This window comes from Chenopodium quinoa, unplaced genomic scaffold, assembly GCF_001683475.1.
Source record: "Chenopodium quinoa cultivar QQ74 unplaced genomic scaffold, ASM168347v1, whole genome shotgun sequence".
NCBI classification, from domain to species: domain Eukaryota; kingdom Viridiplantae; phylum Streptophyta; class Magnoliopsida; order Caryophyllales; family Amaranthaceae; genus Chenopodium; species Chenopodium quinoa.
Genome location: NW_018742616.1, coordinates 250,808 through 533,291, shown reverse-complemented (window position 1 = coordinate 533,291; position 282,484 = coordinate 250,808). Strand labels below are relative to the sequence as shown.

The 282,484-nt window shown below is 35.4% G+C and overlaps 33 protein-coding genes, 3 non-coding genes and 3 pseudogenes across 47 annotated transcripts in view; 22 read left to right on the top strand and 17 right to left on the bottom strand.

The window, feature by feature from the left end:
- LOC110721446 (probable tRNA N6-adenosine threonylcarbamoyltransferase, mitochondrial) overlaps window positions 1-6,548 on the top strand; it is a 7,986-nt gene extending 1,438 nt beyond the window's left edge. Inside the window, exons 4-13 of the mRNA XM_021900596.1 lie at window positions 878-974; window positions 2,027-2,117; window positions 2,297-2,346; window positions 4,108-4,298; window positions 4,437-4,522; window positions 4,940-5,015; window positions 5,143-5,226; window positions 5,302-5,416; window positions 5,572-5,660; window positions 6,146-6,548. Coding sequence (XP_021756288.1) covers window positions 878-974; window positions 2,027-2,117; window positions 2,297-2,346; window positions 4,108-4,298; window positions 4,437-4,522; window positions 4,940-5,015; window positions 5,143-5,226; window positions 5,302-5,416; window positions 5,572-5,660; window positions 6,146-6,280 — 1,014 coding nt within the window. The 3' untranslated portion in view covers window positions 6,281-6,548. The remainder of the gene's footprint in view (window positions 1-877; window positions 975-2,026; window positions 2,118-2,296; window positions 2,347-4,107; window positions 4,299-4,436; window positions 4,523-4,939; window positions 5,016-5,142; window positions 5,227-5,301; window positions 5,417-5,571; window positions 5,661-6,145) is intronic.
- A 1,170-nt stretch (window positions 6,549-7,718) lies between these two features.
- LOC110721445 (DNA repair protein RAD51 homolog 3-like) lies at window positions 7,719-12,566 on the top strand. Its single transcript, XM_021900595.1, has 9 exons — window positions 7,719-7,990; window positions 8,344-8,442; window positions 10,220-10,336; window positions 10,490-10,523; window positions 10,606-10,676; window positions 10,747-10,973; window positions 11,400-11,531; window positions 12,029-12,095; window positions 12,210-12,566. Exons 1-9 carry the CDS (start codon window positions 7,879-7,881, stop codon window positions 12,383-12,385), a joined length of 1,035 nt encoding a protein of 344 aa, XP_021756287.1. The 5' UTR covers window positions 7,719-7,878; the 3' UTR covers window positions 12,386-12,566.
- Window positions 12,567-14,197: 1,631 nt separating this feature from the next.
- On the top strand, window positions 14,198-18,413 carry LOC110721444 (transketolase, chloroplastic-like). Its single transcript, XM_021900594.1, has 7 exons — window positions 14,198-14,841; window positions 15,667-15,757; window positions 15,859-15,964; window positions 16,050-16,332; window positions 16,484-16,632; window positions 16,723-16,876; window positions 17,065-18,413. Exons 1-7 carry the CDS (start codon window positions 14,353-14,355, stop codon window positions 18,022-18,024), a joined length of 2,232 nt encoding a protein of 743 aa, XP_021756286.1. The 5' UTR covers window positions 14,198-14,352; the 3' UTR covers window positions 18,025-18,413.
- A 2,220-nt stretch (window positions 18,414-20,633) lies between these two features.
- LOC110721443 (3-phosphoshikimate 1-carboxyvinyltransferase 2-like) lies at window positions 20,634-27,657 on the top strand. The gene is made up of 8 exons (XM_021900592.1): window positions 20,634-21,197; window positions 22,934-23,178; window positions 23,818-23,971; window positions 25,107-25,321; window positions 25,397-25,514; window positions 25,893-26,103; window positions 26,987-27,048; window positions 27,153-27,657. Exons 1-8 carry the CDS (start codon window positions 20,865-20,867, stop codon window positions 27,369-27,371), a joined length of 1,557 nt encoding a protein of 518 aa, XP_021756284.1. The 5' UTR covers window positions 20,634-20,864; the 3' UTR covers window positions 27,372-27,657.
- A 4,101-nt stretch (window positions 27,658-31,758) lies between these two features.
- On the top strand, window positions 31,759-34,070 carry LOC110721442 (UDP-glucuronate 4-epimerase 3-like). Its single transcript, XM_021900591.1, has one exon. It carries the CDS (start codon window positions 32,314-32,316, stop codon window positions 33,664-33,666), a length of 1,353 nt encoding a protein of 450 aa, XP_021756283.1. The 5' UTR covers window positions 31,759-32,313; the 3' UTR covers window positions 33,667-34,070.
- A 3,353-nt stretch (window positions 34,071-37,423) lies between these two features.
- Window positions 37,424-40,413, bottom strand: LOC110721441. Its single transcript, XM_021900590.1, has 2 exons — window positions 40,041-40,413; window positions 37,424-37,926 (listed from the first exon to the last, which is right to left on the bottom strand). Exons 1-2 carry the CDS (start codon window positions 40,262-40,264, stop codon window positions 37,719-37,721), a joined length of 432 nt encoding a protein of 143 aa, XP_021756282.1. The 5' UTR covers window positions 40,265-40,413; the 3' UTR covers window positions 37,424-37,718.
- Window positions 40,414-43,536: 3,123 nt separating this feature from the next.
- On the top strand, window positions 43,537-45,051 carry LOC110721440 (annotated as a pseudogene).
- Window positions 45,052-45,576: 525 nt separating this feature from the next.
- On the top strand, window positions 45,577-47,547 carry LOC110721439 (protein ASPARTIC PROTEASE IN GUARD CELL 1-like). Its single transcript, XM_021900589.1, has one exon. The coding sequence runs from the start codon at window positions 45,725-45,727 to the stop codon at window positions 47,180-47,182; it is 1,458 nt and encodes a 485-aa protein (XP_021756281.1). The 5' UTR covers window positions 45,577-45,724; the 3' UTR covers window positions 47,183-47,547.
- A 20,340-nt stretch (window positions 47,548-67,887) lies between these two features.
- LOC110721438 (40S ribosomal protein S18) lies at window positions 67,888-70,310 on the top strand. The gene is made up of 4 exons (XM_021900588.1): window positions 67,888-68,038; window positions 68,169-68,329; window positions 69,602-69,790; window positions 69,943-70,310. Exons 1-4 carry the CDS (start codon window positions 68,036-68,038, stop codon window positions 70,046-70,048), a joined length of 459 nt encoding a protein of 152 aa, XP_021756280.1. The 5' UTR covers window positions 67,888-68,035; the 3' UTR covers window positions 70,049-70,310.
- A 1,615-nt stretch (window positions 70,311-71,925) lies between these two features.
- LOC110721437 lies at window positions 71,926-74,219 on the top strand (annotated as a pseudogene).
- A 1,062-nt stretch (window positions 74,220-75,281) lies between these two features.
- Window positions 75,282-77,387, bottom strand: LOC110721264 (pentatricopeptide repeat-containing protein At3g50420-like). The gene has a single exon (XM_021900406.1). It carries the CDS (start codon window positions 77,385-77,387, stop codon window positions 75,282-75,284), a length of 2,106 nt encoding a protein of 701 aa, XP_021756098.1.
- A 580-nt stretch (window positions 77,388-77,967) lies between these two features.
- On the bottom strand, window positions 77,968-84,407 carry LOC110721436 (tRNA 2'-phosphotransferase 1-like). 7 transcript variants are annotated; one of them, XM_021900580.1, is made up of 11 exons: window positions 84,012-84,407; window positions 83,771-83,866; window positions 83,017-83,056; window positions 82,421-82,586; window positions 82,038-82,160; window positions 81,722-81,869; window positions 80,805-80,894; window positions 79,045-79,099; window positions 78,827-78,949; window positions 78,480-78,536; window positions 77,968-78,345 (listed from the first exon to the last, which is right to left on the bottom strand). In XM_021900580.1, the coding sequence occupies exons 2-11, from the start codon at window positions 83,846-83,848 to the stop codon at window positions 78,215-78,217; spliced, it is 1,011 nt and encodes a 336-aa protein (XP_021756272.1). In that variant the 5' UTR covers window positions 83,849-83,866; window positions 84,012-84,407; the 3' UTR covers window positions 77,968-78,214. The 7 variants fall into 7 exon arrangements, with proteins under 7 accessions (XP_021756272.1, XP_021756274.1, XP_021756273.1 ...); XM_021900582.1 differs by having other exon boundaries at window positions 83,771-83,837; window positions 84,012-84,404; XM_021900581.1 differs by having other exon boundaries at window positions 83,771-83,841; window positions 84,012-84,403.
- Window positions 84,408-85,004: 597 nt separating this feature from the next.
- On the top strand, window positions 85,005-88,708 carry LOC110721435 (probable LRR receptor-like serine/threonine-protein kinase At1g34110). The gene is made up of 4 exons (XM_021900579.1): window positions 85,005-85,746; window positions 86,208-86,468; window positions 86,571-87,422; window positions 87,848-88,708. Exons 1-4 carry the CDS (start codon window positions 85,317-85,319, stop codon window positions 88,327-88,329), a joined length of 2,025 nt encoding a protein of 674 aa, XP_021756271.1. The 5' UTR covers window positions 85,005-85,316; the 3' UTR covers window positions 88,330-88,708.
- A 2,390-nt stretch (window positions 88,709-91,098) lies between these two features.
- On the bottom strand, window positions 91,099-93,356 carry LOC110721434 (pentatricopeptide repeat-containing protein At2g45350, chloroplastic-like). The gene is given in 2 exon segments (XM_021900578.1): window positions 91,099-91,620; window positions 91,623-93,356. Coding segments are annotated over 2 exon segments (1,938 nt in total). The 5' UTR covers window positions 93,202-93,356; the 3' UTR covers window positions 91,099-91,261.
- A 284-nt stretch (window positions 93,357-93,640) lies between these two features.
- Window positions 93,641-94,810, bottom strand: LOC110721329. The gene is made up of 2 exons (XM_021900467.1): window positions 94,638-94,810; window positions 93,641-94,502 (listed from the first exon to the last, which is right to left on the bottom strand). The coding sequence occupies exons 1-2, from the start codon at window positions 94,692-94,694 to the stop codon at window positions 93,894-93,896; spliced, it is 666 nt and encodes a 221-aa protein (XP_021756159.1). The 5' UTR covers window positions 94,695-94,810; the 3' UTR covers window positions 93,641-93,893.
- A 9,572-nt stretch (window positions 94,811-104,382) lies between these two features.
- Window positions 104,383-109,405, bottom strand: LOC110721433. Of its 2 annotated transcripts, none has more exons than XM_021900576.1 (7): window positions 109,188-109,405; window positions 106,539-106,858; window positions 106,145-106,302; window positions 105,987-106,067; window positions 105,765-105,840; window positions 105,592-105,651; window positions 104,383-104,803 (listed from the first exon to the last, which is right to left on the bottom strand). In XM_021900576.1, exons 2-7 carry the CDS (start codon window positions 106,849-106,851, stop codon window positions 104,637-104,639), a joined length of 855 nt encoding a protein of 284 aa, XP_021756268.1. In that variant the 5' UTR covers window positions 106,852-106,858; window positions 109,188-109,405; the 3' UTR covers window positions 104,383-104,636. The 2 variants fall into 2 exon arrangements, with proteins under 2 accessions (XP_021756268.1, XP_021756267.1); XM_021900575.1 differs by having other exon boundaries at window positions 105,586-105,651; window positions 109,188-109,400.
- TRNAN-GUU lies at window positions 108,090-108,163 on the bottom strand. Its single transcript has one exon. It is a non-coding gene; the product is annotated as a tRNA-Asn (tRNA).
- TRNAN-GUU lies at window positions 108,741-108,814 on the bottom strand. Its single transcript has one exon. It is a non-coding gene; the product is annotated as a tRNA-Asn (tRNA).
- A 990-nt stretch (window positions 109,406-110,395) lies between the features above and the next one.
- On the bottom strand, window positions 110,396-114,021 carry LOC110721432 (50S ribosomal protein L19, chloroplastic-like). The gene is made up of 6 exons (XM_021900574.1): window positions 113,879-114,021; window positions 113,689-113,757; window positions 111,707-111,958; window positions 111,544-111,630; window positions 111,316-111,449; window positions 110,396-110,817 (listed from the first exon to the last, which is right to left on the bottom strand). Exons 2-6 carry the CDS (start codon window positions 113,755-113,757, stop codon window positions 110,715-110,717), a joined length of 645 nt encoding a protein of 214 aa, XP_021756266.1. The 5' UTR covers window positions 113,879-114,021; the 3' UTR covers window positions 110,396-110,714.
- Window positions 114,022-114,735: 714 nt separating this feature from the next.
- On the bottom strand, window positions 114,736-118,530 carry LOC110721430 (probable protein S-acyltransferase 14). The gene is made up of 7 exons (XM_021900573.1): window positions 117,969-118,530; window positions 117,344-117,563; window positions 117,160-117,251; window positions 116,546-116,669; window positions 116,348-116,433; window positions 115,695-115,760; window positions 114,736-115,260 (listed from the first exon to the last, which is right to left on the bottom strand). Exons 1-7 carry the CDS (start codon window positions 118,176-118,178, stop codon window positions 115,135-115,137), a joined length of 924 nt encoding a protein of 307 aa, XP_021756265.1. The 5' UTR covers window positions 118,179-118,530; the 3' UTR covers window positions 114,736-115,134.
- A 7,383-nt stretch (window positions 118,531-125,913) lies between these two features.
- On the top strand, window positions 125,914-138,140 carry LOC110721429 (protein transport Sec1a-like). Its single transcript, XM_021900572.1, has 21 exons — window positions 125,914-126,609; window positions 127,637-127,689; window positions 128,538-128,619; window positions 129,401-129,479; window positions 130,733-130,783; window positions 130,888-130,984; window positions 131,078-131,110; window positions 131,630-131,758; window positions 132,813-132,995; window positions 133,070-133,153; window positions 133,239-133,337; window positions 133,421-133,497; window positions 134,121-134,217; window positions 134,699-134,824; window positions 134,927-135,022; window positions 135,134-135,253; window positions 135,360-135,440; window positions 136,213-136,412; window positions 136,531-136,621; window positions 136,709-136,798; window positions 137,637-138,140. Exons 1-21 carry the CDS (start codon window positions 126,522-126,524, stop codon window positions 137,688-137,690), a joined length of 2,010 nt encoding a protein of 669 aa, XP_021756264.1. The 5' UTR covers window positions 125,914-126,521; the 3' UTR covers window positions 137,691-138,140.
- A 1,011-nt stretch (window positions 138,141-139,151) lies between these two features.
- Window positions 139,152-146,522, top strand: LOC110721428 (transducin beta-like protein 2). Its single transcript, XM_021900571.1, has 10 exons — window positions 139,152-139,535; window positions 139,636-139,741; window positions 140,916-140,976; window positions 141,093-141,388; window positions 142,405-142,544; window positions 143,432-143,506; window positions 143,950-144,040; window positions 144,437-144,640; window positions 146,091-146,135; window positions 146,265-146,522. Exons 1-10 carry the CDS (start codon window positions 139,323-139,325, stop codon window positions 146,348-146,350), a joined length of 1,317 nt encoding a protein of 438 aa, XP_021756263.1. The 5' UTR covers window positions 139,152-139,322; the 3' UTR covers window positions 146,351-146,522.
- Window positions 146,523-160,766: 14,244 nt separating this feature from the next.
- On the bottom strand, window positions 160,767-160,839 carry TRNAK-CUU. The gene has a single exon. It is a non-coding gene; the product is annotated as a tRNA-Lys (tRNA).
- Window positions 160,840-160,975: 136 nt separating this feature from the next.
- Window positions 160,976-164,029, bottom strand: LOC110721427 (glutathione S-transferase 2-like). Its single transcript, XM_021900570.1, has 9 exons — window positions 163,515-164,029; window positions 163,328-163,384; window positions 162,585-162,670; window positions 162,353-162,424; window positions 162,113-162,166; window positions 161,956-162,031; window positions 161,697-161,758; window positions 161,394-161,453; window positions 160,976-161,274 (listed from the first exon to the last, which is right to left on the bottom strand). The coding sequence occupies exons 1-9, from the start codon at window positions 163,621-163,623 to the stop codon at window positions 161,179-161,181; spliced, it is 672 nt and encodes a 223-aa protein (XP_021756262.1). The 5' UTR covers window positions 163,624-164,029; the 3' UTR covers window positions 160,976-161,178.
- Window positions 164,030-164,996: 967 nt separating this feature from the next.
- LOC110721426 (abscisic acid receptor PYL8-like) lies at window positions 164,997-167,055 on the top strand. The gene is made up of 3 exons (XM_021900569.1): window positions 164,997-165,233; window positions 166,094-166,309; window positions 166,637-167,055. The coding sequence occupies exons 1-3, from the start codon at window positions 165,132-165,134 to the stop codon at window positions 166,862-166,864; spliced, it is 546 nt and encodes a 181-aa protein (XP_021756261.1). The 5' UTR covers window positions 164,997-165,131; the 3' UTR covers window positions 166,865-167,055.
- Window positions 167,056-168,205: 1,150 nt separating this feature from the next.
- LOC110721425 (protein ROOT PRIMORDIUM DEFECTIVE 1-like) lies at window positions 168,206-170,840 on the bottom strand. The gene has a single exon (XM_021900568.1). It carries the CDS (start codon window positions 170,222-170,224, stop codon window positions 168,632-168,634), a length of 1,593 nt encoding a protein of 530 aa, XP_021756260.1. The 5' UTR covers window positions 170,225-170,840; the 3' UTR covers window positions 168,206-168,631.
- A 9,001-nt stretch (window positions 170,841-179,841) lies between these two features.
- On the top strand, window positions 179,842-187,676 carry LOC110721424 (AT-hook motif nuclear-localized protein 7-like). Of its 3 annotated transcripts, none has more exons than XM_021900565.1 (7): window positions 179,842-180,041; window positions 180,813-181,267; window positions 183,116-183,183; window positions 185,650-185,781; window positions 186,362-186,523; window positions 186,733-187,031; window positions 187,319-187,676. In XM_021900565.1, exons 2-7 carry the CDS (start codon window positions 180,907-180,909, stop codon window positions 187,323-187,325), a joined length of 1,029 nt encoding a protein of 342 aa, XP_021756257.1. In that variant the 5' UTR covers window positions 179,842-180,041; window positions 180,813-180,906; the 3' UTR covers window positions 187,326-187,676. The 3 variants fall into 3 exon arrangements, with proteins under 3 accessions (XP_021756257.1, XP_021756256.1, XP_021756259.1); XM_021900564.1 differs by having other exon boundaries at window positions 179,842-180,047; XM_021900567.1 differs by lacking the exon at window positions 187,319-187,676 and having other exon boundaries at window positions 179,842-180,047; window positions 186,733-187,035.
- Window positions 187,677-188,529: 853 nt separating this feature from the next.
- LOC110721423 (proteasome subunit beta type-1) lies at window positions 188,530-192,162 on the top strand. Its single transcript, XM_021900563.1, has 7 exons — window positions 188,530-188,729; window positions 188,820-188,927; window positions 189,738-189,819; window positions 190,812-190,941; window positions 191,082-191,224; window positions 191,336-191,422; window positions 191,836-192,162. The coding sequence occupies exons 1-7, from the start codon at window positions 188,683-188,685 to the stop codon at window positions 191,908-191,910; spliced, it is 672 nt and encodes a 223-aa protein (XP_021756255.1). The 5' UTR covers window positions 188,530-188,682; the 3' UTR covers window positions 191,911-192,162.
- A 1,207-nt stretch (window positions 192,163-193,369) lies between these two features.
- Window positions 193,370-196,686, top strand: LOC110721420 (annotated as a pseudogene).
- A 101-nt stretch (window positions 196,687-196,787) lies between these two features.
- On the bottom strand, window positions 196,788-198,864 carry LOC110721422. Its single transcript, XM_021900562.1, has 6 exons — window positions 198,531-198,864; window positions 198,289-198,414; window positions 197,599-197,677; window positions 197,424-197,516; window positions 197,218-197,331; window positions 196,788-197,112 (listed from the first exon to the last, which is right to left on the bottom strand). Exons 1-6 carry the CDS (start codon window positions 198,743-198,745, stop codon window positions 197,059-197,061), a joined length of 681 nt encoding a protein of 226 aa, XP_021756254.1. The 5' UTR covers window positions 198,746-198,864; the 3' UTR covers window positions 196,788-197,058.
- Window positions 198,865-200,162: 1,298 nt separating this feature from the next.
- LOC110721419 (ATP-dependent DNA helicase 2 subunit KU80-like) lies at window positions 200,163-207,849 on the top strand. The gene is given in 13 exon segments (XM_021900561.1): window positions 200,163-200,814; window positions 201,729-201,821; window positions 202,040-202,091; window positions 203,069-203,200; window positions 203,890-204,293; window positions 204,427-204,466; window positions 204,469-204,697; window positions 204,811-205,006; window positions 205,167-205,370; window positions 206,340-206,507; window positions 206,584-206,967; window positions 207,200-207,330; window positions 207,461-207,849. Coding segments are annotated over 13 exon segments (2,295 nt in total). The 5' UTR covers window positions 200,163-200,613; the 3' UTR covers window positions 207,522-207,849.
- A 2,156-nt stretch (window positions 207,850-210,005) lies between these two features.
- LOC110721418 (65-kDa microtubule-associated protein 3-like) lies at window positions 210,006-214,866 on the bottom strand. 2 transcript variants are annotated; one of them, XM_021900559.1, is made up of 13 exons: window positions 214,504-214,864; window positions 214,275-214,370; window positions 213,317-213,523; window positions 212,984-213,232; window positions 212,544-212,753; window positions 212,315-212,470; window positions 212,059-212,218; window positions 211,767-211,918; window positions 211,593-211,680; window positions 211,301-211,374; window positions 211,072-211,146; window positions 210,749-210,983; window positions 210,006-210,677 (listed from the first exon to the last, which is right to left on the bottom strand). In XM_021900559.1, the coding sequence occupies exons 2-13, from the start codon at window positions 214,344-214,346 to the stop codon at window positions 210,205-210,207; spliced, it is 2,151 nt and encodes a 716-aa protein (XP_021756251.1). In that variant the 5' UTR covers window positions 214,347-214,370; window positions 214,504-214,864; the 3' UTR covers window positions 210,006-210,204. The 2 variants fall into 2 exon arrangements, with proteins under 2 accessions (XP_021756251.1, XP_021756252.1); XM_021900560.1 differs by having other exon boundaries at window positions 210,473-210,691; window positions 214,504-214,866.
- Window positions 214,867-216,330: 1,464 nt separating this feature from the next.
- Window positions 216,331-219,182, bottom strand: LOC110721417. Its single transcript, XM_021900558.1, has one exon. The coding sequence runs from the start codon at window positions 219,055-219,057 to the stop codon at window positions 217,156-217,158; it is 1,902 nt and encodes a 633-aa protein (XP_021756250.1). The 5' UTR covers window positions 219,058-219,182; the 3' UTR covers window positions 216,331-217,155.
- A 3,638-nt stretch (window positions 219,183-222,820) lies between these two features.
- LOC110721263 lies at window positions 222,821-223,339 on the top strand. Its single transcript, XM_021900405.1, has one exon. It carries the CDS (start codon window positions 222,821-222,823, stop codon window positions 223,337-223,339), a length of 519 nt encoding a protein of 172 aa, XP_021756097.1.
- A 2,303-nt stretch (window positions 223,340-225,642) lies between these two features.
- LOC110721416 (LOB domain-containing protein 19-like) lies at window positions 225,643-230,603 on the bottom strand. Its single transcript, XM_021900557.1, has 2 exons — window positions 229,801-230,603; window positions 225,643-226,323 (listed from the first exon to the last, which is right to left on the bottom strand). The coding sequence occupies exons 1-2, from the start codon at window positions 230,149-230,151 to the stop codon at window positions 225,928-225,930; spliced, it is 747 nt and encodes a 248-aa protein (XP_021756249.1). The 5' UTR covers window positions 230,152-230,603; the 3' UTR covers window positions 225,643-225,927.
- Window positions 230,604-245,680: 15,077 nt separating this feature from the next.
- Window positions 245,681-250,760, top strand: LOC110721415 (LOB domain-containing protein 30-like). The gene is made up of 2 exons (XM_021900556.1): window positions 245,681-246,956; window positions 249,975-250,760. The coding sequence occupies exons 1-2, from the start codon at window positions 246,618-246,620 to the stop codon at window positions 250,380-250,382; spliced, it is 747 nt and encodes a 248-aa protein (XP_021756248.1). The 5' UTR covers window positions 245,681-246,617; the 3' UTR covers window positions 250,383-250,760.
- Window positions 250,761-252,811: 2,051 nt separating this feature from the next.
- LOC110721414 (brefeldin A-inhibited guanine nucleotide-exchange protein 2-like) lies at window positions 252,812-267,670 on the top strand. The gene is made up of 11 exons (XM_021900554.1): window positions 252,812-254,058; window positions 258,243-258,560; window positions 258,970-259,315; window positions 259,662-260,084; window positions 260,181-260,470; window positions 261,214-261,487; window positions 262,360-262,859; window positions 262,946-263,267; window positions 264,098-264,476; window positions 264,818-265,503; window positions 266,683-267,670. Exons 1-11 carry the CDS (start codon window positions 252,812-252,814, stop codon window positions 267,289-267,291), a joined length of 5,394 nt encoding a protein of 1,797 aa, XP_021756246.1. The 3' UTR covers window positions 267,292-267,670.
- Window positions 267,671-268,683: 1,013 nt separating this feature from the next.
- LOC110721413 (calcium-binding protein CML24-like) lies at window positions 268,684-269,843 on the top strand. Its single transcript, XM_021900553.1, has one exon. The coding sequence runs from the start codon at window positions 268,841-268,843 to the stop codon at window positions 269,525-269,527; it is 687 nt and encodes a 228-aa protein (XP_021756245.1). The 5' UTR covers window positions 268,684-268,840; the 3' UTR covers window positions 269,528-269,843.
- A 1,464-nt stretch (window positions 269,844-271,307) lies between these two features.
- On the top strand, window positions 271,308-275,012 carry LOC110721411 (NADH dehydrogenase [ubiquinone] 1 alpha subcomplex subunit 2-like). 2 transcript variants are annotated; one of them, XM_021900551.1, is made up of 4 exons: window positions 271,308-271,457; window positions 271,890-271,986; window positions 272,173-272,279; window positions 274,561-275,012. In XM_021900551.1, exons 2-4 carry the CDS (start codon window positions 271,901-271,903, stop codon window positions 274,662-274,664), a joined length of 297 nt encoding a protein of 98 aa, XP_021756243.1. In that variant the 5' UTR covers window positions 271,308-271,457; window positions 271,890-271,900; the 3' UTR covers window positions 274,665-275,012. The 2 variants fall into 2 exon arrangements, with proteins under 2 accessions (XP_021756243.1, XP_021756244.1); XM_021900552.1 differs by having other exon boundaries at window positions 271,319-271,457; window positions 271,836-271,986.
- The last annotated feature ends 7,472 nt before the right edge of the window (window positions 275,013-282,484 follow it).

Sequence of the window (282,484 nt, the reverse complement as noted above, 5' to 3'; positions counted from 1 at the left end):
AAGTTGCTGTTTGCATTTCTAAACGTAAAATGAAAATGACCTGCAGAATTGCTACAGAAAATTTGGAAACTTCTCTTTGGTTCTTTTTTCAGTCAACCTTCTGATATGCTTTCTTGTGAGTCATTTTGTTTTGTGTATACCTTCTTGTTCTTGCAACAGCCTTAGTTGCCTAAATTCCTATACTAGTTATTGGTGGTGGGCTTGATCCTGTATAGATATATGGACTATGAAGATTGGAGTAATTAATGAAGGTTTGAGATTTTGAGTTGTCAAAAAGCCATTTATATAACCTCAAGTCTATGTTAAGTATCAAAAAGAGTCTTTAACTCCAAACATTATGTCTTAGTAGATATATAACTTTAGTGTATTGATAAGACTCTTAATGATTCTCATTTATTGAGGTTACTTCTCATGTAACTGTATCTGATATCCATTTTTTGTGCTCTTAAAGTCAAGACAGCCAGAATATTATGGAAATGGATGGTGTTTGATTGCTGAAGTCTTGACTCTTGACCCTCCCAAACTTCTCCAGTATTGAGCTTTGTGCTAGGCAACATCGTTTTTGTTGAGAAAAGAGGATCTGCATTTTACTACTGTTCTGGCAATTGCATCCTATAAGCAAAACCCCCACCTATCTGTCATTGATGGGTTGTCATAGTTAGTTGCCTTAGTGAGGAGGCACTATATAGTAAGGCTACGTATTTTTCAACTCCCACACCCGGTTCATGGAGAAATTCCATGTATTGTAATTGTATGAGTCATTCATCTAGGTTCTCAGGTGTGAGCATTAATTATGGACATGGCTGAAGCTGAACTAAAACTGTTGCATGCAATCATCTCACTGTTCTTATTTATTTTTTACCTTCCTCATCCGCAGGTTACACAATCAGCACTTGATAAAGCAAATTTAACCGCTAAAGATCTTTCCGCAGTCGCAGTTACTATTGGTCCTGGATTAAGTCTTTGCCTACGTGGTAATGTATTCGGTTGACTATCTGTGTGTTGTTTTATTTTGGTACAAATTGAAAAATATCTTATAGATTTTACATACTTGAGAAATGAGCAATCCGGTTGATGTGTTGAGAGGTTCTTTATTATCCTTCTCATATTCTGTCTGGTCCTGGACCATGGCTTTGCTCAAGTGAATTTTTTTGGTACTAACATTTTTTGGGTTTATTTCCTTCTTTACGCTGATTTAAAAAGTTTGGAATAGTCCAGGAAAATAAAAACTTCGTACCACAATGCAGGTTGCAGTCTCGTTGGGATTGAGTAAAATGTTTTATGTGGGGTATGACGTGTTTGAGAGTGTGTCCTTGTCTTCTCAGCTGCTAGAGAGTCTTAACATGCATTTTGTGATGTAGTATAGAGTAGGTTAACGTTTTGCTCTACCGAGGTGCCTGAATTAATTCAATCTGCACCTGTAGTGGTGATTTTCATTTGCCGACTTGTGAAAGAGGGAGAGGGTTTCTGTCTATGATGACAAGCCTAAGTAGTTTGGTTTCTATACTCCAGTCTGTGTTTCATCTTCTAAGTTTTTGGATGTGGTTTTTCAATCTTATTTATGATAACTTTTGTAATTATCTTACTAAGACTGAAATTTTCAGAGTTCATTAACTGTCTGGTATGGGTTGTGTCTGTGTGCTTAGGTTTTCTGGCTTTTTATATATACTGAAATGATCATTAATAAGTTCCAATGTCCATTAACGTTTCAAATATTTATCCAATAAGGTTCCAAAGGCAAGACATGGGAGTATGAGTACAGATGTGGTGACTCCCCGCTTCTATGTTAATTTTATCATCTTAATGACCGGCAGAATGTCGACTGGCAGAATGTCAGTTATACCTTGTAATTATTTTGACTCCCCTTTCTCTGTCTGTTTTTCATTTTGGGGAAAAGAGAGCAAGGATGGAAAGAGAAGACAAGAGTGCTCTACTTATTGGCCATGATTCTTGCAAGCTGCATGGTTCAGAGCTTTAAGGAATCATATTTGTAAAAGTATCTGACTTCTCTTTCTTAATAATGTAGTTGGTGTCTGTAAAGGTCGAGAAATTGCTCGTAGCTTCCAGCTGCCTATAATTGGCGTGCATCATATGGAGGCTCATACTTTAGTAGCAAGGTATGACTGACAACCCTGCACCAAAATTTATTGCCTAATCTGATATCAATCCGCCTATCAATATTTATTCCTTAGTATCTGGATTTCAAAGAGTTTTAATTGTTTAGAACCTTGTTTCTTCTGCGGTTACTAAAAGCTACTATTTGTTGGTTGCATTTCTTAATTTTTCTGGTGTTCAGGTTGACAGATAGAAACCTTCAGTTTCCCTTCATGGCTCTGCTCATTTCAGGTAATAATGATCACTTAATATCATTCCTCTTGCACCTTTCTCTTTAATTGTGCTATTTTTTGTCATTATGAGTCTTTAACTCCAAGTAATATTATGAGCTTGAGTTTCAATGCTGTTTTCCGTAATTCCATGTTCCAAAAATTGAATGATCTTTCCAGTTTTCCAGAGTAATGACAGTATTTAGAGTGCTAACAACAATGCAATCAACCCACAACAATACAATGAACAACTAGCAAGCAACCAAGAACAAGTGAAAGATTCAAAGCAAAGATAAAGGAGACGATGTTACCATGGGAAAACCCGAGAATCAGGAGAAAAAACCCACCTTGCACTATGGAGTAATATTAGATGATGAATGAATGGATGAATACAAGCATGAATAGTATGATATTCAAATGCTCTCACAAAACCTCTTTTAAACCCTCACTTGTGTTTAATATTTTGTGAATGAATCAATAAAAAGACGCAAGACGACATATATATAGTCTAGGGATAATAAAGACCTAAAGCATGAGAATAGAACACGTGTCCAAGAAGAAATCGCAAACCTGCAAACAGCGAAAAATCCGAGAATGGATACTCCTCAAAACCCTTACTGTTTCTCTCGTCTTTGTGCGTGTGTTTTCTCAGCTGAAACTTGGCTTACTTGGTGGCTTGTTTACCACAAGATATTACCTCAAAAGCTTCCAAGAGAAACCACATAAATAAGCCTCAAAGAGGACTTACAAACTTAGTAAAATGACTTGAAATGGACCAAATTATTGGACCCAAAGTAACACTCATTTTACTACCACTTGGGCTGGACCCATAACATCTCGCTAGCACCCACTTATCCTTGTCTTCTAATTGTTATTGTCCGCCATTAATGAACAAGTTGAAAGGAAAATTTGATGGTTTTTTTTTATTATTGTTAGTTATGGGATAATGGACGTCAGGTGAGTACTAGATGACTTGAAACAAATTACTGTACCAAAGTGGCAAGAGTTATGGCAAACAATGAAGCTTAACAATGGAGTTTAAGCTCTGATTTTCATAAACAAACTCTGCAATAAAAAATTAATATAAAAAAAAGAGACTTGTCTTCTTATCTCTTGATCAAAAAATTTCTCCCAAATTTCACATTTTCCCAATTTTTATTTTTTTGGAAAATTTTCTGGAATTATAAAAATCTGGGTAATTGAATTTCCATATTTTAGCTACTGGGTATTGATTAAAACAAGTATTTAGGATTTGGGTTATTGAGAATTCAATAAAAAATGACTTCAAAGTCAGGCATTAATTATTTTGGTCAGATTTTTATTTTTCCTTGTTTTTAATTGTAAGTAACCTGTTGTTGAAGGTAAAAGGGGGGATGGCCTACTCCAGTACTCTAAGTGTAACATTGTAAACTTCAGTACCTTGCCTGCAACTTTTGGGTAAAGTTTGGTACCTGATTATGGTGTTTACTCCTGCAATTTGATTTGTGTTTTACATGTCAATGTTATTTGTTTTGCTATGCTTTTTTTTTTCCTCCCTCTTTTTTTGACTAAGCGAGGACTAGAAGACATAAATAGATATTGGTGGTGTCACAGGCCATAGCAGGCAACTCGTTACTCTAGTTAACTCATGTGCAGAATGTTTATTTTTTTCCCTTACACATGCTATATAAGCTTCTTGTCATGTTTACAAAATTGTTCAGATTCAAATTTTTATGACTTCGAGCAATTTTTTCATGATGTAGATCTTTCAAAGCATCTCAAAGAGTTTTAATTTTCTTTTTAGGAGGACACAATCTTCTGATTCTTGCACATGATCTGGGCCATTACATACAACTTGGAACGACCATTGATGATGCAATTGGTGAAGCATACGACAAGACAGCAAAGTGGCTTGGCCTTGATATGAGGAGGAGTGGTGGTCCTGCTATAGAGGATCTTGCCCGAGAGGGTGATCCTGACTCTATAAGATTCAAAGTTCGCTTCTTTGATTTTCTTAAACATTTTCCTAGTCACTTCTGTACAATGTATACTTTAGGTTATCCATAAACCATATTGTTGGGTTGTATTCATCACCGATTCTTGTTTAACTTATTTATTTATTTATATTATCAGACTCCAATGCTACATCACAAGGATTGCAACTTTTCCTATGCTGGTCTGAAAACTCAAGTGAAGCTGGCAATTGCATCAAAAAACATGTAAGTGTCTGCACCTGCTAGGGACAAGGTCGTTCACATCTTGACCTTCCAAGACTCTCCCTATTGAGAACCAAATTGGGTGTTGTTATCTATTGTATGTATCTCTAGTGCTTTAGAGCATGTCTTCACCTTGAATGGATTTCAAGTGTGACTGCGTGAGGTTCCTGCACCGTGTTGCTAAAGGGGCGGTAGAGGTGTATGTGGTGCCAATGGAAAATTGGAAATTTACTGCCATATCACAGTTGCTGTTGCTCATTAAAGTTGCTGTTGCTCATTCTCCTTTAATTCTTGTTTAAGTTTGCTTCAGTTTTGGCTAGATCATTTTCTTGGTGTTGCTCGTAATATTAATGCTCAATAGCTACTTGACTAATAATAAACTTGATCTTCCGTTGCTCATGAGTCTTGGGCTGTGTGCAGTGATGCGGAAATTCCCCTTTCCTTAGCAAGTAGCCTTGATAGACGCTCTAGGGCTGACATTGCTGCCTCTTTTCAGGTTACTACCATGTAGCAAACATCTATTTCTGTTTTTCTATCTTGGTGTATCTCTCTCCCTACGTAAAGAGGCTCTTGGTGTAGTATTTTTTCATTTGCTGATGCTCTTGGGGAAATGCTTTATGCAGCGAGTTGCAGTGCTACATTTGGAGGAAAGATGTGAAGGAGCTATAGAATGGGCATTGAAAATGGAGCCATCAATTAAATACTTTGTAATTAGTCAATAGTTATTCTATAACTTGCTACTGAAATCTATGCTTTTGATTCTCATCAGAGATATTATGCAGGTTGTCTCAGGTGGTGTAGCGTCAAATCAATATGTGAGAGCAAGACTTGATCAGATTGCCAAGAATATAGGCCTGCAGCTTGTTTGCCCCCCACCCAGCCTTTGTACTGACAATGGTAAGATACTCTAGCTGTCTCACATTATAATTCACCTCTAATCTATTCCTTAACAATGTAAAGATGAACGAAACTATAAGATCCAGACAGGTTGAATAATTTAAGACTGATTTTCCCTCCTTGAGTCTGTAAGATTAACCCAATTACTTCAAAAGGTGTCATGGTTGCTTGGACTGGCATTGAGCACTTTCAGATGGGAAGATTTGATCCACCACCACCTGCCGATGAACCTGAAGATACAGTGGTATGTCTGTGATCCTGTATGTATCATAATAAAAGCTTCTTACTGTTGTCCCTACGATTGTTTTTGATTGAAAGGAAAATCATATTCCATGAAATCTGGTTTGTAAAGTTGTAATGTTCTTATGCTTTTTAAAAGTTTTCTGAAAGGTGGAAATTGTTCTTCTTGTCTAAGAAAGGAATGCCACATCTTCTTCCTTATCCCTCACCTTCCTTCTCTCCTCTCCTCCATCCAGGCATCCACTCCCTCCTCTTTCTCCTTTTCTTTCTAACTCTTTAGCAATGAACTAAGGAAGGAAAAGAAGTTTGAAACCTGATTTTCATTTGAATATAGAATTCACTTTAAATAATGGTTTTCTTGGAACTAAACACAGCCTATTTATATGCCTTGTTTTACTGCTTACTGCAAAGTCACTTTCTGAACTAACAGTTAGCTGGATATAATGAAAAGGATTTTGACCCTGCTTACACCTTTGCTTGGTATTGCAGTATGATCTCCGACCTAGATGGCCGCTGGGGGAGGAATATGCTGAGGGAAAAAGTGAGGCACGCTCCATGAGAAAAGCCAGGATGCATCCATCTCTCACATCTCTCATCCAAGGCTCAGCCAAACAACTCTTGTAGCATCGCATGATCTCCCAGTTTCTTCATTATGGTAAGTAGCGAAGCTTTTGAGGCATCTGATGCTGCTGGGTTTCCATTAGGTTGCAAGAATGCTGTGCTACGCTTATCTGCAGGAGTCATCCCTAACCATTCAGTCTAAGAGTTGACAACTGTTCATATTACAGCATTAGAACTGTAGAACTTCATCACTCATATTTGTTGTATGTACTGATTTTTTTTGCTTATAAGTGAAATCCAATTTTCAAGGGCAATGATAGTTCTAAAGATTCTTTTATTTTGTTTTACCCTGCAACCTTGAAGCCATCTTTTCTTAAATTTGAAGCTCCTAGCAATAGGGCATAGGCAGCTTAACACTCCATTCGGAAACAGTAGTTTGAAGGTGAGCAAACCTTCGAGGAAAGCTACTTGCTCATTTATTTACTTATAAGTCAAGCAGCTAACACTATCAATTTATCACTAGACCATAGGTCACACACTAATCACATTTTAATCACACTGCTTTACTAACAATAGTCCTAGGAATCCATACAGGCTACAGCAAATGATTCCCAGCCTTCCAAACACGGTATATCATATCGGTAAAGGCAGCAATACAGCATTGTGTCCAAATCTTTGACTTCGAACAAGTTCTGCTCCAAACCTTCCTCATTGAATACACACTGTCCCGTTCTTTGCATCTAATCCACATCCAGCTATGATTTGACTTGACTTGCTAGTCAAATTTGTGCGGATGAGCAAATAATATAACCGATTATACGTTGCAACGTACAACTAGTTGTATGATTAAAATTGCCTACCTTATACTCGTAGCATCGTATGGGTTTTGTGGTTCTCATAATAAAGTGATGTACATCGAAAAATCACCCCTTTAAAATTATATAGTTCTAGTATAAATTTACTTTCATCATTAATATTATATGTAACCTTAATGAAAAATTAGATTATGCTAGGAATATTTTTTAATCAAATTGTCCCTTTACAAAAAATGCTACAGTATCAAGAAAGTCTTAACCTAGTGGTAAATAAATCATAAATTCAAAACTTCAAATCCTCTTTCCATTTGTATTTGTATGGATTTATGTTGTTATGACTCATTTAGCCAAAAAAAAAAAAAAAAAAAAAAACAATCCGTACTGCAGTTGTATACTTTATGATTGGTACTCCGTAATGTGACACTGACACAATAAGGTCCACTTATTTTCTACTATATCATACTACCTCCGTTTTTATTTAGTTGACACCATTTTATTATCACGCTTGCCAATACACTATTTTAATGATTGATATTTTTAATTCCCGACATTGTAAAATTATAAAAAGTGGATATTAATAAATATACATTGAGACGATTCAAATAAGATTTTGTGAATAGTATATTTTGTGAAAATGTATTTTGTGAATGGTGAAAAGGTTAAATGGTGTCAACTAAAAAGAAATTGAAGAAGTATTACCTTATAAAAATTATTTTTAATATTTCTCAAAAATATCCGAATTTCTAGGGGAAAAAAAAGTATTTTTTGGTAAGCAAAATAATAGGAGTTGATTTGGCGCGAGATAAACAAAGTGGAGGGAGAGAGAGGAGGAATCGAAAATCGAAAATGGAGGTGATGAGAATGGCGATTTCAGGAACACAAAGAGGGAAACTTATATCAGCAGGCTACACTTCTCTCTCCTCTCTTTCTTCTGTCTCTCCTCTTCTTCTTGCTCGAGGTTTCTTTCTCCCTCTTTCGTTCTATGCTTTACACTCCTAATTCAATATTTTTATTGATTTTAATTTCTGTAATTTCGATCAATTTCTGTAGTTTACTAAGATATTAGGGTTTGCTTGCATAATTTGATAGCTGTTGTTGATTACTTTTTTTTTTTTTTTTTTTTTTAATTTTCCTGTTTTTTGGGCACATCTTCCAACTGTTCGATGAAATGTCTAGGTGAATCCCTCTCAATCCTTTTGCTTTCTATATAATCTTCCTTTTTTTCCTTGTCTTTTTATATCAATCAGCAATTATATGTCAAACTGCACTTTCAAAGTTTCAAGTTAAAATGCTACATTCTATTTCTAGCAGATTTAAATATTTCGGAAGTTGAAGCTCTTGAGATATTGAAGGCTGCATCACATAGCGGCAGATTAGACACATCAGGTGGAAACCATGCTATTCTCACTGGTAATTCTTAAATTCTTTGAGCTTAAATCTATCTAAAGGTCGTTAGCATGGAATCTGTTAGTAGCATGACTGGCATCAATGCTTATATCATTCCACATTCAAGTGAGAAGGGTTCCATTTTATTACGATGTTCAAAGCTTCAAATATCTATGAATAAAGCTAACATTCAGAAATGGATTTAGAAATCATAACAGTTGTCTATGTACATTGCACATTGGTTGGAATCAAGCCAACCATTAGAAGTAACTAGTTAATTAGTTTCACTTATGCTCTTCATGTAACTTTAATGCTAATATAGTTTAATGACGTACTATTCAAGTCCTCAAAATAGAGAGATGTTTGAAAATTTGAAATGAACTGGTTTCAGCCTAATCTTCTTATACTTTGTTTCCTTACGGTTTATATGCTGGTTGTGGACTTTTTGGTATTCTCAAACTTGAGGTATCAAGCCATTGTTTAGTAACATATTGCAAGGGATCTTATTTACTTGACTCTATTTCTTTTTTTTATTATTAACCTAATTTCTTTTGTACCTGAGAAAACAGATGGGATGAAGTAATTGTTTAGTTGCAACTAATATGCCCCCCTTTTCTTATGGATATTGACGCAAATCATCTTATGGATATTGACGCAAATCATCTTAGTTTCAACCATCATGTCTAAGGGTGTGCTCTCCTCAACTTATTTTGACTTACTAGACAAAAATAAGCTCAAATAATATAAATTAAGATAAGGTTAGACAAAATAAGTCTAATAAGCTCATAAACACTCACAAGTTTAGACAAAATAAATTTGATAGTCGAAATAAGTTGAAGAGAACACACTCTTTGGCCCTTTTTGGTTGAAGAAAATTTGGCTGGAAAAGAAAAGAAAGGAAAGGGTTTTTATTATGTTCTCAATTCTCATGTATGGTTTGCAAAATGACATGACAACTCATAGGAAAGGAAGGGAAGTGGAAGGAAAGCCTCTTCACAAAATTTTCACTTTCCTTTCCTCCCAAAATTGGAGGAATTCATCTGGAAAAAAAAAATTAAAGTTGTGAATCAGATTTTCCTTCTATTCGCTTCATTTCCTTTCATTAACTAAACATTGGAAAATAAAATCTCTTTACTTAACCTTCTCTTCCTTTCTTTCCCCCTTCTTCTCTCTTCTTTTCTTTTACTAATATTGAACCACCTCCTTTAGTATTACCAAGTCACTTTGATGGGTTGGTACTTGGTAGCATGCTCTTTCTTAACCAACATTTTCAAGAACTTGGTTGAATGCCTTTCTATTGTCTTAAGATTATTTTTTTCCAGCTGTTATCAAACACTTGTCTTGGCTTACTGATTGATGCAAAAGCAGCCTCTTAAAATAATAGTCAATTTTCTAGGGTAACTTGTTTTAGGAAAAATTCTGTTGGGATAAATGGCAGATATATCAGAAATGTTAATTTGATGTTTAGAATATATTCTCCACATGGATTTTTTTTTTTTTTCAAATAATTTTTAGTTATTTTTTTAGTCTTGTGTTTTTCTCCTTGTTTTGCATGTAGTTTTTGTTGTCCTAAAACGTTCACATATTTTTGGATGGCCCAACTATGTCATGGAGGAGTATCATGCCATTTTGTACGATGTTCTGGCTGTCTAAGAAACAGTTTTATTTTTTTCTTTCTATGTGAACACAATGCTAGAAATTTCAGCAATTTATGTGATGTTCACTTCCATAATTTGCCACTTCTCTATTTTTCACTGTATGTGCGGAGATGTTTAAAAATGATTTTTAATGTCTGTCATAGGCGCTCAAAATGCTTGGGAAATGTTTGAGGACTCTTGTATACGGATAACTACATCTTCTGCTGATGTTGATGACATCCTTGGTGGTGGTATAAGCTGCAAACAAGTTACTGAGATAGGTGTGCCCTCTGGTTTTTGTGTGAATAGAATTGCTGACACAAACCACCTTTTCTAAGTACTACAATTTTTTTTTCCCCCTCTTGTATGTTACTACAGTAGTAGATGATTAACATGATTTGTATTGCTGAAATAACTACTTTTCTGGAATACAGGTGGTATACCTGGCATTGGCAAAACACAATTTGGGTAAGGAGCCAATTTTTTTTTATTAACAGTCTCCTTGGTCCTTAGTTTTGTTATGCATCACTATTGATGATTTATATCTCAGGATTCAACTTGCAGTCAATGTCCAAATTCCAGCTGACTTTGGTGGTCTTGGGGGAAAAGCAGTTTATGTAGGTGAGTCACTGCTACACTGCTTTCCCTGGTTATATATGCTTGAATCTAAGCTGTGTAGATGCATGTTTAGATACAGAGGGAAGCTTCATGGTGGAGCGTGCTTTGCAGATTGCTCAAGGATGTGTTGACGACATGGAGAATGATAATTGCTTTCGGCAAAGAAATATCCGAGCTGTTAAAGACAAATTGCTTCCCAAAGATTTCTTGGCTAACATATTTCACTTTAGGATCTGCAGTTACACTGAGCTAATTGCTATGATAAATCATCTGGATAAATGGGTCTCAGAGCATAGAAATGTGGGTACCGAATTGATGCACAGGAAATTAAGTACATTGATTTTTGAGTATCTCTTTATTATTATACTCCTCATTTTTTTAAGTCATTGATCAACTTTAGTGCAATATTCAAATATTTTGTCACATTATCCTAATCCCTCATGATTAAGAATATAATGTATTTTCTTTAATGGCGGGACATGAAATTATTAAAGTCCCTTTATTATATTTGAATCTTTTCTATATCTCTCAATTAATATAATGGACATACGAAAATAGCGGTTTGCTATTATGCTCTGTGTGTATCGCAAAATTATAATTGCTCTAGCAATTGTTTTTTCCTGCCCTCTTTACTAATCAAATATTGCAAATAGTCGCAAGCAACAATATGTCGTTCATGTTATTAGGTGTATGATTGACTTAACTTTGTAGCTATATTTCTTTCAGGTGAAACTAGTTGTAATTGATAGTGTTACATTTTATTTCCGTCAAGATTTTGAGGACATGGCCCAAAGGACTCGGATTCTTGGTGAAATGGCGCTGAAGTTGATGAAGCTTGCACAGAAGTTCAATTTAGCGGTAAGTGAAAGTTTCACTCTTGAATGTTTGTATTAGGATAGCGGCATACACCCTTCCCACATTAAGGTGTGCTTGGGCAGAAGAAACAGATAAAACAGTCTACTTGACGATAGCTGCATAAACTGAGATTAAAACATGAATTTGACTCTGGAACCTTTTTTTATTGTCAGGACTCAGAAGTGTACTACTAGATCCAAACCCATGTCCATTTAGTAGGTTTTTATCGCCTACATCCTGCAATTATTCAGAAATCAAGAGTTCTGATTGTATACGTAGAGTGATTGACAGAATTTGTGTTTAAAATAATTGGGTCTTCCAAGATACAATGAGTGGGTCTTCCAAGATACAATAGATTGAACAATTGAACTATGTAGTGTGCAATTGTGCATAGCAGATTAGCAGCTTTTAAAGTCATGAATCAACCAAACCTGGTTCCCCACCCTGTTCTGAATGGAAATAATCTGGATCTTATTGGCTGTTTATTTATGTACCTTCAGGTGGTTCTATTAAATCAAGCGGCGACCAAGTGCTCTGAAGGTTCATATCAACTAACACTAGCACTAGGTAATACTAACCATTTCTGATCTTTTTGCCTGTTGAATTCCTGGCTTTCCCTATTGTTTCCTTGTAGAATGCACTATTGCTTTGATTTTCAAAGTGATTGATCTTGTCGAGCAGGTGACAGTTGGTCTCACGCAAGTACAAACAGGGTCATCTTATACTGGAAAGGGGATGAGCGTTGTGCTTATATTGATAAGTCGACCTCTCTTCCATCTGCCTATGCACCATATGCTATTACGACCAAAGGAATCCGAAACTCCAGTAAAACTTGTAAAAGAACCAAAATGATGTGAAGTTTTTTCTGTTCAGTTGGTTTCATCAAGCTGCACAGCTTGTATGTTTATCGGGTTGATTTTGCTCTTGAATTTTTCCTGGCTATGCGTGTTTTTCTGCTCTAGTTGCTTATTACAGTACATTGAAGACTGCATTCAAGAAGAAAAAATAGATGAATGGTGAGTCTCAATCTATCTTGGAGATTTGTGTTCTTTTACATATTTCAATTATATAAACGGTTGATCAATGATAAGTAAAATTATTAAGAAAAGAAAAGAACATACAGGCTACAGCCATTTGAAACACACATCTTTTTAATCTAAACCAATCACCTCTAAAAGAAAGGTAATGTTCTTCATAGTTGCGGCTTATCAATGGATGAATATGGTATTCGTGACTAAAAATGTGATAAATCTCTCTTTAACTAAATTTTTAAAACATTTCTAGACCATCCCTTAAGAATTAATAAAATTATTTTACCTTTTATTAGATCTGAACATGAACATCAATTTCTTTCTATTGTCCTATTCAGCTAGTCAGTAGTCATCTAAAGAATCAAATTAAGTCCTATAACTTGGTATACATTACGAGTAGTATTATTCGATTTAAGGAATTGATTTGTTAATATAAGTCAATTGCTGGTAACCCAATTTTTTCTTCTTGATGTTGGTTGATTTGCTTAAAATTTATTCGTTTACTTAATCTAATCTCTTTATTAAGATACATGTCAATAGAAAATGTTGCAAACATAGAATAAATCGAAAAATTATACCGTATAAAATTCTAGATTGGAAGGTCATGTTTGGCAACTGTGGAGGCATTCTCTTCTCTTAATTATATTATCGGTCAATAATTACGAATGCTAAAACAACTTATTAATAAAACACTAGTTGCTGCATACTTGCATACCCATACAAAAAGTTGCATTTCCCAACACTATCTACTGAGCTAGTAAGTTGTTTAGAGTAGTGCGACTCGCCCACAACGCCAAAAGCCATTATGCAAGTTAACCCATCTTTACCATTAATTTAGTAATTAATTAGCTATTTTTTAATCAAACCTAGAGCTTGAAATTAAGGCCTTGTTTGGTTCACCTTATTTTTACTGATCTGGTCTGATTTGATCTGATCTGATCTGGTCTGATCTGATCTGATTGTCTGATTTGACCAAACTTTGACCTTAAGTGTACGATAATCTATTAGGAAAAAATATATCAAGTGAGATCTTATTAGATTCGTAATAATGTGTAGTTTATTAATATGTAATTTTCACAAATTTTTTCATTACGAAATTAAGAATATTTAGCGATAAAAAATCGCACATAAAACGTTGTTCTGATCTGAACTTATTTTTTCTGATCTGATCTGATCTGAACTTATTTTTTCTGAAATAAGTAAAAATAAGTTAAACTAAACAAGGCCTTATTACACTCTAGGAACCTTCATGTTCAAGCTCAACTACTCTTTGTAGATACCCAAGTAATAGAGTGGCAAAATATCATACTTCCTCTATTACTCTGTATTAGTTATAAGTTTATATCGTGTTAACTTTTACACTATTGACGTGCGCTTAATTAAAATTACATTTATGCATTAATATACATGAAAATCGAATTGTTACATTTGGAGATTTTGTTACATTCGTCCGAAATGAAGATTCATGTAATCCACTTAATTTTCTTTCCTTCCATTTAATTTTAATCACTAAAATCCATAAGTGACTTATGAAATGATCTCATCATCATCATCTATTCATATGTTTAAAAATAGAATATATTTCCATCAAATTTCCCAAAAATACAAAAATTCCACCAACCCACCAATAAAACCAGTCCTGATCATCTCTCCCTTACATCAAACGGCCAACAACCCCCCTTTTTTTTTCAAAATTTGTAAAAGTTGTTGCCCAATTTTCTCTCTCCTCCCTCTTATATTTCTACTCACTAATCCCCACCAAAACCTTACTTTCGTTCTCTACATTTCCAACAATGGCGTCCTCTCTTTCTCTCTCCCAAGCCATCTCCGCCGGCCGTACTTCCACCTCTCGCAACCCTTCAACACCCACAAACCGTCTTCCTTCTTCACTTTCTCTCTCCTCCTCCTCTTCTTCTTCTTCTTTCCTCAAATCATCTTCTTTCTCTCTTAAAACCTCCCGGCGTGTGGCCCCACGCGCCACCGTACGCGCCTCGGCGGTGGAATCCCTCGACAAGTCTGGCACTACTGAAGATACGTTGATCGATAAATCAGTGAATACGATCCGGTTTTTGGCGATTGATGCTGTCGAAAAGGCGAATTCGGGTCACCCTGGTTTGCCCATGGGTTGTGCTCCGATGGGTCACATTTTGTACGATGAAGTTATGCGGTATAATCCGAAGAACCCTTATTGGTTTAACCGTGATCGCTTTGTTTTGTCCGCCGGTCATGGGTGTATGCTCCAGTATGCTCTCCTTCACTTGGCTGGTTATGACAGTGTCACTGTAATTTTCTCTCTCTTCTCTTTCTTTCTTTTTGTTGATTTCGATTGTTTGCTTGATAATTTGAAATGGGGTTTGGTTGTTTTGATCTGGGTATCTTTCATTAGTTTGGAATGTTGTGATCTTGGTGATGTTGATTTCTGATTTTGGTAGTATTATTATCAGTTGCTTTGAAATTCTTTGGTTGACTTAATTTTATTGATGCTGACTTGGGTTTATATATATTTTGTTTTTATTGATATAATTTGTATGATAATTTGTGGTTGTGATAATTTGCATGATGTACATGTCTAGTGATTATGTGGTTAGTAGATTGTAGGGTTTTTGACTGCTTGTTTCGGTGTCAAATTTATGTATTATTTTAGGAACGGTGTCAAATTTATAGTAATATTCAAGAATCAACATATTTGCATTAGATGTGACAATTAGAAGATTGTAGCTAGAAGTGCAAAAGATGATTAAGGAAAACTGGATAATCAGTGCATCTAGCTTCTGGTCGTGCGCTTGGGTGCACCTAGCTCTAGCCAGACTCCAGGGATACCTAAGGCTATTTTGTTGCTCATTCCCAGCTATCCCTATTGTGCAAGAAAATGGCATTGACTTCGGCTCACAATCAATTAGGAGCTATATACTTTGACTTTTACTAAGATGCCTTGAGTTTTAAATTTGGCATTTTCTCATGGAGTGGTATCTAATTTACTTTTGATGGTGCTTGCTTTTTCTTATGTTCACTTTCTGGTCAGCTATATTTCCTGTTTAGCTAGATGGCATTGCATTCTTATCTGACTAAAAAGCTCACTTTATGTCATTGGAATTATCTTATATCAGGAAGAAGATTTGAAGAACTTCCGCCAGTGGGAAAGCAGGACTCCTGGTCATCCTGAGAATTTCGAGACTCCCGGAATTGAAGTCACCACTGGTTGGGACTTGTGATTAAACTTTAAACACAGTCTTTCACTGTTGTAACGAAAATGTATTATGTGTTTTGTATTTCTAATCATGTCCTCCATGATTTTGCAGGACCCCTTGGTCAGGGTATTGCCAATGCTGTTGGGCTGGCACTTGCAGAGAAGCACTTGGCTGCTCGGTTTAACAAGCCTGATATGGAGATCGTTGATCACTACACGTAGGTTTCCTCTATCCTACCTATGCTTTAAATAAGCTGGCTGTGTTTCTCATCCTAACATGCCTTTTCCCTTTGGGTCTTTTAGGTATGCAATTCTCGGAGATGGTTGCCAAATGGAAGGTGTTTCTCAGGAAGCCTGTTCCCTAGCAGGGCATTGGGGACTTGGAAAGCTTATTGCATTCTATGATGACAACCATATATCTATTGATGGTAGCACTGATATTGCATTCACTGAGGATGTTGACAAACGGTTTGAGGCTCTTGGATGGCATGTGATTTGGGTCAAGAATGGTAACAATGGCTACGATGAAATTCGCGCTGCAATCAGAGAGGCTAAGGCTGTTAAGGACAAGCCGACCTTAATCAAGGTGCATATCATCACTTCAGTGTTGGGCTGTCATATAACTTTGTTAATATTAAAGTTTCTATGTTTCCTGATCTTTATTGCATGGATGAGTCATCTTACTGCTTTTGAGTATCAGTGGTGTAATAAAGTGGTTACCAACTTTGTGATTGTAGGTGACTACAACTATTGGTTATGGCTCTCCAAACAAGTCAAATTCATACAGTGTGCATGGTAGTGCCTTGGGAGCTAAGGAAGTGGAAGCAACAAGGAGCAACCTTGGATGGCCATATGAGCCATTCCATGTACCCGAGGATGTTAAAAAGTGAGTTATTGTGAATGATTTACTTAATTTTCTGCGTCATCTAAACAGTTAAATTACTTGGGTTGAATTCTCATCTTGATTTCCTTGCAGACATTGGAGCCGCCACACTTCTGAGGGAGCGGCCCTTGAAGCTGAGTGGAATTCTAAATTCTCTGAGTATGTGAAGAAGTACAGTGATGAAGCTGCAGAGTTGAAGTCTATCATCACTGGCGAATTACCTTCTGGCTGGGAGAAGGCACTTCCGGTTAGTATTGACCTACACAGCTACACTATATAATTTGATATCTTAACAGAATTCCAGTTCTAACTTTTAATGTTGATTCTTTTGAGGCTTTGATAATGGAATAGTACTTGAGGAACAGCTATTTCTGGATTGTATACTTTTTGATGTATGACAGTAGAATTGAAAAGCTTGTTTCTGATCTTCTACAGACATACACCCCCGAGAGCCCTGGTGATGCTACAAGAAATCTGTCTCAACAATGCTTGAACGCCCTTGTGACAGTTCTTCCAGGTTTTCTTGGTGGAAGTGCTGACCTTGCTTCCTCAAACATGACTTTGTTGAAGATGTTTGGAAATTTCCAGAAGGATACTCCTGAGGAAAGGAACCTTCGATTTGGTGTTCGGGAGCATGGAATGGGATCCATCTGCAATGGGATTGCTCTCCACAGCCCAGGCTTCATCCCCTATTGTGCAACTTTTTTTGTCTTCACAGACTACATGAGAGCTTCCATAAGGATGGCTGCCTTGTCCCAGGCTGGGGTCATCTTTGTCATGACCCATGACTCTATTGGACTTGGGGAAGACGGGCCGACTCATCAGCCCATTGAGCATTTGGCGAGTTTCCGGGCCATGCCAAATGTTTTTATGTTCCGTCCTGCAGATGGTACTGAGACAGCTGGTGCCTACAGAGTCGCAGTATTGAACAAAAAGACCCCTTCTATTCTTGCTCTTTCTCGACAAAAGCTTCCCCAGCTTCCTGGAACTTCTATTGAAGGGGTTGAAAAAGGTGGTTACATCATTTCTGACAATTCAAAGGAAAACAACCCAGATGTCATCCTGATGGGAACTGGTTCTGAACTAGAGATTGCTGCTAAAGCTGCCGATGATCTTAGAAAGGATGGAAAGGCTGTTAGAGTTGTGTCATTTGTTTCATGGGAGCTCTTCGATGCTCAACCTGAGTCATACAAAGAGAGCGTATTGCCAGCCGATGTGACAGCTAGAGTGAGCATTGAAGCTGGAACTACATTTGGGTGGTTGAAGTATGTTGGCTGCAAGGGTAAGGCAATTGGTATTGATCGGTTTGGAGCCAGTGCCCCTGCTGGGAAGATATACAAGGAGTTGGGAATCACAAAAGAGGCCGTCATTGAAGCAGCTAAATCACTATGCTAGACATGGTGATCTCAGTGTTTTTTGATTGCCGCGATTCCCACTTTTTTCTCCATACAGTTTTTGTATCGTGTATTGGAAGGGGGTGAATCTTATAATAAGAGAGTTTGATAATACTTGTTTTCCAACAGAGCCAAGTTCAATTGAGGTTTGAGCCTCGAGGAAGACCTAAAAGAAAAGCCATTTCACAGAGTAGATGTTTATGATTTATGTAAGCATATTGAGCTTTGTAAACCTCTGTAGTTTGTGCTATTTGGTAATTGATTTTAAGTAACTATCATCTTCATCTATAGTGTTCGTTAAGATGAACGCTAAAGCATAACAAGCTATCCAGTTTAGGCCTGTTGATTTTACGAGTGTTTAATTCCATTGCCTTTAAATGGTTTTCTAAATGGTGCGAGCTGTGTCAGTCGTTTCGGAATGATAGTCCCCCCTTATTGCACCCCATGCCCTAATCTATTACTGTGAACTTGTGATTAGTGGTTACATGCTTTATATAGAGTTTTATTGATCCAAACATATTTATAAAATCCCTAGCTCAGATTTTGCTTAAAATTTGATATTGTGAAAATGACTTAGATCTTAGATGTACTCTATATACTACTTCCGTTAAATATTAGTTGTAACTTTGAAATATTTTATATCTTACAAATAATACCCCAAAGTTGCAACTAATATTTAACGAAGGTAGTATCTTTATTATTTTGTACCTTGTGATTAGGGGATTTTTATCCACCAATCACCGTTGGACAAGTGGACCAACCAGGTTCCGCCACGTGTCCTTCACGTAGGCCAATAGGAGCCTGCCACGTGTCAATCACAGATACGTCCTCTACGGACCAATTGAGACACGCCACGTGTCCACCCATGCCAAATGGGAAAACCGGCCAACAAGGCCCAATCCTGTCTAGAGGCCGGTCAGCTCTAGGTTTACCCTAAACCTAGAGAGTGGCACGCTTCTCAAGACTATAAATACTTAATTAATCCTCATTAAAGGGGATCAAGCAATTAATCTCACCTGAAGAACGGAACAGAACAGAAACGTTACGGAAGACACTAATAACCGGCTAATCTCGCTAACAACGCAGATTACCAACATTAAACACTCTCACCTAGAGAGATCTTATTACTTTAATTTCCGTATTAATTACTCCTTAATCAGGTACTAACTTGACCGTTGGAGGCGGAGCTCTCAGGAGTCTCCGTTATTTTGCAGGTACAGGCGTCCGGTTCCAGTCTCGGAATTGTAACTCTCCCGCAGGACATCAGAAAACCCCGAAACACCTTGTTTTGAGTGCATTATTCACCTGGGTTCATCATTTAAATTTCGCGATAGATATACAAGATAAATAGACCTTTAAAATTAATAATTCTTCACATACATAATCAAATTTATACTTGCAATAAAGCCAATAAATGAAAACTAACAATTTAGCTGCCCATGGGAGGTAGGTAAGGATAGTGGTGTTTGAATGGAATTAGTGATAAAGATAAGGCTGTCACAATTGATCAAAACTTAAAAACGACAAATGAGCAAAGCTAAAGAGTCGAAAAGGTGGGTAGGTATATATGCTAATCTAATTGTCATTTACTTGTGAACAATTTGTAGTGCTTCCTTGGTTTGTTGACAAAACTAAACTCGTTATTGTAGATTTGTACTTTGTAGCTAACACAAGAGTGGCATATTCCACCCTAAGCATCATATTCTTTCTCTCATTGAAACATTTTAATTATCTTATATTTTAATTTTCGAAAATTATAAATTTATAGAAATAATCACAACTTTATGGGTCATTAAATCACAATAGTAACGTCGAAGTAATTTTTGGACCTAAATTTCTTATGTCATTTCCATGCAATTTGGCAAAAGAAAGTGCAAGCCATTGCAAAATTCTTCCTAGGCAATGGGGTTGTTGGAATGATGGGTTGACATGCAACGATACATCATATTTGAACCAAAGATCAAAGGTAAATTTTCTCCTATTTTACTATTAAATTTCGTAATTTTAGTTATGTGAAATACAGAGTACGGATTACTATAAAATTAAAGTGTTAGCAACAATATAAAGTTTCTCAAAAAATAATGCAATAAATTTATAAAATTAATAAAATATTTCAAATCAAAATATTGTACGAGTATAATATATAGTATGGAGTAATTCTCAAAAAGAATAGCAATAACCATTTTCTTATTTGATTAAGTATACTATTTGTACCTTCACTACCCTGATATTAGAAATTCAACATTATAAAAAGATATACGATTCAACACTTTCTTAAGCCAACACAAAAATATATACACAACTAATTTTCTATTTTCTTGTAATTCGCAATTTAAAAAAAAAATTTAAACATATGTCTAACCGAGTTAAGTTGACCTATAGAGTTTCGATTTAGTAAAACACTCCACTTTAAACCTTTACTCACCGAAAACAAAAAAAAAAATCCCATAGTATACAATTATATCTACATCTATACAACCAATTTTAAAAGAGTCCATCACATTGAGTGATATAAACAATCATATGTTCAAGGTTCAACATTCTTAGCAATTGATCATTACCCACTTTTTTTTTCTTTTTTTTTTTAATTTACTTCGTAGTTCGTATTACACCAACCACCCCAAAATTCAACCACAACAACATTATTTTTTCATTCCATTATTCATACTACACCAACCCCCTCTCTTCGGCCACCAAAATTTTGGTTGGTGAGTCCTCTTCTCTCCTCTTGTCTTCCTCAACTGCTTAATCCCATCTTTCTCTCTCCTCTAAAAAGGCTAAAACCCACCTACATTTCAACCATCAAACACAAAAAGTAAGAAAAATTAATTGAACACAACAATGTCTCAAGCTACAACCATTAACAATGGTGTTCAAGGTGCTCAATTTTGCCCCAATTTTCCCAAAACCCACATGCCCAAATCATTGAAAAACGTTAAATTTGGATCAAATTTGAGATTTTGTCCAAAATTAAAGTCTTTTAGAAATGAAAGGGTTGGTGGGCAAGCATCAGTTGCTTTTAGGGTTCAAGCATCAGTTGCTCCAGCTGCTGAGAAATCTTCAAGTGCCCCAGAAATTGTGTTGGAACCCATTAAAGAGATCTCTGGCACTGTTCAATTGCCGGGGTCTAAGTCTTTATCTAATCGAATTCTTCTTTTAGCTGCCCTTGCTGAGGTAGTTTTCAATTATTTAATTTATCATTACTTGTGAATTTGTATATTTGATGATTCAATTTTAGTTTTTTTTAAAAAAAATTATGATAGAACTTTATTTATTGATACTTTTAATTTGTGCATTAGCTGAGAATCATGCGTTTAGTTCTTACGTTATTGGATGGTGAGAGTTAGAGTTTTTGGTTGTTTGGATTGTGTGAGAAATTATGTGATACTTGCGCTCTTAAATGATTAACGAACTGTGAGAATTATAGAGTAATACTGGAAATGATGAGTTATTTTTTTGTGTGAAGATTTATTATAGTATGATGGAGGATGGATTTTTTTGGTATTGTTTGAAGTGGATGATTAAGGATTTTGCCTCCTTTATCTTGTTTTAAGGGTAGGGGTACTAGAGGGCTGGGCATATTCTTGCTAGGATTTAAGCTTAAAAACTTGGGATAGTTTATCACTTTTTCAATTCATTATGCATTAAAAGTTACAGTTTCGCCTCAAATTTTGCCCTGTTCTTGGCTAACTGGAAATCCTTGGGACAGGTTCTAGTGTATTTTGTTTGACAGTGATAGGAGTAACTAATTGAGCTCTGTGTCCACGTGCGTGTTTCGCTGTTTCGTTTCATCTTAGAACCATATTCCTCTATAAGGGAAGAAACAACATTAACTGATAGGAACATGGGTATAACAAATCTCCAACTGCAGCGTATTTGTGACCCGTGTGTCATAATCAGCAGCTGCTGATATACTAACACCTCTTTCTCCAATATGGAGTATGACATTACACCTCCTGTCCTCAAACCAAAAGACCTTAACATCTACAGTCTTTCAGCAATGCAGATAGCAGAATCGCACCCTTAGAAAATATTGCCCATGGGATTCTTTTCATTGTGATGGAGGTACAATTATCATTTTGGATGATCCCTACCCCTTTGAAATTGTAGGTAGGAAGTCCATTTTAGCATCAATAATCTATACTTCATCCATTCTTTATTCTTTGCACAATTTGGATTTCTATGCTATTCACAATCTCCTTTGAATAAATTTCATGATATTTACATAAGTAAAATTATGGTCATGTGGGATTTTGTTAGATTTGTCTCGGTATATACTTTCAAAACATCAACATTTTATAATTTTCACTGGAAGATAATTAAATATATTCATGGTCAAGATTGTGTATTGGTACCCATGAAACTCCACATAGTGCAAATGAAAAAGAAATAGGAAGTATTTCACACTTTTACCGCTTTCTATTGGGAAACCCAGACTATGCCGAAGCAACCTAAGATTGCATTACGTCTCACAATTCTTAACATGCTAACATAGCATATACAACCTGTGAAGCTCTGAGAAAGCATCCTCCTTCCTAGTTCAATCAGCAATATCTGTTCTGAGGACCTTCTGCATGAGGGATGGGAAAGACCTCCGTTTTGCTAATTAATATGCCATTCACTGAGAGATGAAAGAATCTTTTGTTTTGCTGGTTAATATGCCATTGACAAATAGATGCAGCTACTTGCATATTTTTGCTACTAAGCCTGCTATCTCCTAGATTATCAAAACTCACCATATGAAATTATGCTATTAGTCTTTGGTTAATATGCCTTTACTTTTACTCTATTATTATTCTGAGTTTGCATCATATGTGCTGTATTTTTTCCTCCAATTTTTTTTCATTTTGCCCCAAACTTTCTTTCCACTTCCTATAATTCTCAGCATCCTAACTAAAATTATGCTACAGGGGACAACAGTGGTGGACAACTTGCTATACAGTGATGATATTCGTTACATGCTGGATGCACTAAGAACTCTTGGGTTAAATGTGGAGGATGATAAGACAGCCAAAAGGGCAATTGTGGAGGGTTGTGGTGGTCTATTTCCTGCTGGTAAAGAGGGAGGGGGTGAAGTTGAACTTTTCCTTGGAAATGCAGGAACAGCAATGCGTCCATTGACAGCTGCAGTTGCTGTTGCCGGAGGAAATTCTAGGTTTGTGTTATAATGTTTTTTTATGCACTGCTAACTATATCTTTCTGTCAGTTGCTAGGCTGTTTAATGTTCTTTTATTCTACTAGGGAGCTGTTTCTTAGTGCTGCAGTTGCAGCTATATGGAGGGAAAAAGGGGGGGAGGGGGTGATGTTTCTCCTCATTTGAGCATGTGTTGGGAGCCATAGTTATAAGTAGTCCAATTGTATAGCACACCCCTAATTGAGGGCTCTATAGCCACTTGTGTCTAGATAGTGTGAAATTTGCAACCTTTCCAGGGTTCTTGTTGATTTCAGCTCAGCAAACTTTGAACAACACTGGAGACAGAAAAAGGTGCTGCTTTCTGATGTGATTGCTTATATTATAAGTTGGAAAAACAACATACAATCATCTTGACTGACTAGGTGTAAATTTTAGAGCTAGGGAGAATGTTTTGAGCTTTTGACTTTTATACTAGTAACAAGATTGCTATAGTATGCCATAATTTTACATTTATTGATCAGGGTTGAGCATGAAAGTACTAAAGAATGAAATGTATTAGTGAAGTAGGAGGCAATCTGCTGGCTCTTATAAATGGTTTCCACAGTTGGACATTAATATCCCTGTGCTTTAGTTTCTGATACTTTCTTTTGGTCTCTTCAGTTATGTACTTGATGGAGTGCCGAGAATGAGGGAGCGACCCATTGGGGATTTGGTAGCTGGTCTGAAGCAACTTGGTGCCGATGTTGACTGTTTTCTTGGCACAGATTGTCCTCCTGTCCGGGTTAATGCTAATGGGGGCCTTCCAGGGGGAAAGGTAATGACATTTTTTAAAAAACCTTTTTAATAAGTAACTGAGTTGATGTTGCACTCACTGATTTCTCAGCAGTACTTCCTTAACATATAAATCTGCCCTGTTCTGTTTCTTTTTCTTTCAATTTTTGGGATGTATGGCTTTGTGGGGTGGACGTGATGGGTTCCTGGGTTTTTATTTAATGATTTTCTAATATAGCAAGCTCTTCCGGAGACATGTTATATGGGAGAATGTATTTATGCTGTAAATCTGGTAGTAAGCAACAGTAGAATAGCTGAAAAGGTTAAATCTTCTCTTATCTGAGTGGATAAGTTGTATAAGTTACTTTTAAGATCCGAATGGTATTTGGTATCCTAATGTCTAGGTCGATTGAGGTATCTGGTGTTACGTGTGTATGAAATTGATTTGTAATTATGTTTACCTTTGTTTATTTATGTTAATTATTTTCTCGTATCTGAGATTCAAAGGGTATCCTGGTTTTTGGTTTATGTAAATAGTAGCTACTAGCTAATACTTCTATATTGTCCTCAAAAGAAATTTCCATTGATATCTTTGCTCAGATTTTTATATTTTGGATAGTTGAATTTTGGTGATGGGTACTATATGTGATGACTGCATTTAAGGTAAGGAAGAGAAGTGCAAAGTTGGATAACGATTTTGGTGATTACATTGTTCCCTGCAGCAAATCGGATTGTAAAAGATTGACTGCGTTTTGGTTGAGCCTAAAAAGTTTTCCAGTGATTGTTTTCTTATCATTGTGAGGTTTTAGTGACTCTGGTACTCCAGCAATTAGCAAAGCTCCACATGTTTTTAGTTGCTTCATATAAATTTAAAGTTATTTCAAGAATTAGAGAAAATGTTGAGTTATGTGATGCTTTAATGCTTTAAAATTTTCTTAGTAAAGATTCCTAAATAAAATGCTGCATTTGTCATTGTATGTTAGCCTATTCCAGATGTCTTTTGCACACTGTACCTATTTTTTTTTTATTTTTTTTGAATGCACACTGTACCTATTGGTTATTAATTTATTTTTTAAAAAAAAAAAATTATTACTAATCGCTATGGATTTCATTTTGTGATGTGAAAAGCTCTATTTTCCATTTAATTTATGCCTTTTTATATAACATATTCTGTGCAGGTTAAGCTCTCAGGATCAGTCAGTAGCCAATATTTGACTGCGCTGCTCATGGCAACACCTTTAGGTCTTGGAGACGTTGAAGTTGAAATCATTGATAAATTGATTTCTGTACCTTATGTGGAGATGACAATAAAGTTGATGGAACGTTTTGGTGTGTCAGTAGAGCATAGTGCTAACTGGGATAGGTTCTTGATCCGAGGTGGTCAGAAGTACAAGTAAGTCTCGTCTCTGTTACTGTGTCCTTTAAAGTCACTCCACTAGTATACTAAAATGGAATTATATTACCTCAGATCTCCTGGAAATGCATATGTTGAGGGTGATGCTTCAAGTGCTAGTTACTTCCTAGCAGGGGCTGCAGTCACTGGTGGAACTGTGACTGTTGAGGGTTGTGGAACAAGCAGTTTACAGGTAATGTTCAAAGCCTTTCACATCATTACTTAGCCCTTTTTTGAGCTCTCAGCTTAGCTCTAAAAAACTTTTTTTATACTCGATTTCTTGCCATAAGCAGGACTGTTTGACACTCCAAATTTGATAAATGTTACGAAAAGTTCAAGATGGGAGGCTTATAAAAAAGAAAAGATCAAGACTTTATATTCTTTGATTTTAGTTTATGACACTCTCTATTAACTCTTTCCAATTGCAGCTCAATAAACCATTTTTGCTAGTAAAGATTGGTCAGCATTTTATATATAATTTTGTATAGCCATATACCTCAGCTTCGTGTTTTGTTATATCCAATACTCTTTTGTTGACTAGCATCTTACTTGTCCCATCACTTTTACACAGGGTGATGTAAAATTTGCCGAAGTTCTTGAGAAAATGGGTTGCAAGGTTACCTGGACAGAGAACAGTGTCTCTGTAACTGGACCACCCAGGGATTCATCTGGAAGAAAACACTTGCGCGCCGTTGATGTCAACATGAACAAAATGCCAGATGTCGCAATGACTCTTGCTGTTGTTGCCCTGTATGCAGATGGGCCCACTGCCATCAGAGACGGTATGCTCAATTTCATTCTGCGAATTTGGCTATCTTCTTATGCCATTTGTGGATTCCTTGGTACTTGATCAAACTTAAATATTTGCACACGGACCTTGATTAATAATTGATAATGACAATTAGTGTGTCAGGCTAATGAGAATTTGGATTTGTCTTGTTTTTGGAAAGTGTAAACAACAACCAACTTGTTTTTTGTTTTCTCTGATGGTGGTTAAGTTGTCACTGCCCCATGATTGGAAGTTGTGATTTCTGTTGTTCCCAAGAGCTATATGCGGCATCTTCTGGTACAATTAAAGAGTGATGGACCACTTGTGTGGCATTGAGTTTCTCACTACCAAACGTAATTAGCCAAGTGCCTCAAAAGATTATGATTCAAAAAATGTGTGATGAAATGACATCTTTGTATATTTTTAATGCTCCGCGAGATTACTATGATTGGTAATATCAGTTAACTTAGCTGGTATTCCGTATAATTCAAGGGACAGATCAGAAGACTTGAACTGAAACACCAACTGCATGTATAGGGGCTGATACACCGCACACACGAACCAAAATGTAATTTGCATGATGTAATTGCACTGTCTCGACTGGACACTACTTCAAAATGTTTTGTTTCACTTAAGTACTCGTATCAGTCGTATGTAGTGTCTGAAATAGTCAATATAGTCTGTGGTCTAAAGTATACTATCTAATTATTACATATGTGCACAAATTCACCATTCCAGTGTAAAGTTTTTTTTTTCTTTTGGTGATGGGAACAGAGCGTGATTTGGTTTTATTGGTGACGGAAACCATTTGTGGTCTATACGACTATACTTCCTTTAGCATGTATGATATGTGTACAAGAAAAATGGGCCGTGATATTTGTTATGTGAATGAACAGTTGCTAGCTGGAGAGTGAAGGAAACAGAACGGATGATTGCCATTTGCACAGAACTAAGAAAGGTTAGTGCTGTTGGATATTACACTTTCTTGTAGGTTTTAAACTTTGTTGAAAACTGCATTTGACATAAATTGGTGTTCATTTGGTTCACTTTAATAATTTTCAGCTTGGGGCAACCGTTGAGGAAGGACCTGATTACTGTGTGATCACTCCACCTGAGAAACTAAACGTGACAGCCATTGACACATATGATGATCACCGAATGGCCATGGCATTCTCTCTTGCTGCCTGTGCTGATGTTCCCGTCACCATCAACGACCCAGGGTGCACCCGCAAAACCTTCCCAGACTACTTTGATGTTTTGGAAAGGTTTGCCAAGCACTGAGTTGCCATCTATGGATTATCTAGAGCATACGCCACACTCAAATTCGAATCAAGATTAAAATGCTTTCAGCTTGAGTTTTCGCCACATTCTTTTGTATTATGTTTGTAAGATTTTAGTTTATACAGTGTATTAATTTTGTATCAGGCCAGTTAGAAATAAAATTCTTGAAAGGATGAACTATGAAAATGTGATTTAGAAACTAGTATTGGGGTCTGAACTCGACAGCAATAACTGTAGAATTGGACACCATATTTTGATAATGTGAGTTCCATACTGTTGTTTCAAATTGTTCATCGTCTTCACTTCTTTCCAACATGAGTAAAATAATCTTTATTAGTGTTGATGTTTGGCAGTGGTCGGTGATTTCTTTATTTGAGGGGGTTGGGTGTTATAGTAACTGACAATCTGACATGTCAGGAAAATGGCAGATTAGAAAAGGAAAAATAAAGTACAACTATAACCGCTTTCCAACATTTTACACTCGGGTGTACTTATAACCTATATTTAGATACATAGGCACCTTTGCTCATCTTGTGATTTATATAAGAAGATAACCAATATACGTAATACGGAGTATAACCTTAAGTATCCAATTTATTAAATTACAACATTAAGATTAGGGTTTCTTTGCAGATCATGCTTCTTTTAATCTAGCTTGGTTGCAATGGATAATTAAGGCTAAATATCTGCTATAATCAAGATCAAACTTGAACACTATCAATGAAAAGAATTATCTCCAATCTCCATCCCTTAAAACTTGTCCCAATTTTTCATAGAAGGTTTCTTAAACTATTTTCGCACTTTCTTCTTAGTTACTTCCTCTCCACTTTATATGCTCAACACAACTTTCAATATATATATGAACAATAAAAATGAAACAATCCTAAAGAGACGGAGGGACTAAGAGGTTATTTTGTATTAAGAGTATATTTTTATGTGGGGCCAAATTACAAATGGGAGACCAACCACAATCGGGTCAAATGATTGATTAAAAGAAAAGAAAGTGAGTTAATACCTCATCACCGCCAAAAATTGTAGCATGTGACAAAGTGATTATTAAAAAGCAAAGAAAAGGAAAGGTGGAAGGTAAACATGTTTGTTTTTTGGTCTTTCTTTCTTTGTAGTCTGGCCATCATGTTCTTTGCGGTTCCTAAATATAATTTGGACTGTGATTCACTTTTCCCAATTTATTACTCAACTTTACACACTAACTCTAATTTTTGCTTAAAATATTGATAAGCATTTTCTTAATTTAAAGAGCTACTTGCTTCTCCTAAGACCACTTCTCATTTCAATAAAACTACTTATCTTATTATTAACTCGTGCACCATCTTATCACTAGTTCGCCACTTCTATAATTACGTGTTTAGGTCAACTCTAATTTCGATATTAGTTGTTGAGTCAATTAATCCTAAAATTAATTGATATTTGAGTATGAGCTCGCTATTTTGTAATATACAGAGTATTATATATCTTTAATCTGTCATCCTATATTTTAAGTACTCGTAAGTATTATTTGCCAATTATTTTTATATTTCTCGACATAGACTACAATTTAATTAGTAGAAAAAAAAAACAGGTATTTCAATGATATGAATGCTCAAAAGAAGATGCTAGCAAAAGCTTACAACTTTTTACATTGAGCAAACAGAAAAAATAATTATAAATAAACATAAACTCAAACAATTAAAACAACCAATTAGGTGAATTCTATGATTATGAGTGTAGAAGGGAGAATGTGGGACATAGAGAATGAAGTTTTGAATAAATTATTGTATGACTTAATTTTCTCCCATTATTAGAGAAACTTTAAGCTGAAGATTTATACCTTGTTTGTTCCAGCAAATTTTGTTTGGAGGTAATATTATATAGATCTAATTAATATAAAGATTACATAATACCGGAGTATATTATTGACTTAATTGTTTATAAATTTTGTCGGTGTAACTGAAAATGCCTTATAAATTAAAGATCGATTATTTTTAAATTTTTATCTGATTTTTATCGTTTGTTACTACTCAATAAGATTATACACTATTTATTGTCTAAATCTCAAACCTTCACAAAAGTAGTCTAGACTCAACGAAGTCAATTAAGTCATAGAGTAAATATTGATTGGAATACAAGATATCCGAGAAAAGATGCTATAATTGCCTCTTTATCAAGCTTGTTTTTAGTAGCATGTACATCTGCCCAATATCACAAAATTGAGGCCTTATTTCACCTTCACATGTTTCTGTCCCCCTTTTCATTAATTCTCTTCTTTCAAACGTAGTCACGTACTAACAAACAAATAAGTCCCACAGAAAATTAATAATAAGATCGAAGCACGTCCAAAATTTATTTCGAAAACTGGATTTGATCCTTACGCATTCATTAATTGCCTTTTATGAAGGTTTTACGTCTATCAATATATTAAAATCAATTTATAAATTAAAAGTCATACGTGCAAGTATGCAACGTAAACAAATGTGTACCTATTTGTTGGACTGGCGACAAACACATAGGTGTCGTGTCTGTCTAAGACCATGAACTAATTTGTAATCTGGATCTTGATGTGTGGTGTTGTTAATTGTAGACATCAACCGTTTCGCACCCTTAATTTTGGCCCTATGTTTCATGTTTGTGTGAATAGTGGTGTGACTAAGATGCATTTCATGAGATAATGGATGTGAGATGAATGGATATGTATGTGCATGTGCTTGTGCATGTGCATGTGTATGTGTATGTGTATGATCCTTGACTTAATAGCTTGCATTTCACTAGATAGAGTTAGATGATCGAGTATAAGTTGGTGTTAGCCAAGCTAAGTTGAGTTCGAGGTTGAATTATAAGATCTAAGCCTATTAAAGGTGTGAAATTCATTCTATTAAGTAATGTTGCTCATATTTTTGCCAAAAGTTGGAGGTAATATGAAGTATATACTTTGCAAATCTAGGATTGTAGTTATGTAATTCGATTGATTTATAAATTGTAACTTGTAACTTGTTTATTTTACTTTAACACGTAAATTGAATTTTCCTCATGTGCTTATCAACACAAGATATGTTGTTCTTCATTCAACTCATTTAATTATCGGGTTTGACCAAACTCAATTTGAAGTAGCATTTAAATAATAAACTAAGCTCATATTAGGTGTTGTCTTATGATTTTATGGTTAAAATTATTTCTACTTATACAGCACGAGAAATTTCTTGAAGAACATGTATTGAATTTAAAAAATAGTAATGATTTCCTGAATTATATTCAATTTAGTTCTTTTACGAATCTATCATTGATTAAATACAATTACTAGTGTGAAAAAGTCAATCTACACTTGCAAACAATTATATGTTCAAATTAATACTTAATTATGTTCAAAACTTGACTCAATAACTATATTGTTGTAGGCTGGTTACAACCAATTAAGATTTTGAGCGTAAGCTATAACATCACCCTTTAAATATACTCATGTCTCAAACAATCCTCATAATGAAATTTGATATTTTGAAGTTAATGAAACATGAGATTTCATTTATCCATCTATAATTTGGCCTTCTAATTAAGATTGTACTTTTTATTATTTATGTAGTACACGAATTATTTGACATGTCCAAATTTGATCGAGTGTTTCAGCTAACATACTATGTACTTATGTAGTACTAATTAAAATGAAAGTCACAGTATAGAAGAGCAAATTCAAATGAATCATAAATTTCAAATAGATATATCATGAAATACTATCAACCGTCCTTATTATTGGTGGTTTTTTTTTTTTTTTTTTCATTTTGAAGCATATTATTGGCAATCTTTACCCCCAATAATCAACTCATTGAATAAACTCTGGAAAATAATCCATAATTAGCACCAAATCTCATCCCCTCCCGCCCACAACAAATCTCAAAGATCCAAAATCATTTAAATCTTAACCTCTCACTCTTAATTGCTTAAAAATAGATTGGAGTATAATTTAATAGAATGTCTAAATTTTAGGCATTATGACCAATCAAATTACTTCCTAATACTTATGTTCATTTATTTTTATTAATTAATTAATGTATTTTCTAATCTCACTTAAAGTTTTGACTTTCTTGTGATTTGAGGTTGTTAAATTTAGCAAACCCAACAAGCATTAAATGAAAATTCCACTTTCTTTTAACCATAAACTCCAAGTTCATAGTACTACTATAATCACCAAAAAGGAAGGTAGTAATGTAGTATGACATAAATTTAACAATTACTCATACCAAACTTTTTTACCATTGTCATTTTTTTTTTACTGCCTTTGACTCTTTATAAATCTCCTCCTATTTAGTTGCTTCCAATTGATTGATTTATTCTTTTTAATCACCCCTATTTGCCCATTTTCTCTAACAAAAACAAAATAAAATAAAATATTTTAAATTAATATTTTTATTTTTTAATAATAATAATAAATCATCCTCTTGTTTCTCTCTCCTCTATAATCAAAAATCAAATCTCTCCCACCTTTGCCTCTCTGAAACTCCACCCTCAAAAAGGCCTTTTTTCTCTTGTTTTCTCTCTCTACCATCAACAACAACTATAACATCTCCAAGAAACCTGAAGATTCCCTCCCTTTTTCCATCCCTTATCTTCAACTCCATTTCCTGCTCACTTTGAGAGAGAAACAAGAGAGAAAAAAAAAACACCCAAAAAAAAAAAAAAAACCAAAAACAAATCTCCATTGTTGAACAATCTATTCCCTTGAATACAAAAAAATAAAAAAAAAAATAAAAACATTTTGAGCAAAACCCAGATTCCAAAACTCAATTTCAAGAAAAACCCATAAATTTTATTCCTCATTTTCGCATAAATTTTTCTGGGTTTTGTTGAATAAATAGCTGCAGGTTCAAAGAAAAGAAGAGGAAAAAAATAAAATTATCTCAAAAAAAAAATTCAATTTTTTTTGGGGTTGGTGTGGTTTTGATTTTGAATGTAGAAAATGCCTCATTTAGATAACAACCCATCAACACCAGGAAAATTCAAGATGGATAAATCATCCTACATTCATCATCATCATCATCGTTTAAGATGGCATTCAACTCCTCTTGTAAAACTCACATTTTGGTCCTTCATTTTTCTGGGTTTAATTCTAATGTTCTTCTTCAGATCATCATCTTCTTCTTCTCCATCTTCATCGACATCATCATCTTCATCTTCATCCACCATTGGAGACACAACCCGCCGCTCCCTCCGGACCTTCTCCTGGGGCGGTCCATCATGGGAGAAGCGGGTTCGAAACTCGGCTAAAGTTCGTGCATCTAATGGGTTTTCCGTGCTTGTGACCGGAGCTGCTGGGTTCGTTGGCACCCACGTCTCGGCCGCCTTGAAGCGGCGAGGCGATGGTGTATTGGGGTTTGACAACTTCAACGATTACTATGATCCTTCGCTCAAGCGAGCGAGGCAGGCTCTGCTTGAGCGAAGCGGGGTGTTCATAGTTGAAGGAGACATTAATGATCAAGCACTCTTGAAGAAGTTGTTTGAGGTAGTCGCTTTTACTCATGTAATGCATTTGGCAGCACAAGCAGGAGTTAGGTATGCAATGCAAAATCCTGGTTCATATGTTCATAGTAATATTGCTGGATTTGTTAGTTTGTTGGAAATTTGTAAATCTGCAAATCCACAACCTGCTATTGTTTGGGCATCATCTAGTTCTGTTTATGGATTGAATACAAAAGTACCATTTTCTGAAAAAGATAGGACAGATCAACCTGCTAGTTTGTATGCTGCAACTAAGAAAGCTGGGGAAGAAATTGCTCATACTTATAATCATATATATGGACTGTCTTTAACTGGGTTGAGGTTCTTTACTGTTTATGGGCCTTGGGGTAGACCAGATATGGCTTATTTTTTCTTTACTAAGGATATATTGAAGGGGAAATCGATACCGATTTTCGAGGCTGCAAATCATGGGACAGTTGCTAGGGATTTTACCTACATTGATGATATTGTGAAGGGGTGTTTAGGGGCATTGGATACTGCTGAGAAGAGTACTGGTAGTGGGGGTAAGAAGACTGGTGCTGCTCAATTGAGAGTGTTTAATTTGGGGAACACGTCGCCTGTTCCTGTTTCTGATCTTGTTTCGATATTGGAGAGGCTGCTGAAGGTGAAGGCGAAGAGGATGGTGATGAAATTGCCTAGGAATGGTGATGTGCAGTATACACATGCTAATATTAGCTATGCTCAGAGGGAGCTTGGGTATAAGCCTACAACGGATCTGCAGACCGGGTTGAAGAAGTTTGTTAGATGGTACCTCAATTACTATAAGCCAGGAGGGAAGAAGAGTGCTGTGTGATGAGTCTCGGTGTTGCTTAAATTATTCAATGTTCCACACTTCCACGGTAGGATTATGCTAAATTCTTGTTCATTGATTCTTCTTATGATTGTTTTTTCGAGGTTTGTTTACTCATTGCTGCTCCGATTATGTCCTGTCTGTGTTATTTTGACGATGCCTTATTATGAGAGAATACTTGCTTCCCCCCTTGGTGGAGGAAGTTTTGGGGTTACAGAACATTGTTAGGGCATTATAAGCTGTACAAGAACCATCTTTTTTGCTTTTCTCATTTTTACTCTCTTGAGATTGTAATTCGTTGTAGTTTCAGCAAATGTAGAATTCATCATTAATAGAACTTATTCCAATTCGTGGACTCGTAGTATTGCAATGCAATTTCAATAAAACTAGGACATGGTGCCTTCATATGTGTTCTTCTTTTGCTTTCTTCTCGCAAAGATTTATTGATAATCATATTATATTTATTGGCCTAATATTTTGCTCGGCTTTGGATGGAACTTTCTTGTTGAGTTGTTACTGAGCAAAGGCTTCCTATGTATCCTCTCTCAAGAATTTAGAGAACTGTTGTTTTAGTTTGTGCAGTTTGTCACTGATAACATGTCAAGTCTTTTGTTGGGAAGGTCCATGGTTGTCGAATTAGCTTTCGATGTTCTTGCTCTTTAATAGAAGGCAACTCTGGACCTGTAAGGGTACTCCGCCAGTTTTCTGCTGCAGAAAATGTTTGTATTACCATTTGTAGCAACATGTCCACCCATAGTTCTGAAAGATGCTACTCGTATATTCCTCTTCTACCTCAAGTATGATCCTGAATTCAAGGAGATAACAGAGAGAATCTATGGAGCTCCTAAGATTTAAGATTCAAAATGTTGGCCTAGTTGGATTAACTCTGATCAAGGATCAAGAATTATTCTACTATAGTAAATGAGACAATTTTGGATACGAGGTAGTATCGGTGCATATATATAATGGATTTCGAGCTATGGAATTTGTTTACTCCAATTTCTTGTGGCGATGTTTTGGGAAGTGTGGATCTAAACTTTGGATTTGTTACTGTAACCATCTTCTGATTTTGTGGAGATGCTGCTTATTCTTTAATAAGAGATAGTTGATACCAGATCCAACGGCACAAAGTATGGTTACAGCCCTTACAGGCTTGCAGCACATGTAGTCTCTGCTTTTGTATTTATGGTATTGTTCTCAGGATCTTTTTCTGGTTTAAGTTTTTAGTGGCTGTTTGGTTGGCTTAAATCTACGGCGAAAGTAGAAAACTGGGTTTTTTGATTGACTGAAACACTGGCATATCTTCGCCGGGAAGCAAGAGTCAATTTTCTGATTTCACTTGCTTTCACAGGGTTGAGTAGCCTCGTTTTTGATCTGCTGACTTTTCATCTCTAGTCAGTCTTTGAATGTGAATGTTCTTTTGGACGAAATGTCATGTTAGATTAAATTAAGGAAGCTACAAGAAAGGACTTCTGATGGACTCAATCCAACAATCACAATGAGATGTTATCTTAATTGATTAAGCAAGTTTTAATTGCTTATGTAGAAATGTTTCTGTGACTCTGACTACTTATATTTGTACTCAAAGCCACTTTTCGTCCTGTGTTTCTTTCTTTTCTAGAAATAAGCAATCACATTTCGATTGTGATATCTTAATGCTCACCAAATGCTTTTTATGGTATCGTTTGATTTTCTAGTCAGTTGTATTGCTAAACTAAGCAAATTTATTACACACGATTTTTCGACAATAACATTTCGAGTCACTTCTAACGTCTTATTCAAAATCATTACTAATCCAAAGTATGATTCGTATGCAACAAAGACTATGTTTGATAAATAGTTTGACTTTATTGGTTTTTGGCTTGTCATGTTTACGTTGATCAAATAACACCATCTTCTTTTTCTAAAGAAATTCTAACTTTTATGTTTTTTTATGTTAACCAAACAGCCACTTAAATTTTATGGAAATAGCTCAAAACCTTGGTCTGCCAGAATACAATCGTACAATATACAATTGAGAAAAGAACAAAGCAGAAAGGAAGACCTACAAGAGTGAAGATTTCCGTAGGATAAAAAAGGGGACCCTTGTTGGAGACTACTACTATTTTGGTTGGTGACTGATAAAGACTTGAGTCATGGTCTTAGCATTCTAAGCTGTCAAATGTGAATATGTGGTGTGATACTTATGATCATTTTTAAAAGTGGGGGCAACATTATATTTATTGAATGCACTGCTAAATGTTAATGTATAGCTGCTGTTGTGTTAAGACTGTTGGCTTCGCTTTCATGAAAATAGACAAAGACATATGTATGTTGAGGATTGAGGAGGGATGAAAATGAAAATGGTACCATTTCGCTCATATTTTTTTCCGTTTTACAAATATTGCACAATGTTGACTTTTACACTATTTACACAATCTTTTTTTACCATAATCGTATGGATTTTGTTATATTCATTTTAATTTGCTTCATGTAATATTTATGAATCAATCCAAAAAGAAAATAATACTACAGAAATATTACGTTATTTATAATAAGTTTAGACAGGTTTGAAAAATAAATTTAGATAATAATTAATAAGAGTCATCCAAGTTTAAATTACAACTAAGGTAATCATGAATTTCACTTATCTCATCTAACTTGAATTTATCAAACTTAATCTAAAGGCGAGAATAGAGCTTATAACTAAGGGTGTATTTCATTCATCGGATTTTCACTTAACAAGAGCTTATGATACATTACCTTAACTTATTAGACCTGATATGCGTGGAAATAAGGCAAGCATAACAAAGCCTTATAGTCCTCCTGAATTATTCTTTGAATTTACTTCCCTTATACATGATGAAGACCCTTTATCCTTTGTTAAAGGTTTGCCTTACTCATGCAAGTTTCATGATTAAATTCATAGCTTCTTTCTCCTTGTAATGTTATTCTTTGTCTCTTTTGGGTTTATACTTTATACTTATTGTTCATACACACTCAATTATCTTCTTGTCAAAAAAAAAAAAAAAAAAAAAACTCAATTTATCAACTTTAGCGCAAAAAAAAAAATGCTCTCAATCATCTTTTTGAGACCATGTTATATTGTGCACGTCAGGCATATGTCCTATTGTCTTGTCAAAAATTATGGGAAGCAAAATCCAAAATACCCGTAACATTTAGCCAATTTCAGGACCACACCTTCTATTTGCTGATGTTGGCTTTTCTTTATGTACTACTTGTGTACCTCGTAAGTCTTTTTAGGACACACTACGAATGTTGTTACAAGGGTCTTATGAGATACATTATCCTTAAAACATGCATCAGCGTCGTCAATGCCAACCACCAAGAAGTCATTTAATCCCTTTCACTCCAACATGTACTTAATGACTACTTGCCTCTCTTCAAATCATGTACAACTAAATCTGTAATGACTTACAAGTTGACACCCCCCCCCCCCTCTCTCTCCTTTCCCTACCCCCACCGCCAAATCAAGTGACAAATCTCTCCGGTTATTAGACCATCCAATGATTGAAATGCGAGTGAAAAATTTTGAGGAAAAAAAACGTTTTACAATCTATCTTCTAATTCTCCAAAAGTAATCTTTCAAAATCTCATTCCCGGACAATTCTCACTGCAACAACAACAACAACAACAAAAAAAAAAAAAAAAAAAAAAAAAAAAGGATAATTGACCGCAGTATGGATCCAAGAAAGACAGAGAGTTAAAAATAAGGAATGGTCTGGATAAACAAGAAGATGACAGGAGCCACATTACTTACTAAAGCAAATAATAAGTAATAGCAACAAAGCTTTTTTTTTGTAAATTATTGCACGGCTTACACTGAATTCACTTCAAGTGAAGAGCACAAATTAGTAGAGCCAGTCTCTATTTGAAGCATATTAGAAATTAATGTTACTACATTAGTCAAGCTGCCAATTAGAGCCCCTGGAATATTCAGCAAGCTCACAAATTGGAGCTATATACAATGTTTGAATACAAGGTTAATATATGAGTGAAAATAAGACATGAATACGATCATATCATCTAGGAATGCCGTGAATATGTACTTACAATTACTTTTCTAAGTGATAATGCTTCGTCACAGCTTCAAGTACTTCCCAGGTAATCTTCATTCCATTAGGGAATACAACCAAGTCACCACCTCCAATTTCAAAAGATCCCTCCTGCCCATCAACTGAAACCTTCACTTTACCCTCCAGCAGGTACATTGTCTCTTGCGCTTCAAAAGTCCATGGAATTTTCATTGGCTGACCACTCCATCTATTCACAATTTGTGTCAGATTAAGGCAATATCCTTAAGAAAATCAGCTTAATAAATACATCCAAGAAAATATGATAGGTACAACGTATGCAGATTTTAGGAGGAACTCCTAGCTGATCTCTGAGATTGGTATAAAAAATGTCAAAAGTCTGGGGTCATTATTCCAAAAACTACCCTACATAAATTCAAAATGTCAAAAAATGTCAAGAGATTCTTGAGAGTTTTCTTAATCATTGATCCATTTCACAAGCTACACAATGCCAGTACATTTCTAATTCATCCACAACTTGACAGTATATGTGAAAGAGACAAGTTGAATCTATGCAAAGGATATACGTGTGAGTTGGTACAGGCTAGTCATTAGCATTTGTGTTTTATGTCTACCAAGTACCAGAGCATCCCCAAATTTATTACAGAAAACAGTCACCAAGCACGCAACAACAAGCCAACAAAAACAAGAACTAGACAGAGTAGAACCTCCCAACGGCTAGCATGGAAAAATGTATGGACCAAAGCATCAGTGTAAAAAAAATTGTCATACAAAGAACATGTGTGCACCAGCTTGACATTTTAGGAATCTCTCCTCGAATAACCGAATGATGAAAACAGTACAGCTTTTGATGTCTTGAGCACAAAGGGAAAAGGGAAGGAAAAAAGACTTGCTGTAAGGATTGGGGTTGGTTCAATTGAAAGCTACTGCCAATCAAGAGCAATATAGGATACTCTAACTATCATGTACTATGCTGGTCATATTCCTGTCCAGTTTATCCTATCGGATAGAGTTTACCTTATACAAGGAAAGTTAAAATTAACTGACAACGGGAAGCATTACGAGGCCTTCAAGCCTGTATTTAGCGCTATGTTAAACTGTATTATGTTCTGGTCAGTCCAAAGTTTACAACCTTAGAAGGCACAATGATTCACAGCAAATTATCAACATAAAGGAGAGAAGGCCCAATGGCCATAACAAGCAAGCTTTGGCACCAATAAAATCAAATTTTCACTTGAAGGCTTGAAGCCATTGAATCATAAGTTTAGCTTCATTAATGTGTCTCATACAGGACCCCAAAAAGCTATTGCCCAATCTCAACGATTTGGCAACCAATCTAAACTCAGGCATAATAATGTAATTATAACAGTACATTGAGACAAAATATATTACAAATATTTTTAAAATCAAAACCAGGGAAGTTTATTCATGAGAGTGGACAAAGCAAACCTGTCTTTGAGATGTATTTAACTATTTATCATTTCTTATAGCACCCTGCCTAGCCTCTTAAACTAAGGAGGCAAGAAATTTGCCCCCTAAAACTCACCATAACCTTTAATAGTTTAATTTTTGTAAATTACACTGAAGAATAGCAGCTCTGTTGATGACTTTGTTGACAACAACTATCCATAAAGAGTAGAGCAATATAGTTTCAGGTGTACATAAAGCTATGATAGTCCCATTTAATAATCATTGAAATGTGGCCAACAATACATAAGCTTCAGACATATAGTCATCAGCAATGCTTCAAGCATTGAGATAGTCAGAGAAGCACCACCACCCAAAGCTTCGGTTAATAGGGCTTTATAATCGAAACTTGTGATTAATCACAGACCTGGCCATTCCTACCCAGCAACACAACCACAATACTTTTAGCACTCTCCTTGTAATACCCATGTCCGAGTATCGGAGTATTTCAGTGTATAATAAACAAACAACATACAGATTAATCTTTCCCATAAACCATCAAGCTATATAATAACCACTATTCGAGTATTCGGCCCTCAGGCACCAAGTTATGGCATTATAGTTTATATAATCACATCAATTCACAAAAATTACTCAAAAAATAAGGACATTTTCCAATTAATTACAAATTATGCCCTGCGACACTGAATGTAATTGTTAAACATATTCATGTAATTCACCAGAACATCATACATTCATAAAGTACAATCAAAACTGCATAATAATAATTCTAATTCTACATAAAGATAATTTCTTGATCGCCAAAACTCCATTTTTTGATTAAAACCCTAAATTGAAGACTAAATTTTTACCCCATCAACAAAACAAACAAAAGCAATGAATTTGATAATCAAAAGAAAGGAAATTGAATATTACTTGGACCAGGTGTTGACTTGAAGTTCATCAAGCTTAGATTGAGGAGGGTTCTTGTCAATCTTCACTCCAAATTGTTCAAAAATTGATGCCCCATTTTCTTGTTCTTCCGTAATAGTGATGCTTTCCTTGGAACTCTGAGGCGTTTTAATGAATATTGAGGCTATAATTATAGAGGATAGTAGCACCAAAAGAGATGATAGTAAAAAGGGTTTTGAAATCTTCATTAAATTTCTTCAAATAAAGCATGCAGAACAAGAATTTCCTAGAGTGCTGCTAAACGACTATGAACATTGTTTGTTTGCTGTCTGAATTACATGCGTTGATTTTGGGCCTTGCTTTGTTGGACTGCTTTTTCTTTGCCCTTGTTTCTTGTTGGGTCATTGAGAATATCAAATGCATAGTAGACTTGCTTGTTGCCTCAGTGGTTTTAACTCGACCCGACCAGATAACTTGACTGAACTCAAAACTAAGATTACTTATCAAATAACAATGGTAACAAAAACTTTCATTGTAATCTACTTACCTATATGGAATTAATTGACTCCAAAACTTATGTTATTCGTGCAATATAGGCCTCAACCAAATTGTTCGACTAATATCCTAATAGAAAGATGAAAAGGTCTCCAATTCCATGTATTGAAGTTTACAATCTTTCAATATACGTTCAACTTCGTCCTAATGGTTAAGTTTTTCAAATTCGTGAACCTTATATGTAAATTTTTTAAATAAAATTCACTTGGCTTGTGTGACAACCCGACAAGCATTTTCAGCAGACTAGTTAACCTAGTTAGGTTAACAATATTCAAAAGTTGCAAGTTAAACATTGAAATAACCTCATTGTATTGGTCGAATATCCAACTTATAACTTTTCAACTTAGAAATTTTCTATGGTTGGATCCCACTTACTTTAGTTCGCATTGCTTTGATTTGGATCGAACCCAGTTGATAAGCTAAAAGAACAAGATCAATCAAAACAACGCCATATGCATGTTTTTATTTTATTTTTTTTATTACCATGCTAACGTCATTTGTTCATAAACTTTTTCGATGACAAACCCTATCTTAGCTTCCCAGCAATAGATATGTCTATTTTAAGTAGTTTTAAGACAGATTCTAACAAAAAGGAGGGATTGTGTCATTTTATTCATGAGAAAATACAAGTTTTTATTCATGAGAAATATAGGGGTATTTTCGTCTTTTTGCTCAAACAAGCAAGGATATTTGTATCATTTCAGCAAAATAGACAACCCACATACCTAGTTATCTATCCTCAACAATGGAGGATTGGAGGATGAGAAATTCTTAAACAATGAAGGGACAGCTCATAAACAACGGCAAACACCTACAACTTGGAGTTAACCATATGCCCTTAATTTGTTATGGTGTCGCAGTTTGTCCGTCATTGATGATGAGAATGGTTGAAGAATCAAGAGGGTGAGTCAGCCACAAAAAAGCGATAAAATGTTGATTGATTTGTCACACAAAAACTTAATGCGAGCTATTACAAAATAATCTCAATTAAGAACATGTTTTGCAACGGGATTGTCCCAGTTAATTAGACTGATTATTAACTGTTTGGGTCCAATTTAGTCCAATTGGGCCTAGGCATTAAATGATCCAATTAAAAGCCCAAGGTCAAGGTTCAACTCTCCAATTGTGTTAAAGTCAAAGGTCAGCCCTCAAAGCAAGCCAATTGGGCTAAGGCCCAACTTCTCCATGTATGAAGAGGTATAAAAGCCATCAATATTCATACATTCAGAGATATACATTCATAGATTCATATATTCTCATATACTCAAATAAAGCCTCAAGCAACAAACTCTCTTGCATAGTGTTCTCTTTCTACACATTGTACTGACTTTAGCATCGGAGGGGCCTTCCTCGGCAACACCCCCGAGGCTAGTTTACGTGTGTTTACTGTGCAGGAAACCTTCGGCCCAACATAACTTGGACCGAATCCAGTCTTCTCCGTTTCAGCGGACCTTCGGCAAGGTCCCAATGTTTTCACCCGAAACATTAACAAATACAAAATTTATTAATTAGTCTGGTTTTTTTTTTCTTTTTTAAAAAAAAAACAAACCCATCTTCTCAGCCACCTCAACCACGCCACCACCATCACGTCACCATCATCACAACCACCTCAACCACCCGAAACCCATCACAACTACCACCGATCAACGCCGATCTTCTTCTTCCCCCGTCGCCCTTCTCGTTTTCTTCCTTTCTCAAGCCCTCAATGCGGCGGAACAAAACAAAACCCTAGTAACAAAAAATGTGAAAAGAGGTCATACCAACTCCTTAGGGGAAGCATGTTCTTTGCGACAGCAATTTTAACTACTGATCAATGGGATGGAAATGGAGGAGGAGATGATGGAGGAAGCTAGACGGCTAGAGAATGGAGGATTGGAAAGAGGAAGAAAGTACTGAAATTACTATGTTGCCCACAAATTAATTGATAAAATGACTATTATACCCTCTTGATATATCAACCTGATTATTTTGTATTTTCTCGTTTTTCAACATTTCATTTTGAATTGATGCTCGATCAAATTAGGAACCTTTTTTTTTCGTACCTCTGCAATCTGCACAACCCTTCACGGCTTACTACTGATCAAGTTTTGTAAACCGCTTTGCTATTCCTGTAAACCACCACTCTCCATTTTCTCCGGTAAGTGCCCTCCTTCACTCTTTATCATTCTCTCTCTTTATTTATTTTTTAATTAAAATATATTCAATGGTCTTCGAATCGAATTAATGTTTATTGAAATATTCTAATCATTTAGATGAGATGTTTAATTTCAATTTTGTATGTGAAGAAAATTTTGTTGATTGATGATAGTTCAATTCCATTTTTATTGAGTTACTGGTTGTTGGGTTTTTATGAAATCATTTTTGTTGAAGTTCTAATTTATGCTTGGCTAGTTTATAATCTTTTTAAAGAATTATGCAATGTGGGGATGTGATTTTTTGGGCAAAAGTTTGGTCCTTTTTATGAATAATCTATGGTTAGTAGACATTTTCACTTATTAATGATCATTATCTTCTTATTAGGTGCTTTATTTGAATTTATGTTTTGATTTGTTGTTTGTAAGTTACCCTTTCAATGGATTAAGGTTCAGGTTCCGTTATCGCCTTCCGGGGTTCTGTGTAGTTGCTATCACTCTGAATTTGACTGTAAAGATGAAAACAATTGGGTGTAAGAGCTTTAAAAGCATCAAATCTTGTAGGTTTGAAGTTATATGAAAGGAGCGTTTGTCAAGTGCCTTGCCATTGCTCTTCAAATGTGTGTATGCATTTGCAGAATTTGATAGCAATCGAAGGTGTTATTCGTAATTTCATGAGATAAACAGAACTGTACACCCTAGCAAGCTTAGGGTATTGCTAATGGGATCATTGTCTTTTTGGCTAGTATCAATTCTTTGTGAGACTGCTACTTGTTTGCTTCATTTGTTTTTGTATGTTTGAAGCCATTCTAAATCGAAGTTATACTGCAGGATATATATTTATTTGTTGTCTTCTGTGATAACATATGGGAGGACACAAACCACCCAGGAAGCAGAAGAATCACCGCTCCCAGCGAGGTCAACTGAGCTCCAGCTGTGAGCCCTCTATGGAGGGGCAGGTCTCTCCCATCCGAACATGACTTAGACCAAGAGAATGAACAACCTACTCCTGGAGTTCAGCTTGCTATGTGGGATTTTGGACAATGTGATGCAAAAAGGTGTACAGGACGGAAGCTGGCTAGGTTTAATTTGTTAAAAGAATTGCGTGTGAATGCTGGATTTGGGGGCATCGTCTTGAGTCCTGTTGGAACTCACTTTGTATCTAGAGAAGACTATCCTTTGATCAAGCAGAGAGGATTGGCTGTTGTGGACTGCTCATGGCACCGATTGACTGATGTTCCATTTGCTAAACTTTGTTGTACTGCTCCTCGGTTATTACCATGGTTGGTAGCAGCAAATTCGGTGAATTATGGCAGGCCATGTGAGCTATCTTGTGTGGAAGCATTAGCTGCTGCGCTGTTGATCTGGGGTGAAGAGGAGACGGTGCATTTGGTGCCGGGAAAGTTCAAGTGGGGGCATGCGTTCTTGTCACTTAACAAGGAGCTCCTTAAAGCTTATTCTGAATGCAAAGATAGTGCTGAGATAATTTCAGCTCAGAATGCTTGGATATCCAAACAACAAAACCTACAGGCCTCTAATATTCTACAAGATGAAGAAGATAAAGATGAAGCATTGAGTGATGAAGAAGCCAATTCAGATGATTCTGATGACGGGCTTCCGCCACTGGAAAGGAATTTTAATCATCTGAAGATAGAGGCTGAAGAGGAAAGTGAAGAGTAAGGTAGATTACGAGGCTACAAGTTTGCTCTGTTAATCAAGATTAGGTGATAAATCAAGAATGAAACTTGTCTATAACATGTTGCCGCTGAATCGCTGATCTATAACATGCTGCTGCTGAATCGCTGATCTATAACATGCTGCTGCTGACTGCTGTAGTCTACAGGTGAATTGAACTCAGTAGAAGGCTTGGGGCCTCGGGCACACAGATAATGTTTTTAATCACTGGATATATGTGCACTGTTTTGCGGGCATTTGATCTTTGGTAGTTTGGATACCTCGACTCACATGATTTTACAAGTTTGGTCCAGGGATATTTGAGGATTTAGTGTATGTACCAACGTACCATGTGGATATTGAGCTTGGTTTTTTTTCATGTGTAACATAGTGTGGAATCAAGCTGGTGTGTAGACTTAACGTCAGTATATTTTGTTATAAGAAATAGAAATGACTGGTTGGCATTTTTTTGTACTTCATATCAATGTTTGAAGAATTTCCGCCTACAAAAAACACTGGTTAGCCTTCAATTGTATCGCCGTATTGTTACCAGGATGGCTCACCACCATTAGTCATTTGTAGGTACATAATACTGCATACAAAACAATATTGTGATTCGAAGTTGCAAGATCAGCACATGCACTCAAGTCATCAATTTTATGACCCAGTTGACGCATATCATAGGAAAATTTGATTGCATTTTTCCTATCTTCAAGTTTAGAGTAACCAGAAATCACTTCAGTCCACAGAACCACGTCTTTCTTTGAGATCGTATGGAAAACCTCTTGAGCAGATTGAATTTTGACATGTCCAAAATACATAGAAATCAATGGACTCCCTACAAACACACTTGTATCCAATCCATATACTATGACCTGTGCATGGAGGGGTATGAAACTGGGCACTCTTGAACGGCAGAGATCAAAGCTGCAAAAGCATATTCATCTGCTTTACGAACAGCACGATGCTGCAGTTGAACAAATAGAGCCAAAGCTTTCTCGCCTTCTCTTTTCTGGGCTTTGTTAAGTGAAGTAATATGGCAAGTGAATGGTGTAGAGGATAGTAAGTAGCACCAAAAAAAAAAGGGATCATTGAATTTCTACCAATATCTCCCAACCGACAGACTTTTCAAGGCAGAAGGGACCTACTATTCTTTTTCAAAATTAAATTGGCTGTTTTCTTTTCATTCATCAATCTCCACCTTCCCCTCTTTTATTATTTTGTTTTCTTCCCAACAATCCTGACGTGATTTTCTCCCTCCTTTAATCCTTCAATATAACCCCCAACTCCCATCATCTTATCTCCCTCACTCAATTTCTTCCACTCCCATTTCTCTTTAAAATCAAAATGGGTAAAGGTTGTAGTACCTTTACTACAACCATTCTTACTCTCTCTGTCCTCCTCTTCCCTTCTCTTTCAACCTCCGCCGCCTTCACTTACTACTCTTTCGATGTCTCCGCCTCGCTCCGCTCCACCCTCAACCTCTTCTCCGCCGACAACGCCCAGCTTAACCAACAAGTACATCAGCAGCCCGACAAATATGATGACGGCACACTCTCTGTTGAAATCCACCCACGAATCTCCCTCCACGCCCACCACTACACAGACTACAAACAACTCGTGCAATCCCGCCTCGCTCGTGATTCCGCACATGTCAATTCTCTAGTTTCCAAGGCCGAGTTTAAACTCCGAGGCTTCTCGCGCTCGGCCCTTAAACCAATGGAGGCCGTCCTCACCGCGGAAGACCTCGAGGCACCCGTCTCCTCCGGAACCAGCCTCGGCTCCGGCGAGTACTTCTCACGCGTCGGTGTCGGCTCCCCTTCAAAGGAGTACTTCATGGTTATTGACACAGGCAGTGACGTCAGCTGGCTCCAATGTCAACCTTGCTCCGACTGCTACCAGCAAAGCGACCCAATCTACACCCCTTCATCCTCCTCTACTTACTCCCCTCTCACGTGCAGCACACGTGAGTGTTCCACCCTCGAGGTCAGCGCGTGCCGCAACAGCGCGTGTCTCTACCAGGTTTCCTACGGCGACGGGTCCTACACCGTCGGTGAATTCGTCACCGAAACGGTGTCGTTTGGCACCTCAGGGAAAATCCCAAAGGTAGCAATAGGATGCGGTCACGACAACGAAGGACTCTTCGTAGGTGCTGCCGGGCTTCTCGGGCTTGGTGGTGGCCCGCTCTCATTACCCTCACAAATCAAGGCTACCTCGTTCTCCTACTGCTTAGTCGACCGTGACTCCCCCAAAAGCTCTTCACTCGAGTTCAACTCCGCGAAACCAGCGGACTGCGTAACCGCGCCACTGATCAAGAACAATAAACTGAACACCTTCTACTACGTGGGACTCAGTGGGTTCAGCGTAGGTGGTCAGCAGATCTCCGTCCCACCAACATTATTCGATGTAGACGAGGGGGGTTCGGGCGGGGTTATCGTTGATTCAGGCACAGCCATAACTCGGCTACCAACTCAAGCCTACAATTCGCTTCGAACCGCATTCACTCGGCTAACGCCGCACCTAAAGTCAACAACGGGAGTAGCACTGTTTGATACTTGTTACGATTTCTCGTCAATGAGTAGCGTTAAAGTTCCGACGGTTGCTTTCCACTTCGCCGGCGGACAATCCCTTGATTTACCGGCGAAGAATTACTTGATTCCGGTGGACTCAGCAGGAACGTATTGCTTTGCATTCGCTGAAACGACGTCGTCTATGTCGATAATAGGGAATGTACAACAACAAGGGATACGTGTTCATTACGATCTTGCTAGATCTCAAGTTGCTTTTTCGCCGAATAATTGCTAACGTTATGAAAAGTTAGATGATAATTTTAATTAATAATTGTATTAAATGTTATTGGGGAAAAGATGTACAATTACGATTGTATCCTTTGTAATTTAGGGGGAATTGAAAACGAAGAGGAATTAGATTCCCTGGTGGTTGGGTAAGTGTGATTAAAGTAGTGAGGGGCCCACGTTGAATAAGTGTTAGTGAAATGTGGGTCCCAATGCATGCAAATTGACGGGTTTGTTGTTAATGTAACAAGTACTGTACTCCTACTTGCTCAGTTGCTCGTGTAGTAATTGTCCATTAGTGTTATCGACTGTACTGTCACTATTTAGTGTTTTTTTGAGTTAATTATATACTTTTAAGCTTAAAATTCTCTGTTATATTTTTGTCATTTATTAGATTTATTCTAATTAGAATACTATCAGATTGTTTATTAGTAGAATTTCATATTTTTATCATCCTTATCCTTACAGTGATATACTGATATGGGTGGTGTTTGGGTCCAATTTAGTCAAAATTGGGCCTGAGCACTAAATGATCCAATTAAAAGCCCAAGGTCAAGGTTCAACTCTCCAATTGCTCAAAAGTCAAAAGTCAGCCCACAAAGTAAGCCAATTGGGCTAAAGCCCAACCTCTCCAAGTATGATGAGGTATAAAAGCCCTCATATTAACACATTCAAGGAGAGATCACATACACTATCAGACACGAGATCACATACATTATCTCATACACGGATTATTCCAACTCATATGCTCATTCTTGCATTGAGAAATACTCCACAAAAGCCTCAAGCTACAAACTCTCTTGCATAGTGTCTTCCTTTTTACACATTGTACTGACTTTAGCATCGGAGGGGCCTTCCTCGGAAACACCCCCGAGGCTAGTTTACGTGTGTTCACTGTGCAGGAAACCTTCGGCCCAACACAGCTTGGATCGAATCCAGTCTTCTCCATTTCAGTGGACCTTCGGCAAGGTCCCATTGTTTTCAACCGAAACAATTTGGCGCCGTCTGTGGGGAAGACTTTCAAAAATCTTTAAGCCAAATTCCTAACCAAGATCATCTTGCAATTATCTTAGCAGCCATGGCTAAGAACCGCAAGAGCAAAAGCCTCCGTCAAGGAGCGGGCGAAAAGCCTAAAACCCCTACGCCATCGCCCTCGCCGGACCGGAACTCTCCCAAGGGTGCCGGCTCGGGGGGAGGATCACACAAGGAGGATTCCCTATCTCCTATAATGCATGACTCTCAATATAGGCCGGACCACTCTCGGTCTAGCAGGGGTCAGTCTGATCATAGGACATATTCAGTGTCCCGAAGCCAACCATCGGCTGCACGGCCTCATGCCCACACTCGGCCGGGGACCCCTTTGACGGGGCCCAGTTCGGAAGAGGTGGCAAGAGCGCTGGCAGTACTCATGGAGGCAATGAGGGCACAGAATATGCCACCGCCTCGTGATCGAACTCCTCCGCATACCCGGCATCAGCGGAGGAAGTTAGACCATGACGGTGGGAAGCTTCCTTCCTTCCGGGAACTGGAAGAATGGGAGGAGGATTCTTGGAAAAATGAAAAACAGAGGAAGAAGAACTCTCAATTATTTAAAGGATCCTCATCCTCAAGACCAGCAGCGCATAAGAGCAGCAGCTCAGCTTCTCGGCCAGAATCTACTCGCCGGGAACCTGAGACTGCTCGCAGAAGCGTCCTTGACCGACTCGGCGGCCAGGAACCGAGCGTGCGTAGTCGCCTCACGTTCCCTGCAGCCGAGGCCCAGACTTCCCAGCCAGGGACGAAAACCACTCCTACCTCTCTAAGAGGGCGGAGCGCGGTCCCTTCGGCCAGGAACAAGGGCAAGGCCATTATGCTTCCCGCTAGTTCACCATTCGAGCAATGGATACTGGAAGAGCGCGTACCCACGGTTAAAATACCGTCGCATATCACATATGACGGGACCACGGATCCGAAGGACCACGTGGCCTCGTATGAGACTCATATGCATCTTTGCCCCAGATCCGAGGCGACTTGGTGCAAATATTTCCCAACCACTCTCAAGGGGGTCGCGCAAGCGTGGATCTCCAAGGGAGTAAGGCAAGGCTCCATAACAGGTTGGGATGATCTGTCCTCCAAGTTCAGGAGCAAGTTTTCCACGGCAAACCGCCGAGAGAAGACTACCGCAGAGCTCATGGGTCTGCAACAGGGGGAAACCGAAAGCCTCCGAGACTACCTGACCCGTTTCAGTAACGAGTCATCAAGCGTCTCTCAGCTGGACCAGGGGCTAGCTGTTTTTGCAATGCAGAATGGCCTTCAGCCAGGAAAATTCCTAGACTTCATGGTCATGCATACCCCGCAGACCTTGGAGGAAGCTCTTAGTGCTTCGGATAAGTTCATCCGAGCCGAAGAATGGAATAAAGCAAAAACCCAACCTCAATCCGGGGGAGGGAAACAGAGGCAAATACCCTTGTCTGAAGGCCAAGGCCATAAGGCAAAGGGAAAATCAAAGGCCTCGGAGCCATCTTCGGCCAGCGACCTAAAGAAGGACAGGTTTGCCTCATACACAGGCAGATACGAGTCCTACACTCCGCTCTCTCTTCCACGCGCCAAAATTTACAGTGTGACGAAGGAGGAGCAGAGTTACCGAAAGCCGAGACCACTCCCAGAGTGGTATCAGCGAAAAAATAAAAATCAGTGGTGTGAGTTCCACGATTCTTCGGGCCACAACACTGAGGAGTGTATCCAGCTGAAGGACCAGATAGAAGACATGGTCCGGAAGGGATACTTGAAAAAATACATCGCGGATCACCGCGAGAAAAAAGAATCCGAAAGGTTAGCAAAGGACCCACGGCAGGACCTTGATTTCCCCCGGAAAAACAGTAAAAAACCGGAGGGGAAATTCCCTCCGATCAATGTTATCTCGGGAGGAATATACTCTCGGAGGGAGCACAAGCGTCACCTTAGAGCTTTGACTCACCAGGTGAACAACGCTGACATTCAATCTCCCCAGTCGCCGGTGCCGAACATGACGTTCACAGCCGCCGACTGCCGGGGGATTACGTTTCCTCACGAGGATCCGTTGGTGATCATCGCCACGGTGGCCAACCACGACGTCAGTAAGGTCCTTGTTGACGGTGGCAGCGGAGCAAACATTCTGTTCCGAAAGGCCTACAACCAAATTAAGCTGAAGCCCAAGCACCTTACGCCGGTACCCTATCCGGTATCCGGGTTCAATGGGGCTTCAACTTATCCAGATGGGAAGGTGACACTTCCTGTCACCATCGGTTGCGATGAGGCAGCCCGGAACGTCATGATTGAGTTTTTGGTCATCGACGCTCCTTCAGTGTACAACGTGATTTTGGGGAGACCCATAATTCACGAGATCCAAGGGGTCGTCTCAACTTATCATCAGCTGATGATTTACGTCTCAGACGCCGGCTTCCCCGAAAGGATACAGGGCAACCAGAAGGACGCCCGAAGGTGCAACTACCTCAAGCCATCCAGTAGTCGCCCAGATAACGACAAGGATGAGGAGGAGAAAGAAAAAGAAAGAGAGCCAAGCACAAAAAAGCCGAAAGGCCTAAGTGCTTCGGCCCAAGGATCAGTGCCCAGAGAAAAAGGTCCCGAAAGGGAAAAGGTTGACTCTTCATCTGAGCCGAAAGACTCAGAGAGCCAGCCGAAAAACACAAAGACTGGGACACCTGCTGACATTGGCAGCAGACCAGATTCTGAAGAGTCCAGTCCATCGGCAATGGACATGGACCAACAGACTGAAACAGTTGAGTTGGCCGAAGGAGATGCTGAGAAATGTGTAACAATCGGGATGGACCTTGATCCTGACACCCGTTGTGAACTTATTCAGCTCCTTCGGGATAACAGAGATGTGTTTGCTTTCTCGGCAGCTGATATGCCCGGGATAAGTTCAGACCTCATCTCCCATAAGCTTAATGTTGACCCAGCGTGTCGACCAGTTAAGCAAAAGAAGCGGAATTACTCCGCCAATAAGAACCGAGACATCGCAGCCGAAGTCAAAAAATTGTTGGAGGCAGGATTCATTGAACCTTGCCAATATCCGGAATGGCTGGCAAATGTGGTGATGGTTCAGAAGCCCAATGGTACCTGGAGGATGTGCGTTGACTTCACGGACCTAAATAAGGCTTGTCCAAAGGATTTCTATCCCTTGCCAAGAATCGATCAGCTAGTCGATTCGACAAGTGGCCATGCCTTGCTTAGTTTCATGGACGCATTCTCGGGGTATCATCAGATCTTTATGCACCCCGACGATCGGGCCAAGACAGCATTCGTCACGAACGCTGGGGTGTATAATTACAAAATGATGCCCTTCGGATTGAAAAATGCGGGGGCAACCTATCAAAGGCTGGTGGATCAAGTTTTCGCCGATCAAAAGGGCCGAAACATGGAAGTCTATGTTGACGATTCGATCGTCAAAAGCAGAAAACTAGAGGACCATGTAAAGGACCTGGCTGAAACTTTCGCCACCTTGAGAAAGCATCAAATGAAGCTGAATCCGAAGAAGTGTGTCTTCGGCGTGAAGTCAGGGAAATTCCTGGGTTTCATGGTCAGCAAAAGGGGGATTGATGCCAATCCCTCTAAAGTCAAAGCGGCGCTCGACCTTCCTGAGCCGAAAACGAAGCGGGATGTTCAGCGGCTCACCGGAAGAATGGCAGCCCTCTCGAGGTTCATTTCCAGAGCTTCGGATAAGGGGTTACCCTTCTTCAAAGCCCTGAAACTCCCGAAAACAAAAGAGCTTGTTTGGGAGGAAGAGCAAAAAGACGCCTTTCAACAGCTTCGGGAGCATCTGGCTCAACTCCCAACGCTGGCTAGCCCAGTTGAAGGAGAAACTCTATACCTATATGTGGCCGTTAGCCCGGCCACCATCAGCGCAGTATTGCTGAGGGAAGAGAGTAAGAGTCAGCAACCGATTTATTTCGTCAGTCATACACTGACGGATGCCGAGACCCGCTATCCTCTACTCGAGAAAGTTGCTTTCGCGGTAGTAGTAGCTGCTCGGAAGCTGAGGCCCTATTTTGATTGCCATCAGATAGTGGTCTTAACTGATCAGCCATTGGAAAAAGTTCTTGGCAAGGTTGAAAAATCCGGTAGACTAGCCAAGTGGGCTTTTGAGCTCACCGAATTCAGCATCAGCTACCGTCCGAGGGCTGCCATCAAGGCTCAAGCCCTGGCGGATTTCTTGGCCGAATGCTCATACCAAGAAGTGCTGGACAGTGACAAGAAAGTCTGGACCGTGTTTACGGATGGGTCTTCCACCGAAAACGGTTCGGGGGCAGGAGTAGTGATAACTTCTCCCGAAGGCAAATCCTTTGAGTATGCACTAAAATTTTCTTTTAAGGCCTCGAACAATGAAGCCGAATATGAGGCAGCAATCGCCGGCCTACAATTATGCATCTCCTTGGAAGCCGATCATGTCTGCTTAAAAACAGACTCTCAGCTAGTTGCATATCAGATCAGTGGCAGCTATGAGGCCAAAGAGCCCTCCATGATAGCTTATCTTGCCAAGATCAAATCAGTCATTGCAGAGCTGAAAACTTTTGAGGTTCAGCTGATCCCAAGGGGTCAGAATACTCAGGCCGATGCACTCTCCAAACTTGCTAGTTCATCTTTTACCGAGCTGAACAGGTCTGTATATGTAGAAGTGCGTCGAGTAAGAAGTGTCGACGAAGCACCTGAAGTGTGCTGCGCCGACCCAGAGCCTAGTTGGATGGAACCCATTTTAGCTTTTAAGCTTCGGGGAGAAACTCCTGAGGACAAAGCTTTGGCCTCCAAAATGAAGAGAACCAGCTCTAGGTTCATTGTCTTCAGGGGGGAACTTCTGAAAAAGTCCTTCTCAGCCCCATTGCTGAAATGCGTGGGACCAACAGATGCAGATTATATCCTGCGGGAGATTCACCTCGGCATCTGTGGGAACCACATTGGGGGAAGAACCTTAGCCCACAAGGCATTGAGGGCTGGATATTACTGGCCCACCATGATCGCAGATGCTAAGGAGCTGGTTCGGAAATGCGAAAAATGTCAAAAATATGCTCCAGTTATCCATCAGCCAGCAAGGGATCTTCAGCCGATCCTTAATCCACTCCCGTTTGCCCAATGGGGACTGGATATACTGGGACCATTTCCAGAGGCTGTGTACCAGAAAAAATGGCTGATAGTTGGTGTCGACTACTTCAGTAAATGGATCGAGGCCGAAGCAGCCTCGAACATTACAGAGCAAACTGTCAGAAAATTTATCTGGCAGAATATCATCACTCGCTTTGGCATCCCGAGAGTATTTGTTTTCGATCATGGGAGGCAATTTGACAACTTACCGCTGAAGCGATATACAGATCAGTTCGGCATAAAACTGGCATTTTCAGCGGTATGCCACCCGCAGAGTAACGGACAAGCCGAAGCAGCAAATAAACAGATCTTAAGTGCCCTCAAGAAGAGGGTGGAAGATCAAAAGTCCAAATGGCTAGAGGAGCTCCCTGGAACCCTTTGGTCCCTTCGGACAACTGAAAAAGAGGCAACGGGCCACTCACCTTTTGAACTGGTGTATGGTGCCGAAGCCGTCCTTCCAGTGGAAATTGGCTCTGAGAGCCTTCGAGTGCACCATTTCTCGGCTGAGAATGAGCGACTGATGAGGGAATCTCTCGACTTCCTCGACGAAGTAAGAGACTCAGCTCGAGATAAAATGGCGGCCTATAAGCAGAGAGTCAGCAAATTTTATAACCGAAGGGTCCATGCAAGGCCTCTCAAAATTGGAGATCTTGTCCTTCGGAATGCTGCTGCAGTTCAGAAAGGCCGAATCCATGGGAAGCTCTCAGCTACATGGGAGGGACCTTATGAAATTTATGATGAGCTTCAGCCAGGGACATACCGACTTCGGCAGTTGGATGGAACTGAGTTGAAGAATCACTGGAATGCTGATGTACTGAAAAAATACCATGTGTAAACCCTTCGGGGCAGAACAATCTTTGTAAGTACATTTTGAACTAATGACAGGCCTTGGAGCCGCCATTTATATAAAATTTACAACTTTTTATCCTTTCAAAATTTTCTTTGTTCTATCTACTCTTTGAGGGTTTTTTATTCAGCCTCGTCTGAAGCCTTCGCCTTCGGGTAACTGGGTTTCAGATTGCTGACAAAACCTGTCTTTTTAAAGAACACCGGTCTTTCAGCTGAAGTCAAACTTCAGTAAGACTTGTTCTCCAAAGACATGAGTCCATGGACAATTCTGGGATATTGCCTTAACTGAGCCTTGTATCCCAGAGAGCCATTATCCGAAACATTGCCTTAAGTTGGCCCTGTGTTTCGGGTATCCATTTTTCAAAGATAGACAGAAAATCAAGGATAACAGCAACAGTTGAAAATTTTTAAATCAGCCTCGTCTGAAACCTTCGCCTTCGGGTAACTGGGTTTCAGATGGCTTACAAAACTCAGTCTTTTTAAAGAACACTGGTCTTTCAGCTGAAGTCAAACTTCAGTAAGACTTGTTCTCCAAAGACATGAGTCCATGGACAATTCTGGGATATTGCCTTAACTGAGCCTTGTATCCCAGAGAGCCATTATCCGAAACATTGCCTTAAGTTGGCCCTGTGTTTCGGGTATCCATTTTTCAAAGATAGACAGAAAATCAAGGATAACAGCCTTTTTAAATCAGCCTCGTCTGAAACCTTCGCCTTCGGGTAACTGGGTTTCAGATGGCTTACAAAACTCAGTCTTTTTAAAGAACACTGGTCTTTCAGCTGAAATCAAACATCAGTAAGACCTGTTCTCCAAAGACATGAGTCCATGGACAATCCTGGGATATTGCCTTAACTGAGCCTTGTATCCCAGAGAGCCATTATCCGAAACATTGCCTTAAGTTGGCCCTGTGTTTCGGATATGCGTCTTCTTTAAGAACGCTGGTCTTTCAGCTGAAGTCAAATTTCAGTAAGACTTGTTCTAAAGAGGTTAGTCCCAGAAAGCTAATATCCCAAGCATTGCCTTCAGTTGGCCCTGTGTTTCGGATATCCAACTTTCAGACAGTCAATCTTCAGTAAGACTTGTATCCCAGAAGCATTGCCTTCAGTTGGCCCTGTGTTTCGGATATCCATTTTGAAGAAGTTCAGAAATTGCTTATTCAACTAAAGTCATACTTCAATTTCTGTGGGGGCAAGAAGCATGCAGTGCAGCTATGTTCGGCAGAGTTGAAGAAAAGAAACAGTAAAGCATTCAAAAATAAAGCAACTGAAGAAAAAAAAAATTGAGCTACAAGTTCAATAATTCAGTATCGGCAGCCGCCCACAAGCGGAAAATAACAGCTGCCGAAATACGTACATAAGCAAAAAAAATAAAACTGCTGTACGACAAGGCAAGCTGAAGCAAAAAACAAGGCAAAAAACTCAGAAAGCGGCAAGTCTAAAGTTAAGCACATGATGAACCGCAAGATTCTGAAGACGACTGCCCGAGTTCCTATGCTTCAGCCGGCGGATCAGACTGATCAGCGTTGAGTCCCATGGTGGCCTCAGCCCCAGCAGCAGAAGAGGCGGGCTTTGCACTTTGCCGAGCCTCCCTTTCCCTCTGCTCAGCTTCCAACTCCAGTCTTTCAGCTTCCTCTTCGGCTTCCTCAGCCTTAAGAATTTCAGCTTCAGCTGGAGTTGCATACTTCATGTGAGGGTCTTCGGGATTCTGGACCCACTCAGCACATTTAGACCAGTCCAGTTTCGGCTCAGCATGAAGGCAGACTCTTCGGCATACTCGGAATCCGTTTCTGAAACCCATCTCATATTCCTCTTGGGTATAAACACGGACCTTGAGTGAAGCCTCAGCATCAGCCAGCTTCTTCTGGGTCTCCTCCAAGTCTTCCTTGGATTTCTTCAGCTCATCAGCGACTTTGGAGGAGGAACCCTTCAGCTCATTCAGCTCTTGCTGAATTTGGAAAGCCTTTGTCTGAGCTTGGGCCACTTCAACTTTCTGGATCAGCAGTTGATCCTCAGCCTCTTGGAATTTAGCTCTTTGGGCTTCAGCAGCAGCAGCAGCCTCTGAGAGTTGGACGTCTTTGGCCAGGAGCAACTCTTCAGCAGCCATTCGGCTGGCTTCAAGAGCCTCTAGACGCTGCTGCACTTCAGCTTGTGCAGCAGTTCCTTCTTGAATTCGGCTCTCAACGGCAGCCTTGAATTTGGAGACGTCCACTCCCATATGCTCCTGGAGGAATTTTTCCCCTTCCATCAGTGGGGGAAAAACCTCCATCTCCATAGCATCGCAGAAGGTTTTCAGAGCTTCGGCAGCTTTTTTACCGTACTCCTCAACCTCCTGCTGCTTCTCTTCAGCTGCTGCTTGCTTCAGCTTAGCAAGCTTAACTTCCTCTTCAGCCACCTTCCTTTCGTGCACAGCAGCGTCTACCCTATCTTGTAGGGTATCAATCAGCTCTACAGTGAGAGTCTGATTGTGCACGAACTGAAAACAGGAAGACAAAAAAAAAAAAAAAAATAAGTAATAAGAAAAAAAAATAGAGCTGAATTTCGGAGGAAATGAAGGAAAATTACCTGCATCATCAGCAGTTGGTTAGACCTGGCTGGGTCAGGAACTGATCTACTGGATTCGCCCATCCCAGCAGTGGCCTTCAGCGACCAGATCCTTGCCCTGTCTACTTCGGACATGCCAGCAAAACTGCCGAAGTAGGCTTCAGCTCCTTCTCGGTTTTGACCCCATATGAGGTCCCAGATGTGATCTGGGATTGGAATTCGGGGGGCCGAGAAACCCATTTCTCCAGAATGCAGAGTCTGGAAAGAAGGGAAGGACGACGATGGAGCTTGATTAGCTTTGGTTGTCTCAGCATCATCCTTCTCAGAGGAGTCAAGTACTATGACCTCCTCTTCTTCAGGGGTGAGGACGAAAGCCTCAACCTCTCTGGCGATATCTGCCGTGAAGCCCTCAGCACTGGACATCACGGCATCTTTATTTTCGTGCTCAGCAGCACTCTTCTTGATTTCTTCTTGGACCCCTCCCTTAGGTTCGGGAGTTCTCTGATCCACCTCCATCTCAGGAGGTGGCGGAGGGGTCTTTTGAGGAGATTGGGGTGTTGGCTGGGGAACCCTCGGCGATCCATTGCCTTCCTCAGGTTCCCTTATTGCGACGCCGATGGTCATCGGCCTCTGCTGAAAATCATGAGGGCCGATGATGGCCATCCTTCGGCGCCTTTTCAGAAGGGGCTGCTCGTCCATATCTGAGTCTGAAGACTCTTGTATTTGATCTTCGGGACGAACAGGAGCTTTGCCTTCTCTGTGTCTGTTACTCTCTTCAGACTGTAACAGACAGGGGGGAAGAAGAATGTGAAAAAAAAAAAAAAAAGAAAAAAAAAAAAAAAAAAAAGAAAAAGAAGAAAAAAAAAAAAAAAAAAAAAAAAAAAAAACTGTAACTCACCGAGGTTTTCAGCAAAGCCTCGTCTTCTTCAGCTGCTCTAGCTGCAGCTTCGGCTTCAGCAGCTCTGGAGGACCCTTCTCCTCCTTCACAAGCCTCAAGTACCCGTGCAACCTCTTCGGCTGTGCGGGCAGCTTCAGCTTCTTCGTTCAGCAGCTGAAACCAAGGGTCTCTCTTCTTCCACCAAGGCTTCTGCCTCTGATACAGAGCAACAGCCTCAATTTGGAAGTGGGAAGAGTCCAGATGAACTTCCCTATGCCTCGGCTCAGTGATAGACGGGGCCCGTTCAGTTACAACTCGCTCTCGGTTAACACCAAGACGAGCGTAGTTAATACCAACGTTGGTCTCGTCCCGCTCTGAAAAAAGGAAAGGGAAGAAGTTTAGCTCAGATATGTTGGCACAGCATAAAAAAGCAAAGCGAGAGAAGAAAAAGAGGTAGTTAAAAGCCTCGGCCCCAGCCGAAGAAGCTTACCATCCTTAAACTTTCGGCTGAGGCCAACAGCTGCTAGCATATTCTCTTGGAAAACGTAATGCGTATCGGGGAGCCAAGTCTCCGGGATATGCTGCATTCGACCACTCCCCCCGGGTTCGGCAGCTTGCCGAAGATATGTTGCTGATCCAGGTTCGGATCCGCCCCGTTATCTGCGGGGGGACCTAGACTTCCCATTTCGGGATCAGGCTCAGCTAAGTACCGGGGAGCGCTGAAGACGCAAGGGTGGCCCGGATCTATGGGTGCCCTAACCCAAATCCATTGACCTCTCCAGTCCTTGTCTGAAGAGTCATTTGGCCACATGGTCAAGTATTGGGGCCGGGACTCAATCCGATACCACCCAGAACCATGGCTTCCGTGCCCACTCTGAATATTTGGCACTAGCCGATGGAGCTTTCTGAAGCAGTGCAGGTTCGGCACGTATTTGAAGAACTTGCAGACCCATAAGTATGTCATCACCCTTCGGATGCTGGTGGGGGTTAGCTGACATAGGGAAATGTTGTAATGGATCAGCAAGTCTCGGACGAAAACGTCCAAAGGGAACCTCAGCCCATACTGAAGCTGTCTCGTGTACACCCCCACATACCCCGGGGGTGGACGATGGATTCTATCGGATGCTGAGGGCATTCGGCACCAATATCCATCAGCTTCAAAAATGCCGTAGTGCAACTCAATTTGCTCAGCAAATCGATATTGATCGGCGTTCTCTACCCACCATGAGTAGGGGCGGTTCTTTATCATGGCCGAAGCGACTTCGGCATTCTCCCACTCTGAAAACCCAGGGAGGATATCCCAAAGGACAGCGGGAATTTCATCATCCCGTCCAGAAGCACTCGGCTCATCCGTTCTTTGAGGAGGAGCCGAGGAAAGGGGAGTCGCCCTAATCCCTTCAGCAGGGTCAGACTCCGGCCTTCGACCATTCCAGGTCCCAATCCTATTCCTAGGATCGGGAATCGGCCTTGCTCTTCTTGGAGCACGGGCTCTACCTCTAACTCCTCTTGCCATGGACTATTTCGAAGAGAAAAGTCGAAAGAAAAGGGGAAGGAGTTCGAATTCGAAGAAAAATAAACTGAAATCAAAGGAATTTACCTTAATCTGAAGCGAAAGTTGCCGATTTACGAGTTCGTAGTGGCAAGTCTCAGTTTCTAAGCTCAATGCTCGGGGGAATTTGCGAAGTTTTGATGCGGGTTCTTGGTTTCTCTCTCGGAGAATTCTGGGTTTGTGTTGGTGAATAAGTGAGGAGAATGACGCGCCTCTGTTTATATCTCCAGGTACGGGATACGAAGAGTCTGTGCTTTAATTTCTCTTAAGTACCCACTAAGTAACCATTAAACACATGTCTTGTGATTAAACCGCCCATTATCCGTCCAACTTCCGCAAATCATTAACCGTTGTTATCTCATTAATTACGGTTTAAATTCAAATTTTTGGATCAATTAAATCATTTACTTCCCTCCTTTTCTGAGTTAAATCAAACCCGACCCGTCATTCTTCCAAATCGGGTCTGGGGGGCAAGTTGTTTGGGTCCAATTTAGTCAAAATTGGGCCTGAGGACTAAATGATCCAATTAAAAGCCCAAGGTCAAGGTTCAACTCTCCAATTGCTCAAAAGTCAAAAGTCAGCCCACAAAGTAAGCCAATTGGGCTAAAGCCCAACCTCTCCAAGTATGATGAGGTATAAAAGCCCTCATATTAACACATTCAAGGAGAGATCACATACACTATCAGACACGAGATCACATACATTATCTCATACACGGATTATTCCAACTCATATGCTCATTCTTGCATTGAGAAATACTCCACAAAAGCCTCAAGCTACAAACTCTCTTGCATAGTGTCTTCCTTTTTACACATTGTACTGACTTTAGCATCGGAGGGGCCTTCCTCGGAAACACCCCCGAGGCTAGTTTACGTGTGTTCACTGTGCAGGAAACCTTCGGCCCAACACAGCTTGGATCGAATCCAGTCTTCTCCATTTCAGTGGACCTTCGGCAAGGTCCCATTGTTTTCAACCGAAACAGGTGGTAAAAGCTTGAAATTTCACTATTGCCACCAAATTCAGCCTAAATGCATTCCAAATGCTTATGAAATTGTTGCTGAGTCAGCAATACGGAGTAGTGAACAAAGGCCTTGCTTTTACTCTGGAGGTATTTTTTTTAACGCAAAAGGGAGCTGCCTATATTACATAAATATGGCTGTCGCCATATTAGCAAAATACATGATATAGAGTTTTAAGGTTATCCACCATATGAAACCAAAGTAGTAAACTAGAATAACCACAAAAGGTAAAAAGAAAGCTAAACACCAGTACACTAAAGATTGCAAGCCCAAAACAGGTTTTTCAACATGATAATGTAGACCAGAAGCTGGAGCATAGTCATTACTAAATGCCCACCATCTCAGGGATATCAGAGACATATGCTTCGAAGAGCTCAGCTGATGGGTATAAATACAGGACTGGTTGTCCTGGGTTTGCTTTAGGCCTGCCCATGGTTGCCAGCTTATCTGCAACACGATTAACAGTCCTGTTTACATGAAAAATAGGGGCTTTCCAGGTTCTACTCAGAATAGAAGCCACATCTCTTATAATATTCCCTAGATCATGGTTCTTGAAGGAATCTGGATCTTCTAACATTCTCTTTAAGTCAGCCGCATCAGTCTCCAGTTCTAACAACTTAATGTCCCTTGCCTAAGCAGCCAGTAAACCATCTTTGATTGCCAATAATTCAGTAGCAGCAGGACAAATAGCATTGTAGCTGGAAGCATAACCCAATTGCCACAGGCCTTTGTCACATCTAGGAACACCTCCCCCACCATCATTATTAATGCCCATCCAAGATCCATAAGTGTTTAGCTTGTTATATCCTTTATGAGGAAGAGCCCACAATCTGGAGACACAATTTGAAGAAGGAAGCCTGGCTACCTGTTCTTGTTTTAGATTGAGAGTGTAATGGTAATCCACCCAGAATTTATTAAAGGTCGAGTTCATAAAAATCATTTTTTTCTCAAAGATAGCCATATTTCTAGTTTTCCATAGATGCCAAATACTAACAACAAAAACAATTTTCCAAGTGTAATTATTGTTGAGATTGAAAGAAAGCCAATCTGTAAGATTAGAGTTAAAAAAACGATTGGTAATCGAAATTAGTAGGGGCTATATTTTGGAAGCCCAAGGACCAAAAGGCAAAAGTATTAGGACAATCTCTAAATAAATGAATAGTATTTTCATGGGGAGCATCACATCTCATGCAAACTGGATCAAAGAAGAGGATTTTCTTTTGGAGAGTATTTTCAACTGGGAGAATATCCCTAACTAGGTTCCAAACAAGTATTTTATACTTAAAAGGGGCTTTAATCTTCCAAATTCTTCCAAGAAAAGTTCGACAAGAAATTGGAATTAAGATTGTTGGTTAGGTTATTGGAGTTATAAACGAATTTAATGGTAAAACCCCCCGATTTGTCTAGAGTCCATTTAAGTCTATCAGAGACATTAACAAGAGAATGAATAGGATAGGCTAGAATTAAAGAGCAAAGGGAAGGAGGAATGATATTCAAAACATCATCTAGATACCATTTTTTATTTCTCATGATATTAGAAACACGCCAATGACCTTTTGAGTCAGGGCTCTTAATTTTTGGAATAAGATATATAGGACACTCTCCTATCCAATGGTGGTACCAAAGAGAAGTGTCCTCCCCATTTCCAATATTAATAATAATTCCTTTTCTAAGATAAGATCTTCCACGTAGAATATCGTTCCAAATAATGGAGTTCAAAGCTTTTACATTATAGTCTAAAAAATTCGAATATTTTAGATATTTTTTAGTAAGAATTTGAACCCATAGCTTATGAGGTTGAGTTAAAATTTTCCAACCTAGTTTAGCCATAAAGGATAAATTCCATCTCTTTAGATCCCTAATGCCAGACCACCTTTGGCCATAGGATCACAAATCACGTTCCAATTAGTTCTAGGGATATATCTAGAACGATTGACACGATTCCAAAGGAAAATAATCTTTGAGAACACTACAAGGAAGAATATTAGTTTGCATAGCAAAACCAGATATGAGTTTAAACATATTTTATAAGAGTGTATCTTTCGGCCATGTTAAAAGTTTAGCTTGCCAATTTCTGATTTTAGAGCAAGTCTTATCCAATAAAGGAAAATAATCTCTACGACTCAAACGTTTGTGAGAGATAATAATACCAAGATACTTACCAAAAGAAGTAGTATCGGTGATATTACAAATTTCACAAATTGACCTTCTTACATTATGGTTCATTTTCTTGGGAAAGATAGCAGAGGATTTCTGAATATTAATAGATAGACCTGAAATGTTCTTAAAAAGATCAAGAGTATTCATCATAACTTGAATATTAGAAATAGAAGCCTTTCCAAAAAGGAAAACATCATCAGCGTAAAAAAGATGAGAAATATTAATATCCTTTGCAATTTTCATAGGCTTCCAATCCCCTTGATTAACTTTTTGTTGAATCATAGAAGAAAGGCGGTCAAAACACAAAACAAAAATATAAGGTGATAGATGTGAACAAATACAACTTAGAATCAGATTAACAAGATTAGAGGGAAGATTAATACTAAGGAGAGTATCCTTAATAAAGCTTCACTCTAGACTATCAAAAGCTTTTGAAAGATCAATCTTCAAAGCTAAAACATTTGCATGTTTTGAAGCTTTATTGAAGTGATGACAAACTTCTTTAATAATGATGACATTTTCTTCTATAGATCTATTAGGGATAAAGCTGGATTGAAAAGGACTAATGAGGTCATTCATAATAGGTTTGAGATGATTTGAAATACATTTTGTAAGAATTTTATAAATGGAATTGCAAAGGCAATAGGTCTAAAATCTTTCATATTAGAAGGATGATCACATTTTGGAATTAGGGAAATATAGGAATCATTAATGGAATTTAGGATACAACCCTTAATAAACATTCATAAATGAAATTTTTAATTGAACAACCAATTGTATTCTAATTCTTCTGATAAAAAATAGGCTGGAGCCCATCTGGGCCCGGAGATTTGATGGGGTCCATTTGAAAAAGGGCAAGTTTTACTTCCTCCAAAGAAGGAGGCAGACCTAGGTCACCCATAAGTGAATGATCCAAGACTTTCGGGAAAGAATTATTATTAAAAAGAGAAACAACAGTGGCAACAGAATTAAAGACAGATATATAATAATCCCTGGCCATATTCTTAAGAGTGTCTACATCAGTGATCCAACTCCCATCTTCACCCTTCAAAGATAAAATTTTTCCCCTAGATTTCTTGATGTTAGCTATCAAGTGAAAATATTTAGTATTACAATTAGCATTCTTCCTCCAATTCATACCAGATTTTTGCGCCCAAATGATTCTTTCTATTTTATAAATATTATTAAGCTCAGATAGAAGATCCTTTTCCAATTGAATAAGAAAAGACGAATATTTAATAGATAAAGCGATTTGAATACCATTAATTATAGCAACTAATCTCCTTTTTTTGTTAGTTATGTTACCAAAAACATCAAGATTCTAGTGTTTTATGTTGTTATTGAATTTTTTCCTTCCTTTAATGAAATCATAATCTTGTCTACTCCAATCATCAACAAAAAAATTCCTAAAGTCAGGATGTTCCAACTAGGCAGCTTTGCATCTAAAGGGGTAAATGCCATATCCATGATTATCAAATAAAGAGAGCAGGATCGGGTTATGATCCGAATAAGTACGTGCAAGATGGAATACCTGAGTGTTAAGAAAAGTGTTCAGCCAAGCCGGATTTCCTAGTGCCCTGTCCAGACGTTCCCGAATCAACTCTAATCCCTCCCTTGCATTATGCCAAGTATAGGGGTTACCAGAGAAACCCAGATCAACCAAGCAAGCAGCATCCGCAAGGCGATTTAAATCATTGCATTGAGACTGTCTGAATCTTGAGCCTCCTGATTTTTCTGAAGGATTAGTAACTTCATTTAAATCCCCTAGAAAGAGCCAAGGAGTATCATCAGGAGGTAAAGTGGCCTGCAACTCATTCCATAACCTATGCCTTTCTGCAGGTGAAGAAGGAGCATGCACAACCGTAAGGAGAACGTCCTTTGGTTCCGGACTGAATTTGAACAAGGCATGAAAATAGTTTTTGGAATGTCCTTCCACATAATCAATAAGAGTAACAGAATCTTTATAGAGTAGCCAAATACCACCCCTGAGCCCATTTGGTTTGATAAAATTGTAGTGATCGAAACCAAGAAGTTTAGAAACTTCAGCAGCACGAGTTCCATCACTCTTGGTCTCTAGAAGAATGAAAACACTTGGCTTATGAGCCGCAATGATTTCCCATGCATGGGGAATAAAGTCGTTCTTGGAAGCACCCCTAACATTCCACATTATGATCTTCATATCTAAATCTGGATAAACAGGAGCAGAGTGGTCTATGGCTAACAGGGAATCAATTTTATCCTAATCCCTCCATGCCTGAGCTCGATCCATCAGGACCACATCTGACATCTTCAACGGAATTACCATTGAATTCAATTCCCTTATCGTGTTTATTGTCTCCCAGAAATTGACCTCTATTTGAAGTCCCACCACTTATTTTCTTATCATGAACATTTTCATATGGTGTTCTGGATTTTCTAGGGCTCGCTGTTTTCCGATTGAAGAAAGATGACCTTGGGGTTTTGAGGTGGAGGGATGAGATTGTGAGGAGGGTAATTCGGCCACGCAACTTGCTGTTTGAACCATGGTCGAGGCTGCTGATTCTGATTGGGTGGAATTAAGGGTTGTGGTGATTGATTGTTCATCATTTTTGTAATTTGAAGGAGAGTATTTTGGAGGTATTACCATTGCTAAATTGTTGGCATTGAGGCTAGAGATATAAAGGCTTCCATTTAAGAATAGGGCTTGGGAATTCTGGTTTATATGTTCATCACAGTGTCAATCTCTGAGATAAGATATAGCTGATATCTTAAGGCATTAGATTACTAATTAAGAATAGGTTACAAGTCTTGCAACTTAATATTAATTATGGCAGTTAGAGTAATTGACATAGAGATCTTTTAGAAGCTAGCTAGAATATTAGTCTTTAGAGTATGCCGGTGCTGAAACATTTTTTTTCTCTCTACATTCACATTCTTCTTAATACATAGTTTAAATGTAGAATGAATTTACTAGCTAGGAAAGATACGTTAGGATCACATTAGTGTTCTTTACATGTTATTACCCATTTTTTTTCTTTTTTTTTTCAGGTGAAGGCCAAGAATTATTTTACAAGGCGGACGCGCTTATATATTGATCAAATAAGCATGCAACATGGACAAATTGTGGCATTATAACTTATAAGATGTGTGACTTTTATGGTATAGTCTTCATTTAAGTGTCAATCACCTCCTTTTGAGTTTGGACTGCATATTGTCTATGGACTATGGTATCTTGTATCCTCAGCATGCTTAAGTGCTTCTAGAGTTCTAGCCTAGGAGTCAACTGATTTTTTGTCTATTGCCTTATTGTTGACATAAAATTAGATTCTTGCTTTCTTCACCCAAAAAAAAAAAAAAAAAAAAAAACAAAAAAGAAGTACTTGGATTGGCAAAGTAAAAACTTATGTAAAGACAGAATTCGATGCCAAATATTTTTTTTTTCCCATAAATTCCATATCCCTTGTAACACTGTTATCATAGCTGTATTGTTGATTTGTCATTCATTCCCATTTTGTTCAACGTATGTTAGAGCTGCATGACAGTGCTTAGTTTCCTCTTAAGTCCAGAGGTTGTTGAACTAATATGGGCAATAAAATTAAAGGTCATGTTCTGGAATAGGGGAAGGTGAACATGTTGAGAGTAGGCTATTGGCTCCCATAAATCAATATAATTCATATGTATCCAATATTAAAACCGACGATATCTAAAAATGACCCACAAGTTTACTAATTATAATTTACTACTCTTTTAATATCAATCATTACAAAAATAACACTACACTGACCAATTTGCTATGACCACATAAACATAAAGTCATAAACCATATAGTTTACCATTACATTGTTTCTATGAGTTACACTACAATCATGGAATACATAAAAGAATAAACCAAATAAACAATCATTACTCAAAGCCATGCGACCCGAACAACGCAAACAAAAAACATCGAAATCAAGACGTCATTTCAACTATTAGGGCAACTAGTATGTTTAAATATGTGTTTGTGATTTTTGTAATTTGTACAATGTCTTCCACATTCAAAAATACTTTGTTTTGGGTATTCCATCTATTATGAAATTGACACACTCTAATAGAAATTAAAGCAATCAATTAAAGTATTCTAGACATGTCAGATTAAGACGTCTCAGATTAAATTTAGATCAAGTAATGTAGGTTAAATTTAGCCTCCAAATTGGTTCGATTTTGGGTCTAGTCAAGTTAGATTTGAGTTTATGTTTTGTCCATCCGAGTGTAGTTCAACTTCAATTCAATTCAAATTTAGGTTGGGTTCGATTTTCGATTCAGGTTGTATCAAGTCGGGTTTGTGACGAGGTCATGGCTAGTAAATTCGAGTTCGAGTTAGGTTTTTTTTTTTTTTTTTTAAAAAAGGTTTGTGTTGGTTAATTCTCTCCGATAGGATAATATGTAAATCGAGTCATTCTTGATTTTTGGCCAAGTTTAAGTCAAATCAATATTTGCCTATTCAAGTTGAACTTAGATAATTATGCATCTCATATTCAAATCAAGTAGACATGCCAATTGGGTTGGTCGGGTCAGATCGGGTTCAGGCCGGGTCATAGGTCATTTTGGGTCTGGTCAACCATAACTCAAAGTTTCGAATTCGGGTCAACCTAACGAGTTTAAAGCAATTATTTTAATTTAATTTAATTTATAGAAATTTATGATTTTTCAAACTTACTTTGCTATTTGTAGCCCAATATACATGAATTAGAAGAAACATGCTTACCAAAAGGAATTTGTAGCCCAATCTGAACTTCACTTACTAATGATCCACAATGACCTTTCGGTAAATCAAACATATCAATTCTGTTAGATGTGGAAACACACATTTTGATCATACATAAGCGACACTTTAAATATGAATGCATAGTGAAATAGAAATGAAAAGGTTTTTCAATGGTGGGTTTTTGAACAATTAACTTCCCTTGAGAAAAAAAATACTGATCTTGGTTTACCACTTCTCTATTTATATTTTTGAAAGAAAATGAACTAACACTATTGTAAATTTGTTAAGGCTATTTTCTATTGACAGAGGACTAATAAAAACCTTTTTAATTTAAATCTATAGTTAGTTAATATATCAAAAATTTATTTTCTTGAATAGGCATGATTAGGGGATTAGGATGAAAGAGATGTTGAAGAAATGTTTGATTGAATTTCTGTTTTAATATTATTATTTTTTTTCTTTTATACAATTAGGGGATTGGGATGGAAGAGATATATGATTTTTCTTTTATACTTAATAAAAAAAAATAATTTTAAAATTTTTTGTGCCCTTCCAACTTCCTGTTTTAAAATAATAGTATTAATATTCTTACCAATATTATTTTTAGCCATTACATGCATACTACGGAGTACATAATATAAATCGTCACCAAACACATCAACTAGCCTCCTTTTTTTTTTTTTTTTTTTTTTTTGGATAATTAGTTAATTACAATAGGACAAGTCATTGCTTGAAATAAGGATATTACGAGTAATATCATCCAAGCCCAATGTGTATATGTATATTAAAGCCCAACCTATTACAACCTATCCCAAAAAAATAATAAGCCAAACCCATATTCAATAAAAAGCCAAACCCATAATCCGAACTACGTCGTTCGTTAACTCTACTAGGGTTTTGGCATCATAAAACCATAACCCTAAAAATTCACAGATATAATCTCACTTCTGCATTTTTGGCCTCCACCACCAAAGTGAGAGAGAGAAAGTAGCCGCTTCGGAGCTTCATACTTTAAATCAATCTGCAAAAATGGTGCGATCTCTTACTTTCTTTCTCCTATTTCTTCAATACTTTGATATAATTTCTTAATTTTGTGATTTAATCTGTATTTTACTTTGATTAATTGATTTGGGGTTTAATTTTTTGTTAAATTTATGAACAGTCTTTGGTGGCGAATGAAGATTTCCAGCACATTCTGCGTTTGTTGAACACCAACGTTGATGGGAAGCAGAAGATCATGTTTGCCATGACTTCTATCAAGGGTATTGGTCGTCGTTACGCCAACATTTGCTGCAAGAAGGCTGACATCGACATGAACAAAAGGTATAATCTTTGTGGGTTTTAATTCGTGGTTTTAATTTTATTGATGTATTTATCTTATGATTTTATGATGTTTATTTTATGGGTTTTGTTTTGATTTCTGGGTACTTCATTTTTTAGGGTAATTGTTTATGTTTTGTGCTTATCTGTTGGCTTAATTATTCTTAGTTTTGTGGTTGTGATTCAGTTAAATAAATAGTTTATTTGATACCCAGTGGTTTTGGACTTTTGTAAATTTGATTTAATTGGATGCATTATGGTTTAAAATTTGCCAATATTTTGTTTGGAACTTAGATTATCGAGTGTGATTAAGATGCATGTTCTATAATTGAGCTGGGTTAATTGTTATTGGTGATTTCTAGTTTCCGAGAACTGTTCGGATTTTAGGTTTTCAGATTTTGAGAATTGATACTAGTTAACACTTAACAGTGTATTGCAATGTTGATTGAGTGTGTTTAGTGTTAAATTTCCTGTTGTTAACATCTGTTTGTTTGCTGTGCCATGAATGTTTTGCTAAAATGAGTTTGTTTAATGTTATAGAAATATGTTCATTTAATTGGCTTTATACATGACCAATGTTAGTTTTAAATTGTTAATGCATGTGTGTGATATATGAGTGTTTTTTAGAGAATTCTATCCAAGTTTTTGATTGATAGTTAGTTGAATCCCATTTCTAATCTGAATCGGTCTATTTTGAGATTTTAGCATGTAATTTTGTATTAGTCACCACACTTCAGTAGTACTTTTTCCCATCAAATCCTTAATGATTGGTCTATTGCCATGGGTACATTGAACATTTAGACTTGACATGTATGTCAATGTAGAGCTATCAATATCAGCAATTATATATTAGTATAAATTTTGAAAGGTTTTTTTTTTTGGAAAATATAAAAAAGATAAGACTTAACGTGTTTCATACCACCATATATAATAGCAAGAAAATACAGTCAAAGTGAAGTGTGAATAGTTCATAGAATTAAATCGTTGCTAGTAATTTGGGACAGAGGGAGTACTTGCATATTATTGATAAATTTGATGGTTTCCTGTATGCTGTTTACCTGTATGCGGTATTGGTTTTGGGGTTGGGTTTCAACCTGTGGTTTTGAAAGTTTTCCATTCCGGGTTGTTTAAATTATACCTCTGTTTACTTGTTTTGACACTATGCCTTCTTATATTTGGTAGAATTTCTTTTTGTGCAAGAACTGTTAGTTTAAAATCACTTGTAGTTGTTTTCTTAGTTGGAAGTTTGCCTTAATATCTAAAATTTCGTTGCAGGGCTGGTGAGCTGACCACCACAGAGCTAGACAATTTGATGACAGTTGTCGCTAACCCTAGGCAATTCAAGGTCCCAGACTGGTTCCTCAATAGGCAGAAGGACTACAAGGATGGCCGATACAGCCAGGTTGTTTCTAATCAGCTTGACATGAAACTCAGGGATGATCTTGAGCGTCTTAAAAAAATCAGGTGTGTAGTTGTTTTTGTATATGATCTTTGCTTCACACTACTCCATACTGCCAAAGTTTGTAATATTGATGCTGTACTATAATTTGGTCAATCCCTTGAACTAATATTGGTTACTGCTGGCTTTGTTGACTGTTGAATGTTGTCTTTGACAGGAATCACCGTGGTCTCCGTCATTACTGGGGTTTGAGGGTTCGTGGGCAACACACCAAGACTACTGGACGTAGGGGAAAGACTGTTGGTGTCTCAAAGAAGCGTTAAGGATTTGTCTTTGTTTCTCTATGCATGTTTCATCACAAAAATGTCTTCTGTTTTCTTGGATGAAAGCCTAGTAAAAGATTGACTAAGTAATGCTTTTTGGCCAATTCAGGCATTTTATGTTATTTTTGTAGATCATAGCTTCCGACTCTTGATGCTTTATTTGAGAGTATATGGTTGCAGACTTCGTGTTAGTAGTGAGGAAAATATTTGATGGATTTATTTTAAAATGAGTTCAAACTGCCTTAATTTTTATGTTTTGTTAGATCAATTATTACATCAAGTCTTGAATATTGTTCTGCTTCATAAGAATTGATAGACTACTTGCCTTTTGTTACTTGGGTGGTTGTGTTGGTGTTGGATTTATCCAAGCTCTCAAAATGTTGGTTTGGAATTATATAAATATACGAAGTATAATGCATTAATGCACACTAGTTGGGAATTTAATGAATGATTTTTGGGATCTGGAAGCCTATAGATTTGGCTCCATGAACTCAAACTCAATGTGCATTCCTACGAAACACTAGGGATTAGTTACTACGGAGTACATGATTTTGTAGATGGGTAAATTACTATATTGAATCTTGAGATTTTCTACTTATTTCATGAAGTTATTGCTTATTCTTGTTAGATTCAAACCACATTGTATATTAGTATATCACCTTGTTAATTGAGACACATTTGTCAAATACTCAGTGGATAGTTTTTTTTTCTCATACAATGTGGTCAATAATTAGTCTAACTGGTAGTGTGGTACATATGATCAGATTGAAATATTCAAATTGAACCTTCAAATCTGACAAGGTGAAGAGAGCAAGAGCTAAGAACTCCCTTATGTTTATTGAATTAGGTTTTTTCTCAATGTTATCTGTTAATTCAACCTTTCAGCAAGTTGCAAAATTGTAATGTACAGCTCAATGAGTAACAACTAAAGGACGTAATGCTATATAATGTACGAGTAATTATTTGCATATTCCTGTTTGTTTAACTTTTTCAGTTTTCATTGTTAGGAAAAAAAACTGTCATTGTAATTTTTTTTAAGAGTTGGACAATCGATCTCTTTTTCTCTTTTTTTTTTTTATTTTATTTTTTATTTTATTTTTTTATTCTTTTTTATAAGAAATTCGAGACAAGATTATATTAAATCAATATCGCCAAAATCGTAAGGCTTTGGGGAAAAGGACCTAAACAATCACACCCCCTAAATTGTGTATCTAGTAGCTCTAGTTTTGATGCCCGAGACAATCGACGTATCATCACTTTCCAAATGAACCTTCGAGTCGATTAAGTACTCTCCAAGTATATTTTGATTAGAAAACAAATAAGGTGATACTCTCATTGTAATTTTGTAGGGATTCAAAATTAAACAAATTAATTTATAAATATCGATTTTGAAATATCATCAAAGAATTTTAATTATAAGAAATGAATTTTATGTAGCAAAGAATAATAGGTTGTTTTTCATGGCATGATTATAGGATACGTTTCATTTAAGATTGTTCCAAATAAAATTCTCATTTCTTCACCAATAATTTTACGACATATAATCACCACTAATACCTTTGATTATTTTTTGAAAGACTATTACCTTTAATTATATTTTAGTAAAAAATTAATATGAGGAAGTATATATTTGAGACAATTTAACAAGACCCCACTTGACTATACTTTTTAACATATAAATCACAAAAAACTGTAAAAGAACGAAGTGAGATTAAAGTAAATTTTCCAGAGACTCATAATCTGGGAGTAGTACATGATTTTATTAATTTTATAAAATATTTACAATGTTCAAGTATTTTTTTTTTTTGAAAGTTTAGTATAATATACAAGTATAAATGTGTAAAATAAACTTAAAATAATAAATAAATAAATAAATATTTGAATTAGGTTTTGTACCTCTGCAATTGCACACCCTTCAGGCCTTCACTACTGAACAAGATTTGCAAACCGCTTTGCTGTTCCTGTAAACCGCTCTCCATTTTCTCCGGTAAGTGCCCTCGTTCACTCTTCATAATTCTCTCTCTTTACTTTTCTATAATTATAAAATATTCAACGGTCTTCGAATCGAATTAATGTTTATTGAAGTATTCTAATCATTTAGATTAAATGATTTAATTTCAGTTTGTATGCGATTAGTTGATGATTGTTTATTGTCCCCAAATCATTTTGGGACTAAGGCTTTGTTGTTGTTGTTGTTGATGATTGTTTATAGTTCAATTCCAGTTATTTTATTGAGTTACTAGTTGATGGGTTTTTATGAAATCATCTTTGTTGAAGTTCTAATTTATGCTTGGCTAGTTTTTAATCTTTTTGTAAGAATTATGCAATGTGGGATGTGATTTTGCGGGCAAAAGTTTGGTCCTTTTTATGAATAATCTATGATTAGTAGACATTTTCACTTACCAATGATCATTATCTTCTTACTTATTAGGTTTTTTATTTGAATTTATGTTTTGCTTTGTTGTTTGTAAGTTTGCCAGTTCAATGGATTAAGGTTGAGGTTCCGTTATCGCCTTTTCCGGGTTGTGTGTGTTGCTATCACTCTGAATTTGACTGTAAAGATGAGAACAGTTGGGTATAAGAGGTGTAAAAGCATGAAGCATTAAATCTTGAGGGTTTGAAGTGTATGGAAGGAGTGTTTGTCTAGTGCCTTGCCATTGCTCTTCGATTGTGTGTATGCATTTGCAGAATTTGATAGCAATCGAAGGTGTTATTCGTAATTTCGTGAGATAAACAAAACTGTACACCCTAACAAGCTTTGGGTATTGCTATGGGATCATTATCATTTTGGTTTATTATTTCTTTGTGAGACTGCTACTTGTTTGCTTCATTTGTTTTTGTATGTTTGAAGGCTTGAAGCCATTCTAACTCAAAGTTATACTGCAGGATATACATTTATTTTTGTCTTCTGTCATAACAGATGGGAGGACACAGACCACCCAGGAAGCAGAAGAATCACCGCTGCCAGCGAGGTCAACCGAGCTCCAGCGGTGACCCCTCTATGGAGGGCAGGTCTCTCCCATCTGAATATGACTTAGACCAAGAGAGTGAACAACCTACTCCTGCAGTTCAGCTTGCTATGTGGGATTTTGGACAATGTGATGCAAAAAGGTGTACAGGACGGAAGCTGGCTAGGTTTAATTTGTTAAAAGAATTGCGTGTGAATGCTGGGTTTGGGGGCATCGTCTTGAGCCCTGTTGGAACTCACTGTGTATCTAGAGAAGACTATCCTTTGATCAAGCAGAGAGGATTGGCTGTCGTGGACTGCTCATGGCACCGATTGACTGATGTTCCTTTTGCAAAACTCCGTTGTACTGCTCCTCGGTTATTACCATGGTTGGTAGCAGCAAATCCGGTGAATTATGGCAGGCCATGTGAGCTATCTTGTGTAGAAGCATTAGCTGCTGCACTGCTGATCTGTGGTGAAGAGGAGACTGCACATTTGTTGCTGGGGAAGTTCAAGTGGGGCCATGCATTCTTGTCACTTAATAAGGAACTCCTTAAAGCTTATTCTGAATGCAAAGATAGTGCTGAGATAATTTCAGCTCAGAATGCTTGGATATCCAAACAACAAAACCCACAGGCCTCTAATATCCTACAAGATGAAGAAGACAAAGATGAAGCATTGAGTGACGAAGAAGCCGATTCTCATGATTCTGATGATGGGCTCCCGCCACTTGAAAGGAATTTTAATCATTTGAAGTTAGAGGAGGCTGAAGAGGAAAGTGAATCAGAGGAGAGTGAAGAGTAAGGTAGCTTAGGAGGCTACAACTTTGTCTGTTAATTAAGATTAACCACGAATGAAACTTTTCTATAACATGCTGCTGCTGACCTGCTGATCTATAACATGCTGGCTTGCTGCTGCTGACCTGCTGTAGTCTACAGGTGAATTGATCTCAGTAGAAGGCCCGGGGCCTCAGGCAGATGTACTGTTTTGCGGGCATTTGATCTCTGGTAGTTTGGTTATCTCGGCTCACATGATTTACAAATCGATCTATAATTGTGTAAGTTCGGTTCATGGATATTTGAGGATTTAGTTTATGTATTAATGTACCATGGGGCATTGAGCTTAGTTTTTCATGTGTAACATAGTCTGGAATCTAGTATGCGTATAGGCTTAACTTATTATATTTTATAAGAAATAAAAATGACTGGTTGGCATTTCCTTGTACTTGATTTCCATGTTTAACGAATTTCCGCCTTTAAAAATCACTGGTTATGCGATTGTATCATTGAATTGTTACCAGAATGGCTCGCCACCATTAGTCACTTGTAGGTACCTAATACTGCATACAAAGCAATATGTGATGACATTATCAACATTTACTTGTACTACTCTCCAAATATTGGACAAGGAGAAGGGGGAGGATTAAAACTTGGGAAACATGGCAATAATATGAAAACAATCATTTGTTAGCAATGAAATTTATAGTGTGTATAGTAAGAAATCAGAGGTCAGTTGAAGACTTGCAGAAGCTGCTTTTTTATATATCATCACAGATTCCAGATTTTTTTGGAGTAGCAGTGATTCTATTAATTTAGAACTCAGGTCAGGATACCTTATAAGCAATGTTTTAGTAAAGCGGATGCTAGCTCTGGTATACAAGATCAACAACTATGTCTTAAGATGGTTACATAAAAATAGTCACCTGGAATTACATCTCTGAAAGAGAACCCAACTGGAACCCATTTAGGGTGCACAGTGCACTGAAGTTATCATTTGTTGTAGTCTACATTTTGTAACGATGTTTCTTTATCACGGCAAACCATCTTATTAGGCTATTAGCTTATGATTTGTGCCATATATCAATGGCTGCAGCAAGAATGAGCAACCTCATAATGAATTACATAGATTTGGCCACTATATTGCAGTATTGTTGGACATGGTACAATATACAGGTGTCAGGATCAGACTTGGGGAATTTTTGCATGACCAATAGAGGGTGAAAAGAACCGAAAATCCTCTTTTACTTTGTTCTTTCCAGATACATGGCAAGTCATAAGTTTCAAATACTCTTTACTGAAATTTTCGGTGTCCAACATGAAATACTTGGGATAGATCGAAGAGTCCAGGTAGCATAACTGTTGTGAACGTGTGATGCTTTGTCTTTGATATTATATTTCTCCAAATCAAACTATTGTATCTGCGACATGCTTGTTAAACCCTCAGGGCCCTTTGATACCTAAATCTTAACAATTCTATGCCTGCATAGTAGACGAGGATCCTTATGCATTATATTAATATACCATCAATATCTTGCCGTAACATCATATTTCCTTGCAGTACCTTTAGCTGAGCCTTTACTTCTTCAATCTTTGGGTGTGATTGATCACCTGATGAGAAAACTTCCAAGCTTTTCACTGTCTCAACCCAGCTCAATCCTGGATCCTTTTCCAACATCATACCTCTTATCCTTTTCCTGACTTCCATGACACCATCCCAACTCCCCACAGAAGCATATAGATTTGAAAGTAAAGTATGAGTTGCACTATCTTGTGCATCAAGTTGTAAAGTTTCCCTCGCAGCATGAAGTCCCATAGACAAATTTTTGTTAGAAACAGCAGAACTCAGCACAGTTCTCCACAATGCAAGATGATCCTTGCCAAAATCTGACTCATGGATAATTTCCACCGCCTCTTCTAGCAACCCTGCTCGACTGAGCAAACTTACCATACAAGCATAGTGCTTAAACCCTGGATATAGTCCCTTGTCCTTCATGTAACTCCACAAGCGTTTCCCTCTCTCAACTAAACCACAGTGGCTGCAAGCAGAGAGTAACGAAATAAATGTCACTTGATCTGGTTTCAGACCATGAATTAGAAACTCATCAAACAGTTTTATTGCCTCCTCAGCCTTCCCATGGTGACTGTAGCTGCCTATCATCGAGTTCCAACATTTCAAATCAGGGTATTTGATCTCAGCAAATATTGACTTGGCAGCTTGCAGGTCACCATTTTTGGCGTATGCATTGATCAGACTTCCACATACTGCCATCTCAGAATCACAACCAGTTTTCATGGCCAAAGAATGAAGCATTTCACCTTGATTCAAAGTTGCAAGATCAGCACATGCACTCAAAGCACTACTTAGAGAAAAGTCATCAATTTTATAACCCTGTTGCCACATATCATAGAAAAATTTGATTGCATTTGTACTATCTTCAACTTTAGAGTAACCGGAAATCATTTCAGTCCACAGAACCACATCTTTATTTGAGATTGTGTGGAAAACCCCTTCAGCAGATTCAACTTTTCCATGTCCAAAATACATGGAAATCAGTGGACTCCCAACAAACACACTGTTATCCAAACCATATACTATGACCTGTGCATGGAGGGGTTCCCCATAGTATAAAATTGGGCACTCTTGAACGGCAGAGATCAAAGCTGCAAAAGTATATTCATCTGCTTTACGACCAGCACGATGCTGCAGTTGAACAAATAGAACCATAGCTCTCTCGCCTTCTCCTTTCTCTGCATACCCTGCCATCATCGAGTTCCATGACACAATATCCGGATCCTGCATTCCTTCAAATAAATGGAATGCAGATTGGGTGTCGCCACAACTGGAGTACATGTCAATCAATGTATTCTGCAAGGGCAAATCTAGGAACACGCCAGTCAAAATAACTTGTGCATGAGCAAGTCGACCAAAAGAATAATCACTTAATCTTGCACAGGCATTCAGTACCATTGAAAACGTAAACTCCGTTGGGATTGCACCAGTCCTCAACATCTTTCTAAATAAACATAACCCTTCTGCCATCCTATTATTTTTCACATACCCTGATATAATACAATTCCAAGTGTACTCATCTTGGATAAGCACATTTCCAAACACTTGATTCACAGAACTTAAATCCCCAAAATTAGAAAAGAAACAAATCAAAGCAGTCTGAACCTGCACATCAAACAACTGACCGGACTTAACAATCAAGCAATGAAGAGCTAACCCATGTAACTGGTCTCGAGCAGCAGAAGCCGACTGCAATAGGCTTATAAACGTTGCCCCATTTGGTGTAAAACATTGAAACCTCATCTGGGAAAACAATCTAAAAGCATAAGAACCCGAATCAAGATGACGGGCAAAGGCCGAAATGATGGAATTATAAGTGATGAAGTTTCTTTGAGGCATTTTGTCGAACACAAGGCGGGCATCAAAGACCGAGCCGCATTTGGCATACATGGAAAGGATGTTGTTATGGAGGAATGGTTTATGGTAAGTGAATGGTGTAGAGGATGTTAAGATGAGGGCATGGAGTTTCTGGGCTTTCTTAAGTGAAGTAATGGTGGTGCATTTTTGTAGGAGAGAGATTGTAAAAGAAGTAGCTTCATTCATTTGTGAATTACAGGTTTGTGGGTAAACTGCAAGTTCAAGTTTTGAGTGCTTGTAATTTAAGATTTAACCAAAACAAATTGGTTTTTTTGCCCGCCAAAAGTCGTTACAGCAAGGGTGTTAAATACTAACTGTTAAAGACTTATAGAGGCTATTTGTCGTAGTAGCATACTTGTTCCGTTTTTCAATAACTTTTAAGACTTAAAGAGGTCATTTCTAGTAGCAGCATACTTCTTTTGCTTCTTCATAATGTTTAAGACTAGGCCGTTTGTTGTAGTAGCATACTTGTTCGGTTTCTTAATAAGAGACTTACAGTTAATACTTAAAGAATAAAGTGGCCATTTGTTGTAATTGCATAGTTGGAGTACTACGCATGTTTTTACAATGGAGCAAAAGTGATTAAAAATTTCATCACTCCTCAAATTAGATAATGTCTTTTGTTCATATTTGAAATATTTTTAAGAAACGAAAAAGTTAAAATAGGAAGTACAATAAAGAGCACAGGAGTATAATCCTCGAATAAAATTGGTACAATAACTACTAACCACCTGTGTTGAAACTTGAAATGGCCTAAGAGATTCAGTTTAGAAATCAGTATTTGATATTGCTTATAAAACAAAAATCAGCTTAATAGCAGAATTTACATTTACATAATACACCGGATCATGTCAATTTCACATAACCCCATTAATACTACCTCTGTCCCTATTTAAATCAGATTGTTTTGTGAGTCACAAAGTCCAACGTGGACATGTTGATGAAGAGAGTGCTTGTCTACGGATCCAACTATAATAAGGGTACATAGGAAGTAATACATTTGTCTAAATAATTTAAACTTGGAAAGACACCGGGTTTCTTTTAGGCCATGACTCGATTTTCTGGAAATATTTAGCAGGGACAACGCCATCAAAGCCTTCTGTCAGTATTACCCCATTTTCAGACTTGTAAAACTTCATTCCATCTGCCAAGGTAAGAAATGGTGAAACAAATTGCATCAGATTTGGTCGGGGGGTCTACGTTGTCACTAACTATTACTTTCGACAAGCTATGAGCAGCAGAGTTATAGATATAAAATACTGAAACCTGGAAGTGTACCTTCCATTGCTTTCGTGGTGTCTATGAAGATTATCAAGTTAACATCACGCCTAAAACCTGGAAAATGGCCCAAAACACATCATTGTAGATTCATGACAAGAATACGAGGAATTTTTAACATATCACCATTGATCACATTAGTAACTATGTTATAAATTTACAGAATTTGTCATGTACAATATAATAATATATGGATAACAATACTGCTCACAGTGTGGTGAGAGAATTATGAGAAATAAAACAGTAAAAGAAACATGCAGAAGATTGCAAATCTTAATGGTCCACAGGAAATCACAAAAGACATTAAAAAACTGATCAGGAAACCTCTCCATATACAGTATACATACCACTTTTTACTTCTCCATCTGTTGGTAAGCCACATGCAAAGTGAACGTGCAACCTGCTCATTCGCTTCAGACCAGATGCAAGAATAGATTGAAGAAACCTCTTATATGTACCATGAACACAAACTACATATGAACGAAATTTCTAAGAGTTATCATCTAAACAGAGTAATTTGCCAGCAAGCAATATGGAGATCTGAGTCCTTAAGCGCAGTGCATACCAGGGATCTCTTCAGCAGAAAGGATCGGCTTCAATAAACTCTCACTCTCTACAGACTGAATAACCAAAGAGAGAAATAACAGTGAAGCAGATGTTACGGAAAAGAGTTCATCAAGAAACATCTATTGTTTTTAGAAAGAAAATAAAACGACAAAGCACTAGGTGGATTTTCCCCAAGCTCCAAAGACTACTCCCTAAAAACCTCACATGGAATTGGAAAGCCAAGGGTCATGGCCATATTGCTTTTGCCAATGCCCATGGGTAAAAAAGCTTGAAACAAGTTCGGATGGCGATACCTGAAAACCTAATTTTTATAGATTTGCCTCACGTTCCCATAAATTACATAGCAAATAACCAAAGGGCCATTTTGCACACAAATTTTAGCCTCAATCTCCCTATTCAAAAATAAAATAAAATCAAAATAAAAATAAAAAATCAAAATCAAACCCGATTCATCATATTCTCCCCTCTCCCCCAAACACCAAGTATTTCCAATCATTCCATTCCCCTTTATTGCTATATATCCTCATGGACCAGGCCAAATGTTCTCAACTTTAACATACTACCTTCCCCATTCTTATGCCCACAAGTGCAACACACTATATTCCTCACTCCAACTGCCAATTTATTTCCCAGTGAGAATGCCCCAATCATCTGCTGACCTTAAGTCACAGTAAAGCTGATGGCATTTTCACCACCATAATAACCAGAAAGGACACAATAACAGCATATTTAAAAGTGTATATGAATCTCTGTCAGCTAACCATAACAATGGTGAGCCGTAAATGGTTAAATTTGACCAGCAAGACTCCAAATTAAGATCCTTCATGGTCAATTCTACTACCAAAGGAGCGCCCTGGGAGCTGAACTAATGAGACAGGGAGCTAGTACGAAACTTGTGCACTAAAAGCTATAAATAATTAGATTTGACCAGCAAGGCTCCAGATTAAGAGCTTCATGATCAATTCTACTACCAAAGGAGCACTTGGGAACTGAACTAATGAGACAGAGAGTTAGTAGGAAGCTTGTGCACTACGAAGGACATCAATTCTAAACAGCATGATGAGGATAGAATTGTTAGCGGAGGGGACTGTGGGGTGGGAAAGGTAGGAGACCTAGGAGTGAGTTGACCAGAAGGGATATTGAGAGGGAACAAGAAAAAAAAGGTTGTCAACAAGATAAAGATGAAATTGTCGGCGATGGGTTCAACAGAAGACGCCATAATGAGGGTGATGAGAAAGGGACACTTGCCTTGAGGGATTAAGGAGATTTTATTCCTGACCACATCACCGACAAAATCCAAAAAAATAAATAAATAAATAAAAATAAAAAAGCATACAATTGCCCTCCCAATCAAACATATTCCGTAAATTAGGGGTTTCCTTTCCTTTTCCCTTCTTTATCTGTCTCTCCTATTTTAACCAAACAAAGCCATACTAGGAATAAAGAATATGTAGCATGGCAATGCAAAAAAGATTGTTACTTCCATTTTGAATTCACGAAATAATTATTTATTTCCACCTATAATTGTATATCTTCCACTTTAAATTAAAAAAATCCTCCATTATTTCCAAGATGAGTCAAGTCTATTTAAATTAGCTTATGAACTGAACTAAAGTAGAATCCAACAATCTAGGTCTTCTCCATTAGTCCAGAGCATTGAAAAGATCAGGAAACGAAACTTGATATTGACTCATGGAGCAGTTCTTGACAATTTTTTCTAGATTAATACACAATAATAGTACTACAAAAATAGCTAACCTTTACAGTATGACCTTGGTTTGCGCGTATCCACAGTTCTCCATCCTCTTCCAAAAGGCCAAGCCTCTGCTTATTGTCTATCCTTACAGCCTGAAAAATATGCAGATCAGTGTCAAAGTGTACTGAGAACAAAAGAACTAAAAGAACTAAAAGAATCAATGCCAAAGACATAAGTATGAGCTATTATAAGAATATAATAAAATAAAGCCTTGAATTTATTTGCATGTTTTTACAGAGCCAAGAAAATAAAAGCCCCAAATTACTTCTATTCTTAGATTCTAAAATAGAACCTACTCAAATAGCTTGTTGGGTTTCAAATTGGCAAAGTTTTTGGTAAATTGTACTCCGTAATACATATGTACTTGTATCAAATTTGGATAAAAAAAAAGTAGTCTAATAAAAGGAAATACAATGTCTAAAAATGTATCATATTATACCTATTGCTTGTCTTTTTTTTCTTTTGGAAAAGTAATGAGTTAATTTCATTACTTGATCGAAAAGGGGAGGGGAGAGATTGGAAATACTTGGGGTTTGGGGGAGAGAAATTGAATATACGAAGTATAATGATAAAAAGTTGATCTTTCAAAATCTTTTCACATCAGCACAATTTATAGAAATGAATACATCAGACTTCTGGTCATAAATAAGTGGTAGGAAGGCACAAAAATTGAAGGGGAAAGATTCAAGGACACTTATAAAAGATAAACTAGAAAAATATGTCTATGATGGTTGATCATATGAAATGCTCAATGAAAAAAAGTGGAAATGAAGAAAATTGTGAATTGTGCTTAAGGATTAAATGAAATACGGAAACACAGCAGAACTATAATCCAATCATAAAATTTGTATAAACTATCAACTTATTTTACACAATTGGGTGATCATCAATGCGTGAGAAAAAAAGCAATGGGACTTACTTCTCTAATTTCATCAATAGAATGTGAGCTTAATGGGATATTTGACCTTGTTTTCATGTTCAGCTTTAATAAATCTTGAAGCTTGACATATCCATCACTACGCATGTCCAAATTCAGCTCCGTCGCATTATGTCTCAATATACGTACCCTAATAAACACAAAATGCTTGATTATGTTTCCAAATCCAATACAAAAACAACAAAATGTTAACGGTCTTGAGCCTTATGAAAAAGGGTTGCAATGTTTATAAGGAAAAAAAAGTCTTCATAACGCAAAGGAAATAATGTATAAACAAAAAAGGTTGCGTAGTACTTACAACAGTCTACCAAGAGTATCAATTCTATCTGAAGTACCAGTAGGAGCACCACGACCACGACCACGACCTCTTGATCCACCACGATTGCCTCTCGTATCTCCATGCTCTCTTCCTCCAGCTAAACTGCAGATTACAAAACACAATAACACAAAATTTAAAATAAGAATTTTTAGACCTATAAAAATGATCTGAATTATTAATAAAAAATCTTTATCAATACAATAATTGGTTCTCAATTCCTAATATACAAATCGATTAATAATCAATTAATCATTGGGTACATGACTTAAACTAACAAAAGTAAATGTAATTCAAATCATTGTTCTACTTAGCATATTTATCAATCAACTTCAAACATAAACATAGAGGATAAAGAGATATACCTCGGTAAATCGCGAGCAAAAGACGAGAAGGAAAAGCTACTGCTTTCCCTACCTCCATCCATTGTAAGGAGAGAGAATTGTCGCGGAGGAAGAAGACGAAGAAAAATTGGGTAATTGATAGCCTTTGATGCTATTGTTACCGGCAATCTTCGGAGCATTAATGTTCCTATAGAAGGGAGTCATAGATTAAGAATTAAGACCATACATTCATACTACATAGAAGTCATAGTATAACACAGTACTAATTCAACATTTTATACACTAGAAATTCCATACCCATATAATTAATCAACAAATTTTCAAAAATAATAGTCTTTACTAACCAGCATATAATCAATAACACAAACCCAATTGAATTATATTAGAAAAAGTAGGTTTAAGAACACTAAATTGAAGTTGCAATTTAATAAAAGCTTACAATATGAACTAATGATCAACATAACTACATTGATTGAGTAAATGAAATTTCAATGATTCCCCATATAATCCTAGTTCATCATATTATTCAATTAATTGCATCAATTGAAACTAGAGTGTATAGTGAATTAAACAAAATTAAAAATTTAGAAAACAGACATGAAAGATTAGGGGCATACTGTAAGGCGATGGGCGGCGTAGACGGCGGGGGGAAGGCGCCTATGATGTATGCGAACAACAACCAATAATAGGAATTAAGGAAGAGCAATTTATTTCTGCAATTAATCCATTGTTTGGTGATTTAAGGGAATTTATAAGGATTGAACCTTTTTTTTTCACTTGCTTAGTTGCTTCCCATCAAACGAACTCTCCTCTAACTTTGGGTTCTTTGGTTCACAAAATTTAGGTACTCTATATGAGGTATTGGTTTAGACTTTAGAATAGAGTGAATAGAGTGATTTCCCAGAATAATGTAATAACACAAACTAATTCCTTATATGCATTGGTTTAAAAATTATTTCCCACGATATCGTCCACGCAGTCTCGGTTTCAAGGTTTGATATTTGCAAGTATAAAACCGCTAACATTGTTGGCGGTTTTAACTGCTATAGAACCTCTAATGTTAGCGGTTCTATGCATAAAACCTATAATGGTATTAGGGGTTCTTTATGTAGAATCAGTGACGGATCTTGAAACCTTTTCTTTCGGGGGCCAATAATGTCTTCAAGGAAATTCAACCCAGGTTTCTATCATCAATCAGGCTTACACAGCAAGTTTTAGTGTAAAAATATTCAGCAATCAAGCCACAAACAACTATACACGTCTATACTGTATTTTCTCTATGAAAACATGCCTTTCAACCCATACATGATACATTAATTGATTAATTATTAATACATACATATAATTGAAAACTTACATTAGAAATCTTACTTGGCTGTTAAAGGTTGGAGGTTGCTTGATCATAATAAGGAAAAATGCAATCAACCCGGCAGCTTTCCTTCCTATCATCAATTATAACATTAAAATCTGAAAATTAGGGTTAACAATTGGGGATTTCAAATTGGGGATTTTGAATGGATTAACAAGACATACTAAATTAATTAATTAATTAAATCAATAATTTCAATGTATAGTATAAAACATTAAGAGATTTCAGATTTAAAAGACATACTGGATTGAGGGTCGAAGGTCGAACGGAAAGCGTAAGCAAAGAACAAGACACTGACGCAGGCAGGCAGCGACGGTGACTCGGTGAGGCTGGGCGGCTGCCGGCTGGCGACTGTGGTGACTGGTGAGGACGGTGAGTCGGTGAGGTTCTGCCGTACTGAGGTCGATCTAACTGGACGAGCACCACTGCACTAGAAATCGATTCCTGAGGTTTTATTCTTTTCAAGGTTTCTTTCTTTCGTTCCAGCTTTCAGAAGTTCAGATTTTTCCTTTTTTTTTTTTTTAAATTGGGCCTTAAATTTTTTTTTTCCAAAACTTATCTGGGGCCAAGCCCACTGAAGCCCCTTTAAAGGTCCGTCAGTGTGTAGAATCACTAATACCACTAGTAGTTCTACATAATTTGGTTGTGAAAGCTAAAGTAAACATGCATAGAACCTCTAATGGATATTAGCCGCTAACATTGTTAGCGGTTTTATACTGCGGAATCCCAAACCTAGGAACCGATCCTACGTGGACGGTATCGTGGGAGATAGTCTTTACACCGACTTATATAAGGAATTAATTTATATTTTAGCATTATTTAGGGAAATCACTCCTTTAAAATATGGTTTAAACTTATATCTTATGTTTGTTTTACTGGTATGATTTAAGAACCATGTTAAATTCTCTTCTTTTTTTAGATAGAGTAGATAAATTCTCTCTCTCTCTCTCTCTCTTTTTTTTTTGGCTACTTATTTCGAAATAAATAAACGTATACTACAAACTCTTAATGCATGAGGTTTATAAACCTAATTACCTAAAGGGTGTTGAATTCAGCTCATACCAATACTTATAGGTATCAAATAAAAGAATAAAATTTCATTCCACAATCAAACCAAACATATGATACTAAAAATCAAGTTCCAAATCCATAGCACTTCAATTTCATTCCTAATTCCAACCATATTGCTAATGAACAATTATCACACGTCCACAAATGACAAACCATGAAACCATAGTGAATTAGTGACAAGTCAATTTAAGATTGCAAAAGTGCAAACCATGCTCAAAGCCAAAAAAAGCTACACAACAATAGTTTCTGAAACGGGTAACCGGAGCTTCCAGTCACCCCCACAAACACCACCATTTCAAATTCTTAACACTCACTTTCTCTTCTCTCCTCACTCATTCCCTCCTTTCTTCTTCTTCCTCCCATCCCTTTCTTCGCCCACATTTTCTCTCTCCTCCGCAAACCAAAATACACACTTCCACAAAATAAAGCACTCATCTTTTTTCACCCTTAACCTTTTCACCTCAAACCCAGAAAAAAATGAAGCTAACCCATTATTCTTTCCTCCTTTTTCTGCCCCTTTTTCTCATATGCCCACCAACTGTTTGTGAAAATGCCGAGCTGAAGACCCTCATTGATATCAAAACCTCTGTTGACCCTCACCATACATTTCTTTCTTCTTGGACTGTTAATGGGGATCCTTGCAGTGGTACATTTGAGGGTGTTGCTTGCAATGAGTTTGGCAAAGTTGCTAACATTTCATTGCAGGGTAAAGGGCTTGATGGGGTTTTACCTGCCGCCATTGGTGAGCTTAAGAGCTTATCTGGGTTGTATCTGCATTTCAATAGGTTGAGTGGTGAGATTCCTAAAGAAATTGCTGGGTTAACTCAGCTTACTGATCTGTATTTGGATGTCAATTACTTCAGTGGCAATATTCCTGAACAAATTGGAAATATGTCTAATTTGCAAGGTCAGCTGTCTAATTATTATCTGATTTCAATATGTTATGCAGACTCGAGTACTCGTGTTGGATACAACTTGGCTATTTTATGAAAACTTTCCATGAATGCGGCGTTATATGAAGTGTCAAGAGTGTTCAAGGATCCGACACGAGAACTTGAGTGAAAATGAAGACAACATGTAACATAGCTTTTTTTTTTCCTTTTCTTTCTGTCACCTTTGTTTCATTTACATCTTGGTTTCTAGAAAATGCATATATATTTGTACTTGTCAATTTGTACATGTGATTGGAATTGCTAATTTTGATATATGCATCTGTAAATCACAAATTAAGAAGCAAAAAAAGATGCAAACTTTGTTAGAAAATTTGTTCTTGCTTATTAGAAAGGTTTTTGTTTTGCATTTTGCAGTATTCGAAATGGGTTTTGAAGATAACTGAAAGTGTTTCAATTTGCTTGTCTTGTATTGCAGTGTTGCAGCTATGCTATAATAAGTTAAGTGGGAATGTGCCAACACAAATAGGTTCTCTCAAGAAGCTTAATGTTCTTGCTTTGCAGTATAATCAGTTAACTGGTGCTATTCCTGCTAGTTTGGGAGGCTTGGATATGTTAACCAGGTTGGATTTAAGCTTCAATAGGTTGTTCGGTTCGATTCCAGTCAAGTTAGCTGAAGCACCCTTGTTGCGAATTCTTGATGTTCGAAACAATACTCTTTCTGGGAATGTGCCTGCTGGTAATGTGAATTTCTACTCCATCTATTTTAGTCAAGATTTGCTCAGTAAGTTAGCAGATGATTGGGAAAGCAAGGAACTAACATAAATTCTATAACTTGCAGCTCTACATAGATTGAGTGATGAATTCCAATATGAGAACAATCCAGGTTTATGTGGAGTTGGTTTCGCTTCCTTAAGAGTTTGCTCTGATTCTGACAACCAAAGCAAGAGTAAACCCGAAGCTTTTACACCAAGTTCTTCTGGCTATGCAAGGAAAGATCTACCTGAATCAGCAAATCTCCCCTCAAATTGCAGCGGAGCGCAGTGCTCAAAATCTTCTAAGTCCTCCCATGCTGGTATTATTTGTGGGGTTGTTGCAATTGCGTTGATCACCGTTATTGGTCTTTCAATGTTCTCAATGTACCGCCGCAGAAAACAAAAGATTGGAACCAACTTGGATACTACTGATGGTCGGCTTAGCACGGACCAGGTTAAGGATGTTCACAGGAGAAGTGCTGCACCTCTTATTAGTCTTGAGTATTCAAATGGGTGGGATCCTCTGGGAAAAGGTTCACAAGAATTATTTGAGAATTATATGTTTAATTTAGAGGATGTCGAGTCTGCTACCCAGCACTTTTCTGAAGTGAATTTCCTAGGGCGGAGCAATTACTCAGCTGTTTACAAAGGAGTATTAAGAGATGGATCTATAGTTGCTATCAAGCGCATAGCCAAGACAGGCTGCAAGACTGATGAAGCAGAGTTCTTGAAGGGATTGAAGATCCTGACTTCCTTGCAGCATGGAAATCTTGTCAAACTGAGAGGATTTTGCTGCTCAAAGGGGAGAGGAGAGTGTTTTCTAATCTATGATTTTGTTCCTAATGGAAACTTGCTTCAGTATCTCAACTTAAAGGATGGCACCGACAAAGTTCTCAATTGGTCTACTAGAGTTTCCATTATCAAGGGCATTGCCAAAGGTTAGTAGTATGAGGTTAACTTCCTCGTTTGCTACTTCTGCTTTCACAGTGGTTCTGTCATTCATGTTATATTTTGAGTTACATACGCCTAAGTTGTGTGCATGGTCCAAGGGCTAAACTTTACTCAAGAAGAGTCTTAATTGGGGTATTGCCAATTTGATGCAGTTCTTGTATAAGTGTTTTTGAGAGTCTTTACTTATAAAAATATGGATCTTCTTATCACAAATAAACCCCAACAAACTTTACTCCAGAGTTGGAGTAGAATTTTGGAGGAAAGCTTGAATCTTTGCCTGATGAGCAAGATGAATAATTAGGGTATTCTGAGAAAGTTTATTCCTCTAAATGCTTGATTAACCAACTTGATATGTATTAGTAATATCATTTGAAGTTCACTAATTGTTCCTTTTTACGTCTTTTCTTACCAGGTGTTGATTATATACACACCCCACAGGGAAGTAAACCTGCTTTGGTTCACCAAAATATATCGGCTGAAAAAGTGTTGATTGACTGGCGCCTTACTCCACTACTCGTGGGATCTTGCCTCTACAAGCTCCTCGCCGATGATATTGTCTTTTCAATGCTGAAAGCCAGTGCAGCCATGGGTTACCTTGCTCCGGAGTACACAACCACTGGGAAATTTACTGATAAGAGTGATGTATATGCTTTTGGCATAGTTCTATTCCAAATTCTCTCAGGTAAAACTAGAATTGACCAGTCAATTCGTCAAGGTGCTGAGTCTGGAAGATTTGAAGAATTTATTGATGCAAACCTACATGGGAAGTATTCAGAATCTGAAGCTACTGAGCTTGGTAAAATAGCTTTACTTTGCACCCACGAACTCCCTCATCAAAGGCCATCAATAAACACTGTGAGACAAGAATTAAGTCTGCTTGATGACAGTTCTTGAATTAGGAGATTATTTTCTTGCCCAGAGTTTTTCCAATTAGTGACAAATGGGCAAATGCTAACTGCCGGCTAATCTCATTTGCGGTGTATAAGTCATTGATGTAACCATCTATGTAATTGTTGTAGCTTAAGGTTGTTTGTAGGCTAGTCTGTTAGTCTGTTGCTGTTATAGAAATTTAGTGCAAGTGCCAAATGCACAACTGATGTTGTAATCTAATTAGAATTTTCAGGTAGTTGTCCTCACTACTTCAATAGTCACTACTTCACTAGTATGGTGTTGTACTGTCTTATGAATTTTGTTTCTCCGACTCGCTAGAAGATTGATGCAGTATTGTTGCATAATCTTGTTTTGAATAAATCCATGGCTGAAATTTATATAATTTGGCATTGCCTTCTTTTATTTTTGATTTTTTTATTCTTAAGGTGAACTAGCGGAGGATTAAAACAAAAGCTATCAAGAATTACTACCAGGTAGATCATGTTCAATTAATAGAGGGGTTCAGTGACCCTAACCCCCCACTATAATTGATACTCATAGATACATGTTAACATCAACTAGCTCACATTAATATAGCGTTAGATTTTAAAAATCCGCACTTTAAGCACATAAAAAGTCACGGTGGTCTCACAATAACTTAATACAGACTACTCCGTAGACAAAATTGTCTCACACAGGACTTTCCTACATCGGGTCCATGCCAGTGTTTTCTTCAAATGCATGTACAGAACTTCATATTTAAGGAATTAAATTTGGTTCACTGTTTGAAGTGCAATAGATCAGTTTCATTATTGACAAAAGTTCATAGCAGGAGAATTGCATATGATATAGGTATGTGACAAAAAGATATGTACAAGTTGAAATTTAGTACACATTTCACATTTGGAGTAAGCATCATCATTAAGTGTTTCAGTGGAATTACATAGAAGTGAAGAACTCATATTGGGGGCCCATTATGACTGGAGAAAGCTACTGTCCTAATAACTACTGCCCATGTGCGTTATGGGCCCATCACAGCCCTTTATCAATATGACAGAACTCAGAAAAAAACACTGTATTACTGATGTTTTAAACCATTTGCCTTCATTTTTTAAAAAAAAAAACATGATTTTTTTTTATTTTTTTTTTAAATATGACAAATTCCTATTTCCTACCCTACCAAAAAATAATAGGGAGTAGTTATTAAGATTAATTAATATAATGGAATAAGTAAAGTAAAGATTGAAGTGAGCGTAAAGAAAGAGAAAAAACTTAGGCACAAAATGATTGGAAAATAATAGGGAGTATTAATGCTAGAATAGATGGACATCTGGACATGAAATGTGGTAGTAGTTGAAATATTTAAAATTGGGTTGGTTCTATTTTAAGATTGGAAAAAAAACAAAAACATCAATTGAAGACTATTTAGGGAATACATGTGTTAAATACGGGACTATGTCACACCCATCGATCATCAAGAGAGAGAGCCCAAGTATAAAGAGTTTTCATCTCAAAACTATATGGTTATGGTTATAAGAGTAGCCTCTTAGCCTTATTAAGTACGGATTATATAACTATGTAACACTTAAATCAATTGTTTGAAAAAGTCACGTGTCAACAAGGTATTATATTGAGTGATAGAAGTTAAAATGTAAGCTATTTGGCCTTTAACCAGCCCGAGTGTTAAGACTAAACATGTGGTCTAAGTAGTATGTAGATACACTATAGTAGTATAGCTTCTAATCCTGCTATAATCTACTCCGGTTTTTCCTAATGATCAGTGCTATAATGAGAAATAAATAATTCATTTCTCCTAAATGCAATAGTTCCCACAATTGGTAAAATACCTAGCAAATATTGCATATATCTCCATGTTCAAATATACAAATGTAGACAATTTTTTATCCGCTCAACATGTGAATGGACAAAAATTGTCCTAAGGTGATAGATAGAAAGAATTTTTTTTGTCTTCATCATTGGAAAATTGACAAAAAGAAGAGTCTAAAATTCACACATACACAGAATTTTTTTTGTTCTCTCTCTTGCATGTGAACATTTTTTGTCTTATTTTTAACTAGTGGTTTTGTCCTGCTTTATTTCACAATTTAAGCTCTCCTTTTCATACTAGTCTGTTCAATATCACAAGTTATGTTCTACTGAGACTGCTGGAAAAATCTTCCAGTATACATATGCAACAATTTGAACTTGAAACCCTAAAATCTTGGTTGTGATATTTCCACAGTATAATATGGATTACCAGGAAGAGAAATTTCAGCCTCATTTATCTTGGACACTTGTAACATACAGGACATTTTTGGTCGAGTCTGATGTTAATCAATTTGAGACTGATAGACCATCAAGATTATTATCTTAGTGAAAATCTATGTTATTTTGACTCTTCATTTTACCTCAAATACCCATGTCAAATACTCGACACTTGGACTTGGGTATGACACTAACACACTTAATTTTGGACCAAACTCAGGCGAAAATTTCATAATATAATATGACCATGTCTAACACTCAGATGCATACCCATGGTCATAGTAACATTGGGGGAAAACTGAAAATGCATATTGATCTATGGTCACACGTGAATGACAGCAGCAGTTAATTGGGGGAATATGAATTCCATTTCTTTACCTTAATCCCATCTGACTAGCATTCTAGCCTGATAATATAGTTTCTACAATGTATAATCTCTGGCCTGAATCAAAGCGTAGGAAAAAAAAAAAAAAAAAATCAAAATGATGGGACTAATTTTGCACAAGTATTGAGGATAGACACAAAGGATTGTTGCCAACCTTCAAAAAGCGACTATTAACATCATATTTGGTTTATAATTACATTTACATTAAGCTTCTGCAATCTGCCAATCTGCATGCATATCTGTATAGTATAAATGGAATATACACATACATACATTCGATGATTAATAGAATGAAGTCGTACCTAACTAGTTTACTAGTTCCAGCTCTGTGAATTCTGATTCCAACTTCAAGCTGAATCCTGAAGCACTGAAGTTTTCCAACAGAGAATAGACCTCTCCAGTATGAGGATGAGAATTATCTCTAACAAGAAACTCCTGGACTGCTCCATTAAGTTCAATAGAACTGCAACCAGGAAGTTTCTTCAATGCTTTGTTCTCCATTACAGATCTAATCCTGCTAACATTTTCCCACATGCCAAATCCAGCATACATGTTAGACAGAAGCACATAAGAGGCCGAGTTCCTAAAATCAAGCGTCATAAGGAGCTCAGCAACCTGCTGCCCTAAATTTAAATCTCCATACTTAATACAAGCACTAAGCAATGCCTCCAGATGATGTCATTTGGTTCAATAGGCATCTCGTCAATAAATATCTTCGCTTCTTTTAGGTATCCAGCACGACTGAGAATGTCAACCATGCATCCATAGTGCTGAAGCTTTGGCTCCAATTGATGCACTCTCCTCATCAGTTCGAAACACATTTTTCCTTCCTTCACTAAACCAGCATGACCACATGCATTTAGCAGACCAATAAATGTAATATCATCAGGCTTCAGAAGGAGTTTATGCATCTCCATGAAAAGCTCAAATGCCAATTCACCCAAGCCATGAACAGCTAACCCTCCTATCATGGCATTCCAATGATCAACATCTTTCCATTCCAAACTCTCAAATACCTGAATTGCACTATCAATGCTGCCACACTTTGAATACATATCTATAAGAGCCACAGCCAGACTCCCATCAATGGTAATTCCAATGGCCTGAATATAGGAATGCACAGCGATGCCCTCATCAACCTGTCCTAATTGAGCAATGGCAGAAAGAACTAAAGAGAGCGTAATTCTATCAGGGAACAAATAGTTCATTTGTAATACATCATGGAAGAATTTCAGTGCTTCGAGAAAATTTCCATTTTGAACATATCCAGCCATCATGGCATTGCAAACCACTATATCCTTTCCAGGAGCTTGATCAAACAAATTCCTAGCAATGTCAAGAGTGCCAATCTTTGCATAACCATCGATCATTGTGGCCCAAGTGATTACGTCTCTTTTAGGCATTCGGTTAAACAAGTCGTGGGCAACTTCCATTTGCTTGCATTTCACAAGTCCATGAATCATCAAATTCCAAGTAACCATATCCCTCTTAGGCATAACCTCAAACAACTCCCAAGCTTTATCAAGCTCATCTTCGGACTGTGTATACCCACCAATCATAGAATTCCAAGATATCAAATTCTTCTCTTTGATCGGCATACAATCAAACAACTCCCTAGCGAGGCTCAGAAACCCCGCCTTCACATACCCATCAATCATCGCATTAAAAGAAACCGAATCTCTCTTTGGCATTCTATCAAACACTTGGCGTGCAAACTCAACACACCCGCATTTCACATACAAAGAAATCAAACAATTTTGCAGATACAATTCCGACCCAAAATCCAATTTTTTCAACAACCCATGAATCTGCATCCCTTCTTTCAAAAACCCAGATCGAGAACAAGCTTTCAGAACCAAAGAAAACGAGTATTTATCAACATAAACACCATTCTCAAGCATGAAACTGAAGATGAAAAGACCCTCTTTTGGTTCAAAATTACCAGCAAAAACTGACTTAATAACCAAATTAAAAAGAAAAGGATCGAAACGGGTTTCTGGGTTCAAAATCAGATTATGTTGCGACAACAGTAGGAATCGAGCAAAGTGGATTAGAGGTGAATAAGGGGAAGAAGAGAAACTGAGGATAATCTTTTGGGTAAGATTAGGGTTTTTGATGAACCCAGTTGTAATTAAGCGAGCATGAATTTGTTTGATGTCGTTGAAGGTCTTGCAATGGTGGAGGAGAGAGAGTGTAGGAACAGCGGAGTTCCATGGTTGAATTGGATTTGTAGAGAGTAGTAGCATCAATTTTAGCGGGAAAATTAGCCCAACAAATTGTAACAGTGGATAAAATGCTGTTAATATGGTTATGATCTCTAGATAGGGCCGCTTGAGGTCCTTTCCCTACTGCTTTGGGGGGAAATAATTGGCGGTCTGTTTTACTCGACTTATCTTGTTTGAAATTATTTTACGGTGTACTTTTTAAATGAATTTTATCTAATTAGCTGAACTTGTTTTATTTCAAAGTCAAAATCATTTGACTATGGCCTAAAATATATATTTTAAGCAATGCAATTCGAATTGACTAGGTAAATTTTATTCTACATTAGTTGTATTTATCGTTCACCCAAAACTATCATATATAAAAGTATTGTCATTGCAATTTGAAAGATGCTTACAAGTAAATATTATAACTTTATACATTTGTTTTGAGTACAACATAGATTTATACAATTGTTGCTAATCTTATTAGTACATAATCTCTAACAATTTCCGATATAAGGTGTACATAATTTGTTGAAACTAATACAAATATGCAAGAGAACATAAATAGAAATGCTACATTTATGGATAGAATTGTTCCTTATCCATAGACCCTAATTGATTAAATTAACAACGAAAGATCGAAGCAAACATCTAAGCTTTTCCAAAAACAACAAAGCTAGATTTGCATCACGATTCACAACGTAATCCTAAATATTTACATCCTAAACAATCTAAGCTTGAATAACTTTTTGAGGGGAAGTTACCCTAAACACATGCTCTTCACCAGTGCATTTGTCCACTTTTACTATCCATTTACTCCTCTTCGTATTGAGTCCATTACCATTATAATCCCGAATACCATGATTTTTAGGCACTTTGCTAACCAACAACCCTTCTCCGATAGGTAAGAAATGACCCCCTAACTTGTTGCACGAGGGCACTAGATGTTGGGCGTTGTACCCTACAACTAATGCCCCGCCTTTACCTTGAACCCTTCCTTTTTGAGCGGCTTTGAAAATTCCTTCATGACCGTCGATATTACAATCGACGGTCACAGAATCCCCACTCTTAAACCGATTAGTCAACAAGTCGAGGGGATCCCCTATCACAAACTCGACGTGGTCCAAGTACCGTGACAACTGAGATTTCGATGCCTGGAGCTCAGTTGACCCGGGCAAGATACAGACCACCCGCCCGCTAGTCTGTTGGGCTGCAGCAACAAGGCCCAAGGTAGTTGGGCCTGCAATGGACCCACATACCTCCACCATAAGTTGAGCATTGTTTCCCCCTGCTAGGGCTGATATGAACTCTGCTACATCAGGCTCTTTGCCTCTTTTGCCCTGCAAAAATTACCCATAATAAAGATTAATCACAAAGACTCAAACTTTGTTCATAGAAAACTCAAAAAAAATATTAAAAATTGATAATTAAAATTAAAAAAAAGGTTTATATATATAAATATATACTAAACTTACCATTTTGATGGTTCTAAGGTAAGCTCTAGTAGCATTTTCAGCAGACCAATGAGACATATTGGTGTAAAATTTTGTAATAAAATGTGTTTATGCAACTAATTAATATGCTTTGAATATTTTTTTTTAGAAGTTTAAGGTTGAAGTGAAGTTATGAAGACTAGATAAGAAAGGTATATATACCTAGAAAAAGAGGCCTAGATTTGGGAAGCAACTAAGGCAGGTTCTTTTCATATTATTAAAAAGGACCTTTAATTTTAGAGCCCTTACCAACTAACGTGCTGACCAACAATTATTTGTTTACTAAATGTTTAGTACTACTCCATACTGCAACCTGAATTTTTATTGAGATGAGTTTGGAAATATCTGAGAATGATGAATTGATAATCTTTTTTATAATGACTTGCAGCTAAGGAAATGTAACCATTAAAGTTTGCGACCACTATCAGTGTACGTGAATTTGACATTAAAAGCTTAGAGTGTGTTAAAATCATATGCCATCTGCATCACTACATTTGTAACTCTTTATCGACTAACGATATCCCTGGCCAAGGGGTGCTCACAGTCCAATTTAGTGTTGTATTTCATTCGAGAACAAAGTCATATTTAGGTTTGATCAAGTGCATTATAATTTTGCATTTATTGATTACAACATTGAATTATTTTATGAATTAATAGCATATAGGTATTAGTAATGAAGAAAATTTTACTCTAGTAATTAAGCTTGATAAAACATTCTAAGATTAAATTGTAAAACTCAAAGATGCATTATTAATGCAAGAAAACATGAAGAACAACTCCATAGAGCTCAGGTAGAACATGTCGCCAACTAAACCACACTAAAATGATGCTGCAAAACTTGTCAATCTAATCCTTACATTAATTAAGACCACATTAATTAGTAGTTTGTGACCTTCATAGATGTTAGAATATCTAATTAATTAAGTGGTCAATTATGAAAATCAAAACTACACATAATTATTTTTTGGCAGTATATGAAACAAGTCGATCCATTGGCTTACCAAATATTCATATGGATTCGTTGTTATGTCCAATATTAGACCTACCAAATTCTATAATTTTAGTACTTTATTATAAAATTGCATCAGCATTATAATAAGAAACTATTTTTTTTTTCAGTTGTATGATAACATATTCTCCTGTTAAAGTTTAAATACAATAACCGACCAAAAAAAGCCGGTTTGGTTTGTACCATAGGTCCATATTTGATGTTTACAATTAAGTCACACGATGAAATTAATAATAGTCAATAGTTCGCAACAAAAGAATAAAATTTGTGCTAGTCAATACTAATTAGCCCCAAGTTTATAGATTTCATGTTTAATAAAGCCCACAATATCTACATAAAGATCCAATCTAGGTGCAAGTTTTGTTTATGTTAGAATTAAATAGAAAGTAAAACGAATAGATTAAATACGCAAGCTCTTTATTCCGGATTAATAAGGATATTGAGAATTGATTATTTCGAACCATCATATGGAGTATAAAATTTGATCATGAACACACATTAACGGCTTAAAACTAAAGAAATTATTTAATTTATTACTATAATTACTACTTAATGTTCGACTCATGCCTAGGGGTGTACAAAAATTGGCCCGGACCTGAAACCGGACCTGAACCGACCTGAACCGGACCGGACCTGACCCGGACCTGTTGATTCAGGTCCGGTCCCGGTTCTTAAAAATCCAGGTTCCCGGTCCCGGTCCGGACCCGATCCAAACCCGGGGTTTTCAGGTCCGGACCTGAAACCCGGGAAAATCGTAATTAAAAAAAAAAAAAGAAGAAAACCAAACTCTGAAAAATTGAAACTGAGTTTTCGTGGACTTATTTGTATTTTCGGTGGACTCATTTGTATTTTTGGTGTTTGAGAATCGGGACTTTATAGACTTTATGTAGTTTTGTAATTGATAATTTTGGTTTGTATGTAATTATTAAATTATGCAACAGGTCTAAAAATCACAAAACAGGTCCATATGCAGGTCCATATGCAGGTCCAACATGTTTTGTATTAAAAAAAAAAACGAAAAAAACACAAAACAGGTCCATTCAGGTCCAAACCTGGACCGGACCTGTTAATTCAGGTCCGGTCCCCGGTCCTCATAATTACCCAATTCAGGTCCCCGGTCCAAACAGGTCCGGTCCAGGTCCGGTCCGGTTTTGGACCGGTGTACACCCCTACTCATGCCTAGTTTTATAATCAATACAGAGTACATAGTTAAAATCATTTTTAAAAAAACGATTACAAGTTTATCATAATTAATGCAGAGTAATAAATACTCCATACAATTTTTTAATAATTTAAGTTGTATAAGAAAATATTCAATGTTTTCCTTTTATATAATTTCCTCGTACTCTTTATGAGTTTATGTAATCCCTAAACATAGTCTTGTAAGTTCAAGGAACGAGTTCTAAGTTTTCAGCCTTAATATGATTTTATTGGAGTATAAAAAGAGCCATCAAAGATACGGAGTAGTGATATGCTCATATACGGAGTAAATGGAATTTGATCTCTAGTTTTGAATAACAAACACGCTAACACTTCTCGAACATTAATCAAGATAATTGACATCCGTTTCTTAGCTTCTACTTTATTTACCTTTATTATTTATTGACATCCGTTTCTTAGCTTCTACTTTATTTACCTTTATTATTTTTGAAAATGATGAAGAAATTTCGTGGATATTCAATAGTTGAATTCACATAACTTAAGTAAAAGCTGGAGCCCGACAATGAACACAGAAATCCAAGAGGAATCATATGTCAATTAATCTTGATATTGTGAGCAGTGGCGGATCCAGGATTTCCGAGATAGTGTGTCACCATCAATTATTGATCATTTGTGAAACCATCAATTATTGATCATTTGTGAAAGTATAATTTTTTTTTTCCATGTCTTGTTCATAATTAATTTCAATCCAAAAATTATATATATATATATATATATATATATATATATATATATATGTGTGTGTTGTGTGTGTGTGTATATACATATATATGTGTATATATATATATATGTGTATATATATATATATGTGTGTATATATATATGTGTGTATATATATATACGTGTATATATATGTATATATATATATATTTCACCAAATTGATTTCAATTCAAAAATAGGACACAAAAATTCATACCACAACCAAATACAGTACTTAAGAATTCAATTTTACAAGTCGAAAATACTACAAATAACATGTTATAAACAAATGGTACAATAAAATTATTATATTGAATTAACTTTATGATTTTTTAGTTAATTGATAAGTTTTATGGGGAAATATTAAAATTGGTTGTACAAATATAAGATATAAAAAGGGAAAAAAAATTATTAAAAAATAATACAAAAAAAAGTGAGATAACTTAAGAGACCAGTTATTAAATATAACTGGTCTCTTTAATGAAAAAAAAGTAGCGCAAAAAAATTGCGAAATGCAATAGCAGCATCAAAGAGACCTCTTATATAAATAACTGGTCTCTTTAATATTTAAAAAAACCACAGCAAGTCTTTTGTGCAGCATTAAAGAGATCGCCTATCTTAATAAGAGGTCTCTTTGATATTGTTTGTTGTTACCAATAGCAGCATCAAAGAGACCACCTATCTATAATAAGGGGTCTCTTTGATATTTTATTTTTAAAAAAATACTGTATCACCGGACCCACTATGACTAAAGGTGGGTCCGCCCCTCATTGTGAGCCAACCCTTGTTTAATTTTATCTTTCTTTACAAGGATAAATGTCCAATACTTCGAATTGGGAATTGTTTTCTTTCCCATATTCAGAGATTGAAATCTTTCCAACTGACAAAATAGATTTCACCATGCTACTCCTTTTCAAGTCAACTTTAATTTCTTGTTTTTCATCGGATGCTTTTGACTATTTTGTAACAATCATGTATTACAAAGTTCATAATCTACGTATAATGTTGCCTCAGCTCCATCCATAAATAACACGAAGCATGTCACATTATAATGAAAGTTATTTTTAACAATTTTTTTTTTAAAGAAGTCCTAAAGGACCCTATATTTCATTAATGAAAGTTGTACAACACAATTGACAATTAACGATAATGAAAACAAACTTAACAAAATCAAACAATAATTAATTGGCGAATGGCTAATAATCCAAATACATAGATAACATTTCGACATATTCTCGATTCGTCGTATCATACAACTTTTTAAGTGGATTTGATCCGTCGTCGCTTCATAGATTTGTGAGAAAGAAAATTCTTGTGCTAATTTCGTAACCCGAATATGAGCAATAATAAATCGAAGCCACGTATAAATGGAAACCATATTAAGCCCAAATAAAACTGATAGATATTATAGTTATGATAATATTTGTCGTAGATTAGGATAATATTTGTATATATTACTAGAGACTCTCTAGGTCAATCAATCAGACTCTCTAGGTCAAAATTTGACTGAAAATATCTTTTTTGGTAAATATTTATACCTCAACCGAAAATTAATCCAAATTCTTATACCTCAACCGATAATTAATCCAAATTCTTATACCTCAATCAATCAGACTAGATCACATCAGACTAACAAATCTGTATAAATAAAGTGAACTAAACAAGCCCTTAGCCTTGTCAAAAAAAATAAAAATGAAGTTGATTTCTAGTTAAAAACTAAAAGGGCATGGGTAGGTTAAAAGTATGTCGCTCTAATTTACGTCGAATAATAAAGTAGTCAGGTTTATAAAGGTTACAAATAGTTTTGACTTTAATTTGATCAATAACAATTCGAGTAATTATTAAGTAATGTTGGATCGTGTATTTTTTTAGTCTAAATGATTTGTGTAAGGGTGAGCATAACAAGATACCCTGTTAAAATTTCAAGTTCCTATAAAATGAAATATGCTTGCAGATTAAAGTTTCAATTCAAAATACCCTACAAATTTCATTCTAAGAAAAATGAGAACCTAAACCAAAACCTATTGCAACATATCCTCAATTTTATTACTAGAAATCAGATGCTCTTGTACACGTACTAAAACCAAAGCCTACAATTCCTCAATAGGTTTTGGTTCCAATTCCTTTTCCATGTACCTAGCTAACTTTTGTTGGGTGCAAATCGGGTTTAGATGTTAAATTATTGGGCCTAACTAGCTTCAGATAGATTATGGATTAATTCTACGTCAAGAATGCTCTCTCACATAGGGTTGTTCAGAGTGCGGTATGGACCACACCAAACCGCAATTTTGCGGTTTTGTGCAGTTTGCGGTTTGAAAATTGCGGTGCGATTTTCGAAAATGATCAAACCGCACTTTTGCGGTTTGGAGCGGTTTCTTAAATATTTTAGACCAGACCGCACTGGTTTACACCGTCAAACCGCAAATCGTTATACCAATTTTATACTATTTTCATTAAAAAGTATATAAAATAGCTTAAAAATATAATGTAAATTTTTACTATTAGCTAATTAAAAGTTAAAAAAAGAGTTTAGTATTTAAAATAATATTTATAATTTAAAAAAAAAGTGGCTAAACCGCAAAACCACATCGCACTGCCAAACCACATTTTGCGATGCGGTTTGAAAAAAGTGCAAACCGCAATTTTGTAAATTGATGCGGCTTGAGATCTACCCTGTACTAAACCGCACCGCAAACACCCCTCTCTCACATGATAAGTGATGCCAAATAGAGGGATTAACAAGAAAGTTAGAGGATCTTGCCTTAGCCAGCGTGAATTTGGAATACTTGTCCTTTTGTTTATTTCCAAAAATCCTTCTTTATCGGCTCTGCCTTCTCCTATCTTCATCTCCTTCCTCTCCATCTCCTTTTCCTTTTCTAGGAAATCTTGTTTATGTTTTCTCAATTTATTATCATGTATAAGAAAATGACAAGTGCATTCTCGACCTCTTCGATAGTTTTGATTTTCAAAGTCAATTATATAAACTTATTAGCATCCCAACCACCTCCATAGTAATACATTGTGTACGCCCTTTAGATGTTTGACCATCTGCCGATAAATTCCGCGAAGATATCATCCAATTTAATGGACCTATACAACCATCCAACAGGTTTTTCAATGTCGTAGAAAGTAAACACGGCTTCGATTTGGTCTCAAACGCGGGTAATTCTCGCACTTTCTAAGAGATGCACAGAAATCACCTTTAAGGCATAATCCCAATTTTTCTTATCATTACCCAACAAACTTTGAATAGCAATTCTTAGTTGTAGTGGGTAGCAAACACAACCCACGTACACAATTATCAAATCCGATGCCATAATATCGGAACCTCATAATCTCTATCACCATCCCCTCCCCTACTCTCTTAATATTATCTCTTGTAACTGTTTTCTCCCATCAATTATTTCTTATGAAAATCAAAGACAATATTTCTATTATCAAGTTTTCCTCTTTAAACTTTAAAAAATAAGGATGAATGCCTTTTTCGATTTTTCGGGTCTAATTTGTGTGGATTATCTATACTTGGAACAACTACTACTTTATTACAACTAGTGGACAATGTGTAAAGAATAATTATTAACGAGTCAATTGACCCTTTTAAAAATATTTGTAATATGAAGAAATAATAATTTATTTAACATTAATTTATTTAATTGAGAATGATAATATGTAAATTTTAAGTAATATATATCAATACACATAATTATATGAGTTAACAATGTGCAATATAATATTTACATAGTTATATGTAATTTGTTATATTATAAATAATGTCACATAATTTGTTAATACATAGATTAATTTTAAAATTATTTTTATTTAATTTTTCATATCTTATTTTCTAATTTTATTTCAAATATAATCCGATGGATTACACAAGCTTAAGTTTAGTATATACATTATATTAAAATATTAGAGTTACCGTATTAATCCTAAAAACATAAAAAAAAAAAAAAAAAAATAAAGAACAACCATATATACATTTAGTAATGATTTACAAAATAAAATTGTAATTATTTTCGTAACGAAATATATTTTTATTTCTTAATGAATTATTTTTGTTTTGTAAGTCATTAAAAAAAAATGTATTTATATGTTATTTTTTTTAATGATTTATATCAATAAATTTATTTTATTTGTTCAAAGTTAATTTTATTATTTTAAACCCAATTATAAAATATGCTAGATTGTCAACGCCTACCATCCCGATTATGTAACTCAAATCGAACAACATCTTCTGCTCTAATTTCTTTTGGAACCAAAAGTTCAATCACATGCCTTTGTTGCTGCTCATTGTTATATGAGTTTAGTTCATATTTTACCCTTGTCAACATCCAAAGATAAGTTTTAAGATTATTTGTGTGTAATTTTATTAATTGTTGTGTGAGTGCGATAATTTTATTACTCTTGCTCCACTCGTTCCCACGTGTTGTCCCGGTCTCACTCACTCCAGGATTTATGAAAAGCACGAAATTTGCAGATAGTTTGCGTGCAATACTCAAATTTAGACTAATTTATTATGTTCACAATACTCTATTTAGACTAATTTATTATGTTCACAATACTCTATTTTAGACTAATTTTATCTATTTACAACACTCAATGAGTTATTTAATTTAATCTTTTAAGGGTAAATTTCTTGTAAATAGAGCAAATGAACGAGTAACTATTATTTATACCAGTTTAACTTTTGTTTATTTAAAACATATTATATTAAATTTAATCTGAATATATAATCATCGTTTTAAACTTGTTACAAAATGAGATTATATTATAAGAATTATTTTACACATAGTGCCTTTATAAATTAGTATTCTTGAGATCGATATGGCTTTATTTTAAATTAGTAACCTTGGGTTCGATATGATTTTTTTTAAAATTAGTAATCTTAATGCATACAAAAAATAGTATACTTGGGTTCAATATGATTTTGTTTAAACTAATACTCTGTACAGTGGCGGATCCAGGATTTCCGAGATAGTGTGTCACCATCAATTATTGATCATTTGTGAAAGTACAATTTTTTTTTCCATGTCTTGTTCATAATTAATTTCAATCCAAAAATTATATATATATATATGTATATATAAATATGTATATATATATATATATGTGTATATATATATATATGTATATATATATATATATATGTATATATATATGTATATATATATATATGTATATATATATGTATATATATATATATTTCACCAAATTGATTTCAATCCAAAAATAGGACACAAAAATTCATACCACAACCAAAATACAGTACTTAAGAATTCAATTTTACAAGTCGAAAATACTACAAATAACATGTTATAAACAAATGGTACAATAAAATTATTATATTGAATTAACTTTATGATTTTTAAGTTAATTGATAAGCTTTATGGGGAAATATTAAAATTGGTTGTACAAATATAAGATATAAAAAGGGAAAAAAAATTATTAAAAAATAATACAAAAAAAAGTGAGATAACTTAAGAGACCAGTTATTAAATATAACTGGTCTCTTTAATGAAAAAAAATAGCGCAAAAAAATTGCGAAATGCAATAGCAGCATCAAAGAGACCTCTTATATAAATAACAGGTCTCTTTAATATTTAAAAAAAACCACAGCAAGTGTTTTGTAGCAATAGCAGCATTAAAGAGATCGCCTATCTTAATAAGAGGTCTCTTTGATATTGTTTGTTGTTACCAATAGCAGCATCAAAGATACCACCTATCTATAATAAGTGGTCTCTTTGATATTTTATTTTTTAAAAAAATACTGTGTCACCGGACCCACTATGACTAAAGGTGGCTCCGCCCTTGACTCTGTACTTCACTATTTTTAGCACTTGTGCAATGCACTAGAGTTACGAATTAAATTCAATTATCATTACTTCAATGATAATTTACAAAATAAATTGTTAAATGAAATAGAACTTCCTTGAATTTTTACATGTGATATTGGAAAAATGCGAAAATTAAGGGCATATGAAGTAGTATAAAAGGAATATTATCCCAACTATTGCACCTATTTGTATAGATATAGATAGATTGTTGCACATTCACGTACGAGTATATCTAAACAAATACAAACTCTTAAATGAACCCGGTTCATATTAATTTATTGTAGACCACTAATATTAGAGACATTGAAGTTATTTTTTTTAATAAAAAAAGTTCACTGTATTAAAATAAAGGTTATTATGTTGAAATAAAAGTCATTTTGACATTATAAAGGTTATATAAGAGGTATTTTTTTTTTAATGAAATTTTTTATATACTGATTAATAAAAGTCACTATGTTAAAACTTCAAACATAATGTCGTACTTCAGGTTCATAATAATATTAAAGGTCACACAAGTTTTAATAAAGGTTACCATGTTAAAAATAAGGTTAGTATGTTAAAATTAGGGTCACTGTATTAAATATAACGTCAATTGCGTGCGTGTGTACGTATCAACTTAATTTTCGCAAAAGTATCATTGCCCAAAACCTGTGTTAATAATACAATTATGGCTAAGAAAAAAAAAATTACAAACAAAGTAAGTTAGTTTGTGTCGGGGCTTTGTATTAATAATACAATTATGGACAAACTTTGATGTCTGTCATTAGTACAAGATGGGAGCCTTGTTTCCCCTAATCAGGGCTTTGTATGTAATAAATTACTCTACGTAACTCGTATCAGTCGTATGTAATAACAGTTTTTAGTAGGCAAATGAAGTTATGAGTCTTGTATTAAATTGTGTGTTAGAAGTTCATAGTCTATCTGTTATCAACTTGGCTGAAATTTGTTGGTATTGTTTTAATGTGTTGTTTGAATCTTACTAAACCAGTAATCACCATTTCGAACTAACAGTTTACAATATTCACTTTCAAACAGATGGATAAAATCTCCCAATCAAACTCTACTATAAAGAGAGAGCTCTAAAGAAAATCCAACCATGATACAATACACCATGGTACCATACATGAATATGCCTAAAAGTGACTGCGAACCTCCAGTTCCGTTGACAGCCCGGGATAAACCCAAGTTCTACATTGAAATATAGAGATCTAGAGCTAGTCTATGGGGATCCTGATCACCTTTTTGGTTCGCCCTTCGGAAGTGTCAGCCACTTTTTCACTGTTGGGCCTGCTCCCCCATGCATCTCCCACCCTATGCCTTGTAGATGGAAGGTGAAACACTCCCCTGTCAGACATTCGATTCGCTCCACTGCCACTAGATCCTGCATCATTATAGAAGAGAATATTTCAACTCACAGGTTCAGTCAACTTAAGCTACAAGTCCTGCAACATGGAATGCTACCAAAACTAACTAGAATGATCATGAATGAGATTTTAAGATCTTGTGAAATTATAGAATGTGCTTGATATTCTTAAGAGAATAACCGAATTCTAGAAATTTTAATCTACTCCAGGTACGGTCAACTTAAGCTACAAGTCCTGCAACATGGCGTACTACCAAAACTAACTAGAAACATCATAGATGAGATTTTAAGAACTTGTGAAATTATAGAATGTGCTTGATATTCTTAAGAGAATAACCAACTTCAAGAAATTTTAATCTACTCTTCACAATTTTGCAGAAGTAATAATTGAATCTCGAGTTATGAAGACAGAATCGTATGATCATCTTCTGCCCAAAGATTTGATTCACCAATCCCACCCACAGTATCTCATATGGTAATAGCAGTTTATGAAGACAAAATTACAGAAGGTTGAACGCTACAGACCCTTTTGATCACAAGAATACAAAATCCTGTGAGGCTTTTGACTGATATACAGAGCATGAAAGTTTCCCAGTCCTAACTACACAAGGCACACGACAGTCACACTTATGCTTTTGCAAGTGACAAAAGTCTAATATCCAGTAATATTGCAACCCCCTCCCCCTCTTCCTCCAAGTTCAACATGCTGATATTGATCACTCAAGAGCTATTTCAGACACAAGTGAACTGTATATTATCATCCATATACAAGACAGTGGATAATTGGATGCTGAACATACCTGTACCTGGTGGTAGATGCTTGCCACCTTTGCCTTTCCAAGCGTCTTCAAAGCTTCCAAGTTCATCTGGAAAAATTTGTAGGAAAAAGAAAAGAAAAAAAAAACAAAGTTATTTTCAACAACTCACGACCAACTACCAGCTAAAGGGTTCATTTGCCGTCAATATTTAATGATCTTACCTTCATTCAGATTATGCAGTGTTTGCCGCATGTCCACTTTGCCATCTGAATTTAGCTTCCTAGTAACTGTATGACCCTATATGAACATGTTCAGAATAAATGCTTCTGTTACCACAATTTTTTTAATAAACTGAACCACAGATAGTAATGAGTCGAACAACACTAGAAACCAAAATCTAATAAACATCCATATATGAAGGTGATTGAGGGTCAAACACATACCTTGTCATGAAGTCCCCTCGAAATCCTGTGTGTTGCTTCACCTGTTCTCTTATCAGCCTCTTTGCAGTCTTCCATGATCATCTGGACAAAAGAAAATCGTTTTCTTAGTATCAAAGACATTAAATATACGTCACATGCAAAAAATTGAAAACACTTACTCCATCGCTTCCCATTCTTCTGGAAGCTGAACTAGTGTAATACACTCCATCTACACCACCATATGTGACTTTGCAACTGTGGACTTTAAATGACTGTGCCTGTGAGCCTCCTCCATTCCGGTTGTTGTCTGTCCTATAGTTTACTTGTTTCTTATTATCTGCCAAGTGCCAAACATTATAAGTGAACGGATGATATATAGAAAAGAAAGCTGCTATTGCTACAAGAAACCAATACAGATATTCCAATAGTAAGAAAAACTTTGCTGGATTTTTCATTTAAAATGTGAGTATGACTATTCTACTCGTTCGAACAGCTTAAAATGACAAGCGTGTCCTTTCAAAAGACTCAAGAACACAAGTAACAGAAGCTCTAACAGAGATAGACTTGAATTACCATCAGCTTCATCATCTGGATGATCAACAAAAGGCTCATTGGCAGGTCTAGAGGCATTCTGACTTTCTTCATCATTATCCTCCATTTCTACTTCATCATCAGAGCAAAGTTCCTTGATGGTAGGTCCACTTGGTGGAACCACTAGGGGTGACTCACGCAAAGAACTATTTGAATGAAACATACTGCCAAATGGGCGGGTGAAAAAGGGATCATCAAAAGGATTCTTCCCAAATATGGAACCACCAAAATCTCCAAAGTTTCCAAAACCACCAAACATGTCAAATGAATCACTCTGCTGACTCTCGTTCGGCATCTTTACCCTTCAAAAATACAAGTAACTCTTAAGATTGAGAAAGCAAGTTATGACATAAATAAAAATCAACAAATAAGTCTTAGAAAGAAAAATCATAAAGTAGAAAACTAAAGGAATCTTGCTTTTTACAGCAGTATCCTCAACTTAAGAACTTCATATTTAACGACAAGGCTGGGCTTAGAATGTTAGATCAGAAAATTGCCCAAGAGAATGAAAATAATGATTAGATGCTGCGACACTTAACTACTTAAGGAGGCATGGGCAGCAAGTAAAATTGGTTGAAAATTCTTAGACTGATAATATGTAAAAGACATCAAAAGTTACTCAACAAAACCAGTTTACTTTCAGCAACATATCCAAGGTTAAATTGCTAATTCATGGTCATCATGGACTTTACACTTAAAACTCAAATGCAAAAGAATAACTTTCACTCTTCACACTATGGCTGTTTCTACTCAAAGTTTGACACAACATAAATTTTTCAACCCACCCAACTTGTATCAAACTATTAGCAAGTGCTGTGAAACCCTTGTTGATTCTATACCTCCACCTCAAGATGGACAGCCTGGATATGTAATATTACTCTAAGAATGCGTTTGGATTGAAGGAAACAAAGAGAAGGGAAGGGATGGGAAATGAATGGATGGAGTATCTTTCATTTGGATAACAATGAAGGGAATTGAAAGGGGGGGAAATGAAGGAATTAATTTGTAAGCAATTGATCTCTCCAACAATGGAGAAATGTGGAAGGAAAACTCATTTTTAATCCCTCCCCTCCCTTCCCTTCTCTCCTCTTCCCCTCCCTCCCCTTCTTTTCCTTCCCTTTTTATCCAAATAAACTGTAAATCTTTTGATTTCCACCAAACTAAACACAAACACTTTCTCTGATCATTCTACATCTTTCTATTTCTTTAAGGATGTACTTTGTACTTCCACTCAAACAACACCGTCAACCGCATAAGGTGATTCACATACATTCTTAACTATAACTATTAGGAATTTGTTTATTCAACCTTACTCAGCAAGTCAGAATCCCCAGTTCTAAGTAATAATCCCTCTGGTCTAGTTCATAAGTCAATCTATCCTATGTCTTTGATCATTTTACATTGTCAACACCACATGCCAATTCAATACATGTCTCTACCAACACGACTTCAATTAGCTAATACAAAAAAAAAAAAAAAAAAAAAAAAAAAAAAAAAAAAAAAAAAAAAAAAAAATTACTGTGAAAAAATAAACGCTAGAAGGAGGGGTCGAACCTCCGACCTTGTGGTTAACAGCCACACGCTCTAACCAACTGAGCTATTCCAGCTTGTTAGTATTAAAGACTAATCACTATTAGAAATATGAGGGATGATTATAAACTTATCAGCACAAATTGACATTTATTTCCGAAATCAACCAAAAACAAACACACAAATTATGCATATTAACCAATCATAGAGCTAGAAACATCAAATCTCCTTTGAGATAACAACAGATGAAAGACCCCGGAAGCAACCACCACCATTTCAATTCGTTGCCTACAAGGATCTTCAATTGATCCTTTCTTAGGTGTAACTTTTATAATAGCCTTCGGCACATATGGCTTAAAGTTGCACACATCTAAACCTCTACAGACAAAACCGCCACCATTTGAAATCTAAACCTCTACAGACAAAACCGCCACCATTTGAATTCCTCGCCTACAAGGATCTTTAATTGATCCTTTCTTAGGGGTATCTTTTATAATAGCTTTCGGCACATATAAAGTTGCGCACATCTAAACCTCTACGGACCATGTTTTTGTAGGATCAACATCAGGTATTCAGGTTGTTATTGTATAACCACATCAATTAAATCACACTGCTAAATCACAAATAAAACCTTCTACGAAATGAACAAAAAAACGCTAGAAGGAGGGGTCGAACCTCCGACCTTGTGGTTAACAGCCACACGCTCTAACCAACTGAGCTATTCCAGCTTGTTGGTATCATCACCTAATTAAAACTTCAAATTTGCTAGAACGATGAAAGAACATACGAACTACAAGCATACAATCAACAAATTCAGACAAATTGCAACACAAAATTCTAGTATAAACTAATAATCAATTTTCTGCAAAAACTACTTCAATTCAATGAACTTCAAGAAAAAACATGCAAAACATTACAAAAAACAATGATAAAAAAATGCAAGCTTGTAATCAATAACCTCACACAAATTGCAACAAAAATTTCTATGAACTACAAGTAAACGAAAATTGACCTCAATTTGATGTTCTTGTTCACAGAGAAGCATGTAAAATCATTGAAATTACAGGATTTAGAACCCAAAATTTAAGAGAGAGAAAATACCTTGAAAGTTGAAGATAGAAATCTGGATTTTCTGGAGAATAGGAAGTTTCTGGAGAGAGGAACAAGCTCCTGAAAATTTGTTGTTCGAAAATGTTCGTATGTTTAATTGTTTATTATTATTATATATATCGCGAAAATAGTAAACGGAAAAAAGAAAAAACCAGAAATAACTAGAGAGAACGGGAAAATATTAGACTTCAACGTTACGCGTGTCACCGTTTTTGAATTTGCTAATATTTGGTATAATCTTGGACAGTTACAGTTACACTGAGGGCTGCGTGCTTACATTTAACCTCACTAGCATGTAAATATGTAATATCGGACTCAAAGGCTCGGACTATATTGCTACGGAGTACATTCAACAGGACCCGAAGTAGCCTGTCAATCTGTCATGGGACGAGCATAGATTGTTTGTATGGCGCCTGATACCTTGACTTGATGCATGTTAGAATTTTTCGTATGCGTAACAAAAAATAATAAAAAAAAAAACGCAATAATACTAACCTACACCAAGACACATGCACAATATTGCACATAGACATAAGTTGTCCTATATGAAAGACATATTGTGCTAAAGCATTAAGGAAAATGCTCAGCACATCAAGGTGGTCCAATGAGCAACTATGTAATTTGTTATATGTTGCACTGTAGAAATCTCATATATAAGGGTGGTTCAACACTAAATTAGCTTTAAAAAATATGTTAGAATGTGCAGTTAAATATAAGAATAATAATACCTGTATGATAGCTTAATAAATAGATATACATTAAATTTAGGTATACAGATAAGTATCTCTAGAGGATGAAAGATCGAACTATGGCCCAAAAACAACATGCAGCAAGGCCAGCAACTAAAATGCCGTAAATTATTTTACATAAAAGAACATTCATGTAAGTAAATAACCGAACAAAGTTCAGTTCTTCGTCATTGGCTCCCCCTTGCTGAGAAGGATTCATGTTATAGGAATCAAATCTGCACCTGAACCTTCACTTCTGCATCTGCACTTGAACCTTTTACTTCAGCTTTAGTAAAGCGGCTTTGAGTCTTGATTCATTTGCTCAAGTTGAGTTGGCAGGTGCCAGAGTACCAATAGTACCAATATGACAGCTGTGGTCATTAGCCGAGATACATGTAATGTAATGTAATGCAATGATTTAACTTCCAAGCAAATTAACTCAGTATGAAATCAAGAGGAGGCAGCAAAAGGTTTTATTACTCCGGCAGCTTAATAAACACCATACAGCAAAACATTGTCAACATCCGACGATCAGATTCACTAACCACATTGATAAACCTCAATATAACATTGCACTCTTTACACACCAGAAATTACGCAAAACAAACTGACATATATAAAGTTTTGGGATATGTTTACAAAAATGATCTGATACTGCCATTCTAAAGATGCCACAGCACAGTTACCGTTGATTTCACATATAAAGAGTTTGCAGATCTCTGTGAAGAACCCTGGTTTTTCCTAGGTGGCAAATCATATGATCTCAATACAATTGAAACAAAGTCCGTCCCTATTTCTTTAGAGGGTTCATCTTTTCCCTAAGGTAGTATAACTTGGCTCTCCTCACTTTCTTCTTATCCAGCACTTTAATCTCCTTTATGTTAGGTGAGTACCTGTTACCATCAAATCACAGGTCATTAATAGATGAATAATAATCTCACATCCACAAGTCACTATAATACTTGTATACTCTTATCTCATTTACCAGAGAGGAACAATGTTACGATGTATGAAAGGAAAATGCAACGGGAAAAATGTGGTTTTTGGGAGAGCCAGAAAAGGGAAGAAAAACACACACACACACACTAGAAAAGTGGTGGTTGGACCATTCATTGTGGATGTAATCCATCCTCATGTAGATTTTTCTAGCCCATTTTGTCTATTGGCCTGTTCGGCCTAAATCTTACTGGCCTTGGATGGACTTTCTCAGCTCGTAATAGGACCCAGCCTGATGTCTCAGGCTAATGAATGGAAAGACATTTTTTTTGGTATTGCCCAGCTATAGTGTAATAGTCTATAACTTGATGCTTTATAAAGTAAAATTAACACATAAAGTTTGTGGGATGAATCAGATATTTCATTTTGCAAGGAAGTATTCCAAGTTCACATACATTGGAAGAAGACTCTCCACCCCAACTCCAGCAACTAATCTTCGTATTCTAAAGGTTGAGTTTAATCCTGCATTCCGTCTTGCTATAACAATGCCTTTTATTGTAGTAATACGTCGTTTGTTCTCAGGAACTTCCTGTTTCCACACACCAAAGTAAAACATGTTATTTAGAGTTCCCATCCCAACATGTTAGCAAGATCAATATTTGCCTCCAGCAAATTTTACATACCAATTTGAGCTGGATAATATACCCTGGCTTAATATCAGGAATTTCTCTCTGTCCCCTTAACTCTTCAACTGCTTCTTTATCTAGAATCTGTTGACAGAATATTGGAAGGAACAAGTAAATACAACTTCCTCGTAAAAGACATATGCAGTGAAAGCATGCATACCTGCATAATGTGCCTAGCTGTTTTGTTAAGCCTCTTGAATTTTATGCGAGTAGGCACATGAGTTTCAGCAGGTGTAGTATCCTGTGTAATTGATGCTGCAGGAGTGCCAGCAGTAGAAAAGCTCCGGTGAAGAAAACCCTGAGAAAAAACAGCCTCATGAAAAGCACCAAACTTTGCACTTCCACTGAAGCAAGCTAACGAAGGTGCAGTGTATCCATGTCTTGAAGCACATTCATGACCAAGTTTCCCTCCCTGTGACAATTCAAATATAACCAACCCATTAAAACTTTAAACAAATCCAAATTAGAAAAAGACACATTGTAGTTTATTACCCTCTTATTGAGAAGCTAAGCAAAGAATTAGTGCTACAGTTAGCTACATATATTACGGTCAGAATATTCAACCTTAAAATGTATCATTATATTGAGCAAAATTAAGGAACGAGAAACTGACTTGCGTTAAAATTGGACATAGAAAAGGAGATGTGGCGTAGTTAAGCACGATAGAGTATTCAGACTGTTCATAATGGAAGTCTTAGAGTTATTATTAGATAAATGAAGTTTCACTCAAGAAAAAGAGAGAGAGAGAGAGAGAGAGAAATCAAGGCCATGCTTGGAAGATATAAATTATAGGGCATATGAATGAATTTGGGCCCTAAAAAAAGACATAGAGGTGATCATGATGATTCTTAATACTAAGTGGTGGAAGCGTGGAACCTAGGCGGTAGTCACCTACTAACCTCACCTACTACCCTCATTTGTGAGTAAATTGTTTTCTTCAAGAGGGTTGAGGAGCCTATTACCCCTTATCAGGAAATAATATTACATTATTACACTACCGAAATAATTTACACAACAGTTGACTAATTGAATCCCCCTACCCAAGAATTGTCAAGCTGTAAAAGAGATAATCTTTCAACAACTTCAGCTGCACCAGGCATAACATTCCCTTGGTAGGCAGGGTTCAGGACCTATTCATTACTTAGTAACTGCGCAGCTTCTATACCAAAAAATAAGTAGCCTTTACTCCATTAACAACCCCTTTGACTAAGAAAATTCCACTAGATAGAATATAAAGCTTCCATCATAGTCTGAGTTGTCAGATTTTTCTCTTCTTTCCCCAATAAGGAGAAATATGACTGTTACATGTAGACTTCCCTCCCATTCCACAACTCCCATTCCATCAAATGATTAGGAAGATCAGTTAGACTAGTAGCATGTAGCTTTTGAAGACTGTTTGGGTACTAAAATGGATATAAAATGGACATATCCATTTTAGCCTAAAAATACTTCGGCCCATATAAGCAACAAAGACCTTATAAGACCACAAGATACACCACAAGGGCCGAAGATCACCTACATACTCCGTAGATAGTTGACTATAGATACCCCTTTTAAGGGTGTGTGTTGGTTTAATGTATAATGTTTCATGAAAAACAATTTCCCAGTTATGGAAAATTACACTCCAAATGATGCAAAACATTTTTCTTTACAAAACAAGGAAAGTTACATTTTCCTTCCTCCTCCTTACCTCCTTTTAATTTGTAATGTGTACATGATTTATCTTGTAAGGAACCAAAAACTAATTGGCAATTGTGGTTTTCCATGATAATATGTTTCTATGAAAACTCATTTTTCATTGTAGATGTTTTACATCAAACCAAACGGGGCCTAAATACTCTAAAATAATCATTGTTTGAGCAATAACTTGGGCGTCGGAGGGGTTGGGGTCATCTTGCAGGTTCGTAGGCCATACTCAAGACCCCATTTTACCTCCGAAATTCTAACATAACCAATGCTATACAACCTCGAGCAATTGAATCAAGAAAATAAAACCAATACAACCCAAAAACACTAACATTCATAAATTAGGGCTTACGCACAAAATAAAAAAGTACTCTAAATCGATAAAACTATGCTGCTAACATTCTATTATTCATTAAAAAAAAAAAAAAGTGAAGAAAATAGAAGAAAAGAAGTTACCAAAATGGAGGAGAGAGAATCCGAGGTTACTCTGCATTGTGACCGAACTGCCCTGATTAGGGAGTGCATCTGAAATTTGTTAACAAAAAAAAATGAGCACTTGGACTACTTAATAGATCAATTGATTGATAAAAATGGGGGGAAATTGAAGAGCTACATTAATGGCGAGTAAGGTTCAGTGTGTTGGTACCTTAGTGAAGTAGACGAGGAAGTCTTACAAAAGCCCTGTTCCTAACTTTTGGTTCAGTAATTTTGTGTTTGTTGGGACTTGAGAGGATTTATCAAGAGGTCTAGACAGACCAAATTACCCCAGCCTCAGCCACCAAGCCGAGGCTGTCTCAGTATGATAAAGTACGGTGAAACGGTAAAAAAAATCAACAAAAATGTTAAATTGGACATTTTTATAGTAATATTAATACACTTGCCAAAGAAAATCTTGACTGATAAAAAATTTTAATTAAAAATTATGTTAAAAAAAAGTAATATTTGAAAGGAATGCATTGAGACATTTTTAACTAGTATTAGTAGTCTAGTACTAACATGAGTGTTTAATCTAATGTATAATAAAGCAGTAAAAGCACCAACAAAGATCAAAGAAGTGTGTAGTGCAAAACTCAAATTGGTATATCAAATGGAGTATCAATATTTAACTTATTTTAGGTTTATATGTTGGTTTTCATCAATCGAGTCATATCCGGCTATTAATACATTGATTGTTGAGTTGGCTTTTTTCTATTTGTATCAATCAGGTGAAGACGTGAAGTACTCCGTAATTTCGAGTTCGAAACAGGTAGTCGATGTGAGTCAATTTTTGCATAGTAATAAGGGCAAAACAAATACAGCACTCTAGATAGAAAATACAAAAATAGGAAGAAACATCTGGTATAAACAATTAAACATACTCCAAATTCTAGCAACTTGGCAAGCATCCGTATAAAAGAATCATTTCACTTTTTTTTTTACTAGTATTTTTTTTTCCCATTTTTTTTTTTTAACTTGTTTCCCATTTTTTTACTAGTATAAAAGATATTAGCCATGGGATTTAAATAAAATGAATGCAATTTTTTCTTTTTCTTAATTTTTGGCTTGCCACAATATAAACATCAGAAATTCCTGTATTACAAATCCCCTACACCCCCCATTATAAATCAGACTGTTAGAACTTAAAACATACATGTAAGAGGCACCCCCCCCCCCCCCCAAAGCTCTATAATCTACATTTTCCTGCTCCCTCTGAATATCGAACTTCCCCCTCTCTCTATTCATAATGTTTCTTCCCTTGGCAGCTTTTAAATTGCAGAAGCGTGCACGAGCTGACAGAAAGACCAGAGCCCAATTAATCCCCACTTGCTTGATCAAAGACGAAGGGGAGAAATTCTATGAGAGCTCAGAATCTATAGTTGTGAGGGACACTTCTGAATGCCAGAGATATAGAACCAACACGTCTTAAAACTCTTGTGCATCAAGGTCAGGCTTTGATGGATAATCTAGACCCTGAAGTTCCGGCATCCTTCGTAGATCTTCATCTGCATATGCGGGGATAAGCCAATACTTCTTGTCCGTTCCAAACACCTGTTAAACATCAGACGTTTACTCAGAAGGCTGCAAAAGCTTAAATTCCTAATATAGTAGTAGAAAGTATCATTCTGTTAAACATGAAGCATTAACTGACATGAAACCTATATTGACCCCATTGGGCCCATTCTTTTGTGTAAATGTAGGTTATACGCATAGTATTGCTTTCTCCCTCCCTACCCCCCCCCCCCCCCCACACCCCCAAGAAAAAAAAGAAATAGAGTAATCTGTTGGTTGAGTTAGTCAGGAAATACATGCACAATGACAATCCAGGAGGCGATTAGATTGGCAAGGTAATTCTGTATATGCTCAAGCTATCAAGCATAATATAATGAAAGAAAATCTAGAATACATTGCAATACTTGCATATTCATCGTCAGTTTTGAAACTCACTGTAAAATAATTTCAGACGCACAAACAAACATACTAACCTGCTGGAAATTTTTCTTCTTTCCGAGGTCATAACGCCACTTTGGGCTTGTCTTCTTTTCATATGCCTGATCAGATAACAAAGGTAGAAGCTGGTAAATAAAATTCCTTTTCAGAATAATCAATAAAGTAATAGCTAACATTGTGGTGAATCACATCAGAGTTGCGGAGGATTTTACATTTAACAAGAAGCAAGTTTGCTATCCTACTGTAGTGTATCCGTCACTACTCTTTTCTTCTACTAAATAGAGTTTTCTCCATTTTTCTTCCCTTATTTATGAGGGGGTAGAGATATAATGCATCACACATTCACACCATTGAACACTCGGATATGATACAACACAAGGCAATCAAATTAAATCAAAAACAGTTCACTGCCAATAAAAGTCAGAATCCGCCCCTTATAATCCAATTTCAATAGGAACCATGGGTTGACAGCATGTTCATTCCCCGAAAATTCAATACTGACAACCCAGGTAAAGTAGAGACCCAGAAAGCTATATCATAAAAGAAAGTGAACAAAAGCCTTATGGTGAAACTTTTCCCAGGCCACCAAAAACCAACAACATAGAACAACCTAATGGTGCGAATGAACTAGAAGCAAAAAACTGTAAAGATCTGGGTGTACAACCAAAAGAATTACAAAATAGTTTACCTCAATAGTAGTGGTATTAGCTGAAACCAAAGATATATGCATGATGAGGAATCCCATAACACTCAATGCGAATGCCAAATTCAAGACTGCAACAACCACAAAAAAGGCCAACTATAAGGTTCTATGCCATGTGAGGATATAGTATTAACAGAGAAAGAATAAACAGGGTTCAAAACTAAGTAGCTAATCAACCATTACCAAATGCAAGGAATGTTGTCGCAAGACTGCTTGGTGTTCCAGGTATCTCTCCATCACTAAAGAATGCAATAAATTGTGGCAGCAGTGAAATTGTTGCCAGAGTAGTCTCTAAAAACGTGTAGAACTGCATTTCAACAACAAACAAGCAAATATTAACTATATATATAAATAAATTAAGATCCTGCCCTACAATTAAAGATACACAGAGAATCATGTAAACAGATAATAATTGGTATCCAAACAAATACACCCTCAGAACATCCTTACTCTTGTTCGATGCATTCATCAATAAACCCTCTAAACTTGCACTTCAAAAAATTTGTCCCCTTTACAATTTCCACATTAAAAATCTTTGATAATTACATATTGTTAGCCTTTTAGGAACATATCTACTATTCTATACAATCGTAGATAATGAGAACCATCCAACATTAAAGCTTGTGATTTCTAGATAGCAACAAAACAAAATCTCATGCTACAAAGAAATAAACAACAATAACACCTCCCAAGCAGCAACAGTATACAAAAACCTCAACGACGGTTCTAATGCATGTAATGATGCAATACTAACTGAAGAAAGTGGAACCAGATAAGGGTCATAAATGGAAACATACCAGGAATAGAAGGAAATATTTATAATTTAGTGCTCCAACACAATTTACAACCCATACACAATGATGATCCATTTTTAGTACACACCTCCCACCTGGAATAAAATTTAGCAGCATGTCAAGATTATAACAAACTGGCAGGGGTCCATCAAAGAGATAATATGAACACAAAAGCAACGGCACTCACAAACAGAACAATGATGGCAGCGAGGAGGTTTCAGCTGGTTGCACTTTCGACAAACTCGGACTTTTGTATTAGATTGATCAGTTTGCACTCCACTGAAGTCCGACGCAGTCAATGGATCAATCTCACCTCTCTCCTCATCTATGGCAGGCCTCCAATTCGGGGGTACACACCCCGGATCAGTAAAAACAACAGAAAAGTAACTCCACAACAACATGGCTAGCTGCAAGTGGAAATCAAATTGTTCCTTTATTTAGCAACGTTTGACAAAAACCTAGATTCTTATAGCTAAGGCATTCAAAATCTCTATTCAAAATCACAAAAATAGAAAGAGATTCACCATAACTAACACAATTCATGGTACCCACAAATTAATTCAGCAAAATTACAGAAATAATCAGCTGATATAAAGTCAAAACCCCAAATTTCAACCTTACTAAATCAATCAAAAAAGTATAAGCTAGTTTTTCTCAATTAATGCAAGAAATCACTCAAACCCATCAAATTTAAACATCAATAGCACCCAAAGTAATCAAATTTTACGCAAAATTCAGAAAATTTAAAAGGGTCAAATCTGAAAAAATCAAAAATATTAAAGATAAACTTCAAAAAATCAAAATTAACTCACCAAACCATGGAATGGTAACAAAACTGCGAATGAAGTAAGAGTATCGAGACCACCATCGAATAAAGCAGGGCCATAATTGGTCAAAACGACGGCGTAATATGTTACACCCACAACCCCTAAAACGAGCAAGATCATGATCGAACCTAAACCCCTTAAAGCAGTACAAAATCTGAATACATTCCACGCCATTACTGTTCCAGATCTGTACATCACTCACAAAGAGAGATGGGAGAGAGAAAACTGGTGAAAAAAAAAAATCAATGAATTTTGATAAATTAATCAAATTCTTCTCTTTTTTTTCTGGGGCTTTTTTGTTTTATTCCTTTGAAATTTTCTTATTTTTTTCCCCAGTTTTCTGAGCTTCTTAAACTGGATTTTAATGGCGGAAAAATTTTTAACAGGGGTTTAACGAAAGAGGAGAGAGAAAAAGAGAAGGAGGCGCGTGGAAGAAAAGCGCCGAGATTGGGTTGGGGGAAGGTGGGGAGTTTGAAGAAAAAATTTGTGTTTTGGGGGGTTAGCTTGATAAATGGGTTATCGACACTATTAATATTGAAGGTGATTTATCAAAAGACTATATAAAATCTAGTTACATCAAATAAAGTGAATATTGGGTTTAGTATGGTCTTTTGAAAATTTTTAATCTCAATTTTTAATTTTTTAAATTGATCTTAATTTAGAAATTTTCAAGGTAATCTCAACTTTAGGACCCATGATGAAGTATTGTCACATTGACTAGAAATTTGGTTGTCAATTTAGAAAAATAAAAATGTAGAAAGATTGAAAACATGGGTTTATTTTAGATTATTTGTGAAATATATACTACATGTTAAATACGGAGTATACCATATGAAATAATTATTTATTTTATTTAATATATTATAAACGTAGTATTTGATGTTAAATTTGAATATTTTTTGTAAATGTAACTTTTTATTAATGAATTGATTTTGCCAAAAAAAAAAAAAAAAAAAAAAAAAAAAAAAAAAAAAAAAAACCCAAAACCTTCTCGCTAGTTAAATGTAAAATAAAATGGAATAATTAAATTCCAGAGTATTAGATTCATAAATTCAATCTAATGTAAGAAGCCATGTCTTATATGATCATATTTTTTTTTGTGTTTTTTTTTATCATACTTATTAGGCTAGGAGGGTTGGGGAGAAACATAAATAAAAACATTTATATTTACATGTCCCAATTGTCACTTTAACTTGGTGGAATAAAGCATGAACTTGGAATCTAGGCTGAAGGAAAGAAGAAAAAAAAAAACACAAACTTATACTTACTTGTGTTTGACCATAAATAATAAGTATACATTTACTTATAGTGCTAAATTGCATTCAAGATTGCAATTTGCTAGATTTGAACTTAAAGAAATTAAAATGGTCAACAATGTATTAACTGCAAATTCTTGAATAATCCCGGATTTTTTACGAAAGTAAGCTTAATTGGCAAACAATTTACCAATCTAGACGCGTGGCCAAACTATTTACGAAACTGAGCTTCTGACATAAAACGCTGCCTCGGTCAGCGTTTTACCTTTGGTTATTATTTTTTTTATAAAATTTCGTATTATGTGAAATACAAATTTTTAAAAAAAATTAGAAATACAGTATAACGCTGACTCAGTCAGCGTTTTTCTTGTATCCATAACAGAGAAAAACGCTGACTGAGTCAGCGTTTTACACCTAAGCATAAAACGCTGCCTCAGTCAGCGTTTTATCTGCTGGCTGAAGGCAGCAACAGCAGGCCCCCAACAGCAGCCAGTGCAGCCCCCTTCCACATCCACCACCCTCTCCACATCCACCAACACCACCACCCTCCTCCTCCACATCCTCCACCACCCTCCTCCACATCCTCCACCACCACCACCACCCTCCTCCTCCACATGCACCACCACCACCACCCTCCTCCTCCACCTCCACCACCCTCCTCCTCCACATCCACCACCACCCTCCTCCTCCAAATCCACCACATCCACCACCCTCCTCCTCCACATCCACCACCCTCCTCCACATCCACCACCCTCCTCCACATCCACCACCACCATCACCCTCCTCCTCCACATCCACCACCACCACCACCACCCTCCTCCTCCAAATCCACCACATCCACCACCTCCTCCTCCACATCCACCACCACCACCACCCTCCTCCTCCACATCCACCACCACCATCACCACCCTCCTCCTCCACATCCACCACCACCATCACTCTCCTCCTCCACATCCTCCAACACCTCCACCACCCTCCTCCTCCACATCCACCACCTCCACCACCCATCCTCCTCCACATCCACCACCTCCACATCCACAATTTATTTTGAACGAAATGAGTCAAACGTGGACAAATAAGGAATTTGAAATTCAAACAAGACATAAATTCATTCAAATAATTATTAAAATAATAATGTAATGTAAGTGTTATGTACAACAAATTAGAGAAGGTCATTACAGCAAATAAATCAGATAATTCTATCCTATTCTGACTCATCAATTTGGTGTAACGGCTCTCTATCCTGTATGTCCACTCTCAGTCTTTGACGACGGTTGTAGTGACGGACCGTGGTAAATGGGTTCGGGCGTACTGGCGGAGTCAGCTGGCTAGAAGATGGGTCATCAGGATGACGTAGGGGCGCGGAACTGCGAATGTCGTACTCCTCTGCGCCCGTGAATGACGAAGGATCACCCCTACAGCTACTCTGGCCAGCCTCGAACTGTGAGTGACTAGAGTGGCCGCCATGATCGTCCCGGGGGTGGACGAGATAGGCGTGACCATATCTCTGCAAGGTAGCCATGCCCATATCTCGCACCCGCTCGACCTGTGCTCTAGGCGGCTCAGGTATGCCTGGAAGGACGTCCGACAATGCGTCAACCATCGCCGTCATATCCAACGCCTGCAGTAATTAAGGATGAGTTAGTTGAATGATATACAAATTTAAAATTGATAAAAATAAGTTAATCAAATACACTTACATATCCCCTGATCACGTCAAAGGATGGATGGTAATGTGCGGATGGCGGTGTGTAGCTGGGGTTAATGAAACGTCGTGTAATCCGCATGTACCACTCCATGTATGGATCGTATGGATCCATAACGTCGTGGATGGGGTCACCAGTGACGACGAACTCCAACCGTCGATGCCACAAGTCAATGTACTGGGCATGCTCCGTCCGCCAGTTCCTGTCGCTCTTTCCCCGACGGTCAATGCGGTGCAGCCGGGCACTAGTGTCACACTGCTGGGGGACAGTCTGTCGTAGTCCAAACTGTCGCATGACTCGATCTGGTAGGTGACCCTCGACGACCTCAAAACAGATCAGGGGGACCCTAGAACGCCACTGCGCCTGATGATCTAGCAGATGTGGAGGCATGGCAGCAACTAAATCAGCTTCATATGGGTCCCATGTCATCTGCGATAACACATAAAAAGTAACATAATAAACAGGTTGGTGCATATTAAATATGTTAAGAGTATACATAATAAATAACAATTTCATAAACAAATTAAAGATTTCACCTGATCCTCGGTCAGTCGATCAAGGGCGTCTCGGTAGTACGGCAGGCCCCTCGCCGCATGCGCATATGTCAGCTTGGGGACCGCCCATCTGCAAGCGTACGCCTCGTCAGCGGAAGGCCGTGGTGGAGGAATGTACCGCTCATACTGCTGGTCCTGATCCTGCTGCCCCTGACGATGTATAGCAGGCCTACCTGGCCTGCCTACATGGATGTGCTCCCAAGACCAATACTGGACATCAAACACACAAAACTAGGTTAATTGTAAACTAAGTAAGAACTTTTCGAATTAAATTGTTAACAGATAGGTAGGTTACCTAAAGCAAAAATAACGGTCCGCTGATCTCACGAGAACCCCGATGGGATGCTCTACACAGATGGCGATACAACATCGCCAGACAAGCACTGCCCCAGCTGTAGCCACGAATATGCTCCCAGTCGTGGTCTACCAGCTGCAGGTAAATGATCTGTAAATGGCTGCCACTCTTGCCACCGAACAAGTCCAACACAGTAAATGGCTGCCACTCTTGCCACCGAACAAGTCCAACACTGCCCCATCTGTAGCCACGAATATGCTCCCAGTTGGGGGAGTATGCAAGTCCCTGTTAAGATCTAGCTTGAGATAATTCCCTTCTATCAGTGATAATTCCCTGGTCGAGTACTTTGTTGCGTACACGTAGACACTATTTCTACATATATCTCATGTGGATAACCCCTCATTAAAACAGCGCTCCTCAAAGCTTTCAAATGTCTATCGTTAGAACAAGGTAACACTTGAACCACATTATTAGTCTCAAACCTCATTTGAATGTTAAGTTGTACATTCATTCGGTTTAAGCCAATAATGCTATGAACCTCGTTCATCAGATCGTTGAAAGTCATGTCTGGTCCAAGTGGCAATGGTTCCATATTTCCACCACTATACTGGACATTCGGTCCATCAGACACAAATTCACCCCCCCATCGGCATAACAAAGTTGCGTTTTGTGCAGCCATATTCTATACAACAACCAAAAACACATCTTAATTGCATGCAATCTCCACCAATTCGCACAATAACAACCAAGAAATTCACACTACAAACATAGTTAACCATCATTGTTCCAATTCACATAACAACCAAAACAAAGTACACAACGAACATATTCACACTAACAACCAACGTATTTTACATAACATAATTTTCGTAATTAAACGACAATGTAGGCTATTTTATCAAATTAAAACAACAATTTCATCAACAATATCAACAATTTCATCAACATTTTCAACATTTTTACCAAACATTTCCACAATTTCATCATAAACTTTCTTACTAAACTAACATCAATTTAGGGCTTTTATACTAAAGTATTATCAAATTACAATAAACTAACTTAGAATTATCAACATAATTATCAATTTACATCAAACTAACTTAGAATAATCAACAACATTATCAAATTAAAACAATGTACTATATAATTATCAAACTAACCTAGGTTTTAAAATTTTAAAAACAAAGAGAAGTACCAACAATGTCATTAAATGAAGAGGAGAGTTTGAGAGAGAGTACCAACAAGGCGGCGACGGCGGCGACAGCAGCACACTTTCCGGTGGCGGGGAGGCCTAGTACAACGACGGAATATCCGTTTTAGAGAGTTTGAGCAAGTTTGAGAGAGTTTGAAGTAGAGTGAATAATGTGATGTCGCGGTTTTCTGTGACAATATATCAGCAAAAACCGCTGACTGAGGCATCGTCTTTCCCTTGTTAATGAAACGCTGCCCCAGTCAGCGTTTCATTGTATTTCATGTTTTTTTAATTTGGCATTTTAAAATACGAAATTTTTAAAAAAATAAAATAAAAAGGAATAAAACGCTGACCGAGTCAGCGTTTTACCTCTGAAGCTCAGTTTCGTAAATAGTTTTGCCATGCGTCTATTTTCGTAAATTGTTTTTCAATTAGGCTCAGTTTCGTAAAAAACCAATAATCCCGATGTAGTGTCAAACTGCATTCAATGTTACAATTTGCAAGTTTACGCCCTCTAAAATCCAAACAATAATCCAAGCCTTTTCGGTTGGGTCTTTTGTGGGAAGAAGTAAGAATTAAGAATCTTCATCTTCAAGAATTACAGTTAGGAGTGAGGATTCGACTTTGTGATGACCACGAACTTATAAGGTGATCCTGTTGGTCAAATTCCCAACTAACTATATCAAGTTTTGTTTAATTGGCAGGTCTCCCTTACACTTATGGTGTCCTAAGTCTCTAAGACCATAATTATAAACTTGTGTACACTAATACACTCCATAGTTCTATGGTATTACGTTACGAATCATTACATGTAACACCTTGTAATTGTAATTAAAAATCTATGATTTATCAAATAGTATTCCATCCATACTAGTGTATCATTTAGTTTTTGGAAGAAGCTATGAAAGTATTCTAATAATCTGATTACCTCATAGTTGGGTTGTACTTGTACCTTCTGTGATGTAGCATGTAGGTCGTTTTCATGTATTTCTCATTACTAGCTAGCTAAATTCCATATTATAATGTTATAAGTATTAGGTAAAATTTTATATACGATGATGTTGATGACACAACCAATCTGAATTTTAGTACTTACATAATAATCATTAATTTAACCAATAGATAGAAAGGAAGTTTTATATGGGTTGCGCTATCTCATTTATTATTACATGCTTTCATAAATTCTATATCATCAACATAATTTGCTTAGATCATATCTATCTTGAAGGCTAATAGGCTATATATGTTCGATCTAGAAGAAAGAAACCTGAACAAGTGTACAAAAATTCAAATCCAAAAGGATGACCCAATATTCCAAAATGTAATGCTCTAAAACAATTCCTTAAAAATGAAGTCTAATTAACTTCTAGGTGTTAGGAAAAGTCGTTTCAATGCTCAAGTCAAGTCAAGTTAATGATATCAATTATGAGTTCATGAATGTATCTAACCCATATGTAATAAAATACTTCGTATGTTGTTTTAGTGCAAATACATAAGGGAGTATAATAATAGATGAATGTTTGTTCAAGTGCAAATACAAAGATATACTGGTATAGTGGTATACCATGCCTCCATAATTTCTACATACATCATCAACATATATGCCGTCTGGGCAGGGGTGCTAATCGAGTTAAGCAACTCGGACTCGACTCAGTCAAAGCTCGGTCAAAACTCGGCTCGAGTTGGCTCGACTCGACTTGAGATGTTAACAAGCACGAGTTGAGCAAGCTCTAACTTGACTCGATAAGTTCGTGAGCAACTCGATAATATATTTTATTAATATAGAATTTACAAACAAAGTTATTAATATGAACAAATTTGACACTTAATAAGAATTTATATTATAAAAAACGAAAGAGTAAATCTTTAATAATAAATAAAATAATTAAAAGAAAACTATATAAAGTGAAAAAAAAATCAATAAAGGCGTATAATTTTAGAAGGGCCAAAATTTTAACGAGCAGATTGTGAGCCACTCGACTCGAAACTTTAACGAGCACGAGTCAAACAAGTTTTATTGGTTCGAAATATTAACGAGCACGAGTTGAGCACATAAAAAAGTTTTCGAGTCGAGTTGAGCACCCCTTAGCTCGTAATCGACTCGCTCGATTAGCACCCTATGCTGAGCAAAGGGGTCCTTGTCAGTTACAATTTGCTTCATTCTTCAAGCCAATGAATCATCTATGCAAAAATTTCAATGTTTAAGTAGTTTACTCGAATTGATATTGAATTTCATATGTGGCTTACAACTTATACTATGTATGAAAGACATTTCTTAAATAAGCCTCCACTTTTCAATAGTACAATCATGATTTTACTAAGATGTACTGTTTATCATTTACGTACGAACATACAATAACAATCATATCTTGACGCATGAAAAAGATATTGGAGTATGTACTAATAAGTTCGTTATGATTTTGTTTTGCCAGGATCCTAATACCAGTGATGATAAAGATTATTTCTCAAAGATTATAGTTCTATTATTCAATTTAAGCCCCTTATACGTTAAAATAATATTAAAAAAATTTAGAAAAAATAAGCTTAGACTAAGTTCAAATGTATCCTTACTTTGTATATATATACATACTACGTTTTTTTTTTTTTTGACAGGTACTTTATATAATTTCAAACGTGTACAGATAAAATAAGTTTAAACAAAATAAGCTGAGTCAAATAGATTCCAACCCTAAACCAATTTGCAACATTAATATAATGCATTTACATTATCAGCCTCACCTATTGTATTAATTAAGACCCCTAGCTTCATAAACCGCATTGTAATAAAAGCATACCCCAGTTCTTTGTATCTATATTTAATACATTACATTTTACTCTAATTTTTCTTGACAATAGACAAATACAATTAAACCATAAAAAAAGTATCACATATTTTTATATGTAGCTGGCCACACTGTGTGTCCAATCATAATAAGGGTTACTTCGTTAGTGTTATAGGGGTTACTCGGGCAGTTTTATAGGAGTTACTTCATTAGTTTATAGGGGTGTTATAAGGGTTACTCGATAAGTGTTATAGGGGTTATTTGGTGAGTGTTATAGGGGTTACCCATACAATGTTAATGAAGTTACTTTTTTCACTTACAATCGGCCACATGATATAACCAACCTCACACAGGACGAACTGAAAAGATATAATCACATAAATAATTGAACATGTTACATTCCCTCAATCCAATCCGATCCATTGACACACGTTTCCCAATCCTCAAACCCACGGACATTCCATCATATAGGCCCAATACAACACATTAATTGATTAGAGGTCAAACAAAATAAAGAAATCAAAGGAGTAGCGAAAAACTGCTCAACACGTCGTCAACGACTAAACGAAGAAAGAAGAAAGACAAAAACAAAAACAAAGAATGTCCCGCACAAAAATAACTACCTCTCTAACACCCCGCCTTATTTCTCGTTTCTCCTCATTTCTCTCTCTCTCTTTTTTTTCTCTCTCCTAAAAATTCCGCCATTGTTACCCATTCTTCCTAACACAAAACCTTCGCCGAATTTTTCAACAATGTCGGCGTCGGAATTTGACTTCGCCGCCGTTCGCGCCCAAAAAGGAGCCGGTGATTATAAGAATTTCCGCATGATAAGCCGTGACCGTGCGTTTTCCTCTTCTCAATTTACCTATTTGTGATCATTTGTTTTTAGTAAATCGATTTTGGTCATTTTGTTTTGAGCTTGATTGCTTAATTTTTCCAGCACTTGGTGAATATAATCTTGAATTTCATGTGAAATTGTTACGCGTAGCATTGTTTTAATTTTGCTGAGTGAATATGCTTCAATTTATCTGCGATTTACGACCTAAATTGTGTAATGTGTATCATTTGCCAATGTTTTGATTTGTCACGTCTAATGGTTAAGACTAAGGGCCTGTGTATAATACTAACAATTGGTCGCAGGTTCAAATCCTTTCCCAATTTGTAATTGTAATGCCCTTATGGCTCATTTGCACCGGAGTACTCCATATATTTTTGCTCAGTGATTTTAAATTGAGCAAAATTTACCAAATGAGTAAAAAAATACCATTGGGTGCACCTAGGTGGCTAGTTGCACTTTATGTGGTGCAATTGGTGCTTATACTTTTTTTAACCGTATTTTTGTCCAAGCACGCTTAGCACACATGATTTATGTGTGTATTAGGATTATTTGCTTGCCATTTCACTTGAAAGTTATGGTTAATTAGGGAATATAGCTTGTTTGTGCAATTGTCACAGAATAAAGAAAAATGGGCAGCTAGCTATTGCGAAACTCATGTTACATTAAGTCTACTTGTCATGATAGATTTGTCCAGAATGTGAGTCATTGCGATTAAGCTGATAAAGGAATTAAGCCATGTTTTAAGCCTTTAAGGTATAAGTGCTAGGTTGAACTTGATGATATCAGTTCATATATGTACACCTTCAAGTGTTCAACATGTCTCAAGTCTTTTAAATTTAAATCATTACTCGAAACATCCTTAAATTTATAAATTGTATCCCAAACTTCTGTGTTTATCGTAAGGATTTGACCTCATGTCCTTGTGACACTATGCCAGTTGAACTACTAATTCTTTAAAGTAGTTAACTGAACTATGCTATTTAAACATAGTTAGTTGTAGATTCATGACTCTACATTGGATGATTTCAGGGTTATTATACGAGATGCTTCAATCAACTTCCAGTGAATCAAAATCATGGAAGGTTTGTTTAATCCAGTTTGCTTGATTTTTCTCTGTAATACGTTTTATATATTAGTTTCAATATGGATTATGCCAAGGGGGTAAAAGTTCCAATATCTTTTTAGCTTCTTTTGAAAAGTTATCTACTCAGAAGACACCAAGGGATTTATGTTTGAAAAGAAAAGAGAGCAAAGAGCTAAGAACAATTAATCATCATGCTTCATGGAAATCATATACTCGTATTTTTGTAAATTTCTGTTAGTATATATTCTTTGTTACTTGGAAAGATTCAAGAACAGAAAGAACGCCTTCTAGGCTCTAGACCTGCTGTCTTTTTATTTAGCAATAAGCTACAAGTAAGGACACACTATAAGATGCTATCATGCATTGAAGAAATTGAGGATCAGAATTTGTCTGAGTCGCAATCAAGCAAAGGCAAATGTTTATGATTAAATTTGACCGTCTATATTGCCTCTGTCCCCTGAACTTTGAGCCTGGGAGGATTTTACTTCTTTACAAGCAGTATATCATAGTATACTGTGTTTTTCCTCATTACTTTTCTGCCCTGAATTAACAGTTTGAATTGACCTTTTGTGCACATTTAGGTTGTTTTAATCCATTAGTATCATGCATAGTCTAATAGCTAAGATATACAAAGACTATTTTTAAAGAAAAACTGAATGATTAACATAGATTATGATTAATTATTAGTCAAAATTTAGAAACATTGATTTTTCATCTGGGACAGTCAATTCAGGACAGGGGGAGTTTTTGTTATAGCTGTTCTGATTCTCTGTGGATTAACAAATACTTTCGTGCAACTATTGAAGCCCTTTTATCTATGATGCCTTTTTTTTTTTTTTAATATAGGTATTGATCATGGACAAAGTCACTGTCAAGGTTATGTCATCGTCATGCAAGATGGCTGATATCACTGATCAGGGGATTTCATGTAAGCTTCTTTTGTTTTACTGCATATAATCCAGGGATAATGATGCCGAATATGCTTTCCAAAGTTTTTTTTGAGAACTTAAATAGATAGTATATTGCAATTCAAGTGCATATGTAGAGAGTATATGGTTCTTTTTTCATCTCAGGTTTTCTGACTTCTAATCTAATTGTTACTACATCTTATTTCATTTTTTCCTTCACTTCTGGTCAATTTCTGTTCACTGAATATGATTTGAGCATCTATAGTCGGTGACGTTTGACTTTTCATTATTTGGATTTGTTCCAGAACTAGTCTTTTTAGTTCAAAATATATATTGAACTAGTGACTGAAGATGTTCAAAAACTAAATTCTGGATTACCAAATAAATATATTGCATAGGATTGGCATAAGTCTTGCCTGTTCTCCAAGCTAAATCAGCAGTGCAGAATGTATCTCTCTTATCCATTTTATTTCTTATACTAACACTTCTCCAATGCATTTTGACCAAGCACAAATCTTACCTATATGCTTACCAATGTGACATATCTTGGTGTTTGAAGACAGTCAACATTGAATTGATTGAAATTCTGAATATATTAAAGAAATTTTCTGTTCTTTTGTTTTTGGCTATCACACAAGCTCATAAGTATATGACAGCTTCGTATGGTAACTCTTATTGCATAATTTGGGGGCAAATATATTGTGCAAATGCTCATGCTCAGCCACTGTCAATTAATTAAGCTGTATCTGTGACTTCAGCTTACAGTAGTTTATATTGCTCTAATGACTGTTCTGTCTGCAGTGGTAGAAGATCTATTCAGAAGAAGGCAGCCTCTTCCCTCTCTGGATGCTATTTATTTCATTCAGCCGACAAAGGAAAAGTAAGCTTTTCTCTATTCATTTTTGGAACACCAACATATCTCGAATACTCAGTTACTATTTAGACTTCCAAAAGCACCCCCCCCCCTTCCAAATACTGATTAAAAATATGCTTTCTACCTGCAATTGTAAGTGCTGTTATATAATTAGGTCAATTTTGTTGCTCAACTGCCTCTTGATCGTGTTTTCCTTGAAGCATAATTAATTTTGTATCTGATCAGAATTTTCTTGGAAAGAATCCCGACTTTCTGACTTTTCTAAGTGATCTCCCATTAGGCTACATGGAATAGCGTCTGCGGAGACAATGTAATGATGAATTCTTGGAAATTTACTAAAAGAAGAAACTCCCTAGAACCAAAATAATTTGGGGAGTTTGCTTTGTGGAGTTTGCCTTTTTCAATCACATAAAAGTCAATTCTGTGAGCAACCTACTTTTTTAGAAGATTGCAAAGAAAGTGCTATAGATTACATTTCAAGATATGTGGTGGTCAAGTGGTTGCCAAAGGCTTTGGGATCTTGTCTTTCAGATTTCCTAATGGCTTGGGGGCAAAGAATTTGCCAGACTTACTATTTTCATGTTGCTTTATGTGATGGGCCGGGATTCCATGAACTGTAAAGAGAGTTTGTCTATCTGGTGCTAGATATTTGGAACTTGGAAGTGGACGTTATCAAAATTCAAAACTTCACCCTTTTCTTGGGCAACCTGTCTAGTGAAACTTCATCAAGGCTGTTTATGCTCTCAAGCCTTTTTTTTATGCAGCAGACCATGCAGACTTTTATTAGTCTCTTTGAATGGGCAGGGATGCTAGTATCTTAGAGATTTTAGGTTAATTGTAGTTATTTTTTTTATGGGAGAGATATTAAATTGATCCAAAAACTCGTCAATTTTCATGTAGGCATTAACTTTATCATTCCCTGATTACCTTTCCCTTACAAATATCTGTTAAGGAATATAAATACTTTTGGTAAAGTGAGAAATGAAAATGTCTGCTGTATTCTGAAGTTCAATATCAAATAACAAGGCTAGAGGTGTCCTTAAAGGTATTAAGATGCGTATAACTGTATTATTATTAATAATATACTGGTTATTATCACAATTAGCATAATAATAATCGTAACAATTACAAGTTTCCTTTTAAAAAAAATCTGCATTGTCCGAAGTTTTATTCTGGACTTCCTCACGTGCTGCTAGACATCTTTTTAAGGTATTTCTGCTTGCTATATGCCTAAATTTTTTTTCCTTGTTTTGTTGCAGCATAGTCATGTTCTTGTCTGACATGTCAGGAAGAGAACCTCTGTACAAGAAGTATGTAAATCTTCCAGTATGCCTAAAATACTTGGATTTTCGAAAGTCATTTGCTGTCTGTTTCTCCTGAACTGCTTGTTTTTGTCATTTGTTTCCGGTCCCAGGGCATTTGTATTTTTCTGCCAACCTGTTCCGAAGGAATTAGTTAATCACATCAAGAGCGATATGAGCGTGGTACCCCGTATAGGTGCTTTAAGAGAGGTAAGGGGCGTTTTTTTAACTCATGTATTAAAACAATCTGAGTGTCATTCAATCATTCATTAATGGTCTTTTACTCCTTCATTCATGTTGCAGATGAATTTGGAATTCTTCCCGGTGGATAGCCAGGTAAAAATGAATATCTTTCATGCTCTGCTACTCCTGAGTCCCGACACTACAATTTTCTTGCCATAATAATGTTTGACAGACATCTGACTCTCTATATACATAAGGATACTTGGCGGTGGTCCTTGAAATATATAAGAAAACAGAAGAAACTTTATGTGTTTATGTGAGATACTTTTAACGAGCTCGACACTATTGAAGATCTGAGTTACATAGGCTCCATGTATCAATCATTAAATACTTGGAAAACTTCCTTTGTATTATTGCATGCTAAACAAATTTTAAGTCGACCAACACTTAGCCAATTGGAGGGGGCTGGGTGGCAGGGGTGGGGAGGAGGAATGTAATGTTTGTGACGATATATGATTTTGTTAACCTTCTTTTCAATTTATCTATCTGACATTTATTCAGGTTAATGTTTTAATGTCATCTTACCTTTAAACATCTTGCTGTCTTTTTGCTTGCCTCTGCAATGTTAATGCCAGAGAGTTTTTTTTATTCATCCAGATGCTATTGATACAGGTGTTTGTTACTGAACATGATTCAGCTTTGGAGGATTTTATTGGAGAAAATTCGCAAAATACCCGGAAATTTGATGCTTGTATGAATTCATTAGCAGTCCGCATTGCAACTGTCTTTGCTTCATTAAAGGTACATGTTAACGGGGTATGCCTCATGTTTTCTTCATGCATTCCTCTTTTCCAAGTTGAACAGTATCATTGGAAGCTTTGGTGCAAATCTCAATTAGTTATTTGCTATCTAAATTATTTGAAGGCTTTAGATCTGTTTCATGTATATCCCTATTTACAAGTGAAATATGTGTTTTCTATAATACCTTGATGAACTCATTGACTGGATTTTAGGAACTAGTTGAGCCTTAAGATTAAATCACAACGTCAAGACTTAGTTTATCAGCTGTTAGTTTCTTATCCAGATGTTTATATATTTTTTTGGTAGATGATTGAAAAACTAATAAAGATCCGACCAGGCGACAAACATGATGTGAAGCAGATTTAATTTATGACAAGTTCTTACCAGGGCTTTGTATCTGAAAACTTCTTGGAAAGAAATAACCTGGATATTAGAGGCTACAGAGTATAGACTAACCATAGACATTACTGTTACTCTTATACACTAATCATCTGACAGTACCCGTGTCGACATGCATCAGATACCTTTAATATATAAAGATACTTTTTTTTTTTGAAAGATAATAGATAAAGATACTTGAGCGTAATTACAGTATAGGAATTATGGAAATGTTTCTCATCTCTGTTGGATACTTCCTGCGAGTTTGATGCATGAGTCTGAGCAACATAAGTATGTATTGCATCATGCAAGACAAGGATGAACTTAAGTGCACAAGACAGACAGTCTTTACTTACCGGATACCAATGAAATTTATTTCTCTAAGTGTTTCAGTTCCTGTTCCTCGCAAATCGAATTTGGCAATATAATGTAGTTGAATGAGTGGCATAATATTTTTGCAATGATTGTATTTTTTATAATTCGGTGTTTAGAGAATAAATTTGGTGACCTCCATTTTTACTTTAAAGGATCATTTATCATATCTTCATCTAATTAGTAACTCCTGGTGTGTAGTCAATTATATAACTTCTCATCATGTTATGGAATCAGATTTAATATCTATTATTGTTTCCTGATTGACATAATGCAGTTAGGAACTAAATATGTATTTTTGTAGGAGCTCCCCTATGTACGGTTTCAAACTGCAAAGGATCCTGATACAGCATCTTCACATGAATTAATACCCTCAAAGCTTGCTTCAGCAGTTTGGGACCGTCTGAAGTTATATAAATCCACAATTCCCAATTTTCCCCAAAAAGAAACATGCGAGTTACTTATCCTGGACAGAGGTGTTGATCAGGTTAGAGCTCTCACTGTATATCTTGTTGCATGCTCTAATATTTGTTACTTAGCATTTGAAATTTTTACATGCAGATTGCTCCAGTGATACATGAGTGGACGTATGATGCCATGTGTCATGACTTGCTGGAAATGGAAGGGGACAAATTGGTGCTTGAGGTTTGTCTTATAGTTCCTTACTTCATATTATTTTATGTTATTTTTTGCAAGTTTCATGGTGAACTTAATTTATGCTTTGTCATAGGTTACTAACAAAACAACTGGTCAGCCTGAGAAAAAGGAAGTTCTTTTGGTAGACAGTGATCCTGTATGGCTAGAAATCCGCCATTTGCATATTGCAGAAGTACGTTTCCTGGACTGACATTTTGTTTACCAAATTGAGTTGTTAAATCTCAGGACAGTTTAATTAACCATTTAATATCCCAGGCTAGTGAACGGCTGCATGACAAAATGACCAACTTCGCATCAAAGAACAAAGCTGCAACACTGAGTCAAGCCTCAAGGTTATTTAAATATTGTTGATGCCTTGTTGCTCTTGGAGTATTCTCTTACATACTGTTAAATGATCTGCAAACTTATCTTCTTGTTTTATGGTTATTATCTGCTATTGGAGCATAACCTTCATCATGTTCGGTTACTTGGTGCTATTTCTTTTGGTGTGTGTTGAGTTTGAGTTTTTGTAAGTAAATTAATGCTTATGTGTTCGTGATATAAATTTATAAATACCCACCAAAAAAGCGAAAAGAAAAGCACTCATCCATAATGGTTTTTGCCAATCAATTTTTGGTTGATTGGCTAAGCTGTCATCCAAGAACTCACCAAAAATAAAGAGGACATGACTGGAAAAAAATTTATTGTATGCATTTATCTGTTTTACTTGAGTGCCCAAAACATGTATCTTGGCTCAACTACTGCAATGTCTGCTGATATTCATGGTTGAGAAAGTACAACACTTTTTATTTTGCTTGGCCTTTTTCTGGTGCACCTTTATTACTTCGTCTTATGTCCTATAGATTGAGGTTTATAATCCACGTCATGATTTATTGTCTTTCAAAATCTTGAATTTGAACAAGTCACTGCTGTTAAATTTCATCAAGAATTCACATAGATTATTGACTTTATGTAGAGATGGAGCAGAGCTTTCTACACGAGATTTGCAAAAGATGGTTCAAGCTTTGCCACAGTACACTGAACAAATGGAGAAACTTTCTTTGCATGTTGAGGTTAGTTTTAAATTGCAAGCCTAGTGTGTTCAAAGCTGAATTACTCTCTAGAAAACTGTTTACTCCAAAGTTTTAAACGTCAATCACAGAAATGGTAACTATCTAATCAATGCAACAGTAGACCCCTTCAGTCAAGATGCAAGATTAATACAGTGATTTGATTTATGCTTGAAAGGTATAGTAGGCCTTGTAGACAATTAAGGACTTTGTGAAGCTTAAGCTATTTCAACAAAGTTATTAATTATTCACATGAATCTAAGATTGAGCATTTCATTACTTGTGGATTGTGCATAACCCAATTAGAAATGAAAATTTATACTTTCTAGTTGCTAGAAAAGAGATTCTAGTAGTCATGGTGCAAAAGTTGTCAGTATTTCATAGCTGATTGAGAACGTATAGATACAGCAGGAGAACTCCCAGTGTTATGCATAATGATCTACTAGAGTTTGTGTGCTTCTAACTGATGTTATTTTTGGTGCAGATTGCTGGAAAAATAAATCAAATTATAAGAGATATGGGGCTTCGAGAACTTGGGCAGCTGGAACAGGATATAGTCTTTGGAGATGCAGGAACGAAGGAGATCATCACCTTTTTAAGGGCACATCAGGTTTTATATGCACCTGTGCTTGAATAGTAGAATCTGCATAACAAATGGCGTATATAGTTCTTGTATAACCTTTTCCTTTTTTGATGCTTTCACTTTATCCAGGATGCTTCTTCTGAGAATAAACTGCGGTTGTTGATGATTTATGCATGCGTGCACCCTGATAAATTTGAAGGAGACAAGGCCTCAAAGATAATGCAGGTAGGAGGAGAACTCCAATTGCATCATACCAGTTGCTTCTTATATAGTTGCTTTTATATAAGCAATGATAAAAATAATGACAATTAATAAACATTATTTGCTTTGTTGCAGTTAGCCAAGTTGTCGGCAGAGGATGTGAAGGCTGTAAAAAATATGAGACTGCTTGCTGGATCATCAATCATTAAGAAGAAAACAAGTGGAAGTTTCTCTCTAACATTTGATGGTCAGAGGGTAATATGAGTGGAATTTTGACTTCTTACAAGAATTATTCAACTGACTTGCGTTGGTTCTATCTATGTTAACTGTTCTTTCTTTTTCCTTATCTATCCATCACCAGAAGAAAATTGCTGCTAGAAAAGATAGAACCAATTCAGAGGAGGAAACTTGGGCATTATCCAAATTTTATCCTATTCTAGAGGTAGTTTATTTACTTTTTTTTTTAAAGCACACTTTTGTCAAATTCATTTTACTTTTGTCAAATTTTAAATTAATCAAATTTTAAAGCACACTTTTGTCAAATTCATTTTACTTTTTTTTCATCAAGTAGCTTGAATGTGCCACTTTTAATACCTTCTTGACAGTAAATGCTTATCAAATGGAAATATGGAATAGGAGTATGTTGGATATGTTTCTTTGGGAATTGATCCCTTTTAATCATCTCTTCCATAGCAAATTGATCATCTACTTCTGAACAAAACTATGGCATCAACCTGACTATATTGGATGCAGACCATATAGTGCTTTGATTTTCCATCTATCTGCTCTTTGGTCTGTTGTAATTCATCAAAGCTTTGTTACACACTCTCTCTCTCTCTCACACACACACACTCACACACTCAGATGAACGCTCAATATCCACGCATGATAATACACCATAAGATATTTTGGGACCAATGATATGCAAATGTTTCACTGTGATGACTTAGTTTGACACCAGGGTTTATACTGTAGTTCAGCACTTGTACTTGAGTCTGACTACTGTAATAAAAAGCTTATTAACCACAATCTTCGTCATTGCATTTCATGCATACTAAAGATAAATGCATTAAACAAATACTCTATTTTATGGGTTGAACCTCATATGTTTGAATCATGTAGCAATTTATGCTTACAAAGTTGGATAAAAGAACTCCTCTTCATTATTCTTCAGGAACCTTGAGAAAATTAAAGAACTTTTTGAAATTTTCCAGGAACTCCTAGAGAATGTGCACAAAGGTGAGTTGTCAAAGAATGATTATCAATACATTAATGAGCCAACTCCAATCAACAGAGAACGCAATCAAACTCAGAGTGTTTCTGCCAGCACAACCACGACAACTGGTCCACGTTCGATGAGGTCAAGACGAACTGCAACATGGGCTCGCCCTCATAGTTCTGAAGATGGAAGCGGGTACTGCAGTTTTCATCATTCTACAAGCTCTATTTTTAGCTTAGGACCATGAGAGATAGAAGCAATCAGATTTTATTGATTGTAGTCTTAATTTCTGTAAATTTTTTGGTCCTTTCAGTGACTCGGTATTGAGAAATTCGCCCAATGATTTTAAGATGATGGGATCACGTATTTTCATATTTATCCTTGGAGGAGCTACTAGATCTGAGGTAAAATTCTTGGCTTCTTGCTTCTGGTACATTGTAATCGTTGGACTTGATTCATTTCCTGAAGATCTTTTATCACATTTTACTCAGATACGAACTTGTTACAAACTCACTACAAAACTTAGGAGGGAAATTGTACTTGGTGCAACGAGTATAGATGATCCTCCAAAATATATTACGGTACATATCACTTGCATCTATCTTTTGGACACATGCATAATATTGATGTATGTTATTTAAGAAGACTCTCTTGAGCTTCCCTTGGTTTATCCTGAATTTTAAATACTTTGACAGCCCAGTCTATAGGGAACATGCAAGTATTTATGCCTTTATGGTAATGCTTGTTCCCCCCACCCCCACCCCCCACCTCCTCCCAAATGTTTGTCTCTACCCAATTTAACCAATGTAAAATCTACCATGTGAAAGACCTTTTATGTTTTTAGTATCTTATTAAAAGTTTCATAATTCAAGTTTGTAAATCTCCAATTCAAAAGCCTCATGTTATCCTTATATACTTCCCCCGTCAGGCTATAATTTTGAAATACTTCTTTGAGATATTGAGATGTCTGGTAAAAGATCTTACTTTTACTTCAGATTGTGGGGAGATTGAGGGTAATGGGAATGGTCCAATAATAAGAGGCTTTATTGTAGAGAAATCATGTCTTAATTACAAGGATTTGAGAAAATTTAATTGTTTTGGATGATGGAGTATTTGTTTGAGCAATTGTCTCCCTTCTGTTCGACCCTTTACAGTTTCTTCATTGCTTTGCCATTGTTACTTGTTAATGCTCTCGCTAATCTGTTGATTATAAATGTTTAAATACAGCCATCTTGGTTCTCTGAAGAACTCTCCTCCCTCATTAAAAAAAACTTCCTAAATTGATGTTGCATTAAGCTTTCAAGACATGCAAAATTCAACAGCTGCAGTCTCACTAATCACACATTGATTTGTTTTTTTTTTTTTTTCAAATCATTTTCAGTAGCTTATGTTTCTTTTTTTTTTTTTTTTTCCCTGCAGAAGCTCAAGCAATTCACAGGAAAAGGTCTCTCTCTAGACGGCCTTAGAATTTGAGCACCTTCCTTCAGCAGTTTCAAGAAGCGACAAAGATGCTTATGTTATGAATGATCATCAATATATTGTAGCCATTTTGTTCTGCTGCTTTCCTCCAGCAACTGTAAAAAGCAGTTCTTACAGCATAATAGCTGCTGCATCAACACTGTAGAGGCTGATTTTCAGATTAGCACAGGTAGAGACTAAGGATGTTAATTCTTTCTAATATTCTCTCTTCCATTTTAGTGGAAGTAAAGTACATCAGGTATTAGAAAAAATCAACATACTAGTGATGTTAAAGAACTACACTAACATTCATTGTAAGGAAATAGTAGGCAACTTTATTAGAAAAGTGTTGTAAAACAGTATTACAATATTACATCATCAAAAATCTGTCTCTCAGGATCACTTAATTAAGAGTGCCAGAGATCAAAACATTTTTGCAGCTGTGTATTTAACTGGTATTTTTAAAGCATGTCTATTTATCTATAAACTTTATGGTGTTAAGTTGTTATCACAACAGTAAATCAGTTCACTAACAGCACACCCAATCCAACAGCAAATATGTACTGTATTATTTCAAATATATCAAAAGCATCAAGTAGAATAAACTTTCAGACACACAATTCAATATTGACACACCAAGCTTGCCTGTAGAGATGATGGGGGAATTCACCTTAAGATATGTATAAAGCAAACACATTGGTCAAAGTTGTGTATGCGAATAGTGCAAAAGTCAATCTAGAACACTTAAATAAAAGACAGAAGTAGTACAAGACTACTCCCTTCATCCCTTTTTTTTGCACCATTTGACTCAAAAAGTTCTCACATAAAGTTGGTCCATGGTGCAAACAAAAAGGGATTGAGGGAGTATGAACTATAGTGGTGTACCAACACCAAACGGAGTTCCTTGCAATTATGAGGGGTTGTCAATAGCGCTAAATGGTGATCTTAGCAAGGTCTATTGCCGGTTGAGTCAAATGTTGTAATCCGTATGTAGACGAGTCTTACGCACATAACTCCTCCCTTTACATTCACTTAATCCAAAAGTGTAAATCCTTAATTGTTAAACATGAATAAAACATGGATGTGAAGTCACAATTAGGTATTACTATTGAGAAACTAATAGGGTTGATTAATTAGATAAGCTTATCATCATTAAGACAATCCAGAAAAAATTTCAGGTCATTTTATTATATGACCTGAGTTGAGTAACTTACCTTATTTGAAAATTAAAATTTCATGGTTTACTTATCGTAGTTTACTTAATTTTACGTTGATAAAGAGTAACGGAGTAGTGAAGTTTTTTTTCCTTCTTGTTTTACCTAAAACTTTCATTTGATTCACCAAAAAAATTGCAAACGTGGTAATATGTGTTCTTTAACAGCCAATCAACAAGCACCATGTGGAAACTCTAGAAAAGCAACGCCACGTGGTAATCAAGTTATTTACGAAGGGAGTACTTATTTACCAAATTAGACATTTACTAATCACTCTCACGACACCATACCAGTGTAACGCTTAAATCGACGAACTCACCGCCATTTTTATCATTTTCTCCGACCTTCAAATACCAACACTCAAACATCCCGGCGAACTAGGGTTTTTCTCCGGCGATCTTCTACCTTTGCCGACAAAATATCGCCGGGAAATATGGATCCCTTACTCCCGGTCATACTCCTATCATTGATTCTCGGAGCAATCATCTCGTTTCTCATCTTCGGAAATTATTTCAGGAAGCAGAAATCCGAAGTTGAATCACTTGCGAAAGGCGAGCCTGTTAATGATGCGATTTCTAAGAAGCCTTCGAAACCTACTGCTTCCAAAAAATCTCAATTTAAGCATCATTCTCATGCTTCTGATAAGGTAATTTCTAGGTTATTTTGATTTTATTTTTGTGTTGTTTGATTTTGCCTTAGTTTGATTGTATGTTGTTTGATTCAGAAATGTGATTGAATTTGTGCAGGAGCAAAACAAGAAGCATCATCCATTGGATTTGAACACGTTGAAAGGTCATGGTGATTCGGTTGGTGGTCTGTCTTTTTCATCAGACGGAAAAAATTTGGTCACAGGTTATAATTGATTCTTAAACTTTAATTTTTTTATCTCTCGAATGATTTTGGTTTTTACTTTGATTTGCTTGATGTTTTTCTCGGGAGTTTCATCTGTTGGATAATGGATTGCATTGAACTCGAATAGTTGTGAATTGCGGTTTGGATATTGTGCAGTTTTAGTAGCATTGGATACAAATTGCAGTTTTATTGTTGATGAATAATGTGTTTGGATAATGATAATGCAAATTGATGATGTAAAGAAATTTTAGGAACATATATTCATACTTTGTGCATGAAAACAATTTGCTGAAAGTTTGTCCTTTTTGCTGTACAATTATACTTAGAGATGGAAGGAATTCTAATATCTACAAGCATTGAGATTGTTGATTATGTTTTCTATTTGTTTGACATTTCATTAAGCTTACTTAGATACTGATTCAGCTTAATTAGATACTGATTCAGCTTCGGGATTATAGAATTCAATTGGGTTGTAGTGCCCATGTAATGCTCCTTAAGGCTGTGGAATGACGCTTCTTTCCCTATTAACCCTTATTTTAAGTATATGGCTGTGCCCTTATTTGTTGTTTGCAATTCAAGTTTCATCACTAGAAAAAGGAAAGTAGACCATGATTAATCAACTGCCACTGTCTTTACTCTTCAAATCTGTCCTCAGATAGTATTGCTTACTCTTTTATTTTCCCCGTACTCTTAACTTCTTTTAGTTAGCCCTGCTTAGTTTCCCTCTTTGTGAATTAACCTTCATTAATCTTCACATATAGTTTTTCTAGTGTTTCTAGACAGTTCCTCTCCTTAAGTATTCGTTTAATTTGCCAATATTAAGCATAATAACATACCTACAATTCTATTATGTCCTGTTAGGGAATCAACATTTCATTTCAAATGCTGAATTTGGCTCATTTGAGCTGTTTGGGGATAATTTGGAATGGATTATGCTCAATTCCACTCTTATTTAAATAAGCCTAAAACTAGGATTTGGAAAGTCATCTTAAATTGTCGTCATTTTCAAATTCCATCTATCATCTCATGGTTATTCCCAATTTTCCCTATTCATATGACTAGTAGAGTAAGAATTGAGTGTTCCACTTGCGTGCAATGGCTGTGATCTTACCAAGTTTATAAAAGAAAATAACTCAGTTTTTGCAATGTTTGATTTTTGTTTGTTCTTCTGCAGCCTGTGCAGATGGTGTGGTCCGAGTTTTTAGGCTGGATGATATTTCAAATAAAAGTTTCAAGTATGTGTCCATAAATTATTTTTTATCCCCAGATGGTTGCTATAAAGATTATTGCGGGGGCTTGAAGTTGGTAATAATTTTTATTTATTTATTTATATATTTTTTTTTTCATGCAGATTCTTGCGTATTAATATGCCAGCTGGAAACCATCCAACAGCTGTTGCTTTCTTAGAGGATGATTCATCAATCGTAGTAGCTACTCAAAATCTTTTGGGATCGTCAATTTATATGTACGCAGAAGAGCATGCTAAACCTTCGAGTGAAAGTAAACAACAAGCGAAGCTTCCTCTTCCTGAAATCAAATGGGAACATCACAAAATCCATGACAAAAATGCAATATTGAATATTTTTGGGGCTAATGCAAGATATGGCAGTGCTGATGGAAGCACTGTTATAGCTTCCTGCTCCGAAGGTATATATCTGATGATGATGTTATAATTTAACCATATCATCACGTGTCCTGATTATTGATAAAAAATACTATTGCTTTTATTACTATTCATATAATGAGGTGTGTGGAGGTAAAGATGTCTTATTCCTAAGTACCCTGTCTAGACTAGTTGAGAGGTTGTTCAATGAGGTATGCCGTATAAACTTTTTTGATGATAAGAATTAATAAATTTAGAAACATGACAAGCTATGATAGTATTGTGTGTTATAAAATTATAAATCTTTATAAAATCTATGGATATCTCAATATGGAGAGATGTGGATATGATTCTTGCCAACCCATCCTTTTGGGAATAAGGCTTTGGTTTAGTTGTTGTTAAGATAGTAATGCAAGCAAGTGCAACAAATTAAAACCTCTTAAATTTCTCTAGCTCTCTTAACTTTATTTATAAGAGATACATTGCTGCTCTTTTACAGATTTAATGATTTAATCTCATTGATAAACCTTGTGATGTGATTGTGCCACTAGTCCAAGATTAGTGTTCATTATATGGTTTAAGTCTGTGTGTCAAATTTGAGAACTGTCAGTCCCACACTAGAATTTTGTTAAGAAGAACAGAAAGTCCAGCGTTTAAAAGATTTAAAATAATGTTGTAATTAGGAAAAAATTATTATCCTTTCTTCTTCTTCTGCCTCTCTTTTTTTTTTTTTTTTTTTTTTGTATATTGATGTTAGGAACATGTTGAAAAACTAGGAAGCTCTCTCTCTCTCTGTAATGTAATTAGGGTCAAATTGGTTTGATTAGCTGAAGTGTCTAGAAGTTTGTGCTTTAACTCTTATTAATTACTGAATTCTCCTTATCTCTCTACTTCTCTTTTCTTCATCTTCTGCAATTTTTCTGTTTATCAAGGTTATGGTTAGAGCTGGTCTTCATCTTGGTCCCTCTCCCTCTGATTGTCTTGGGAATAAATTCTATTTGTTTTTCATTGAATTTCTCTGTTATAGAGATACTAACTCCTCCTCAATGCATGTTTTCAGCAACTGAGATTAAGCTTTGGCATGGAAAATCCGGAAAGCTATTGGGAACAGTTGATACTAATCAACTTAAAAACCACATGGCTTCATTATCACCAAATGGACGTTTTATGGCAGCTGCAGCATTTACTGCTGATGTGAAGGTGTGTGGTTTATTAATATGCATAATAGCATTATACGACTTCCATTGATAATTATCATTGTACTAGCATTTGTAGGTTAATGCATTTTTATGTTTCCCTTCATAGGGTCATCAGCAGCAGTTTGTCTTGCTTACTTTCTGCTATATAAGTATTGAATTAAAATTAGGTTGTTCTGTTATCTGTGTTTTAAATGCACTCAACATTTATTATAGACCGTTGCCCTACTAAATTAGCCATCATAACCCTTTTAAAGAACATTTAGCGTATTGACACAATCAAATTTACATATAAGAAATATTATACTCGTTTTTTAGTGACTATAGATCAAGAGATGTATTGTATACCTCTTATTTCTATGATGCAAAAGGTTTTTTTAAGCTAAAATTAAAGAATTGTTTTATAACCTTCACGTTAATAAAGTTAATCTTTGCAACGTGTCTATCACACCGGGATGGCCGTGAAGCATGTTGTAATTTTGTAACACAAAGCCACGACTGCTAATGCAAATGTGATGGTGTTTTGTTAAACAATATTTAAAAAAGAATAAATATATGTGTTCTCTACAGGCACTAACACGTATATGTTTATGTATAGCCAGTTGGCAGCTTGGCACTAATTCACTTGTTTTGTACATCATTTTCTTTATTTTAAAATTTAATTCATTGATCTTATATTGCAATTGCATTATGCAAAAGAAATATGGGGGGTTCATAGTACATTTTCAATGTTAAAATTGCACCCTTTTTTTTTCCTTCTATTATGGTGCTATTTATTTTGCTTACTTTTATTGCACTTTGGCATTATTTAGTTTCTGGTCTAATCTGCCTGATCTCAAGCTCCACTATCCGAGGTTTTTGTCTGAGGATCTATTCGAATTTTTTTTGCAGATTTGGGAAATTATTTACTCAAAGGATGGTTTTGTTAAGGAGGTTAACAAGGCTATGCAACTCAAGGGACACAAGGTTACTCATCATCTTTGCTTTCATACTCATTGTTTACATGACTTTACTGATTATATTGTATATCCTTTGCATTAAAGTTGACTGGGCCAATTTAGTTGGATATTTTCTAATTACATGCATATTTTTGGGAAATTACACATGAGTCCATTGTGTAGATATTATTATTCAGTAATTCATGGTGCTTAAAGTGTCCAAGTTTCATCTGTTAAAATTACTTTCTGTTGATTTTGGCTTTGGAGATATAGTCCCGTATATGTCATGAACCATGTATTGCATGTATTGGCTAAATCTTTTTATTTGCTTATGCAATTCTCATTAGCAATCATTGGTTATTGGGAGTAACTTTTTTTGTTTTTAATAAAGTATAGCAATCATTTGTTGTATTTCATACATGAAACAACTGTGTCCTTTTGCTTACTTTCTTACATCTTTTATGTTCACAGAGTGCAGTAACCTGCCTATGCTTTACAGCAAATTCAGATCAAATTATAACTGCATCCAAGGATGGCACCTTAAAAGTATGGAATATTAATGGTATGTGTTTTCCTTTTCTCCGAATCATAAAGATAGCATATTTAATCACTACTTCACTAGTAAAACCATTTACTTTAATTCATCTGAGAATTGTCCCTTTTTGCTTAGTAATGAGCTGGAACAAGTTATCCACTAGACCACTACATTCCAATGTGCCATTTCATATTAACAGTGAATTTAATTTAGTTTATGTGGACATGAAAATAAAGAAACATGAATATGTGATGTGTATTGTGTAAAGTAATTCAAAGTTTGTGAATGATAATATTTAGTGTCATGGATGGAACTTATTTTTGAGGCAAGAATATAAGAATAGATGTTTGATTTAATTTTTATTTTATACTCCTGCTATACTTGTTTTCATTGGACTCAATAATATTTTATCTGTTATTGCAGTTCGCTATCATATGGATGAGGACCCCAAGATTCTAAGAGGATTTCCAATTCCTCTTCATGATTCAAAAGGAGCAACTTTGCATTATGTTCATCTTAGTTTATCTCCTGATGGAAAGATACTTGCTGCTACTCATGGTTCTACGTTGCAATGGCTATGTTCTGAGACTGGAAAGGTTTTGGATATTGCTGAGAATGCTCATGACGGTAAGTCCTTTCTTCAGGGAAGAGATGCAGGTTACGCAAAAGTAAAGCATGAGAATCTCTTTCATTGAAATATGAAATTTACTTCGTATATTATAGGACTGTTGATGTTCACGTCTTTAAAAAGCGATTTAAGTAGACAATATTTTATATGGTCATATATTCCAACTTCCAAGTCTACATTAACCTACAAGTTTCTTTTGCTGCTCAAATGAATGCTTACTATATGTTCCTTGTTATTTTAGATCATCATTACTTTTGGAATAATGAAAGCCATCTTGCTACTCTTCCATCGTCTATTTTGATTTTGGGACTTCTGAACCTAGTCTCTAAAATAATTCATTATAAAGTTTGATTGGGATTCCATCAAAAGTTAAGAGATTCTGCTGCAGTGTACCCACTGGATGTTCCTGGAAGATGACTCGGCTATCCTTATTGACTCATTATTTAAGGACGTGAATTCCTTGTTTTACTTGCCTTTTCCCCATTCCTTTTTCTATGTGTAGCCATCAATTTCTTGTTTTGCTTGTCCACTTGCCCTTGCTCCATTGACTCATTTTTTGCTTGGTTAGTTCACTTTTAGATGATGTAATAGATAATTCTAAGGTTTTCAGCTCTTGTTCCTCATATATGCTTTTGTGCTACATGTAGGGATTTAGGATTACTCTATGTTCATTTTATAGCTGTATTGTGTGACAAATATTTTAGCTAATTAGTAGCAAAATGATATGTATCTTTGCATAGCATTCTTAAATAATTTGTATACAAGGTAGAAATATCCTTGGACGAATGACTATAGCACTTCTCAAGCTACTTACCCTTGTGCTCTTTTTCTTGTCCATAAGCCATATGCAACTCTCTTCACTTGTCTCTTGAGATATTCATTGACAATCTTATTAGATTTACATTTGGAAAAATATATATCCCTTCCCATTCTCATAGTCTCGCTGGCTGAGGATATTAATGCTCATGTATTACAAGTTGGATGTCCCATTGCCCCCCTTGTTCATGTATATTTCTTAACGCTAGTATCTCTTGTGCAAATTGCTGCTATTGCGTATTGTATTCTGATAAGCCACTTGTGCAAATTGCTGCTATTGTATTCTGCTCGAGGGTGATGTTATTAATATATTCTAGTGTTCTACTTTACGCATTGCCATGGTCTTGTTGGAGTTAAAAAGTATGGTGGCGCCATGGCAGTGTAAAATATACTTTTGTTATTTACTTTCTTCAATGTAGGTACCGGCAATCTATGTTTTTTGTCCGTAGTCATTTTTAATTATATTCCTTGCCCACTTCCCTAATCCATCCTACTTGTTGTGTCTCCACTCTCTAGTTTTCTTTTCCTTTTCTTATCTGTGTTTGAGTGTCCAGTGATCACATGGTCAAGTTTTATTTCATCGTTTTGATTGCGCGCCTTTATGAACTTAATTTATGAGAATCTTGCATGCAGGTGACATTACATGGATTACTTGGGCACCTAAGGCCCTTCCTGTTGGTAAATTTCATAATTTGAATTCTTTTTTTAACTCCATTCCAACGATTACGGGAGTGGGTAACTGTGTTAGTTATGTTGAGGATGATGTTTGGTTCTTGGAATTAATTCCCTTCTTTCCTCTTTTTTCAGGGAATTCTAAATCCTTCATTTTGGGGTCATCTGGAGTTGACAAGAAAGTTAAATTATGGTTGGCACCTTTTATTTCTTCATCATGAATAAGTCACATGGTATGGCGTTGATGGCTGGAAAAGCATCACTGCCGTTTCTTCAAAAATTCTGCGATTTTGTAGTTTACAAAGTATTATAACAATTGATCAAACAGTATTATAACAATTGTTATTGTAATTAGTTGTTGGGCTTTAATATGAGTTACATTGTTCAACTTAATTACTATCTCTGTTTTTGAAAATTCGACTCACTTACTAATCATGTATTTAAAATATATTAACTTTGTATACGATAGAAATGTGGGATTTTATAAGATTTTCTTATTATTACCTTGTTTTTCTTAAGTTTTACCTTTAAAATTTTGACCATGTCTAATTGTTTATATATAAGAAAAAAACATTATCAAATTGAATTTTATTAGATTCATATTATTATGAATTAATAATAAAAATCGTGCAAATATAAGGTGAGCTGAACTTTTAAGAATCGTTTGTATCTACTGAAATGAACCAAAGCATCAGAGAACTTAAAAAATAGTATTATTTTATTTTTATTTAATTGTCCAGTTTATTTGTCAATATACAACTTTGACTAATGATATCTTTAATTATCAACAATTTAAAAATTATGTTTTTAGATAATTCTAACAAGTACTCATAGGGATAAAACAGAGTGATGCTCATTAACTTATAGAATCAAAAATATTGACGATAGCGAAAGTGCACTAGATGTTTGCTTGTATACGGCAATAAGTACAGGTGAATAGTTCAACACCGAAGAGAGATAAGCGAATTTAAAATATAAACATACAAAAATGTTTTCAAACAAAAATTAAAAAATGAAAAAAAATATCTTGAAACTAACATTTTATAATGGTAAAAAGTTAGTATAAATAATAGACTTAACTAATATTTTAAAGTAGTAAAAAAATAATATAAATTATAAACTTTTTTTTTATCGTAATATAAATTAGAATGCAAAAAACTTAAAATCAAGTTAACTGAAATTAACATAATCGATTTTGTATAATTTGTTAAATCATAATTATTTCACGAATTTGTTATTACACATATATTATACTTTTCGATATAATTCGGTTTCAACTTGGTATAGATATTGTATAGATACTTCTACCTTAAGATGAATATATATCATAGTAATGTTTCTATTGTAGGTTGTAATAATGTACTCTAATATTCAATGTATGTTTTAGGGAGTCTATAAATCTTAAATTTCTTACCTGTGGAAGATGAAATTTTCGAGGCTGTCATTTTTTTGTTCTTGGACTCGTGGTTGAGCAGCAGCCCATGCTGATGAATTGATGTTAGCGATCTTTCTTGATCTTTTTCACTGATTTCAGATAATGAGCCCAACCAACCTGATTATCAATTAATAATATGTAATTAACAATTTATAATAATTAAATTATTAATTCACATATTTAAAAAAAAAAAGGAAAATTTTCCAAGAATAATACCACCTTTCGGCCATCTTCTAAAAATGGAACCACCTTTAATTTATCTCAAAATAATACGACCTTGACATAGATATGCCAAAAACGGAACATAACCGGTTGGTAACCTATTCCAACGGTTTTTTATTAGTCAAAAAAAATTTAATAATTTTTTTAAACAAAAACTTAAAATTTAAAAAATAAAATAAAATCCTTAAACAAAAAACTCAAATCCAGCCCCTCCCCACCAAACCACCTACCCTCCACCGGAATCCACTAGTGGCCAAACGCCTATTCCCATTTTCGGTCGACCGACCACCTCCCCACCCCCAATTCTGTCCCCACTTCCCTAACATGCCCCCGAAATTCCGGCAGCCTCCCACCTCGATCATGCCTGAAACCATCAATATAAGCCCCAAAACTCCCCCAACACTACCGAAACCACACCAGTAGCCCCTGCAAACCACTTGGCGTCCCTCGAAAATAACTCACAACCAACTAAAACCCACCTAACCTATTCCCTAACACCTACAAACCACCCGCAATCTGAGGTATGGGTTCTAGGTTTGCCTTGAGGTTCGACGGTTTTTGGGGCAGGGTCTTGAGGCTCGCCGACGGTTTGTTAGTCCTAAGGTGGGGCAATGTCTAAAGGATCACCAATCTTGAATTTCGCCGGTAGGAGGCCTAAACGGCAAGGGGAGAGGATTTTTTTTATTATTAATTTTAGTTCTTTTTTTAAAAAAAAAAAAGATTAAAATCATTATTATTAAAGAAAATGTTAAAATGAAAAAAGAAAAAAGAAAATATAGCTAATCACAATGTGACACGTGTCCAATGTAACTTACAAATCAGGTTGCCGGTTTTTTGTTCCATTCTTTGAAGATTGGTGTCAAAGGTCGTGTTATTTTGAGATAAATCAAAGGTGGTTCTATTATTGGAAGATGGCTGAAAGGTGGTATTATTCTTGGCAAATTTCCAAAAAAAAAAAGACGACATATAGTCATTGTAATCCTGCAATGTAGACGTGGAGGTGCCTGTTGGGATTTTGGAGGCCACGCCATAAATAGAAACCTGAATTGACAGGTATTATTAATTAAAAAAAGAGAATATATCACAAAATACTATATTACATAAATATGAATTAAAATTTTACTCGAATATGGGTGTCAATTGTCAAAGTCTGGGATTTGACATTTTTATAGAAAAAAGTTGAAGATTTTAATTAGTTAAATATGTACGGAGTAGTATCCAAGTGATGTGTTGTATCGGACAAATTAACGTATGACATGCGAATTTTGAGGTAAATGGGGTGTCAAAGTAACATAGATAAATCATATCATAACACAATTCATAGTACTTTTCTGAACAATTTGAGCAAAGTTAAAACAATTAAAAGTTAATTCTAATAGTCATTTACATGCAGTACGTATATTAAGGTTTTTACATGCAGTAATCCAAATAGCATTAATAATATTTATAATTATAGGTTGTAAGTTGCAGTCGAAACTTTGACCAAAATCTACTCCATAAATGATAAGATTACAACACAACGAAATTAATTAATACTAGGGGCTCAAAATCTAAAATAATTAGAGTTTTATCTAAAATCCAATCATTTCACATTGCCTTGGACTTTTGAATTAGATTATTTGACATCTCTTATTCTAACTAACTCTAGAAACATTAATTAATTAATTATCATTTCATACAGTTAAAACTATCAACAACTTCCATTAGTTTACTTTGATATAACTCAATTAGTGTTGTAGAAATCTTATTAAATAAAATAAAATAAAATAAAAGCATTCTAATTTCTAAAATAAAATTACCCACATTTGATACTTAACCCATATTCAAAAAGCCAGATTAACGGTATTTATTCAATCCATGACAACATGTGAAACTACAGTTATTAACAAGTTAATACACAAAGTGACAAAACAAGAGGGCCAAACTAATAAATAATCAGCAAATGAATAATTTAAGCGTGCAACAACATAACAATTAAACCCTATTTAACAATTACAACAACTACACCTATACAGTTTATCAATTATTAATTACTAAACAAAAAAATTAGGGTTTAGTAATTAGTTATTAGGGCAAATTAAACACTTAATGGTAAATTGAAGTCAAAGAAAAGTAAGACCTGGGTTTACATTAATATACTGTGCGGCGGGTTGATTAAGGAAATTAAAAGGTTTCGTTGTCTTTGGTCACACGCACGTGCCACTGCCACCTCATTAGATTCTTTATACTTGCATTACCTTTTTTATGTTAGGAAAATTTGCCAAAAAAAAAACCTTTTAAATGCCTTACTTTGCAAGAAAAAACTTTTTAAAAGGATCTTTATTAAAAAAAAAAATCACCACGATCACGTTTTTTGTTTAATGAAACCTAGGCCCTCTTTTCCGACATTGACTCTAACTTTCAGGCGTTGACTCATTACATTTCCTACTTGCAGCCTACAGTTGGGTAATTTTCCCTCCTTTTTTGTTTGGCTTCCTTATTTTCCCTCTATAAATATTCTAAGGTAAGCCTCTCCAAATTACTCCAACAAAAATTAGGGCAAATCTTCACCCAAATCAAATCAATTGAAAGGTAAATTAGGGTTCTTAATCTATTTCTTCAACAATTGTAGTAATGAATTCACCATTGTAGTGCTCCATCGTTCTTCTCTATTCTCTAATTCTTTTGTGGTTGTGCGTTCTTTTATTACTAATACCTCTGTTGTTGCTAATTTTGTATGTAAAATGGTGAATTGCGGATGTGGCTTTCCTTGTGCGAAGAGAACTCCCTGGACTCATGAAAACCTAGGAAGAAGGTTCGAGGCTTGCAAAAAGTACAACCACGACACTGGAGAACGAGGTTGCAACATGTTCAAATGGCTGGATGAGGAGCAAACGAAGTGGCAGCGTGAAGTGATTAATGTTCTACTTGCTGAGAGGCATAGGAGGGCAACCGAGTTAACTATTGTGAAGGCTAGGAATGCTTGCCTAGAAGATCACAACAACCTTCAAAGGGGGATGCAAAGAGGCTCCGTACTAGAGATACAACAGGGGGGTTTAAGCAAGTTGCCATATGTGTTGTTGGTGAAAATGTTTGGCTTGTTTGGGTAGGTTGCTAATTATGTGTCATGTAGATGATGTATGGTAGATTGCTAAGTAGTTGTTATGTTGATGATGTATGGTAGTTTATGTTGCTTATGGTTGATGTATTTTGGACCCTTTTGATGAAATAACAATGTAATCTAATTTGGTACATATTACTTATCATTGTTCCAAGTTTCATTACTGCAATTTGCAATTTGCAATTTAAATAATATTGTGATGATAATTGAAGTAAAAAGACTATGCAAATACATTGAAGCAAAAGGCCTATGTGAAAAGACTATATAAAAAGTAGAGCAATGAAGTTGGAAACATAATTAGCATAGCATATGATGCTTAAAACACCAGTACATAAATAGTTCCCAATATAACAGTTGTTACAAGCAAACATGCATCCTTAATCTAGTTGTTCTTAAATACAGTAGCATTTGAATAGTGTGATGATATTGTTCAAAAAATACATCACAAAGTGCTTGTCATTGTTTAATCAGCATGCTGGGTTCCATGTTGGGGTGCAGAAAGTGAGATGGATTGTTGTGAAGCTTGGGCAGCTTGACTGAGTTGATGTGATGATGTTGCTCCTGCTGCTTCCCCTGCTACTGGTGGCCCTATTTCTGCTTCCCTTACTGCTGTATTCTTTTTAGGTCTTCCAGGCTTCCTCTTTGGCTTATAAATAGGTGGAGTTGGCACTTGTTTTTGTAATGCCCCAACCCACCACAATTGGAGCACTTGTTCTGCTGCTTTGATTTCTTCACATTCTTCTTCTCTTGGTCTTCTCCAGCTTCCTTCTTTCTTTTCTTGCTAGAAGGTCTCCTTGGTAATTTTCTATGTGCAGGTGGCAAAGGCCTAGGATATGGTGTGACCTCCCACTGCTAATGACCAGGCAATGCTTTAAAAGATGAGGCATATGCCTTGATATATGTTGCCACATGATAAGCAGGGTGGATGAAGGGCTCAATGTCCGGTCTTCTCATCTGTATGCAGGCAAGAACATGCCAACAGGGTATTCCCATCAATGTCCATCTATTGCAGCTACATGCCTTGTTTTCCAGGTTGACTATATAAGTGTCTTCTGAGTCATCAACCTCAAATTCTATCGGGTCAGCTTGACTCACTTTCATGTTAGACACTTGCTGCAGACCTCTGTGCACCATGTTAAGGACAATAGGCATAATCAAACCTTTGAAAGCTTTTAGGCCTTCTTTTTTTTTGCAAAAAATCTCCCCATCACATATCTCCTAACCCACTCCATCAACTATAGAATAGGCTTTGTTCTAGCTTTTCTTAACACATTGTTGAAACTTTCACAACAATCGTTCAAGAGCATTCCTGACTTTGATGATGTGCTGAACTTATGCCTAAACCAATGTGCAGCTGGAATACCTTGCAAATAATTGAATGCATCTTGACTCAACTCTTTTATGTTTTTCATATGTTGCTTGAAGTGGTGTTGTGGAAAGTGGAATTTGTACTTAGTAAGTTAGAGATCAAATATATAGCATTTATAAACAAATAACATAACATATGGCTTATGTTACCTCTGTGGTTGACCTTGCAGCTTTCCAAAAGTGTTCCTTTACACAGTCCTTGGGAACTTATTCTTGAAATTGCTCCAAATATGCTTGCAGCAATATCTTGTGTCTGCAGCAGGCATAACAGTAGCAAATGCATCCAGCAATCCCTATTTTGTTACTCAAATAGTAAGCATCCCCACATATGTGTGTAAACAAGCCAAATGTTTATTGACAGAGTAAGTAGCACCATACCTTTTGCCTGTCACTCATGTATGTGAGCTCATCTACTTCATGAACCCAAGTAATAGAGTCAGCCACTGATGCTATGTCAGCCCTTAGTAACTCCAAAAACCAAGTCCAACTGTCAGCATTTTCCACCTCCACAACTGCCCAGGCTACAGGGAAGATGTTATTATTTCCATCTTTCCCTACAGCTGTTAGCAGTATTATAGGATAAGGACCCCTCAAATGACCACCATCAACTCCTAGAATTGGTCTGCATCCTGCCATAAACCCCTCTTTGAATGCTTGCAAACAAACATACATTCTCTGAAACACTGGTTGAGGATTTTCCACTCTATCTACCTTCACAACAGCTGTACTACCTGGGTTGTACTTCAAGATTGCTGCTGCATAATCCCAGACCTTCTCACACTACAAGAATCGGGTCAATTTTCGACGGACTGGTTCCGACGAACACGTTATTTTGTTGGAAAAACCGAAATTTCCGACGGAATTATATTCCGTCGGATATTTCTGACGAATCAAACTATGTTTCGAAGGAATATAAATCCGTCGGAATATTTGTACTTTCCAATGGAATATTCTGTCAGAAAGTTAAATTTCCGTCGGAATATTTATTTTAAAAAAAATTAAATTTAAAACCCTTTAACCCTAAACCGGAGCCGCCCTTCCCTTATAATTTTCCGCTTCTTTTTCTCTTTCCCCTTCTGTATCTCTCATTCTCTCTCCTCCTTCTCTTCTCTTTCTCTGTACTTCGCCTCTTTCATCTTCTCTCTCTTTTCTTTTTCTGTCCTCTTCTCTGTCCTCTTTTGTTTTCTTCTCTCTTCTTTCCCCTCTTTTTTCTCTCCACTTTTTTCCCTCTTTCTATCTCACACCAACCACAAACATCAAAACAACACCACCGCAACACCGGAGTTTCTTGGGTTCCTTCCCACGTCGCCGACGACGATAAACCCACCCACAAGCCCACATGATTAATGTCGGCCCGATTCTACATGGTTTTGATTTTTTTAAGGTTTTTTAGGCCAAATTCGACCATTAAAAGTCTAGATCTAGACTTTTCATGGTTGAATTTGTCCTTGTTAAACCAATTCCGTGGTGAAATTAGAAGCCTATTTCAATTTAAGGTATGTTTTTGTATTTTAATTTCGTGGTGAAATTCGAAGCCTATTTCTATTTCGTGGTGAAAGTCTAGATCTAGATTTTTTTATGGTTGTTAATTTCGGTGTTTTTTTTTTTGGGTAAATCTCTGTTTGTTTTTTTTTCGGGTTAATTGTTGTTTGTATTTTTTTGGGTTAATTTTTGTTTGTATTTTCTTGGGTTAATTTTTGTTTGTTTTTTTTGGGGTTAATTTTCATTTGAATATTTTTGTTGGGTTGAGTTTCATTTTTTGATTTTTTGTGGTGTTTTGAGGTGGTGTGGGGTTGGGAATGGCGGTGTTTTGAGGTGGTGTGGGGTGGGGCTGGTGTGGTGCATGTGCAGGTGTGGGGTAGAGTTTGGTGTGGGGTGGGGCTGGTGGCGATGGTGGTTCCGAATTATTTTTTTTTAAAAGCATTTTTCGACGGAATTTTTGTCGGAAATTTCCGACGGACTTTTCCGGGCTGGAAAATCCCTTTCGACGCATGAATCCCGTCGGAAAGGTGTTTCCGACGAAAATTCCGTCGGAAAAAGTCGTTTTCCCGACAAACACTTTTACAACGACAGTTTCCGACGGAATTTTTCCGTCGCAAATTGCCTATTTTCTAGTAGTGTCATACTCCAAGCTAGCATCCCCAAAAATTATTTTGAAAGCTCTCTCTAGCATACCAGGCTAAATAATACCCTATCTCTACCTTACACTCCCTTCTTGCTCTTTTTATGAATGCACCAAGCTTCCAATGAGGGTCATCCCTCCAATCATCAAGATACCTCTCAACTAGGTACAGAGAAGTTATCTTTGAGTTCTTAACCTGGTGTCCACATATATGCTTTAGCCTAAGACCCTTAATCTGCCAAGTAGCTTCACCCTTTAACTTCCTGCAATGAATCCTAAACCTACGCTTTCTTCTACACCCTTTTTTGCATTCCAAGATCCTTGCTCTTTTCCAGGGGCAAGAACATCTTTGAGCACAATATGTACTAACTCTTATGTTGTTGTGTAGAAAATAGAAATCATACCCATTGTCAATAGCATACATGGTACTGAAGGCCCTTCTAAACACCTTGTTACTTGGGAACTTTAGCCCTTTTGTTAACACAACCTTGCCTTTGAAATCAGTCTCAGGGTAAAACTCTGGGTAAACTGGACCCTCATCATCTGAATCAACATCACTAACTACTTCATCATCTGAATCAACTATATCCTCCTCATTCCCAATATGTACACCATCATCAATCTCATTCTCATCAATGTTGCATCCTTGAACAGCCCCCCTAAACTCCTTGTTACCCTCTCTTGTATGTCATGATCTACATACTCATTAAACAAATCATCATCATCATCCTTGTCTTCAAAATCATTGTCACTCAAATCCACATCATCTTCATCACTACCTGGAACCATCTCACCCTCAACATCAGCTCCTCCCTCATCATCATCAACAAATGGAATAAGCTGGTTCAAATTTGAAGCTTTTGGGTTGGGTTTTGAGCTTTTTTTTTGGGTTGGATCTGGGTTTGATTCTGGATTGGGTTGTGGGTTTGATTCTGGAAGGTTGGTTCTTGGGTTATTTTCTGGAAAATTAGGCAGGTACAGGACAGTTGGAGGTATTGGTATAGTGCTGGTAAAAGTGGGAGGGGTTCTTAAATCAATGAACTGGTTAGGTGGTTTTTTAGTAGCTGAAGTGATGGGAAGCTTTGCTCTTCTGTGTTTAGCTACTGTGTGGGAGGGGAGAACACTTTGAGAAGAAGGTTTATGGAATGTACTTTGATTGGTTGACTCAGATCTAGGGTTTTCAGCTTGGGAATCATGCAGCATGTGTGTTTGTGGTCCCCCTTTTGAATTGTTTAATGACTCACCAACCTCATTGCTTTCCATCTCACACTCTTTGCTCTCACTGTCTGTGTCAAAAGTGACACCTGGGCCATAAAGATTCCTATTTACATCCTCCACATGGTCTTCATGCACAACATAAAGGTGATAAAAACCATCTTTCTCAGGTGCTTCAAGAAACTCAGCTATGTCTTTATGGCCCTCTATTCTAGCCCTCCCAGTGTGTAAAGAACATCCCTTCTTCCCAAACCAAATTTCCCCCACCTCAACAAATCCTAAGTCAGAATTTATCCAATAAGCAAACTCAAAATAGCACACCTCCTCAACATTCACACGCAATGCTACCCCATACTTTGTAGGGTCTACATTTGGCTTTTTTTCAAAAGTTGTCTTGTTTTTCTTAGTCACAAAATGGCCACCATAGTACATCCTAATGTTAATCGACCACTACTAGAAATAGGCCGATTTCCGACGGACATGTTTTTCCGTTGTAAATTCCGACGGATTTTTATTCCGTCGGAATTTATGGGCTTTCCGACGGACTATTCCGTCAGAAACTTAATGTTTCGACGGAAAAGATATCCGACGGAATGTTCCGTCGAAACATTTATTTTCCGGCGGAAATAAAATCCGTCGAGAATTTCCAACGGAATATTCCGTCGGAAAATTAATTAAATAAAAAAAAAAACCTAACAAACCCTAATAAAAATCCGGTTAACCCCTCTTATTTCCCCTCTCTCTTCTTCTCTTCCCTTTCTCTCTCCTCTCTTCTTCTTTCCTCTCAGATTTCTCACTCTACTCCTCTCTGTTCCTCTTCTCTTCTCCTCCCTTTCTCTCTCCTCTTCCCAATCTCAATTTCTCTCCTTCCTCTTCTCTTCTCCAACCTTTCACTCTCCTTTTCGATCTCTTCTCCCCTTTCACTTTCCTCTTCGATCTCCTACCACCATCAACGAACACCCAAGATCAACGTCAACACCGAGATCAACGCCAACACCGAGATCAACAACAACCACCAACACCGCACAGCAACGGCGCAACAAAAGCCACTGTCGCAACAACACGGTTTTATATATTTCTTAGATCGTAGATCTAGCCTTTTTTTTCCTTTTAAATTCTGATTTTAGTTAATTATTGATGTCATTGTAATGTTAATGTATAAATTTTGTTAAATAATTGTATAATTATATATTTCTTTGAATTGATTTTGGTAATTTTCGTTGTTTTTTTATGATAATTTCTTTTTTTTTTTTTAGAATTTTTTTCTTTTTGGTTAAATTCTGGTGGTGGTTTCGATTTGGTGTGGGTGGGGTTTTGGTTGGGGTGGTTTCGGTTTGGTGTGAGTGGGGTTTTGGTTGGGGGGTCTGGGTGGGGTGGGGTCCGTGGGTTATTAGGTGGGTCTGGGTTTGGTTTGGTTTGGTGGGTCTAGGTTGGGTGGAGGTGGTATAGTGGTGTGAGGTTAGGCGTGGTGCTGGGTGTGGGTGGGTTGGAGGTGGTTAGGCGTGGTGGTGGGTGTGGGTGGGTTAGGTGGGAAGTGGTGGCTGGACAGAGCGGGGTAGGGTGGTTGGGGTGGTGTTGGATTTTTTTTTTATGTTGTTTCCGACGGATTTGTATCCCGTAGGAAATTTCAGACAGACTTTCCGGTGGCCGGAACTCCTCTTCCAATGAGAAAATTCCGTCGGAAAACACTGTTCCGACGAAAAAGACCCTTTTTCCTACAAATTGTTTTACGACAACCTATTCCAAGGAAATTTCCGTCGGAAAACCCATTTTCCGACGGAATTCAGGGTGTTTCCGACACTACTAGAAAACAGGTCATTTTCGACGGAAAATTCCGTCGGAAACACCCTAAATTCCGTCGGAAAACACTGTTTCGACGGAAATTCCGTTAGAACAAGTTGTCGTACACATGTTTGTAGGAAAAACGGTATTTTCCATCGGAAATTCCGTCGGAACAGTGTTTTTTCGACGGAATTTTCTCATCGGAAGAAGTGTTCCGGCCACCGGAAAGTCCGTCGGAAAATTCAGACGGAATTCAAATCTGTTGGAAACTTCCGACGGAATTTCCGTCGGAATCTGCTACAAAAAAAATAAAAAAAAACGCCCTGCCACCTCCGGCACCACCACCCCCACCCAGACCCCCCCTCCCCACCCAGACCAGACCCACCCTCGTAACATCAACCACCACCTTAACCCACCACCTTAACCACCACCTTAACCCACCACCTTAACCACCACCTTAACCCACCACCGTTACCCACCACCTTAACCCACCTAACCTTAACCCACCAGACCCCACTTCACCACCAACCAAAACCCTCTAACCCAAACCATAACCCCCCACGCCTAACCACACCCAGAACCCCCCCCCCCCACCCAGACCACCACCCACACCCAGACCCCCCTACCCACCCAGACCAGACCCCCTCTCCCAGACCAGACTCCCCACCCACCCTAACCAAAACTAACAAAATCGAAAAAAAAACCCCAAATCGAAAATTAACAAAAACTAAATCGAAAATTAACAAAAACCAAATCGAAAATTACAAAAAAAATCCATAACACCCAAATCGTACAATAAATTCAGAGATCCGAAAAAATACACAAAAAAATTGAAATCAAACAAAATAAATATATATACAATTGTATTATGAAATTAATAAAACAATTACAATGTGTCGTCGTTGTTGGTTGTCGTTGCTGCTGGTGTCGTTGCGGTGGTAGGTGGTGTTGTCGTTATTGCTGCTGGTCTAGTGGTGGTCGAAGAGGACGAACAGGAGATGGAGCGTGAGATGAAAACAGAATACAAAGAAGGAGAAGGAAGGAGAAGAAAGGAGAACGAAAATAAAGGAGAAAGAGAAAGGAAAGAAAAGGAGATGGAGTGTGAGATGAAAACAGAAGAGGAAATAGAAGAGAGAGAAAGAGAAATGAGGGAAGAGTGGCGAACAGAAGAAGATGAGAGGAGAGAGAAATTTATTAGGGTTTTTTGGGGTTTTAGGTCTGTTTTTTTATTATTTAATTATATTCCGATAGAATTTTCTGTCGAAACATTAAGTTTCCAACGAAATATTCCGTCGGAAATTTCCGACAGATTTCATTTCCCGTCGAAATTTATGGACTTTCTGACAGAATATTCCGTCGGAAAGTCCATAAATTTCGACAGAATGTTATTCCGTAGGAAATCCGTCGTTAATTTCCTACGGGATAAAATTCCGTCGGAATTTACGACGTCGGAACTGGTCTGTCGTAAATCGGCCTATTTCTAGTAGTGCGACTCCATGAATTTAAACCAAGGTTTAAACACATTTACTCTACCATTAAACCTGACAAACACACCAAACAAAACAAAATCGAACATATTCAACAATTTAGGGCAACAATTCAACAATTCTACTCAACAAAAAATTCAACAATCCATCAAAGTTTCTAGGTTATATTAAGCATCACACCACAAAATCACCAACATCATGCAACAATCAGGTTAATTAGGTTGCTTTTTTTGTCGAATTAATTTTTTAAACCAACCAATTTCACGCATTTTATGCAATTCACAACGATATTGAAGAGCAATCCATCAAAGTTTCTAGGTTATATTAAGCATCACACCACAAAATCACCAACATCATGCAACAATCAGGTTAATTAGGTTGCTTTTTTTGTTCAATTAATTTGTTAAACCAACCAATTTCACGCATTTTATGCAATTCACAACAATATTGAAGAACTTACCTGGGTTTGTACTTCACTCAGTCTTTAGGAAACCTTGATTTGCGTCCAAACGACCCATTTCTTCCTCCTTTAGCCATTGACAACAGTGAATACGTGAGTTTCCTACTTGTGTTAAAAAAGCCCCAATTTTATACTACTTCCAGTAATAAATTGATGATTATAAACTTACCTTACTTTATGGTTGAAGTATTAATGGCGTGCAGCACAGGAGAGAGAGAGAGAGAGAGAGAGAGAGAGAAACCCAAATTGATGTGATGGAAATACAGAGCATTCATGGAAGAATGAGAGAGAGAATACAGGGGCAAGAGTTTGGAGGAAAAATAAGAGGGAAAAATAAGAGGGAGTGCAAATATAAAAACAATTGGGTGTAAGTAGGGAAGTAATGAGTCAACGCCTGAAAGTTAGAGTCAATGCCGGAAAAGAGGGCATAGGTTTCATTAAAAAAAAAAACAAGTGATGGTGGTGGTTTTTTTAATAAAGATCCTTTTAAAAGGTTTTTTCTTACAAAATGAGGCATTTAAAAGGGTTTTTTTTTTTTTTTTTTTTCAAATTTTCCTTTATGTTATTTCCTCTTTCTTCTTTTGTTCACTTCTCTCCTCTGCTCAAGGCTTTTCAGTTTCTCTTCCGCCATTGTTTCGACTTGAGGATTAATTAATCTTCTGATGAAATCGATCTAAATGCAGGTAATATTTTTCTAGTAATTATTATACTTTATTCTTTTTTTGCATTTTTCATTACACATATTACAAATCATTGAGGATCAATTGAAATTAAGGTAATTCATGTTTTTAATTGAATTCTAGGGTTTATATTGAATTGTACTTCATAATTTTTTTTTTGTATTAGTATTAGGCTTTACAGTGGATTTTGCAATTTGTGCAAATTTTACTTATATTCACCTTTTAATTTAAATTACAGGGTTCATACCATGTTGTGGATTTTACTTTGATTCGTCTTTAGACTCACTTTTTAGGGTAGGCGTGATTTGATTTTTCTTTGGATTAACAATAACATCCAAAATTGAACTTAAAGATGAGGCAAGTGGAGTCGGAGATACATTGTTCTTTGAATTTTAGATCATTGTTCTTGATATAATATAGTATCTAGTGCTCATAATGAATTAAATCCCTCCACTATATTACAATCCGAGACATTTCCTTATTCATTTGAGGCGTTTCTAATCGTTTCTAGGCATGCACAAGCATAAGCTCAATAGAAAAGTGGGGCGAACAAAAAGGGTTGTACTTAAAACTCTACTTTGTTTGATCTCATGTTCATTGCGATATATGTCCTCCACTCTTTTTTAGTTGATCTATTTTGACTATTGCCTTATTCATGCACTCAACTTTGACTACCTTTTGTGATTTATATATAAAGAGATTCAGAATCATAGACCAGTTGAGTTGGACAGAATAAGGAAATTGCATCAAAAAATTAAAACAAATTCGCCCACCGTGGGGCTCGAACCCACGACCACAAGGTTAAGAGCCTTGCGCTCTACCAACTGAGCTAGACGGGCTTTTGATAACAATATCAAAGTTATAGTTTAATACTATATCAAGAAGAAACGTATGGCCAACACTTTTTATTATACTAGTATACTTCGTATATTTTTAAATAATTGTATTTACAATTACATAAGTACGGCTGTCCCGAGCATGGAGCATGTGCAGGGTTGTCAATTGCACAACGCCCCTAAGTAGAAGGAGCTTCAAAGTTTGATACAAAATGAAGAGATCGAAAACTTGTTGATCAATGATCTAATATTCAATTTTATAAAGTTACATCACGACATACTCAACTCCAAAAAACCTTTACTGCTTAAATACTTTGGTGAAGGACTCTAGCAGAGCTACACTCACTTTGCATCTGGCTGTCTTTCAGGTATAGAGGCTTGAAATTCCGGCATTGCTTCACATGATTCATACACCCTGCGTAATGTAGGATACTTCGACTGCACAAGCAATAACTCGTAAAATGTAAGCATTACACTGCCTAATTAGTGCATAGTCTAATAACTTGGAAATGAATTTAGTGAGTTACGTATCATCCTTGGAAATGAAAATAAATTACCATATCAGTCTTAAATCTGTCCATTGCTATAGAAATCTGTGGTGCCAGAAATACATCTGCCTGAAATTAAACAATATCAGTGCATATATACCTCACTTTGATATACTTATACGTTTTATTAGTCTCTGAATAATTCTTACATTACAAATTATACAGCTAAAGGAAACCTCCTGTTACATATCATACAAATCATTTGATAAAATATGATGTTTTTAACCCTCTTATATCTGATTACAGTATGTTATTTGCTTAAATAAAAAGGTTTAAGATAAAGGTCTTTGAAATATTTGACACTATACAAACCATGGATACTTCATCTCCGGTAGAATATCTTCCAGCAAAATCTTTTAGTAACTTTTCAAGAGCTGCAAGAACATATACAACACGTATTATTACTTCTGTTCCAGTATCTTAATCAAACAACATAGAATGAATCGCGCTAACAGACAGTTGTAGATGCAAGATTTGTTTTTCCCTATGCGAAAACTTAACCAAACAAATTGATCAGCAAAGCATACAAAGCTTTTAACTGATTGCATATAAGAAAAAGAACACTACTTACTAGAGAAACCCTTTTCAATAACAATTTGGGACCATGTTATACTCTCCTCTTGCCCAACTTTCTTCTCAATATCCTCCTATGAAGGATATTAGTGTCCCAACAACTAGTCAATATGTAGTGTATCGTAGAACACGTAATGCAGAGATAAGAAACATACCAGCACTGATTTCATGTGAAGTGGTTGCATGCTGCAGCTGACAATACTCGCAGCCTATGGCAGACATAAGCTTAAAATGTTAATACCAGATCACTTCTGTAAATACGGAAGTAAATTACAGTAAAAACTATATAAGAGCTAAAACCATAGTTTAATTTTCCTGAATCCTGTTGTAATTCGATCAACGTTCCTTTCAATTTGTCATGAAAACTCAAAAGGTGCTAGTAATCAGGATCTCACCTGAAGGTTGAGAGCTCGTCTACAAGGATCAGCCGGCAAAAGTTGATTCTGAGGATACTTATCTTCTAGGTACTAAACCAAAGATGACAAGCACAGACAATTATAAATGAAAAAGCCATAGTAATGTTGTCGAAGAAAGTTTGTGATTAAGCTAAGCCGGCTATGTTGGCTTGTATAATAACACAATTCATCCCGTGTATTGCACGAGCTAGAGAATGAACTAGTTACTGACCATAAGGATAGCCAACGAGTCTGAAACCACAACTCCATCATCAACAAGAACTGGAACATAACGAAGTGGGTTGATCTTCTCAAATTCTACAAGTCACATCATAACTGTTAAGATTGTACTATATATCTGTGATCCAAATTATTGCTAATAATCATATGTACGTACTATGAGAGTGAGGGATAGCTCAAGTGGTTAGAGCTTTCCTCCCGGTTCCAGGAGATCTTGGGATCAATTTTCACCTCGCCCCTGTGGCTCTCTAAACACCAAAAAAAAAAAAGTATGTACATACTATAATACTCCAGATGTGATGAAAACACACCGCGAATAATTACAACTTAGCTATTGTTGGAATGTAATAGAGCAAATAAGCAAGCGTTTATGTTAACAACAAATAACAGTCAGTATTATGTGTTAACATAACTTCTCAATTAAAAAAAGCGTGGAAAACTAAAATCACAGGAGTATTGATCAACTAAAAACACGAGATTATTTCGATTCCAGTGTTTCAAACTGATTTTAATTGAAAGCAATCATAATAAAATTTCCAACTTCACTACAAATGTTAATTAACATCCCACTAAAAACTACTACCTTCAATATATGTACATAAAACAACTAAATTGACCAAATTGAGAGCAGTACATTGGTTTTATTTAAGATTTAACGAGGCCTAAAACAGTTAGTTAAGTGGTCAGATAATAATCATAATATATAACGAAGACGAAGCAACAGCTTTTAGTCACCTGGATTAAATTGCTCCCCTTTGATAAGATCAACTGGTTTGTACTCATATTGAAGCCCTACAGTATGATCAAGCTCAAATTAGTCCAAAGTTATAATCAAAATTTGCAATAAATTGACTAAATTGAAAATGCTAAATAAGTAAAATGTTGGAGGAAAAAGAAAAACTGAGGAAAGCAAAGATTAAACCTTTTAAGTTTAAAGCAAATCGAACCCGCCACGAACAAGAACTTAGCCAAAAAGAGTAAAGCACCCTACTTGTTGATGCTGAAGATGAACATGATTCAGTAGCTTTCATCTTTGATGAAAAATATTTGATAAATTGTCAATAAAATTCCAAAAAAAAATACAAGTAAAAGAAAAGAAAAGTATATACTACTATTAAATGCAAAATTGCAAAACTTTGTGATCATTCAAAGGAAAGAGAAAGAGAGATTAAGAAAGTGGTGTGTAAATTAAAGGAAGTTGCAAGAGTAGCAATGGTGTCAGTATAAGTCAACTGTCAATTCTAAGATAACTACTAATCACACAAATACACTTAGATGGACACACAAAAAAAAAAAAAAAAAAAAAAAAAAAAAAAAAAAAAAAAAATTGAAAAGTGACATATGACAACAATCAATAATGATATTAGTTGGTAAATAAAAGACAACATTATGAGCATCGTAGTACTCCCTTCGTCTCACTAAAATTGTTTCATATAATCAATGTTAGAAATCTTTCAATCATGTTACAAAAATTGTCTTATATTAAATTGTACATTGAAGATTTTTTTTGAGAGAAATATCTTTTAAAAGAAATTGTATATGCAATGGAGATTTTCTTGACTGGTCTTTGAGATTTGATCAATTTTTTTTATTCAAATGTTAGGTATTTTATTGCAAAGATGCCAACCTGTTTTGTTAGGATAACTACAAAGTACAAACCTTTACATAAGTCAAGAATTTTTTATTTTTAAAAAAGAATCCTTAGATTTGACTTTTTATTGAGTAGCTAAAATAGATTGATCTTTGCTTGTGTAAAACTACGGATAATTAAAGAAATACATGAAGGCATGCATTTTTTATGAATACTTTGATTTTGAAGGGCTTGCTTGAAATGAGAGAGTTTGTTTTTAAATGTAATGTTTTTTTTTATCAAACTTTTATTTATTAGAATTTATATTTTTCAAACTTAATTGATATGATCTTATTTTAGTAATGTATGAAGGCATGTATTGTGTAAGAATACCTTTATTAGAGTTTGTTTTACAAAAAAACATATTACATTTAATTGAACCAAACGATTACCAAAACCCGCTCTATCTAATCTAAAAACCAACCAAGATCGGTCAATTTGTAAAACGGATTGAGTCAAATCAAAGGTATGGACCCTTGTATAGCTACACATAAATGTTGTAATCGTAATTAAAAATGCAAGAAAGTGCACATATAAATAAATAATTTTAATACATAAAAGCAAAAAAGTAGTTCAAAATGCCATAACCCGGAAGCAAAGGCACTACTACAACTTGGGCGGTCGGACCATGATCCACCAACCAACATCTAAGAACGTCCAACCAATCACAATACGAGTTTCTATATGTGGGACCCACTTCTTATGCTAAAGTTCTCATTTTAATTACTCTTTTAATAATTTCTTGACTCTTTGTGCACCAATAATAGCTTCCCACTCAAAATATCTCAAGCTGCCTTTTCTTTGTTCTTATTTTTTTTTTCCACTTAATAAATTTCATTTTCTAAATTTGGGAAAATTTTGCCAAAAATAAATACTCTTTATCTTTGTTTAATTATAGAAACAAAAATAATGGAGGCAGAGTTCATAACCAAGTATCACAAACAGCAGGAGATTGGAGCCAATCAATGTTCTTCTTCTGTCACTAAACGCATCAAAGCTCCTACTGATATTGTACTTTCTTTCTTTCTCTCTATTTTTTTTTATTATTAATTTATTAAATTTTTTGCTTTTGTTTGTTATATTTATTATTTTTTTCTGATTGATCATAATCTGTTTTTTTCTTTCTATATTGATGGTATAATAATTAAAGATAGGATTTTTATTTCATAGAACTATATATTATTACATGTAAATTGCAATTGTAGTATTTGTTCGTCCATATTTTTGTTGCATATATGTTATGTAAATTACTCAAAATTTTGGATTCCCTAAATTATTCATCAATGAAATGTTATCTTGAATGAAGCTGTTGTTTTTCCATCTGATTTGGAGCATTTTGGTATCCAAAATTTCTGCAAAGGTTATGGTTCTTGCAAACTCTTTGCCAAGTTTTAATCCATAAAAATAAGTTTGAATCCGTAATGTATTTTAATCAGTAAAAATCAGTATCGGTAAATATAATTTGATTTTAGTAAAAATCAGGCGAAGAGAAAATGACCATGCTTTATGCCGAGCTAAGAAGTAGAATAACACTCTGCTTGACTTTTGAAGACTATATTACAATCAAAATGCAAACTTGGTGGTTGAGGAGAGGAGAAAGATTTAAGAAAAAAGCCAAAAAAAAAGCCAAAAAAAAAAAAGGTTTACCTATAAAACAGGTTGTAGGTCATAGGGATTGTATGTCATAGGGGGTTAAAAGTGGGATTGTTTTGGAAAAAATTGAAGGTGGGATTATTTTTGGAAGACTGGGCAAAGGTGGGATTATTTGTTTCCATTTTTCTTAGATGATTCTGCATTCATTTGAGCTTAATGTGCAGAATCCTGGTTGTTGCATTTTGTGTTGTTGACAAAAATGGTGATACTGTTATCAGGTTTGGTCTTTAGTGAGAAGCTTTGATCAACCCCAGAAATACAAGCCATTTGTTAGTGAATGCATATCAAGAGGAGATTTTAAAGTTGGTACAGTTAGAGAAGTTAATGTTAGATCAGGACTTCCTGCAACCACCAGCACCGAAAGGTTGGAGCTTCTCGATGATGAGCATCGTATTTTTGGTGTCAGAATCATGGGTGGCGATCATAGATTAAGGGTATATCAACTTCTTTGTTCTTGAAACACATTGTTTGATTGTTTGAACATGATACTGAAACGACTATTATTGATCAAAATTGATTTTTACTGAGAAACAGAATTTTCTGATTCACTGATGTTTTCTCTTCTGCAGTTTTTACTGACAAAAATGATTTTTTTTTTTCTGATTGAAACTTATTTTTACAAGTTGTAGAAAATAAATACCTTACGATTATGATCATCCTGCTGGTTTGTCTACCTGCTAGATGTGATGTGGTAGAAGATTGTATTTGTATTAGGAAGGATTAGCAAAGAGGATAACATTATCATACTGTTTTCGCTGTAGAATTACTCATCAACAATAACAGTTCACCCAGAAATAATCGAAGGAAGGCCAGGAACATTAGTCATTGAATCATTCGTAGTCGATGTACCAGACGGAAACACCACAGAGGAGACCTATTACTTTGTTCAGTACCTTATCAACTGCAATCATAATTGCTTAGCTGATGTTTCTGAAAAGATTGCATTGCACACCAATAACTCTGGACAGACCAAACCCGTTGAATGGTAATTTTGGATCATTTGAAGTTTCGAGGAGGCTGCTTTAGACTTGATTCATCAATTCCGTTCAGTAGAAAATTATTGATTTGTTCTTTCTCATTTGAATTATGGAGTCAGTTTGTTTGATTACAACAGCTATTTCTCCAAAAAGTATGATTTATGATAAAAGGCTCTTTGGACTGCAATTGCTAGGTATTTTCATCCAAGTGTCCAACTTTTTCAGGGGACGTTGTGCTAATCGGCCAGATGATCATACTGTTAATTAATGCGATTAGAGCACTAAGAAGGATTGGTGACAGAACAAGGTAAAAGCAGTTCATAGCACAGTAAATAAAACTTCTCGAGTGGTTGTTTGATTAGATGAAGAAATAAATCACTTCGCAGCTCCCATAATGTTGTAATCCCTTGGATATTATTTCAAGGGAAATGTCCAAATTTGTGGGAGAAATTTTCCCACAAAGTTTCAAGTACAAATCTATAGGATGTTGTGCGCGGCTAAACGTGTACATCCAGTGTTTTTGTCAACCAAATAACATGAGTATGAGATTTCCCCTTACCAGAAGAATCATCAACTTCAAAATATAAATATATGACCACCAAACCATCTTAAAGATTTCAGTTAACTTAGATTAGCAACTTGGTGTTTGGGTATATATGAACCCTACCAAGTCGTCTTCAAAGTCCATGGAGTAGGCACAACTGCACATATAGCTTGACTAAGATATGAGTTAGCTCATTAACCCTCAATTTTGCATTATAACTGAAAAAGGTTGTGAGAACTGTTAACAGTCTGAAAACAAGAAGAGAGAAAACTGCAAGTAGCTCAATTTAACAGATTCGATTTCTCATCAGGTCTGCTAGTTTTGATATAAATAAAACGTACTTCTACCCTGCTATTGAGAACCAACATGCTGATTCGATACAGACAAGTGTAACATCGAGAAACTAATACTAGATCAAGGAAACCATCCTGTATTTATAATAAACCCAGAAAAGGAAGCAAAAACGCCTTTTGTGAGCCTGTGAATCTGTGTACTGCTGCTCTACCACAGTTAAGACACATTCAGCATGGTTAAGTGGGAGCAAAGTTTGCAACTTCTAATGCCTCTCGTATTTTTTGGTCTAGAACATGTGCATCATTAATCGAATTACTACGTAGAATTTGATTTCCTAAATCCGAAGACATTTTTTTGCTGATATCTTCCTGAATCAGAGATGATTAGAAATTGACATGAACAAAGGAACAACTTCACAAAAGCTCTACCCACCCGTCAATCTGTCATTTAGTCGCCAGCCTCAATACTATTGTTAATTGGACAAACTTTCAATTTCACTCCATGTTTGATGAAAATTTTCAGAAAATAAGAGGTTTTAGGTAAGTATACAAAACCATCAGCTTTAGTATTCTGGCAAAAATTCAACAAGATTTCAAAAGACATTCCACAGAAATCTTGCAGGTAGCCTGGTAGACATAATCATATACTTCGTATTAAACAAAAGCAGTACACCAATTACATATCGGACTCAGAATTACATTTTACACCATCAAGAAGAGATGTATCTCTACAGTTATGATGGAAGCATCTCCCTTCCTCTTAAACTTACCTAGTCTATTGTAGATAAAGAGGAGCAAGCTTGAACTGTAGTCACACTACCTCAGTGTACTCTTTCCTAAAGGAAGGATCCTGTGAGCTAGGCAAAGAACTGCTGAAACCAGCAGCAGCAAGAGATTGAAAGGTTGAAGGATCACAGTAACGAACTTAAACACTTGTCTCCCTCACCAACGTTCCCTAGGTCGGCCATCAGGGAAAACAGGGACACGCTCGTCACCATTCAGTGGCTCAGGATCAAACTGCTCCTCTGATTTGCTTGCCTTGACCCTTGTGTTATCATTGTCATCATCAAATTCAGGGGGAGTATCATCTTCATCAGTCCAAGAATCTTCATAATCTTCATTATCACTGTCGTTTTCATCTTCTTCATCATCACCAAACTCATCACTAGCAACATTATCAAAATCAGACCACTCTCCATCATCTCCTTCACTAAGTTCATCTTGCTGCTTGGTAGCTTCTTCTGTTTCATCCTCACTCCTTCGAGCACCTTTACTTCGTAATCGAGATTCATTAACAAGGGCCCGCATCTTCTCCTTGACAAGTAGCAGCCTGTCCTTGTCAACCAAGTTGGAACCTCGATATGCCTCACGAAGGAATATCGAGTCCCTATCTCCTTTAAGGGACACATAAAACATATCAGGATGTCTAATCAGCATCCCTCTCAACTGTTGTGAGAACCGAAATTCCTCCCGGAAATGAGTCAAGTGGTCAACAAGAGTCCTCTTCTCAACAGTGAGGCTCAAAATCTCATGAACAACTGCACAAGCATGCTTCTCTTTCTCTGGTGTACCAGGTGATAAATGTGAAAAATCCGAATACGGAGATATATAAGGCATGTCTCTAAACTGACAAATCCTTCTCATCTCATTCTTGGACAGTTTCAAACCCTTAGGTAGCTCCACCCTATTGAACTTCAAAGGCCTATCTATAATCAAATTCTTTGATTCCAACTCTCTAGCACGATTTTCCTCTTCATCCATCTCAGCAGCTGAAACCGCGAGCTCAGGGTCCCAATGAGTCAATTCCAAAGCCGGACCTCTATCAGTTGGGACAACCTTAAAGTACTGTGGATATCTATGACAAACTGTGTCCCTGAACTCCAAAGGAAGCCCAAGATCAGTCCTCAAATGGCCAATCTTTTCTACCAAAACCCGCTTTTCCAACGACATCATCAACAACTTCCTCAACTTAACAACCAACAATGACTCCATTTCATTCCTAATCTTCAACTCCTCAAGATACAACCTCTCAGCCTCAGGGGTCAATTTAAGATTAAGCATGTATGCCCCTTCTTCCTCAATCTCAAAGACACTAGGGAACTTCTTTAGCAAGGCGATAAACCGCCTTCCTCGCTGTAATCCCAACACTCTCCTATGCTTGCCCAATTCTCTAAGAGGCATAGTTCTATTAGGGTGACTCACTAAAATCTTCCTAATTTTCAATACCAATTTCAGTTTCTTATCTCTTTGAACAACATTATCAAACGGAAGTTCTTTCCTTCTCTTAACAACAGCTCTAATTGGGCAAATTGGGACATGGGTTTTCCTATTTCTGCAAAACCCAAATTCATCTTGCCCTAAAATTAAACTTTGGCCCAAAAAAGATGAACTAAGCGATGATTTCACAGAGGAATAAAAATGGGGTTTTGGGATAAAGATGGGATTTTTAGGGATAGTGGTTTTGCAGGATAGAAACAGTGGTATTTGAACGGATTGGGTGGTTTTGAGTGAAGGGGAAAACAGCTTAGAGTCCATTAAAAATGGCGGTTCAATATCAACAGGATATATATCAATTAATACATTTGAATAAAATTGAGGAAATAAATTGAGATAAGATTATAAGAAACTTACCGGAAGAATTTTGCTCCCTTTTGATTTATTCTGGGGTATTTTTTTATGGATTTTGATATGAAGGAGAAATTGAGGGTTTTGGAAGGCTAAAACCTCAGTTCTTCCTATGAACAGCCAAGTTATCTAAAATCTACACTTTACAACGATACGGAGTATTTTAGTTGATCCGCAATAGTAGAGTAACTCAATAGAACCGCCTGGGTGTCAATTCGGATGAGCAGGTCGAGTTTAAGTCAAAATTGAGCTTAATTTAAATTTGAGTCATTTTAAATTATTATTTTTATACTTTATACAAGTCAAAATCTATTTATTTATTTATTTTTTTAAGGTCAGAGTTAGTTTTTGACAACTCTAAGTAGATGCCCTTTGGTTGAGCTTCCTTACCCTTTTTCACACTAATTGTAAACGTATAGCCTGTGATAATCCAGTTTTGTGATAAAAAAAGTTCTAGGTTTTGTATTGATGATAATTATTAATATATTGCGTGATAGCTCTATTCTGCTAATAAATTATGGTCAATGTCTAGATGATGAAAATTTGTACTATACTTGTTCGATTAATTCAATTGATTTGTGAGTATGTAATTGTATGTAAATTATTATGGAATACTTTGTAAGGAAAAATTATTAGTTTTAACTTTTAAGTCAAGGAAAATCAGCATACTAAGTAAAACATAATGCCATGGTAGAATTTGATATTACTCTAAAATAATTAACATACAATTACCTTGATACAATTGCTCAAAAAAAATAAATTACCTCGATATAAAATAAGAGTTTTCCATGACTGGATTATGTTCTATTACCTCGATACAATTGTTCAAGAGCAGCAGCGGCATATGGCATTCCATGACTGGATTATGTTCAATTTGGATGAGAAAAGAGAAAGAAATTGCACTGATTCGCCTTTTATATTTGCGGTTACTTGCTGGTGGCTTTGGAGGTGGAGAAACGAGCGAAGTTTTTCTCGGGAAAACGATATCCCACTAGATCAAGCAGCCTTTATTCTCACCAGAGTAGGAGAAATCATAAGAGCTTATGACAAAGCCAGCCAGCAAGCAAGGTCCTGTGAAAAGAAAACGCGAAGACATTTTTGTGCGATGGGAGTATTCTCCAGTAGGTTGGGTATGCTTAAATACAAATGGTGCCGCTAAGGGCAATCCCGGAGCAGCAGGAGCAGGAGGAATCATTCGAGGACATGGAGGTACAATTCATGAAATTTTTGCTTCTAATTGTGGCATTTGTACGTGTACCCGGGCAGAGCTGCTGGCTATTCTTAGAGGGTTGGCGATTGCTTGGAATGCTGGGCATCGCAACGTACAATTAAGGGTGGATTCTGAAGTTGTGCTTCGAATGTTAGTGGAAGAATAGCCTACTAACTCTCCTTTTGTTCATTTAATTCGAAAGTGTAAGTCTCTAATCAAGTGTCATGGTTGGGATATCACGATCGAGCATTGCTTATTTGCTAACGGGAAGCCAACAGAGTCGCGGATTGGCATGGTCGGCAAATTTTGGTGTTTTATCGGAGCAAAAAATGGTCATCTTTGGGGCAGTCCTGGTGGACCTTCGAATCGTTTTATTGAAGGATTTGCGTGGTATGGCTCTTCCTAGAAGGGTTTCGGAAAATAAGTAGTAGTTGTTGTTTCTTTTCTAGTAGTAGCCGTAGCTAGTTGTTTCTTTTTCTGTTGTTTGCTTTCTTTTTAGTTTGTTTTCTTGTTCTTCTTTGAGGCTTGCCCCTCGGCTTCACCCAAAAAAAAAAAAATCTATATTTTATACATAATGGAGTAGATAAAACACACCCTTTAATATGAGAGTCCAATGGACTTAAGTATAGATGCGATATGGGCCTCTCATATCCAATGCAATATTAATTATTTATATATTCCATCAAAACTACTTTCTGCTTGACTATTTACCATACAACTAGTTTGTGGCCCGGACGATGTCCCGGGTTTTAGATATAGAGTGAAAAAATCATCTCAAGTTTGAATAACATTACATTAAGTTTAAAATTAAATTTTAAAAATGGAAAAAAAAAATATGGGAATAGAAAGAGAAATACAATAGTATAATTGTAAATGCTACTCTATCTAATTGCTAAGCCAGTATTGAATCTAGAAAATTAGCATCTAAGGAATCAACAACCATTAGTATGTGATTAATTTCTTGCAAATTAAATGTAGTTTATTGTGCAATTACTTAGAGGTTACATTATTCTAGGGAAAAATTAATTACGAAGGTTACACATGCATATAAAGAGTTTTAGAGTAATGACACGCAAGGTTGACACAAAGCAATGATATGGCGCCAAATCATATCAAGGGAGTTGTGACACATGACAATAGCATGTTGTCCCATTATGTTTTAATAATATTATAGATTACCATATGAAGAATTGATATTAGAAGGAAAGCATAATAAACGAATATAATCATATCTATCTTTTTTGTTTTTCCATATGCTAAGTGATCTACCTTGCAAAATAATATATACGTGTATATTTCTAATTGATGTAAAAATAACATCAAAGCTTAAGGATTTTTATTTGACTTCTATACACTCCTATATAGTCCTATATCTATCAAGTTAACTAGTTGACTCATGATAAAATTTTTTTGAATAAACTCATGATAATTTTTAGTAGGCCAGATTCACAGTTATCTATAACTAATTAACTGATAGGATTATTTTAGGTTTCCTCAAAAATAATAAGATTATACGGAGTACTATATGTATTGCTCTATTAGGGTTATTCTTCACGTAGTTAAACTAAAGAATAAAGAGTCGATTTCCTTGATCTCCATTGTTTCAAATCTACAATGGCGAAAAAACTCAAGGATATTCTACATAGCATTATGGCTTTGTTAGGATGCGCGTCTTATGATCATGAAAAGCGAGGAAACGATACCAAGAGAAAAACTACATTGTCTTCAAAATCCGAGGAAGAAACATCAAAATCCGAGGAAGAAACAAAGAACGAATCAAAATCAGAGAAAGAATCAAAAACAAAGATTTCATCGTCATCTTCATCATCATCTTCATCGTCGTCGTCATGGTTAACAAAGAAGATGCCACAACCTACACTACGTCGTTCAAATTCTACTTCTTTCTAAGCTAATTATGTGTTTCAATTGTTTATCGATTTGTTGTCGTTCTACCCTTCTACGTACTTTCTAATATAAGATAATTTGACTTCATTCTAAGATTGTATCTTTCAATTTGTTATTATATTATTCGTCACTTTTTTTGTTGTTATTAGTTTAAATTGCTGTAAGTATTTGTTATTGATTTGATGTATTCACCCACCCTTCTCTCAAAGAAGTTCGCCTTTCCCCTGCATAAGTTATGGCAAATCAAAATTCGAAGTATAAGCCGTATAAACACTAAACAAGTGCTCAGAATATATTACAAGCACACTTTTATTCCATGATCTTGATTTAAAAAGGACTTGTGATTATATAATTGCCCCCACAATTTCCAAGTACATAACATGTCTCGATCAATGTTACAACACATTGTCTCTTATTCTAAACTAAATTATCCGTATATACCAAGAACACTAAACGATTGAATTTTACGTGTTAATTTTAAATTTTTACTAGTTGATCGATAGAGATTATTATTTAGCAGACTATGCCTATAAGGAAAACCTATTTGATCCCACATGCCAGTATGATGCAAATCTTTCTATTAGGTCGAATAAACATACCGGTGCAAATTAATATCATGCCCTTTCGATAAGTTTAATTTAGCATATGTTCATAGTATATATATATATATGATCTTTATATTCTTGATTTTGTAATTATTAAAATTAAATACTCCCTCCGTTCAAAGTTCGACTCTACTTTGCAATAGCGCGGTCTCCAATGAACATGTTTAACTAGGAATAACTCTATCAATATATAATAACTAATTAATACAAATCTGATGACCTCTCATTTGTTTTATATTTTTTTATTTTTTTATTTTGAACATTAGCATACAAATTAGATCAATTTAATGGTGAGCTGCAACGTGTACCATTTGAAATTACATATTCTCACAATGATTGGTTTAGCTTGCAAAAAAATAAAAATAAAAATTAAATTGATATACACTGACACACTATGAGCCGACAACCTTAAGCAAGTACTCCCTCCGTCCCCGAATGATAGTCACTTTTGGGTGAAAATCACGGGAATTAAGGAGAAATAAATAAAGTACATGGGAACTAAAACCCAATCATTTGCAAACACAAAAAGAAGAGAGAGAAACTCATTGTCATTAAAAAGGGAGACAACTCATTCAATTAAGGCACAAGTACAAAGGCAAATATGAGGGTATTTTGGGAAGCACAGATAATACATCCAAAAAAAATGAGGGTATATAGGTCATTTTGTGTTATTGTATGGGACCTAAAATTGTGAAATGTGACTAACATTTTGGGTGTCCAAAAATGGAAATAGTGACTATCATTCGGGGACGGAGGGAGTAGCAAGTAGGAGGATTTCTCACGGTCTAGGAACTTTGGTCCAAATGGACTCTAGGGAAGGGTAGAAAAATAATTGGCTTTTTTATTGAAGAGAAAAAGTTAAGTGGTGGATCCCTTGTTCTGATCTTGTCTGCCAGAGCAAATTGTCGAAATTAAAGTGGTGGACCCCCCTCCTGAATATTGTCGGCTGGAGTATCAATTCATTTACGTCAGAAAAAGTACATTCGAATATATACCAACAGGGCATGATACCATACCAATCAGATAGGTATTGATACCATACCACCAAGGACGGGGTAGTACAATTTTTGAACATAATTAGTGTAAACCACTACAATAATTCTTATAAAATCAAGACAACATAACAAGTGTTACATAATAACATAATAAGTAGTCTTGCACAAGAACATAATAAGTAGTCTTGCACAAGAACATAATAAGTCTTAAATAATATGTCATAAACAATAACATAATCAAGAGAGCATAAAAAGTCTTACACAATAATTCGGAAGCATAAAATTTAATTAACTATTACCATCCATTACAAGTAGTCGAATGCCGAAGGGTGGATAATCAAAGGTTTCCATTCTCCAAATATTCAAAGAGATGCGCAACGTGGCTGCATAGAATACACGAAGGCTTAACATTAGATGATACCAATTGAATGAACCATTTAAGTAAACCCATATTAACGTACATGTTAATCTGTTTATTAGTATTATTAGCAGAGATAGATATACCAACAGTAAGTAAACTCATACCAATTGAATGAACCGTTTAAGTAAACCCATACCAACGTACATGTTAATCTGTTTATCGGTATTATTAACAGAGATAGATATACCAACAGTAAGTAAACTCATACCAACGTAAATATTAATAAGTATAATCGTATTATTAACAGAGTAGTTATACTTAACTCCACAAAAAATTAGAAGCTGGAAAATTCTGAAAAATAAAGTGCACTAACCTCTTCAACTCGACTACCACTATCATCGCTCCAACCATCAACACAAAGCATCTTCGTTCAATTACAGCTATGGCAAAACTATTTCACCTTCCAGATTTGAGAAAATTAACCCAAGACAAAAAAAATAACGAACACCCAGCTAACGAATATCCGATTTGATTCACAAGTTAAAATTACACAACTCCTAACAATGAATTAGAAGGAATTTAATGGGAAACCAAATTATTTTGCTGATTTTTATTGTTTGCAGAAGAGAAAAAAAAAAATGAGAATCAAAAATTTGTGAATTGGGGGGAAGAATGTGAAAATTTTGGGAGAAAATATGACACACAAGACCCACATTATTGTCCTCCTTTTTTTTTTAACATTCCTTTTTTTTTTAAAGCTTTTAAATTGTTGATTGCTGACACAGGTGAGCCCACCCTTCCTAGAGACCATTTGGACCAAAGTTCCTAGAGCCTGAGAATTCCTCTAGCAGGTGGCGCACTTGGGCAACAATAGTTTGCAAGCAGGTTCCTATAACTAACAGTAGTTTGCAAGCAGGTTCTTAGTAGACATATAATTCAAGCAGTATGCCTGTACAAACCCATATGAAATCGATACGAAAAACATAATGATATATACTCACCTTTTTTTCTGCACATTTATAAAATTATAGAAAATCGTATTGTTTACAATTGTCACTTAAACCCAAAAATCGATACGAAAAGCTTTTTTTACACTAGATTTTAAAATTTTGTTTGACAAAAAGAATATAAAATATGTTATAGCTTATTGAAAAAACATTTAATATTAGAGGTTGAGGTTGCATGTTCGAATCTTGTATAGATCATATGTAGGATATTTTTATTTTTTTAGGAGAAAATGAGTTCAATAATCACCACGATTAGATGTAGTTTTTCTATTGATTAATGAGGATAACCCCAGCGAAAGTGAAAAACACTACTAAAAGGTTATGGTAACGGTGGATGTTGTATCGAATAACCATTCGTTGGGATTTTTTGGTAGCAATTACAATCGATACCAAATGTTAAAATAATTGATACGAAAAGGTAATTTTCTTGTAGTTGGTAGTCAACTCAAGATTGAATTTCATTTACATCATTACCCATTTATTCTTATGGCTCTCTAAGATCTCAACACACACCCGGCCCAAAAAAAAGTGCCCAATATTATTCAAAATAATAAGTTGTACAATACTTCTTAAAAAAAAAAATTGTGCAATAATGTGAAATCTTTCCCTATACACAAGAGTGGTGTTTAATTGTTTATATATCTTTGATTGAAATAGAATACAAGTAACTAAATGAAGGTGTTTGATGTTAATGGACAAAGTTGTTAGATAAAATCACAGGGCCTAGTGAGAGGGTGACTGGGTGAGGGATGAATGAGATAAATAGGTGTAAGTAAATTAATTGTAACAAAATGTATACGACTATTAAGAAGCCGCAATCTTATTGGAGAAATTTGAGTGTGCCCCATGTGACCCTCTTGGATCTTCCCTCTCAAAAACCCCATTCTCACTCACTCTCTCTTTGTTTTTTTCTAGTACCGTTCACTCCCGCTATATATTGTCAATGGGACTTATTATTATACTTCATACTACATATATCGGATCTGTTGCTAATGAACGTTTTTGGTGCGGTAGATAACTCTTTAAAATAGTTTCTAAAATAGTACTAGTTTGAAAATACATGTCAAAATCATGCGTTATTCGGTGTAATTAATGTTTATTTCAAGTTAATATTTTTACTTTTAGGTATCTCATCCAATGCCCATGGGACGTTCGTTAGCTTTTAGTTATATCCGACTAAAAAAAAAAGTAAGAGATATTGAATAAAAAATGGTGAATTTTAAAAAATTTAAGTTTCTAAATTGTTCATTAAAAAAAATACTATAGCTTCAAATAATTCATTCATATTAATATATTAATAAAATGCACCCTATATTTTTGTGAAAGTTAAATACTCAATATAAGCATTCACTGTCTTTTAATTGAAAAGTGGTCTAATTAAGCAATACGACTATACGAGTATAGGTTTATTTTAAACACACACTCTGACTCAAAATTATTATTCGATTCACCTTTTAACAATTTTTAATGTGCATAATTAACCTTAAATTATGTAGTCCGTAGAACTCAGCTCAAAAATAATATCTACATTTACTTTTGGTTTTCAAAATGCATGTTTAATTGTAACAAAAAATGGTAAAGTAATACAAGTATATAAAACAAGTATAACTAGATGTCTATGATAATGTAGCTAAATTAAAAAGTTGACCTTAGAAAGTCAAATAGGAATCTAATTTGAAATTGATGAAGTACTAAAGACTTAATTTGCACATTGTAATGAATTTGATGGAGCTACACATCATATTGCCTTATTTTACATTTATTAGCAAGAATTTTTAGTTAAAGTTTTGGCTATGTGACATATACAAACTTATGTTTTATTTAAATGGTATCAATATTTTATTTATTGAAGCAAAATAATATTTATGTACAATTTAGTACTCGTTCGTTCTGCAAAATTCATCATTTTTCCTTTTAATATTCCACAATGCAAAAATTAAAATACATATAAAGTATATCTTTAATTACAAGGCTGAACTTCTTGCTGTTCAACGTGGGCTTTCCATTGCGTGAAATGGAGGACATAGAAGGGTGAGTTTGGTGATTGATTCTGAAGCTGTAGTTCGTATGTTAAAGGGTGATACCCCCCTTAACTCTCCATATATTCTCATAATCCGCAAATGCAAGGCTCTCGTCTTTGAAAGGAATTGGGAGATTGCTATTAACCATTGCTATAGAGAGGCTAATCGCGCGGTCGATTGGTTAGCTGTGAGTGCGGGGCAAAAGTTGATTCTTTTAGAGGCGATCCCGAAGGATCTTCGTGCTATTTTATTGGAGGATTTAAGTGGGGTTGCTTGGGCAAGGAAGGTGCCTTCGATGGCCACGGGCCGAGAAGCTAGCTATGAGCTTGCTTGAGTTTATTTTTTATTGCTTTCTGTTTTTCTTTTCTTTTTGTTTCGAGTTGTTTCTTTCTTTCTGTTTTGTAGTTTGCTAGCTTTGTGTTTCTCGTTGGGGTTTTTTTCCCTTCTCGTACACCAAAAAAAAAAAAAAAAAAACACTGAGATCTTGCAATACTATTTTTTTCCCTATAGACTCAGTATTGATTTTAGCTTTGTAATCATAACAATCCAACACAATAATGAAAATTAAAAACCGAATAGTGATTCATACAATTGTTGATTACTAGCGCTAGATAGGTATCACAACATAATTTTTTTTTTTTTTTTTAGGGGAACCACAACATAAACTTGTTAAACAAGAATTAGAGTGCTTTCAAAAAAAAAAAAAAAAGAATTAGAGTGATTCAAAATGCTTCCCACAAACATAGGTGCCAAGAATGCAAATTTATTCTCGAAATTAAAAGATGCTAGATTAGTATCTTTATATCTACTCCAAATTTGTGCCTAACAGTCAACCTTTTGTATTTTATATGACTAAACTGATCAACAAAGTACACGATTACCAACATAATCCCAACACTTTAATACTCATGCCATAACATATTAAGCAATTTTCATACTTTTTTAAGGGTAATTTAGTAATTTCTTCCTGCATTGACCGCAAAAGACAAAGGTACGGTCAACGCCAATTTAAAAGTGTCTAAGTAACTCCTCTCGTGCTACCCTTTGCCAGCTTTTTTTTTTTCTACTTTATAAGTTTAATTATCAATAATTAATTTAGAAATACAAATTATTTTTTAAATTTTTTTACTTTTGATTTTTGAATGTCTTTTTTTCTTTTCTTTTTTCTTACCTAATTTCACCATCTTACCCCTAGAAATTCAAATCCCTTTAGCCGGACTCCAAAGATCTACTCAAATGGAATTTTATTTTCGATTTTGGCAAAACCCCCCAAAATTATTGTAATTAATTATTGCTACAACTATAGTTTATTTTTGGTAGCTCAAATTTAATTATTTTTTTCTTCAATTTCCAAAGTTTTTTATTTTATTTTATTTTTTACTATTACCAGTAGAATTTCATTTCATTTTCATTTCACCTTCCGGCTTTCTCTCTCTTCTATTTTCTCTCTCTAACTTCTCACTAAAAACAAGCTGAGATTTTTTTTTATTTTTATGCAAATTATTTTATTGGGTTTGTTTGATAATTAGCTGTTATTTACTTGTTGGGTGATGATCTTCTGTCGTTTGATCCTTGGAAAGGTGTCGTTTGATGGCATTGAAGTGTAGTTGTTCTTGAACTTTGGTAAAGGTTTGATTTTTATCACTTTATTTATAGTTTGAGATGTTTAAGTAGCCAATTTAGTGATTAAATCATGTACATCTTGCTTAATTACAGTGTTTAAGTTTTCATAATTTTGTTGCTTGGTTTGTAATAAAGTTATGATTTTGGGGTTAGTAAGTGATTAGTGTATGCTTTATGAAATATGGGGTTTCATAACAAAAACAAATTGGTAAAGCTAAATGAACAAAATGTGGGAATTTTTAGTTGATTTATAGTTGGCATTTAGGTTTAGGTTTATGCATGAATCTGGTTTATAGTCTAAGTTAAAGAAGCATAAGAAAGTTCATGTTTTCAGTATATGTTTGCTGATATTTATTGAGTATTATGATTTTTCTTTTTTGCACAATTATTGTTACTTGTGGATACCAACTAGCTTAGTTAGTAAGGTCTCGCCGTCTTGGGATGGTACCGATCACGTGGGATCGAATCGTGTCTAGATCATACACCAAAACATGATAGTTCTTTAGTTCCACCGTTTTGAAATTGCATGTGGAGTTGTTTTCTTTTGCTAAAAATGAATTTGAAATGGTTTCTGTTTATGGTTAGACTTTTAATTTACTTTGGCTTATGATTTAACCCATTGAACAGGGCATTCTAATCTAGATGTACAGATATTATACCTTGCTTAAGCTTTCTTTGATGGATAAAGTTTTGTTGTTAAAATCTTTTGTCAAAGATGAGTTTGTTAACTTATTTTGATGAGGTTTCTACTCTTCGGAATTGTGCATGCAGGGAAATAGGGAATAGGGCTTGATTAAGGATCATTTTAGTTTATTAAAGGCATATATTTGGAATAAATTGTAATTATTTGAAAGAACATTTATGCATGGAGGCCAAAGAAAGTATGACGGCAGGGGTGACAGTTATAGGAGCAGAAGCTCCGTCGAATTATCATGTGGCATCCAGGGGTGAAGCCCCCTCTCAACCCCCAAATCAGCTAGCTATATCACCAACTGGGGCTGTTACTCCAGGAAGTGCTGGCATACCTGGATTGGTGGACAAAAAGAAGAGAGGTAGGCCTCGAAAATATGGACCAGATGGTAGTGTATCAAGATCATACTCGCCAAAGATGACTTCAGCGTCAGCTCCAACTTCTGGTGGTAGTCAGCCAAGTGGGAAGCGGGGTAGGGGAAGATCAGCTGCTTCAGAGGCCAAACAGCAGCCCCGATTTGAGATGGTTTCTATGGGTATGTGGTTCATAATTTTGGTTATTTTGACGCTCAAACACAAGCATGTGATTTAAGGCTTGCTATATATGCTTTGACTCTTGCCTCTTAGTAGGCAAGTTCATTTACATCCTTGATTGTTGATTCAAAGGAGGTACAGGTTCCTCTGAGGTTTTGGGAAAAAAATTTGTGAACCTAGAGAGCTAACCCTTTTGCTTTTATATTGATTCGGTGCCTTTAAGTTTTTCATGTCATCTCGTGGGTTCTACTATGGACATGGACATTAATCCAGCTAGACTTTAAGATTTACTGAAGATGATGCCCATGAGTCCCTGACACCATAAGATGCAGAAGTCAAGGTGCCGTTCTGTCTAATGCAGAATGTTCACACTTTGTTATCTTAAAAGGCTTTCTGTAACAGGAACAATTTGCAATCCACCAACATTTAAAAATTATGCTCAAGAAATCGGATCAATCGAGGTCAAAGCACATGTTTGAATTGTCAGTTGTTCTGTTATAACAAACCTTTATTAGAGATCCTCCTTTACAGTTCAACAAGATAAGCTCTCAGGATTTATAACTGTCAATCAATGAGAGAGAGTTGCAAAAGGCCATATAATAGTTTTTCCACCTATTGTAGTTGCTAATTAGGGTTTTGCATGAGTAAGCCTTTGATCCCATGTGGGATTTGAAGAATGTAAGGAGAAAGACAAGAGCCTTGTCAGCCTACTCCTGCCCTCATTAGATCTATCTTGCCCCAATATTAATCCATAATCCAGTGTGGTCAATGTACTGTTTTTTTGCCTTAGTTTTCCGGTGGGCGTGGTGGTAGGGGGGGGGGGTGATGTTAAGGACTCATAGAGCCTCTAGTCTATGCATTCTGGTGGCCTCTTTCAAGTTATCTTTATCTGTATTCATCAATTGCAGGTTGTTATTGGAGAAACTTTGGGATGCTGATGCATGTCTAGTTTCCCTAATCCTTGTGTTGTTTACACATTAGGTTACACCATTAAGAAAATAATGTAAATAATGCTTTCTTCTTTGAATTTACGCCTAAAGAAACAATTGCAAACACCATAAATCAATTTTATTAAGGCAGGGTTGGATAGGTCCTAATCTATGCAGCATTACCCCTACTAATCCAAGACTATGTGAGAGGCCATTTTTGGATGAACCAATAAACAATATTCTCTTAAGATACAATATTAGCTAGTCGTGCTCTATTCAACAGTGTTGTTTGTTGATTGGATGGAGTCACGATGCTTTCAGAGGGCTTGTCATCGAAGAGCAGCCAATGCTGTTTGAATTGTCTTTGTAGGTTTGTTGTACATGATCTGCATGAAGGGGTTGAAAATCAGTTGATGTTTGATAGGAGTAAACTAGAGGAAGGCTGATGATTATTCTCATGTACAACTTGTCAACTTGCCACATCATTAGTCTTCATTGGATCTAGTATACTGCTAGCTATTCAAAATTTATAGAACTATCTTTGTTACGTCCAAAATTATTTCATCCAAGATCAAGATTGTGTATGAAATTCTTTGAGGTAGCTCATGTGTTTACAGGTTGCTACCCTAAGTCCTAAGAGAAACAATTGCCTAACATTTGTCCCGTTGTTGGGGTTTGGGGGCTGTCAGGAGATAAAAACGCATAACCTCAACCCTGATAATTTGATGCTGTGATAAGGTTCTTTTTGGGCTTTAATTCCACCTCCATATTGGCCATAAGTTGCTCAAAATGCAAGAAGTGATTCAACTAAAATTTGTTTTAATATATGAAAAAAAGAAGAAAATTGAACATAAATATTTTGTTTTCTTGGCTTTGCTATGTATTCAATTTATTTATTCTACGTTTGATATCTTGATACAGGCGATGGATTTGGACGCTCTGACGGAGCCAACTTCACTCCCCACGTTATAACTGTAAATGTTGGTGAGGTATGTCATGAATAGCTAGGAGTATAGGCGTAATCATGTTTGAACAGGAAATATGCTAGCAACCTTAGCATTGCTTAAGTGCAGCAAGTCTTTTGGGGGAGCTAAGTGGGCCCTTTGTTTTCATGAAATGATAGTGTTGATTGAAATGCAGCCCTGTTAGTTTAAGATCAAGGGCAATAGACACTTACCTTATGTAAGTAGGCAAATTCAGTGCCTGCTTCTTGTTCCTTTTTGTTGTCATTTGTCAAGCAAAAAAAAAAAAAAAGAAAAAAAAAAAGAAGAGAAGCTTTATGGTATCAGTTAACTTGCATGTGGTAGCTAAATTAAACTGCTGCCAAGTCCTATTTGTCATTAATAATTTAATATGAAGTACCTGTTCTGGTTTTGTGCTAACTTGTCTAGGTGGTTGATAACCTTACGTCATATCTTATTGAAAAGTGCACCCTTCAGAAACAGTCGGATATCTAGGTTGAACTTCCTTCGTGTGTGGAAGTTTGTCTAATTCTATATTTGGTAGATTATTATGCTTGGACGTGTGTTATACTATCATAGGACATTTTTCAATCTTCTTTCCCAGAAGCGCATTTATATTTCAGCCACTAATGCTGAAAAACCAATAGCTAAAACATGAGAATTGAGAAAAGTTGTGCGTTATGAGTCATGGACAAGATTTGTGTTATATTTGCTTTCACGTGATTTCGTGAATGGCTTCCAGTTGTTTTTTGTCTGTAAGGATATTCTGAGACTCAACAGGCCCTCTAGCAGTAAGGTAGTTATAATTTGATAAACACAAATTTAGAGTAATAATGCCTTGTTGTCATCTAAGTTAATGTGAGGCTCATATGTGATTTAGCTTTTTTTCCAAAGAAGTTAAGGAATTAATGTCAATGGTTCTTATAAAAAGCAAGAAGGCCTTGGACACAAGTGGTGACATGGTCATTGAAACGGATAAGGAAAACCTATATATATGACCACATCAAGGAGGCTGAACCGTGTGAGTGTGACTTTGTGAGATCCTTTATGGAGGCTACTGAGAAATCTCAAAAGAATAACATTCAAATGGTAGGCCTATTGTACCTTAGTATTCTGTTTCCTAATATGCAAGCTCATTTAAAAGCTTTTTGACTCCTGCTTTTAGGCAGCTGGGAGACTCGTAACACACTAAGAAAGGCCACAGATTTAGCCTGGGAGACTCTTTAACGACATTAGGTGAGAAGTACTAATAATAATTAGAGAAAAAGCCTTCTAATATCAAAACATCATCCGGCTACGACCATATTATTTGGCGATTGACTCTAATCAACCTCAGGAAGCCTATTTCAAAGTTACTCATGGCTGTAGTTTTTTCAGTGAGTTGGTGAAGAATCTCAATGGAAATACAAGGATTTATTTTCTGTGTCCAAATGGCTTTTGGGAATTTAGATGACGCTGCTTTGAATGGTGGTTGATCATAATAAAGGCCGATAGTAGTAGTCATGGCCTAGAGATCTCTATGAGACACAAATAAGATGCAAAGGTTCCTTTCTTCTTGATAATTTCTTACTATGGCCTTTTGAACCATGCTATGAACCATTCACCAATCATTGTGTTTACCAGACTATGTTCACGCCCCACATCATATGTTCTTTCACTTATCCTTGTTTTCATCAGGAATTCAACTTATCTACTAACCCTACTGTTTGCCCCTATTTATATCGTTCTTGTTTTACCCTTGTAATATACTTTCCTTATTGTTTTTACCTCTCCTTTACATTTTGCAGTTTTATTTTGCAAAGCTTTCCATTTCTAAGCACATATTTTGGATGAACCAGCGGATAAAATAAGCAGGGTGCCTCTAGAATGCAAAAGGAAAAAGAGTAACATTGTCAATTAGGAAAAAATAAAAAATAAAAATTTCTATGACAATATAAGAGAAGGTGTAAAAATGATACATAGATCGGGAAGGGCTAAAATGGGGATAACGACGTGGCTTTTAAACTCAGATTCAGAGTGAGCCTAAATAAAATCCTCACAAATATGAACAACTATAAGCAAGAAAAACTAGACAATGGAAGTTGAAAATGCAGAACATATACGTTGTGGCATCTCAATGCGTGAAGGTGCACACATACATGTATGTTTATACTACAATCGATGAATCGAGTCTTGAAAATATTTGTTACCTTCAGGGGAAGAGGGGTGGGGGTGTGGAGGAGGCAGTTGTGAGCTGTGAATAGCTTAGAGCCATAGACTGTAGGGCTGAGCAAATAAACTTCAGCGAGCAATTAGAAATGGAATATGACCTGTATATATGAACTGGAAAAAATAGAGTGAATCATGGTAGGGTATATATATTGGCACAACTGGTAAAAAGCTTTTGCTTTTTATCCCATATATGCTTTGCAAGGAATATATTTGTCTGATTCCTGATCTTTATTATGATGAACTCCGCTTCATTTTGTTGATTGGTTACTGGATTTGTTTTAGGATGTTACAGCAAAAATTATATCCTTTTGTCAACAAGGACCACGAGCAATTTGCATTCTTTCAGCAAATGGAATGGTATCAAATGCTACACTTCGTCAATCTGATTCTTCTGGAGGTACATTGACATATGAGGTAAGCAGTAAATATATATTCCTAAGTATTGATTCCATTTTTTATATATGGTCCATGAGTTTCTATTGTTTATATCTAGGTAGGGGAGGCAGAAGAAATCATCTTACTATGTGAATCATGCAGGAATCAACTAATTGTGTTAGTTATGTCTCATCACCAGAGAAAGATTTGCATTTTACCAGTCAAACTCACACACATGGATAATATGGTCACTCACTTGCATATTCTCTTCCTCGCACACACCCACAATTGTTTACGTGTTTTACTCCCCATATCAATGATCAAGCTTGCTCTTTTAACTATAGTAATTTACTTGTCTTATTAATTTATTGACATATTACTCAATGTGCTCCAAAAATTTATATGGGGAGTAAATTAGTACAGTGATAAGGGGAGTAAAACACATTAGACGTAGTATTGCATAATCTTTAATTAGTTGCACTATACACCAGTATACAACCTGCATATAAAATATCTACTTTTGGTTCAATATCAATGCAACTTTGATATTGCACCAAAAGTGCCTTCCTTTTTAAAATAAGCTTACATTCAGCTGATCTGTGTCCTTTATTTGTCTTAGGGACGCTTTGAAATAGTAAACTTGTGTGGATCCTTCACGCCTACTGAGAGAGAAGGTACAAGATATAGAGCAGGTGGGCTGAGTGTCTCTCTATCAAGTCCAAATGGTCAGGTTGTTGGAGGATGTGTTGCTGGACTGCTGATTGCTGCTAGCCCGGTTCAGGTAAACATTCTGCAGTAATGTACATGCTCTCTTCTGCATGGCCAAATTTCTTTCTTTTCTTTTCTTTTATTTTTTTTTTACCTTGTGGTGAAACTGATGATATCTATTGACAACATTTCTGAATTTTCCAACAATAAGAAAAATAAGCTGAAAAAACTCTAAAACACTGTTTCAGGCATAACAAGGCTTGCTTTCTCTTCTTGTATCAGGTCATTGTCGGGAGTTTCTTACCAACTAACCCGCCTGAGCTCAAACCAAAGAAGCCCAAAGTACAAGTACAAACACCATCTGCACCAACTCCTTTTACGATTACAACTGCCCTTCCTCCACCTAATGTTGCCGAGAAAGACTCATGTAATGGCCAGGGGCACAATCATAATAATTCTGTAGCCCCAATGCAGAACCTTACATCGATTGCATCTTATCCACGAGAAAATTGGCCGAACACACATTCTATGCAGGAACGAAGGACATCCCCCACTGATATAAATATATCTTTGCCTGGAGGGTAATATATCAACCTTCCTCTTTATCTTCTTTTTTTTTTTTTTTTTTTTTTTTTTGAGGAACCTTCCTCTTTATCTTCTCGCTTTAACATTAGATGACGATATTAAGTTGAAATAATTTTTTATCTGTTAAAACCAGTTATATCAAAAGAGGTCATCAGCAAAAATGAGTTTTAATCTGAAAAATTCATTCTTGGTCAACTAGTGAGAATAAGCCTGCGTTATGGATTCATCAAGTCATGAGCATGTTTGTTATGATTTGCTGACTTTGTTGATGGTTGCAATGCAGGATGTAGGTTCTCAGCTGGTAGTCTGACTTGTATGCTAATCAGCTAATCACATGAAGGGAATATATATTAGATGAAAAGGCGGTCTGAGTCTGGGTTTTCCCCTGACTATAATTTGTGCACATTTTCTGAAATTCGGAGCTTTGTATGGACTAACTTAGTATTGATGTTTTACATGCTATAGTTACATTAGGAAACTGGGTTTTTTAGTTTTGCAGGATTTTAGTGGGTGTGGTTCTTGTCTCTATGTTCTTTTATAGAAAATCACAAGGTTGTAAGCACCTTATAATATAGGGTGAACCTTGATTACCACGTTTATCATGTTAATTTCTTGGTGTATTAGTCTTGTACTTTGTTGCATGTTCTTTCTCCTATGCATTATTTACGCGTAAATTGTTAAACCAATTACGGAGTACATGGTTGCTAAATGCCCTACTCTTATAGACAGTTTATCACAAATTCACAATTGCAAACATAGAAGAATCATGATTCATGCATGATGTTACCTGTGCCCAGATAATTGAATCATTTAATCCAACTTCTTTAACATAAATATTGTTCAGGCGTAATAAAATTTTCGTTAGTGTATGTGTATCTAAGATATTTACTGAAGAATGAACAACAAAGAACAATCATAGCTTCATTTTCATATGCTCCTCTAATAAGAATAACTCTTTATGTAGGAATTATGCACAAATCAAGATATTAGAAGTTAATTATGTTGTAATTGGTACTACAACTTGACGTTTTACTTGTCTTATCGAAATTGGTATTATGAATAATTTTCTAGTCAATAATTTTAAATAACCAGTCACAATACTTATTGATAATCCAAAATATTTAAGTGTGCTCATCTAGAGTAAAGAGAATTATAAATGCACATATGTCTCCAGACTCCAGTACCCTTGCAAATTACGGAATAATCTAGCATGGCAAATAGCCAAATATATACACAATTATTTAAAGCGTAAAAGTAATATTGCAATTAATTTATAATTTTTCAAAAGATATTGTAATACGTTGCGATTAAAAAAGACCGTATAAAATTTGACATGATACGGAGTGCCTTTTGTTATGGGGTACACCGCACACTACTAGTAGACAGTAGGAAGAAACTTGACCAATTGCTTAAAGACAGACGACGTAGGCACGTAGCTCAACTCTTGAATCTTGGGCAGAAAGAAAAGCATTTTAACAACAATCCCAAATTATTAAACGAAAAGCATAAAAAAGAAAGGAAAAAAAAAAAAAAAAATAAAGTTGTTCAATTGAATCTCTTCCCAAACTTCATTTCTTCGCCCTAAACTCTCTCACTCACTCACTTTCTCTCTCCTCACTTTCTCTCTCTTCCGATCGACGATTCACCATGACCAAGCAACACGCGAATTGGTCTCCATACGATTTCAATGGGGGGTAATTCACTTTCTCTTCCCCAGAATTCTTCAATTTTCCTCTTTTTTACCCTATTTTTTGAATTAATTTATTGTTTTTGGGATGAATCAGAACATGTGTTGCAGTAGCTGGTGCAGATTACTGTGTGATAGCTGCTGATACTCGTATGTCAACTGGCTACAACATTCTCACTCGTGATTACTCCAAGATTTGCAAGCTGTAACTTTTTCTCTCTTTTAATTTCTCTTTTTTTTTTCTTTTTTTTTTTGCCCTTTTTAGTTTAATTTATTTACTGTTTTTGGATTTTGATTTGTTTGATTGGAGAATATGAATTGCTTTTGTTGATTGGTATGATGGGGAATGTGATTGATTAGTATAGTTAGTGGTTTGATGATTAGGGTTTTAGTATGATGTGTGAAAAAGGCTTGTGAAATTGAAGAAATTGATTAGGGGTTGGCCATTTCTTGCTTTAGGAATGAAAAAGGGCTTGAAAGTGGCATAATTGTTCCATTTTATTGGAATTATCCTAGAACCCATTTAGGTTTAATGGGTTGTTTGTTTATGGTGAATTGTGTTTTGTATTATTTCACCGTAGTTCTGATTTTGATTGTTCGGCATAATGTGAAGCTTTTAGCTCAATGTGTTGTTTAGAGAATTAGTTAAGTTTCACTTGTTCACTGCTATTGGCGTTTTGATGAGATGGGGTGTGCATTCATGAACAATGTATTTGAGTAGCTATCATAATGGAAAGAGGAGGGAAAGGAAGGAGTGAACTTGCTTTTGCCTTCCAATATTTTCTAAAAGATTACTGGGGTTGTGTTTACATGTGTATGTATTTTGAGAAGAAATTAATGGGCATATTTTGTTCTGTTGCTTCTCCTGTTAAATATGATCATCAATGTGCGTGCCTTTACTTCAGCAATGAAAGATGGTTCTGATGGCTGTCAATTGTCGTTAATTTGATTCCCTCCTACTCTCCCCAATTGTATCTTTTTTTTCTTCTGAGTCGTGTTTCCATTGACCTTGCAGAGCTGAAAAAAGTGTATTGGCTTCATCTGGATTTCAAGCTGATGTGAGGGCCTTACAGAAGCATTTAGAAGCAAGGCACCTGGTAAGCTTTTCAAAGCTTGATTTTTTTTTTATCCACTCACAAATGGATTTCATTGAGCTCTAATATGGTGACTGTCAACTTTGCTCAATATTTGATTGTATACTTTTGTTTTCTTTTTGCTGATGAACATGCCATTACATTTTTTCTTCCAAAAAGTTAAAATGTATGCTTGTTGAATTTTGCTACTTCACTCTTGTAGTATTCTTAAGGGAAAAATGATCTTCAACACTATTATTATTAGGTGATGACAATTAGGGGCTGTAGACACTAGATTGAAATATCTTTAGCTAGGTGCCAATTTCATAAGATAAAAATTTTCATAAAACATATGTTAAGAGAAGTCCTAGTTAAACTATGAAATGGTATCTATTATGTTTTTTTCTATTCACATGGAAACACAGAACTTTGGTGGTTGCATTGTTGCAATTATTCAATGGAGCCAGTATTATCCTATTTGAAAAATAAAAATATAGATAAAGGCTGCTCCCATAGTTTTAATCCTGATCCTATCTAATTAGTTTAATAGATTGCCTGTTTAGGTTTCTGCTTTAGATGTGTTACAAAGAGAATTTGATGTACACAGCATTACTGTTGGGGTAATAGAGAGGCTATTTCTGGTGGACCCATACATTATAAAGAGAGTGACATAGAGAGTTTGATGTAAATGACCTATTGCTACATTCTAATAAGAAAAAAAGCTAGCAAATTTCACAAACCATTATAAGGTAGTTTGTTTCAAAACAAAATTCAAAGAATGGTGATCTTTTTCTCAATTGGAAATGACCAATATTCCAATAATTTTTTGTAAAAAAATTGTCACTACCCCTTAATTTTGATATTGAGCTTTGATCTATGAATCTATAACTGGTATGTTATAAACTGAATATGAAATAGAAATTGAACCAATATGAATTATAGCTGATATTTAAAAATTTGAATATTCTTGTTAGACTATTGGTTTCTTTATTAAACTTTCTTCTGTTTGTGCCCAGATCTATCAACATCAACACAACAAACAGATGAGCTGCCCTGCTATGGCTCAGCTCCTTTCAAACACACTCTACTATAAACGTTTCTTCCCTTATTACGCTTTCAATGTATTGGGTGGCCTTGACAGTGAAGGTAGCTCGCAAATCATCATTTTGCTCCTTTATGTTCGTACATGTTTACTTTACTGAAACCAAAAAAAAAAAAGAAAAAAAAAAAAAGGTTACCTAATGAAATATATGTTAACTATGTGTCTTACTTGTTTAATGCTTCAGGCAAGGGGTGTGTATTTACATATGATGCGGTGGGGTCATATGAGAAGGTTGGATACAGCTCCCAGGGTTCTGGTGCGAAGCTTATCATGCCTTTCCTGGACAACCAGTTAAAGTCTCCTAGTCCCCTTCTACTACCTGCACAGGTATGTTGTTGATTTTGCAGGGTATCTGCAGAAAGTTATCTCTATTTTCTCTGTACTTTCTGCTCCTTTTAAGTGGCAATCTTAGCTGACTAGAAACACTGGCTTATGCAGGATGCTGTGACACCACTGTCAGAATTAGAAGCAATAGATTTGGTTAGAACTGCTTTTGCATCTGCAACTGAGAGGGACATTTACACTGTAAGTTTTTACTCGTCAATCTTTATATTACTACGTATTTTCCTCTGAAGTGCTTTGTAGTTCTTGTGGGAGATGACTTTCGAAATGCTTTAAGAGTTTAAAATTTAAATCACCTCTTCTAATAATTTTGAAATTTCTGCTTGGAGATTTTTTCTTTCGTGTCTCATAAATCATGATATTCTGTTATAGTAGCAGTGGTAGAATGATTTTCTGCCAAAGAATTCCATGGAAAGTCTATTACCCCTGGATGCAAACAGTGCTTTGTGCTTACATATGCACCCCCCTCCCCTGGTACTTCCTTAGAGAAATAACCCAAAGTTAACTATGTTTGGATTACAGGATTGCTTATGAAAAATTGGGATGTATGCAGTTTGCTTTAATAGTCTGTACTGACTGTAATTTTGTTTGGGCAGGGTGACAAGCTGGAAATAGTGGTTCTCAACAAGGAAGGTCTTCGTCGAGAATACATGGAACTCAGAGAAGATTAAGCTGTATTCCAAGAATGTCATTATTACATTGAGTGGTTTCGTTGATGAAATTGAAGCATTGTTAGTGAAAACATGTTTGTAGCAGCAAATGATGATAAGTTTGGAACAGACACTCTCTTCTCTTGTTATCTGAAACCGTAGGTGGAACTAGCTTTGCCAGGAAGTATTATGCGTACAATCAAAATTATTTCCATGTGCTCTTTTGGGCTATTTCTTTCCGATAATTTATTTGAAAGCAGCTTTGATCTTAAATTTTGCATGTTAACTTTTGATATATGTGGAGAACAGAGCAGAGAAAAAGATGTGCAAGTGCAATGGATTATATATGGCACATGTTCAAGAACGATTGTTTACCAACTCTTCTCTGAAATCCATATTGGTATTACTATTGCATTAGGGCATATAGACCATCTACCTAGTCACAATAAGGTTATATAATATTGGTAGATGCCTAGATGGTTAGTTTCACTCTTATTTTGTATCCCTGTTGCTTGATAGTTGAAACGAAAGAACTGATACGGTCACTTAGCAGAGCGAGCCAGTAAGTATAGTTACATGGGGGTATGACCTTAGGCCTAGTTTGAAACTTTGCGAATCAATCGTTTCCATCAAATGACTACTATGATGAAGCTTCAACATTGCCATTCCTGTCCAACAGTCCCGTCTTCCCCTACGTTTCTTCTGTTTCCTTGGAGGGCGGATTTACTTTTGTTTCCTCACTCCTTGGTTCCCCAAACAATGACTATGACTTAAAAATTTAGACATGTTTCACCTTTCCTTAACAAGCAATTACAATCCAACCCAATCTAAGCAAGCACCTTTATTTTTAAAACTTATTGTATAGTTGAGTGTTTATTGGTGTGTTGATTGTTGAAAGCCAGGTGCAAACTCCATCAATAAGAAAGTATAATCCAATATTTTAAGCTAGAAATGTCAAATGAAATGAAACGTAATTCCCAAGTTTATAGGTATATCTCCCTGTAAGAATAGATTCGAAACAAGTAAGTATACATGCAATTAATGATATACTATTTTCTTAACCATTTTTTTATTCAATCATTCATTTATGTTAGAAATCTCTAATTTCCTATTGTATACTCTGTTATATTTTCTTTTCTTTTTTTAAAAAAATTTCTTTTCATTTCATTACTTGTCACATCATCTTACCACATAAAATTTGTGACACCTCTTTTTGTCGAATATATTGTGACCTTTGACATTTTGGATACAAGTATATGTTACTTCCTCCGTTCCAATTTATTACAACAAGGATGGAATCACACATCCCAAACCATATTTTATATGTTAAATATCTATATTGTATATAAGAATAAAAAATATAAAAAATTGATATTGTGAAAGTATTTTATGAGACGAATCTAACAAGATCACATATGATTATATAATGCTTAATGTATAAATCATATTATATGGTCAAAAAGAGTGATAAATAGTACAAAAATCCAATTGTTGCAATATTACTAGAATGGAGAAAGTACAACATAGTGTCATCTATATAAGGAATACAAGATTACTGTCCTTCCTCTTACCAACCCTTATCCTATTGATACAATATCTCATTTCAACTCTAAGATATGCGATGATTGCCATCTAGGGTGTAAGGAGAGTCAGTTACAAGATTACAGTTAATTACGAAATCAATCACTATTAATTACACTGATTTCTAGAGATATATTAAGGCTAACATTATACATAAAATTATTTACATAATTATATGCTTGCACTCCCTTCAAAGAATTCTTAGGAATGAAGGATATAGTGGTATTGTCCTCAGTACTCGCACTCTTTTTGTCCTTACATAAAATTCTACATGTTTTCTGAATATTTTATCATGAAATGAGTAAAATCATATAACATGTTATGAACTTCATTAACGTAATCCCAAAGTCCCCTTATGGAACTGTGTAGCAATAAGACCATAACTCAGTTGACTTCTACCAAAGTTCTATCCCTTACTGAAAGTTGTCCTTCAAAACCTTGATTATGGAGACAATGGTTTTCAGATATTGTCAAAAGTATTTCTGCATTGTTGTTGCTGCTGCTCTAGGCTTCTTATTGCTGCGCTTTTCGCTGCCTGACTTTGCATATATCTCATCCTATGCAACTGCAATCAGGCAGAGCAAAGACCTTAATGCAAGGATTTCTGCAGCTGCAGAAAAACCTGAATCTAGTTGGCAACAACAAGATCCTTGCTCGGGTCGTTACATATACATGCATGATCTCCCTTCCAGATTTAACCAAGACTTGGTGACAAAATGTCAAGACACTCAGAAAACAGTTCAATTTATGCCCATATGTGGAAAATGGAGGTTTTGGCTCTCAGCTAAAGCTTAACGCCAGTACAGAGGATTCTGAAAGTGTGATGTCAGGGGAAAGTTGGTATGCAACTACGCAGTCTATCTTGGAGATGATATTCCACAGTAGGATGAAGCAATACGAGTGCTTAACTGATAACTCATCTTTAGCCTCGGCTATCTATGCACCCTTTTACGCTGGGCTAGAGGTAACCCGGCATCTATGGGGAGGGTTTAGCTCATCAATCAAGGACGCGGGAGCCTTGGATTTTACAAACTGGCTAAGGGGAAAACCTGAGTGGGCACGCATGTTTGGTTGGGATCACTTCTTTGTTTCTGGGAGGGTCACTTGGGATTTAAGGAGGCCAACCTACATTGGTCCCAACTGGGGTAGCAAGCTCATGAATTTGCCCCAAACCAAGAACATGACGATGATAACAGTAGAAGCAAGCCCCTACGCCAACAATGATTTTGCAGTCCCATACCCAACAGATTTCCACCCCTCGAATGACAGTGAGGTATTACAGTGGCAGGAAAAAGTAAGGAAGACAAAAAGAGCTCACCTTTTGCAGGGGCAACACGCTCTTATAAAGGCTCAATCCGAGGCGAACTTATCCGTCAATGTAAGAATGCACCAAGAAATCAATGCAAATTGGTTAGCTGCATTCCGAAAAATAAAGACAATTGCAACAACCCTGCAAATATTATCAAGGCCTTTTTGATGTCTGATTTCTGCCTGCAGCCTACAGGGGACTCAGACACAAGGCGTTCCACTTTTGATGCAATCTTGACCGGTTGTATTCCTGTTTTCTTTCATCCAGGATCAGCTTACATCCAATATTTTTGGCATTTGCCTAAGAATTACACGAGCTATTCGGTTTTCATACCAATGGAGGGGATACAGAATGGGACGATTCATGTCGAGGAGGTTCTGCATCAGATTCCTCAAGAAGTTGTGACAACTATGAGAGAGAAGGTAATAGGGCTGATTCCAAGTATCATATATGCTCGCCATAAATTGAAAACTGAAGATGCATTTGATATCACTGTCAAGGGAGTCCTTAAGAGAATTGAGGATGTTAGGAGACAAATTCAAGAAGGGAAGGACCCAAGAAGCAGGTTCCCAGAGAAGTCGACTTGGAAATATTACTTGACAGGAAAAGTCGAAAAACATGAATGGGATTCATTCTTCAGAAGCAAGCAGTGAAGTTGAGTCCAGATGAGGGTATACAATCATATTTACTTTGTAATATTTTGGCCTATTTCTTTTCAATAATCTCTATTTTACTATAGCAGTTGATTTGTAAGGGAAATAATATAATGTAATCCCTACAAATCTACAATAAGACTTTATGAGCAACGGACCACGGTTAATAAGTAATCTCCGAGGCCAGTCCTTTTGTTGAATTTTTTCCAGTTCTTGCCTTTATGCCTAGTTGCCCACAGTCACCACCATTTAATCAAAACTGCTATATTATGGGATCTGAAACAGCTCACCTTCAAATTTTTTTTCTATTGACACCCAAAGAAGTTGCCGAAACACGATGCAGCACAATACTTCACCATGAGACCTATTGGCCAGTGGAAATAAAAACTCGATAATCATCTAAACACTACACAGGACTGAAAATTCAGATTTGTAGAGCTGAGGATGAAGTAAATTTGGGGGAAATTGATAAATGGTTGTATAGCAATGCAATTACATCATCAATAAGGAGATTACAACTCCAGGCCTTCGGGTGGCTGGACACTCCCAAAACAAAGTCAATAAATCACAGCCAATTTCTGCTTATCTCCTTCCTAGCTGATCACTCTATACATAACCTTCTGACTTCTTTCCCTCTGACAAACTCATTGCTCCCGTACCCAAGCTAACTCCAACTGATTTAATGGCATTACCTAGTGTCCCTTCTGCTATACCTGATGCACTACAATCAAGCTCATGAATTTGTCCAAAGCCAAGAACATGATGTTGCAAATAGTAGATTCGAGCCCTAAAGCCAACAATGATTTTGCGGTGCCATAACTTATTTCAAACCCTCAAATGACAATGAGGTGTTACAGTGGCATAAGGGGTGAGAAGGACGAGAAGAGCTCTATCTTCACTTGCAGGGGCCACACTCTCATATGTACTCTGTCTGAAGGGAGCATATCAGTCAGTGTAAGAATGCCTCAGGAAATCATTGCAAACTGGTAACTGCAACAGCCCACATCATATCATCAAGGCATATATGAATATATGATGTCTGTTTTCTGTCAGCAACCCCCTGCAGATTCAGACACAAGGCGTTCCACTTTTCATTCAAACTTTGGCAGGCTGTATTCCTGTTTTCTTTCTCCCAGGATCAGTTGTATTACAGTATATACTTCTGGCACTTGTCTAATGCTACACCAGTCATTCAGTTATCATGCATAATGATGGAGGGCATAAAAAAATTGGGACTGTAACGTCTGTAAGTGTTGAAGAGGTTCTGCAGCAAATTTTTTAGGATGCTGTGAAAACTAGTTATGAGAGAGGAGGTATTGAGGCTGATTTCAAGTATCATATATGTACGTCATAAGTTGGAACAATAGATGATGCATTTGATTTTACTATCAAGGCAGTTCTCCAGAGGACTCAGTTTTTAGAAAACAAATACAGGTTGGAAAGGACCCAAGAAGCAGGTTTTATTAGAGTCAGTTTGGAAGTGTTACTTGACAGAAAAAATCAGATAGAATCCACTAGGGCATTTTTATCTTTAATACTTCGTGATTGTTAGTAAAGGGAAATGGAATCGAATCACTAAGTGAAGAACTGATTCTCCCACATACATTAAGACTTCATGAACTATGGCTAGTAAGTATTTTCTGAACCCCATCCTTTCTTCTCCAGCTCTTGCCTTAATGCCTGCATCAACAACCATTCATCAGGAACCATCCAGAAGTGCAAGATCAACTAAACCAAAACTAAAATGAAATCTGAAACTAACTACACAATGATATGAATTTTTACCTTGATTCTTTTTCGATTCATATCGAAATCAAAACTCCCTAAACGAGATGCAGAACGATACTGCACAATTGACTTCTTCCCCGGAGGAAACCAGAACTCAACATCATCAACAAACTACACAAATGTAAGCACATGTACTGCAAGTCAATTTCAGTTCCCATGCTTAGATTATTTAGCAATTCTACGTATTTGTGCTTATAACATACCCCCATTATGGGACTTTCATATTCCGCACGCACATAATCGTCTTTCTTCTCCGTGATCCTTGGTGTAAATTTCTCCGGCCTTGTTGATTTAATCTGCAAATATAGTGATCAATAGTTGATTTACCAAGTAAAACGCCAGCAGTTTTTCATGGACTGTTTTGTAAAGAAACCTTACGACTGCAAGAAGCTCCTGCATTGCCACTTCTCTACTCACAGGTTTCTTGCTCCCCCTCCCTTCTTCAGGGTTGTAGTTCCTGTTAGTTGCATATGATAAAAAAAAGTCCCAATATTATTATCTAACTAAAAAAACCTAGGAAAATATCTTTGCTACATTAACAAATCCTTGAATGACTTACTAATCAACCAAATTGCACCAAAATTACCATCTTTCTCAAATCTTATGCCACTCCTACCCCTTATGAATAAATTTTATCCTACATTCTTACTAGTAAAGTAGCAATAAAACTCATGTGTGTTACAATCTAGGGATATATATATATGCTTTACAAATCACCACCCATGTCCAATTCAGTTGTCACATAACTAGTTCAAGTTATAATGTCAATGCATCCAAATTCAGTTGTCACATAGCTAGTTCATGTTACAATGTCAATGCGTCCAAATTTAGTTGTCACATGACTAGTTCAAGTCATAAAATCAATGTGACAACTAATTCTTGACAAAGGGAATAGCTTACAAGCTAGACTAACCCAAACCCACCTAACCTACAATATTCACTGTGCAGATATGAGAGGACCCAAATAAAATGCAATCTGTAAGATGATTCAGCTCAAAGATAAAACTCAAAAATTGCAGGAAAACTATATTAAAAGAAAAAAAAAAAAAAAAAAAAAAGCAAACTTACCAAGGAGGGGCATAATGGGAAGTGTCAGATGAGTTTTCAGAAGTGGAAAGACAATTTTTAGTTGCAGGGCATAAGGCTAATGAAGGTGGATTCTTTTGCACTCCCAAATATTCTGGTTTTGTTCCACTAATCAATTTTAGAACCAACAACAAAGTATCATTAAAACATGGATTTAAATCTGAGAATCAATTTCAAATACAAATTATAAGCAGATAATTACGAGAGTAAATTTTGAGGAAGACCTGAAATGGAAGATTGCTGCAAGTGTAGAAAATTCACTGCTTCTTAGTATGATTTCCCTTCGATTAATTGGGGCATTAGGCTTTATTTGTTGTTCTTGTTGACAAGAAAGGATGCTGAGTTTTAGAGAGGGGTTTATAAAATGATGGGTGTTTTGTTGTTGAATGATGTTTTTGTGGGTGAAATGGTAGCTGATTGAATATGCCATTGATGCCATTGGTTTAAGCTTCAAGCTCCTTTCCTGATGTGTGCGTCTCTCTCTCTTTGAGAAGTTTGTGTTGTTGAGATGTTTTGGAGTTTGGGTTGTTTTGGTGGGTGAATAAAGTCCCAAGGACCTATGCCCAAAGAAGCATTTGTGTAAATAAACAAGGTTCGTATTGTTTTGATTCGACACGTTGGCTAACACATGTTTTTTTTTTCGGAGAAAAGGTTAACACACGATTTTTATCATTAATATATTTTGAAAATTATTAAAAAAACTGAAATTATATGTTGATTTAGGGTATTACTATTTCCATCTCTATGTATTTGTTCTGTTTTGACTTTTTTGTTTGGGTAATGAGAGAATCAATCAATAATCAATCAATAGCATAATACTAAGACAGACACCGGAAATGACACGCGTCGCTTCCTGATGCTGTATTTTCCCTCCAAAACTCCCCCTCCCCTTTTAGGAAAAAAATCTTTTATTTTTCAGAATATTTGTATAATATAACTATAATAATATTATTCTAAATCTTATATATTATCTTTACATAAAATGTATTTCTTTTTATTTTGTATTCTTATTTCTTCCAAACACATTAACCTAAAATATTATTCCAACTCTTTCTTAATTATAGAAAAAGTGAGCCACTGATTTAGGTACAATATACTATTATTACCGCCTGAACATGTTTTAGATGGAACATTATATAAGCACATGTGCGATGCACGGATTTAACAAAAAAATATTTTATAAAGTTGTATATTATTAAAATTAAATTAGTTTTTAAATAAATAAGCAACTTACTACAATAATAATATTTTATACTCTTTAATTCAATGATAGTTAATTTACCAAAGATAAGGAAGCGTAGCGCTTAAATAAAAATGAAAATACAAAATAGTGTAACACTTTAAAAAAGTGTAGTGAGTGATAACAATTATACTTTGTATGTGTAATGTTATTTTGTAAGATTAAGTTAATATATTTCTAATTTGAAGTATAAATTGAATTGAAATTTTTTTGTAAGATTAAGTTAAGATAATTTTAATATGAAGTATAAATTAAATTTTGTAAGATTAAGTTAAGATAATTTTAATATGAAGTATAAATTAAATTTTGTAAGATTAAGTTAACAATTATACTTTGTATGTGATATATTATTTGTAATTTATATATTTACATATATCTTGTGCTAATAGTTTTATTGTAGATTTTATTTTGTTGTTTGAGTAATATTTTCATGTTTATTAAAAAGCATTTATTAATAAGTCTTTAGTCATATAGTCACTAGATTGTATCGTTTTATTGGAAAATAATATGCACCATTAATGTAATATATGGTATACTACTTTTAAATATTTTCAACACAACTAATCAACAATATATATTTTTTTCTCAATCATGGTTTTAATAATTTTTGTCTTATTATTTTATTTTTCAATATGCGTTGCATTTGTTTATTCTACCTGAGTTGCCTCATTATTGTATTCGCAATTAATTATGGGAAAAAGATTATTATACCCGTGCATTGCATGGGCACTAATCTAATTACTCTTAAAACAAAAACAACACTGAGAGTTGAAGGGAGTGATAATTGAGTAATACTTTAATTTTATTTTTTGATGGATATAATCTAGACTTTAACTAAAAAAAAAAAAAAAAAAAAAAAGCAATTATCGGAAGCTATAATATCCTCCACCACACTTGAAAAATTCGCTACCCATACTTTAGTTAAACACTACTGTAAAAAAATAAACAAAAAAAAAAAAAAATATTTGTCAACCTTACAAAATAACAAGCCCAAAGTGTTGAGCTTGACTAGTCGAAAACTCAAAACAATGTGACTTCTAATTTCGAACGAGCGACCATATTTTAAAATGTGGGACATAATCGGAAATTGCAAATTTTTGCCCAGGTGGTACTTTTTTAAGCGGCAAAATTCTGAGAAAAGTGTAGTATCTCAAAAGTCTCCGTGTTTTCATGGCACATTGAAGCGTCTTCAGCAATCTCTCTCATCTCCTCAATCAACATTTCTGAAATTCTCTCTCTTTTCTCAATTAACGATGGCGCGCAACAAGGTAATTCCTTTCCATTTACTTCTCAATTTCAATTTTGACGATTTTAAGGGTTTTTGTTGCTGTTTTTGGAAGTAGTTTTTTCAGCTTAATATTAACTGAATTTCATCATCTGTACTATTGATATCCACTTTTCAAGATATTTTTAAATTTTTTTTTTTTTATGTGAATATTGTTTAATTTTGTGAATGAATTACTGAAAACATGAATAATAGCAAATTTGAGGTTTTGTAATTAATTTAATCTGTTGCAAGAATGTGCTATAATTTTGGTACGAAGAATATGCTAATTTTGGATTTTACTTGTAAAATTTGAAATTTGACGATGCTGTTTTATGGAGTTTATGCCCTAGTGAGGTTGAATTGAGTTAACATAAGCTCAAAGTTGTTTGCTTGATTTTATTTAGAGGGTAGGATGGATAGGCGTGTTGTTATGTGAGGTTTGTTTGATTCATCTGTTTGAGGACTGATCAATTGAACATTCGTGTTACCCGAATTATACCGGATTGTCATGATGCGTTCCCCAACCCGGAAATAAAAAGCTGAAGATAACATTGTTCATATTGATTGTGAACTGAATTGGAGGTAGTGAAGCTTATAGGGAGGTTGACTCATGTGTTCACGGTGAACAAGACACCTTGGATATGGAGAAAGTATCTTATGGATGACTACGAGGAGATGTTTAGCATTTCTTATGAGTACAAAGACGTAAATCTCAGGAAGAATCACATTTTGTTCCCAGTTCTCGCCGGTCTAATTCTTTGCTACATTTTAGGAAAATACAAAGTAATTATTGTCAGTGCTTTGGTCAGTTTGGTGTGAGAGGAAGTAGTTTAGACAGCGTTATATAATATTTGAATTTGCTAGCTACTGATAATGCTTTCATGATTAAACAGTTGTTTACCTTTTCGATGACAGGAATCACTGGTCCTATTGCTTGATGTTGGTCCAAAAATGCATGGTGTTCTCCTACAAGTTGAGAAAGTTTGTGCCATGCTTTTGGAGAAGAAGGTTAATATGTCATTACTCTACACTCTTCCATCTGACCATCACCCCCTTTTACTATTCAAAGGATTTTCTTGTATCTTAATGTTTCGTTGTACATTCTCCAATTACTGATCATGTTTTTTGTGATGATGTGCTTTTGGAATCCTGTAAACTGACTATTATTGAATGGAATAATATAGTACCAAAGCATGGTCTGAAGACTTAATTTACTGTGTCTGCAGCTGATTTATAACAAATATGATGAAGTGGGAATTGTCTTATTTGGAACTGCAGGTATCTTATCTTACACTTTCTTATTATACATTCATAATTCTTTTTACTTCTGCATAGTGCATACTACATATGTGATCTTAAAGGTGAGCTGTTTTCTACGAGTAAGGTGGGATTTGATATATCTTCGGATGATAAAAGAGAAATAAATCTGGAAAATATTTATATTGTCTCATCACTCTCATGTTATGCAATAGTTCATGCTCGTGTGAATGTTGTTTGTTTATTGCCCCTAAACTTCTGCTTTAGGTAATTTACACATCTTACATTTACCACCTTACTTTGCATCCTTTTTCTTGTTTGCTCCGTAATAGTAGACTATTGAATGCTTTTTCGGGTCAAGTCTATTAGAAACATCTTTGCGGTAGTACAGCAATGCTATGTCCAATTGACATCCTCTACCTTACCCTAGCCCCCTAGGTGAGAGATTCCTTTTGGGTATTGGGCCAATAGTCTGTTTTGAATTATGGCCACAACACACATGGCCTATATAGGAACATCTATCTTGACTTCATTGCAAACTGAAGTAACCTTAGAAACAGGCTAGCTTGGGCTCATTCAAAATGTGCCTGAATGGGGATATACTCCATTGTTTGCTAAAATAATCACCTAGAAACTCTTTAATAACCCTTTTCATTGGTCACAATACATCACGAACGTACATGTCCCGACTACCCAACAATCCAACATGCAAAACTGATCTATGTAATGTGTAAACAGCTTTTGTGCTTTGATAATGTTAGTATACTTGGTATATTCTGTAATCTTGTCAGTGGTGTCTTTGTTGAAATTTGAATTAAAAAAAAAAAGGTAAGTTAGGGCATATTATAGAGGAAACAAGATGATTATATAAGGGACAAGGACTTTGTGCAACAAATTACTCTTCAGTATTTCACTTTATTGCCTTGTATGTTTTTGCTCTGTGCTTATTGAAAACCTATATATTGTTTCATTGACGAGTCATTGAATTTGAATTTCAGAAACAAACAATGAGCTCACTAAAGAAGTTGGCGGATATGAAAACATTGTGGTTCTGAGAAGTATAAAAGTTGTAGATGGAGATCTGGTTGATGTACTGGATCAGATTCCACGAGGAACGGTTCCTGGTGATTGTATCTTTCATGAATTTTTTTTTTTTTTTTTTTTTTTTTTTTTTTTTTTTTTTTGTGCTCTGAGTTTTATGCTTGGTTCTAAGTTTTTGAAGGGTTTGACTGGTTCTTCAGAAATCTTTTCACAAAATACCTTTTCCTATATATTTGACTTAGTTTAATTGACTTTACTCCTCTTTTCTGCCTATGCGTTCTTGTCCTTTCTGTTAGTTTCGCTGCCAAATCAACCTTCTGCATCTGCTCCCTCAGTTGCAATAGTCAGGGACTTGTGATAGGTACCTAACGACGAATCTAAATGGAGAAATTCGTCAATCCCTAGTGACAAGGATGGTTAATTTTTATTGATGATTGATAATATATGACTATTTTGTCCTTGTTTCTTCACCCAAATTTGTCATTTTACTCCCTGTACTCTCGAACCAGTTTGATTGGCCCCTGGGGTAGGAGGTTTTGTCAATACCTAGACTCTACTTCTTGATTTCTCTCAGTGATGCAGAGATATATAAACTGATCACACCTGACTGGAGCAAATGTAGTTGTTCTCAGCTGTTGTTGCACTTAGGAATTAGGATAGAGTCAGTAGACTATAGTTTATTTTCTTTGCTTTGTTGTAAATTATAACTGATTGTATAAGTGCTGTTGTTACATACATTCTTTTGATTATATGTTTGAGGCCTTGACTTTATTGTTAGTTCTTGATGCAATTATTGTTGGTATGGATATGCTAATAAAGAAGTATGGACCAACTAACAAGGGAAAGAAACGCCTTTGCCTAATCACTAATGCACTCTCTTGTCTGAGAGATCCATATGAAGGCACAAAAGAAGATCAGGTCAGCACTATTGCTCAGCAAATGACTGAGCAGGCTATAAAATTGGAATGTGTAGTAGTTAGAGGGAAGCTAAGTGGTGATGCTGATAAGAACGTTATGGATGAGAATGACCAACTATTAGAACTTTTCACAAAGAGAACTTGGGCAAAGACTCTTTATGTTGAAAGTGCAACTTCGTTGTTAAGAGCACTCAGGACTCGGAGCATAGCCCCTGTTACAATATTCAGGGGTGATCTTGAAGTGAGCTCTGCACTGAAGATTAAGGTATATTACATAATCTTTCATGGTATGGTTGAATGCAGTTAGATATTGTTCTCTATAGTTTGTAATCTTTTGCACAAAAAGTTAGAATTTGACTTTTATTTTTTCCCAATTACTTGACAACAATAAACAATAGGTCTGGGTATACAAGAAAACTTCTGAAGAAAAATTTCCTACCCTAAAGCACCTGCAACTGATAAATTTGCCACCCGTGAAATCAAGGTGGACTATGAATATAGAAGCATTAACGACCCTGAAACAGTTGTGCCTCCAGAGCAAAGGATCAAGGGTTATCGTTATGGACCAGAAGTGGTTCCCGTATCATCTGATGCATGGGAAGCTGTCAAATTCAAACCAGAGAAGAGTGTGAAGCTCCTAGGATTTACTGATGCTAAAAACATACTACGGTGAGGAATATTTAGTTTAAGCTGGATTTGCAATCTTCTGTTGCCTTTTAGAAGAAGCAAAAGAAAAAAAAAAAAAAAATCAACAATTGAATCTCTAATTTTCATGTTAACAGCCAATATTACATGAAAGATGTCAATATATTCATTGCTGAACCTGGCAAGAGAGAAGCTGTTACTGCAATTTCTGCATTAGCTAGAGCGATGAAGGAAATGAACAAGGTTGCCATAGTTCGCTGTGTTTGGAGGCAAGGACAGTCAGGTGTTGTGATTGGAGTCTTGACACCAAATGTATCTGTGAAGGAAAATATTGTAAGTCTTCCCTTCCAGTTTCACATCTATATTCGTTTACCTGCAGATTCTGCTCTTTATTAATTTATCCTAAGAATTTTTAATTTTTTTTTTTTTTTTAACTTTACTGTCTTATTTTTCCCCGCCTTTTTGTGTGTTTTTGTATGTGCTATGTGAGAAGCCTGATTCATTGTACTTCAATGTACTCCCGTTTATTGAGGATCTTCGAGAGTTCCAATTTCCTTCTTTCAAAAATCTCCCAACATTTCAGCCAACCGAAGAACAGCAGGCAGCTGCTGATAATCTAGTAATGATGCTTGACCTTGCACCACCTGCCAAAGAGGAGAACTTAAAGCCGGACCTCACACCAAATCCTGTTCTCGAGGTACTTTGTTATAGTTTTGTCTATTCATGCCATATAATATGTGTTTTGTGGATGGAGGTTGAGGGGATTAGTGCATCATTACTGAATCACGGATCTTATGTTTTTCACAAGGGTTATCAGACCTGAATAATATTGCAGTACTCTTACAGTTTTATTTACTTCTATTTTATCTTTTTATTAAATTACTTGTTCAGTTTCTTGACATATTTAAATTTGGTTGTTATCCTTTTTAAAAAAAATTATATGAAATAATAATAGAAACGAGTGATGTGTGGCCCTCTGACTCAACCAGTGATGTGTTTGGAAAGTAATTCATTCTTCCCGAGCTGGTCCTATATAGTGGTGTCAATTCGGGTACTCGGGCTGGGTTTGGTGAGGTCTGGTCGGGTGTATTTCAAAGTTGAGTCCTGCTAAATTATTGTGTCCATGCAAGTCGAAACCTGAATCGGGTATTTTCGGGCCTGATCGGATCGGGTTGGGTCAATTTTTTACACCTCTAGTCCTATACATATTCATGTGGAAGGGATATAAATGAATGTTCAGCATGGTCAATTGATTAAAGGGACTGTGCCTATGGCTTTATTTTGATGATAGAAAAATTAAGGGGCTTATCTTTATATTGTTGAATGATTGATTGATTAGACACTAATAATCTGGTAGTGCTTGTTGCAAATGAAGATCATTTGCTGGCATGATTATTATCTAGGTGAATGCTAACTGTTATGGCTATCTCTTCTCCTTTCTTGATTAGCTACATTGAAATAGATACCCTTCCGAAATTATCAGAGAGGGTTGAGAGGACTGGGAAGGATTAGCCATAATAGATGACCTAAAACTGTAAAGGCAGTGTGCTGAATTTCTGTCTTAAGGACTGAGCTATCTAATCTCTTGATGGTAAGTTGTATTGACTGTATTACATCATTGATTAATAAGATTCTCTGACTGGCTAGCTATCTTATGTCTATGCAGCGGTTTTATCACTTTCTTGAACTAAAAGCAAAAGACCCAGATGCTGCTGTGCCTCTACTTGATGAAGCCTTGAAAAAAATAACTGAGCCTGATGCAGAATTACTATCTCAAAACAAGTCTGTCATTGATGAATTTCGAAGATGCTTTGAATTAAAGGAGAACTCTACGGTGGGAGATCTGTCTTACATGCTCTTCGTAATATTGTCACTGTTTATGCAGGCACTAACTTTTCCTACTTTAACAGAAGAAGAAATCAACTAGGTCTGTCAAAGAGAAGCCATCTGGGTCAGATGATGAGAAAGATGCTGCAGAAGACCATAATGTGGGGAAAACATTAACGAACACCGATGATAATACTGCAGGTAAGGCTGAGATCAGTGATGAGAAACCATCCAGTGCTCTGGCAAATAATTCTTCTGTCAGTGTTGAGAAGATTGGGAACATTACCTCAGTCCAGGATTTTGAAGCTATGTTATCTCGCAGAGATAGCCCAGATTGGATAACTAAAGCAATCAAAGGTATGCGAAGCAAAATTCTTGAACTGTTAGAGGACTCATTTGGAGGAAGTAACTATGACAAAGCTGTAGAGTGTCTCGTTGCCCTCCGAAAAGGCTGTGTCCTTGAACAAGTATGCCTCTGAACTTTCCATTGCAAATTAGCTGTAGTCTTTTTTTTTTTTTTTTTTTTTTTTTTATTATTATTATTTTTTTTTTATTTGTGTGCCTCTCATTTTGTCACATTTGGACGTGACAATTGAAATAACATCAATGTGTTTCACAGTATTTATTGCTTGGATTTTGCTTTACTGAAGTTTGGATGACCACCAGCTTGTTTTGAATCATAAAGTTTATTTATTGTAGGAACCGAAACAATTCAACGATTATCTACAGTATCTTTGTAAATTTTGCAAGGAGCATGGCCTGAATGATTTTCATGAGCTCCTTGACTTAAAAGGGATGACATTAATCACAAAATCAGAAGCCGTAGACAGGTTTGATTAGCATTCTTCCTGCTAGCAACCTTAACCTTTTGCCTTTAACATCATCATCATCTTTTATCATTATACATATATTGTGACCTTCACATTGTAGATTTACATCCAATTTATTGTCTCTTTGCAGTGATGTGGCAGATGAAGCAGCACGAAGTTTTCTGGTTACCAAAGAGCCCAAAGTCGAATAACAACTTGTTGCCTAATTGAACTGGTGTACATAACTGGAAAGGAGGATGCCTAAGGCACACGACGCACTCTGCAGTTTCTTTTTCAATCTTTTACCTTAAGGGGAGGTGGGGGTTCAAGTATTTTGTAGTCACATTTATGCTAATGTAAATTTTGCTGCAGGCGAGTGCAATAACCAAATTTAACATCCAATGTTGCATTACATACTCGTAAGCAATAGTTGTGATTTAGTAGTTTGATATCAAAGTTTAGAAGGATAACAGACCACTTCATATCTAATTGTCTATCGCGGCATTGGATAGGGAAAGTGTATACAATAGTTTTCTAACCAAACGCGCACCCTAACAGCATAAGAGTACATAAGAAAATAGGATTTCTTGCCCCAACATTTAATTGTAAAAAACGACGGGGTGTTAAGCAATTGACTTTTTGTTTACCTTTTGGTTTTTGGCTTTTTAGTTTGGTCAAACAGTCAAAAAATATGTTTGGTGGTTGGTTTTTTTGATGGCTTTTAAGCTGGCTTTTACGCCAAAAGCTAATAGGAGTAGCTTTTTCTATGGCTTTTGGCTTGTTAGCTCACTTTATCACTAATAAACAGCTAACAACCACAAATAATTTTACCAAACACTTTTGTAAACAGCTGGTTTAAACAACTAGCTTAAAAAGCCAATCCTTACGGCTAATACTTCCAACTAGTTAAGCAAGCCAACAGTCAACTGTCGATTACCAAACAATCCCATAATCTATGAATTCACTAGAAAAGCTCCTACTACAATATGTATGAACAAATGACTTCACTAGAAAAATTCCAAGAAAGTTCCAAGTACTAGTTTTGTATGAACAATCAATTGTTAAAACATTATCCCAACTTCATATAACTTAAGTAATTAAAGTATTAAGAATTTAAGATTGTATTTCGTTCACTTGTCCATTAGATGGATTGAATCATGAAAGCTATCTTCCCTGAGATAATTGGATATACTAATCAAGATCAATTAACATTATTAAATATTCCTTTCACATTCGCATTATAAGAATTGAAATTGTAATTAATGTTTATGAATGTTATCTTCCATAATAAGTAACTTTGTAACAATAATTTATAACATTTATGTAATTCATCACTATATAAAGTTATTGTTAGAATTGATATGTACCGAGTAAAATACCAAGCATTCATTGTTATTGTACTCAAAATGACAGCTCCAAAACTCCAATTTACCTGTGCTCTTTTAATCACATTCATCTTCTTCGCTCATTGCAAAGGTACGTAGTTATTTTTTTTTTTTCCCCTCTTTTGCATTTTTCCTTTTCTTTTTACCAAATAAAAAAACATACAGAGTGCTTTCCATGTTAAAATGCTAAAATTTTAATTAAGAAAGTATCATATGGTAAAGGAGTTATAAAAAGAGTAGTTATACCCCCTTTGCAAGTATGTACACTGTACACACGTACAAGGTGCAATCACTTGGACAAACATATAGCTTTGGTTCCACCGTACACTTTATACAATCGATTATACATAAAAGAAATTGCCTTTTTTTCGTGTTTTTCATCTAATACTATTGTTCTTTTTCTTTACACTCTCGCAATCACTCAATTAAATGAAAGTATTTAGAATAAGACAATCATAAACTAATCCAAAGTACGAGCATATAAATTGTATTAGATAATAAATCCGGATAGATAAATCGAGTCTGAATTTTTTGTCAACTAATTTAATTTCTCATGGGTGGTGAATAGGTGAAGATGGTGAATTCGATGATTGCAAGACTGTAGGGCAATGTGAAACGCAAGCTGAGTGTGCTGCAAAATGCTCTAATTTAGGATCGCTTGGCATCAGATTTTTCTGTGGACCTGTGACTTATTATCCTGAGGCCCCTAAAGTGTGTAGTTGTTGTACTACTTAGTTCTTATAATTAAGGCTTTCATTATATGTTTATAGTGATACGAGTATGTGATCTTCATATGTAATAATACATGTTTCACACAATATTATTGAAAAAAGATTGAAGTCGTCTTATAAATAATCTTGCCTAAAATGTACGGGAGTAAAACAAGTTAAAATTACCGGTTATTGTCATCCATATGCAAATGTAAGCTAATGGTAAGTTCAACAACATTATAATGTGTGACAATCAAACAACCTTTGTTGTCATAACACTATAACAGTACCACTTTCTTTAAAATTCACCCTAAACATTTATACATCGCATACAATTATTTGTTTCCCTTACTTTTTTAATCCAACATAAACCAACCGTAAACTTTACCCCAATACCTAAAGGCTAAAACTCTAAAAGAGGTTCGTAAGACTATTTGTGATTAACTCTTGTAATTTTACCCTAACACCAAAGTGTATAGAACTAAGTATAATAATTACTTTTCTGTATCTTTTGAAATGAAGGTTCTTTTGTGCACGTACTAATATCGTTTCAGTGCAACATACTTACAAACATAACCACTGCTAAGATCTTAAACTAAAGTTTCCTGCATTATGTTTATCTTTGTATTTACTTGTCTGCCTGAAAGACCAACAGAAACAGAATGTAATGGAGCAAACAGCTTCTTCAAGAATTGGTGTACATATCAGATCTATTATAACAAATAAGATACTTCTAACATCAACCAGCCTATCTATTTGGAAATCTGAACATCCTAACATACATCAAAATCGCTTGATGATCAACTAATAATCGGTGAAGTTTCATCTAGATATTGCAATGCTGACAGTGCTGTCTTCTGAGGCAGGAAATATCCAGCTCTTAGTTCTTCAAAGGAATACTCGGGATTGTCATCCTTTTCTACTTCTACTGCCTTAACAGAAGCCGGAGTGTAGGGAGAAACGGACCTAATGGACAGCGTTGATGGACTGACTTTCACAGGAGTTGCTACCTTTTTTGGGGTGCTGCTATTGTTGCCATTCTCATCCGACTTTAACTTGGATGGTGTGCTTATTGGAGTGTTTCCAGCAGAAAGTGTTTTTGAAGGTGTCATATTCTGCTTTTCTGTTGTATTGGTTGGGTGCAAAACTTCAGTAACAGGATCTCGAATGAGAGCAAAAGGCTTGCGTTTCTTAGGTGATCCAAAATCTTTTGAATTTATGGTTTTGGCCTGTTTCTTGTGCAGTTGACCAGAAGGTGTATTGTTTCTCTTGCCTGCATTATATTAACTTCACTTTGGGAGTTGATTTTCAAAGCAAAAACTAACAGAAACGAAGTATGAATACCTTCATCTTGGAATTGGGCTAATTTTTTAATAGGATGTGAATGAAGAGCAGTTCTTTCAGTTTTGAAGTTTTGTCTTTGCAACATTGCGCCACTGACAGAATATCTCCTGTTAGCAGCAGCCGCTACACTCATTGAATATCTAGGAGCCTTCTTAACACTTTTTGTTGGACTGGGTTTTGAACCAAAACGTGCCTCCTTCTCTGCTAGGAGTCTTCCCTGAAGTTTCTTTTGATCCTGGACAAATGTGAATTTATAACAAGTTACTGAATTTATAAACTGAATCTCGAAAAAATAATACTGTGGAAAAGGCCAGGGGTTATACTCTTTGCCTCTGACGCTCTTTCTCCTTTTCTTGCCTTAAGATGATGTAGTCTTCAAGCATAGAGAGTAACCGGAGCTGAACAGGATATAGGATTTATGCATTAGTACAATTCTAAATTCAAAACACATGGACCAAATATGATTAAGGATATGAATGAAAGGCAGACGAATTTGAGATCACCTTAATGGCAACCCCCAAAAAAATTCTAGATATGCAGCTGAATGCTTACCCCATCATAAAAGAACTCTGCTTCTCTTTCTTTCTCCCAGGTCTGGATTTTTGAAGTCAAGGTATCTACCATTGCTATTCCAAACACAAATCATAACAAAGATATTAGTAAGGCTTCTGTATCTTGCAGCGCTCCTAGTATAGCCTTAAGAATTTAAACTTGGTTAATGTAAGAACTTGATATTAAATTTGATCATTTGTAAAGCCAAGGAAAGTAGGACACCTTAAGTCAAACAGAACTTTAAGTTTGTGGACTTAAGGAAGCTAAAGAAGAGTCAAAGCAGATTAGATACCTGGAATTTTGTTGACCTGTGTACGGGCCTTTTCAGCACGCTTCAAACTGAGATGTCCACCTCTTCCACCATAATAACGACTTTCATCCTGAGAAGAGAAGCATCAATTGGCGAACAAGAGAAGTTAGCAATGTAAGAAATTAAAGGTTAGCCAAACAAAAACGCCACACTCACCATACTGTACTCCTCTAGCCAGGATTCCTCTTCACATTCAGCCTTCCATTTTTCAACTCTTTCAAGTATATCCTTCCTGCTAAAAGCCTCTTCTTTGGCATTTGAGATTTGAAGTTCCATTTGTTCTAGCATATAGGAGAGGTCAATGACACCTGTAGAAGACCAAAATCATGATTACCTTTTCAGTGTAAATCAAGATAAATTCATTGCAATTACAAAGTACAATACAAGAACCAAATGAAACAATAAGCTGAATTACTTTCATTCACACTTCTCAAGCTCAAATAATTACCGGAATCTATAGCTTCAACTGAAAAATGCTTCAAAATCTGTGCATCTATAATCATATGTGTTTGCCGGCATATCTCCTCCAACTCAGACTTCTTTTTCAGTATAAGTTCCTTCATTTTGCTCGATTTCAAGTTTTCAAGTCTTGTCACTTCAGTCTCAACCTAAAAAAACAAGCAAATACTTCATATTCAGTATCATAAATTACTTAAGAAACATATCAAATAAAAATTGCATTATATTTCTTAATATCAACATACATGGTTGATAAAATCCATTGAAAGACAGTTGGGCTCAGTAATTTCAAGTTCTGAAGCAGCTATCTTGGAGGTTACATTATGAAACATATGCTGCTCATTTGGTGGAGTATCCATCAAGTTCCATAGCTCCAGCATCGTGCTAGCAAGATCTTGAAGCTGGCATACCACTCCATGTTAATAGTGGCCTTAAACATAAAAAGTCAAACAGAAACTTGCTTCAAACACTAACCTTTCGAAGCCTTTGTATTTTGGTTTCTCTCAAGTTATGTATGGCATTAGATAACCTTTGAATTGTGTCATCACTAATGTTTCTGATCCCTTTAGAGTCATCAAGAGTGGGATTTATGTCACAAATCTGGTCCCTAAACTCCATGCCAAGCACCGCACACAAGGAATTAAGAGTGCTCAAATCGTCAAGAAACTGCTTCAAACGGTCACTCTGCCAAGACAAATGGAAGTCCAAATTCGATCAGATATACAAATAGCAAAGCACTAAATTAGTAAAAACTAATTTCGGGTTTGATCAGTTTTGATTTGGGACTAAACCAGATCATGTATTTTCGGATACAGTTTGGATCAATGTTGCTAGGTCTAGTTACTAATCCAGCCATAAACATGTAAAACAAAGGCAGCAAGTACATTAGTAAACAAGACAGCAAGAAAGTAAACCTTCTCTTTCTGCAGTGCAAGAAGTCGGGTGTGCAGATCTTCCAGTCTCTTCAAACTCAGATCATTCTCATCCACAGTCTTCTGGCAGACAGAATCAGCTGCAGACCTATGAATCTCACTCGAGATGTTGCTGATTTGATCAAGAACTTCTACAAATTGCTGCTTTCTTTCACTCTTTCTCTTCCTCATTTCCTCCAGAAAAGGAATGATCATATTCAATTCTTCCTTCAACCCAACAGCTTTCTCAGGCTGAACATCACAAACACTAATCACAAAGATGATTGAAAAAAATCTAGTAAACTAATTCATGTCTTTATCTAAATTTAATCTAACCTGCCTTATATTGATGGGTCTCTCACCCAAGGAAGAGAAAATCTGTGCAAGCTCTGACTCCGCATCAGCAATTGCCTGACGTAACTGAGCCCTATATTGGTATGCTTGATCAACCTTTCTAGTATATACCTCCAAACACTCTTGCTCAATTTCCAAGAGCATAGCATCCCTTCCACTTTCGTCTTCTCCTACTTCATCCCATATTTCCTAATTTAAAAGGAAATCAACGATACAAAACAATTACACATACTTTTCATAAGTGAAATCAAGCTATATGCAACTCTAATAAGGCCTTAAACAGTATCACATTACATTAAAACGTTAATTAATACAGAATACTTAATTTTCAGTGGGTTTCATTTCATGATTTGTTACTCCTAATGGTTGTTTAAGTCCAAGAGTTAATGGTATTTCTACTTATTGTAGTCAAATTCCTATGAAAAAGAAAATTGGACTATGATGTATATAAATCTTACTAAAAAAAGTAATAACACAACGCACGTAATCCTTAATCAGATAACCCCTAAAAAAAGCACGGACTTTTTATGGATCAAGCAAGTCATGTATTAGAATGGTGCTTTTTAATATCGACACAACATTTTGTACACTTGTACCGTAGTACGTGACTTATACAAGTGACCTTTATTTACGATGATGATAAAGGACTTTTCGTCGGGAATGCAGTGAATCATAGTATACCATACTACCATATGATTCATAAGTAGCACAAAACTTTTGTGTAAAAATTTACCAAATGATTCAAATTTCAATTTTTTGACATGCTATTCAAGATGAAATGATAAAAAGAATTAAATAACACTAATTTAGCATTATAAACCATAAATACTGTTTTACTTGCATTGAAAATTATCATTATTTAGAAAATAAAAACCTAAATTGTGGATTTACATGCAACTACAGTATCCAAAAAAATAATTATGAAATAAAAAGAAGGAACCTTCAACTCAATGAGAAGAGACTCGCAAGTGGTTTCCATTCTAAGAAACACGCTACTAATCCGAATATCCATTGTTTGAAAATGCGCCTAATTTCTCTGCAAAATAAAATAAAATAAAAATAACAAAAGATTTGTATCATAAAATAATGCCAAGAAATCAAATTAGTAAACAAAATATACAAAAAATGATCAAAAATAGAAAAATTCAAAAAATGATCAAGAAATTTACGTGATTATGATGAGACTTTGAATTTTGAACTGTAATTGAGGAATTTCAGCGAAATTTAGGGTTTATGAAGGAACCCTAATCTTTAAAAATTGTAAAATATGGTGATTAAGCTAGCTAAGTGCTATTGCTAGGACAGAGAGGAAGAGGAGAGAGAAAGAAGGGATATGTAGAAACTTCCGTTATTTTTACGTTTTTTCGGGGGTTTTAGGAAATTTAGGGAGGGAAATTTGGTGATATTTAATGTTATTTTAAATTTCAAAAATATTTACAAGTAGCTTGGCTGCGTGATTATCTCATTTTATTTTTCTTACTTATGTATTTTGTATTTATTGGTCTAATATGAAGTAATGTAAAGTTATAAAATTATTGACGTATCTGCCTTCTTTTGTCCACAAGTATTAGTTATGATGTATCACAAGCTTGGCTGCCTTCTTACACAAAAACTACTCCCATTAATGAGATCAATCATATATGATATATCACTTAGTTATGTGAATGGTGCGAATCCAATTAGGGAAATTACACAAGATGTCGGCGAAATATGGCACCAATCACACATTCTTGTGATATTTAGCATTTTAATTCTTTTTAAGAGACAATGAGCAAATGCAAATGATACATTTCAAATTTGCAGCACAACAACCATGGTTCAAAATCAATACTGCCACTTTGCCTATCACTTCTTTTTCTCATGACTAAAACTAGTTTTACTCCGTACGACTTATACCTTGTAAGTTGTACAATTACAAATATTTATTTGTTCATGTGCTTGTACCTTACGAAGACATAAAAAAATTAATAACTTGGAACTAATGGAGACATGGAGTAATGGGTGAGGGAAGACTAGCATTAACCAATGATTCATAAAACCAAATATTGTTGAGCACATGGAATTATTTCATTTACTATGGACAAGTAATTTGCCTTAATAAATGAATATTCTAACCAAAAATTTAAAGACACATTGATCAACTTCAGTTTCATATTCTTTCAAATTAGCAATGGGCCCATTGTATTGGGTCACCAAGTATTTGTCAATTGTACTAATTTGTAAGCAAACTGAGATAGTGGGGCCGTCAACAAATGGACATAGGAAGCTTCCGCACTAAAGAAAACGAGTTAAACATCAACATTACACTCACTCATACTGATACTGGTGCTATGCCCTCTCATCACTGCGCCAGTCCAAACGAAATTTCATGCTATCCAATTTTAAACGTCAGAAAAGAATTTATATTTTTAAAAATAAAATTAGGCTTTTCTAAAAGTATTTTATATTACTTTGTATCATAGTCCTTGATTAAACATAATACGAGTATATGATTAAAGATATAGACAAAATTAGTATGAACGTCATAGTGTTGCATCTAAAAAACGAAGCAAGAATCAAGATTCTGCACTTTTTTTCAGCTAAATGAATGACTGATGTATTAAACTACAGTAATGCACACATTATGGTGAATGAATAATATGATCCTCTCTTCACTTCAAAAATAAAAATCTTATCCTAGGGTATTTTGGTAAAATCAATGATGAAATTCTGACTATTCGTCAAAAGTAGTCAAACTTCATGTGCACGGTGTACCAGCGTGCCAAAAAAAAAAAATTTGCATATGTAACAAAGGCTCACTAACAGAACAACTACTCAACTAGACAAGAACAAGAGTACGGAGTATAAGGCAAGAGAAGTTCTAAATGGAGCTGATCATGGGCAGGGTAGGCGTGCTATAGGAGGTCATCCAACGCCCTGAGCATATTCAAGGTCACATTCAGGACGGATTAGAGAGCCCGAAACTGTGAAAATCAGGCAGGTTATACTTGTACTCGTACTCAATAAGCTCGAGATCTTTTAAAACATAACAGGAAAGTTATTCAATAACATTACACCTGCACATCTACAATCCACCCCTACTAATTAAAATTGAACAGATGATTAAACAGACGATAATATCAGCACATCTTTCTTATACATTCTCACGAAATCTCCAGATCAAGATGCCATATACCCTCAAAGTCAAGGGCACTAACAACACCTTAATAGAAATACGTGCCAGCACCACAATGCTAGGCGAGGACCAGTTCAGAGATACAGACAGTTGGATATACAAGTTACAGATTTTCGACAATCTTCAAGCTAGCCTCAAAACCAAGTTGCTGCTTCAATTCACATCAGATGCAAAACTCGTCTCCAGGCTTTCACTCATATAAATGTACATACATCTCAATGACTCAATGCCTCCAGAAAGCAAGGGAAAAATACATTTGCAAACAATACGAGGCAAAGAAGAAATCCATGCAACTTCACAACACATTGGAAGTGCTAAATGCCAAGTACTACATTGACATGATTCAATCGATTGAAATAGAAAGGATTGTGAATCAATCATATGCAATACTAATGGAGCTAAAAGCACCGGAAAATTACAAACAGGGTCAGGAGCAACAGAACAAGCTATGTGCAGCAAATCCTGGCAGTCATAATTTACAACACTATGTAGAAAAAGGCACCTAAAATCAAAGTCAAAGGGTCTGATTGAGTCCTCCTGTATATAAATTACAGCCCACCATCAAATTCTACAGAGCGGCAATCCTTGAAAAAAAAAATTTGAGAAGCTAAAATGTGGGTGGACAATTCACCTCAACAGATAGAATCTACATAATCTCTCCATGTCGGAATTCACTATCCCCGCAATCTGTACTGGAGTCCAAGCCACAAGGAGAATCATACCATTTTGGATTCTCCGGATAGAAACTATCTACCTGCAGACCAACAAGACCTACATCCTCATCTAAAGAGTCATGCCTCATGGGCTTTGTTAGCTTTGAATTACAGCTGAGAATACTCTTCTCATCGAATTCACTGGTATCTAACCACTTGTCTGGTTTACAACTCTCACTAATCAAATCCTTGTCACTCCTACAATCCGTCCTCATTGGTTCCCAACGTACAACATCCCCCAATGTTCGTCCAAAACAGTCTTCGTCTTCCTCAATCAAATCAGTATCCTTGCCATCCCCGTACAACCTGTCATCATGAGGATCACTCCAATGAGGCAAATCACCTTCACCAACCAGCATAACATCAGAATTGTGCTTATCAGAGTCCAATCCAACCGACTTTGAAGTCTCAAAACCTAACGCCCTAACCTTATTAACAATATGATACAACTCTTGAGAAACCGAATCCAATAACTCCTGAGGAAGCTTCAAAATCCGACTTTCCAACAAACCAACTTCTGATTTCAGCTCCTGAGCTTGCTGCAGCACAGCATGACCAAAATCACTTTCATCCCTACCCATGAAAGAATCATTATCCAACTCCTCATTCACCCCATACTCCGTCTCTTGATCATTCAAAAACACCCCTTTATGCCCCACAACCCGATGCATAATCCTCGCATTCCCATCCAACGGACCAGGCTCGTGTCCTGTATGAACAGCATACAGCTTAAAAACCGCCATCCCTTCCTCCTGATACACAAAAGTCTTATCCTTCTCATTATAATTCGTAATAGGCACAATCGCCCTAATCCTAAACCCACACCCACACCTCTTAGACGCATACGGTTCCCTCTTCAAAACCTTCGAGTTCTTCTTACTCGAAGCCGGCTCCCCCGCCCTATGACACGCATAATCCTTTACCTCAGCCATAAACGGCTTATACCTAATATACTTCTGCCTAATACAAAGCACCACCTTATGCTTCTTCGCAAGCTGCTGCAACTTATTCGGCACCTCTTTCGCCGGCACATCAAACGACTCCGTATACTCAAACCTCCTCCGTTTCGGCCTCCCCCCAGAAAACCCCCCTCCCCCTCCACCCCCACCATCAGACACACCGGCACATACGTTACACGAGGCAATACAAACCCGAATAAAACTCTCGGGAATGCCATAAAACTTAGCTCCAACAGTCCAAAGTTGCTTAATCTTATCAACAGTTTCTCTAAGCCCTAAATGTTTCAAATCACTATCACTATGAGAAGACATAACAATTTCTTGCCATTGACTAATATGCGAAACAAATTGATTGGAATTATTCTTAAAACAAAGATATCGAATTCCGTTACCGTCAATATGAGCATTCAATTTGTCCTGTATCCTCTTCCACGCCGTCAAATACGCCGTATCTTCATTCCGGTCCTTCCAAACAGACCGCCATGATTTCAGCACTTCAACCGGCGTTACAGATCGGATCTCAACCGGAGTCGCAAGCCGATTCTCCAGAATACACGAAATCATAAGAGCATGTGATTCACTGTTAAAAGTGTAGAATTGGGATGATATATGGGGCTCCGGATTGATTCTCGGGTTGATTGAGGGAGAAGGGGTTTGACCCGAATCATGAACCGAGTGATTTGAGATGGGTGGAATCTGGGGTTGGGTTTGGGCCGGGTTACTCGGGCTTGGAGAAGGAGGAGGGGAATCAGAGGAAGAAGGAGAAGAGTGATGAAAGAGGAGAGAGAAAGAAGAAGGGTGATTGTTGGAGGAGAGGTGGTGGAAATGGTGGAGGAAGAAGGGATCTGGGTCATCTTCTACTTTGCTGGGATTCATGGGAGGAGAGATAAAGTAGGGAGAGAAAGTGTAAAAGTGAGTTGTTGAGGAAGAAGGAGAAGAAAAAGGGAGATAAGGTGGGTTAGTTTAATTTTTTGTGTTGTAATTAGTCTTTATTGTTTTTATTCATTTATTATTTTATTTACGGTTATTTCACCAAATGCCACTGACAAATTACGAAATTCATCAAATGTCATCGAACTTTTCAGAATTCACCAAATGTCATTGACAACTAGTATATTAACACAGCGTGCCATTAACGATGTCAGGACGTTAGTTGGCCGTTATTGCGAAAATACTATTTTACCCTTTCTTTGTGTTTAATGCCGCCATTAAGAAGTTGACTGTCTGACTTCTCTTTTTTCAATTATTCAATTGTTGTTGGACCTTGTTCTTCCATAACTTCTCCCCTGTTCTTCGAAAGTTCACCAAAACTGAAACCTTGAAATCTCTAGCAACGAAGAAGCAAAGTTGGAGCATTGAACGACGGAACTCTGCAACAAGTTCGAACCTTTTGGTGTTCTTCATTTTGGGCGAACCCAGAAGTGCGAGGAAGTAGTGCCAGAACTTGAAGGAAGTTTGAAGTGCAAAATTCAGTTTGAGGGGTTGGAGATAGCACGCAAGGTAATAATCTATCCAGCGATACTCTATTTCGCTTTTTTATTCTGATATTTTTTACGAAAATTGTGTTAGGGTTAGGGTTTTGCAAGATGATCAGTGCAATCTGTGTATTTGAATTGGCCTTTGTGAAATATTGAAAAAATGCATGTTAAAAACTGGAATTGTGGGTATGAATCTGTCAATGTGTGTTTTGGGGTAACCCGATTTGTGTTTATCGTAGTAATTGTGTGCTTGAGAGTTAAATTTGCGAGTTGATCAGCATATTTGAGTGCATATGTGTTTGTTGATATGAATGATGTGTGTTGAAGTGCATTGTAGTAATAAGTAATTTGTTGTTCTTAGGATGAGTTCAGTGTGGCTTGATGTTCATTACAAAGACCAGGGGTTTGATGTGAGGATTGAGGATACTGACAGAACAAGTCTAATGGACTTGTTTGAGTACATGTTTGAGGATTCAAAAAGGCAAAATGTGATCCTTCCCAAATACTTTAGTTTGGATGTAATGCCTCCTAGAACTAATAGGAAGTTAGAGTTAACTGGGGATACTCAAATGCTGCAAATGTGGGATTGGTATGAAGGTAGGGAAACAATACAAGTGTTCTTAGAGGAGAAGAGTGGACCTAGTGTGGTGTTTAAGGATGTTGTAGCTAGTTGGGAAAAAAGGCTTAAGGCAAAGGCTGAGAAGGAGAGAATAGAACTGGAAAAGGCCAAGAGGGTGGTTGAAGAGCAGGAAGCTGAGAGGGAGCTTATGGAACAGCAACAGTATCAAGTTGCAGTTGAGGTTCCTGTTGTAAATGCAGAGGAGATAAATGATGTTGAATATGTTAGAGTTTTTGCCACCCCAGAAGCTGATGTGGTATTTCCTGGGGCATCACAGCCTCAACCTGAACAAAGTACACAACCACCAACTCCACCAAAAAACTCTCAACCAGCCTCTCCTTTTAACCAGCCCAAGAAGCCATCAGCTAGGAAAAAAAGCACTCTTAGGAAAAAGAAAACCACTCCCAAAAAAAGATCCCAACCCCCTCCTCAACCACAACCCTCCCCACCAGTCCCTGAACCACAACCCTCCCCACCAGTCCCTGAACCACAACCCTCCCCACCAGTCCCTTCTGTCCCTGAACCACAACCCTCCCCACCAGTCCCACTTGTCCCTGAACCACAACCCTCCCCACCAGTCCCTAAATCACAACCCTCCCCACCAGTCCCTGAATCACAACCCTCCCCACCAGTCCCTGAACCACAACCCTCCCCTGATCCTTCCCATGTACCTGTCAGTGAAGAAACAGAAGTCCCACCTCCACCTCCACCATCTGCTCTAGTAAAAAAGGGGAGATCAAGACCTGAGGGATTTAGGTCAAAAAAGACTGCTTCTAGCAAGGGTAAGGGGGTTGGTGTCAGTCTGAGGAGATCAGCAAGGAACATGGCTACAAATGTTCCTGTCAATGAAGAAAACTCTGAAGAAAACTCTGATGAGTTTGGAAGTGACAGTGAGGATGATGATTATATACTTTTTAGCAGTGAGGAAGATGATGATGAGGCAGATCTCTGTGATTTCATAGAGGATGAAAGAGACACAGATGACCTTCATGATGATGTTCCAGAGAAGCAGTTTCAGGATTTTTTGGATGGCAGTTCAGCAATGGATAAAACATATAAAAATGGCAAAATTTGGACCAATAAGGAGTTTGGATCCATCACTTTAGAGCCATGGCTCATATTTGCAGACAGGCAGTCATTTCTGGATGTGTTTAAGGACTACTGTGTCCAAGAAGGGTTTGGGGTTTATGTAGAAAAGAGTGACCCAACAAGATTGATAACAAGGTGTGCTATTGACACATGCAACTGGAGGATTCATGCCTCCACTATGAAAGACAAGATCAGCTGGGCAATCAAGTCTCTAACTGGAGAGCATAGTAGTTGTGGGAGATTGGAAATAAATCCAATTGTGACATCTCAGTGGCTGTGTAGGCATCTTCAGTCAGACATTCATGCCAATCCTGACATACCAGTTGATGCATTACAGAAACTTTGTATGGAAAGGTTTAGGCTACAAGTGAAGAAAAGGTTGTTGTACAAGGTGAGGACAATGTCCAAGGAGATTATCCATGGTGGTTATGGGGAGGCCTACTCAGTGTTGCCTAGGTATGCTGAAATGGTGAAGGAGACCAACCCAGGTAGTTATGCCCTGATCACATGGGGTGAGGCCACTGCAACTGAGCCCCCAAGGTTCAAGGGCTGTTTCTTTTCTTTTGCTGCCCAACTAAGGGGATTCTTGAGAGGATGCAGGCCATTCATTGCATTGATGGAGCCCACCTGAGTGGACATTTCAAGGGCATTCTGCTAATTGTTGTTGGGATTGATGGGAATAATGAGATTTTTCTCATTGCATATGGAGTGGCGGGTTCTGAGAGTATTGACAGTTGGGGCTATTTTCTTAGGAATTTGAGGTGCTTGTTTGAGAAAGAAGGTTGTAGGAGAGATGATTGGACCTTCATCTCTGACAGAATGAAGGTAATCCACCCTCATATTCTTGTTCTTACATGTCACTCTTAGTTTAGTTTCTCATGTTTAACAATTACTCATTACACTGTTTTGTATGCAGGGGGTTGACACAGCAATTAATGAGACATTCCCTAGAGCAACAAGAAGAGTGTGTTGCCAGCACCTATACATGAACTGCAAGGCTAAAGGATTTAGTGGTTCAGCATTTCACAAGCTGTTCTGGATAGCAGCTGATGCATACAACGAGTATGTGTTCAACAAGGCAATGCAAAAGATAAAAGAATACAACCCTAAGGCTGTTGAGTACTTAGATAGTTGCACTTAGGTCTGGTCAAGGCATAAGTTTGATCCTGCCCTCTGTTGTGACCATAACACAACAAATTTTGTGGAGTCTTTCAACTCATGCACCAAGCCATACAGAGATTTACCAGTTCTGAAAATACTTGAAGGTACGACTATTTTTGCATACTGTTTTGAACCATAACACTACTATGTTTGCATACTGTTTTGAAGCTGAACACACAAAAATATACTGTAATCCATGTTGTTAACACCTTTTTTTTTTGCATACTGTTTTGAAGTTATAAGGCAATGGGTGATGAAGAGGATTGGCTCAAGGTTTGACAAATCACTAACCATGGGGGATATGGACCTGACTGAGTATGTAGACAAGATTCTACAAACAAGATCAGATGAGTCAAGGTTATGCTATGCTATTCCCTGTGGTGGGGATGAATTTGAGGTCAGAGACCAACATGTCCATTTTCCCATCAAGCTGAGCACTGGCATATGTGGTTGTGGGAAATGGCAGCATTCTGGACTTCCATGCAAACATGTGCTGAGGGTCATATACCACCAGAGGCTGCAACCAGCAGACTTTGTAGCCCCCTGTTTCAAAGGGAAGGCATACAAGCTCACTTATGCAGAGCATATGCACCCTATGCCTGACCCATCACAATGGCCATCAGGGAACCTATCTGACATATTGCCCCCTTTGGTGAAAAGAGCTGCAGGGAGACCAAAGAAGCAAAGACAAAGAGGGAAAAATGAATCTAGGAGAGGGAAGAGGCATGCAACAGTAAAGTGCAGCTTATGCAGTGAGTTGGGACACAACAAGGTCACTTGTTCATCAAAGGAAGAAAAGGGCTGCAACTGAAGCAAGCACATCAGCCACCACCTCTCAAGCCAACAACAGAAAAAAGAAAGCAGCATGAATGCAAAGTTTCTCCTGTTTTTAGTGCACACCCAGTTTCTCCATGTAATTTTTGAAGATTGACAGTGTTGTGTGTGCTATTTTGTGTAGTATCTTTTGACTATAAACTTGTAATTAAACAGGAAGCATCTTTTGGGTACATGATTTGAACAGGAACCAATTTTTTGGGCACAAAATATAACTTCAGTTTTTATTAAATTTCAATCCAATTACACAATAGTTTACTTCAATATTACAAACATCACTACTACACAAATCAGTAACCCTAATTTAATTATACAATCCACGACTTTCTGCTGTTGCTTGATTTTCTTCTTCAACAGTTTCAATTCTTCATGTACATTGCTTTGGCCTGACCCATCCCTTGCATAACAGCTTCCCCTGCTCTGACTTCCCATGCTTTGACCTTCTTCATGCATCACAACCTTGCACCATTTGAAGCTATCACATGCATCACACTTATAATAAAGCCTCTGGGGATTTGATGTTGATTCTGAGCTTCTAATTGCATATTTTCTACCACAATTGCACAATTTATTTGGAACCCTCACATACGCATACTCATGTTTTGAAGAGGATGTGTTTGACATGAAGCTCATGATTTTGCAAAAATCATTTCCTACAACAGTTGTAGTCTACTGTATATATAACAAATGCGGTGCAACGGCTATTATGTCCAAAAAAAATTTAAAAAAACTCAAACTAACTAGCCGTTACACTTCATATGAACAGAGGTTTTTCTGGGAAACAAAACATAAAAGTAATGGCATTTGGTGAAATATATAAACTTCTCAATGGCATTTCATGAATTAAGAATTTCATTAACGGCCAACTAACGTCCTGGCATCATTAATGGCATGTTGTGTTAATATACTAGTTGTCAATGGCATTTGGTGAATTCTGAAAAGTTCGATGGCATTTGATGAATTTCGTAATTTGTCAGTGGCATTTGGTGAAATAGCCGTTTTATTTAAATACTTGTATTTGATTTAATAATTTGATGTAATTTGGTGTTTGATGTAAGGGTGAGTCTGACAATGGTGAGGGAGAGTGAGTATTTGTTTATGTTTGTGTGGTGGGGAACTTTGTTGGGGGATTTTATATGCTTTTATAAGTCTTTGCTAATGGCTTTTTCTACTTTGACTTCTTCCTTCATCACATATTTTTTTGATGGGTTGGATGATGGCTTCGTTTTTTTTGTTCGTCTCATTATTCTCTAGTTGTCTTTATATATGTAGGTCGTTGGATGTAGAAGTAAAATTAGAAGAAGAAAAGTGCAGAGAATTTGAGGGTAAATTGTATTACTTCAATGGAAAACGGAGTAATGGTAGAAGACAAATCAAAGAAAAAAGTGAAACGGTCTTTCAGAGGTGGAAGTATAGTTTATAATCAATGTTTGTTGTTCAATGTTTGTTCATCGATTACTTCATGTAGTACAAGAGAAGTAATACTCCACATACAATAAGGGAGGATTTTATGGTCGATTTTCAACATTAATTGTGATACGGATTGAGATATTATTAATTCTACATATTCTCCTCCTTCAATGTTTTTTTTAGAGGTGAATCAAATAATGGATTTTATAACCAAACTTGATCACTTTAACTTATCCATGTTGTGTATGTTCGTTTCTTGCATTAGTGGGTTGCTCTTTATCATTGGTAATTGATAAATTTAATTATCTCTTTGTTTAGGGATATATATGTAAGAGAAGTGGGGCATAGGGTTGAGATAATTTGAACTTAAGGTAGAGATTAATAACAAAAAATCTTGAATGATTTTAGCACAAACAAACTTTTAAGCTCAACTAAAAAGCTCAAACTTGAACATATACAAATTAGTGGTAATTACCAACTCATTCCATATACACCGTGAGACCACCATAAAACACATTATAAGTGTTACTTCGTAAGTCACAACTCTACTAAGTATAAGTGATCATTTTTGAATTTTATTTATAAGATTTTATTTATCAATCACAAAAATCTTTATTGGTGGTTTTTTTTTTTTTTTTGTTATTTTTTTAGTAGAATCTTTATTGGTTTATAAAATGCTTACAACATGTACTTTTATGTAGATCCAAAAATAAGATTAAGATTGATTCCGCTTTGCATCAATGTTATTTGTATTTATCTACACCTAAAAAAAATCCCTCTTTGTTAATAAATGCAACTTGCTATTTGAAAATGAATGGCACATTGACACCTGTTAACTTGCTATTAACAAAGTAGAAAAGCCCACGAAAACGCGAGACCATGCAAGGGCCCAAAAGAAGCAAGATCCAGTGGCCCATCAACACAGCCCAAAAGCCAGAGTGTTAGACTATGAACCACTTATTTCAGCCTACATAATATGAAGAGATTATAATTTCATTCCGCTAGAACATTTAGATTAGTTTGTCACAACGAAGATACACGTACAACACTTAAACTACTATTACAAAAGATTAGCATAAAGATGATACCTAAAAAATTATCAAGATCATTTGCTAAATCTTCATGATCAATAATAGCTATTAGGTGTGTAATTAATTAGTGAGGCTCGGACTTGAACTTAACCCCGGGAAGGTACTTGGATACGAATTCTCGCGTCAACGTTTGGAGATCACCATCCTCAAAAATCAGATCGTCGTGCTGATGATATTCAGTTAGGTTACAAAAACTGGCCAAGTCTGCTGCTGTTACGGGTGCTGATGCTGCTAATGATGATAATGAGGGTTGTGATTGTAAGGCAAAGTTGTCGAATGAAGGCATAGAATTAATCGCAGTACTAGTGCTAGTAGTGGTGGCAATGGCAGAAGATGCTGAGATTTGATCTAAACAGCAATGTGAAGGAGTCTGGTCTACTGCAGGAAAAGCTGCCGGAAGGCGTTGTAAGGTGGAAAGCCTGGCTTGAACAAAGGCCAATTCTGCTTGCATATTTAGTACCTGCAGCCATCAGTCAGAAACAAAATTAGTTTATTTATTAATAAAGCTTCGTCCATGTGGTGCAATTGCTAAATATTTTTCCGTGTTATCTTTATAAAGAGGCACAAAGGACAATGATATAAACATATAGGCGATAAAAACACGTCTTTGGTTTATACTTTATATCATAAAGATAAACATACAAGTACAGATCAGGAAACTAAATTGTCTAGGTGAGCTGTACATTACATGAACTCCAAGTCACTCAACTAAATAGTCTGTTTGTATGCAGGTACATGATGGGTCTCATTGGCCTACTTAATTTAGAAAATATTAGGATGTACTTACCCAAAATAGATTATCTTTACCTTCATTTTTAGTTGGTAGAGTGGCATATAAAGCTAAAGTTAATCCATGTAGACTTTGGTTAAATTCCTAGGACTTGGATACAAACCTCTAATGATATGATTAACCTCATCTTATCGGAATCCGAAGTCTTGGACGTAATGATTTTGAAGCAACATACAACCTTTCCACATTCATGATAAAATTTCTAGATTTTTCTTTTCCTTTCCTCGTCTTTAGTCTTTAGTGTCTAAACTTTTAATGAATCTAACTATTAATCAAGTGAATTAGTCTATTATAAGCCGCCAAAAGCAAAGTGGTAATTTGCCTAATTATAGCAGCAAAGTTTGATAAAATGTGCTAATCAATTTTATCAAGGAATTTATAATGCCACACTTCATCAAGGGTTTATCTAATCAAGCTCTTATGACCATGGCTGATCATCAAAAACAAAAAATCGAAAATTATATTACTATATAATCTAGTTTTATTGGATGTTTAGTTTTTTACTATCAGCATCTTTAATGTATCCTAGGAATTGCATGGAACATTTTACTATTTAATTTACTAACAAAGTAATATTACATGCCTAAGAGTACTTAATAGGAAAATTCATCCACAAAAAGAAATCAAATACTCCTAGAGTTCAGAAAACTAACCGTAAAATCAAGTTTTTACAAAATTACATTTATGCACACCTTATCCTATCACATACTTGTCCTTCGTATGAAACAAAAAGGTAAGCTCACAACACTTAAGATTTAGAATGATAATTAAAAAAGATAGGCAAAGATATTTTGCCATTTAATTTTTAAAAAAAACCAAACGTTAACATACTATATTAAGGGTATTATATATACTCTAAAATTATAAAATCTCATCAATAGCTCAACGTCAACTTACATTCTTACAAAAGAAATCCAGTGTTTACAAAAACAATCATAAAAACTCCTATGAATGACGTACATGATCCAAAAATAGTTTTAAAATACAGCCTACAAAACTCATTTGCCCTAAAGTCTTCTTTATTGTCAATGAATAAACCAGCATTGGTGTAACAAAGTCAAATTAATTGTAAAAGATAATACTATAACTATTATTGTATGCACGTACAAATTGTAAATCATTTAATAATTCTCGAGCCACTAAGTTTAGCTTGATAGTTCCGGCAAGCAACGTATGACCTCTTACATAAAATCCAACCCCCAAATTAGCAACTCATACAATATACAATATACATTACATTAATATATACTCGGTTTTATGGTAAAGAATTATTATCAACTTATCAAGTTGAAATTTTAAAATGCTGATATTGAATTTTAATGCTTATGTTTCAAAAAAAAAAAAAAAAAGAAGTATGCTTAATATATTTATTCCATCCAAACCCTTTAAAAACGTTATTAAGCTTAAAAACAATGACTTAATTAATAATCATTTGATTTACAGAGTATTTTTTATTAAACGGTGTACTTGTAACTTCTTACATGCCGTATTTTTAAATTTTAAACCTTTAGCTCGGTGCTAAACGATGTTATAGAGTATTAAGGTGTCAAAATTAAAACAGAATATTGAACAAAACTTTAACGGTAATAACATCGATTGACATGTGAGTTTTAATTTATTATAAACAGCCATAGCATAATCGAGATGTTAATGGATATCTAAGCTTACAAAAAAGATTAAAAAGAAGGTGTGTCTTAAGTTTGTAATGTTTTTAGACATTTACTACTAGTCTACCCGGCATTTTGGTTTATTCAACGAAAGAAAGTCGGACAAGAATGTCAAACGGAGAATTTAGTATCCGTTGATAATTAATGTTCTAGGAAACAACAAACGTACCAAACCAAAATTTATGTGATGTTCAAACTTCAAACTAGATTTATCCAATTGCATTAAGTTGGATGTTTGACCATATGCTATTCAATAATGAAGTACTACTAGCTACTCCTAGCTACTAAGATTAGAAAACTACTTCAATTCATCATATAGTTTAATGAATAGAGTTCTCTACTCGTTCCTTTGAAGATTGTTATATGATGATAGACAAGCTCTACTAACCTCTTACGCTCATTTACCTTATAAAATGGGTAATTTTTCCACTGAATTGAATCGATAACTAGCCTCTCATTTTTAAGTTACTACTCCGTAATCTACAAATTCTTATGGGACATGTTAATTAAATGGACAATAGGGTATGATTGAATCACCTGACGACCAACATGCTAAAACTAGCATTTATAGTTTTATACGAATTATACCTCGTTCACTTAATTTTAACTTCTTTAAAATTCTTGAAAAATTTTATGTTATTATTAGATAATTAACTATAAACAGAGAGAATCTTTGTACATTTCCCTTAATGGGAATTTTGTAGGACATGTCAAATCTATTGTCTTACTTCAATTCACAAAATTGGTTAAAATACTTTAAATTTATGCTCATTTATAACATCATCATCAACCTTATCTTGGAATTTTTGACATGATTCCTTACACAATCATCTGTCACTTCTTTTATACAATGAAAGAGAAATGCAACTTTTATTTTAAAATCAAAGAAACAATCATTTGACCGAAAATACGTTTTGTCTTATGTTACTAATTTATTATTACTCTTGATTTGTTTAGTTAATCAAGGTCACCCTTAGCTTAAATAATCATCAAAAGCTGATCACTACAAGAAACTTCTTAAATTTTTTTACTAATCACTATATAATACTCGTGATCAAGACTAATTTAAATTCATAATTTAATTTCCTAAAAGAAATTTAAGTCAGAATTATTAGAAAGTTAAATCAAACCCCTTCTTTTTTTAACAGTGAACAACTTTAATTATTGTAAGGAAAATTGTCGATTATAAATTCTTAATCCCTTCGTTGCTTAATGATCTTCTTGTATTATTTCATTCACGGTGATTCAAAAAATTCTTTATGTTTTAAAACTTAGCCTAGCTAATATAGTTGAAAGTAAAATGTAAATAATTCAAGTGAATTATTGATTTTATTTTCACACTACTAGCTCAAATTATACTATGAAAACGACAATTATTTTCGAAAATTTTATTAAAAAAAATATTCATAGTAAAATTAAAAAAACATAAAAGAGTGTATTCTAAAAAAAAAAAAAAAAAAGTAACATAAGAATTACATACCTGTTGTTGAAGAGTGAAAATGTGAGCAACACAACCATAAACAGGATCACGAACCCTAGACAAAGCTTCATAACAAAGAGTAACAACGGCATCGAGGCGGCGGTGAGCGGGGATGCGGAGGAGGAGCTTAGAAGCATTGCTAGCACCAAACACTTTGTGCACGGCCGCAAAGTGAGCCGTGCCTTGTTCGGAGTCAAAGTAGGGTGCAAATACACACCCTTTTACACATTTTCTTCTTAGGTACTTGCATGCTCCACACGGGCCCCCGCCACTATTATTACCGTCGCCGCAACCACCACCGCCACCGCCGCCGTGCCATTGGTGGTTGTTTTGTTGGTGATGGTTGCTCATTTATGGATGTTGGATGTTTAGAGAGAGATTAGGAGAAAGAAGTTGTAAGAGGGGTGTAGGAGGGTATTTAAAGAGAAAAAAATGAGGAAGAATTTATTAATTAATTAGAAAAGGGTGTGAAAAGGGACTACATTTGTTTAATCAAGAAAATTTGATGATTTTTTTTTTTTTTTTTTTTTTGGAAGGGGGAAATTAAATATTGGTGGTGGGTCATTTTGGAAGCTACTTGTGGAGTTGTGCATACATTTAATTATAACCTTGTAAATGGTGGCATTTTATTTAATTGTTTAGGAAGAAATAAAAAGAATGTGACCATCCAATTTCACTTGATCTAATAATTACGTCAATAATTGGTCTCATGAAAAAGTAGGAGTTCTTTTTCCTTATTTTGGTGTAAGGGTAATGCTATATGTAGACATAAGGGTTATATATAAGTATTAAATACACTCTTGAAAATTGTATAAAATTAGGAATTTATGACAAAAACACACGTAAATTAGTGTAGTTAGTGTTTATATTTTTATAATTTCTTAAATTGTTACGATTTTCTAGCGTGTATTTAATGTTTATAGGGTTATGTATAGCATTTTTCCTTTTTATTTTCTTCAATGTATACAGCTGTGCTAGAATGAAGTTTCCTTTTTATGCATATAGGGTTAACTATTACTTGGCATAAATTGTTCCAAAGAGGGCAAGTGATCTGAGCAACCAAGACAATGATATTTCGGATGATAAATCATTTATAACTACAAAGTATATATGTAGTACATACATATCAATTAGATGTCCAGTCAATAAAGGACTTGACCGATAATTATTCCCTCCTATAAGTATAAATTATCTACTGGTAGTTGTGTGTATTAGTCTAATTCATCTCTAATAAACCACACGGCCCACATCATAATCCATTGGATAATAATAGAAATAAAAGTGTGCATAAAACAATGGCACAAAATAGACCACTAACTATTTAAAGACACACCTAATAAAACTTTTAAAAGCACTTAATAAATTAATTACAAGTAAGTAGTATGATCATTAGCCATGTTATAAATATCAGGAATGTTTTCTTACTTTTCAGTTTTGATCATCAATTCATCATTAATAACATAGCAGAAGAAATGAGATGACCTAAGATGATATCAATAAAAGAAACCAAAACATAAAAGGAAAACAGTAATAATAATTAAAAAAAATAGTACGGAGGAAATAATATAGTTATGGGAGGAAGAAAAATGAGAAGAGTTGGGTTATTGGAGTAAACTTTAAAACCACGACAACTTTGAGAATATATCAGCCTAGGGGTAACCCTCTTGCGTGAAGCAAACAATTCTTTTCATTTTTTCTATTACTGCTACTTCCATTTTCTTTTTCTTTTTTTTTTATTATTATTTTTTTTTTGAATAGCAAACAATGAATTGGAATTTTATCAAAATAAATATACTTTGCATATGAATTAATTAGATGGTTTAGAACTAACGTTTAATTAGGGTGTTGCATATGTTCGTCTTTTTTAGTTCTAACTTATATTTAGGGTGTATTTATATTACTAATTTTTATTCATCCGAACTTATTTTATTTACTTTGAAGCTGTAACTTAAAATTGGATAATGCTTATAAACTTTATCGGAACTTACTTTTTACATATGAACTTAGTCTTATCTGAACTTTTTGATTCAGAAATAAAAATAAATAGTTTAGGACCTTTTTTTAAAAAAAAAAAATCTGCAATAATCCCTTTTTTTTGGTGTAAAAATTTAACTATAACGGAGTAAGATCTTTATTCATATATTAATAAAATTATACAAGTATAAATATTTATATTTTTAAATATAATGAAATTAGCTAGATCGCACGTGATTAATTTATATAGATAGTTAAAAATAAATAAAAAATTATCCCTATGTGCCAATTCAAAAATAGGAAGTAACATTTTTTTTTTTTTGAAGTAACATTATTATTACTCACATTACATCATTTTTTTTAATATTATAACACAAAGCATGCTGATAACTAGACAAAATTATGTTTCACCGTACATAAGTGAATATTGTGTAGATTCTAAAATTAATCCCTAAATTTTATTTTTTTTTTGGAAAGGGAGTGGAAGAATAAAAGAAATATATTAAGGCTGGAAAAAATCACAAAGAATTACTACCTCTATGTCATATTATTGCAATGATTAATGTCTAATTGTTACAATTAATATAAAACGAGGGTAGTATTTTATATGGAGTTCAAGTAATTTTTTTATTTTTTTTTTACCTTCATTACTTAAAAATTGGTAGGAAATTGGTAAAAATGAAGTGTTAAAGAAAGGGACATCTAGGGTGAGGTGATGCTGAGGCTCCTCTTAAAAAAAGTGTACAGCAACTTTAAAGTCCTTGCTTTTCTCACACACACGCTCTATCTCTTGTCACTTCTCTTCTCTTTTGTTCACTATTTTATTCCATTCCTCCCTTTTTTTTACACCATTATATTGTTAGACTGAATTATAAATTTTTTTACTTTATTAGACCTTAATCATATACGAAATACGAAGTAATTTATAATAAGAAGTATGACAGTTTTGTTATTTTATCACTTATCATATCGCAAAGAAAACTCAATCCCAAAGAGTACAAATTTATAAGTGATCCAATTAAATGTATAGTGTACAAAGACTACAAACTTATACTCGCTCATCATCAAAATATATTATTATGAATAGTCTAAGTAGAATTTTAAACTCCGGCCTTTTCATTTTGCACTACATATTCACTTTGATCATTTCCTGTGAAGCTATCATAGAATGCATATAACTTTACAAGATAAATGACAAGATGACATAAATACATCATATAATTAGTCCTTTTCCTCAAATCATTTGGACAAAAGAAACATCAATTGACAAGCTAAGCTCCACGTACATACATTTTACCAAATTGAGAAATTAACAACTTTTTTCAGACAGAAGATTTCCACGAATAGAAGTTTCTAGGTGTTAGGTCAAGCAACATATATAAGTATGAAATTGTGGGCAATTTATATTAAGGAAAGTAGTAGACAAGGTTAGTGATCTGTTATTTTCTAAGGAAATTAAATAAGAAAAATACTATAGTATATAATAATAAAAATATAGCGTGACAAAAAATGTCATTGTTCCTTAATCCGTAATATTAGAAGGAAATGTTTCATTGGATAGTATCATACAAACAACCACATGCTTATTTTTAGGATTCTTCTACCGTTTTCACGGGTCGTAGTCATTGAAGTAGGTTATGGTTCAACTAAGGAAGATAATTTTGAGCATTGTTATTGTTTTTGTTTTTTTTTTCATCCTTATTTTCATATACAATATTGTCACAAATTTAAGCTAACAATAAAAATATATGCCTTAATTTTATTAATAAAAATAAATAAATAAATAAATAAAAACTTCAATAATAAATCCTTTACTTTTGTATATTGTGTTATTTGTGTACGCTGTATATGCCAGCCTATATGGTCAATATATACAGAGCATATTAGACTTATAACCTTTTTGTGTAAATGTAAAACAAAGTAGGAAGGTCATGTCTTGTAAATTAAGACTAACGTATATGCTCAAGGACTCTTTATTCAAGGATAATTACACAAGCTTGGTTAGATATCCTATTAAAGTAAATGTGTGCTTATTAACTATTTAGAGGTAAACTTAATTTTGAGGGAGTTGAAAGATACATTAAAATTAATGTGTGGGAGTTTTATGAATATCCTAGTAAATTTGTGATGCATATCTTATCAATCAGTTTTCAAATGGGTGTTAAACTTAGTTGGTAAAATTATTGTTATATGAAGTAACATCAATATAATGTACACAAAAATTAATGCTTAAAAAACATGATTATTTGGTAAAAAGTAAGGATGGTAACCCTAGTTTCAAGGTTACATCAAATCAACTTCAATTCTCACTATACTATGTTTGTATGTATGATATTATTAGATCCATACATGTATAACACTCATGTATATAAGTGTGTGCGCGCTTAACCTATGATTGCATGATTTGAAAACAATAAAAACACATGTAGAAACACAATTCTCCAAGCTCAATCTTTGAATTACTCCTTCTGGTTTTAAATACTTGCTCCATTTCTCCATGTGCGGAGTTTTAGGAGGAATTGGGAAAAGTAATAAAAAATAGAGATAGTGGGGTAAGTAGAAGAATAAAAAATTGTAAAAAGCAAAAATAGTTGAGAGAATTGGAGGAAAGATAATATGAAATTAATAAAATATGATTTATGTTTGGTTCACTAGTTAATTTAAATATTGTAAAAGCTTTCCATATAAGGAAATTGTGCAAGTATTTAAAAAGGACCAAAAATGAAAAGTGGAACAAGTATTTAAAAACGGAGTGAGTATTAATGTAAATGATTACGTATTCTATGTTGATAGATTTAAGTAGATTTGATAGGAAGTAAGTTTGAGAAATCTCCAAGAAAACAAGATACACAAAACTCACAAAGGCATTCAACAACGGTTCAAACTACCTATACTACTAACTCCATATAGTAGCTGAGTTAGAGGCTATAGTACGGTGTACATACTTGGTAGAACCTTAAGCCATGCATCAACACAGTTGGTGCCTAATTAGCAAGTACTAGCTAGATATATAGAGTTAGCTAGAGAGAGAAATTTGAATTGAAGTTACTTCAATCAATTTGATGGAGTGTGTTTCCATCCATCAATTGCATGTGATGAAAGAAGACATAAAATTTTACTACTATTACGATCTACTTCTTGATTTGATTTAAAGTTATACACGAAATTGATTTGATATAAATATTACTATTTTTTTAGGTTTTGCATTGTGTACATATTTTTCAATTCACAATTTTGACCCTCTATACTCCTCTCATTATCAAATATTATTGCCTTTGTTTAAAAAAACAAAAAAATTATTGCCTTTAAAGAAAAAGTCTCTTTTTATTTTTATTTACTTTTTTTTTTGTTTAATTTTGATTAATCAAACTCTACTTTTTTTTTTTCATTTTAAATCAAACAAATCTCACTATCTTTGTTTTTCTTAATAATATATATTTATCTTTAATAAATAAAACGCAATTGTCCTTTTTCTTTCACTTTTCAAAAAAATTGTACGTAAGATAAATTTGAATTGTACGTGAGGATGAAGGGGGTATCAATTGCAGAGTAATAAAAACTATAGTCCGTTGATATTTTAAATCTACATATTTACTCCATACTACTTGTACTCAAACAAAAGAGGAAAATAGTAAGGTAGGACTAGAGGTATTAATTCAGATATTCAGATTGAATTCGATAAGGCCGGATCGGTCTATTTTAAATTAATTTGATTCATGCTAACTATTGTGTTATTCATACAAGTTAAAGTTAAAGTTTAAATTTAAATTTTTTTATTTTATTTATTTATTGAATTAATTTTGACGCCTCTAAATAGGAAAATAAATTTGGAGAAAGGGTTTCTAAGAAACATGGGATGGATTGATAAAATGTGAGTCAGTGAGTCAAGCCCACACAGTGAGTATCACGAAATGCCAAGCAATATTAACCTCTCTTTTTTTAGTTTATTCCTAACTTTTACTGCCCCTGCCCTGTCTGTCCTCACCCCTTTTCGACACGTGTCTCTTTCATTGTTTCAGCCATTTCCTTTTGCCTTGTGTTTTAAGCAAATCACGATATTTTCAAGGAGCACTCGTCGGTTCAACAGTACCATATTGCTTGTTTGCTAATTTACCACTCCTAGCTCTTATTCTTGTCATTAGGATCCCTATTTAATTTTATGCAACTAGCTTAGATTGTATATTAGTACTCGTATATACTATAATAATCATTTCCTTATCTAATTTCGGATACTGTTCTTAAAAATCTAAATTCAAGACCGCAATCGATCATTTTCATTATCTATTTGGATGTTGTTCTAAGTTATAGTTACAGCTCTTACAAGTTGCTTATTTTGTTTGTTTAGAGGGAGCATTCGAAAAAGTCTGAGATTAAAATAACATGTATGAATGTATGATATATCCGGAAAATTATCCTAAGTAACGCACGAGTACTTTTAAGTCAAATTTTTTAAAATAATAAATCGTAAGAGTTCAAATTTAGTCACGGTCATTTTTCTTACCTTACAAAAATCAATATAGTGACACATTATGTTATTGCCTCTAGTGCATAAAGTCATAATTTCAGAAAATCATATAAACAATAAAATCCAACAGCAATAGTTAATAAAAAGGCAAACCTAAAGCAAATACTTTTTACAAAGTAAAAATTGGACAAAGAGAATGAAAGGAAAGGATGGATAGAAGATTTCCCAATTTGGGCCGATTAGTGGTTTGTGTAAGTGATAGGTCCAGATCTCTTATTTTAAGGGCCGAATGGAATTTAAATCATATGGGCCTGTCAGATAAGAAGCCCACTATATTTAGTTCTAAAGTTGTACTTTTAATTTTAGCCCACCCCTTTTCTGACTCTACCAATCCAAACACCAGATTCATCACCATCCCCCCATATCCCCATTTGCCAACTCTCTTCACCTCACCACTAATCACTAATCACTAATCACTGTTGAGTAATTTAGAGTATGAGACAAATTTCATGTTTGTTTTGCTTAATTAATATAGGTGAAGGTGTTTTAATTAAGTAAAGCAAAGAATTAGAAGCAAACTAAACGCAGTTTAGAGTGAAGAACCTCGGTTTAGAGGGATGAGCAAGGAGAAGCAAGGGAAGCAAAGTTGCCCTATCTTCTGCTGCTGGTCTGCCGCCCGGCCGAGCAGCCAGTGCCCTACTATAAAACTCTATTAAAAATAATACTTTAATATAAAATTATAACTTTGAAATAGGTATTTATATTTTAGAAAACTAACCATGAAGAAAATAAAGGAATAGAATTAAAGAGAATTGAATTTGCATTGGAAAGAATAGGTAGAACTTGCAGAGGTCATAACTCCAAATTGGGTGATTCTTGAGCTTAACCTCAAAGATTTTTCGAGAGGAACAAATTTTCATGAAATAGCAAAACCCCAAAACTGACTAGAAGTGCCCGAAAATTGGCTCCAAAGATATACGGGCAGATTTTCTTTCAGAAAAGAGGAAAATAAAAGTAGGAAAAGGTTGAAGAAAAAGAAGAGTAAAATAGAGGAAGATAATTGAGTTTTTGGTGTGAAGAATTTGAGAGGTATGAGGGGGTATTTATAGGCTAGCTCATGCAAGAATTATGGTAGGAAAATGTAGGAAGAATTATGGTAAAAAGAATTTAGGAATTACTTGGAGAAGAGAATGAAAGAAATATGGAAAGTTTTGATATTAAGGTGATTAAGATAATAGAATTAAGGAAAGTGTGTTGTCATGAAAAATAATATGGCAAAAGAGATTACTTGGGGAATAATCAAGGAAGATATAAGGTAGGAAAATAAGATGATAAAATATTTAGGAGATGGAGAAATAAAATTAAGGAAAATAAGAGATTTTAAGGAGATAATTAAAAATACAATTTTGCAAAATAAATCATCCAAAATTTGACCATGAGGGCCGAAAATATTGAGCTTCGATAGCTCAAATTTTCGGATCCTATTAGTATATTTTAGGGAGTTATTTTTCTAGATTTAAGGAATTAAAAATAATCGTGTAAATAATATTTATTGTATAAAATAATTAAGGGATATTCTCAATGGTAACCCCCTACAATTGCTACTCACCAACGGTAACTCCCCTTTTTTTGGATTATACGAAATGACCTTAGTTATCTTTTTTCTCCTAATGATGGTGTTTTAACATAAAATTAAACTATGGTTAACCAAAATAGCAAAATGACAAAAATGCCCCCTTTTATTTGACAGATTTTATTTTAAAAAAAAAAACAATCACCCCCTTCCCCCACCAACCTGCCACCACTCCCCTGCCCAACCCATGCCGGCGCCGGCCTCCCCCTACCCCCACCAACCTGCCACCACTCCCCTTCCTTTGCCGACACGCCAGCCTCCCCCTTCCCTGCCGCGCCCTCTCCACTCCCCCATCCCCCTGAACCACGAGTCCATGACGCCCTCTCCCCCAAAACCTCAGCAACCTACAGCCGCCCAACCTCCGGCAGCCCACACAGCACCAATTGCTCCACCAATTCGCCACCTATATTCGTCAATTCGCCACCAATCAACGCTGGTCACTTCCCAGCTCACCTTAAAACCGTCGCCAATTCGATTTTTACCAATTAATCTCCCTTTGCAATCAACAATTCAGTCAGCAACAATTGTAATTTCAACCACAATGGCAGCTGCTAACATCAATTTAACGCCCTAATTGAAGACCCAGATGGTGCGATCATGGAGTGCGCTCACGAGAACGGTGACAAACCCACAAAAATGCCATTAACGGATGAATTTTCGCCATTTAGTTTCGGTTGGGGTATCAAGGTGAGGCCATATGGGCGGTCCTCAGGGGTGGGGAGCAGTGGCAGGGAAGGAGGGTGAGGGACGGCTGGTGTAAGGAGAAGGAGAGAGAAAGGGGGTTGGGAATGAGGTAGGCACCGGAAAAGGGGAGGGATATGGCGGTGGCTGGCTGGTGGAGATGGTGGTGTGGATGATGGTTGTGGTTGTTAATTTTTCTAAATGTTTTTCTTTTTTTCTTTAAAAAAAAAACTAACCATAGTTAATTTTAATTGACTATTTTATGTTAAAACACCATCATTAATGTCATCTTTAGGAGAAAAAAGAAAAGTAGTGTCATTTCGTATAATCCAAAAAAAGGAGGGTTACCGTTGGTGCGTAACAATTGTAAGGGGTTACCATTGAGAATATCCCAATAATTAATTAAAGAGGTACCAATTATTCACTATATAAATTAACCTAGAAAATTATATTTTCCACACTAGGAAAATCCGAAAATCTTAGTCAATAATTAGGAATTTTCGGACCTTATTAATTAAATAATAAAATATAGTTTTTGCTTTAATTAAAATATCCGAAATATATAAATATTCCAATTTTTTAAATAAAATAAATGGATAATAAATCTTATCCAAAATCCAAAATAATTATTGAGTTTTAAAATGTATTTGACGCCAAAATTCAAATATCATTTTGGCTCCAAAATTCAAATAGTGAAATAAATTACTAACATACCCTTTTAGAAAATATTAATTAATTAATTAATTAATTAGAAAATACGTTTAGAAAATACATGGTATTACAACACCGCCCACCATCACCCAGGCCCAGCATGGCACGACACGACCCACCTCCTAGCACGGCGAGGCATGACCCGCGATGGCCTGGCACAACAAGATGCTCAGCTCTAACCATAGTTATATAAACTGATAACTAGTATGTCAATATATAAATGTGCCAATGTATTTAAGGAAATGGTTTTCAAAAAGCATAAATAAAAATTTGTATTTCGTATTAATCTTTAATCAACACTCATCTCAAATTAATTTTTATATTATCACTGACAAAAGTCTTCTAATATTGAGTAATCAATTCACATATAATCCGATTATCAAAAAAAAAAAAAAAAACACATATAATTGAAATGCAAGTTAGGTGGCATATATTGATTGATAATTATATTTTGCATATTTTTTAATAAATATTACTAGGTTTATTATTTGGATGATATACAAATTGATTGGATCATGCAAGTCCTTGTCAATAGAAATCTTTTATGGGACCATTTTCCAATATTGTTTCAGCATAGGAAGATAAAATTCAAGATTTTCATAATTAATTAATTTTTTTTTTTTTTACGGGAGAATTAATTTGAATATTGAACAAGCCTTAAAAGACCAACTGACCAAAATTAAAGAATCACCCAAAAAAAAAAAAAAAAGCCAAAACATCAATAAAAGACAACAAAGTAATTTGGATCTTCTACGTACATTTGAACATCCCATCGACCATCAATAGTTTAGTACATGAAGATGAAGATGCAATCAATAGTAGTAGATCACACTAGCTAAGTAGCTAGCTATAGTTGTACATTTTTGCTTGCTTCCTTTCAACTATTCAACTAACTACTCAATGTCATGTATTACAACATCCAAGCAATTACAACCTACAACATTGTTTGTCCTGTCAAAGCAGCTACAACTCCACATTCCTTACCCGGCCCGTTGATTGGGCAGTTTTAGTTCATAAGTGTCCACACCTCTATTATGATGAAATTGTATCGATAAATAAACTACTTCTACTTAAATTCTCAATTATATTCTCAATCATGTAAGAAGAAAGATTGTATTGGATTGAAATTTTTACAAGTAAATCAACTCAATAATAAATGTCAGGCTCTTGAAATTTTCCATCTTTAATTAAGGACCAGTACTAGTAGAGACTGCACCCATGACCTCAAAATATGAAAATAATCAAATGAAACCTCTATCAATTACATTAGCTACTGATTAGTTTTACTTAAATGAAAGAAGAAAGATATTCAATTGCATGATCAGCTTAAGAGTCCACATTTTGTTTGTTTATGATATATGAAGAGTCATATGCTGATCTTGAATCTTAGATATCACTCTCCAAGATTAAACCAATCTATTTAACATTTACATGAACGTTCTTAGCACCGAATAGTTATATGCGAAGTACTAAGTGCAATATTATAAGTATATTAAATTAGTAGTACGTATTCATTTATTCTTAATTAAGTATAATTAGATTTTATAATTTCCGACAATGAATAGGAAAAGAATTTTCACACCAAATAAAGGATATTTTTCATCCTCCCTCTACTACATGCTACTCAACACCAAATAGTAAGCTACTAAGCTATAGTAGAAAGAATGACCAACGTATAAACTTTTGGATTATAAACTCAAAAAGTAGGTATACCAATAGGCTTTCATGATAGGTTGGTCCAAAAGCTGATATCGATCTTTGACTAGCTTCTTTACACTTTTATATAAATCAAGTTTAATTAATTAATTACAACTTTATAGTAGAATTTTTTTGCTTACTTGTTAAACCCCACATTTTCGCTAATTAAACATAACAAAGAGCCCCCCTTGTCGTGTCACAAGGTGACATCTTGTTGTTAACATACTAAGCTTAGTGATATGATTAGCAATAATAATCCAAGGTAGTATCTATTTATAATAATATAAAAATGTAATGTTTTAAAGTCCAAATATATTGTTGCATGATTACATATCATAGTTGCATATTACTAGCTACTAGCAAGCAAACGTCTTAGAATAAGGAAATTGTGTTTCCTAGGTTTTTGACTACGCACGAGTGGTCATAAATATACATATATCATACTATAGACTATAGTATTATGATTGAGCATCGTTGTCCAATTAGTTTATTTAGTCAAAGAAAAAGTTCGATCAATTAATGAAGAACAATTTAAATATGAGATAGATGATCGTGTGAACAGTGATACGAACATTAAAATTTTATAAATCTAATACTTCATACATGTGATGAAGAGGATAAAAAAATGTATATCCATAGTATATGTCTACCAATGTTAATGAAATTTAACTTGAATCTTGTTTATATTACTTATTTTTGTAAGACAATTTTTAATTATGATGATGAAATTGAATGAAATTTATGTAACTTAAATCTCAACGCTCAATAAATTATTTAAAACTCACTTTTCTATTGTTATATTGTCTAAACTACGATACCATGCATATTTGGACCTAGTATGAATTCATGAATCAACAATCACTTTGTTCTTTAATCCATCTTAAAATTATATAAGCAGGTCTATACAAGGCTAGTACAACATGTTTACATTTAAACTATCCACTGATTTAAACATATATAAGCAAGTCTAAACAAGCGTTTTTCTAGTGAAATAATTGTCGCACACTCGCACTTATTTTATTTTTACTCGTTATTATAACTCATAAGTAGTGTTACTATTTCTAATTTAACTCTAGAAGAATAAGTGGCGGATGAATCAAGCAAATATAGAGATCTTCAAATGTGGGAGTTGAGGGGATTTCAACTACTCAAATACGTAATATCTAGCTAGTTTACATTAGTCACGCATTATATCATTTGGTTGAGAGACGGTCACATTTCATGTATCGTAAAAACGAATAATAAGATTTGTAGAAGTTTCAAATCCTAATTTAGGTAAAAAAAAATATAATTAGGCGTTTGATCCATATTCTATTAATCCTAAACATATTCGATATAACCTATCTAACTACCATCGTATACCTAATTAATTAGCATTATGTTACCAGCTTTATCGAAATTCAATATTCAATTAATAAAGTTCGTAATAATTAAGGTGGCAAAATGTACGGAGTATTACTTAAGATATGGTTAATTCAATTTATTCTGACTTAATTCTATCAATTTATGTACAAAAAAAAAAAGTCATTTCTATATATATATATATATAATCCATATAAAAAATGGATCAATAATTTTATAATCCATATCACAAATAATAGTATTGGGATTATTGATCTACGATGCATTGATGTATATGGGATATCATTAGATCAAAGTCATATTCTTAGTATATAAGCTTAGGTTTTTAGTGTGATTTAACATATAGTTTGTATATACACTCACGCGATAATCAATCCATGGAAAGGAAAATGATTTCCTTAAATATTGTCATGATATCAGAGCAATTAATAACTAGTCATATGACCTCTATAAGCTAAGGATTAAAATAAAAAAATAAAAAAAAATAATGTAGAATTAACCCAAATGATAAATGACTTACTATTATTATTATTTTTTTTGAAGGGAAATGACTTACTAATATTAGTTGTATGAAAAAAAATCATATTTATAACAAAGTAAGCTACTAATTATGGAATAATAAAATATATAATTTTATTTTTAAAAAATATAGTCTAAGATACGCGGCAGTCAAGTATGAAAACTTAATATTGAACATATTGGTTCATTTACCCACCACACGGTTTGGACAAGCATCGGAATAACCAGCATAGTCCATAGACCATAGACCATACTTGGTACAATGGTACTTTCTTCTTCTGCCTACATTCTGTTTACGTGGTACTACGCCTACTCCTCTACTACTATACATCACCATGTTGTTTGCCCTAACCTATAAATGTTTGTCAAAAAAATCTATCTATCCTAATCAAGATTAACCTTATTCTAGGGTAATTAATGTATAACTTCACTTAATAATATAACCATATAATTAAGTATATATGATCGCTTGATCGGTATTATTAGGCTAGGTTAAATTCAGCTTAGCTCATATGCTTGATCGGATTTTTTTTTTTATTTTCGTTCACATATCGCTAAATATCGATCTTTAACTTTGTATTTAAAATACTTTTGCAAATTTCATATTTTAAAAATACACGTCATTATTAATACACAAATATAATGTAATAATAATTTTTATCTTAAGGAGTGATGTACAAATTATGTCGAAGTTTAGTCAAATTTAAAGGTCGGAGCACTCAGATCAAATCAGAAAAGTTCATGACTGTAAAAAATGAGGATTTTTTTTTTTAAAAAAAAATAAAATAAATTGTAGTTATATACGACACACGATTTCTTAGCAAAATAGTTGTCCTTATTAAATCTTGGCAAAACACACGACATGCAAAACAACTCATAGCATCGCCTATACAATCAACTAAAAAGAGTTACTCCCTATTGATTAGTAAATATCATGTCCCTGGTTGATCATTGTATGAGCAATTAAGAATTAAAAATGAATATGAAACCAAAAATTGGATACACACCATCAATTCATTTCTTAAGACATTTAGCCAATAGTCATAGGGTAATATGTGCAAGTGTGCAACAAACATGCATATGCATGTAACTAACGTTCCATACACCTCATAGGAATTGGAATTGAGGAATTTACTTATTATCTCGACAAATTAAGACGACGTCACCTAATTAGTACGATACTCTTAAATGTTTTGGGTGTTCTGTTGAATACTTGAATGTGCAAATTTCATTACATACTACTCTAGTTTGAATGATATTTGTCGCTTCTTTTTATGGTAAGATACAAGAATTTTAAGTGACAAACAGCATTTTATCACTTTCATGTATGTGCAATGTGCACTTATTACGGATGACATAGAGCCTAAATCACGTTTAGATTATTTAGCAACACGGAATATGTCATTTTGCGAGCATAAATGTATGTGATTGACGCGTGCTTGAACGCTCTATGTGTTGCAACCTGAATTATATATTCTCGGAGCAAAATTCTAAATCATTATTGTTGGTAGAAAATTGTATATGATGGGGGTATTGTTTCAATAAAATTAAATTTTGTAGTGCTTACAAAAATTAATTAAGTATTTGGTGATAGAACTATATTAGGCACAAAAATTTGTTTATACCCTCTCTGTCCTAATTTAATTTGCCTACCTATCAATTAAAACACCTGTGTTAGAAGATTGGTGTTTGCATGGTTATCATTTACGAAGAATTATCTTAATAAAAAAGCTAGATGAGAAGAGAGATGAGTGTTGGGCCAAGGGTAGAGGGAAGAAGTAATAAAATGATAATGGCCTTTGTTAAATTAAAATTCAACTAAATTAGGACAGATAAAAAGGAAATGTATAATTAAATTAATTAGTTGTAATTTTATAACATGTGTAAACATTAATTAAAAAGTAGCTACTACTTGGGGGGGGGGGGGGGGAGAACACTAATCAAAGTAAAGTCATTGATCACACAATTTGTAAACTATTTTGTTACTATGTATGTTTTTCTAATGTCAAACATAAAGTAGTTCATACCAAAATGAAAACCACTATTAAGAATAACGGGTAATTTATGTCTAATATAATCTGTGGGCGCCTGGCAATACCACCAATAAATACACTAAAATATGAACCGGACAACCGACAATCGACAATCAACAATCAACATTCAACAAATGTATCTTCTATTGGCAAGAAGCTTTTCAGTTATAAACTTTTAATGAATGAATAGTAATCTTTCTAATTACACAAACTTAGAATCCATAAATTAAGCAAAAGATGAGTCCTTTTCAACAAAATAGAGAGATCAAAGATTATAATCTTAGTTAAGAGATGATTTTGCATATTTTGCCCTCTACGCAGCTTCAAACACGCAGCTAAGGGAGGCAAGTTTAGATTGACCCTAAAGGACACGTTCCACATTCTCCCTATTCCATACTTTTCTTTGAAAAACCATTGAATAAAAAGGGAAAAAATGAAACAAATAAATGTGAATGAATAGTAGTAACAGCCTTTGCTAGTCTTTGCTAACAAACTATGGTCTAAAATAAACAATAAAATTTAAAAGCTAAAGGTTTACTACATGACATCATAGAACATTTCCTATAACTGTTACATGCTCTCTTTGACGAAATTAGTTATAAAGAGATGAAACTAGCAAGTTACATGAAATAGTAAAAGTTGGCTACTGAAATTGAGAAGTTAGCTAATTGTATGAGCTGTTTGTACAGTAAAACCGTGTTTTTTCATTCTTTAATATTTATACATTAGTAAGCGAAAAAATCCAACAAATTCAAGTACTCCGTTAAATTTTTTGAAAGAAAAAGTATTATTTAAGTCACTAAACATATTGAAATAATTAAAGATATATTGAAGAGGGTGATCCAAAAAGAACAATGTAGCTCCATGTTTTCAAAAGCTTCTCAATTAAGTCATTAGTAAATTTCTAAAAAAATTTCAAGATACATTCATGCCAAACAACACTAATTATTCAAATACATTAAAATTAAATGTAGCCTAACAATTAATGGATTACCAAATAGAGCCATACATAATACAACATATATTGAAAATGACATAATTGTGTAGATCTCAGCTCAACTGATAGAAACTGAAAAATTAAAAAAAAAAATCTCGTAAGTTAAAACCAATTATAAACAACCAACCCAATAACACTGTCACATGGTATTACAGACTTACAATAACAGAAATACCTCATGTATCACACATATGCAACATAAATAAAAATCACCACGAGTTTAAGAAGGTGCAATTATAAAGAAAAGGGACTTTGAGAGAGACTTAAACTTAAAATAAGAGAGAAAACCAAAAAAAAAATTAATAAAAAAAAGCATGTAGTGTAAGTGCGGTGCTTTGGGTTAAACTAAGCTAAGACTTATCTCATGTTTGCTTCACGTAAGCAGCTAAAATGTGACTTTGCTTTTTCGCGTGGCTTTAAAGATTTGTCCTCCTCCTTCCTCTTCTTCTTCTTCTTCTTCTTCTTCTACTTAAACATTTCATTTCTCTCAACCCCAAAAAAAAAATATTTACAAAAAATTTAGTGAGAAAAAAAAAACATCATTCATCCCTAAAAAAACAACCAACCCAATAAAACACTCACCTACTTTTACATACACCCTTCTTCTTCTTCTCTTTATATCAACCCTCTTCTTAATTCTTTCACCACCAAAAAAAAAAAATTATGTAAGAACCCTAGTTAAAAAAAAAAATTGCTTTGATACTGATTTGAACTGAATTGAATTGAATTGAAGTGATCGTTACAATGAGTTGTGCAAACCCTGGGAGTAGTAGTAGCGGAGGGGGAGGAGGAGGAGGGAGTGGTGGAGGAGGTGGTGGCGGACCGTGTGGTGCTTGCAAATTCTTGCGTAGGAAATGTGTGGTAGGGTGCATATTCGCCCCGTATTTCGATTCCGAACAAGGGGCTGCTCATTTTGCAGCGGTGCACAAGGTGTTTGGAGCAAGTAATGTGTCAAAATTGTTGTTACATATTCCTGTTCATAAGAGGCTTGATGCTGTTGTTACTATTTGTTATGAGGCTCAAGCTAGGCTTCGTGACCCCGTCTATGGTTGTGTTGCTCATATCTTTGCTCTTCAACAACAGGTACGATTTTATTAATTAATTATTAATTATATCCCCGAAATTTAAACTTTGTGGAATTTTTATTTTTCAATCTAAATTGGTTGAAATTCAAGTTGGTTTTTTGATGAATTATGGTGTGGTTGTGTCTTGGTGGCTTTGTCCTTGTTTTTGATGGGTTGTTCAAAACTCATTTTCATCATGAAGCTATATCACTTTTGAATTACATTTAATGTATGAGCATTTGATTTGTGTACAAACTTGTATTAATTAATGATCCGTTTAGATGGTAAAGTCTCGTGAGGTATAAGTAGTAATCTGTTTAATTGCATCATTTTCTTGTGTAATTGAATTGAAACGGATAAAAATAACAGTTGTCTATTGCATATAATAATGTTCAGTTACGAAAAGAAAATGTGGCATTCACATTCAACTGACTGACTAGTTTGTTCAAATTTATTAAAATCAATGGTGAATTTATGTTTAGAAGATTCATTTCCATTCCTATTTTTCTAGAAAAAAATTCAATTTTTTCTTATTATTGATTCCTCGAATCAAGATTTAATTTATCATAATTAATTAAGATGCTAACTGACCAATCTCTATTTTTTTTTCATTCATTGAATAATAATCAAATTGAGTCCATTGTCCTTGTTCATTTAGGTGACATACAGGTCACATTTTTGTTCAGTTTTCATCTAATACATATAATCGAATTAAGTGCAATTGATCTAATTCTCTCTTATATATAGGATACATCTATATATAGATTTGGAGCATATGTAAACATTATTGAATTATTAGGGAAAATGCACTCTAGGATATGACCAATAATGTGGTCTATCTTATTTTATTAAATTTCATATCAATTAAGCATTAAGGTGTCTTATATAGTGACATTATTAAATGAAGAATAAACTACACTAAGTAACTTCTAAGCAACCTAGCTATAGTTGAAATTATATTCAATGTAGTATACAAGTTCTAGTTAACATTGACAATTAAGAAAGTCATTAATTAATTACTTAACCAAAGAGGGAAATAACAATCTAACACTACTAAGCTACATTGTTCATGTACCTCCAAAAAATTCATAATTTAGATATGTAAACAATATTACTTGTCAAATTGGCTGCCCCACTAATTTAAACTTTCTACAAAGAGATTTTTTTTTGTAATTATCAATGTTGTTCCAATTAGAGAAATTTATACACTGTACCACTTAAGAAATATGTATAATCCCTTCTGTCTTTAATTATAAAAACGCCTCATTTTATAAACTACGAGTATATGTATAGTGAGAGGGTAACATTGTTAGATCATAACGGAAAAAATTTAGTACAAACTTGGGGCCGGGGATGGAGAGAGGGAATAATAATGATTGTGGTTAGGGGAAACAAGTATTCAACTGCGTTACTGAAATTGAGGATACATTTGGATTGCCATAAAACAAAGAAAAATAGTATGTTAGGAGGATCGAAAACTGCAGCTAGCATTAGTAATATTTGTCTGGTATTGTGGTGTTAAAGGTTGGTTAGCCAATTTTTTTGTGCTACGTGAATTTAGCAGGTAATAAGGAATTGGTCGGTTTCCCTTTATTTATTTTTTTGTTTATTTTTCTTCTATTTCTTTATTAGGATGATTTAAGAATTTTCTTTTCGAAAAAAGGATGATTTATGTATATTTATTTTCTAAATTGATTTTGCTAGAAAAAGAGTTAACTTTACCCTTGTTAATTTAATTTATATATCACCATTTTTTATGTATGTTGGCTTACCAATCCCCCACATGTTTCATCAATGGCTAAGTTTGTAGGGACATTATGTGTCATTTTGACTTCTAACTGAAAATTTTCTTCCCTCATTTTTCCTGGTCTTGAGTATTCACTAAGGTAAGTAGTTACCTTGAATTTATAAAAATAATCCATCATAATTTTGTAATACTAATAGTTGATTTTGAAAAATTATAAAGATTTGATAGATTTGGGACCATTAAGCATGAAATATACTTATTCTACCTATTGAGTCAATTACTCATTGAATGTGGCAAAAATACACAAATTAGGATGCGTTTGATCACATTAAAAAACCATGATCCAAGCTAATCAGTTTTAATCAAGATTGATCAGTTTCAATCATGTGTAAATATAAAATGAATATCATAGCTAATCAAGTCTAACAAGTGAAGTTTAGGTAAAAGAATGCACCATTACTTATAAAAAGATACAAAAGATAAAAATAAGTGTTGTTAAACTCAACACAATATAGATGATTTAAAAAAAAAAATCTCAAGGAAATAATACGCATGTGTAGTTTATAAATTATTTGCTAAATAGTTCTAATCTAGTTTTTTCCAATTAATTTTATGCTTATAATATGGTTTTATGATTGTATGATTTGCATACATGCTGCTTTTTTCTATGTGCTACTTTTTATTGTTTTCAAGAAGAAGTGGATCGATGATCCATATGTTTATGGGATCGAAGTACCATGTTAGCGTATTTATGCATTCAAGTTAAGATAATTTGTATAGATTTTCCGCAAAGTAGCTGAGAAAGAGATTGAAAACAAAACATGTAATCATATGATTAACTTGGAAGCATACTCGATCTAGAGTTTATATTAAGATTCTCTTGAATATATTAAGAAATAGTATGTAGACTATGTACATACAAAACTCCTTGTCTAAATTAGTTATCCTACATCAATTTTAATATGTTCTTTTGAGTTATCTTCTTACACGTTAGTCTTGTATATAGACAATCTTCATAAACCTTGAATATAATTAATTCTTTTGTGGAGAATATATTGCTCCTTTGAAATTGAATGCCACGATGTCTTGACCCTTGGTGGTAAAGAAAATACAGTCCCTATAGTTCTAATAGTAATATATTTATAATATGAGTGGCGGTTTATTATTCTTGAATTTCTCTGCATCATTATTCTATGCGTTTATATCACTAAAGAATGAGTAGGTGATGTTTAAATTATGTTGGTTAATTAAGTTGTACTAAGATTTTTAAAAATGTTTTCTTACTCCAAGGTTGTGAATTTACAAGCGGAGCTCTCATACTTACAAGCACATCTGGCACACCTAGAAGTACCAACACCACCGCCTCCGCCACCACAACCACTAATGCCGCCACCACAACTATCAATCGCCGACCTTCCATCAGCATCCACCGTGCCTGCCACTTATGACCTATCCTCACTATTTGACCCAATGGTTCAACCATTATGGGCCATGCAGCAGCAACAACAGCAGCAACAACGAGGCCCAATGGACCAACGCTCATATGGATCAGGTGAAAGAGGCCCAAACATTGGGCCATCCTCTAACATTGGAGGGGGTGATCTACAAGCAGTGGCACGTGAGTTCCTTCATAGACATGGATCACCAAGTTATGGGCACATGCATGATCCATCACCTTCATCATCCATGTCTAAATGAGATAATTTGACTCCAATTTAACATCAAGTACTTGACCCGAAACCGTTTTGAAATGGTTCAGATTAGGAAATTTGGGTTAATATCAGTACAATTTGGATAACTGATTTGCTCTTTGTCGTAATTATTATTGTTATAATTTTTTTTTTCCTATTTAACTTTAATCCTGCCTTAATTGGAATTTTATGTTATATAAACTCTAGAAAAAGAATCAAATTTTCGTTAATTACATGTAGGTACCGTATAATAGAAAATTAAGTACTCTTTTTTTTTATTTTTTTTTTATGCTGCCTCCAAATTTCTTATATAAAATTTGCTTTGCCTTGTTAGTTTCATGTGTTTTAAGGGTTAAATCTTAACAAAATTTACAAGTATCAGGAAAATAGAAGGCCAATGTGCAATAATAGGGTTAATTTTAAACTTGGGAAAAATTGCAAAATTTTACAAATGTTCAAGCTTCATATATGTGATGGGTTGTATGCAATATGTATTAGATACATTGACACAAATGTATCTATGACTGAATTTTGTTTGAATAACAATATATTTAAATTAGTAATTTATCCAACATATCAAAATAAATTAATAATCTATACTATATATTAAAAGGCGTTTATAAATTCGTGTATGTGCCATGTATCCCTTCTTAGACTTGAACCCCAAACCTCATCGAATGGAAACCATATGTATTACCATCTTGACTATAATTAATTCATGCTCTATTAATCCAAATTTATATATAAATACATACATGTATTATAATGTAGAATAAATTATTGTTGTCATTGTATTCTAATTTACCCACGTTAAAAAAATTAATAAGTCTTTTAAAACGTCTAATATAAAAATGAAATTATTCAATACCCGGGGCAAAGCCCGGGTCACAGACTAGTTTTGTTTTAAAAGCATGTAATTATGATATTTATGTTATCATAAAAGAACTTCAGTCAATGCACGTTTTTTTACTTTGACGTAAGTCCAAAAACTTGTCCAAATCCATTAAATATTATCTAAATTTGGGTTGAGTTCGATTCAAAATTTAACTGAAAAATTATGTCCAATTTACATTAAAAAGAGAAAACCTCTTGTTTGGATTAAGAGTAGTTCAAAGCACACACATAAAAGCAAAAGCTATAGTCGAATAACTAAGTCTGAAACTGATTAGACTTGAAAATTTGAAGTTAAGCTCGTTACAAACATACATGATACATACCATATTGCCAATTTGTCATAAGTTGTTGCTAATTGATGGGCCACAATCAGGACTAGGGTGCCGATACCATGTTGTCACAATTTCATGCTACAATAATACACTAACGCACATATCCACACTAAGTATTGGTACGTTTCAGCAACCAAAATGTAGCTTCAATATGTATTAACATCCTCACATTTCTTCTTAATGGATTCACTTATGTATTATTATTGTCCACAATTCATGCATTCTACTCATTATCTCTTTAACGCACACATAATCAAACCAAAGGAAACTCGTTATCTCTCTAACGCATACATGATTGCTAGTTTAAATTTTATTGTTTGTTTCCATGGGTTGTTCGTGGGAGTGGTGGTTGGGTTGACACGATAGTGGATGGTGGTTACTAGCGATGGCTGTAATGTGGTGTTGATGTTTGTGGCCATTGGGTGATTCGATAGTATTAGTTGTGCCAAGTAAGAAAGTGAGAGAAGGACAATTTGGTCTTAATGGTGTTGATAGATAGAACTTGTCGATCGCATTTAGTAGTTCACTTTGGATTAGGTTTTTAAACATATATTTATCAATTTTACTAAATTTATCAAACAAAACCCTTGATATACCCACTACACACATTAACGCACATTACTAGTTGTTAAATTATCTCAATCGAAATTAAAAATAGTAGATAAAATGTTATTCGTTTGCAAAACTTCATGTTTCCAACCTATTAGTCAAACTTCCCAAGCTATCATTTATCCAATGCCAACAAGAATGCATGATTCTCACAATTTTTAAAGTTTTTCTTGATTCATCATTTCATTTGTTTCTTTTAAAAAATCCCCAATTCCATGTGGAAGAGAGAGAATTAAACCCCAAATTTGATTAGAAAAAAAAAGACCCTTTAAATCTTTAATTATTTTGAGATGTAACTTTAATTATTTTCCTTTGAGTGATTCACAAACAAAACAAATTCATCCAAAAAAATAAAATTAGAAATAAAAATTCATCAAAAAAATTGGGTATGACTTTTAACTGAGCCACTTCCTCACTCACTAATTAGCACAAACAAAAAATCAAACAAAATCCTTCAAATTTCTCGATCTAAAAATTCCCCAAAAATTTCCCAATTTCTCTCTCCACCGATCACCATTTTCCCGATCAATTGCCGGAAAACTGAACCCTAATTCCCAAATTCAACCTCCATTTTCACCCAGATCTCGACGATTAATCGGGAATGGCTTCTTCGGAAGCCGATTCCCGGCTGAAACAAGTGCTGGTGCCTTCTCTTGAGAAGATCATCAAAAATGGTTCATGGCGGAAGAACTCGAAGCTTGTTCATGAGTGCAAATCTCTTCTTGAGAAGCTCAATTCCTCTCAACTCCATTCTCTCTCCTCTTCTCCTGAATCGCCGTCTTCTGCCATTGCTACAGCTGGTCCGGTTGTCGATAGTGGGACCCACGAGTATTCTCTAGAAGATTCCGAGCTCATTCTCTCTCCTTTCATCAACGCTGCTTCGTCTTCGAACCCTAAGATCGCAGATGCTGGAATCTCTTGTTTACAGAAGCTAATCTCACATGGGTATCTTCGAGGTGAGGCAGATTCAACTGGGTCGAATCCTGAGTCGAAGTTGCTTTCCCGAGTTATTGATTCGGTTTGTAAGTGTATTGAGGTTAATAGTAATGATGATAGTATGGAACTTGTTGTGTTGAAAACTTTGCTTTCTGCTGTTACTTCGACTAGTCTTAGGATTCATGGGGATTGTTTGTTGCAAATTGTTAGGACTTGTTATGATATTTATTTAGGGAGTAAGAATGTGGTGAATCAGACGACATCGAAAGCGTCGTTGATTCAGATGCTTGTGATTGTTTTTAGAAGAATGGAGGCTGATTCGTCGTCGGTTCCTGTTCAGCCGATTGTAGTTGCTGAGCTCATGGAACCGGCTGAGAAATCGGATGCCGATCCTGGGGTTACTCAGCAGGTTCAGGGGTTTATTACTAGGATAATTCAGGACATTGATGGGGTTTTGCATACAGTGAATGTAGGTGGTGATAAGGGTGGTGGTGGAAATGGTGGGGCGGTTCACGATGGGGCATTTGAGACGAAGGTGAATGCCACGGTGGAGGGGACGAATCCTGCTGATCTGTTGGATTCTACGGACAAGGATATGTTGGATGCTAAGTATTGGGAGATTAGTATGTATAAGACAGCATTGGAAGGAAGGAAAGGGGAGTTGGCGGATGGGGAGACCATGGAAGGGGCTGCTGGGATCCTGGAGAGGGATGATGATGTGGAGGTTCAGATTGGAAATAAGCTGAGGAGGGATGCTTTTTTGGTGTTTCGAGCTCTATGTAAGCTGTCAATGAAGACGCCTCCCAAAGAGGCAATGTCGGACCCTCAGCTTATGAGGGGTAAAATTGTTGCTCTAGAGTTGCTTAAGATTTTGCTGGAGAATGCTGGCACAGTTTTTAGGACCAGTGACAGGTAACATTCTCAATTTGGTTCCTTCTCCAATTTGATTGAGATTCTATTCATTGCACTTAAAAAGAAAATACTAGTAGAATGATGCTTAATGCCTTGAAGCTTATGACTCGGTGACGAGTAGATGCAACTATTACACACGCATTGTGCTATAGAACTGTTCTTTAGTCAAAACTTAGATACATTTTTTTTTATGTTCTTAGTGGATTTATTATAACAGTCATTGGATTTTGGGGTGGCCCAATTGCATGCTCTCTTACCTGAAATTTGGGAAGGCAATATATTCAATGCCATATGGAGTGTAGATTTGGCATATCCTTGCATCCTGCTAACGCCATAGCTGAAGGTCGTATAGATTTGATAGATAATCTTAAGCAGACCCATGTCAACTCATTTAAGAACAACAACTCACGTATATAGGCGACATTCGTGCAGGACTTGTAAGCTGCAACTTTCTCTTGAAATTTGATACCCATAGAGGCAACTCCTTAGATTATTTGTTTCCTTTTAGCTCCTTTCTTTAAATGCAAGACCTGAGAGCCAAGAGTATTTAAAAAATGTTACCTGGTCAAATTCTAGATTTTTTTTTTGGGGAATGTGGGAAATATAGATGAATATAGAAGGTATATAGGGATGTATGCTTATCCCCAGCTCAACAATTGTCATTTTTTTTTTTAAAAAAACAAAATAATACACAGGTACCCCCATTCCTTGTTGTCACTTCTCTTTTTTTCCTCATTTTAAAACCATTGGATTTGTCATTTGTTGGGATGGGTGCATCTGTGCATGTGGTATGATATGGTGACATTAGGGGGGAGAAACCTGATTAAAAGCACTCTATTTTACCTTTTCCTTTTAAAATTTTTATTTAGCCTATAGTTATGACTTATGAGCTTATGACTAGAGCTGGTGTGGCATATAAGTAGTAAAAATATGAATTGATTGGGTTATCTTGGAAGTTGTTTGTTGCAGTGTTTAAAAAAGCGCGCCTAGGCGCTGAGGCGCAAGGCGATCAGGGGTGAGCGCTTAATTTGGTCTGGGCGAGGCGTTTTGGGTTAGGTGCACTTGAGGCGCACTTGAAGCAAACTTCAGCCAAAAATTTTTAACTGCCCATATACTGCGCCTCACTTCAAAGAGGCGCACTGAGGCGCGCCTTAAGCGCAGCAGAACCCCTCTCGCTTCAGTGCGCCTTGAGCTTTTTTATACATTGGTTTGTTGTGCTAGAATGTGTTAGGTCTCTAATCTCTCTGGTTTGTGAACAACTGAACACACTTTTTTACGGGTTTGGATTATAGCTTTTTAATGGGACCTAGATGACATTTGGTTTTGGAATAATTGCTGGTTGGTGGTGGAGCGGAAAGTTTTTTTTTTTTTTTTTGTTTTGGGTGAAGCGCAGATCAAATTTTAACCCAACTTATGGTTTGATTTTTGATCTCTGAAGGCTCAAAATATGGGCAAATTAAAATTTATTTTTACTTTTATATTTATTTATTGTGTTCTTTTGAATATCTGCTGTTTAAGAGTTGTTCAGGACTTCAGGCTGGAATATAGTGGTTCATGGTCAATAGGAGCTCCTCTATAGGACTAGTGGTGATTTGATGTATTAATTTCTTGAATATCCCAAGTGCGGCTTGATTCTTTTTAATCTGAAGAATTAAGGTTTTGGAAAAACAAGTTCTACTAAAGTTAGATCAGTTTAAGGTCTATATAGTTAAGGTAAGGGCTACCAAGTCCAATTCACAACTACACTGAAAAGGGGTTTCAGGTGAAAAAAACGTAACCTAGGAAGGCTGCTTTGACAGGTTAGTGGTTAGCTCTGAAGTTAACGGGCTACTGATTTTTGAGAATATAGTTTGTGCTATCAGATGTTTAAGTGGTTTTTTTTTTTTTTTTTTTTTTTTTTTTTTGGCAGAGTTATTGTTGTATATTGGAGCTAAGTCATCTACCTAGTGTCCTAGTATATAAGCAGTTTTGGTTCTACAGGGTTGAATCATGTGTGCAGTGTGCTTCCATGTGAATGTTTTAGTGCTGCTGTTCCTATCATGACACCATCCTAAGCAGGTTAAGAAACTCCATGAAGATTTCTCTATTCCCACATGGCTTGGTAGTATTCTGGTCTGCCATTTGCTCTCTGTCATCGGTCCACCTCTTTTCATGAATTGAAGATCTTCCTATTTTTTCAAAAGCTCTGCCATACTAAAAAAATTTGATTGAAATAATTAAGAATTGCAAAGACCCAAAGAGATCGATAGTGTCTATGCATAGTCCTACCAACAAAAATGACAATAACAGAGATATAATAAACGTCACCAATCCATTTCAAGTTGATGTATAGGAGGGTGTTTGAAAAAGAGTATAGTGGTGGGAATGAAATAGGTGAGAATGAATCTACAGATCTCCAGTATGCTGATTCTCATAGATTCAGCCAATGAAGGTATTTGGTTTATAGTAGAGTACTAGTGTGGGGTATCATTAAGAGATTTGACTAATGAATAATATGTGTTGGTGTATGTTTTACAGTAGAATGGGCTTAAATCACATTTTTCCCCCTCCTATATGCTATTAAGAGTAGCATATCGAGGAGTAGAATTGCTTTACTTAAATAAAATATTGAAATCTAATTTGTTACGTACAAGCAATACATCTATCAACACAATTTTTTTTTTTTTTTTTGTTTTTGTGTGTATGTATATTTTTATTCTATATTTTAAACATTATAAAAAACTGCCAATAGAGAACTGCTAGTTTACCAAACCATTTTGCAAAACCTGGTATCTAATACAGTAATTTCTACTGCTCATCATATCAGTTATCTCTGGCTCTCTGCAATGTGTGTTATTAAATATGCTCCGGGCAACTTGCTATCCGCTGTTTGCCAAATAGGGCCCGTAACAGGGTCGTATATGATTGTAGTTTTGGTGTAAAACCGAAATGCCTAGTTAATCCTTTGAATATTAATTGTATTTTGTACTACTGTGTTAAACAGATTGTACATGTACCTGTGTTCCTTTACTAAGTCTAAACTAAAACATTAAACTGCTAATTGAGCATTGCTTACATCCTTCTGCAATGATGCTTATATAAACTCCAGTCTACTAATTGCTAAATAGGGCCTAACACTTGGCAAGAACATCATAAGTGTTTCTTCTATTACGAGCATGTTTTGTTACTTCAAAGTTTAAACACCTAACGGATTAGAGAAAGGCATTCCTTCAAAGCTACATCTTTTACTTATTCTTCCCAGAATTTTGATATGATAGTTGGTAACACCAGTGAATTGCCATTTGTATTTTTTGAGTTGGCTGGTTCAAGTGGCTGAAGGCTTTGTTTTGTTTTCCTTTTTATACTGCAAATATTAAGCTCTTATCCTTCGTGCTATTACTACTCATAAAAAATGTTGTTTTAATAGTTTCAAGTTTTACATTTTTTAAATGAGTTATTTTCTGAGCACTAAATCCTACAAGCATTTAACTTTTATAATATTCTTTTCAAAATTTGGAAGTTTTGCAGAGTTATTTTCTTAAATGCTTTTACCAGTCAGCTGTCCTCAGTCCTTACCTATGATTTAGTGACCACTGACCAGTGGTTTTATAATTTTCCTCATTGGTGATGCTCACAGTTTTGGTTTTATACTATGATAGTATGAATCTTCTGAAATATCACATGCATCATTTCTGTTTAAGTGGAAATCAATGTTGGGCTAAAAACAGTTCACTGTTTTTGTTCTGAGAATTTGAGCAACCACTTCATGGTGTACATTGCAAATTTGCCATATTTCACCAAGGGTATTGTTACTTGTGCATTAGGTAGAGCTGGACGAGTAAATTCGTTTGTGGGGGTTTGAATTGTATACTCATTAGGATTTGTATTTGGAGCTGTGGTTACTATAAAATCTTTCATTCTTCTTCCAGGCTTTGCAAATTAATTCTTTTGCAAGTGTCTTGCTCTAAAACTTTTACCTATGTGACCGTCTTTTCTTATATTCTATTCATTGTTTTTATATCCTCTCCACAATTTAGGCCCAGGTCAAATTTACTACTTGGTGGTCGTCTACCTGTGTCTCATTGATGTTTGTTCTCTTATATTTTCTGAAGCTTATTTTCTCCTAATGTATGGTGTTTTACTTTACTCATATATGCTATTTCTCTTTTCATATTTGTTATTTCTGATTTTTTTTTTTGACGCAGATTTTTGGGTGCTATCAAGCAATATCTTTGTTTATCATTGCTTAAGAACAGCGCTTCAACTCTCATGATTGTTTTCCAGCTTTCATGCTCCATCTTCATGAGTTTGGTAGCCAGGTTTAGAGCTGGGCTGAAGGCTGAGATTGGAGTATTTTTCCCTATGATAGTTCTAAGAGTTTTGGAAAATGTTGCTCAGCCGAATTTTCAGCAGAAGATGATAGTACTGCGTTTTCTAGAAATACTGTGCGAAGATTCTCAGATTTTGGTGGACATATTCATTAACTATGATTGCGATGTCAACTCGTCTAATATATTTGAGAGGTACACCTTCGTTCCTTTATGTTCTTCTCATTTGTAATCTTGACACTATTCATAAGATGATAGTATCTTCGCAATTACTCTTTATATATACAGCATAACGTAGTCAAGTTGGGTCTTATTTGATTCGTCTTAATGAGTAGTTTATTAATATTCAATTCTTACGTGTTTTTACTAATGTGCAACTAATGATATTTATGGTCAAAGTCTTGCATTCGCAAACGCACATGGTTAAAATGGGAAGGACTTTTGGGAACGGAGGGAGTATGTAGTTGTAGAAAAATCCTTTGGATTGTATCATTCTGGGAAAATATCCTCCCTTCTTGAATTTAATGCTTATCCATAGAGAAAAGCGTCTTGATTTTATTGCTGTTAAGAGGCAATCTAGTAAGTTATTGCCTTATTGTTGCAGAATGGTCAATGGCCTTCTTAAAACAGCTCAAGGCGTCCCACCTGGCTCATCCACTACATTGCTTCCACCACAAGAAGAGACACTGAAATTTGAAGCGATGAAGTGCTTGGTTGCTGTCTTAAAATCAATGGGGAACTGGATGAACCATCAATTACGCATCCCAGATCCTCATTCAGCAAAAAAATACGAACCAGCAGATAGCAGTCCTGAAGCTGGTAGTCCGCACATGGTAAATGGCCATGGGGATGAGCCTCTTGAAGGATCTGATAGTCTTTCTGAGTCTTCAAGTGATGTTTCTGATGTGCAGACAATCGAGCAGCGCCGAGCATACAAGCTGGAACTTCAGGTATACTATGAGAAATTGCCATGCACACTGTACTTGGATAAAAGGAAGGAAAAGGGGTTGGGGGGGGGGGGTAGTGGCTCAAGTTTCTCAAGTTTTAATTTGCAGGATGGAACTATGGGAGTCTCTATCCTCTCTTTAATAACTGATTTGACTAAAAAACCCAATCATATGACTACAAGGACTGTATTTTTATAAAAAAATTCATCTTGTATTATCATTTCTATTTCACCTATTTGTGATGAAAACTTTTCCTTTTCGTACTGCATCTAAAGTTAAGCTTTTATTTTCTTTGCAATGCTTTTGTTTATGCATTTTCGTGGTTGTGCTAATGTATAATATATGGCAGGAAGGTATATCTCTTTTTAATAGGAAACCGAAAAAGGGAATTGAGTTCCTTATTAGTGCTAATAAGGTGGGCAATTCTCCGGAGGAAATAGCAGCGTTTCTGAAAGATGCTTCTGATCTGAACAAGACTTTAATTGGTGATTATCTTGGCGAAAGAGAAGATATGTCATTGAAAGTGATGCATGCATATGTCGATTCCTTTGATTTCCAAGGTAAGGCGCTTGATGAGTCAATAAGGGTCTTCCTGCAAGGATTCAGGTTGCCTGGTGAGGCCCAGAAGATTGATCGGATCATGGAGAAGTTTGCTGAACGTTACTGTAAATGTAATCCTAAGGCATTCTCTAGTGCAGACACAGCATATGTCCTTGCTTATTCAGTTATAATGCTCAACACTGATGCCCACAATCCTATGGTTAAGAATAAGGTATAATATGTGAACTTCTTTCCCATTTGAAACTCATCTGATGTTTGAAGTTAGCTTCCACTTAGTCCTCTTTTCATTGTATTTCTAATTATGCAGATGTCTGCTGAAGATTTCATCAGGAACAATCGTGGTATTGATGATGGAAAAGATCTTCCTGAGGATTACATGAGATCCTTGTATGATCGAATAACCAAAAATGAGATTAAGTTGAAAGAAGAAGATCTAGCTTCTTTGCAAAAGCAGTCTTTGAATTCCAACAGAATCTTAGGCTTGGACAATATCTTGAATATTGTGATCCGTAAGCGAGATGAAAATTACATGGAGTCTAGTGATGACTTAATAAGGCATATGCAAGAACAATTTAAAGAAAAAGCTCGCAAGTCTGAGTAAGTGTCTCTCTCTTGCTTTATATTTATGCTCTCTCATTATATATTTTGCTTGAAGATTTGAGATGATTAAGTTGATACTCAAGTCCAATTATCATTGCCTCTGTAATAACGCCTTTCTTGTTGAGGTCTTAGTTCATGAGATTTGATGTAAATAGTGTTGGTGACAGTTTGAGGTACACTCTTTCTTGGAAGTTCTTTTTGAGCTTATTACCTTATCCACATTGTGCAGCACTACCGTTGTTGAAGGCTAAAATTGTCTTCAAGAGGGGAATCATCTAATGACAACTTTTAAAATGGTTTAGACTCTTGCTAGTAATTAGAATATTTCCAATTCCTATGTGCTATGATGATTTAGAATTTTAGCAAGCAGTTGGTCAAAGAAGGGAAAAGAGAAAAAATAATGTTATTGAATTTGAACTTATTTTCTTTCACAAACCAAAGAACGGGAGCCCATGTTTCATAGTTCATGTTGTTGAATGGTATGCAACTTATTCTCTGTGTGTGGACAAACAATGTGATGATTTGTTCTTAATTTTTTTTTACTATAGTTGCCTACTTGTTTTTGTCTGTCTGGGGCCTCTGGGCCTTCTTTTATCATTTTTAATGATACACTTGGCTTAGGATTTCTTGTTCATTGTTTCAGTATCTGTTCCTGGTAGGCTCTTGACAAAAGTAAAGTTTGTTATTTATGTACGATTGTTGATTGGTTTTAGTTATTTACATTATTTAGCCATTTGCAGGTCAGCTTATTATGCTGCAACAGATGTCGTAATCCTCAGATTCATGATTGAAGCTTGCTGGGCTCCTATGCTAGCTGCTTTCAGTGTTCCACTTGATCAAAGTGATGATGAAGAAATTATAACCTTGTGCCTAGACGGTTTCCGTTATGCTATCCATGTTACATCAGTGATGTCCATGAAAACTCATAGGGATGCTTTTGTGACGTCACTTGCCAAGTTTACTTCTTTACACTCTCCGGCTGAAATTAAACAGAAAAATATATATGCTATCAAGGTTAGTTACTTTCTTAGGCTCCTGTGTCAATCACTTAAAAAATTTAGCATTTTTTTTGTGTAAATAAAAAATAAAATTATTTACAAAACAACCAAGCCATACAATTACTGACAGTTACGTACTTGCATCACTGACTAGATACTGTGACATTTCAATTATTGAGTGAATGAGCTTTGGATTGAATGAATTGTCTCATTGAGTACCATAATTCTAATTAATATCTGTTGTGAAGTATTAGGTGTTTTGATCACATTTCTTGTTAAGGATCTAATTGAAACAGCATCTCTGCTGACTGCAATTGACGTATGGCTGCTTTTATAAGACCCCTATCTCATCTTGGAGAATGGAGGGCCTTGTTATATGAACTAAAGTATACAGGCTATTGACCAGAATTATGCCGCATGCTATTTAAAGAATTTTTTCCTCGATTGGATTTTCCCTTTTACCATCCTCATTTATATATGCTATATGTTTTTGCATGACTGTATAGTATTATTCTTCAAACTAGCTCGAATAATCCTCGACTCCTTATCTGCCACAAGGGGAAACTATGGTAATTTTCCTCATATTTGTGAATACTCTCTTTGTTGTTCTAGCTCACAATCATTGAGAAAGAATAAATTGAGGTGCCCTGCTAATAGTTGCTTCTAATTGGTTTTCCGCAACTGTTTTTATAGCTCCTATTGGTAGTGCGACTGTAAGAGGTTAAAAGGAATTGGATCTTGAATTGAAGATTGATGGACATGTGCATCACCCAATACTTCAATGTTTACTTTTCTTTGTATTTTAATGCATTTTTTGCCCTTCATTTTCCCTTAGAGGAGATTTTGGTGATCTGCTCACAGATAATGTGCTTCCTTTCTGCTTCACAGGCAATAGTTACAATTGCAGATGAAGATGGCAATTACTTGCAAGATGCCTGGGAGCATATTTTGACATGCGTTTCCCGTTTTGAGCATTTGCATCTACTTGGTGAAGGTGCTCCCCCTGATGCAGCTTTCTTTGGTGCTCCTCAAACTGATCAAGATAAGTCAAAACAGGCCAAGTCCAATATTCTTCCACTCTTAAAGAAAAAAGGTGCTGGAAAAATTCAATATGCTGCAGCCACTGTGAGAAGAGGCTCTTATGATAGTGCTAGTATTGGTGGCAACACTTCTGTTACATCAGAACAGATGAATAATTTAGTCTCTAATTTGAACATGCTTGAACAAGTTGGAAGCAGTGAAATGAATCGTATATTCACTAGAAGTCAAAAGCTAAATAGTGAAGGAATAATTGATTTTGTCAAGGCACTCTGCAAGGTCTCAATGGAGGAATTACGATCTGCCTCTGATCCACGAGTTTTTAGCTTGACAAAAATTGTTGAGATTGCGTAAGCGTCCCATGATATTGCTGTCATAATTCCTTTTGATCTTTTTGATGTCTAATAGTTTTATTTGTTCTGAATCTTGAAAACAGGCACTACAACATGAACCGCATTAGGCTTGTATGGTCAAGCATTTGGAATGTGCTTTCTGACTTCTTTGTAACCATTGGATGTTCTGAAAATCTTTCAATTGCAATTTTTGCTATGGATTCTTTGCGTCAATTATCAATGAAGTTTTTGGATCGGGAAGAGTTGGCTAATTATAATTTTCAAAATGAGTTTATGAAGCCCTTTGTCATTGTGATGCGGAGGAGTAGTGCTGTTGAGATCAGAGAATTAATCATCAGATGTGTGTCTCAGATGGTGCTGTCTCGAGTAAACAATGTTAAGTCTGGATGGAAGAGCATGTTCATGGTATCTGCTTCATCTATTAACTATATTTGCTCATATTGTCTACTCTTTTTACTCTTTCAGCAATATGACTAATGACCCATGTTTTGGAGATTCAGTCTCTGCTGTGGATCATCACTTCCTATACTGCCTCATTTGTATATCTCTGCCCAGTTCTTCGGGTTGCTCTACGTAAATTAACAAGAATTGGGAGCATTTTAATTGATAATAGAAACAGCATCCTGCATTTCCCATATATCATTGTCGCTTCATGTTTAATCTTGCAATTTCTCTCTTTGACTACACAAGGATGGCAGAACTGAGAATTGATCAGAAGTTGAGAATGTAAAACTGTGTTGGTGGTCAAAGCAGTCATTGATGACTGTGTCTTACCTTCTGTGGCTGGTTTTTCCTTTTCAGCCATTTATTTTTTTCTAAGGAATGAACTCGGGATTTATGATGGCTGAAAGGTTCCCAATACGTTTTCTTGACTAAATAAACAACTACTTCATATTTTATTAATCTACAAACAAGTATACAACAATGTTCCCATCAATTGTTTCCCAGTATCTTTTGTTTAGTGTCGTGATATCCTCAAGCTTACGTGAAACGGATTAATTTTACATTGGTGATGTGAAAAAGAATTATTATTTGGTGAAAAGGAATCACAATTGTTGATGGGGAAATCCTGTTGCTTATGGTTTGATTCATCTGATACATCACTCCCATACGGGCCCTACCCCCAGAGAGAAGTTACAGAAAGTTTTGCTTCTTAAGATTTTGATAATTCTGTTATTGTTTCGAAAAAATAGTTGTGTGTGACTTATTGACCTATTTGTCATTTGTATGTGTAGGTCTTTACCACAGCAGCATATGATGATCACAAAAACATAGTTCTGTTAGCATTTGAGATAATGGAGAAGATTGTTCGAGACTATTTCCCGTACATTACTGAGACAGAGTCTAGTACTTTTACAGATTGTGTAAATTGCCTCGTTGCCTTTACTAATAGCAGATTTAACAAGGATATCAGTCTTAGTGCCATTGGCTTCTTGCGCTACTGTGCAGAGAAGCTTGCTGAGGGAGATCTTGGCTCTTCAGGCAAAGATAAGGATAAGGAAACTTTGGATATCTCTCCATCCGTATCACAAACAGTGAAAGATGGAAAGATGGAAAATGGAGAGTTGGGTGACAAGGTTGACCATCTGTATTTCTGGTTCCCGTTGTTGGCTGGTAAGATAAATGTTTACAGCTTAACATATAGAGTTTTGTTATTATGTTTGTTTAAAACCTATTTCATACTTTAAAGATGTGTATTGTAAAATTTGAAACATTATAATTGAGAAAATGAAACTTTGAGCAATTTTACAACTGACCATTGAGTTCATTAATTTCTATACTAAAGATGTTCTACTACCTATATTCTCAATTATATATAGACTTGGAGTTTGTCTAATTAAACTTTCTTATGTTTCATTTTGTCCATGGGGTGTTCTGTATTACATGCTGCAGTTCTTAGTGATAATATTGGTGGTATATGTTTAGGAAGTTGACTATTCCATTCTCCTTTGTAGGCTTGTCAGAACTCAGTTTTGATCCAAGACCAGAAATCAGAAAAAGTGCGTTGCAGATTTTGTTTGACACTCTACGTAACCATGGCCAGCACTTTTCGCTTCCTTTGTGGGAGCGAGTATTCGAATCGGTCTTGTTTCGTATATTCGATTATGTTCGCCAAGCCATTGACCCATCCACTGAAAACTCATTTGAAGAGAGCGGTGATGGTGAGATAGCTGAATTTGATCAAGATTCATGGCTGTATGAGACATGTACATTGTCTCTTGAGCTAATTGTGGATCTTTTTGTCAAGTTTTACTCTACTGTTCATCCCCTTTTAAAGAAAGTTCTGATGCTGTTAGTGAGCTTCATTAAGAGACCTCACCAGAGCCTTGCTGGGATTGGTATTGCTGCATATGTTCGATTGATAAGCAATTCTGGAGATCTCTTCTCGGATGACGAATGGCTTGAAGTGGTCTCTTCATTGAAAGAAGCAGCCATATCCACCCTTCCTGATTTTTCCTTTATCTTGAACGGGGATAGTTCAGTTATGAATATCGAAGAATCTGGTGGTGGACAAGATCTTGCTGAAACTACCGGGACTGGTACACATGATTATGATTCAGAGAGCTTAAGAACACAGCAATTTTATGCTGCTGTATCTGATGTCAAATGCCGTTGTGCTGTCCAGCTCTTGTTGATCCAGGTATAAATTCTTGAATGTCCTATTGCATGTTCTTAAATGCTTTTTTTCCCCTTATCTCCGTATCTTATTTTATGATGCACAGAAATGAAAGTTGGAAATAATAATGTGGACTAGAGAAATGTAAATATTAGAATAAGATCAGGAAATGCAAAACTGCAAAATTTTTCCTAGGATGTCAATAAAGTTACTTAGAAATTTAATAACTATTAATGAAATTAATAAATACAGTGTTATAGTTTTAGTTTTGTTAAAGGGGTTAAGACAGAAATATTGTTCAAAATTGCAGTTTCATCGTGGTACCAGTCATAATGTCGCCGACCTTGTGGTAATGAATATGATGCGTTAGTCTTGTAGTAAGTTTGGCTATAAGTTTTCTTAGGTTTATTTTTCTTAAGAGTGTATCCAAATATTAGAAATTACAATATTGTATTAGGTAATATTGACCAAAATGTTACATGCTGCAAACAATATATATTCATATAATTCAGATTATATAAATTCACTGTGTGAAAAGATCTATGAGGGGGAAGAACTTGCTGGCCTGCAAAAAAATAAAAATAAAAATGTTTCCCTTGACTCTGATTTTGCAAGTTTCTGAAACAGGAGGTGTGATCTTCATGAGAGTTTCTGTGCATCGTAGCTTTGGTTGATACCAATTACCAACAATCGGATTTCTCTAAACTAGAACAAAATATTAACAATTTTTTGGACCTTATTATCTCTATGTGGTTCAACTTCAACTCTATGAGTCCTTTAGTCCCTCTTCAACCTATCCACAGCTGGGCATATTGCACATTTAAAACTCATTCAGTTTTAAATTAGAGAGCATGGGATAATTAATATTTATTAGAATGAGATGCTACTATGTGTAATGGAACAAGGGATGAAAAGGCGGTTCACAAAAAAAAAAAAGAAAAAAATAAATAAATAAGGCATCCCTATGAAAATAAAGGCAGTTCATGAAAAGGTACTTTATTTGTCTAATTCTAACTTATTTGGCTGCATGATTTAGTAGTATATGGCCCCTTTTTTTTTCTCAGAAATGAGTACATAGAAATAATTGTTAACTCTAGGCACGTGGCAAATCTTGGACAATTTTTTTTTTTGTTGTAGCAAGTTGCAATCCTATTATGATGATGACTGCGGAATTTTGAAAGCATGCCTTGTTAAAATTTGCAGGCTGCCATGGAGATCTACATGTTGTATAGGACACATATTTCAGCAAAAAATGTTAGTATACTTTTTGATGCTTTGCGGGCAGTGGCGTCACATGCACATAAGATAAACTGTGATGCAAATCTATGCTCAAAGCTACTGGAGATTGGATCCATTATCCAAATGCAAGATCCTCCACTTTTACGCCTTGAAAACGAGTCTTATCAAATGTGCCTCACACTCCTGCAAAATCTTATGCTTGATAGACCTGCAGACTTCAATGAGGAGGAAATAGAATCCTACCTTGTCAATCTCTGCCGAGAGGTTCTTCAATTCTACATTGAGGCTTCGTCTGGGCACGAAATTGAGCCTTCTGCTGGTAGTGGGGCCCATTGGAAGATACCCTTGGGCTCTCGAAGACGTAGAGAGTTGGCTGGACGTGCACCTCTTATCGTGACCACTCTGCAGGCTATATGTAGTTTGGCAGAAACTTCATTTGAGAGGAGCCTAGCACGGTTCTTCCCTCTGCTTTCCACTTTAATCAGCTGTGAACATGGATCTAAGGACGTCCAGGTAGCCTTGAGTGAAATGCTTAATGTGTCAGTCGGCCCCCTGCTGCTGCGATCCTGTTGATCATTTCTGGGTTTCCTTCAGCAGAGTTATATAACTTCACCAAGGTGCTGCAGTTACGATTTTGTTGTCATCTTTGCTTCAGAATATTTCTAGCTCTGAGGTCAATATTGTAGTTTATTTAGCTACTATATCATAGTTAGTATGGCCGATCTATGTTTCCCATTGCTTCCATACTTCATGTGATATATAACTAAGGTATGGGAGGCATCAGGTTTCATAGATTAAGATTACAGGCTTACATCGGGAGCTTTGTTGTATGATTTCTTAGTCAATTTTTTTGCATACATTCAGTGTAAAAAATATTTCAATGAGCAGTCACAGGTTTTGGCAACTTTCCATTTTTTATGGCTGAAAAATATGATTATCTTAACTTTTTGAACATTTACTTGTTATTTCTTGGATGAAGATTATGCCAAGGCGATATCATACCCAGGACGATTGTTTCTTGATAAGAGTATATTGTTCTGCCATATTTGCCTCTGACAAAATCTTCACCCTTGTTTATGAAAAATATGGTAGATAACTAGATATGCTGCAAAATTGTTGGTAAGGTTCTTAGTCTTTTGTCAACTGCCGGGATCAAATAATTGTCCAATAATGAAGCTCGAAAGCGTAAAATCTCATACACAATTCAATCATAATATGCACTTCTTTCTAAACTTCAATGATTAACAAGTTGTTGAATACAGTAGGAACATTATTTGAGAAGAGAAGAAGAATAAACAGAGGAAGGGAATACGAATCGCATATACTACGTAATGAAGATCATCAATATGAATTTGGATCGTTGTTCAGCCAACTTCGCCTCAACTTGCGGATGTTTATCATAGTACTCCATAGTCCGTATACACATACGAAGTATTATTGAAGAGGTTGTGAATGAGACAGACTCAAGTTAAATTTTCCCTTGTTTCGATAAATTATCCTTCAATCTACAAAATCTTTGTTTGGTTATTTTTTTTTTGTTCGGTTATTATATCTAATTAAATTTAACTTATGTAAAACTTATACGTAGTATAAAACAGGTTAAAATAGGTTGGACATAATACTACGTATAAGAAGTTAACTTCAACGTAAGACGGGTGAGACTTCAAGTAGCTATGGTTATCATTTACCCTCAATCATACTAGTACAATAATTGGAAATAGATATAAATAATCATTGTATGTACTGCATTTCCTTTGTTATGACAGACAATTTGATTACAACAGAGGATCCAAGAACAAAACTATTACTAGATTTTTAAGTGGCTGACCTTTTCTAGAATCTGGACTATTCCAATAACGGTGGGTCATACTTATCTTTGAAATCATTTGGTATTGTTTTAGAACACAGACTAATAATAAAGCACAGCACATGGAATTTTCACATGTATATCCTTAGTCTTAGTAAGCATCTTATCATATTATTACCACTTTTATCTTATTTGCTTTAATTAATGTGTATAGTATATATAAGTTGTCATCTCCTATTAAAACTCCCAACTTTCCTCAAACACCCCAAAATAAAAATATCTTCTTACTAAACCCTCCTTAATTTTTGTATAATCATGCTGAAATCTATCAAAAGTTCCTTGATTTCGACACGAAAATCGATGAAAGCCCTTGTTTATCAACACAAAATCCTCAAGAAGTTTGTGAAAGTATGCAAAAGTAAGTCCAAGAACAGGGGATTTAATGGGTTTGATGGCATGAAAACATCATTTGCAAGCATGGAAATGAGTAGACAATTAGAGTTAGTGTTCAAATTTATTGATGCAAATGGTGATGGTAAGATATCTCCTCATGGATTAAGTGAATTTCTCTTGTGTTTTGGGCATGATAAGTCTGAAGTAGCTGATGAAGTTGCTACCATGTTAAAACATTTGGATGCTAATGGTGATGGTTATGTTGATTTGAATGAGTACATGAATGTTTTCATGATGGGTGATCATCACGATCACGATCATGATGTTGTTAATGGTGAAGATGATGTGTCTGTCGACGAAGATCATGATGATGGTGGTGGTGGTGGTGGGTTTGAAGAAGATGATTTAATGGATGCATTTCTTGTATTTGATTGTGATAAGAATGGTTTAATTTCAGCTAAGGAGTTGCATCATGTATTAAAGAGGTTAGGTTTTGCTAATTGTTGTATTAAGGAATGTAATCTTATGATTAAAGGGGTTGATAAAGATGGAGATGGGTTTGTTAATTTTGATGAATTTAGGCTTATGATGATGGGCTATGCACGGTAATTATTGATGTTGATGAGATAATTGATGATCAAACCAAAAGAGGATGACTTCTTTTTGTGTTTGTTATTGTGATGAAGGAAGAAGCTAACTTTTAGATGCTTATGTTTTTTCATATGGTTAGTTTATGTAATTTTTTTGATCTTGGTGTTTTCATTCTTTTTGTATAGAAATTTGATAATGTAGGTATGAAACTATGCAGTATATCATGTATATGACTGCATATGTATTTCATTCAGTGTTGTAGATAGTCAAAGTGGTTTGCTACTGTGAAAAATAACAAATATCTATGAATTTTTCTTGTAAAATGTCATTAGACTTGCTTATTTTTCAGCAAATGCTGAGGTTGCATCATTTTGTTTGACAGAAGCATATATATATATATATATATATATATATATATATATATATATATATATATATATATATATATATATATATATATATTAAAACAAATCAATTCATTAATCAAAAGTCACACGACATCTACAAATGAAATCTAAATCAACAAATACATAAAATTGAGCCAAACTAAAGTTTCCTTCATCAAAGCTACGATCTTTGAAAAGATCTTGCACTATGTTACATCTCTCGCACACATCGCTGGAATATACAACCTTTTCGAAGAGACGGTCTAACGATTTGTTGTAGCCGTAAGGATGATTTTCAGAAGCATATATTAGTATGTAAGAAACCAGCAAATTGTTGATCGTGTGCTTCACTCAAGTTTAAGTAATACGTAACGTAACTACACTTTTCTCATTAAGATAATTTAAAATATTTCGCCCCTACTATTTCCCTAACTATTTAGACAAGACATTCCCTAACTATGTAAGACAATAAGAGCAAAAAAAGGACTTTACCCCTCCTTTACTAAGCTTCTGCGCAAATCTTATTGAATTCCTTACAAATTGATTGAATTTGCTAATTTACATGAGATTGATTTTCAGCAACTTAAGAGACCACTAATTCCAAAAAAAAAAAAAAAAAAACCCAATTCACAAAAGCTTTAAAACTCTCCATCATCAATTATCCAATACATTGCATAAAAATATAATTTAGTAGGTATGGAAAAGCATTCCCCCACACACTTTCATGACCAAAAATTCAAGTTTTGTATCCTCGTTATGCACGAATATAATCCAAATTACATAATGTGAGGCAATGGGAGAGTGAAAAATCTTATATGCACTCATTTGCTTATATTCCGATTTAAAATGTCCAAAACTATACCATAGAGCACACCTTTACGCTCTGCTTTTACATGAGTGCATAATAGAGGTGTTGTTATGAGAGAGGACACTAAGATAGGTCTATAATAAACTTAATAATTGTACGGAGTAATTAGTCTTTATATCTTGGTTGAAACATAGATGAATGGATCCAGCACATGTGCTAAAAAAACAAAAAATAGATATCCCTATCAACTATCAAGATCCTCTTACTTTGGCTTTTTAACCAAAATAGAAATAAAGTAAAAAGGGAATTAAATTACGAAATATAGAGTGTTGTTTTCACTAGAATTTCATTAGTCTATTACTCATTTTTACAAAACTTCTCAACTTATTTGAACTTGTTCTCATTTCCACAAACCACTTATCAACAACAACCTCATTTATGATAGAAAAAAAGTTTAGAAAATTATTTGTATTCATATTACCCACCTCGTCTAAATCTAAAATGACTCGAACTTAAAAACTCATTAACCTAATTGAATCTAATTCAAACCCAAACTGAAAGCCGAATTGACCCAATCGAAACCCGGCACAACTATTAAAATGATTTGAATTGATCACAACTCTACCACCCGAATTTATCCGGATCAAATTCGATCAGCCTCTAAAGCAGGCATAAACATAGAACTATTGAAGAGAGAGAAAGCGAGAGTGTGTCAAGTCAGCTCGTCAGGTGGTGGTGTTTCCAATCGAATCAGGTTATTTTGCGATTTTGATTATGAATTAGTTTCTTCTCTATATTCATTTTCTAGTTCAATTTCATCAAGAACATATCTTTTGATCTATATATTATTGTCTTTCGTTAATTTGGATTTTAGGGTTTATTGATTTTGATCTCGTCCCTTATAATTTCGCCCTAATTGATTTTGTGTGCTGCCGCTCTATGTTTCGGTTAATTGATTATTTCGTATCATACTTTAGTATAGCAATTAGGGGTTTACTATTTTAGCATTGATATAACTGAATTTGAACCTTCAAAGTTTTAATCTTCCAATATTTTAAGTCATTTTACAATGCTACAGTTGAATCATCAATTTCATCTTCGATTTCTGTAACATGGGTTCTTTTTCTTGTAGATTTTAGACTCAAAGATGAAATTTTTCTAATTTTTTGGGAATTTATCAATGTAGTTCGAATAGTCATGGCTTGGAGAGGACAATTATCCAAGAACCTGAAGGAGCTTCGGGTCCTATTTTGCCAAACTTCCCCTGCAAGTGCTGAAGCACGGTACGAGGATTTTCGGATTGTTGATTAGTTTTCCCCTTTAAATTTGTGAATCCATAGATATGCATCTTTCTTTTGTATTATTGTATTGACTATGATTATGGGAAAGCCACATTTCTGCTGCATTTTCACGAATTTTGATTTAAGTTGTATATCCTTTTTCTTACATTTACCTTTGAATTATCTTAGAACTTTTGTTGAAAAAAATTACAAGGAGTTGAAGACATTGAATCCTAAATTGCCGATCTTGATCCGTGAGAGCCGTGGTGTTGAGCCCCAGCTTTGGGCTAGATATGGTAAGGATTAAGGAATCCTACGCTTTTATTTAATTATATCCTTTTCTCCCCTCACATTTTATGCTCGTCTATGCTTGTCATTAGTGTTGCAGATTATAAGTAGGCCTTTTAAATTCTGAATAATTATGAAATACTGGTGAAGATAATTAGTATTCCTATCAGTATGCTGTTTCTGTTATTTCATTGTCATGGTGAAAGTGTCTTTTCATACTTCGTTTTTTTTTTTTCTTCTTGGTTTTGTAAGTCATCCAGTTTGATCTGAGAAGGGTAATCCAAATTTCTTTCCTGTGATATCTTAAATTTCCCTTTGTTTCTATTCATTTCTTTCATTCTGATGCCCTTTCCCCTTTCCGAAAAACCACATTGCGAAGAAAATCTTATGTCTGGACAATCTGATTGAGGGAATATATCACAACTGAAGCCTGTCTATGGTCCTTATGTCAGTGCCAGTGGTCAATGCCAAGAGGTTTACACCCCACTGGTTACAATTGAGATATTCAATAAAACATTGCACTTAGGCTAGAATTAGGATTGCCTGCTCTGTGATGGTGCCTGGGGGTTGTCACCTTTAGGACTTGAATCTCTACAGAGAGAGTTTGTATGTTTCTACCTTTTGTTAAACATCGACCTCAGCAGCCACCTATACTTCATACTTATGCTGTGCGAGTGGAGGGGATAAAGCCACCTTAATAATATCAGCATTCAGTCAGGCCTTGCTGTTGGCATGAGCTTGGGCATGGAATGTGGGGAATTTGGGAAAGGTATCAGAATTAGTTAAAGGAGAGAGAATGAAAGTAGTTTTCATAAAAGGGGGTATGTAATCAGGAAGGATATCCAGAATGTAATCTTTTATCTCATACATTTGGGTTTTATTGGTGATCTAGTTGCACCTCTAATAAAGCCTCTGCGTCCGTATTTTCTCATGCCTTCTTTCTATTCTTAATTATATCCTAAATTCTCTTCAGTCTCTAATTTATCTCAGTCCATATTAAATCACCCTTCAACGGTTATGAAGCTCCTCTTGAATAATCATCACAGCTCCAGTTTTAGAATATTTTTTGTCATGAGCTCTCTCCACTTTGAAGGCTCTTTAGTTCCAATATATTAGGGTCTTAGGGATTCCAAGTTGTGGAACTCTTGAGCATTCTGCTGTGCTCATGACCACAGTTTAGATGACTGTGTTTGTGCCAGACTTCATTGTAGCTCTGAGCCTCTGACCAAAACCTTAAGACATCGGCATATCTAATGACTTGGATGGGTGGATGCTGTTTGGAATTTCCTTTTTCTGTATTGTCTGGAGAAAAATAATGCAATGTATATGCAGTTTTATGCCTCATTTCTCCTATTGTAGGCTTGTAGCTCCCTTTTAAAAAAAATATCCTTGACCAGATTAAGTGGTTTGAGCTGTCGTAGGGTATCTCATTGCTTGATTAACACAAGGGATAACTCACCGCTAAGTTGGCCATGTATTAACTATCCTGAAGGTCATAGGACCAGCGGTTTGTGAGTAAATTAGTTCGGAGTATGTGCTCTCTGTAGATTGTATTTATAAAATTTTAAACTCACAATGAGAAACTTATTTGATTCATCTCAATTGCTCACGTTCAGAGTTTATTTTATTTTTTTGGTAAATACTCACGTTCAGAGTTTTAGAGTACATTATAGCTATGAAAAATTTAACTATTGGGGGTATCCACCTTTTCTATCTGCATACTTTTCTTGTAACATCTAACCTATAATTTGACGCTCAATGTTCCCTTTATACTTGCATTGCGATACATTACTGTAACGTTACCTTCTTGTGGATCTTTCTAAGTATTCTTGAATCTATTGGACGTTGCTTGATTAATTGAGAGTGATTATTAAATATAGTGTTTACTGCATTACTTAAGAAAATATTTGTTAACAACCAAAGTCTGATGTCAAACAAAGCAACCTGAATTAGACAGTGGCTAAAGTTCAGGCTATTAGCTAAAAGCACTCTTGTTAAATTTTACATGATACTCACATGATGAACGATGGAAGCACTTTGCTATATATGCTGTTCTAGTAGTAGATTAGGAAACCTCACACTGTAGATATGTCAAAAGTAAATGGACTTTTCAATTCTATTGGCTTTTAGGATTGCTGTCAAATCTAATGCATAAAACTGGTATTGGAAAATTGAAAATTTGTGAATGATATGTTTCTCATCTGTGACATTTTTGGTCCTTCACTCTTTGATTGGCTACTTCTGAAATTTTCCATCACCAAATTTGACATATTTTATTGTTTTGTGTAGACTTTGGTGTTGAAAAAGGTGTCCGACTGGATGGCATGAATGAGGGACAGATATCAAAGGCGCTCGAGGATCTTGTGAAAGCTGGGGAAGCTCTTAAAGCTTGAGACCTCTTCTTTAAGCAGTTGCACCCCTGTAAGATGAGCCGAACTGCCTGTCAGTTTCCTTATTTGCTTCAGCCATACTTAAGATAGTGAATTACATTTTGTTCTCTCCTTTTTTTCCCTGTACCATCGAAATGAACTAGCATTTGTCCTCTATCATAAGCAGCAGAAGGGCATTAAGCTACAGTCCTGTTCAACTGTTGCCTCTTTGGTTGTTTCAGAGTTGAAATTTTGCTTACTGTAATAAGCATCCTATAAATTCACCTTGAATCATTTGGGATTTGTTCAGTAAATTTAACCAAAATTATAGTCTACTATCACAAGTTAAGATCTACTTGATCGTTATTTTAAGTAGGACTCAATGCTTAATTACCAAGCCCAATTCCTTGTTTTGGCCCATTGAATAAGTGTTTGGCCCACATTCTAATCTGAGCTAGTGATTAGTCCATGTTCAAACTGATGGATACCTTATGTAGTTTATTGCCCCCTTCACTATTTATCTTGAATATACACTGCTTTTGTATCTGAGATTATAAAATACTTCGTACGAAGTATCTAATTATATAAAATAAATAAATAAAAACTTGAAGATGTTCTTTTGCCACCGATCCCTGTTCTATCCCTTGGAAATTTTACACTCAATCAGGCCTTTTGCAAGTGTGCCTTTCAACAATAAATTCCTTATTATACTTACCTTTTTTCACTTACTTTAGATAAGTAAACTTCAAGACAATTAAATTCAAATAATCTCAATTTTGGAATATTGAGTTCACAACTACTTATAATTATGAAGTCTATAAAGCCTAATCAAACTCATTTCACAATTAATATGAATATGCTTTGACAAGTTATTAATCCTTCATATTGATTTAGATTTGTCTCGGAAAATAAGCTATTAGTTAGGCTAAACAAAAATAAGTTCAAATCAAATTAATAAGATAGATGTATGCACCGGTAAAGAGTCGCTACAAAGCTATTATAATTACGAAATTTGCCAAATAGACTCTGAATATTTTAGTTACATTACAAGCATAATAAATCATAGTCTCCTTTACTTGCACTATTTTAACAAAATTGAACTTTGATTTTTTCAATAATCAAAATTTGCTTTATGTAGTCAAACATTACCTCATATCCATTAGCAACTTGGCTAAATGTTCATCAACTATCATCCAGTTGGTTATATTTTAATTTCAATGTGATTCTCTACTTAATTATTCAAAATTAAATTGATCATTTTCTACAAAAGGGTACTTGTTTCATTGTCTGTCATATGGTTGGTTACCATCTAATTAATTGCATTGCCTAAAATATCTTCAATATTTCTATTTTTATACATCATATCTTACTTTATAAATAAGGAAATGTATTATTCATTCCTCGAAATAATATTCATAACCAATTTGTAAGAAATGTCAGTTAATTAGGTCTAGATCAAGCACCGCGTTTTTTTTAATTTAAAATTAGATTAGGCAGATAAAATTAAAATTAATTAATTAGATCTCTTTCTAAGATTGATAATTAAATTAATTATCACTTTGAACAATTGTCGTAGGTAATGATTAGCCTCTTTCCAATGTTAAAAAAAATATTGGTTGCTTAGAGATTACTAGACTATAGACTATCTTATTCATATAATCATATATAAAACTTTTGAGAGATAAACTATATTTTTTTTGTAGTATAATATTGGACAAACATATATTACTCTTAATTTATCAGTACAAAGTTGTCGAAAGATTTGCCTATAAATGGCTACTGAATAATTAAATGCTATAAAAAATGCAAGTACCTGATTTTGTTTGCATACAACCTATGCTATGTTTATGGAAGGTTCCAATTTTTATAACATTTCCAAAGAAGTTGGAACTGCATAATTAAACATGAGCCTAGTCTCCCACAAATAAATGTACTATTACTATGATTTAAAATGTGCAAATTTTTTTTAATAAAAATTCCCATAATAATTAATATGAGCATGACATCTTTTGTTATAAATAGTTGGACATAACATGTACTAAATCAATGGTCTTAATACTCAATTACTCATCTAATATAACTATATAAGGTCCGAGCCAAAACATTCCTTCTCGGTGATATCAAATAAAAAATTTCAAAACTTTTTAGTTAAACAAATAATATAATATTCATTTTATCGAAACAATTTTGACATTTTCTCCTCGGGTTATAACATATCTTATTCGTATTGGAGGGGGGGCTCCACGCACCAGTCCCCCCTAAGCTCCTCTAACAATTACATGCAAATAATTAATGCTCATCAAGCACCAGTAGGAATATTAAATCAATAATTTAGTTTGGGAGACACAGAACACTTTTAGGTAAGACAATTAAGGCTCTTAATCTTGTTGAGAATTATAACTAGTCGTTAATTACTTTTGCTATCATGCCTATCAATGGGTCAAATCATGAATACTTATCTGGCACAGGGGACTTAGGAAAGTTGATCCTCGTAAACCTCTTTTATTCCTAGAATAAGAATCCGAGATTGTTTCACTTAGCTAATTTGACTGCAAATACTTTTGAGTACATTTTTGGTGCATAGTAATATTACCTACACCAACTAGTTATACAATGATTATATTAATTTGGGGTAACTTTTGACCTAATTTAGGATAATTATTATTTGTTAGAATTTTTTTTATTAAAATTTAGAAGAAATTTTTTTAAGGATAAATTTTATAAATTAGGAGTGTTTTTTTCAAGGTCAATTTCTTGTAAGGAGATTATTTTATCTGTAAATTATAGGTGCTCCATAGCTTGTGACATCATCATGAACGGGCTGAAGCTTTGTTTTATAAATAGGAAAATGGACAACTATCTAATGAAGATTGTAGCTCTAGTAAGAGAGGTTTAATCATCACATTCACAGAGTTTTTAGTTATTTGAATTTATTAATTTAGAGCTTGTTTGACATTATTTTTTGTTTTTATTAGTATCTTGTTTTTTTAAAACAAAAAAACCAAAAACAAGAAAAAGATGTTTTTTACTTTTCTGTTGTCAGTTTTCAAAATTATCATGCTTTTAATAAGTTTATTTGACTAATTTTTTATTTATTATATAACATATATCATATGATTTTGAAAAACAAAAACCCAAAAAATAGAAAACCACAGTAATGCCAAACAAACCCTTAGTTGTGATTTTAATTTGGACAAACCTTATTACCATGGACTAGTTATTTTATATCAACTTTTGTGAATAACGGACTATTAATCCTTAGTGAAATTTAGTGTTTCTAAATTGAGTGGATATAAAGTGAACAATATATACACGACGACCTTACTTAAGCATATGGTAGTTAGTTAAGATATTGCAAATTCAACTTGAATAACTTAATATTGGATTTATTAATCAGAACTAGCTTCTTAATTGAGTACTAATTTATCTTTGATATGATGGAGAAAAATGCAAATAAGAGAATTATCAACTATCATAATAGGTTTATGTAACAAAACTACAATATGTGAATCCTTAAATATTATAAACCAAGCAAATATTATGATGAGACGGAAGGTATAATACTTTGTATAACTTCCAATAAATACTTACAATACAATCAATTTAATAATATGGGGTTAAAATAAAATAAACAAGACGACAAAGGAATCTATGATAAGTAAGCAACAATTAGCGTTGACCAAATGCCAGCAAGAAATAGATCAAAGAAAGAGGGAGATTATTGATGAACAAAGTAGTAGTTGAAGTTGTGATTAGAATGATTCCAATTACCACATCGCTATCCATCACATGGAGACCTCATCACCTTAATTTTTGGTCGGTTGTTTAATTCTTTAAATATTCACTAAATTCAACGCAAGCGCCCAATTATTTTATTAATCCTCTTAATTACATTTAATTAATCAAGGTATTGTCCTATAATTAGGACCACTTTTGGATTAAGTCTTGTAATTGGAGGATAAGTGTTAGGGGCGGGAAAATTGGAACAACCTCAAAATCACTTTCCACCCTAAAAAAAAAAAGTGTTAAAAAAAAATAAAATAAAAAGTAAAGAACATGCAACATTATGCAAGATTCGAGGGAACTTAATTAGGTGCTCATCACATGTCAACTTATTTCTATGTTTTTGCTTAATGTGGTCCATAAACTATATAATAATATATGTATAAATGTAATGTATCTTTGCATAATATAAAGTAGCTTTCATATAAAAAAAAAACTATAGTTTATTTATTGGTAAGTGGAGTATGGGTTTTGATTTCTTATGCTTCACTCTTATGTGTATGTAGTGATAATTATCTAACAAATTAAAGTTAATTAATTAAAGGAGAGTTGATTAAGACATGGTGTAGTTAGTTTATTACATTTTTTTTTCCCTACCAAAACAATTTTTAAATAATTTGTTTGAGTTGGCATATTTCACCATATAATTGCAAGTTGCTACAATTTTCAAGGTCTATCTCTATATGCTAAGCTTAGCTAGCTACTTCTCTCCAAAGGGAATGCTCTCTTAGCTGTTTTTGTACACCAAAAACTTAATTGTTTTCTTGCTCACTAAATTCAATGAAAATAAATCCATTTGTTTTTAGAGATTGTGAAGCATATCATCGTTTATTTTATTAGATTAATGATTAGTTTGATTAAATAATTAGATGCCAACATTGAAATAATATTATTTTCTTGAAGATAAACGACCGACTATAACACAGACCAAGTAGTAAAGGAGAAACTTCCAAATTAAATGTGAGTCTGATAGTATCGAACTCTGACATCTCGTCTAAAGTTCTTCGATCAACTTGGCCAATTGTTTTTTCAAAGTTGCTAGTTGAAGTTAATGACATGACGAAGGGACTAATATTCTACTATTAATATTGATTTCATGCTTGCATACATGTCTCTAACCCTTAATTATTTGTTAAGTGAAAATATCAATGAGATTTTTTGCCCTCTTTTGATTGAAGAGTTTTATAAGGCAAAAAAAAAAAAAAAAAAAGAAAAGAAGGAAAGTTAGATAATGGTCACATCAAAACCGCACGAGAGGGTATATATATTGGGGAATGTTTTATATATACTTCGTACTCATTTTGATATTATTATCATTATTACAATATCAAAAAAAAGAAAAATACTGTATATAAATCACAAACAAAAGTGGAGTTGCATGGTTAAATAGCTTATTTCTTATGATTTTGTCTCTTTCGTTATTGGAGCATTTTGTGAGACAATTTGGTATATTAAATCTTTTTTTGACTACATAGCATGGAAAAAATTGTTTTATATAAAACAGTTAATTTAAAATTCATAATCTAAAGAAACAATCATTGTAATTAGAAGAGAAGCTATTATAGATTTGATTGAATAACGCCTCATTATTATTCAACAAATTAAATCAAGTTCCATTGACTTCGAGATGTATGATTGAGCTTATAGTTATATTATGGTAACATAACTTTCCCTAGCTTTGTGTGTGTTTGTGGATATTTTTTTTCTCCATCTTTGACTAATTATAGTATGAATGTAATTATGTGAAAGGAGATTTGGTAATCAACATTATACGAGACAAGATAGTGAGGTTAACGTATGACGAATATAGGGTAATTTCAGACTCTAAAAGCTACTCCGTGCTCGTTGCATTTATTTATTTTCATTTTCACTTTTAATTAATTATATTTATTACTGTAGTTATAATTTTTGTGTTCTCCTAAGATTATTTTGACTTATTTTTGAAAAAAAAAATTATAATAAGGTTAGATAATCTTAGACAAAACAAGTTCATACACAGTCACGAGTTTGAACAAAATAAGTCATAAAGATAAGTTCTGGCACAATAATACATTTGATAAATGAAACGATTATTTTTATTGGATGGGGAGAGTTTGGACTGATGACTGTCAAGAGATTGGCAAGGATAATAGTCATAGATGTTAAGCTTGAATGTGATGCCCTGGATATTGTTAAGGCAATTTGTTTGAAGCAATTTGGAAGATCTCCTAAGGACTTAATATAGTGTTGGAAGATGTATGTGTACTTTGTTCGATTAGTTTATGCTTTATTCTTTTTCTTGTTGTCATGTTAATTAGAACCGCGAATGTCATATTGAGCTCATTTAGCAGCAAAATTACTTATTACGTATAAGTACTTTCTTTAATGGGATGTTGCATGTATTTGCGAACTCATCTTCTCCCGTCAAAAACTAACTTGATCGACCCGTCCTAAATCGATTCAAATTTCGATTTGTATAGACACAATAATATAGCATGACTCAATTCACTCAAATGTGAAATAGACTATGCATACCCGATCCGATTTGAACCAGATCCCCAACTCGACACCTTTAATTCCAAGCCATCATAACCTTGGTGGAACTCGATTTAGTTAATACTTATGTCTAAAGCAAGAAATAAAAACTTAGGAATTATCCAATGTACAGTAAGTTGTTGATAAAAGCAAATAAGAAGAAAAAAAAGGGCAGCAAATGCAATGCATCTGACAGACATAATAGCTTAACGGGCATGTCCAAATCCATGTGTACTCCTTACTCCGTAGCAGATAAGCCTCATTGCCCCTTTATCTCTCTATTCTCCACTTTACCCCTACATTCCGCCACTGAAACGCAGCGTTTATTTGGTGTCAAAGACCGTGTTACGATTAATGCGCTGCGCTTTAATCTTTTTTTTTTCTTTCTCTAAACCTTAGTGCACGTGGATGAGTTATGACTCGACTGTTTCTTGTAACTATACTGAGTACAACCCAAATGCTTCACATAAATATGCTGCCATATTGTCTCTCTAACCCCTAAGTGTTTAAATTGACTGATTAGAAAGTTGTTTCATCTTAATAAAAGGTCTTATATTTAACCACGAGATACAACAATATTATTTGTCGGTTGAAATTTTTTTCCACCAATTAGGGATCCATTTTGCTCAAATTTGAATTAGTCTAACTAAGTAATATAAAATGTTGTCCTCTTATTGAATAGAGTTTAAGGCCTTTAAGCAAATATTCATGTTACTTTTTTTTAACCATGTTTTTAAAATTTGTTATTACTACTATTACTCTAGGGTGTACATTGTAAACAAATATCAGATAAAATGTTTGTTAGTGAAAAATAAGTATTTTTTGCCCAATTACATACAGTAAATACCAAGTTTATATTTGAAATTCTTTCCCCTACTCCTATTTTTTACATTTTTTGGTAATTGTTGCATTCAAACTGATTTTTGGCCCATATATAACCGTTGAACAAACTTTAGACTCTGATTTCAGCGTCAAAACTTGTATCGTTTCTTTCAACAACTAGTAACACGATGGTTAATGAACCAGAAAATCCGGTGTTAATGCATACGTGTGTGTAACAATCTTCATTGGAAAAGTTAATATTAACTCTTACTATTTCAAAATGGAATATTTGACTCAAATTACATGGAAACTTTGCATCATCCACTACTATTGAATTGACACAAGTGCCTTATCGTTACACTAATTTTAACAGCACAAACTATGTATACGTACATTCTCATCTTTATAATCATAATTTATACGAAGTATGTAATGAGCATTTTTCTTATTTAAATTGAACTGTCAAAGTCACTAATTAATCAGACTTGTAACCATTTAATCAATCCACCATCTTAATTAAGGTCATGTTCTATTAAACATGTTCAAATAAGTATAAATAAGATAAGTTTATGAAAAATAAGTTATGAGAAGAATTAACAAGAGCTACTTAGGATGTAATTTTTAATAAGTTCATTTAAATTAAGTTTAGATCGGTGAAAATAAGGTGAAAAAATTCACCCTAAATTACATACATGAGCTCACCACCCGAAATTACAAATTAATTC

Excerpts from the sequence above, each read along its gene's own strand:
- LOC110721422 (XM_021900562.1), bottom strand. The coding sequence starts at position 198,745 with ATGGCATCAATGGCATATTCAATCAGCTACCATTTCACCCACAAAAAC. Across the intron at positions 197,517-197,598 it reads TGCAGGAGCTTCTTGCAGTC|ATTAAATCAACAAGGCCGGA; the intron begins GTAAGGTTTCTT and ends CTATATTTGCAG. Across the intron at positions 197,332-197,423 it reads ATGAAAGTCCCATAATGGGG|TTTGTTGATGATGTTGAGTT; the intron begins GTATGTTATAAG and ends ACATTTGTGTAG.
- LOC110721264 (XM_021900406.1), bottom strand. The coding sequence starts at position 77,387 with ATGAATGAAGCTACTTCTTTTACAATCTCTCTCCTACAAAAATGCACC.
- LOC110721428 (XM_021900571.1), top strand. The coding sequence starts at position 139,323 with ATGGATCCCTTACTCCCGGTCATACTCCTATCATTGATTCTCGGAGCA. Across the intron at positions 144,641-146,090 it reads TGCTGAGAATGCTCATGACG|GTGACATTACATGGATTACT; the intron begins GTAAGTCCTTTC and ends TCTTGCATGCAG. Across the intron at positions 146,136-146,264 it reads ACCTAAGGCCCTTCCTGTTG|GGAATTCTAAATCCTTCATT; the intron begins GTAAATTTCATA and ends CTCTTTTTTCAG.
- LOC110721416 (XM_021900557.1), bottom strand. The coding sequence starts at position 230,151 with ATGAGCAACCATCACCAACAAAACAACCACCAATGGCACGGCGGCGGT. Across the intron at positions 226,324-229,800 it reads TTTTCACTCTTCAACAACAG|GTACTAAATATGCAAGCAGA; the intron begins GTATGTAATTCT and ends TGATGGCTGCAG.
- LOC110721445 (XM_021900595.1), top strand. The coding sequence starts at position 7,879 with ATGGAGGTGATGAGAATGGCGATTTCAGGAACACAAAGAGGGAAACTT. Across the intron at positions 10,677-10,746 it reads GGGAAAAGCAGTTTATGTAG|ATACAGAGGGAAGCTTCATG; the intron begins GTGAGTCACTGC and ends ATGCATGTTTAG. Across the intron at positions 11,532-12,028 it reads CACAGAAGTTCAATTTAGCG|GTGGTTCTATTAAATCAAGC; the intron begins GTAAGTGAAAGT and ends ATGTACCTTCAG.
- LOC110721424 (XM_021900565.1), top strand. The coding sequence starts at position 180,907 with ATGGAGGCCAAAGAAAGTATGACGGCAGGGGTGACAGTTATAGGAGCA. Across the intron at positions 181,268-183,115 it reads ATTTGAGATGGTTTCTATGG|GCGATGGATTTGGACGCTCT; the intron begins GTATGTGGTTCA and ends ATCTTGATACAG. Across the intron at positions 185,782-186,361 it reads GAGGTACATTGACATATGAG|GGACGCTTTGAAATAGTAAA; the intron begins GTAAGCAGTAAA and ends TATTTGTCTTAG.
- LOC110721414 (XM_021900554.1), top strand. The coding sequence starts at position 252,812 with ATGGCTTCTTCGGAAGCCGATTCCCGGCTGAAACAAGTGCTGGTGCCT. Across the intron at positions 260,085-260,180 it reads ATCCTATGGTTAAGAATAAG|ATGTCTGCTGAAGATTTCAT; the intron begins GTATAATATGTG and ends CTAATTATGCAG. Across the intron at positions 261,488-262,359 it reads AAAATATATATGCTATCAAG|GCAATAGTTACAATTGCAGA; the intron begins GTTAGTTACTTT and ends TCTGCTTCACAG.
- LOC110721443 (XM_021900592.1), top strand. The coding sequence starts at position 20,865 with ATGTCTCAAGCTACAACCATTAACAATGGTGTTCAAGGTGCTCAATTT. Across the intron at positions 25,322-25,396 it reads CGAGGTGGTCAGAAGTACAA|ATCTCCTGGAAATGCATATG; the intron begins GTAAGTCTCGTC and ends ATATTACCTCAG. Across the intron at positions 25,515-25,892 it reads GTGGAACAAGCAGTTTACAG|GGTGATGTAAAATTTGCCGA; the intron begins GTAATGTTCAAA and ends ACTTTTACACAG.
- LOC110721415 (XM_021900556.1), top strand. The coding sequence starts at position 246,618 with ATGAGTTGTGCAAACCCTGGGAGTAGTAGTAGCGGAGGGGGAGGAGGA. Across the intron at positions 246,957-249,974 it reads TCTTTGCTCTTCAACAACAG|GTTGTGAATTTACAAGCGGA; the intron begins GTACGATTTTAT and ends TCTTACTCCAAG.
- LOC110721413 (XM_021900553.1), top strand. The coding sequence starts at position 268,841 with ATGCTGAAATCTATCAAAAGTTCCTTGATTTCGACACGAAAATCGATG.
- LOC110721418 (XM_021900559.1), bottom strand. The coding sequence starts at position 214,346 with ATGGATATTCGGATTAGTAGCGTGTTTCTTAGAATGGAAACCACTTGC. Across the intron at positions 211,919-212,058 it reads AGTTGAAGCTATAGATTCCG|GTGTCATTGACCTCTCCTAT; the intron begins GTAATTATTTGA and ends GGTCTTCTACAG. Across the intron at positions 210,678-210,748 it reads AGCCCAATTCCAAGATGAAG|GCAAGAGAAACAATACACCT; the intron begins GTATTCATACTT and ends AATATAATGCAG.
- LOC110721429 (XM_021900572.1), top strand. The coding sequence starts at position 126,522 with ATGTCGGCGTCGGAATTTGACTTCGCCGCCGTTCGCGCCCAAAAAGGA. Across the intron at positions 133,154-133,238 it reads GGGACAAATTGGTGCTTGAG|GTTACTAACAAAACAACTGG; the intron begins GTTTGTCTTATA and ends GCTTTGTCATAG. Across the intron at positions 133,498-134,120 it reads ACACTGAGTCAAGCCTCAAG|AGATGGAGCAGAGCTTTCTA; the intron begins GTTATTTAAATA and ends GACTTTATGTAG.
- LOC110721442 (XM_021900591.1), top strand. The coding sequence starts at position 32,314 with ATGCCTCATTTAGATAACAACCCATCAACACCAGGAAAATTCAAGATG.
- LOC110721263 (XM_021900405.1), top strand. The coding sequence starts at position 222,821 with ATGGGGGATATGGACCTGACTGAGTATGTAGACAAGATTCTACAAACA.
- LOC110721435 (XM_021900579.1), top strand. The coding sequence starts at position 85,317 with ATGAAGCTAACCCATTATTCTTTCCTCCTTTTTCTGCCCCTTTTTCTC. Across the intron at positions 85,747-86,207 it reads AAATATGTCTAATTTGCAAG|TGTTGCAGCTATGCTATAAT; the intron begins GTCAGCTGTCTA and ends CTTGTATTGCAG. Across the intron at positions 87,423-87,847 it reads TATCAAGGGCATTGCCAAAG|GTGTTGATTATATACACACC; the intron begins GTTAGTAGTATG and ends TTTTCTTACCAG.
- LOC110721436 (XM_021900580.1), bottom strand. The coding sequence starts at position 83,848 with ATGATAGGAAGGAAAGCTGCCGGGTTGATTGCATTTTTCCTTATTATG. Across the intron at positions 81,870-82,037 it reads GATACTCTTGGTAGACTGTT|GGTACGTATATTGAGACATA; the intron begins GTAAGTACTACG and ends TGTGTTTATTAG. Across the intron at positions 78,537-78,826 it reads AGATGGAGAAGTAAAAAGTG|GTTTTAGGCGTGATGTTAAC; the intron begins GTATGTATACTG and ends GCCATTTTCCAG.
- LOC110721423 (XM_021900563.1), top strand. The coding sequence starts at position 188,683 with ATGACCAAGCAACACGCGAATTGGTCTCCATACGATTTCAATGGGGG. Across the intron at positions 188,928-189,737 it reads TACTCCAAGATTTGCAAGCT|AGCTGAAAAAAGTGTATTGG; the intron begins GTAACTTTTTCT and ends TTGACCTTGCAG. Across the intron at positions 191,225-191,335 it reads CCCTTCTACTACCTGCACAG|GATGCTGTGACACCACTGTC; the intron begins GTATGTTGTTGA and ends TGGCTTATGCAG.
- LOC110721430 (XM_021900573.1), bottom strand. The coding sequence starts at position 118,178 with ATGTACAGATCTGGAACAGTAATGGCGTGGAATGTATTCAGATTTTGT. Across the intron at positions 117,564-117,968 it reads TGTTACCATTCCATGGTTTG|CTAGCCATGTTGTTGTGGAG; the intron begins GTGAGTTAATTT and ends TTCCACTTGCAG. Across the intron at positions 115,261-115,694 it reads AGAAGAAAAATTTCCAGCAG|GTGTTTGGAACGGACAAGAA; the intron begins GTTAGTATGTTT and ends GATGTTTAACAG.
- LOC110721444 (XM_021900594.1), top strand. The coding sequence starts at position 14,353 with ATGGCGTCCTCTCTTTCTCTCTCCCAAGCCATCTCCGCCGGCCGTACT. Across the intron at positions 14,842-15,666 it reads CTGGTTATGACAGTGTCACT|GAAGAAGATTTGAAGAACTT; the intron begins GTAATTTTCTCT and ends ATCTTATATCAG. Across the intron at positions 16,333-16,483 it reads ACAAGCCGACCTTAATCAAG|GTGACTACAACTATTGGTTA; the intron begins GTGCATATCATC and ends TTGTGATTGTAG.
- LOC110721438 (XM_021900588.1), top strand. Across the intron at positions 68,330-69,601 it reads GACATCGACATGAACAAAAG|GGCTGGTGAGCTGACCACCA; the intron begins GTATAATCTTTG and ends ATTTCGTTGCAG. Across the intron at positions 69,791-69,942 it reads GAGCGTCTTAAAAAAATCAG|GAATCACCGTGGTCTCCGTC; the intron begins GTGTGTAGTTGT and ends TGTCTTTGACAG.
- LOC110721439 (XM_021900589.1), top strand. The coding sequence starts at position 45,725 with ATGGGTAAAGGTTGTAGTACCTTTACTACAACCATTCTTACTCTCTCT.
- LOC110721426 (XM_021900569.1), top strand. The coding sequence starts at position 165,132 with ATGGAGGCAGAGTTCATAACCAAGTATCACAAACAGCAGGAGATTGGA. Across the intron at positions 165,234-166,093 it reads TCAAAGCTCCTACTGATATT|GTTTGGTCTTTAGTGAGAAG; the intron begins GTACTTTCTTTC and ends TACTGTTATCAG. Across the intron at positions 166,310-166,636 it reads GTGGCGATCATAGATTAAGG|AATTACTCATCAACAATAAC; the intron begins GTATATCAACTT and ends TTTTCGCTGTAG.
- LOC110721329 (XM_021900467.1), bottom strand. The coding sequence starts at position 94,694 with ATGTCTCATTGGTCTGCTGAAAATGCTACTAGAGCTTACCTTAGAACC. Across the intron at positions 94,503-94,637 it reads ACCTTAGAACCATCAAAATG|GGCAAAAGAGGCAAAGAGCC; the intron begins GTAAGTTTAGTA and ends TAATTTTTGCAG.
- LOC110721427 (XM_021900570.1), bottom strand. The coding sequence starts at position 163,623 with ATGAAAGCTACTGAATCATGTTCATCTTCAGCATCAACAAGTAGGGTG. Across the intron at positions 162,671-163,327 it reads AGGGGAGCAATTTAATCCAG|AATTTGAGAAGATCAACCCA; the intron begins GTGACTAAAAGC and ends TGTGACTTGTAG. Across the intron at positions 162,032-162,112 it reads TTCACATGAAATCAGTGCTG|GAGGATATTGAGAAGAAAGT; the intron begins GTATGTTTCTTA and ends TATCCTTCATAG.
- LOC110721432 (XM_021900574.1), bottom strand. The coding sequence starts at position 113,757 with ATGCACTCCCTAATCAGGGCAGTTCGGTCACAATGCAGAGTAACCTCG. Across the intron at positions 111,959-113,688 it reads ATTCTCTCTCCTCCATTTTG|GGAGGGAAACTTGGTCATGA; the intron begins GTAACTTCTTTT and ends GAATTGTCACAG. Across the intron at positions 111,631-111,706 it reads CAGCTAGGCACATTATGCAG|ATTCTAGATAAAGAAGCAGT; the intron begins GTATGCATGCTT and ends TTCTGTCAACAG.
- LOC110721411 (XM_021900551.1), top strand. The coding sequence starts at position 271,901 with ATGGCTTGGAGAGGACAATTATCCAAGAACCTGAAGGAGCTTCGGGTC. Across the intron at positions 271,987-272,172 it reads CCTGCAAGTGCTGAAGCACG|AACTTTTGTTGAAAAAAATT; the intron begins GTACGAGGATTT and ends GAATTATCTTAG. Across the intron at positions 272,280-274,560 it reads CCAGCTTTGGGCTAGATATG|ACTTTGGTGTTGAAAAAGGT; the intron begins GTAAGGATTAAG and ends TGTTTTGTGTAG.
- LOC110721425 (XM_021900568.1), bottom strand. The coding sequence starts at position 170,224 with ATGGACTCTAAGCTGTTTTCCCCTTCACTCAAAACCACCCAATCCGTT.
- LOC110721417 (XM_021900558.1), bottom strand. The coding sequence starts at position 219,057 with ATGAATCCCAGCAAAGTAGAAGATGACCCAGATCCCTTCTTCCTCCAC.
- LOC110721433 (XM_021900575.1), bottom strand. The coding sequence starts at position 106,851 with ATGCCGAACGAGAGTCAGCAGAGTGATTCATTTGACATGTTTGGTGGT. Across the intron at positions 105,841-105,986 it reads CGAGGGGACTTCATGACAAG|GGTCATACAGTTACTAGGAA; the intron begins GTATGTGTTTGA and ends ATGTTCATATAG. Across the intron at positions 104,804-105,585 it reads GCATCTACCACCAGGTACAG|GATCTAGTGGCAGTGGAGCG; the intron begins GTATGTTCAGCA and ends ATAATGATGCAG.
- LOC110721441 (XM_021900590.1), bottom strand. The coding sequence starts at position 40,264 with ATGAAGATTTCAAAACCCTTTTTACTATCATCTCTTTTGGTGCTACTA. Across the intron at positions 37,927-40,040 it reads CAAGTCAACACCTGGTCCAA|ATGGAGTGGTCAGCCAATGA; the intron begins GTAATATTCAAT and ends AATTGTGAATAG.